General features: G+C 40.9%; 4 protein-coding genes, 1 long non-coding RNA gene, 3 other non-coding genes and 1 pseudogene across 9 annotated transcripts; 6 read left to right on the top strand and 3 right to left on the bottom strand.

The window, feature by feature from the left end:
* Positions 1-48,388: 48,388 nt before the first annotated feature.
* On the bottom strand, positions 48,389-49,983 carry LOC144257222 (uncharacterized). Its single transcript, XR_013344396.1, has 3 exons — positions 49,891-49,983; positions 48,978-49,081; positions 48,389-48,529 (listed from the first exon to the last, which is right to left on the bottom strand). It is a non-coding gene; the product is annotated as an uncharacterized LOC144257222 (long non-coding RNA).
* A 157-nt stretch (positions 49,984-50,140) lies between these two features.
* Positions 50,141-54,552, top strand: Rps3a (ribosomal protein S3A). The gene is made up of 6 exons (XM_026384686.2): positions 50,141-50,248; positions 50,987-51,090; positions 51,464-51,651; positions 53,438-53,646; positions 54,110-54,219; positions 54,380-54,552. The coding sequence occupies exons 1-6, from the start codon at positions 50,187-50,189 to the stop codon at positions 54,499-54,501; spliced, it is 795 nt and encodes a 264-aa protein (XP_026240471.1). The 5' UTR covers positions 50,141-50,186; the 3' UTR covers positions 54,502-54,552.
* LOC113179978 (small nucleolar RNA SNORD73) lies at positions 52,587-52,659 on the top strand. The gene has a single exon (XR_003300406.1). It is a non-coding gene; the product is annotated as a small nucleolar RNA SNORD73 (small nucleolar RNA).
* On the top strand, positions 53,767-53,834 carry LOC113179979 (small nucleolar RNA SNORD73). Its single transcript, XR_003300407.1, has one exon. It is a non-coding gene; the product is annotated as a small nucleolar RNA SNORD73 (small nucleolar RNA).
* An 8,581-nt stretch (positions 54,553-63,133) lies between the features above and the next one.
* Sh3d19 (SH3 domain containing 19) lies at positions 63,134-237,100 on the bottom strand. Its single transcript, XM_026384710.2, has 21 exons — positions 236,803-237,100; positions 153,883-153,922; positions 122,823-122,863; positions 116,110-116,152; positions 113,823-113,961; positions 113,536-113,689; positions 111,386-112,369; positions 99,696-99,803; positions 94,658-94,770; positions 89,649-89,710; positions 87,939-88,203; positions 85,239-85,307; positions 80,937-81,009; positions 79,454-79,584; positions 77,014-77,072; positions 74,816-75,018; positions 74,298-74,350; positions 72,552-72,738; positions 72,073-72,170; positions 67,325-67,443; positions 63,134-63,713 (listed from the first exon to the last, which is right to left on the bottom strand). Exons 1-20 carry the CDS (start codon positions 236,912-236,914, stop codon positions 67,327-67,329), a joined length of 3,051 nt encoding a protein of 1,016 aa, XP_026240495.2. The 5' UTR covers positions 236,915-237,100; the 3' UTR covers positions 63,134-63,713; positions 67,325-67,326.
* LOC113179938 (serine protease 33-like) lies at positions 184,709-188,752 on the top strand. 2 transcript variants are annotated; one of them, XR_003300402.2, is made up of 3 exons: positions 184,709-185,175; positions 186,621-186,869; positions 188,645-188,752. XR_003300402.2 is itself a non-coding variant. In XM_026384713.2 (2 exons), the coding sequence occupies exons 1-2, from the start codon at positions 184,763-184,765 to the stop codon at positions 186,814-186,816; spliced, it is 609 nt and encodes a 202-aa protein (XP_026240498.1). In that variant the 5' UTR covers positions 184,709-184,762; the 3' UTR covers positions 186,817-188,494. The 2 variants fall into 2 exon arrangements, 1 of the variants encoding a protein (XP_026240498.1); XM_026384713.2 differs by lacking the exon at positions 188,645-188,752 and having other exon boundaries at positions 186,621-188,494.
* On the top strand, positions 199,240-211,556 carry Prss48 (serine protease 48). The gene is made up of 6 exons (XM_026384698.2): positions 199,240-199,282; positions 200,695-200,739; positions 201,136-201,298; positions 203,806-204,068; positions 204,497-204,663; positions 211,284-211,556. The coding sequence occupies exons 1-6, from the start codon at positions 199,240-199,242 to the stop codon at positions 211,554-211,556; spliced, it is 954 nt and encodes a 317-aa protein (XP_026240483.2).
* On the top strand, positions 221,364-221,594 carry LOC113179939 (small nuclear ribonucleoprotein G pseudogene; annotated as a pseudogene).
* Positions 237,101-245,125: 8,025 nt separating the features above from the next.
* On the bottom strand, positions 245,126-245,245 carry LOC113179980 (small nucleolar RNA SNORA32). Its single transcript, XR_003300408.2, has one exon. It is a non-coding gene; the product is annotated as a small nucleolar RNA SNORA32 (small nucleolar RNA).
* Positions 245,246-288,358: the final 43,113 nt, after the last annotated feature.

Raw genomic sequence — 288,358 nt, forward strand, 5'->3', positions numbered from 1 at the left:
TACTCCACATGATTTTTTCTGCTGAGAAACATGTAAAAGTTCAACTGCAGTGTATGTAGATAAAGATAGTATTGAGATAACATCTTTACCTCTCTTACTGCAAATATTTATAGTACCTAATGTTGGTAAAGGGGAAAGGTCCACTCTAATTTACTGCAAATGTTCATCGCTTAATGGCATGTTAGCAATATACTGCATTTACACTACTAAGAATCTATCCCAGGAATAACCAGGTAGCTCAGAGGTAGAGTTGAAATCATGTTCACTTTAGTATTATTTATAATTTCAAAAACTTAGAAACTATCAAAATGCCCATGCACAACATGCACACACACACAAAAAGGGGTTGGTTTTTAAATTATAGTTCTTCCATGAAATAGGCTTTGAAAATAGTTAACAGAAATTTGTCATGATATATTAAATCTAAGGACTCTACCTTTTTGAATCATGTGTCATACCAAATAGGACCAAAAAATATTTGAAACAAGAGGAAATTCATTTATTAATTCAAATCATTTTTAAAACCTTATTTTTTTAACATTCCTATGTAGGAGGCACTGCATAAGGCATTTAGGTTAGAAATGAAAGCTCTGGTCCCTGCCGTAAGGACTCCCAGTCTAGTAACTGCAGCCAACATTACAATGCAGTATGTTAAGCCTACCAAAACCTAAAAAGAGACTCCCAAGAGAAGGGGATCCCATATCAATCTCAAAGAAATAAGAGCCAAGTGCAGTGGTGCACATCTAAAATCCTAGCAATTCAGGAGGCTAACGCAGGAGGATCCCAAGTTCGAGACCAGCCTAAGCAATTTAGAGAGACCTTACCTCAAAATAACAAATAAAAAGGGTTGGAGATGTACCCTTGTTGCAGAACACCCCTGGGTCAATCCCAGTACAGCAAAAAAGATGTTTTTAAAAAAACTTTAAAAATTAAATAAGAATAAGCCATATGAAAAATTCAGGAAAAGTTATTCCAAGATATGAAATATTCTCAGAATAGTTGGACATTTTAACCTAAGCAAATGATTCAGTCCAATTGTGATGTTGTAACACTTAAATAATAAGATTTTTCTTCTGGTTAGAGTTATAGACTGACAATACTAAAAGATCTGACAATACATATTGAAAAACACGTCCCACCATCCCTACTTTGATTTTACTAAAAACAGTAAAAAGGGCTGAGGATCTAGCTCAGTGGTAGAGGGCCCCTGGGTTCAATCCACAGCACCAACGGTAAGGAGTGGGGAAACTGGGGAGAATTATTTTATGCTTTAAAGTAAAATTAGGTCTTCATTTCTCTGCTAAATTAAATTTCCTTTAATGGGAAGTTTGTCAGTTTAGCTTTGTGTTTAAGATTTTCAAAAATGCATTTTGCTTATGTCATTTTAACTAGTTGAGAAATAACTAATACGGAAAGTAACACATAGCAGTACTGACCTATTTCTAGTTCCATGAGTCAAAATCATAGAACTTTAAAGGAGAGAAAAAAAAAAGATTATTGAATTGAATTAAGGTCCTGGAAAAATGAGGTAAGACTAACTTAAATGGAAACATTTAAGTAAGCCACCTCCAGACTATAATACACATTTATTTCATTCTGCCTTTCTGTTTTGTGCTTTACAGATGGATAAGAATTAACAAAAGGATATAATTTTCTTTCTTTTCCAAGTCTCCCTCAGCCATTATTATCCAAGGTTAATGAGGTGAGTGGAATAACTAAGCATAAGTCGATTTTTTTAAGTTCCCCTCTGTTGAGAGCCACAGCCAAAGGGGCCCCAGCAAACTTCCAGCTGCCAGCAAACTTCCAGCTGCCGGCTGATGATTGGCTCACAGTGGCCCCAGCAACATCTAGCTGATTGGCTCCTCTGCGGTGATGTTCATTGGGCTGTTTCCCTGCCCTTCAAGCTGCCAGCTGATGATTGGCTCACAGTGGCCCCAGCAACATCTAGCTGATTGGCTCCTCTGCAGTCATGTTCATTGGGCTGTTTCCCTGCCCTTCAGACTACGGAACTGCTCATTGGGGGACTTCTTTGGCTCCGCCCACGCGACCTAGCCAATCGGCCTCAAGAGCAGGAGGATTGTGGGAGGTGGGGGTTGGTGTGTGGGAGAGGCTTCTGGAAGCCGGTGGTGGCAGTTGGGCTCTGAGGGTTTTTCCTGAGGAGCTGTTTTGTTTGGCGTTTATAGTTTTAAAAATAAAGTTTGTTTCTTTTGATAAGTGGCTCCTGAATTGTGCCCAGTCAGACTGCGGCACTTGGTGGCCCGTACGGGGAACGAACCCGCGACCTTGGAGTCAATCCTAGAGGATTGATACCTAACCATATTTGGCAGATGGACGTCACACACTTGCCAGAATTTGGAAAATTAAAATATTTGCATGTTACAGTTGATACTTCTTCTGGATTTTTGATGGGCTCCCTTCATGCCGGAGAAAAAACTAAAGATGTTATAGCTCATTGCTTACAAAATTTTGCCACTGTGGGCATTCCAAAACAGTTAAAAACAGATAATGCCCCTGGTTATACGTCTACTTCTTTTAAACAATTTTGTTCATCATTTGGCATTACTCATATAACAGGAATCCCATACAATCCACAGGGACAAGGCATAGTTGAAAGAGCTCATCAAACTATTAAAATGTACTTATTAAAGCAAAAAGACGGAATTGGGAAGGGGTATATATTCCCCAAAGATAAACTTAAAATAACCCTTTTTACTCTAAACTTTTTAAATTTGGATTCATCAGGACTTAGTGCTGCAGAAAGGCATATGTGTCCAAAAAATGTACATAAGCCCAAGGTACTTTGGAAAGATATTCTAACAGGACAGTGGAAAGGTCCTGACCCAGTAATTGTCTGGAGTCGGGGGTCTGTTTGTGTGTTTCCACAGGAAGAACAGCAGCCGATTTGGATTCCGGAGAGATTAACTAAAGTCCTTACCCAGTGATTGTCTGGAGTCGGGGGCCTGTTTTTGTGTTTCCACAGGGAGAACAGCAGCCGATTTGGATTCCAGAGAGATTAACTAAAGCAATTTCTACAGACCAAAAAGAAGATGATTTGGCTCAAATCCATAACAGCTGATATCCAAAACTCCAATTTGGCTATCCTTACATCTGCAACAGAACCAGGATGCTTTTTTCAATATCTATTTTATTCTATTTTGTTTTTTGAGCTCATATAGACCTAGGTTAATGTTTTGCTGATCAGTTCTATATATTTTTTTTTTTTTACTATAGAGTTTTTAAACATTGCAATGGAGATTTCACCTGTAAAAAGTTATAAGGCCTTTACTATTATGTTATGTGTTGTATGTATTATATTATGTGTGCACACTTGTGTTTTGTGTTATATGTTTGAATGTACATATGTCCATATATCATATATGATGAGCGCTCATAAAAAAAAAAAAAAAAATGGATCCAAAAATTTTTTTTTTATTCACGTGATTTAAATGGTTTAATTTAAATTGGGTAAATAACTGTTAAGAATTGTTTTAATATGTAAACAAAAAAAGGTTAACAGATCTGTTTGTTTACTTTCACCTATCCTTTTCATTATATTTAATAATTCTTTTCAAGATAATGTAAATTGTTAAGAAAATTGTTTTCTTTTAGTGCCTTCTAGAATGTTACACAATTATTAATATTAACCATTATTGACAAAATTCTTATCTTCATCCCAGTGCCGGTGGAGATAATGTAAATTGTTAAGAAAATTGTTTTCTTTTAGTGCCTTCTGGAATGTTACACAATGTTTTCTTTAGCCATTATTGCCAGAATTTCTATCTTCATCCCAGTGCCAGTGAAGACAATGTAAATTGTTAAGAAAATTGTTTTCTTTTAGTGCCTTCTGGAATGTTACACAATGTTTTCTTTAGCTATTATTGCCAGAATTTCTATCTTCATCCCAGTGCCAGTGAAGACAATGTAAATTGTTAAGAAAATTGTTTTCTTTTAGTACCTTCTAGAATGTTATATAATTTTTTCTTTAGCCATTATTGCCAGAATTCCTATCTTCATCCCTGTGCCGGTGAAGACAAAGATAAAACTAATCTACAGTCTCTGCAATAGCCATCACTGAACCGCTTAACTCACTTGTATGCATTGTGAACTATCTGTTGGTGCAGCGACTTGTGGTAGTGTTGGAGTATTTTTGCTGATGATGTCATCGGTGGTACAATTTTTCCAACAAGAGCTGTCAATTGATTTGGTATATCTTCCTCCCTTCTGCTTGTAATGATCGTTCAGCTATTTGGGGGCCAACAGAGGTGAGGCAAAGAACCTCACCCCCCCCCCCGCTGGTACCTCTCCACAGGTGTGGCTGTATACTGGACCAGTAGTCAATGACGGGTAAGATCCAATTACAATGGTACCAACCTAAGACAGGAGGCTGACGCCCTGAGGTCAGCTCATCCAAAGACGGGTAAGGACCATATGTAGTATTGGACAACCTAAGGCAGGCACGGTCCCTAAGCCACATGCTTGTTGTTTAAACAGAGAGGGGGAGATGTTGAGAGCCACAGCCAAAGGGGCCCCAGCAAACTTCCAGCTGCCAGCAAACTTCCAGCTGCCGGCTGATGATTGGCTCACAGTGGCCCCAGCAACATCTAGCTGATTGGCTCCTCTGCGGTGATGTTCATTGGGCTGTTTCCCTGCCCTTCAAGCTGCCAGCTGATGATTGGCTCACAGTGGCCCCAGCAACATCTAGCTGATTGGCTCCTCTGCAGTCATGTTCATTGGGCTGTTTCCCTGCCCTTCAGACTACGGAACTGCTCATTGGGGGACTTCTTTGGCTCCACCCACGCGACCTAGCCAATCGGCCTCAAGAGCAGGAGGATTGTGGGAGGTGGGGGTTGGTGTGTGGGAGAGGCTTCTGGAAGCCGGTGGTGGCAGTTGGGCTCTGAGGGTTTTTCCTGAGGAGCTGTTTTGTTTGGCGTTTATAGTTTTAAAAATAAAGTTTGTTTCTTTTGATAAGTGGCTCCTGAATTGTGCCCAGTCAGACTGCGGCACCCCTCCAGTACTTGACAGGTAGGAAACCAAAGTGAATTCACTTTTTTTAGTACTATAAAATTAATTCAGAATTGTGATAACTCAGGCAAGAAAGGCAAATCTCATCTTCCCAACAGGAGTGATGATGGGAGACCAGAGTCCTATTTCTTGGCTTTTAATTCCAAATTCAGAGATGAATGCAACTGCCTAGTGGATATGAAGGATATACAAGAATAAAAGCAAAAGCCAGAGGCAAGGGCTGGGGCTGTAGCTCAGTGATGGAGCGCTTGCCTAGTACATGTGAGGCACTGGGTTCAATCCTCAGCACCATGTAAAAATAAATAAAATAAAGATATTGTGTCCATCTGCAAGTACATATATATATACATATATGTATATGTGTGTGTGTGTGTGTGTGTGTGTGTGTGTGTGTTTAGAGAGAGAGAGGAAATTTAAAAAAAAAAAAAAAAAAGCCAGGGCAGAGGCATGACCTACAGTCCCAACTACTCGGGAGCTCAGGAATTGGAGACCAGCCAGTGCAATGTAATGAGACCCTGTCTCTAAAAATAAATAAGTAAATAAAACCATTTAGGATAACACTTAAATAGTCTAAGCAAGGTGGAAGTCGAAAGGGAAAGAAAAATTGGAGATATATTTTGATCCCTGTTACTTGGGAGGCTGAGGCAGGAGCATGGAGAGTTTGAAGTCTGCCCTGGGCAACATAATAAGACCCATTTAAAAAGGGGTATAAAAAGGTATATTTTTTAAAAAAATATTTTTTTAGTTGTAGATAGACACAATATCTTTATTATTCTTTTTGTATTTGTTTATTTTTACGTAGTGCTGGGGACTGAACCCAGGGCCACACGCCCTCACGCATTCGAGGCAAGCGCTCTATCACTGAGCTACAACCCCAGCCCCAAAAAAGGTATATTTTAAAAATACAGTAGAACCAATAGGATTTGCTAGTGTATTATATGTGAGGCGGTGAAGATGAAGAAGAGACAGAACAAAAGATGTCCTCTAGGTTTTCTTTGGGAACCATTGGTGGATATGTCATGGACTGAAGTGGAGATGATTAGGTTGGGCTAGCAAAGGGCTGGCAGTGAAAACAAGGACTTGCTCCACTGGTAGCTTTTGAAGGCATTTTAATTCCCCCTACCCCAAGGTAAAAGGTGAAAAGGAGACCCAAGGCCAAACTGGAGGATCTTTGAAATGTAAAGGGGGATGAGGAGAGAAAAAGGAACAGACTGAGAAAGGAAAAAGCCCACAATGTAGATGGGAAATTGAAGGGTGGAGTCATAGAAGGGGGCAACTCAAGAAGGAGGAAAATGATCAGGATGTGATTGTGCTTATTCATGATCCTGGTTAATATGATACTAACTAATGGAAAAATTACGAGACATATCTGCACTGCTGACTGCACCTGTGAAAGACCTACTTACAGCTTTCACATGCACAGTTCCCCCCACCCTTCCTTTCTCACAAAATTTCAGTTATCTTTCTGGAAACCAGTGATGGTATATTTATTATTATTATTACTGTATTTCTCTCTTCTACTTTAACGTAGTTACGAAAGTAATGCATGTTAATTATAGAAAGTTTGGAAAATTTAGAAAAGCTCAAAAATGAAATAAAAAAAAACACCCATAATTGCAACACCAAGAGATAACATCTCTAACTTTTGGTATATATGTGTACTCCCACTGAATGGATGTGTATTACAAAATTGAGATTATGCTAAACATACTTGGAACCTGCTTTTTTTTTTACTCAGAGTTTATCAATAACATTTTCCATTTAACTACTCTTTAAACATGATCTTAGTAATTACATATTATATGACTAGACCATAATTTAAGTTGTCATCTATTTAAATTCAAAATTTCCCTAACATTCTGCCATTTATAAACATCATAGTATACTAGTTAAGAGCATAGGCTTTATCACTAACACAGTTTAAGTGCTGCTTCCACAATTTACTGTGTGCTTTTGAGAAATTATTGAACTTTTTTTTTTTGGAGGAACTGGTTCTTTATTTCAAAAAGACACTTGTCAATATTCAGTATCAAAACAGTTGCACTATTGTTTCTCATTCTCCCAACTGGCCCCAAAAAGACCACAACAAAGGAGAATACATTTTAAGCCAATAAGCTACAGGATGTACACCTAACAGACAGACCTCATGAAACCTCACTTAAAAAAGTGTGGATTGGGCTAGGAAAGAAACTTTGAAAGATCAGCACACTGCCAGCCCAGACTGCAGGACTCTCACATCCAGACAGGGTGGCCAGGTACTCCAACCCCAAAGATGCAGTTTCAAAATAATATAAAATTTAAAAAGTTGCATACATAAGCTATTCAAGATTCTCCAGCACCAACTGATACAAAGCACAATGAGATGGCACTTTTAGATACAGCAGCTTCAGACCCAGAAAAGGGTGATGAGATGAGTTCATATGGCTAAATCAGTGGCCAAAACATAATTTTCTTTCTTCTTCTTTTTTTTTTTCAAGCAGGCAGAAGAGCAACTAAGTTCACCGCAAGATTAAGGGGCCCATGATATTGAACAAATTTTTGAGGTTTCAGTTTGTCTATGAAATGACTACACCAAGTATATCCATTGTGAGGATGACAGGAAAGACTCATACCATGGTACTACAAAAATAATTAGTACATAATAACTATAAGCAATAAATAAACAATAAATAAAACATGACTATAGTTTAAATTTTTTGAAAAAAATTATAAAAGCTTTTTTGGTCTAATTATCTGTTTAGTATTCCCTTTACCAACCCATCTGATTAGTATCTGGGACATCCATCTGATCTTTGATTCAATCACAAATTTCATTATTTTCTTGGACTGAAAGAGGTAAGTGATTCTTTTATTTTCTTTCATTTTTCTCCTTGTTATTTTTGTTTGTTTTTGTTTTTTTTTTTTTTTTGGGGGGGGGTGGTTTGCTTGCTTGCTTGCTTGCTTTTGTTTTTGTTCTTTGAAGAGGTAACATTTTGTGATAATCTTTTTGTTTTTTAAAGAGGTAACACTTGATAATGGATTTTTCTTTGTTCATTAGGATTCCATGAAGTAAAATAACTTATTTTTCAGCATTATGTAATTCTTTGATGCAATTCTTTCAATTCACCTAAAAAGTATTAATCTGTCAAACAACATCAAAAAAGTCTCTAGGGGCTGGGGGTGGGGCTCAGCTGTAAAACACTTGCCTAGCACATATGAGGCCCTGGGTTCGATCCTCAGCACCACATAAAGATAAATAAATAAATAAAAGTATTGTGTCCAACTACAACTAAAAAATAAATATTAAAAAAAAAAAAAAGAATCTAGCACTAAACACAACAAACTGGTACAAACTCCTGCTCCACCAGCTAGGCTCCCACTGTTGCCTACTTCCTTTCTGCCATATTTTTGTAGATGGTGAAAGGAAAGAAAGTTAGGCAAAGTTCATACCACACCCAGTAGAATAGGATTACGGAATTTCATCCTGCCCAATGCAACAGGCTCATCACCCTTGATGCCTCCCCAAGCTGCTCACAGACTACAAAATGCACTTGATTTCCAGTCTCAATAGGTCCTTTTGCTCCTGTGTCAATAATTATCCCTCTGACTTGCTCTATAGTAAACTGAACTTTCACTTATGTCTTGGTGAATTATTTATCACTGAAAACTCTGCAGGGCTCCTCCTACTTGAGAGCTTTTGGAATAAGAAGTTTTGTTCAAGTGGGCATGGCAGTGCATGCCTGTAATGCCAGCAACTAGGGAGGCTGAGGCAGGAGGATAGCAAGTTCCAGGATAGCCTTGGCAACTTAGCAAGACCCCGTCTCAAAATTTTTTAAAAAAAGAGGGGCTGGGGATGTAGCTCAATGGTAGAACTCCCCTGGGTTCAATCCCCAGTAACCTCCCCACCCCTTCATCACCTCCCATGTACAAATTTTGCAGCAAATCTTTTAGACACAAACAACAGCAGTAACCAGACACCTTCTTTACCTGTCTACTGTCCACTGTGATCTCTTTCTACTGGGCTTAGTGTGCCATGGAAACTAGAAAAAGTGCAGGTACTTTATTTACACAGCCTTCATTTCTATTTACAAAATCTCTCTGTGAATTTTTTTTTTCTCACTGTTGCACCTGTCGATTCAACTGTAAGTATCAGCCAATGAGCAGTAAAGTCTGAAGCCAGTTTCTGATGGGGGAAGTGGGAGGGGCACCCATCAAACTGGTTTTACTGCCTGAAGATGACTGCTTACCCTAGTTTTAGCCAAAAAAAAGAAAAATAACTTAGAAAAAAATCCGTTTGGATTTCCCAAGACTGAAATTCAATTAGGGACTGTGCACAACTACTACTATACTTTTCACTTTTTCAACCATTTCAGGATTGCCATCTAGACATAGCTTTAGAGAACTCTGCTGTTCTTTCCAACACTGCAGACTCTATTGTCCCCTCTTGGAATGAAAGAGCTTCTATATCCCCCAGGCAAATAACCAATTGCTGGGTCACTTTGACAATAAAGAAAATAAGAGCTTCTTGGGTTCTATAAAAAGTATTGAGTCCAGGGGGCTATAAGTCCATTCAGTTTAAGTGCTAGCATTTAAGTTCCCTATTTATTAGACATAAAAAGAAGGAATATACTTAGATAAACTTTCAATCCTTAGTTCCCAAGTGAATTCATTTTAAATAATGAGAAAAAGAGAGTTTAATTCTACGTGAAGCAAGTTTCCTATATTACTTCATTCCTCTGATTCTCACTATTAACAACTGCAAAATAGGGCTAATAATACCTTCTAAGGAGGATTGCTTTGAGGATCAAGTGAGATAAAGATTATCACTACACTATACATAAGTCATTTTTAAAAAGGCAGTTTTAAGCCAGGTGCAGTGCTACATGCCTGTAATCCCAGCTATTTGGGATGCTGAAGCAGGTTAACAAATCTGAGTACAGCCTGAGCAATTACTGAGACTCTGTCTCAAAATAAAAAGTAAAGAGGACTGGGGATGTAGCTTAGTGGTAGAGCATCCCTAGCTTTTCAACCCCCAGTACCAAATTTTTTTTTTAAAAAGGAAGTTTTAACATTTATAATATAATGAGCCAATAATGCAGAAAGAGAACAACTTTTTTAAGAGTCACACAAACTTTGTAATTTAGTGCCTCCCCCGCCTCAATCCATGGGGCATTGGTAGCAAATTCCTTCATACTTGGAAAGACATGAACAATTCTTATCCTCAAGGTCACTTTGCCCCTCACTCTTCACATTCACAGAATGCTATTAATGCTTTCCATCAATCTTTTCTTTATTCTGCTTTGAGTTTAAATTATTTGTTTATTAATCTCTGCCCTCCACAAGACTGTCCATATGTCTTCTAATTCCCCCTGTACAATCTCTGACACAATGATTTGGATGTAGTGTACTTTCCATAGAAGTTTGTGTTAAGATTAGCAAAAGCTGAATATAAAACTCTTGTGGGGCCCCAGTGTGGTGGTGCACGCCTGTAATCCCAGCTATCTAGAGGTTGAGGTGGGAAGCTCTTGAGTTTTGAGGCTAGCTTGGGCAACTCTGTGACACCCCATCTAAAAAAAAAAAAAAATCTGTTGTGGGGCCTTGCTGTTTCCAAATGACAGCCATGTACTGCCTGAAATCCATTTTTGTTCTTTCTCAATAGAAAAGAGATCAGAGGAATGTAGGTACCATTAGGTGAGTTAGAGAGGAGAAGGGTTTTAAGAAAATACGGAAGCCATTTATAGTGGTGCCAACCTGTAATCTCAGTAATTTGGGAAGCTGAGACAAGAGTTCAAAACCAGCCTGGGGAAACTTTAATCAACCCTGTCTCAAAATAAAAATTAAAATTTCAGGGGTTGGGATGTGGCTCAAGTGGTAGAGCGCTCGCCTAGCATGTGTGAGGCACTGGGTTCGATTCTCAGCACCACATAAAAATAAAATAAAGATATTGTGTCCACCTAAAACTAAAAAAAAAAAAAAAAAAAAAAAATTCAAAAGCTAGGGTAGCAGGAATGTTGGAGCACACCTGTAATCCAGAGGCTCAGGAGGCTGAGGTAGGAAAATTGCAAGTTCAAGGCCAGCGCCAGTAATTTAGTGAGGCCCTTAGCAATTTAGCAAGATCCTAATCCAAAATAAAAAATGAAAAGAACTGGGGGTGTGGCTTAGTGGTTAAGCGCTCCTGGGTTCAATCCCTTGTACCAAAAAAAGTCAGGTCTGGGGGTGATAGTTCCCTGGATTCAATCCCCAGTATCACAAAAAAGAAAAGAATGAAGATTAAGTTGTTGAAATGCTGCAGACAGCTAAGGAAGGATGAGGGCTAATCAAAACTCATTGGGTTTTCTGGTGGTTACAGGTGACCTTCAAGAGAACTCTCTCGGGCTGGGGATATGGCTCAAGCGGTAGCCCGCTCGCCTGGCATGCGTGCGGCCCAGGTTGGATCCTCAGCACCACATACCAATAAAGATGTTGTGTCCGCCGAGAACTAAAAAAAATAAATATTAAAAAAAAATCTCTCTCTCTCTCTCTCACTCTCTCTTAAAAAAAAAGAGAGAACTCTCTCAGATATGGGATAAGGAAAGTTAGATTCTTGAAGATTTGAATGTGAGCAGGTGTTGACAAATGGCTGGCATAGTGTATAGAAACTAATTCTGGGATATGTATTTCTTTTGGGGTTCAAATCCAGTTGAGCATGACACATTAGCACCCTTCACAGTCCCATGCTCAGACCAAGCCAACTGTATAACAGCTTCCTCTTTACACACAAAGCTATCCAATGATACCCATCTCCAGTTTTGTTCTTGGTCTTTCCATATGACCTGAGAGCCCAGTATCAACTATTGGTAAACTGAAGTCTTTCCTAATTGCTCCAGCTTAAGGAATTCTGGGTTTGTTTGTTTGTTTTTGTAATGTTGGGGTTTGAACCCAGGGGCACTCTACCACTGAGCTACGTTCCCAGCCCTTTTTATTTTTGAGACAGAGTCTGGCTAAATTGCACAGGCTGGCCCCAAACTTTAGCTCCTCCTGTGTCAGCCACTAGCCAGGACAATAGGTATGTGTGCTATTATGCCAGGAATTCTGTTTTGTCCTGAAGATACAAATGTGTAGGCTATAATTATTGTGGCACTTAACACATTTGGCCCAATATTTGAGGTAGGTTAAATGTATGATTTGCCTTGTTAGTCTATAAGAGATATGTAAATTTTAATAAATACTTAAACTTCCAATATTAAGATACTACCCATTCAATAAGTAGAGTAGTATAGATCCAGCCAGGCTCAGTGGCTCACGCCTGTAATCAGAGCAGCTCAGGAGGCAGAGGCACAAGGATCTCAAGTTCAAAGCCATCCTCAGCAATTCAGTGAAGCCCTAAGCAACTTAGTAAGACTCTGTCTGTAAATAAAATATAAAAAAGGATTGGGGATATGGCTCAGTGGTTGAGCATCCCTGGGTTCCATTCCCAGAACCTTAAAAGAAGAAGGAGGAGGAGGAGGAGGAGGAGGAGGAGGAGGAGGTTGTTGTTGTTATGATTGTGTAGATCCAGGTAAGCAATTCAAGGCACAAAATTAAACCAAGAAAGATGCAGCTATTTCAGTTCAGTGGTAAGGCACTTGCCTACTTTGGATTCTATCATCAGCACTACAAAAAGAAATAAATATAAGTAAATAAACCATGAGACTGTAAAGTTTTGATTTAATCCAACAAGTGTGTATTGAATGCCCTCTATTTGCAAAATTGTGCCATCAACAGATTTAAGAGCTAACAGAGGATATCAGCAGATATTTTCAGGGACTGGGGGTGTATCTCAGTGGTAGAATTCCTAGATTTATGACACCCTTGGTTCAGTCACCAGCATGGAGAAAGAAAGAATCCAGCAAACATTTTTGATAAAAGACAATAAATATTTTAGACTTTGCAGACAATATGATCTGTTGCAATTACTTAACTCTGCCATTGTGATGAGGTAACAATGAATGAGGGGGGCTGTATTCCAACAGAACTTTATTTATGAACACTGAAATTTCAGTTTCATATAATTTTCACATGCCCCAATACATTATTCTTTTGGATTTTTTTTTCTTTAATGATTTAAAAATTTAAAAATCATTTTAGATTGTGAACCATACAAAAACAGGTGACAGACCGGATATGGCTCATGGGCCAAGGTTTGCCAACTCCAAACCAATAACTAGTTCGCTCAGAAGTACTAGGGATTGAGCCCAGGGCCACTTTACCACTGAGCTACAAACCCTGTCCTTTTAAATTTTTTTTTATTTTGGGACAGGGTCTTGCCAAATTGCCGAATGCCTCAATCAGGTACTCAGGCTGGCCTTGAACTAGTGATCCTCCTGCCTCAGCCTCTTAAGTTACTGGGATTACAGGCACACATAAACTTGGAGTGCTTCTGCTAAACCACTTTGGAGTACTTCTGTTGGGGCAGCTTCCCAACAGAAGTCTCCAATGTTCCATTTGTAATACTTTTCTAATCAGAAAAAACTCTTTAAATACTCATCACTTTTAGATTATAAATATGCACATACACAAAAAGATTTATTTTAAAAACCAAGTTTTTAAAATCCCAGAATGATTTCTGCCTTAAATTCAGTCTCCAAAGGACACTTCTTAACCAGTTGAGGCCATTCATTTGTTTATTCATCAATAAAATGCTGTCAGACCAGGGCTGATGGTCACAGTTACTGGCTGGGTGGGGGTGGGTTCTAACATAGAATATATTTCCAATGGCATGCTTGTTGTGTAATGCTTAAGCACTAAGCAGGTTTCAGATACTAGGGAACCCTGGTGGTAAACCAGTGAACAAAGTTCTCACACTATAATATAATTACATGTTTAATTGTCTTCTCCCCCAGAATAATGAAAGCAGCATGAGGTCAGGAACCATGGAGATGTTAAGTCAAATTTCTATAGGAAATAGGAACAAAGCAATGGGATAAAAGCAGTAAGTGCCAAAGAAGAAAGGACTGTATTTGACAAGTTCTGTTTGACTGAGAAAAAGAACAGAATTAAGGGAATAGAGAGAAATCCATCCTGTAGGGATTTGAAATCACAACAAAGAATTTAGACTTAATCCTAAAGGCCAGAAAACTAGTGAAGGAGGGGAATGGCTTAATCATATTTGTGCATTCTTAACCTAGATCCTGAATTTGAGACAGGGTTTGATTGAAGGCAGAATCTTGTTTAGAAGCTATATCCTAAAACCAGGAGTTTGTAACCTCGGGTCTATGGTAGGTTAAACTGGGGTGAAGAAAATAATGCATCTTTATTTTTTTTAACTAGTCTCTAATTGAAATTTAGGATTTCCTCTAATTATTAAGATAAGCAATAAACCCAAGAATTAACCAGATCTGGGCTGGGAGTGTAACTCAGTGGCAGAGTACTTGCCTAGACTACATAAGGCTCTAAGTTCAATCTTCAGCACCACAAAACCAAAAACATATAAACAAAAAACCACACACATAGTATCTGTCATTCTATAGCAAACAGGCATCAGTTTTACCACACATTGTAAGTTATTGCAGAGATCTTAAATCACTCCCCTCATTGCTACTCTGAAATTATAGTAGTTATTATATCCCCTGCTAGACCTTATCATTAATGTACTGATAAATGAATAAAATACTTTATACTTATTTCTTACCTTCTGATAACTGCACTGAAATGTCTTACTTTACACATTTAAAAATGTCATTCTGAGGAGGGTTCATAGGTTTTAGCAGGTGGACAAAGTAGACTGTAGCACCAACAAGGCTCAAAATCCCTTCTCAGGCTCAGTGGTGGAGTGCTTGCCTAGCATGGGTGAGGCCCTGGGTTGCATTGATTCCCAACACTGCAAAAAGAAACAAAACAAAACAAAACAAAACAAAAAAAACCCTTCCCAGACTGTAGTTCTAAAATACCCATAGCCAGCAGCTCCTCCAAAGAAGGCTCCCTTTTAACTCATCTTTTCTGTTAAGCATAGGTTCTTTTCTCTATCCTCTGACTTACTCCTTCAGACTTTTTTGTTTTCTTAGGGTGCTAGGATGGAGCCAGGGCCTCAAGCTTGCTGGGCTCCACCTCTGAGCTACACCCCCAGCCCCAGGTGTCCTTTTTTGTACTCTCATGACAACCTGCTTTTACCCCAGACACAATACTTACCATGTGGATGCAGCATCCCACAATTTAACATAGGAGGTTTTAAATATCACAAGTGGCCCTGAAACTCTAGGACATGTAGTAATTTGTCAGTTCGTTGAGGCATGAAATAGGATTGCTACTTCTTCCATGGAATCACTGAACTTCTCAGGAGTCTGACTGCCTAGGTTCCACATTGCTACATGATGTTATTTAATATTCACAATAAAGCTACAGACTAAGTTATATTATTCCTATTTTATAGGTGAAGAATTTGATGAAATCACAAAGTAAGGCAGAATCAGAAGCTCTGGAAATTTGTAACAGTCTTGATCATGACCATTTTAGACTACTGCATTGTTTCTGATCCAACCTTTTTGAAAGTGAGCTACTGAAGGCAAAGACTAGGTCTTTACTCTTTTTTTAAATAACCTTATTTATTTATTTCTATGTGGTGCTGAGGATCGAACCCAGTGCCTCACATATGTGAGGCAAGCGCTCTACCACTAAGCCACAACCCCAGCCCTAGGTCTTTAATCTTGACACCCTCATTGCTCATACTGCTCTTGACAATTAGTAGGTGCTCAACAAATGGTTTCCTGGTTATTGAAAGGAAGAATCCTAAGAATCCTAGTTTCCCTTTGTAAAAGGGAATATCCTGGAAGTCCTGGCTTCCATCTGGATCTCCCTGAATTCCCAATAAAGACTGGCTCATAAAAAGTAAAAATACTGGGCTGGGATTGGGGCTTAGTGGTGGAGCGTTCACCTTGCATTTATGAGGCCCCAGGTTCGATCCTCAGCACCACATAAAAATAAATAAAATAAAGGTATTGCGTTCAACTACAACTAAAAAATAAATATTAAAGAAAAGTACAAATATTGATAATTGACTAAGTTTATAGGAATTTGTGTTTATTTGATAGCTGACACATTTTATTGAAGTTTTTTACAAAGATCTTTATACAGTAAAATAATATATAAAAGTATAAATAAGGTCAATTTTAGCAACTAATTTAGCTTCCACTTTATAATCTTTCAAGTAATTTGAACAGCAGTCTCCATGACTATCCCAGGAAATTTTTAGTTATGAATTATGGGAAAATAAATCTATATTTTACTTTGTCTATTGATCATCATTAAGTATACAAGCAGCACACACAGGAAAGTATACTTCTGTATAATCACATTCTCCCTTAAGTTCAAGTAAAGTAAAAATAATAATTCTTAATTTTTATTTTTTTCCAGAGTAGCATTTTATCTCAATAGAATGAAAAAAAATGAGGTAAAAGTAAGTAGAATGCTTAATGTAAAAAATTTAACAATACTAAACTTAGAACTAACTAATCAAGTTAATTAATCAATTACATTTAGGTTTAAGATTTGGTTTTGGAAGAAATGAAATTTGATGGTAGTACCAGGTGGAGAAATGAGGGCACATCTTTTTTCAATGTCTAGAATGTAAGTATAAAAAGCATCCTATCTCAAAATGCTTCCCTTCCTGAAGCATCCAGAAATAGATACATGAAATCCAAAAGTGAAATGAACAAATTTCTACTCAACAGCTTCTTGCCCTTTTCCCTCATTAGCCTCACTTGAGCTGAGCTTGATCAAATAGTCACTAATAACTGTGTGTCCTATGTATATTTGGAAGCCCTTTGCCTGAAGGGGTTGAGTTTCAACAATCAATTCAGTTACTGGTTCTTACATATCAGGAAAGCCAGCTTTGTAACAGTAACCACTTTCATCACTTTTTAAAAAAGAATGATTTTTCATGTGTTAGGGGTGACAGGAAGCACTTGGTAGTATTTATATGTTGTGCAATAAAAGAAATTTACTAATGCTTTTTGGAGTGTTTATATAAAATACATAGATAAAATATAATAAAGGAAAAATAGTTTCAGTTTTTCCTTGTGAAATTTGGAGATACTGCACTAGTTATGGTGGTGCACCTTTGTAATCCCAGCTAGTTGGCAGACTGAGGCAGGAGGATGGTAAGTTTGAGGCCACATTGGACAATTTAGGGAGACTGTCTCAAAAAACAAAAAGTACTAGGGATGGAGCTCAGTGTTAGAGTGCCCCTGGGTTCAATCCCCAGTACAGAAAAAATAAATTTCAGGATGCTGTGACAATAAAATAGGAGCATTTTGTTGAATTTTAATGCATCCTAAGCCTATGTATAAGCAGGGTGATATATTGGGAGCAAAATTATTTCCCTGACTTCTATCACACCTTAATTGCCAACAGTAAAATTTTAGTATGCAAACACTGTGTTGTCACTCTTATTAATTTTATCTATGAATTCATTACTAACTCATGTCACCTATAAATTACTGCCCTGAAGAAATGGTACATATAACAGGTAACTGTTCATAAAGAAAAGGTTTTTACAGACAAAAGGGTCTGAAAAGGCCTTTTCTTTATGAACAGTTTCTTTATATACCCAAGTAGGGACCTGGGGCTGTGGGTGGAGCTCAGTGGGAGCCCAGCACACACAAAGCCCTGGGTTTGACTCCCAGCACTAGGATTATAAAAAGTAAAAAGTAGGGACCCAACTTAGCAGGAATGAATGCTTCACCATCCCCCGCAGCTAGTTCTACTCTCACAAGTAAGTGACTTTGAGTTGGAAAAAAGGTAAAGAAACGTAGCAAGCATTGTCTATCAAATTTGTATATACATCTTGCTAAGTGATGATACATCAGAAATTTATTTTTAATTATAATTATTAATAAATGTTAATTGTGCAAATTATTGGGTTTTGAAGTGCCATTTCCACACATACATATAACATGCTTTGATCACATCCACCCTCCCTATGACCCCCTCTTGTTCTTCCCTTTCTTCCCCAACCCCACTGCCACCGATCCTTCATCATGAAAGTCCGTCTTCTACTTTCAAGTCCAGACATTTATTTTTCTTTTAAAAATATTTTTTAGTGATTCTGCAATTGTATACGGGGTAAAAATGGGAGTTCATAACCCACTTGAATCAAATGTATGAAATATGATATGTCAAGAGCTTTGTAATGTTTTGAACAACCAATAAAAATATTTTTTTAGTTGTACATGGACATAAAACCTTTGTTTTGTTTATTTAGGTTTTTTTTTTCCTCAATGTGGTGCTGGGGATCTAACCCAGTGCCTCATGCATGCTAGGCAAATGCTCTACTACTGAGCCACAACCCCAACCCCAGACATTTATTTTCTAGAAAGCAAAACTTACTTATGATCCCTACACTGAATGTGATTGGCACAGTTGATACATAGGTATTAGCCCCCAATAGGGGACTAATTGACCTTATGTGGACTGAATGTTTATTGCAGAATGTCCCTTTGTTTCTTCTCCATCACTTATTGCCAAGAATGCCGGCAACTTGGCACTTACTCATCTAGCAATAGATAAGAAATTTCTTTTCTGGTAAATCTAACCTGAAAGCAAGACTTGCTTACCCAAGTCACTCTATCATGAAGGGCAATATGCCCTATATTCTACACATTCACTGAGTTTTTAGTCCCCCATGCTTAATCAAAGAGGGATTATCAGTCCTTGAGGAAACATACTAATGGGAAAGATACAGATTCAAAAATGAAAAAGCAATCTGGAGTAATCAAAGACTATACAGGGAAAAGAAAACTTTAAAAGGAAAATTTAAATGTCACTTTTATGGCTTGCATCTTAATGGTTCTACAGGGGCTGAGGATATAGCTCAGTGGTAAAGAACATGCCTTGCGTTCACAAGGCTATGGATCCAATCATCCCCAGAACTAAAAAAAAAAAAAAAAAAAAAAATTCCCAAATGTCTATATGCTAAAGAAATGTGGCTAGCCTGTAGCACTTCTAGGTATTCTTTAAAATATATTTATTTATTTATTTGTTTGTTTGTTTATTTATTTATTTATTTTAGGTGTAGATGAACACAATACCTTTATTTTATTTGTTTTTATGTGGTGCTGAGGATCAAACCCAGGGCCTCGCACTTGCTAGGTAAGCACTCTACCACTGAGCCACAACCCCAGCCCTCACTTCTAGGTATTCAAGAGGTGGGGCCTAGTGAAAGGTGAGCCCTTGAAAGGGATAGTGGGACCTTAGCCCTTCCTCTCTCTCTTTACTTCCCAACCATGAGGTGAATAGACCCCATCTGCCATGCACTCCCACATGATACACTATGCCATTGCAGGTCCAGCCAAAACGAACCCTTCCTCTTTTAGGTTGTTTGACTTAGGTATTTTGTCACAGTAATGAAAAGCTGACTCACAGTCATTAATATCTTCAGAACTAGTGCAGTGGTAGAGCACTTGCTGAACATGAATGGTGCCCTGGGTTAGATCCCCAGCAACACAGAAAAATAAATAAGTAAATAAATCTTTAGAGTTATAAAAATTATACAGCATCTATGAAACATCAACAGAATGTTATAAAACAAGAATTCTCAGAGCAAAAAAAAAAAGTCCTTAAAACTTAGAAGCATGATACAAACAACAAACAACCTTTAATAGAGGGGAAGATGAAGTATTTCTGAAAGTAGAACAAAACAAAACACAGGACTGGGGTTGTGACTCAGTGGTAGAGCACTTGCCTAGCATGTGTGAGGCACTGGGTTCCATCCTCAGCACTGCATATAAATAAATGAATAAAATAAAGGTCCATCAGCATCTAAAAAAATATTTTTTCAAAAAAAGAGATGGGAAATAGGAGAAAAAAAAGATAAACTGAAGGAACAGGTTGAGCATGGTAGTGCTCACTCATGATCTCAGCTACTAAGAAGGTGGAGGTAGGAGGACTATAAGTTCAAGATGGAGACTGGGCAACTTGCTAAGAATCTGTCCCAAAATAAACAGGCTGAGAGTGTTATTCAGTGGTAGATTATTCCTGGGAGTACCCCAGTACTCCCCAAATAACTAAATAAAGGAAAGTAAGAAAAGAAATCTGAAGCCACTGAAAATAACAATAATTAGAGAAAAATCAGCAGAGTTTAAGGACTCCAGTTTCCAATTAAAAGGACCCATCAAGTGCAGAGGAAAACAAATGAAGATACATTCATAACACATCACCCATTGTGAAATTTCAGACAACCTGGACAAAGAAATTGTTTTATTAGTTTTTAGAAGGGGGAAAAAACGAAAAACAGGTTGGTTACATATAAAGCATAAGGAAACGTCACAGCTTTGGACTTCTTAATAGCAACACTGGAAGCAAGAAGCCAGGCTTTCAAGAACCAAGAAAAATGCTTTCAAATTTCCAAACTAGCCAAGTATGGTGGCAAGCACCTGAAATCCCAGTGGTTCAGGAGACTGAGGCAGGATTGCAAGTTCAAAGCCAGCCTCAGCAAAAACAAGGCAATAAGCACCCAGTGAGACCCTGTCTCTAAATTAAGTATAAAATAGGGCTGGGATGTGGCTCAGTGATCGAGTGTCTCTGAGTTCAATCCCTGGTATTCACGCCCCCACCAAAAATATCCAAACTAAATGATCTCCAACCTGGAATTCTGTCCTCAGAAATTATCAGCCGAGAATATGAACTGGAGCTGGGTGCTGCACTTCTATAATCTCAGTGACTCAGGAGGCTGAGGCAGGAGTATTAAAAATGGAGGTCAGCCTGGGTAACTCAGTAGGACCCTTCCTCAAAATAAAGAAAGGACTGGAATTAGAGAAATGCAAATCAAAACTACTCTAAGATTCCATCTCACTCCAGTCAGAATGGCAAGAATCAAGAATACAAACAACAATAAGTGTTGGTGAGGGGCTGGGGTTGTGGCTCAGCGATAGAGCACACGCCTAGCATGTTCGAGGCTCTGGGTTTGATCCTTAGCACCACATAAAAATAAATAAATAAAATAAGGGTATTATGTCCAACTACAACTAAAAATAAATAAACAATTTTTTTTTAAGTGTTGGTGAGGATGTGTGGCAAAAGGCATATTCTTACATTGTTGGTGGCACTGCAAATTGGTGCAACCACTCTGGAAAGCAGTATGAAGATTCCTTAGAAAACTTGGAATGGAACCACCATTTGACCCAGCTTTTCCACTCCTTGGTCTATACCCAAAGGACTTAAAAACAGCCATACTACAGTGATACAGCCACATCAATGTTTATAGCAGCTCAATTCACAATAGCTAAACTGTGGAACCAACTTAAATGTCCTTCAATAGATGAATGGATAAAGAAACTGTGGTATATATACACAATGGAATATTGCTCAGCTTTAAAAGAGAATAAAATCATGCCATTTGCAGTAAATGGATGGAGTTAGAGAATATCATGTTAGGCGAAGTAGGCCATTCCCTAAAACTAAAGGCCAAATGTCCTCCCTGATAACTCAATGCTGATCCATAATGGGGGGAGACATGGGAATAATGGAGGAAATTTGATTGGGCAAAGGTCTGGGGGAGAGAAGGAGAGAGGACATGGGGGTGGGAAAGATGGTGGAATGGGACAGATATCATTACCCTAGGTATGACTGCACATATGGTGTGACTTTACATCATGTACAGCCAGAGAAAAGCTGTGCTCTATTTATATACAATGAAATGAAATGCATTCTTCTGTCATGTATAACTAATTAGAACAAATTAAAAATTTTTTAAAAAGTATTGGGTGAGCATAGTGGCACTCACCTATAATCTCAGCAGCTTCAGAGACTAATGCAGGAGGGTAGCAAATTCAAAGCCAACCTCAGCAACTTAACAAGATCCTGTGTCAAAATAAAAAATAAAAAGGGCTGGGGATGTGGCTCAGTGGTGAAGCACCTCTGGGTTCAATCTCCAGAACAACAACAAAAAATTTTGAATTGAGGGTATAGCTCAGTGGTAGAATACTTGCCTAGCATGCATAAGGCCCTGTATACCCCCGCTCCCCAAAAAGACAAAAAATATATATTTTTCCATGTTTCTTTCCCCCACCTTTTTTTGGTACTGTGGATTTAACTCAGGATTGTTTATCCACTGAGCTATAGCCTTAGCCCTTTTTGTTATTGTTGGTTTGAGACAGGATCTTGCTAAATTGCTGGGGCTAGGCTCAAACTTAAGATCCTCCTGCCTCAGCCTCCCAAGTCACTGGGATTACAAGCATGCACCACAATGTCTGGCTCCATGTATCTTTTCTTTAAGAAGTAATGGAAGGGCATGCTTAGCCAATATGGGAGAATAAACCAAGAAAGAGGAAGACATGTAATATAGGGAGTAAGAGACCCAGCGCAGGAGAGAGGAACTCCTCAGATGGCAACCATGCCCTTCACATGGGGAAAACCAGTCCAGGTGGAACAGACATGTCAGCACTGTCATGGTCAAGATCCTCCCTGCCATTATACCCTCTTTTAGCCTGAAGACAGAGGACCTCAGTGAGCCTGCCCAGGTTCTTATCTGAGCTTGGCTAGTCTTGACCATGTGTTGGTGTAGTTTCTGTTCCCCTCTTCGTTGACAGAGCAGCCCTCTCTGTCTGAGCAAACCTCAGCTGCTCCACACTACATCTCCGTCAGCTGGGTGGATTTTAATAAGCTGTTCCCCAGGAGTTACCGCAGACAGAGGAAATTTCTTGTAACTCAGAGGAGCTAAAGCCAGACTGTGACTCAGAGATTCTTCTCAGTATATTTCCTACTGATAGCCTTCAACAAATGATGACAATATTGCCCTTTCCTTATTCAATCAGATTTGTGATTGTTACTACAGTTTTCAAAACAAAATAATATATATATTTTAGGGATGTATTCATAGATGTTGGGGCTTTGGGAAAGGGCAAGTGAATGGTAAGCACAAAAGCAAGACAGTAGTGGTAACTGGGAGAAAGAGGGACGTGTGAGGGGAAGGACACACAGAGCATTGGGACTGGAAATGCCATTTCCTCACCCAGGTGATGGGCACACAGATTTATCATGATTATTTAAGACATACTTTTTACATAAAAAATGATGCATTTCACAATAAAACATCTTATTTAAAATAAAATATTAAGCTGGGCATGGTGACGCATGCCTTTAATCCCAGCAGCTCCAGAGGCTGAGGCAGGAGGATCGAGAGTTCAAAGCCAGCCTCAGCAATGGCAAGGCACTAAGCAACTGAGTGAGACTCTGTCTCTAAATAAAATACAAAGTAGGGTTGGGGAAGTGGCTCAGTGGTCAAGTGCCCCTGAGTTCAATCTCTAGTAACCTCTCCCCGAAAAAAAGAAAACATTAAATGGGCATTTCATTAAAGTTATTGAACTGCTTTTTGTTAAAAGATGCTTCCCCAGTCCCCCCAAACCCTCAGTACTGGGGATTGAACTGACCTCAAACTTGCAATCCTCCTCGCCTCAGCCTCTGTATTCAATGGGATTATAGGTATGCACCATTATGCCATCATCTGTGCCATCAGAGAACAGCTTCTGTGTCAATATCAACTTTGATTTTAGATCTTAAAGAAATTTCAAAGTGCTTACAAAACCTCATCTCTCCTACATTCATGGAACATTCTGTTCACAAAGGGAATTAAATGACACAATATTGCTGCTCTTTAGAAAACAATTTCCTTCCAAATAAGCATAATGTGAAAACCTTTTTGCACAGTTTCATTTTCCTTAAGTGGCAGCAGGATTTTTCCTTGACTCAGTATGCTGTTTAAATAAATACAAAATATATGAACAATATAGGGAATTTATTTTAAATACATTTAAAACTCAGAAAACTAATGTTACCACTAATCTACAAATCTTAAGTGTTATTTTCCCTTCTTAAAGCACAAAAATAGAACTGAGGAGCCAGGCATTCTCCTGTAATCCCAGTAACTACAGAGCCTGAGGCAGGAGGATCACAAGGTCAAAGCCAGGTTCAGCAACTTAGTGAGATGCTCAACAACTTAGTGAGAGCCTGTCTCAAAAAAGAAAAAAAAAGAAAAAAAAAGATTGAGGTTACCACCATAGCTCAGTGGTAAAGCACCTCTGGGTTCAATCTCCAGTACAAAAAAATTAAATAAAAAATAGGACTGAGGTATCACTCAGTGGTAGAGTAGGTGCTTAACAACATGAGGTCCTGGGTTCAGTCTGTAATATCAAAAGAAAAAGAAAAATACCACAGAAATATATATATTCAGATTACTTATTAAATCAATGTGGCAAACTATATTCACTTTGCTAACCTTTATTTTTTTTAGCCTAGTTAATTAAACAGTGATATTTTGATGAAACAGTGATTTTTTTAATATTTATTTTTTAGTTGTAGTTGAACACAATACCTTTATTTTATTTATTTTATTTATTGCTGAGGATTGAACCCAGGGCCTCACACACTGCCGCTGAGCCACAATCCCAGCCCTGAAACAGTGATATTTTAAAATATATTTTTAGTTGTAGATGGACACAATACCTTTATTTTATTTGCACATTTTTTTTAAAGAGAGAGAGAGAGAATTTTTTTAATAATTATTTTTTAGTTTTCGGTGGACACAACATCTTTCTTTGTATGTGGTGCTGAGGATTGAACCCGGGCCGCACGCATGCCAGGCGAGCACGCTACCGCTTGAGCCACATCCCCAGCCCTTATTTGTACATTTTTATGTGGTGCCGCGATTGAACCCAGTGCCTCACATGTGCTAGGCAAGCATTCCACCACTAAGCCACAACCCCAGCGCGAAACAGACATTTCGATGTCCCTGTTTTGAATTTTGGCTAGTTTGGGGTTTTATTAAATTCTGAAATCATTGCTGAGGTTGGGTAAAGGAATTTTTATAAGGTTCATAAAGCTGCGCATGGAAGTACACACCTGTAATCTCAGCTACACAGGAGCCTGAGGCAGGAGGATCACAAATTCTAGGCCAGCCTGGAAAATTTAGTGAGACCTGTCTCAAAATAAAAAGGGGCATGTAGCTCAGAGGTAGAATATTCCTGGGTTCAGTTCCCAAAACCAAACCAAACCAAACACGGTTCATAAAGCACTCAACTATTTTCATAGTTTGACTTAGCATAAGCTATACTTAAGAAAATTTTCAATTTTCTCTGCACACATGACCTAAGACAAATTTGTACTTTTCCCTATGCCCTGGGATTGTCTGATTCATCACCAGTTCAAATCCTAAGATGCACTCTGTACCTTAAAAATGTTAATTATAGCTACTTTTGTTGTTGTTGTTGTTGTTGTACCAGGGATTGAACCCAAGGGCACTTTACCCTTGAGCTACATCCCCAGTCTTTATTATTTTTTAATTTGGAGACAGTGTCTTGCTAAATTGCTGAGGCTGGTCTCAAACTTGTGATCCTCCTGTCTCAGCCTCTCAAGTCTCTCTGATCCAGTTTATAGTGACTTTATAACATGTGCTACAATTGCTAAGTCAAGTGTCATTCTAAAACTTAAAGTTATTTGCTTTAGTTATTGATAGTCTTAGTAAGCCAGGTATGCTGGTTTGCACCTGTAATCCCAGAACTCAGGAGGCAGACCTGGAAAAATCCCTTATGTCTAGGAGTTTGAGACTAGCCTTGGCAACAGAGCAAGACCCTATATAAAAACTAATAAATTCAAACAGAATAGTCTAAGTATTTTCACGATCGTGCTATCTCCCAGGCTACATAGGGCTCCAAGGTGTTTCTCTATGTGGTGCTGGGGATTGAACCCAGGGCTCACAGATGCTCAGCAAGTACTCTACCAGTGAGCTAGACTAGAGTAGATGGTGGGCCATCCAGAGGAGTGTGATGGGAAGCCATTGGAGGGTCTTGAGCAAAGAACAGAGTATGCTAAGAGTCTTTCTGGATGCTGGGTTTAAAATAGATTGAAAGAAAGGCAAGAGTCAGAGTAAAATGCCCAGTTAAAAGAATCCAGGCAAGGGGCTGGGGCTGGGGCTCGGTGGTAGAGCACTTGCCTTGCTTGTGTGGGACACTGGGTTCCATCCTCAGCACCACATTAAAAAATAAATAAATAAAGATACTGTGTGTTTATCCACAACTCAATAAATAAATAAATAAATAAAAAGAATCCAGCCAAGAGATGATGATGGCTTTCATCAGGTAGTAGGAGTGGAAGTAGTGAAAAGGGGTTAGATCCTGAATATGTGTATATTGAAGATAGGCTTTAGGTATGGGATACAAAAGAAAGAGAGGAGTTGAGTATAATTCTAAAGCTAAGTTCTAAGCAGCAGCAAGAATTCGGTTACCATTACTGAGACGGGGAAGGCCACATCCTGCCATGAATATAAGTCAAGGTTTAAAAATGTTGTTGTTGTTGTTGTTGTTGTTATACTAGGGATTGAACCTGGGGTACTATACTATTGAGCTACATCTCCAGCCATCCCCACCTCCCCCACACTTGGAAACAGGGCCTTCTCGTTGCTGAGGCTGGCCTCTAACTTAGGATTTTCCTACTTCAGCCTTCCAAGTGTGTATGCCATCATGCCTGGTTAAATATTGTAATTATTTCTAAATAATGTTTCTTTTTTTAGTATTTATTTTTTAGTTGTAGTTGGACCCAATATCTTTATTTTACTTATTTATTTTTATGTGGTGCTAAGGTTTGAACCCAGGGCCTCACATGTGCTAGGCAAGCGCTCTACTGCTGAGCCACGATCCCAGCCCCATAATGTTTCATTTTTTTAATTGAAATATAACTCTCTCTCAGTATCCACAGAAGATTGGTTCTAAGACCTCCTCTGCAGACTTCAAATCCCTTATATAAAATGATGTAGTATATGTGTACAACCTATCCATCCCCTCCCATATACTTTAAATCAGGTCTAGTTTACTTACGACTAGATTAATAGCATACAGTATAATGTGAATCCTACGTAAATAGTTGCTCTGCTGTATCATTCAGGAAATAATGATAGGGAAAACGTCTGTACATGTTCAGCACAGAGGTAATTTTTTCTAATATTTTCGATCCTTGATTGGTTGATTCTGGGGATGCAGAACCTGTCGATATAGGGGGGGCCAACTGTGTTTCACAGTAAGAGCTAATTGTTTCTACCTGTAAAGCAACTTAAACCAAGGAATCATTTTTTTTTATTCATGATAAGGTAATAAATGAAAAAATATTCACAGTTGTTCTTTTGAAACCCTTCTAATGGAATTGTGAAGTGTAATTTGCAAACTTCCCTCCAGTTGAGCTGCTTAAGTCTTTGCTGGCATATCGTGGGTGTTAAAGTACTGGTGATCCATGCTGGTGCTGTCTGTATAGCACTTTAATTGTAGGAATTATCTCTTGGCCTATCTATCTTCTGATTTTTAATTATCTTCAGAGAGAATTATACATAGAATTTCCACAGCGATTACCCACTGTCCTAAACCTGTTCATTATGACGTAAATAGGACAAGAATGTGCTCTCCACCCTGCTTCTTAGGGTATATTACACTTCACTGTCCCTTTCTATTTCTACAAATAATCTAGATATAAATATATATGCTCTTCTCTTCCCTTTTCTTGAAAAATCAAACTTGGTTTTTGGGGCTTTGCTCTTCTTATTTTGAAAATGGTTATTGGGCCTGCATTTTATTCTAGTATTCTTTAATAGAAGTGCATTGTTTGTTTCTATAAATTTCCTTTTGTTTTTAAGATTTTAGAACACTGTTTTTACTTCCTTGGAAAATATTGGCCTGTTTTACTTTTGTGGGGGGGGGGGTGGGAAGGTGGGGTGAGGTGGTGGGACTGGGAATCAAATCCAGGGACTCACACGACAGGCAAGCGCTCTATCACTGAGCTACATTCCCAACCCTTTTTATTTTATTTTGTGACAGGTCTTTCTAAATTGCCAGGCTGGTCTCTAACTTGTAATCCTCCTGCCTTGGTTTCTCAAGTAGGTGAGATTAGAGGCATGTGCCACCACACCCAGCTCTTTTACATTCTTTTTTAATGGATATTTATTTATTTATTTATTTATTTATTCATTCATTCATTCATATGTGGTGCTGAGGCTCGAACCCAAGGCCTCACACATGCCAGGCAAGTGCGCTACCACTAAGCTACAACTCCAGCCCCTCTTTTACATTCTTTTAAACCTTAAAATCAATATGAAATCATATGTTAAATTTATGAGAAGTGAGGAAGTAATTTGATTCAGCCTCATGTCTAATTCAGCAGCTTATACCCGGTTCATTTTAAAAATCATTTCCATTATCAGGGAGCCCACTGCATTATGTTGCAGTCCATTCATTTCTTTTTTTATTTTTAATATATGTTTTGTTTTATTTATGATTAGCATCCATTAATTATACATATTGATGGGGTTTGGTGTAACATTTCCACATGCATACCGCATGCACTAATCAAATTCAGCCTCCTTTATGTCCCCTGCCCCTTCTTACCCTTCCCAAGATTCATTTCATTTTTGAAGAGATCTAATTGCCTGAAAGTTCTTTCTCACAACTCATTAAACTTGGCTTTCCTAAAGCTTCTATTCACATATCCCTAGGGCTACAAAAAGCACAACTGCCTTAGATTCAAATATCCAGGGTTATATTCCCTGGTCAGTCAGTAACTAACTGTGTAACATTAGGTCAGAATCATATCCACTCTGAGGCTCATTTTCTGTTGTGGAAAATTCTGAAAGGGTTGGACCATTTAATCCCTCTTACAACTCTTAAATGCATGGTTTCTAATAGCTCTTCAATGGAATCTTAAGACATCTGAAAGTAGTCTTCACGTTCCCCCCTAAATATACGTTTTCCCCACCCTAATATCAACAGTTCCCTCTGTGATTAGCCCCTTCACAATCATTCCTGCCCACCTCTGGATGTGCTTGAAGAGTGGCCAGAACTGACAAAGATCAATGTTCCAGATGGCGCCTACCTTCCATGTTCGTGGTACTCTACCATCCTTTATTAGTTACCAATTCCTGAGTAACCAATCACCTCAAAATTTAATAGCTTAAAATAACAACATATATTTATTCCCTCTTAATTCTGTGGGTCAGGGTCTCAGGAGGAGCTTATCTGAATAACTATGGCTCAGGTTTCTCTGAAGGTTGCCATTAATTCATGGACCAGGGCTACAGGCATCTCAGGACTCAAGTAGGTAGGAAGATCCCTGACACTCACTCTCATGACTGCTGGAAGATCTGACCTTCTCACTGACTATGAAAATGAGGGCCTTAGAAACAAAAATAAATAAACTGCCGACCTCAATGACTACCCAGTGTAGATGTCTACATAGGACTGCTGTCATTATGTATCATGGCAACTTTCTAACTTTAGGTCAAATAAAGAGAGGGAGGGAGGGAAAGAACACAGAAGTCAAAGTTTCTTTTAATATAACCTTAGAAGGAATATGTTTCTGCCATTCTCTATTTATTAGAAGAGTTAGAAAACTGGGTCCAGTCCACAGGGTTACACACAGACACTAGAGGCTTCTTGCTTCAGTCCTGAACAACATCTTTCTTATATATATATATAAGTTAGACACAATATATTTTTTAATTTATTTATATGTGGTGCTGAGGATCGAACCCAGGGCTGCACATCTGCTAGGTGAGTGCTCTACTGCTGAGCCACAACCCCAGCCCCTGAACAACATCTTTCTATAAATGCAGCCTAAAGATTACATGATGATTTTGTGCCAATGATTCACATTGAGCCTCTAGTTAATAAAAATTACAAAAAAAAGTTTTGGCTTGTTTTGTTTTTTGTTTAAGAGTAATTGATTTTGCAGTTAATTATTTGAAGTTAAATGCAGGGCATTATCTCTAAAACATTTTTATTCTTTACAAAATTTTTTTGGTACTGGGGATTGAACCAGGGCACTCTACCACTGAGCTACTCTCCCAGTCCTTTTTATTTTTTTCTTTGAGACAGGGTCTTGCTAAGTTGCTGAGGCTGGTCTTGATGTAGCGATCCTCCTACCTGGGCCTCCTGAGTTCCTAGGATTACAGACTGGCACCACTGCACCCAATGTATCTCTAATACAATTTATTTCATTTGTCTCTTCTAAAAATTATTTCACATATCTTATAATATAAACCCCTACTGAGAAATAGGGAGTTTACTAAAACACATTGTTTCAGTTGTTGACCATCTTACTCTTGGTAACTCCTGTGATACTCCCTGAGGGTGGAGGGGTTTAGAGTGGTATAATGAGTAATTGTGAAATACCTATTAAGTCTTCCATCCCATTGTCTCGTACAACTATAATATAGCAATACAAAACATGGAAAAAGTCTTCAAGATCTCTTATAAAACTTGATAAACATTCTTTATTAAATAATAGATGATGGCTATACATTTTTGTGTCTATGTTGCTTCACGACCCTTTCTGAGTACCACATCTTACAGGAACTGAATAGTAGTTAATTGGATTTCTTTGAATTACTTAAGGTCACAGTTTATTTGTGATACAAAATACTCTTTTTCTAATCCAGTTGAAGTAAATTAGACATGTACTCTACTTGGAGATGTACTCTCTACTTACTTGATTTGCTTTTTTGTTTTGTTTTGTTTTGTGTTTTGTCAAGGGGTCTTCTGTGGTGCTAATGGTGGTCTCATCTCCTAGACTCAAGGGATCCACCTCGGCCTCCTGAGTTCTGGGACAGCAGGTTCCTATCACCATGTCTGGTTATTGATGTGTTTTCCAATTAAAGGGTTAATTTTTTCAGTACTGGGGATTGAACCCAGGAGAGCTTTACCACTGAGCTACATCCTCAGCCCCATTAATTTTTTTTTTTTTTAATTTTGAAAGAGGGTCTCACTAAGTCACTGAGGCTGATCTAGAAGTTGTGATCCTCTTGCCTCAGCCTCCTTAGCTACGGAGATTATAGTTGTGTACCACCACACCCAACATTAAAGGGGTTTAGTGTATAAAGAACATACAAATAAAGACAAAGTTGATAATTTTTTAGGATATACAATATACATATCTTTAAAAAATCAGAGTACCCCATAAATACTTAGAATTTTATGTATCAATTAAAATGTTTAAAATTTTTCTAAAGAAGTTAGGCTTGGTGTCACACACCTGTAATTCCAGCAACTTGGGAAGCTGAGGCAGGAGGATTGATACTTCAAGGTCAGCCTGGAAAACTTAGTGAGACCCTGTCTCTAAATATAAATAAATAAATAAATAAATAAATAAATAAATAAATAAATAAGGCTCAATGGTAAAAAGCCCCTGGTTCAATCCCTAGTACCAAGGGGGGGGAGTTCTAAAGAGACAGGATAGTTATTACCACCCCCGCCCACCCCACCACCCCACCCCGCTTTTGGTATTGGAGATTGAACCCAGGGGCACTCTACCATTGAGTTACATTCTTAGCCCTTTATATATATATTTTTTATTTTTGAGACATGATCTCACTAAATTGCTGAATCTGGCAATTTAGAACTTGTGATCCTCCTGCCTCAGCCTCCTTAACTAGTGTGCACCACCACATCTGGCTGTCTTTTCACTTTCTTGACAAAGGGTTGGTTTTTCATTTTTTTTTAACTAAGGTTTTTTTTTTTTTTTAATATTGGTGATAAATTGCTTCTTTTAGAAAACTCTTGGAAATCTGGGTACAAGATAATGTTTCCCTAACACATACTGAATAGTCTCATAGAATTTTATAGCAAGTAGGAAAGTAATTCAGGAGGCTATTACAAGAAGAATAAGAGAAACTAATTGATAGTTAATTAAAAGGAAAAGTATTTTCATGGGTAGGAAATTAAATTCCATAGAGTTAATACTTTAGAACAAGAACTTCTAAAATGTTTTGACTTCTTTTCATATCTGATTGCAAGGGGTTTTTATACAAAACACAAGCCAGAAAAAAAAAAAAATCTGCACATATTTAAACATGACTAAGTGGAACTGAAAGGAAACCAGAGTTGCTTATTTGGGTTAATGGGTTGGTGTCTATAAATGACAAATGACTATATTAAAGAAGTTATTAACTTCGCATGTTAAATGATTTCCAGTGATACTTTAATTAACAAAAGTTGCTCTTGAAATAAACCTTTCCAATTAATTTCTCTTCTCTTTTTGAAAATCTTTGGTTAAAACTAAATTCAATATGCATCTGCAACTTTTATAGATGTTCATTCAGAGCATACAAAGTTAACAGCTTATAAATTCTCCTTACTTCAAGGAAGAAAATGGGCATAGAAACTGTACAGCACTCTTGTGGTCATTCCTGCTAAAATTCTTCTCCAGCAATTTTTGGGCTATTTATTTCCCTCCTATAAATACATTCTACAAGAAGACACTGAAAGAGAAGGAATGCGTCAGAAATTGTAGTGAGTAGGTGAATGGGAAACAACAGGGGAGCTCTGGCAAGTTTGTAAGTGGTCTCTGAAACTTGGGTCATTAGCACTGACCAGATGAAGGGCAATGTGGAGTCAGAAACCTACTTAAGCAGTCTAGACAAAAGAACTCAGAACTTAAGCAGAGCTAAGTAACAGAAGACACAAGTGGCTAGCAGGGCATTGACGCAGTTTTCGCTTTTTTTCAGGGCTGGGGAGATCACATGGCGCCTCATGCGTGTTAGGCAAACAGTCTGCCCTGAGCTACACCGTCAGCCTACCTGGAGTTTTCATATGCTTAAGGAAAGAATCAAATTCTCAAACCTGGCCTGAGTCTCCAACAGATAACCTGGCTGAAAAGAAGAGAATAGCAACTTTTGAATTAAACTAATCTTGACAAGATGTTGAAGACTGGGTGCCTGGTAGAGTTGTTAAAAATGTAGAGTGCAAGGATCTGAATTGGATTCCCAATACTACCAAAAACAGAAACCAAACCAAAGAAACATAACATCAGAATATAAATTGGGAGAAACCTGTGTTTTTCAGAGGATTCTCTTACCACATTATTGGGTTAATGGAAAGCATTGGATGAGATAAAGAAAGCTTTTCTTTTCCCCCTCCCTGGTCCCAGTATTGAACCCAGGGGCACTTATGTTGAGTCACATCCCCAGTTCTTTTTTTTTTTTTTTCTTAGTTGTAGATGGACACATGCCGTTATTTATTTATATGTAGTGCTGAGGATCAAACCCAGTGCCTCTCACATGCAAGGCAAGACCTCTACCACTGAGCCACAATCCCAGGCCCCAGCCCCCAGCCCCAGCTCTCTTTATATTTTATTTTGAGACAGGGTCTTGCTAAATTGCTTAGGGCCTCACTAAGTTGCTGAGGCTGGCTTTGAACCTGGCAATCCTCTTGCCTTAGCTTCTGGAGCCACTGGGATTACAAGTGTGTGCCACTGTGCCCCAGCATCTGGGGAAAATCAGTGTTAGCAAGTAGCATTACTGTGCAATAGTGAGAATGAGTTGGTTGTAAATAATTAGTAACACCTGTTCACACTCTGAATAATACTCAAACAATAAGGAATTTATTATGTCATAGAACAAGGAAGTTCACAGGTAGGACAGTGTTGATTCTCGGAGTTGCATAACAATGTCAAGAAAGTACCCTCCCTCTACTCTGTCATCCTCAGAAACAGTTTCATCCTCAAGCAGTGGTGAAATAAACTCAGAAATCCCTGGCATTATAATCCAGATATACCAACATCCAGAGAAAGAAGACCACTAGTAGGAGTTAGAAAATATTTCTAAGAACTGGCAAAAATGGTCACATACCGACTCTGGAACCAATTACTGATCAGGAGATAGATGGAGCACTGGGATGGAATGAATGTCAGCATATCAACCATTGTATATTCCGTATAATCTGCTTTAATTTTTTGTTGGGATTTCTTTACTTTTTTCCTTCAATAATCTAGAATTTATTAATTACTAATTGATATCAATAAAGAGACATCAGCCAGGGTTCTTGTTAATTGTTGATGGACTTTATTTTATTTACTTATTTATATGCAGTGCTGATAATCGAACCCAGTACCTCACATGTGCGAGGCAAGTGCTCTACCACTGAACTACAACTCCAGCCCCTCAGTTAGGTTTTTTTTTCTCTCTCTCTCATATTTTGGTAAAAAACAAAAAACCTCTATTTTTTCCCCTAAGTTCTGGACTGAGGTGATAATCCAGGAGGAAACGAACATATGAGTACTTGGCTTATAAACCAAACTCATAAACTAATGAAAAATGTCTGGAATATAAGTGAATTAACTTGAATTAGGGCATAAATATATGGAACAGTTTAGTCATGTGTATTTGGTGTGGTTAAGGTTCAAAACTAGTACTTTAAATACTTATTATTTGAACTCAACGGAGCAAGGGCAGGTTAAGAGGGGGCATTGTCTTTCTGGGATTGACAGGTCATAATGACACTTTATGATTTCTTAAAACAAAATTGCCACCTTTTTTTAACCTTTATTTTATGTATTTATGTGGTGCTGAGGATCAATCACCAGTGCCTTACACATGCTAGGCAAGCACTCTAGCACTGAGCTACAGCCCAGCCCCACTGTAGTTTATAACAGGACCAAGAAATTAAGGGCTGATGAGGGCTGTTCACTGTCTGAAGTGTTACAGTTGGCATCTTTCAGGTGAACAGTCAGTGTCTCTGGATGCCAGCATGCTGTGTGAATTGTGAAAATTGAGGAAAAATTGTGTGAATTGAGGAAAACGTTCAGCCTGAAAGAAGTGACGAGGTTAAAGAAGTTGAGTCCCAGCTGGATGTGGTATCGTGGGTCTGTAATCCCAGCTACTCTGGAGGCAGGAGGATTGCAAGTTTGATACCAGCCTAACAACTTGGTGAGATCCTGTCTCAAAATAAAATAAAAAGGGCTGGCAATATAGCTCAGTGATAAGCACCCCTTAGTTCAACCCCCGTACTACAAAAACAAACGAAACAGTTTTTAAAAGTGCTGATTGTCACTCACTAAATAGATTTCATGAACCACTAATGCGTCCAACTTACAGTTGAAAAACATTGTTTTAAGGTAAATGGATAAGGAATGCCTGGCTCTCTTAATACAAATCCCTTACAAACTCCATCAGCAGGAATGGAGGGAAGGGGATGGTGGACAATGACTAGAGGTGATTGGGCTTCTTAACCCAGCTTTGGTGTCCTTCCCTGTAGGAGTTGCTCACAATTCTGCCAACATCAAGCTGGCCTCAAGGAGACCCACTCATTCCTTTTAGCCTTTGGTCCAAGATGAACAGAGCTCTTACTGTACTTTCCTGTGGTATAGTTAAGTCAGGTTGAAACATTTAAATAAGCTTTCACCGAAGACTCAGGGGTAAGAAGAGAGAAATCAATGAAAAGAGAAACGTGAACCTAGATACTCTGTTGTTAAGACAATGCTCATTCATCTCCTCTGGTGTCTAGCTCTGTCCTGCAGAGGTCATGTTTTCTTTTCCATCCTGGTGGGCCCTGGAAATGAGTTCTCAAGAGAAGAGAGTGACTCCCAGATAAATGCCTGCAGTTCCCTCGCCTGGCCTCCCAGTCTCTGCTTTCCAGTTAAGTTCCCACCTCTTTTCTGATACTTATCAAAATAAAAGTCCAACTCTTTGTTGGAGGCTCTCACACCCAACCTCAGAAGCATGACCTTGCTGTGTGGTTTTACCCTTCTCAGGCTGATGATTGAACAAAGCTTAACATTCTTAGACAAGATATAGAAGCTTTTTGGTGAGTTTCCAAAGGACTGATTAAATATGTTCAAACCTCCAGGAAGCTGGTGAGTTTACACTGGCCATTCTGAATAACAACTATAAGCTTAAATGGATTAGTGGTATGATTAGGGTGGCAAAATACCATGTTTCTCAATTAAACTTTTTTTTTTTAAATATCTTTATTTATTTATATGTGGGGCTGAGGATCAAACCCAGTACCTTGCACATGCAGGGTAGGCACTATACCATTGAGCTACAGCCCCAGCCCTAAACTTTTTCTTTATTAAGAGCACACAGGCTTTGTACTGGGGAACAAAATTGTTATATTGTGTGCATGTACCAGTATATAAAATGAATCCCCTACTATATATAATAACAATGTAATAATAATAAGAAAAATAAGAATAATAATAATAGCCCTGTCTTTAGAGTAAATTTAAGTTCAATTCCCTTATCCTTAAGAACAAATGATCAATAAGTGACAGCTGCTGCTTATCTTACGTCAAAGAAAGCAAACTTTGTAAATGCCTGTAACAACAAAGAAAAAAAATTTTTAGGCTACCCAATATTTCCTGGTCTGATATCTTTCTTGGGGGAGGACACTGCTAAATATCTTCTGGTCCCCTAACTCCAGCTGCAACAGAAATAGAATTATAGGTGTAGTGTACATAAATGAAGACAAAAGGGCCAGCCACAGGCTTCTACAAGTTTCTTTCCATTTCTACCATGACCACTCTAATTTAAGGCTTTAAGGGGCTCAGTCCAGTTCCTGCCAATCAAGCTTGTGATTCCAGATGGTTCTCCTGAAGACAGATGGTTCTCCTGCAGAGCACCTGTAGCCCTAGCTTTAGGAGACTGAGGTTAGAGGATTACTTGATCCCAGGAGTTTGAAACCAGGGAGACCCCTGCCTCAAAAAAAAAAAAAAAAACAGATTTTTTTTTTTTCCTAAAGCAAAATTCCTATTGTATTACTTTGCTGCTCAATAAACTACTCTGGCTCCTGAGAGCCCACCCAGAAGAACCCCAAAGTGTATAGTTTGGCATGTTGTACATTATATAAAGTAAAATGCTCTAACTTGCTCTACTGAAAAGAAAATTTAACAACTCATTTCTATTGTTGAAGTCAATATATTGTTCTTTGCATTTGGAAAGAGATTAAGTCCAGTGTAGTGGCGCATGCCTATAATCCCAGAGGTTCTGAAGGTTGAGGCAGGAGGACCATGAGTTCAAAGCCAGCCTCAGCAATGGTGAAGCACTAATTAACTCAGTGAGACCCTGTCTCTAAATAAAACACAAAATAGGGTTGGGGATGTGGTTCAGTGGTTGAGTGCCCCTGAGTTCAATCAAAGAAAGAAAGGAAGGAAGAAAGGAAGGAAGGAAGGAAGGAAGGAAGAAAGAAAGAAAGAAAGAAAGAAAGAAAGAAAGAAAGAAAGAAAGAAAGAAAGAAAGAAAGAAGAAAAAAGATTGAACTTAAAAACAGCTCAGCGGTAGAGTGCCTGCCTAGCATATGCAAGGCCCTGGGTTTGATCCTCAGCATCACATAAAAATAAATAAATAAAATAAAGGTATTGTGTCCAACTATAATGAAAACAAAAATATTTTAAAAATTGTTGCTAAATGAAAAAATTGAGATGCAAAAAGCCACATAATGTGTGATTTCATTAATTCATTTATTGAGCAGTCCTGGGAATCAAACCTGGGTCCTTGATAATGCTAGGGATGTACTCTACCACTGAGCTATATCCATAACCCATGATTCCAGTCATTGAAATATTCAGAGTTGAGGCTGGGGCTGGGGCTCAGTAGTAGAGCCTCATGTGTGAGGCACTGGGTTCAATCCTCAACACCACATTAACAAAAATAAATAAATAAATAAAGGTCTCGTGTCCATCTACAACTAAAAACATTGAAAAAGAAAGAAAGAGATATCCAGAGTTAACAAACCCTTAAAGACAGAAAACATGGTTGGGGGTTTAGCTCAGTAGCAGAGTGCTTGCCTAAAACGCATAAGGCCCTGATTTCAGTCCTCAGCTTTAAGTAGAGGGTGGGGACAAAAGGAATTGGGTGTTGCCTCTTCTATTTTTTTTTTTTTTAAGAATTCATGAATTATTTATGGTCTTCCCACCAGTGATGCCAAATGGGCTTTTTATTTTTTCCTTTTTCTTGTGGTTAGGATTTTTTTTTTTAAATTCTAATTCAAGCTCTTTGTTACATATATTCAGATTGTTTTCTTCTTACGTCAGTTTTGGTTGTTTATGTCTTTATAGAAACTTGTTCATTTTATCTAAAATTGTCTAATTTTTTGGCAAATAGTTGTTCATAGTATTCCTTTACAATCCTTTTTATTTCTGTAAGGTCAGCAGTAACATCCCTTGTTTCATTCTATTTCTAGCAATACAACTTTCCTCCTTTTCAAGGGATCCATCTAGCTAAAGATTGGTCAATATTGTTGATCTTTTCAGAGGACCAGATTCTACTTTGCTCATTTGTTCTGTTGTTTTGCGGTTCTCTATTGCAATAATTTCCTGTTCATTCCTTGTTTCCTTCCCACTGCTTGCTTTAGTTTGCCCTCTTCTCCAACTTTTTCTTTTAATTGGTACTGGGAATTGAACCCAGGGGTACTTTACCACTGAGCTACATCCCCAGCCTCATCTATCTATCTATCATCTATCTAATCTTATTTGTTTGTTTGTTTGTTTGTTTATCAAACTTGGGGTCTTCCTGCCTCAGCCTCCTGAGCTGCTGAACTACTACACCTGGCCCCTTTTCCAACGTCTTAAGGTAGAAGTTTAAGTTACTGTTTAAAGATTAGTCTTCCTTCCTTCTTTCCCTCCCTTTCCTCCCCCAACCCCTATGTTTTTGGAGGTGCTTGGGATGAACCCAGGTAAGCACTATACCATTGTGCTATATTTCCAGTCCTTCTTCTCCTCCCTACTTATTTTTTTATAAAAGCGTTATAGTTATACATAATAGTTGGGTTAGTTGTGACAAAATCATACATGCATAGATTTTTTTTTGGGTGGGGGGAGTGGTTACTGAGGATTAAATTCAGGGGCACTTGAGCACTGGAGCCACATCCCCAGCCTTATTTTATTTAGAGACAGGGTCTCACTGACTTGCTTAGTACCTTGCCAATGGTGAGGTTGGCTTTGAACTCTCCATCCTCCTGCCTCAGCCTCCTGGTTGCAGGATTAGAAGCATGTGCCACCATACCTGGCCTGGATCTTCTTCTTCTTCTCTTTTTTTTCTTTTTTAAATATTTATTTTTTAGTTGTAGTTGGACACAATACCTTTATTTTATTTATTTATTTTTATGTGATGCTGGGGATCAAACCCAGGGCCTTGCATGAGCTAGGTGAATGCTGAACTGATGAGCCATAACCCCAGCCCCATGGATATTCTTTATTAATATAGGAATTTTAAAGTATAATTTTCCCTCCAAATATCCCTTTACTATATCCCTTATGTTTTGGTATTCTGTACTTCATTTTCTTTTTTTCTGTCTCTCATTCTCATTCTTATTCTTCTTCTTTTTGGTACCAGGGATTGTATCCAGGGACATTTAACCACTGAACCACATTCACAGCCCTTTTATTACTATTATTATTACTATTATTATTATTATTATTAATATTAATATTTTTAGTTGAACATGGACACAATATCCTTGTTTTACTATTTATTTATTTTTTGTGGTGCTAAGGATCGAACACATGAGCAAGGCAAGTGCTCTAACAATGAGGCACAACCCCAGCCCCTTCCCAGTCCTTTTTAATATATTTATTTTAGAGACAGCTACTTTACTTAGGGCCTAAGTTGCTCAGGATGGCTTTGAACTTGCGATCTTCTTGCCTCAGCCTCCTGAGCCACTGGGATTCCAGATGCGCACCACCATGCCTCGCTCATACTTCATTTTCATTCATATCAAAGCATTTTCTAATTTCCTTTTTGATTTCTTCTTTTTTATATATATCTTTATTTTATTTATTTTTATGTGGTGCTGAGGATCAAGCCCAGGGTCTCGCACTGCTAGGCAAGCACTGTACTGCTGAACCACAATCCCAGCTTCTTGATTTCTTCATTGACCTTTTAAATATTTAGGAGTGTGTTACTTAATTCCAACATATTTGGGTTTCCTCAAATTCTTTCTGGTGTTGATTTCTAATTTCAATCCATTTTTATTATAGAATCTGCTTTGTATTATTTCTATTCTCCTATGTTTATTGAGGTTTAGGTTACAGCTTAGAATAGAGTGTGTTCCGTGAGCACTTGAGAAGCTGTGTATTCTGCTGATGGCTGAAGTGTTCCTCACACATCTGGTAGTTCGTAGCAGGTCTTCAAGCTTACTGTGTCCTTGCTGGTCTTCTACCCAGCTGTTCTATCCATTCTTTGAAGTGAAGTTTTGTAGTTCCACTCTTGCCTGTTTCTCCTTTCAGTTTTGTTGGTTTGGCTTGATGTGTTTTGGTGATCTGTTGTCTCCTGCTTTTGTGTTTATAATGGTTACATTTTTCTGATGGACTGACCCTTGTATTAATGTGAAATGTCCCTCTAAGTAGTCTTTGTGCTCCAAGTTGGGTTTGTATTCCAGCTCTACACCCTCAGATGTGTGATTTGGGACAAGGTACTAAACCATTGAGTCTTATTTCCTTCTTTAATAATCCTACCCTATAGCTGTTGTGAGGACTAAAAAAGATTAAGCAAGATGTTTTAAACAATTCTGCTAGGTGAAGACTTTCCACAATGTTAATTTTCTTTCCCATTGCTAAAATATAATAAAATCTTCTTTAGATCAGAATAAATACTGTTTGCTCAGTATTGTATTTTAAGTGTAACAACCAGAGGCTTAAATTACTTAAACCACTTCTCATTTTAGCAATTATTGGGAAGGAGAAATCCAGAAACAGGAATAGGAATACAAAAATGAGGTTGTGTTGTAATTCAGGAGTGAAAAAGAGAAATTCTAAGCTTATTTTTCAAGGTGCTCAGAAAATTATTTGGTAATTTAAGTACCACCTTGTTTGGGCTAGGGTGTCAGAGGTGGAGCATTGCCTAATAAAGGCCCCAACTTTGATTCCCAGAATCACAACAAAACAAAATGAAAACACCTTTCATCAAATATGACTTTGATCATAAATTCCAGTTCATAAAAATAAAATAAATACAACCCTGGGTGCTGGAGTTTGCTCAAGGCCTGAAATGATAGCAATTTTTAAAATACCATTGCTATGTATTTTCACTTTTACTGAATGCATGCTAATAATCCTCTGAGATGGCCAGGACAGGTATCACTATCTCCATTTTGCAGAGACCTAAATCTCAGGGATTAAGTGACTTGCCTGTGATTATAAAATGAGTTGGAAGTGAAGCCAGGTCAACTGATTGCAAATTACATAGTCTTGAAACTGTTCAGATCTCAAAATAAAAGACTTCTTGAAAGAACAAAACTCACTATGCACCTAGGTAACATTACTGAATGAATAAATATCTGATCCATAAGTAGAAATCTTGTTACAATGAGTATAATTGCATAAATGCAATGAATACCATCTGAAAAGGTAAAGAAGAAAAGAGGATCTGAATTAAAGAAATATCCCATGCACTGGGCACAGTGGTGCCCGCTTGTAATCCCAGTGGCTCAAGAGGCTGAGGCAGGAGGATTGTGAGTTCAAAGCCAGCCTCAGCAAAAGCGAGTTGCTAAGCAACTCAGTGAGAGCCTGTCTCTAAATAAAATACAAAACAAGGATAGGGATGTTGCTTCAGTGGTCAAGTGCATCTGAGTTCAATCCCTGGTTATTCCCACCCCCCGGCCACCAAAAAAAATTAAAGAAAAATGACCCTGTGCTATTTGTGATACATATTTTGGGAGCAGAGGGTGGAAGACATGTATTTAGTCTGATCTAAAGTTTAGCCAAATCAGATGCAGAGGTGCTCATCTGTAATACCAGTTACGAGGGAAGCTGAGGCAGAAGACTTACAAGCTCAAGTTTAGCCGGAGCAACTGAGTGAAAGACAGTCTCAAAATGAAAAGTAAAAGGGGATGGGATGTAGCTCAGTGGTGGAGTGCCACCAAAACAAATGAATAAACAAAGATACCAAAAACCACATTCAAGTTCTTACAGTAGGTTTGTTCTCTTTTACAAACTTCTCATTTCTGTAGCACCTTTTATGAATTCATGATAATGCTCCACATTTTAATAAATGTATGAACTTCGTGATTGTTAAGAGAACAACTTAAGGGCTGGGCTGTAACTCAGTGGTAGAGGGCTTGCCTAGCATGTGTGAGGCACTGGGTTCCCTCCTCAGCACCACATAAAAATAAACAAAATTAAAAAATAAAGGCATTCTGCCATCTGCAACCACAAAAATAAATAAATAAAAAGAAAAAGACAATTTAACTCTATATTGTTTTTACTGATGTTATAAATATATTGCTAGTTAATAGCTATTGGAAATAATTTCCCGTTTTTGGTAACAGGGTAAGGGGAATAGTAAAAAAGAAGAAAAGAAGCAAACATTTTTTTTTGTGTGTGTGTGTGTGTGTGCGCTTATGTACTTTGTGGCATTTACTTTTCACAAAACCTTACAAAAAAAGAAAACTAATTGCTCTTGTAGCAATTTCTTTTTCCCATGCAGAATTTTGGGTGAGCACATGGCTCTACTGCTAAGGCCTATTTTCCAGCCTGTCCTGCAGCTAGGGATGGCAAAGTGATGTGAGTGGAATGCATGTGTGGAACATGTGGATGGTACTCTGTAAGGAAAGGAACACATCCTCCTCTTCATTTTTTCCTCCTCTGCTGGATTAACTGTTGATTTTGCATCCTGGACCCCATGGATGAGAGCAACACAGCATGAATGGCAGAGGCACAGGATTGATAAAACCACGGACCTTAAATCCCCAACATTATGGAGCCAAAGCACCAGTCCTAGACTGCCCACTGGACTGCCCTGTGAATGAGAAATAGCTTCTACTTGCTGCTTTTCTTTTCCCCTCCAATACTGAGATTGAACCCGGGAGCTTTTTACTACCGACCTACATTCCCAGCCCTTTTTATTTTTTATTTGGGACAGGTTCTCATTAAATTCCTGAGATTGGCCTTGAATTTGTGATGCTTGGATTACAGGAGTGTGCTGCTACACTTACCTTGTTTATGCCGCTATCATTAAAGTTTTGTTATAGTTTCTGGACTAACAACACCCTGGAGGTGCACAGCATGGTGGCCTTGAACTGAACTTTTAACTGAAGGGGAAAAAGGAAAACAAGCCTAGAAAAATAAAAATTTTCTGAGGTCAAACTACTATAATGTAGGACTGGACCCAGACCCACATTGAGTGTGGCAGTACTACAGCCCAGCCATTAATTTACATTCTGGAAGTATAGCATGTGTATTTCTAGAATGTGCGCAAGATGGTTTCAATTTCCATGTCAACCAGCAAAAATGACTGTGTGAGTAGTGAAGAAAAGCGAGTACCCCTGCCCAGCATGTGATAGCAAGGGGAATACAGAATCCAGTTTGATTGTAACTATGTACTTTTATAAGATACTAACATCACCAAGTACAGATTTAATCTCAGGTTTCCTTCTCAATTCTCTTGTTTTGTTTCATGAAATAAGTTCCTTCTTCTTGTCTGCCAATCACAACAAATCCTGCAGGCTGAGATAGGTGAGGACAGAGACTCATTGCACTCAGTTAGGGAATGAGAGGTGCATGAGTGTGAGCGGGCAGCTGAGAGGCAGCTGAGATGATCAGCCTGATATTTATTTTGTGGAGAAAGAGAGAAGGAAAGTCAAAGTCACTAAGTGCCTACTATATGCTCAGCTCTGTTCTAATGCATATTGTATTATTTAAACCTTATAGTAACCATGGGAGATAGGTATTATTCCCAGATACTGTGAGAAAACAAAGACAGTAGAAAGTCACACAGCTAGCCAGAGAGGCAGTGACTTTAATTAAGGACTGAATTCAAAATCTGTATTCTTTCCACCACACCACGCTGTTTTTTAAAAGTTTTAATCTTCCCACAAATTTTATCTTCTCTTTTCCAAACACATCATCTCAGGGCTGGGGGTGTGACTCAGTGGTAGTGCATGGGCTTATCATACAAGGGGTCCTGGGTTCAGTCTTCAGCAGCCAAACAAACAAACAAAAACCTCCCTTCACCTTTCTATAATTCTGAAGATTATTTGGGGAATTTTAAGAAATTTGCAAGGCCTGGGCTGGCTGTATAGCTCAGTGTGCCTAGCACTTGTGAGGCCTAGCACATTTGATCTCCAGCATCGGTTAAAAAAAAAAATTGCCAGGTCTTTAATGTGTTTGGCATGTCCAATAAGATATTCTATATGGGCTGGGGATGTGGCTCAAGCAGTAACGCGAAGGGTGCTGGGTTTGATCCTCAGCACCACATAAAATAAAATAAAGATGATGTGTCCACCGAAAACCAAAAAATAAATATTTAAAAATTTTTTCTCTCTCTCTCTTAAAAAAAAAAAGATATTCTATAACACTTGGAATTCAGTAGATCCTTTGGATCAGTTTATAGTAGTGTAATAAACAACAACAACAACAACAATGCCAGTGGGCAACAAGAAGGAATGTAAGCCAGAATGTGATTTGGCACGCTATTTCCTTGATAAAGTCTTTATATGGGAAATACATATTTTTTATTGTCAGCGAACCTTATTTACTTATATGTGGTGCTGAGAATCAAACCCAGTGACTCACATACACTAGGCAGTGCTCTACCACTAAGCCCCACCCCCAGCCTCTGTCTTAATTATTTACTGGGTTTAAATCTATATTGAAAGGCTGAGATGTGATTCAGCACTTCCTAAGCAGGCACAAGGCCCTGGGTTTGATCCTTAATACAAATACAAAAATAAATATACATTGTATCACCTAATACAATGTAGAGAGAAAATAAGAAACTATAAAAAGTAACATAAAGGAAAAGAACCAAATGAAACTTCTGTAACTAAAGAGCAGTTATTTACTTATTTATTGCAGCCCCCCTCCTACCAGGGGCTCACACATGATAGCCAAGTACTCTACCAATAAACTGCATCCCTAGCCCTTATTTTTATTTTTGGTCCTGGGGATTTGGTACAGAGGATCTTTATCTGTGAGTAACATCCCCAGCCTCCCCCCCCCCTTTTTTTTTTTGAGACAGGGTCTCATTAAATTGTTAAAGGTCTAGCTAAGTTACTGAGGCTGGCCTCAAACTTGCAAAGCTAGAGCTGTAGCCTCCCAAGTCACCAGGATTATAGGTATGTGCCCCAGCACCCATTTGTTCCATTTCATTTTATACAGGGTCTCCCTATGCTGCCTGGGCTGGTTTCAAACTCCTGGGCTCAGGCGATCCCTGCTTCAGCCTCCAGAGTAGCTGGGACTCTATGCAACACACTACCATGCCAGGGTCCTAAAAGTTTTAAATGATGACCAGGGATTCAATATACTGACTTCATATATCCCCTTTTATTCAGTATAAGAAATTAAAACTGACGATTGCATCATTTAATGAAACATTGTCAGGAAAATATAATTTTTTTCCTATAAAACTTTGTGAATTTGGGCTGGGGTTGTCACTCAGGGGTAGAGTGATCACGTAGCATGTGTGAGGCACTGGGTTCAAACCTTAGCACAACAAAAAATAAAATAAAATAAAATAAAGGCATTGTGTCCACCTACAACTAAAAAATGAAAAACTTTGTGAATTTATTTTTAAAGTTCTTTTTTTATTCTACTCTATATTACTGTGACTTCTTCATGTGGGCTGCAGATAAATTTTTTTCTCAGTCCTAGGAATAGTTATACTTTTGAGTAGCTATTTTTTTTTTTTTAATCTCATGGACAGTGCAAGTGGTTGTTTTGTACTTGTGATGACCACTAGATGCACTTGAGCTGAGATGAATTTTCAACTCTAAAAACTGCAAAATTGCAAGATACATTTCTTGTGTACAGATTCAACAAATGCTGGTTTTATTTTCCTTCTTTTCTGTTTTCTTTCTTTTGATTTCCTCACTTTCTTCTTCACTATGACCTGGCATTTTAAAAAACACCAGTTTCAGAGGTTCAGTCCATGGTTGGCCAACTCCACTGCTCTGGGACAGGGATGAGGCATGATGGAAAGGTGTGTCAGAGGAAGGCTGTTCATGACAGCTAGGAAGCAGAGCAAACATATACATTTAAAAAGGAAAAAAAAAAGCTTTTATTAGCCAGGTGTGGTGGCACATGCTTATAATCCCAGAGACTTGGGAGCCTGAGGCAGGAGGATCACAAGTTTGAGGCCAGCCTCAGCAACTCAGTGAGACACTGTCTCAAAATTTTAAAAATAAATAAAAAGGGCTGGGGGTGTTAGTTTAGTGGCAGAGAACCCCTGTGTTCAATCCCCAGTACCATAGGAAGGGATGCGGGAGTTTTTAACTATAAAATAACTTTTAGGAATGAAATAGACCTCTGATGAATCCCTTAGGTACTAGAGCTGAAATAAACTAGATACAGCTGGTTCCACTAATGATTTCCCTATGACTTTTACTCTTGGACAAAAAGAGGTCTCAGACCAGGAAGAAAGTAAGTTTGAGTTTTATATTGGAGTAGGCAGTCTGAGGATCTATAACATATTCCATTGGAGAAAATTTAAACCTAGGTAATAAACTTAAGTCAAGATCACTATTTGAGGCTGCAGGTATAGCTCAGAGCTAGTATGAACAAGGCCCTAGGTTAGATCCCCAGCAACTCTCTCTCTCTCTCTCTCTCTCTCTCTCTCTCACACACACACACACACACATTGTTATTGAACGAAAATTAATATAGTTTATTAGACTTGACATTATATTTGGGACGACTAATTGATTTCCTCTGGTCACTAATTTCCAGCAATCTGTAATAAGAAAAATAAGGTCTACATTGTTCACAAACTTGATTTATTCACCTTATAGAATATATCATTTTTATTTTGGGAATCAAAATATATTATTGTTGTTGTTGTTGTTGTTATTCTAGGGATTAAACCCACAGGTGCTCTACCATTGAACCAAACCTTTTTATTTTACTTTGAGACAGGCTATCACTAAGTTGCTGAGAATGATCTCAGACTTTCAATCTTCCTGCCTCAGTCTCCTGTGTAGCTGGGTCATAGGCATGCCCACCATACCTGGCCAAAACACAATTTTAACATGAAATGATGTTCACAGTAAACAAAACTTGTTTTTTAGTTTGGCAAATTTTTTTTTAAAAGAGAGAGAGAGAGAGGGGAGAGAGAGAGAGAGAGAGAGAGAGAGAGAGAGAGAGAGAGAGAGAGAATTCTAACATTTTATTTTTTTTTTTAGTTTTTGGCGGACACAACATCTTTGTTTGTATGTGGTGCTGAGGATCAAACCCGGGCGGCACACATGCCAGGCGAGCGCGCCACCACTTGAGCCACATCCCCAGCCCAGTTTGGCAATTTTTTAAAATTGCAGGTCTTTTTTTTTTTTTTCTTCTGTGTGTGTGTGTGTGTGTGTGTGTGTGTGTGTGTGTGTGGTGTGCTAGGGATTGTACCCAGGGCCTAGTACATGCAAGGCAAGCACTCTACCAACTAGCCCCAGGCCTGTTGGTTCTAAAAATTATTTTTAAAATCTGGACTAATCTACTAAATCCAAAATGTGACCCATGTCAATTCGACTCTTATTTGTTCATTCAACACATAATCTGAGGGGTTGCCACATGAGATGGGACACAAAGAAGAAACAGGCTGCCTGTGTGCTTTTTTGCTCATGGTGAAAAGGACCTGTTTAGTCATCTGTTACTAGTCAGCTGGGCGAAGTCTTCTGGGAGCAGCTGTGAGGAAAGTCTATTTGTCTAGACATCCAATCTCATGGAAAAAAGAAATGAAGCTGAGCTGCCTTAAAAATGCACAGGTACGAGCCTGCTGATGAAGGGAAACATGGAAGCAAGAGAAGCGTCCAAGTTAAAATGGGAAGGACAAAGGAATAAGTGAGGCTGAGTAAGTGTCATCCTCAGCTAAGCACTTTTTTCCCCTTGGGGGGAGGGGTGCCAGAAATAGAACCCAGGGCTTTGTACATGCTAGGCAACCCCAGCCCGTTTTTTTTTTTTTAAACAAAATTGTTGTGAGAATCACATAAAACCTACCATCTTACCATTTTAAGAGTATGCTTCAGTAGTGTTAAAGTATATTCCGACTGTTGGCTTTATCCTACAGGAATAAATAATTTCAAGTTGAGACTAGAAATTTAGAAAGACTGTCTTAAAGGGCTGGGGTAAAAGGAGGTAGGGGCTGGAGGATAGAAGGAGGGAAGGGATTATACGATTTGGAACCTTGGATGGTGGCAACAAGGGGTTCACTGAGATTCTGGGATCCTCATGGCTGTGCAGGCATTTAACCACTCATTCCCCTGTGGAGCAAAAGGGAGAAGACTAGGTGGCCAGGAAATGCAAGGGTGCAGTGTGTGTTTCAGATTGGACCAGTCACAGATTCAGGAGTTCAGAGACCTGCAACATAACTGTTCAGATCAGAGATGGTTTTACTGACGGGGAAGATCTGTATCGTGTATTTGCCTCACTGAGGAAAAATCCGAGTGATTGGTACCTGGATGCCGTGACAACGTAGGCGCCGGGCCAGACACTTGCACCATGTCTCAAAGTATTTGGTGAAAAGTTAGATGCACAGATACCGGAGATAGGATCAGAGTGCTTTTGATTGCTTTTTGGTGGGGAAATCACTGGGGATTGAACCCAGGGTGCCTGAGCTACTGAGCCATATCACCAAATCTTTTTGTTTTTTATTGCTAAGTTGCTTAGTGCCTCAGTGAGTTGCTGAGGCTGGCTTTGAACTTGTGGTCCTCCTACCTCAGGCTCCACAGTTGCTGGGATTACAGGCGTGCACCACAGGGCCCAGCTGTTTGATGAAGGAGCAACTGGCACTGTGGTCAGTAGAGCATGTCTCTTGAACTTCATGATGAGGAAGTGGATGAGCTGTGTAGAGAAGCACCTATTCACCAAAAGGGGAATTTCAATTACATTGAGTTCATGTGGATCCTTAAACAGAACAAAAGACAATCATAACTAAAAAGGACCTCACATGCTAGCCAAACATTCCTTGTTGCCACTTTGGGTGTTTCTGAAATTTTCTGAGTCTATCGCATGCCCTTAGCTTTAGAACTTTTGCCTTTCATATTGTATTTATTTTCAGACATTTGGCACATATATCTTTGTAGTCAGACTGGAAATGAGATTTTTTTGTCATTTTCTTTTCTTTTTAAAAAATATTTATTATTTATGTATCTTTAATTTTAGGTGCATATATTAGTTTGTTTGTATGTGGTGCTGAGGATCGAACCCAGTGCCTCATGCATGCTAGGTGAACACTCTCCCACTGAACCACCATCCGAGCCCATTTTTTTTTTGTCATTTTCAACATAGAAAATAGGGCAACTTACCTGTGTGTTATGGCACACACACAACTGTAATCCCTGCTACTTAGAAGGCTGAGGCAGGAGGATTCCAAGTTCAAGGCCAGCCTGTGCAACAAAGTGAGACACCACTGCCCACCCCAAGGGAAAAAAAAAGGAGAAGAAAGAAAAATAGCATAAACTTATTAGTGGCTTCCCACCCAATAACTGGAGTTAATCTATTTCTTTAAAGAATGTTATTTTCTCAATGTTTTCTGAACCATAATTAAATTTTGTGATAAAAAAAAATGTTTACAAGTTTGCTGGTGGATTTGTGAGTAGGGGATGATTTCTAGCTTGGTCATCTTCTTTTTTCCCCAGAGGGGAAGTTTGCCAAAGGAATTCAACACACCCTGGCTGAGTACCCAACCTGTATGCTATATGGGCTAGAAACTTTCCAGGGGCCACATCTTGCCAGGAAATGTTAAACCGCGACAGTTAAAAAAAAAAAAAAAAGTATATATATATAAACTCACTGAGGCACTAAGTATATATAAGCAAAATCTATCTATCTATCTATATATGAATTGCTACAAAAATCTTAAGAAATTAGAGATTTTACTCTACTTTTAAAAAATGTATTGTTACTGTATAACAAACACACTTTTTTGGGTTTCTTTTCCTCTTTCCTCCCCCGCACTCCCCCTGCCCCCAACTGGGGGTTAAACCCAGGGCCTGGCGCATGGTAGGCACACACTCTATCACTGAGCTACATCGCCAATCTTTTTCATTTTTTGAGACAGGGCCTCGCTGAGTCGCTGAGGCTGGCCTCCAACTTGCCATTCTCCTGCCTCAGTGACTGCAAAGTGCATGCTCTTGAGAAGAAACGTGGCTGAAGAGTTAGACGGTGAGTTCAGGTTTGAAGGATGCTGAGTGGCCCTCTCTTTATTCGGAAACTTACTTCCTCACTTCTAAGCCACAGAAACCACAGGTCACTAGGTCTGCACCTCAGGCGGCTAGCACCTGAGTCTCCAGAGCACGGTCTCCCAGCGAGCCCAAGGCGTGCTAGGCGGCCTCCTCACACACGAGGGCGCTCTCGCAACTACAGTCGAAGGAGTAGCTCCGTTTGCTGTCGCGATATTCTTGACGCCGGAAGGGCGAAAGATCAGAGGTCACGTAGACGGCGCGTCCCGTCCCCGTACGGCTAAGTTCTCGCGCGAGTTGCGCTTCCGTCCTTTTGGCTCTCTGAGCAGCACCATGGCGGTAGGCAAGAACAAGCGCCTTACAAAAGGCGGCAAGAAGGGAGCCAAGAAGAAAGTGTAAGTGGCGACTATCGTCGGTCCTCGCTGTTGGGGTCCTGCTGGAATCGGCGGGCGGGCTCTAGATCGCGGTGTGGGCTGGATGGCGAGGATGCCGGTTGGATTGCGCTGGCCCTGACTTTGGTTCAGAGTGCACCGCGGCCTGGCGGATCTGGGTGCTGCGTTGCGCAGGGCTGCCTGCTTTTCCCCAGACTTCCTGGATCTTGTGCGCGCCGCGTGAACCGAGTGTTCGCCGCGACTCGGCGTGTTCTGTTCTGTGCGCTGTGTCCGTGGATTTTTGGTGCCACTCCATTAACTGTTGTCCAGGAAGTTACTCCCTTCAGGGACCCGCACCTCTCTACTGCTTGGGCCCCGTGGGAGGTTCTGAGAAGTTAACCCTAAAGGGTCTTTGTTACCACTTTGTGCCTTCACGAACCTGTGGAGTTCGCGAGACGTGCAGGTTACCGGTGGAACATTTGTCCGTGTGATGGGCGGACCATGGAGGAGAGTGGCCATAACCTTAGAGTCTGTAGGCTGTACAGCGAGACTCAGAACATCAAGCTTCACGTGTGCGTGCCTCATTTCACTGTGAGGGAATTGATTGACTTTAGTGTTAGGTAGTAGTTAAGTAGTTAAGATTTCTTAAAATCTTGCTGGGAAGTGAAGTTAACATTAGTGTTAAATAAGGAAAGGTGTAGGAAATTTCAGTAATAAATACAAGACTTGCAATGAAACGTAAGCTTTTTTTTTTCCCCCTAGGGTTGATCCATTTTCTAAGAAAGATTGGTATGATGTGAAAGCACCGGCAATGTTCAATATAAGAAATATTGGAAAAACATTAGTCACCAGGACCCAGGGAACCAGTGAGTATCTTATACTTGGTTTGCATTTTCTTTAATTGAGGTATATGTATTGTAGTAGGCATATTGGGCTTCTCTTCGTCCTGTGACAGGAGACTTTAAGGACACCTCGGTTCTTGGTTTTAGGTTTGGCACCTGTGGTGGTTGTTTTTGTGGTACTCTTAAGCAAGAGTTCACTAACAGTGGACAAGTGGTTTTGAACTTCTAAGGGGGCACTGTCAATAAGTCATTGAAGTTTTGATGAATTTGATAACACAGATTAAGGTCTTTATTTACCATTAACTTAATTTTTAATCTCAGCTTATATGCATGACTTAGTAGACTTGTATTTATGTAGTTCCTAATGTTAATCAGATATTCAATTCTTATTTTGTAGAAATTGCTTCTGATGGCCTCAAGGGTCGGGTGTTTGAAGTGAGTCTTGCTGATCTGCAGAATGATGAAGTTGCATTTAGGAAGTTCAAACTAATTACTGAGGATGTTCAGGGAAAAAACTGCCTGACCAACTTCCATGGCATGGATCTTACCCGTGACAAAATGTGTTCCATGGTCAAAAAATGGCAGGTGAGACCCAAAGTTTTCTTGGAGTTCATAGGGTACATGACCAAGGATGTCATGGTGTGATGACAGGAAGGGAACATATGTAATGAAGATTTAGGTTTCATTTGAAATTTTTGATTTCGTCCTTTTAAATATATATTTTTTTGTCAGTGAATCTTTTTTTTTTATTGTTGGTCGTTCAAAACATTACATAGTTCTTAATACATCATATTTCACAGTTTTGTCAGTGAATCTTTATGTGGTGCTGAGAATTGAACCCAGTGCCTTACACATGCTAGGCGACTACTTTACCACTTCTTTATGACCCCAGCCCTTGATTGTGTTCTTGATTTTATTATGTGCTAACTCTGGTTGCTACTGCTGAGTTTATGATGCCTTGGCCATCCTTTATTTTTTTTTGGTGGTACTGGGGATTGAACTAGGGTCACACATGAGCTATGTTCCCAGCCCTTTAAAAATTTTCTTATTTTGAAACATGCCTTGCCCAGTTGTTAGTGATCCTTTTCCCTCAGCCTCTCCTCAATTGGGGATTATAAGAGTGTGCTACCACAGCCAACTATGATCATCCTATTTTACTTGACATGTTTAAATTGAGTCCAAGGTTTATTTTGGGATCTCAAAATCTAGTGAATTTAGAGTGAAAGGGGGGCTCAGGTTAACCTTTTGCCTCTGGCTGGGAGATGTAACAGTGGAAAATTCTCTGATACGGTGTTTAAATCATGACTCCATGTCCCATTATATTCTTGAAGTAAATTTTTGTTTACTAAGCTTTGTTTCTTGTGGAGAGAAGTATATTCTTTCATTGAATTGTGGGGGTGAAATAAGCAATTCATGTAGCACAGTGCTTAACACAAAATACTCAGCTGGTGGTACCAGAAAATATATTGATTCACATGTGTCTGGCTAACTGTCTAGTTTTGGAATATTTTGTATATGGGAATGAATGATGACAAAATGTTTCGGTCCCAAATGATACATCTTGATTATACCGTTACATTTATTTCTGACATTCCCTTAAGGTTTTATGGTTGCATTTCTGGAAATGTATGACTATGATTGTGTTGATGTGTTCTTTTTCTTTTTGTGGTGCTGGGGATTGGAAATGTTCATTTTAAAAATAAAAGTATGTTTAATAAATGGAAAGCAGGCAAATCAATTTTTTCGTGACCTTTTGTATTTTAAATTTAGACAATAATATGATCACTCATTATGAACTTTGATTATATATTAGCTGTGAAATTAAATATTCTCCATGGCTTTAGTTTGGAACATAAAATATTTTTTTAAGAAATGTGCTTTTACAGTATTTGTTCAGAACAATTTTTTTTTTGGAAGGTGAAAACGTATACATTATTACTTTTAACTTTTTTTTTTTTTGTCAATGGGCCTTTATTTTGCTTATTTATATGTGGTGCTGAGGATCGAACCTGGTGCTGGTGCCTCCCGCATGCTAGGCAAGCAGTCTACCACTGAGCTACTACTCCAGCCCCATTTGATTGTTTGTTTTGCAGTGCTGGGGACTGAACCCAGGGCCTTGTGCATGCAAGGCAAACACTCTACCAAACTGAGCTATACCCCCAGCCCCCATTTGTTTGATTTTTGAGACCATATCTCAAAAAGTTGTCTAGGCTGGCCTCTAACTTGTGATCCTCCTGCCCCTACCACCCAAGTTGCTGGGATTACAGGAGTATGCCACTGCATCCCACCTAGTTGTTTTTAATAATGAAATTGAGGGATGAATTAATGACATTAAAATGTGTTATATCTGACAGTATCTTTTTCTCTCTAGACGATGATCGAGGCTCATGTTGATGTCAAGACTACGGATGGTTATTTGCTGCGTCTATTCTGTGTTGGTTTTACTAAAAAACGCAACAATCAGATACGGAAGACTTCCTACGCTCAGCACCAGCAGGTCCGCCAAATCCGGAAGAAGATGATGGAAATTATGACCCGGGAAGTGCAGACAAATGACTTGAAAGAAGTTGTCAATAAACTGTAAGTGTTTATTTTGTTCCTCTTACAATAGAATCCTGCCTTAGATGAGGGAAAGCATATGATAACCCTGGCTCCAAGGAGGAACCAGACCCCAATCTTCCACAATTAGTAATGCTTGGGAACAGGTGATGAAAAAAAGTTTCGGTCCCAGATGATGTCTAGTGATAATTAAACATTTTTCTGATGTTCCCATGCAGCATACAGATGTTTAAGAGGGTGTGATAGTTAACCATTAAGGCTTGGACTCAGAAGGCTTAAGATATTAACTTTTTCAGATAGTCTATTCTTACTTGTAAAGGGGTGATGATAGTCTTAATAAGGATATCCTTCGGTTAAGTGAGGCGTTTTATGTGTAGACTTAACTCTAGGGTTTCTTTCCATGTAAAGGAAATGGGATATCCCATGTGTGAAAACCAGAACTTTGGTTTTTGTATTTAATTTCACCATCACTTGTGATTTGCAGGATTCCAGACAGCATTGGGAAAGACATAGAGAAGGCTTGCCAATCAATTTATCCTCTTCATGATGTCTTTGTTAGAAAAGTAAAAATGCTGAAGAAGCCCAAGTTTGAATGTAAGTGAGAAATCGAAATATTTGTGAAAGAAAAATGGTGGGACTAGATAATTTTTTTTCTTAGGGCCAAATAATACCTTTTTTCTTTTATAGTATATTGAACAAATCATTGTTTCAAGATATGATAAGCTATAACTAACAAAAATTTTTTTCTTTTTAGTGGGAAAACTCATGGAGCTTCATGGTGAAGGTAGTAGTTCTGGAAAAGCTACAGGAGATGAGACGGGTGCTAAAGTTGAACGAGCTGATGGATATGAACCACCAGTTCAAGAATCTGTTTAAAATCCAAATTTTTAATAGTGACCAATAAAAAGTCCTATTTGTGATGGTTTACTCCTGAATTTTCTTTTAAAGTAATCTGACAGCTTGGTGAATCAGATTCTCCTAGTTGGTAGTGACCTGGTGAAATTTTTAATGGATTTTATCCATGAAGTAGCAGAAATAGTATGGAAATGGTATTTCACTTATCACATGCCCTAAAGGTGGTTTTTCTTTCTTTTTTTTTTTTTCCTTTTTGTTTAAAAACAAGTAGATGCTGATGAAGCTCGTTTTTGGGCACAGGCATTTGTTTACCATCTGGTGAGGGCCTTCTTGCATGGCAGAGGATATCACATGTCAAGCAGACTGGTTGGTTTGTCTTTAAATGTTTAACCATCTGGAAGGCTTGTTAACAAACAGTTCGTTGTTGGGTCCTTCCCTCAGGTTTCAGATTGAGTAGTTTTAGAAGGAAGCCTGAAATTTGGCTTTTGTAATAAGTTCTCAGGTAGTGCTGGTGGTGCAGATACACTTGGTGCTAGACTAAATAATGAAAGCTCTGCTGGGCAGGGTAGCACACCTGTGCCTGTTCCAGCTGCATGGGAGGGTCATGTGAAATAAAAAAAACTGAATTTAAAAAAAAATGCTGTCTTTAGCCTCTCAGCTATAAAACCAATGGCAAAATTTGGATTCAGAGTCAGTCATCTCTACTCCAAAGCTTAATTCCGCTAGAGAATGCTTGTTACAGGTCTGTTGACAAATGGATATTTACATTGCCCTGTATTTCCTCTAATCACTCCCTGTTTTGTGCTTATTTCTCAGACCTTCAGTTTCCTTTTTTTCCCAGCTGATGACCTTGTTTCCTGTAATCACCAAGAAGGTTAAATAGATGAGAAGGAGTCACAAATTTCCATTGCTTCTGCTCTGTCATCAGTGTGTGCATGTGTTTGTTTTCTGCCTTCTCATCACTGGATGGACTGTGCTAAAACAACCTTTCATTCAAGCATTAGATACCATATTGTCATGCTTCATTAAGCTCTTGGTTCCAGCAGTTTATTCCTTTTACCTATTCCTTTCATCAGCCCATAGGCAAAATAACTCCATTCTTTTGTGTGTGTGGGGGGTACTGGAGTTGGACCCAGGGATACTCTACCACCAAGCAACTTTCCCAGCCTCTTTTGAGATAGTCTAGACATAAGTTGCTGAGGCTGTTCCCAAACTTGATCTTGCCTTAGCCTCCTAAGTAGCAGGGGTTAGAGGCATGGTCACTTTGTCTGGTTGAAATCCTTCATTTCTGTACCCTTCCAGGGGACCCTGCTTAACCCTCCCCTATAGCAAAGCTCAAATATATATATATTTTTGGGGTATTTTTTTGTACTGGGGATTGAACCCAGATTTCTTGCTTCATAAGCACTTTGCCATTAGAGCCACACACCTCCCCCTGCTCACTTTTTACTTCTCTTGAATCTGCTACAATTACATATTTACCTCTATACCATTCCAAGAAAATCATTTTGGGGGCTGGGCATGCTAGTACATACCTGCCCCAGTGGCTCAGGAATTTGAGGTTTACAGTGGCACTGAGCTGTAATCCCAGCTACTCCAGAGGTGGAGGCAAGAAAAAGTTCAAGGCTAACCTCAGCAATTTAGCAAGGCCCAAAGCAACTGAGCACTGAATGTTTCAGAGGAGATTTCTTCCATTAAGAGCACTGCTATGGTTTGTTACTAGAACAAGTTGAGTTGTCCTCTGCCACCAGTGCTAGAGGTCAGTTGCAAGTGCCCCTACTATCTGACATCTAAAGTTTTCACTAAATGAGAGGTGATGTCTTTTTGAAAAGCCAGACTCTTCAGTTTTATATGCTTTGACTGGTTTCATTAAACCACTAACGGGAGTGTTGATAACGCCAGTAAATTCAGGGTCTGTTTACCAAAGTTACTTGTGATCCTGTGGTGGGTTCACAATGCTTATTTCCAATGACAATCAAGGAAAACCTGCTGACTAACCTATTGACACCTAAAGGAAACCCAACCCCTTATTACAGGGTTTGTATTTTGGACACAATACGTGCCTCATTCAACATTCCTTGCTGTTCAAGTAAAAAATGGGGTGTTCTGGGATGCAGCAGCCTTTGCCTCATTTGATTTTTGCATGAAGTGGTCCGCCAGTCAGCTCTCCCATTAATATAATGAATAACCCACCAGGCATGATGATGCATGCCTGTCATCCCAACTACCTTATAGGCTGAGGCAGGAAAATGCAAATTAAGGCTACTATCAGCAATTTACTGAGACCCTGTCAAAAAACAAGGGGCCAAGGATGTAGTTTGAGGTAGAACACCCCTGGTTCAATCCCCAATACTACAAAAACTGCAAACACCTGAGAAACAAAAAAGGGGAATGGTTTATTTGGCTCTCAGTTTTGGATATTTCAGTCCATGACTGACTGGCTCTGGTGCTTTGTGCCTGTTGTTGGCACATCATATCATTGTATCACCTATAGTAGGATGCAGTTCTGTCTCAGCCTACCAAGTAGTTGGGATTACAGGCATGCCTGGTGGGTTATTCATTATAGTAATGGAGAACTGTCCGACCACCACTTCAGGCAAAATTCAAAAGAGCACACTTCATGGCTGTGTGTAAGAGGAGAGACTAGGGATCCACAATCCTTGAGCTCCTAAAACCTCCCACTATGTCCCTCCTACTAAAGGTTCTATCACCTTCCATTAACATCTTGGGCTGAGGACCAAAAATCTTCAACGCTTGGGCCTTTGAGGTATATATAACAAGTGGCAACAGCAACTCAACACAGCTTAAATCCCACTCTACAGCAGGTGCCATTGAACTTGCTGGCTCAATGGGGGTCTTACTTAAGAGAGCCCCTAAATAACTGGATCTAATTAATGGCTCAGATAAAAGCTGTTGTGGTTGTACAACCTCAGTACCAGCTGTGATGAACATGGTTACTGGTCAGGGCAGAATTCAAGCTGTTCTAGATCTAGACAAATTCCTTCAAATGAAATTTGCCATATTTTTGTTGACCTCTGGACTCTTGAGAGTGGCCTAGCCATCTGGTCTGCCACTTCAAAGACAGGCAGATCAAAGGCACCCTTTTTTAGGATTGTACACTGTGAAAATAGATTGTGCTTGCTCACTGGACCATCTAGGGCACTCATGTAGATGACTCTGGTAAATGCCAGTTCTCTGGTGAGGTGAGGCATACTGGATTTAAGGTGCTAATCAAACCAGCACTACTCAGATTGTCCCCACAATGGCAATGTGGCCACCATCATGGACTAAGCACACAGGAAAAAACTCTTGTCATGCATGGCAGTCTTTGTGACTCCTGCCAAAAGTTACTCCATTTGTCTTGAAGCAAATGAGGCAATAATACACAGGGCATTTGTACCATTTGTTCCTGATTAACTACTTTGGACCTTTGGCCTCCTCCAAGAGTAACTAATGGTGCTGTACCACTGTGGACAGATTTTTAGACTATGATATCGCTGTTCCAGTCTGACCAACTGACTTTGGCCATACAATCGTAGCTCTTGAAACTAATGTGTCATATTCTATGTCTTCTAGACCACCTGCAGTCTGACCATTGGGTGCCTTCTGTCACAAAGGCCACCTAGCAGTAAGCTAAACAGATTATTTCATGCTCCCCACCATCCACAGATATCTGACATTGTTGAGCATTAAAGAGGTTTCCAACTACATCACCCTCATCTCCTGGTCCACATACCTGAGCAAGGTAGTTTGACCACAGAATATGGGGAGTCCCCAGAAAGGGATTCTCTCTCTGCTGCCTGCCAGGAAAAAAAGATCTGAGTGAAAGAATGATTAGAGAAAAGTTGGTTTAGGTATCAATTTTCTGGCAGTGGAGAAAAGCAACAACTCTGGCACTTGGGGGAAAAAATTCCTGAGGCCCCAGGAGTGAGGGAAGGGAAATAATTAATGTACAATTTGTTCCCTAGATGGTGGTTTCTCAACCTTGGCACTATGGATATTTAGGCTAGATAACAAGGGACTTTGCCATACATGGTAGGATATTAGCAGTTATCTCTAAATCTTTACAAATGAGCTAGATACCAGTAGCCCCTTCTCCCCAGTTGTAACAGAAATGTCTTCAGACATTGCCAAATATCCCATGGGGTGGTGGTGGTGGTGGGCAGAATTGTCCTCAGTTGGAACCACTGACCTTGACCCCATTCCACTACCTGATTCAAGTGGCAGTTGCAACTATGGGTGTGACCTGCTGAGTTTGCCATTTCTGTCCACGTACTATGGAAACAAAACTCATGTGGATGTGGTTTAACTGATCTGCTGTGCCTGCTGCCATCACAGAAACTCCCTAATCTGAATGTGCAGACACAAAAACCAACACAGTTTTGATTCAACCTGACCACTGATATGCTTTTGATATCTGAGTGGCCTTGGATAACATTATATATGGGAAAGGAAGGTGCAACTATTGGGTGACACAGCCCCTGTGACTAAACTACTATGGAGACAATATAAATCAGATTCATCAAGTCCTGAACTAAAATGACTTTGGGGTTATATGTTTGTATGTAAGGGGAAAAATGGGCCATGAGATGTCTATTGAAAACTGGGTTTGCTTTTGGGCTCATTTACTGTCCCACTAATTACTGACAATGATACCAAAGACTAGCAAATCAGTTTAAACTCTCTTGAATAGGTCATAACGAATAATAGAGCCTGACCTTAAAATACCTCCTGGCTCCCCAGAGACTTAGAGTTCACTATCTGGGACCCTGGAGAAGATGGCTGAGATCAATGCTACAGGCTGCCTTCATCTGCTGCTTTGAGTCTTACTGATAATAACCGTAATTAAATGGTATATGAGACAAATTTAGTGCATTTGGTTCTAGCCTCTGTTGGCTGGATTAATCAGAATGGCCATCAGAGTAGTTTACTCATGTAAAAATTCAAGTTTGGCCAACAGTGTGTCAGGCTGAGGAGTGAATTGTGAGAGGCAATCTGCCATAGACTGTGAGCATACCTGCACATTCTTGCAGAGTATGCCAAGAATACAATCCCTTGACTGCTCTTTGCCTGGGCCATTTCTCAGGGTTGCCTTTATGTCCTTGTGAGCAACGTTGAGGGATGAGGTAATGTTCCCCCAGGAAAAAAAGCAGGCTTGCTTCCACTTGCTATAAAAGTGGTAAATCTTAGTGTTCGTCTCCTATAACATAACCTACTGCACAATGGGCCTATGCATCACCTCACTGGGATTTAGGAGCTTCAGGAACTGACACAAATGAACATGAAACACAGCTATGACTTTTGCTGTAATAAAGTCCTTTGTTTCTGACCCAGTTAGTCTCATGTCTTCTGCCAGCACCCATGAGACTGCCAGGCTAACTTTTTAGCTTACAAGTTGGGTAAAACATCAAGCACTGCACAGTTCCCGATACTTTTCTCCTTCTCAATTATTCTGAAGCAAATCTGACATATCAAACATAAATATTTTAACATGTATCAATTAGCTTTCCATCACTGTAACAAAATACCTGGGAAAATCAACTTATAGAGAAGAAAAGTATATTTTAATTCAGTTTCACAGGTGGTTGCTTGGTTCCCTTGCCTTTGGGTCTGTGGTATCGTGGTATATCATGGCAGGAATGCAAGGTGTAAGAGGGCTGTTCCACCTTATGGTAGCTAAAAAGCAAAGGGGAGATGGGAGGGGGTCTGGGTCTCCATACCCTCTTCAAGGTCGGCCCCCAATGACTTAAGTCCCTTCTACTCAGCCCTTCTGCTTTAAAGGTGCCACCACCTCCCAGTAGCACCACAAACTGGGGACATTGAGCCTTTAACACAGGGTCCTTTGTGGGACAGTTCAGACCCAACTACAGCAACCTCTAAAATGAGTCCTCAGAAACACAGCAGCCCGGCACGGGAGTGCACACCTGGAACCCCAGATACTCTGGGATCAATCTCCAGGACACCATAACCACAAACCTCTAACATGCTTTCCCTGTCATTTGTCACCTGTGTAATGGGCGATTCTCTGTTGGAAGTTACTACAGTTTGGATCTGAATCCTCAGTCTGGGGCATTATTAGGAGGTGGTGGAACCTTTCAAAGGTGATTCCTAGTTGGATGAAGTTGGGTCAGTGGGGGCAGATATTGAGACCCTGGCCCCTTCTCTGTGTCCCAGCTGCCATGAGGTGAGCGATTTTCTTCACCATGTGCTTCTGCCATGAGGTACCCTGTTGCCACAGGCCCCAAAGTGCCAGGACCAACCAACGTGGACTGAAACCTTTGAAATCATAAGCCAAATTAAACCTTCCCTCCTTATAAGCTCTTTGCCTCAAGTGTTTTTTTTTTAATATTTATTTTTTAGTTGTAGTTGGACACAATACCTTTATTTTTTAATGTGGTGCTGAGAATCGAACCCAGGGCCTCATGCGTGCCAGGCAAGCGCTCTACTGCTGCGCCACAGCCCCACGCAGCCCTCAGGTGTTCTTAGTAGCAGGCAGTTAACTGACATAGACACAGGGCTTGAATTTGCGAAAGCTATCCTAGAGTTAAGGTATAGCGGCTGTCAGCTCCTAAACATCTGTGATGCTATAAGTTTTAATTTTGTGGTACAGGAGCCCTGAACCTAGGGGCGCTCTTTTTTGATTTTGTGTTGAGACAGGGTCTTGCTAAGTTATTAAGGTTGGCCTTGAACTTTTGATTCCCCTGCCACAGCCTCTCAAGTGGTTGGGATTATAGGCATGTGTCACCAGGTCCAGCCTCTAATTGTATTCTGTCAAAAGAAAATGTAACTTACTACCATAGCGGAAACTGATAATATCAATAGACTAATGAAACCAACTGCTAAGCTGGTCCTGTGGGCACATGCCTATAATCCCAGGGACTTGGGAGGCTGAGGCAGGAGGATCACAAGTTCAAGGCCTGCCCAGGCAATTTAGTGAGGCCCTGTCTCAAAAAAATTTTCAAAAAGGGCTGGGGCTATAGCTCAGTTGTAGAACACTTGCCTTGCACATGTGAGGCACTGGGTTCAATTCTTAGCACCACATAAAAATAAATAAATAAAAATGAAGGTATTGTGTCCATCGATGACTATATCATATATATATATCAATAAAACCTTCATTTTATTTATTTATTTTTATGTGGTGCTGAAGATCGAACTCAGGGCCTCGCATGTGCTAGCTGAGTGCTCTACCGCTGAGCCACAACCCCAGCCCCACTAAAAAAATATATTTTTTTAAAGTTTTAAAGTTTTTTTTAAAGTTTAAAAAAGGTCTAGAGATATAGCTCAGTAGTTTAGTAAACCTGGGTTTAATTCCCAGTACCAGAAACAACAACAAAAAATCAAAACAGAAAACCAACTGTTAAGGATTTGGAGCAACTACAATTCTCCAAACATTGCTAATGGAATGTAAAATGACACAACCACCTTGGAAAAAATAGGCAGTTTTTTATAAAATTAAAATATATCTGTTCTGTGACCTAATTATTGTTGTTATATTTTGCAGTTCTAGGGATGGAACTCAGGGCCTCATGCGTGCCAGGCAAGTGTTCTACCAGAGCTACATCCTGCCCCATAATCATTATTCTTAAAAGATGGAATTTCACAGGCTGGGGATGTGGCTCAGTGGTAGAGTGCTTGCCTGGCAGGCAAACATGTCTCCCTGGCTTCAATCCCCAGTGCTCATGGTGGGGGGGAAGATGGGCTCTCACTATATTGCCCTCGGTGGCCCCAAACTATGAGCTCAAGTGATCCCCTGCTTTAGTTTCCAGAGTCCCTGGGACTACAGGTACCCGCCACCAGGCCTGGCCATGACTTGATATTTTTTTCCTAGGTATTTATCCAAAAGAAATGAAAAGCTGTGCCCACAAAAAAAAAAAAAAAAAAAAAAAAAAAAAAATGTTTATATCAGCTGGGTGGGTGGCACACATCTGTAATCCCAGCAGTTTAGGAGGCTGAGGTAGGAGGATTGTGAGTTCAAAGCCAGTTTCAGCAAGTTAGCAAGGGCCTAAGCAACTCAGGGAGACCCTGTCTCTAATAAAATACAAAACAGGGGGCTGGGGATATAGCCCAGTTGGTAGAATGCTTGCCTCAAATGCACAAGGCCCTGGGTTCAATCCCCAGCACCAAAAAAAAAAAAAAAAAAAAAGAAAAGACAAAAAAGAAAAAAAAAAAAAAACCAAAACGGGCTGGGGATGTGGCTCAGTGGTTATGTGCCCCTGGGTTCAATTCCTGGTATACACACACACACACACACACACACAATGTTCACACCAACTTTATTTATAACAGCTAAAAACAATAGGAAAATGACAAACAAAATGTGGTATTCATACATTGAAAAGAAAGGGAATGAATTGATGCCACATAGGTAAGTTTCGAAAGTATTGTGCTGCGCAAAAGAAGCCAGAGGAGGGGCTGGGGATGTGGCTCAAGCGGTAGCGCGCTCGCCTGGCATGCGTGCGGCCCGGGTTCGATCCTCAGCACCACATACCAACAAAGATGTTGTGTCCGCCGAGAACTAAAAAAAATAAATATTAAAAATTCTCTCTCTCTCTCTCTCTCCCCCCCTCCCTCCCTCTCTCCCCTCTCTCACTCTCTCTTTAAAAAAAAAAAGTAGTCACTTTAAAAAAAAAAAAAAAAAAAAAAAAAAAGAAGCCAGAGGAATAGACTCTGTAAGATCACATTTTTATGAAAAGGGTGTGAGGGACTTTCTAAGGCAATGGCAAAGTTCTACGTGTTGGTTGGTAGTGACTGTCGGTATATAATTCTCAAAACTTACAGAATTACTTATTATGTTAAAAAAAAAGGAACATTTTATGTAAAAAAAAAAAAAAGGATCTAGCTAGATAGGTGTGAACTTGCTGCATTTCAGGGTCTGTCTGTCTCACTTTGGGGTACGCTGTCCGCACACCACACTAGTCCCTTCTCACCTACTCAGTCCGGAACCAAACCTAAATAGACTTTACTCCCCCCTGTCACGGGCTTCTTGGCTTCTGTGGTGTTCCCGATCTGGACTGCACGTGTCACTCAGCACAGTGGCCAGGGCTTCTCCTCCAGGAGTTGTGTGACCAGTGGTGATGATGATGTCCAACCTTCCGGTGGTCATGGTGTCAGTACATCGATGACCTGATGGTGGTGAACTTCACTGCCAAATCCAAAGAGGAAAAATCTCGCCTTCTTTATTGGGACGGCAGGTTTTTAGGGACCACTGGGTGCAGGGTTCTGCTCTGCAGCTATATTTGAGAATGCGATGCTGATTTTCATCTTCCCTGAGGTATTCGGCTTCCTGTCTGGTCTCATCACCACCCTAATTTTCCTCAAAAACTAGTCTGTTTCTGTGTCCATCAACTGGACTATGATAGAGAGGCACTCCACCTCCTTCCATCAGCAACCTGCACAGGGCCCACTATCCCACTGGGTAGGGGGCTTCGCATTGCACAGGGTTGTAGTGCTCTATGTGTTGATTCCAATCCACCCCTGACCCCTTCACTGCAGTGCTGAGTCTCACCACAGCCCAGCAAAGTCCTGTGACCGGCACAGATGCAGGCCTTTGCTCCCTCACATTCACTTGCCATTAGGATGCTGTCTATACAGATCAACTAGGTAACATTTTTGTCACTTTGTTTTGCGGGGTGGGGGGGCAGATTGAAACCAGGAGGGCTTAACCTCTGAGCCACATTCCCAGCCCTTTTTATTTTTGAAACAGTCTCGCTGAGTTGCTTAGGGCCTTGCTAAGTTTCTGAGGCTGACCTCAAACTTGTGATCCTCCTGCCTCAGCCTCCTGAGGCACGGGAATTATAGGCGTGTGCCACTACACATGGCCTCTTTTCCTTTCTTTAACCTCCTATCAATTTTATATTCTGTCATCCATTCATGTATCTAGGCAACATTTATTAAGCATCTATGAGATGCAAAGCATTTCTTTGAAGCATTTATAACAGTGCAGGCTGAGCTCAGCTCTCCAAAGACCCCTTGGCAGTTTAACAGGAAGAATTTGCAATTAAGGGAGTGGCCCCTAGATGGTGGTATTGTTCTGAGTGAGGCTCTGGATTTTTTTCCTTTCATATTTACAGTGAAGTAAAAAGACATAGGCTAGAAAATGATTTCTCATTAGTTCTATAAAACTTCACTGCTTAAGAATTCACTCAGTGGCATTCAAAATGGCATTGTATCATGAGTCATGTGGCCTGTGTGTATTTGACATTAATTATAACCATTAATGATCATATCAAAGTGAACATATTCCCTTATTATTAGCCCATATACCCATCAGTATTTTCTCTGGGTATATTTATCTAACCTTAAGAAAATGAATAAAATTTAAATGGTGATTGTTAAGAGCATTGATTTATAACCCTATAGAAAAAAATCTTTTCAAATACTAGTTGTAATAATCAAGTTTTATAAATAAACTGGCTTCTTTCATTCTGAATGTTACAGATTAATTTCCAGGCCTGGGATTTCCAGCCATGAAAACAAGGGTGCCTTTTAAAGAAATATGTTGTCTTTTAGTGTTCAAAGGCTAATACATAATGTGGCTTCTTCAGTTTTAACCTAACAATGAGAAAGGATTCAGAGACTCAGGATTTGAGCAGGCTTAGATGAACAATATCAAGTTTCCACTTAACATTCTTGAAAGGAAACAAAATGTATTCCTATTTCTTCCCTATAAAACTAACTGGGCATAAATATGTTTCTACTTAAACATGGTTGAGTCTCACCTTGAATTCAATCAATATTCAGAATAAGAAATTATCTATGAAAACCCACTGGTAACATTTTGTGGGAAATAAATGGCAAGCAAAAACCAGAACATAATAGAGGCAATCACACATAACTGGATTTTGTTTCAATATAGATTTTTTGCCAATGAATTAGAGAGAAAAGATAGTGTGTAGATCTAAGATAGTATTGCTATAGGTGAAATTCACCCACCCACCCATCCATCTATCCAACCAACCAAGCAACCAACCTATATGGCCCAAGGGATTTGAGATATGAAGATAAGAAGATGCCATTTCCAATCTCAAAAATTCAGTCTAGTCTAAGAAAGGGGCTTGGAAAAGTTCAGTTCGGTTTATTATAGTGTCAAGTAGATTTACAACTATTGCACTTTATCATTCTGCTTACAGAAGGCCAACATTAAGGGGGATATTTTTCTCCAAAAGAGATAAGTTTTCAGAATCTTCAATATGTTAAAATTACACAGGCAAAGAGGAAACCTCATGTCCCGTTCCCTAGTCCTGCCCCCTTCCTGCTGTTGTACAGCTTGCTGCCAATGAGAATTTTAGTTTGGATAATGGTTTAAAAGTCATCCCTTTCTCATTAAATGACCTTTGAGTGAAATTGGACAAGAATTCTCTTTATACTCTCTTCCTCACCCCAAACATAGAAAACACAGCTCCCATACTCCAAAATCAAATGTAACCATAAACCTTGGAGGTGAACTTCACTCAAAGACAAAGTAAATATTACTTCCTTCCAGACTCCACGTGGCATTCAGGTCAAGTGCAATCACTGGCTGCCCAGCTTTTGGGCAATGGGAGAAAACGACAGAGGCTCAAAAGTGATCCAGCATATAAAATTCTTCTCAAAAACAGAAGAAAGTCATGAACATTGTTGGGAAAGTGTTTTACATTTTCAAGAAATTCTATTCTACTGATGTGTTTGGAAGATTGTCTTCAACCTATTTGGCTTTAGCCCATCAGCTGTAACTGATTCAGTCATGTGAAGAACCACTTTTATCTTAAGCTTTGCAATGTATAACAATGGATGAAAGGAAAGTGGTTTTCTTATTTACTCTAATAATTGTGCTAAGAAGAGCTGGCAGGGGCGTGGCTGGTGGAGAGTACCAGCCTTCAGTCCTCTTAAATTATTTTTCATTCTGATTATATTTCGAATAAATGAGTGGTGGGGGCTTGGCACTGTTTTTCATCTTAACAGTTGCTCTGCATTCAAAGATGCTCTATGTGATTCATAATGTCCTACCATAACAAGACACAGCTTTTATATATTACTGGGGTAATGCAAAGAAAATGAATTTTCCTTTGGGTACCAGTAATTGTCAAAGGAATGATTGCAGATTCAGAGAATGTGCTTTTATAATAACCCTGTTAACATAAAGCATAGACTGAGCAAAGAAAAACCATGGCATGTGTGTGGAAGAGTCAGCTGCATTAGCAAGGCATCTTGGGGATGGTTTGGGCTTTTTTGACTAAGATACATGAAATTTTGACCCCCTTCAGCTCCTTGGACCAAGAGGAAGCAGTAACATAGGAGTATTTGCTGAGTGTGAGCTGACTTTGCCATGTGCTTAGAAATGCTCCAACTAGTTAATAAACTCTCTCTCTCTCTGCCCTGGTACTAAGGCTAATGTGCTCAGGCTGTTAGAAATAATTTGAATATCAAAAATGAAATTGAGATTACCAACCATGTCCTGATAGTTATAGCATGTAGAATGTCAAACATCCTCTTTTTAAACTAAAGTAAAAATGAAGAAGCATGGTTAATTAATTTGTGCTGATTAAAACACACCTCCAAGTGCAACTTGGGTTTGCAGCCACTCCATGCGGCTGTGTCACCTGACACTCTCCCTGGGGGAGGGGGGGGACATGTGTATCTGCCTTGCTAATCCCTCCAGGTGTCTTCCTAGCCCATGTGCACACTCCCACTGTGAAGGAAAGCTAGCTACAAAACCTAGAAGTTTTCTGCTTTCAGAAAATTCTAGTGTATCGTGTACACCTCAGGTATTTCTCTTTCTGCTTAAAAAAATAGTGCAAAAACATCTGATAGTCAAAATGATAGTTCAAGCGAGTTTTCGTGCCAGGGAACAGTGGAGCTTCACCTTTAGCTGACTTGTAGAATGTGAACGTAGTTTTTGGGAAATATTCCAGATTTTCCCATTAGTTCTCCACTCATCCAGTCGTCATCTACAGATTCCAGCCCTGTTATTATATCCCCAGCCTGTAATAAGACAGGAATTGGAAATAAGTATTGGTTTCTATTGGATCTAAGCATGGTAAGTAGCCTACCTGGAATGGCATGAATAGTCTCTCCTCTTTATAGAACTCAAATATCTTGATTTGCAGGGAGAATTCAATGACATGCCACAGAAATGATCTACACCTAATGATGATACCATCTGCTCCCCTATTTGTCTTCCTCAAATCCTATTCCCTTGCCATTATCAATTTTGCTGCACTTTGATTTTCATGCTAATAAATTGGTGGTGGGGGGGGGTAGTACCAGGGATAGAACTTAGGGGAACTCAACCACTGAGCCAGACCCTTATTTTATATTTATTTAGAGACAGGATCTCACTGAGTTGCTTAGCACCTCACTTTTGCTAAAGCTGGCTTTGAACTCTTGACCCTCCTGCCTCAGCCTCCTAAGCAGCTGGGAATATAGGTGTGTGCCATGACGCATAGCTCTGCTTATAATTTTATGATTCCTAAAGTTACCACCACCAATTGAGAATCCTTCTTGAATAAATGACAATATCAGCCATATATACACATACACATATATTTTCATCTAACATTATTTACTGAGCTCCTAGTATGTGTCACTCATTGTTCTGGGCACTATGGAAATAGTAAATAGGCGTCATTCTCAAGTGGGAAGACATAAGCAGAGCAAAGCAGACAATATGGAGTTGCTGCCTCATTGGGGTAATCAGAGAGGGTCCCATGGAAGAACAACACTATACAAAGCCTTGGAATGAGAGTGAGCCATGAGCTTACTGGCTGCCTGGTCCTAGTCTATGCACTTTACACAGGAACTAACTCAATTTAAACAATACCATAGTCCCAGAGATGGCCATCATTATTATTGTCCTCATTTTAGAGCTACATTTTTATATATTTCTTTATTTTAAAGAAAACGAAACTAGTCGCTGGGCATGGTGGTGCACTCCTAAAAGCCCAAAGGCTGTAGAGACTGAGGTAGGAGGACTGCAAGTTCAAAGCAAGCATGAGGGGTGCCTGGGGCTGTGGCTCAGCAGTGAGCGCTCGCCTAGCATGTGCAAGGCCTTGGGCTCGATCCTCAGCACCACATAAAAATAAATAAATAAATATTTAAAAAATAAAGGTATTGTGTCAAACTACAACTAAAAAATATTTTTTTTAAAAAAGTTAAGCATCTGAAGTTTAGCAAGGTCCTAAAACAACTCAGCAAGACTCTGTCTCTATCACATGTGTGAGTAGTAGCAGAACCAGAATTCAATTCCAGTGTGATTCTAAGGCTGAGATTCTAGGTGGTAACCACATTTTACACTGGATCTTTTTGCTTAGGTACTTACTGTAATTGCTTTTTAAACATCCTGAGCATTTGTCGTGTACATAATGGTATTCAACCTTCACCATTTGTTTTTTTGCATTCCTCCATGGCTCAATATCAAATTTACATTTCCCCCCTTATCTTAAGAGCTCCACCCTGATTCAGAACACTCACTGATCTTCACCAGGTTAGTCAAAGGGGCAGAGTCTTATTCATGTGCAAAACAGAATTCTTCTAGTAGATGAAGACATTAACTATTTTGCTCCTTATGGTAACTAACCATTTTGGGATAATCTGGGTTTAAGATTCTACAATGGTCCAAAGTGACCCTGGATACTCTTTAAAATAACTTTATCAGGTTACAGGGGTTTATTTGTAGCCCTAGTCATTGCCCTCTAAAAACAATGGTTTGATTTCATTTATTTTGATATGGTGCTGGGGATCAAACCCAGGGCCTCATACTTGCGAGGCAAGGGCTCTGCCACTGAGCTACAATCTCAGCCCTCTTTTTTATTTTTTACAAGAGGATCTCCCTAAGTTGCTGAAGGCCTCACCAAATTACTGAGGCTGGCCTTGAATTTGTAATCCTACTGTCTCAGCCTCCAGAGTCCCTAAGACTATAGGCACTTGGCACCACACCCGGCAGATTTAAAGCCTTTAATTATGGAAAATGGAAAGGCAACATTTTGATTGTCAGACTTCATTAATCTATTCCTGCTAAACTCTGTAAAATTCTGGCTATTCGCCAGGTGTGGTGGCACACACCTGAAATCCCAGAGGAGGATCAAGAGTTCAAAGCCTCAGCAACTTAGTGAGGCCCTCAGCAATTTAGTGAGACCTGTCTCTAAGTAAAATACAAAAAAAGGGCTGGGATGTGGCTCAGTGGTTAAGTGCCACTGGTTCAATTTCTGGTAACTCCATCACCCCCCCCCCCAAAAAAAAAAAAAAAAGTAAATTCTGGCTATTCAGTTCTGTTACAAATAAATTCCTTCTGATTCCTCAATTACAGTATAATGTTTGACTGAAGCTATTTTTCTTAGCTCTGGTTCATACCTACACACCACGTTAATTTACTGAGAGGGTTCTTTTTAAAAAGAAATTCTTTTTTTAAATAGACTTTTTACTTTATTTGTTTATTTGTATGTGGTGCTGAGGATTGAACCCAGGGTCTCACACATGCCAGGCAAGTGCTCTACCACTGAGCCACAATCCCAACCCCTTAAAAGAAGTTCTATCTACTAACATTCTCTGGATATTTAATAAAATATTAATGACTAACACCACTGAAAGCAGTAAAGAATCCCTCTAAAAAAATCTAGCACTGTTCTGACTGAGTCATTTATTTGTGAAATGAAGACAACCTGTTCATTGAAAGTACTATAAATTCTGTTATTTCAATCAACATAACTTAAAGGAAGTAATACTCAAAAAATTGGAATTCAGATTCTTCACTTGCAGTAATATTTTATGAAAAAATAAGGAATAAATTCTGAGCCACTGATTCACAAGACTGAAGAGGACTTGGGCAATGTTTCTAAACTTTTAGATTTTAAGGATCAAGATATTAAAAAGAAAAAAAATATTAATATAGAGTTAACAACTGAATTTTGCAATAGTAAGGATATAGGAAATTATCTATCACTTGCTAAAATGATTTATAATAGAAATGGCATTTCAATATGAAAATGTCAGAAGAGCATTCTCAAAGGATAAGTCTATCCTGAAGTAGGAAAGGTAGCAACCTTATTCTGACACACCTCGGCCCACCTCCCTCACTCCCCCAACGTCTAATACCTAATAGTGCCTTATTTTCCTCATTCTGTTACAGACAAGTAAAAACCTTATTTGGGCACCCAAGGTCTCAAGTCTCATCTCCTCTAATCAGTCCTTCAGGCAGAATACCCTCCACATGGAGACTTGACCTTTGTCTCCCACAGGCTATGCTGACAGTAATGACTACAGAAATCTCCCTCCCCCTCCTCTAGCACACAGTCCCCAGGGCACTGTCCTGGGTGTTTTTCCCTGACCATGGCCCAAGGGAAATAGAATCATGGAAATAATCCATTTTCACTTTAAGAAAAAATAAGAGGTACTTCTTTTTTTCTTTTAGTTATAAATGGACACAATATTTTTATTTTACTTTCATGTGTTGCTGAAGGTAGAACGCTTGCCTAGCACTGGGTTCCATCCTCAGCCCAAGAGGTATTTCTTTTTTTTTTTTTTTAAACAGGAAAGAAAACTTTATTGAAGAATATTAAATAGGAAAAATAAAATTGAACTCAACTTCCCTTAAACAAAAATCAGGAGAGGTTTTAAGCTCTGGGTGAACTTGTGAAAATGTACTGAGAGACACTGATAGGTGAGACACTGAGAGACACTGATAGGTACTTCTTTGGTAAAGTAAGATTAGGGATATTTTAGGCTTTTAAAAAAAGAAAGAAAAAGAAAACTAGCTGGGCATGTTGGCGCACACCTGTAATCCCAGCAACTTGGGAGGCTGAGGCAGGAGACTCTCGAGTTCAAAGCCAGCCTCAGCAATAGCGAGGCACTAAGCAACTCAGTGAGACCCTGTCTCTAAATAAAATACAAAATAGGGCTGGGGGTGCAGCTCAGTGGTCAAGTGCCCCTGAGTTCTATCCCTAGTACCAAAACAAACAAACAACAAACATCTTTGAAAGTAGGTTAGCATTTTGGAACTAAAACCGAAAAGCTCTGTTGAATGTCTCTGTGGACAAGACACAGTGTCTTCTGAACTACAGTGCCACAATGGCAAACTGTAGCAGCTGTCACCTGTTTCTTCACTGATTTCTTTTTTTTAATATCTATTTTTTAGTTATAAGTGGACACACAATATCTTTATGTGGTGCTGAGGATCGAGCCCAGTGTTTCATGCATACTAGGCGAGCGCTGTACCTCTGAGCCACAACCCCAGCCCCTCTTCACTGATTTCAAAGGCGTGTTGGTAGCAGGCTGTGAGGGCCACGTAGAGGATTGCCCTTTATTAGAGCAACTAATGGAAACTACCAGATTACTAAGAACCAAGGTTATAACAACAAGAACAAGGAATTACTTTGAGGGCTGTGAGATTATTAAGTCAAGGTTTTCTCGAAGAACCTTCATGTCTGGTTGATAATGTAAATCATTACTTCTATTTGCCTAATGTACTTTCTCTACTCCTTCCCTTAGAATGAAAGTGTGAGATTCCTTCAGTCTTAGGTAACGATTACTATCCCACCCAAATGTTCTACTCTCCAATGGAAGACACTTCAAAAGGTACAGTGCTTACTCCAGGTACACAAAGATACACATACTGACCTTGAAGGAGAGCTCGTCTTCATTCTCCCCCTGGAAATCATACAAGGCTTTGGCCTTCCTCCCCTTCAGTGATATGGCAGACATACTTTTTGCCTCAGCTGTAAAGACATGAAAAATTCCAATGTATGGAAACACAGTGGACTAAAACACTAATGGAGCATTTCAAGAACCCCCCGTCATTCTCAGAATACAACATCTTCAATTTATTTTGAATTAACTTGCAAAAAAAGGAAGGATGTTCTCTTAGCAGAAAACAATTATGTAAAATATATTTAACAGACATAATCAGCCATTATTTAGTGAAGGCAGTTTTATATTTTTTCTTAACTCTAACAAAGTAGACTCTGAATGAAGTTTGCATAACTTTATGGATCAACTCTTTCAAATAACTTAAACTGAACATGGCTGGGGAAAAGGAATATATATGAGGCCTTTGGTTCCCCTTGAAGAGTAAGGGCCATGTCTTGTAGCTGTCATACCTGGACAGGGCTGCACAAAAACTGCTGGGAAGATCCCCTCTCTGTCGTGCAGTCTGCCCCGATACCAGTCGGAGTCCAGACGCTCGAGGATCAGGATCCGGTCTCCCCTCTTGAAGGATAAGTCTTCACTGGTTTCTGCTGTGAAACTGTGGAGGGCTCTGCACCATTCTCCAGAAAGGCTGTTGTCCTGTTATGAAGCAAAAGGCTGGTAAGAAATGTGAGTTTATATTTCAAATCGAGTTCTACAAAGCTTAAAAAATGGTGAGGCTGGGCACCTGGCATTCCAGCTACTCAGGGGGCTGAGGCTGGAGGATTTCAAGTTCAAGGCCAGCCTCAGCAATTTAGCAAGAACCTGTCTCAAAATAAAAAAGGGCTTGGGGTGTAGCTCAGAGATAAAGCACCCCTAGGGTCAATCCTTGGTACAAAAAAAGAGAAAAAAGTGGCGGGGGTAGGGGGAAATAATAAAAACTAAGGGTCTTTATTTCAAAGCCTGAAGTCTTCTTAAATTACCCAATATTTTATGTTCCTATTAAGCTTCAGAAATAAAAGTTTCTGATAACTTTTTTTCTTAAATATAATTTTAAGGGTTGGGATTGTGGCTCAGCGAGGCACTGGGTTCGATCCTCAGTGCCACATAAAAATAAATAAATAAATAAATAAATAAAGGCGTTTACAACTAAACGCAAAAACAAAAGCACACTGGCATGAAATTCACATAAAACAAGTAATCATTTTAAAAAATATATAATTTTAAGCTAGAAGCAATGGCACATGCCTGTAATCCTAGCAGCTTGGGAGGCTGAGATGGGATGACCTTGAGTTCAAATCCAGCCTCAGCAAGGATGAGGTGCTTAACAACTCAGTGAGACCCTGTCTCTAAATAAAATACAAAATAGGCTGGGGATATGGCTCAGTGCTTGAGTGTCCCTGAGTTCAAAATTCCTGGTACCCCTCCAAAATTAAAAATATATATATAATTTTAAATAAAATACTATTTTATTGCTGCTTTATTATATTTTCTTGATTACTAGTAAGGTATCAGCCACTTACAACTTTTTTATGAATTTTCCAATTGTGTCTTTTCCCTCTTCTTCCTTTTTTTTGGTTTTTTTGGTACCAGAGATTGAATCTAGGGCCACTTACCTACTAAGCCACATCACCAACCTTTTTTTTTTTTTATTTTTAATTTTGAGACAAGGCCTTACTAAGTATTACTGAGGCTGACTTAGAATCTGGGATCCTCCTGCCTCAGCTCCTGAGCCACTGGGATTACAGGTGTGTCTGCCATTTCTGTTTTCTTCAAGAGACAACGTGTGCTTCATTGCCCAGGTGGAGTGTCTGGCTATTTACAGTGCAACTCCAGTGCTTGAAGCTGGTAGGTCCCATGAGGCCACTGTATCAGTGCTCAGCTTAGTATGGACACCCGACAGGCATAAGACACTACGGCCTTCAACTTGGGGCTCAAACAATCCTCCTGCCTCCACCACTGAGTTCCTGGGACGACAGGGAATACCACCAGTGGATGGCTTCTTTCCTCATTTTCTGTCAGGATCTATATGTCTTTGAATAAGCTCTATGCATAATATTACATTGAATTAATCGTCTTACTATTTAATTTATTACAAACATTTGCTATATGAATTGAAAAATGATTTCATACTGTTTTCTCTTGGTAATTGTAATTTTAATATTCCTCCCAGGGTTTCAAGCTGGCTGTCCCAACAGTCCCCCACTCCAGCAGCCTACCTGAGAGTGTGAGCCAGAATCTTCTTTTTTGGTCTTTGGTGGTATCTTTGTTCCTACATTAAAAACAAAAGGTCAAAATGTCAGATGAGAAGACCGCTGGTATTAGAGAAAAACGTTTAGGTGGGGGTGGGAGGCGTAAGTCTGAAATTCCAGACCAGTGTCTTCATTTATTAGCTATGTCCCTTGATCTCTAATCCCCTCTCTGGGATTGTTTTATTACTCTAAAGTGAAGAAGGATATACATTAATTAAACTGTATAGCTCATGTGTTTAAGAAATCCTGGCCACTTTGTAAATGACACCATTGTTAATTAACCTAAAACAGCAAAATCAGCTCAGAGATGATCACAGTAATAGCTATCCCATATAAATTACCGCTTAAAATATTTCCCCTTCTACCTTAAAAATATGGCCATGTGGATTATACAACTTAAGTATTATTAAGTATTATCATATTATTAGCTTATTTAAATTAGAATATGACATAATTTTTAAAAAACCCATATTTTCTATACTCACTTAAAACATTTGCACCAGAGGTGGAATAATCCTCAACAAGTTCCACGAAGTTAAGGGGGAAGATCCCAGTTCTGTCTTGAAGCTCTCCTCTTGCCCATTCCTCATTCATGTACTCTTTAAGAATAATCATTTCTCCCTCTGAGAAACTTAACTCATCCTTCTGGTCTCCAATATATTCAAACCGAGCAACACATCTTGTATTTCTGAACAAAGAACACATCTGTGGGTTAAACTAGAGAATACTGATTTTTTTTGAGGAGGGGCGCTGGGGATTGAATCCAGAGGTGCTTTGCCACTGAGCTACATACCCCGCCCTTTTTGTTTTCTATTTTAAGACAGGGTCTCACTAAGTTGCAAGGGCCTTGCTTAGTTGCTGAGGCTGGGAATGGAACTCAGGAGCATCCCAAACCCCTGGGACTGCCGTTAATATAAACACATAAAAGATTTTAACTAGGTTTATTTTCAATTCTAGAATTGGGGCAACACTTCACTCCATAAAACAGTACTAACTTCTAAAATGCTTCAAAACCTTCACTCAGTCTCTCAATAGACATTTATTCTGTGTTTAATATGGAACAAGGTGTATTTTGGATAATTTTAACATTTTCCATGAAAAAGAGTAAGTGACACATCTAAAGGACAGCGCTTACTGTTTGGATGTGAGCTGATTCACTCAGAAAGCTCAAGGTCACAGAATACATGCAGAGGAACAGAGAAGCAGCTGAATGGTTGGTTCATGCTGCCATGTCTGTCTTTTGATCATTTTTACTTCATTACAGAAGCGTTCTAGACTCCATATGTTTGTGGGCCACACCAATCCATGATCCCATCTGCAGCCTTTCAATCACAAATGCATTGAGTTTAGGGGCCCTATCCCAAGAATCTCAGGGCAAAGACACCAAACTGCCTGAGCAAGAATCAGGGCAGCAGCAGTAGCATCAGATGGGCCAATCAGTCGATGAGTTGAATGTATAGATGAATGGCCTCACAAATTGGAAAGGTTGGAAGAAAACAGAAATTTGGTACTTCAAAACATGTAATCTACCAACTCTGTTCCTTTATGAAATGATTGTTACATCTCCTTTAAAAAAAGGCTTTGTTTATGAGACTTGGAACAATCCTTAAGTGGTGTGCAATTTTGACCAAAAAGAACATAAAAGGAGAGCCAACTTGTTGTCTCTAGAAGGTCTGATTTAAAATCAAACCTCTGATTTGAAACTTCAGGAAGGAAGTTATCTATAGCAAGGTGTTTGAAGAGAACAGGCGGGTCCTGGATCCACTCAAGTTCTGGTTGAAGTCAGGTCAGTGGATCCACGGCTGTTCAAGCCTACTTTAAATTCAAACTGTTGATAAGGTCCGTGCTGCTCAAAAACAGGAGAAAAGTGGAACCTGAAACTGAATTCACTGCTGTGGCAATGGAAGTTTCTTATTTGTGATAACCTTTGCATTTATTTTCTCAAGTCCCCTGGGAGCACCTCCTTATGTCTGACCTATTCATCGACAGGTTTACAGTCACCGGCAGGTAGTGAATTCTATTAATTTGCTCATTTTACTAGAATATAAAGTTGCATTTTGGCAGGGTTTTAAATCACCAAGGAGTTACAATGATGCATAAAAGGGTTTATAAATTCAAGCAAAGGTCTTTAGATATACAGAAAGATCCCTTCAACTTAACTCTTCCTTTACTTTCTTCTAGTCCTTTTTGAAAGCAAAATAACACAACATTTCTAGCAGGGATTTGTTGCTGTTGTTGTTGTTTTGTGGTCCTAGCCACAAAACCCAGGGCCTGGTTTGTACACACCAGGCAAATGCTCTACCACTGAGGCTACACCCTCAGCCCCAGCTAGTGGTTTTTGTATGACCCACATTTCTGTAAGATTCAAACGTTTTCCCTGTCAAAGCAGTTGAATCTTACCATCTCTGCCCAGGCCAAAGCCACACCTTAGAGGCAGCAGGCTTGGCTCCCCCAGCAGCTCTCTGCAAGCATTGGATGGACAGCTACTATCAACACACAGCGTTTTCAGCAAAACCTGAACCCACTTTGGCTTTTTTAAAAAGCAAAGCTTTCCTCATAATTGAAAACAAAAGAAAACATGAGAATCTGAATATTACACACTGGAAGTGTTTAAGCTTGGTAATTCTTCATGATATAAATTCTTACTTCCTCTATATTTCATGCAAAGGAACATAGAACTTACTTAACACAATGAGATGAAACTGATTCTCTTTTCCCATTTTCTCCTTCTGGAATATCAACCTAGTAAAGACAAAATCATGGTAACAATTGTATTTTTTTTTTCCAAACTTCAATAAGATATATATCTATATATATTTTGTTTATTTTCACTTATATTGAGGATTGAACTCAGGAGTGCTCTACCTCTGTGCTACATCCCCAGTCTTTTTTTTTTTTTTTTTTTTTTTTTTAAATCTTGAGACAGGTCTCTCTGAGTTGTCCAGGCTATCCTTGAACTTGCCATCTTCCTGCCTCAGCCTCCAGAGGCTGGGGTTATAGGCATGCTATAACCAGGCTGGACTTTAGTAGGATAAATTTCAGGCCAAGAAGTTAGAAAATGCATGACTGAAATCAACTAGTTTAACTAGGTGTTAAACTTGTTATACCACAGGTGCTAAACAGTAAAAAATCCAGCATGTGGATTTTGGGAAAAATGTACAGCTCGTGAAGTAGCCCTCCTTGAGTAGGCGATCCACCCTTCTCTTATTTGCTGGGATAAACACAATCATATTCTACTTCTGACTGAGTTTTCTCTAAGTTTTCTGGTTCTCCAAGATGAAAACTTCAGCTGAGAAGGATTTAAGAAAGGAATCAGCCATTAAGGCATAAATGCTGTCGCACATGGGCACTACCACACCTGTTCACATCGACAGCAGGATTCTGCATTACTCTTCAAATCTCCAAACAAAACAATTTGACCAAACTCGTGGATCTTCTTCATATCCATAACTGTGGAACATCTTTTTTTCCCCCTTCAATGTGAACAGGGAAAGAAGAAAGGTATTCACCTAAGTGAGCATGTACTAACTGGCAGGCACTTTATATATAATCTACAAGGCTCAAAGGAGCTGGGCTGTAATAAAATTGTTGGCCATATGTACACAGTCTGAAACTACTTAAGGCTATGAGGTTTATATTAAATAAATCAGTGCCCTTCTTGATGAATTCTACCAAGTTCGAAGTTTTAAAACAATTTTTTAAACTTGTGGGCTTAGAAAAAACATTTATACCAATAATGTGGCAGGCTTGCTGTGATTGATTTCAGTGTGGTAATTGTGCTTTTTAAAGTACTGCTCCATTGGGCAAAAGAAAAATGAGGAAGAGTGCTAAAACCAACATTATTCTTAATATTAATTTAGAGAATGTGGCTTGAATTTCTCCAAAGAATCAGGCCATATATACACTGGACAATTTTAAGAATGGCATTTTGTAATCCAAGAGACACATTCATTTCTACTTGAAAAATACACATTTTCTGTTATACTTGTTTCAGATGTAATGGAAAATTGCTCTCTCCCCCCCCAATAAGCTGTGGAAGCGAAACTATTTTTTTGGGGGGGTGAAGGATACCAGGGATTGAACTCAGGGACACTAGACCACTAAGCTACATCCCCAGTACCCCCCTTTTTGTATTTGGAGACAGGGTCTCACTGAGTTGTTTAGAGCCTCACTGTTGCTGAGGCTGGTTTTGAACTCGTGATCCTCCTGCCTCTGCCTCCTGAACTGCTGAGATGACAGGCATGCGCCGATGCACCTGGCTGAAGCTGAATTATTTAAGTAGAGTTATTGATATTTCATAGTATTTATCAATAAGTCACATGGGGCTGAGTCATAATCTTCCTATGGATACAAATGTTCAATGGGCAGTCTTTTTTTTTTTTTTTTTTTTTTTTGTGGTGCTGGGGATTAAACCCATGGCCTTATGAAGGCGAGACAAGCACTCTACCACCTGAGCTGCATCCCCAGCCCTCAATGGGCAATCTTGTTTTATCCTCATGTTGCACAGTCATCTGGTCTTAGTACCTGAAGCTCCAACACACAGGTAGGCACTCCAAGTTAGGCTGTGAGGGCTTATGCAATACTGATGCTTTAATATAATTTTTCCTAATCAAATTTGAAATTATTATGTGAAAAACCATTAATGAACCATTAGGTCCAATAACTAGATTAGTATTACCCCAATTTTTTTTGAAAGATGGAGATAAATAGGAAAAGAAAAGAAAGAAGCCAAAAATAAAATGTACTCCAAAAAAAATGAGAAGTGGTACCATAACCTTGCAAACATTTCTTTCAGGACAGTCTGGTACCATTTAATTCATGTTCACTAAAAGTCTCAAAGAATTAACATATCCTGAAGTGTTTAACAACCCAGGAATAGGTGGTTCACCAAGTGGTCTTTGTGGCATTCATTTTTGGATTCAGATGGCATTCATCATCAAAGAATAAGGATCACTCATTACTGAAACAACTCTTGACTTTTGAACTTCCCAAATGACAAATTAATCAATGGAAGGGAGAACTAGAACTCAAGAATCTAGGCTTCTGGTTGCTTTTCAGCAATCTGCAAGTCACACGGAACCCACTGAATATAGGACCAATTAAAATGAGCACATGCCACTTACGATTACTTTGACATAGTTGGCAGGAAACACGCCAGTCTGGCTTCTGCATTTCCCTCTGTACCAATCTGTGTCTATTTTTTCAAGAAGATAAACAATTTCTCCAGATGTGAGATTCAAATCGTCATCTTGCTCTGTAACAGCAGATCACAGTTACGTATGATAAATTATCCTGATCGCATATTTCATTAAAGTCAAGAACAAAGAGGCATTTAGTTCTGCCCATGGAGGCCCTACGTTCTGATGACGGAACACACTAACCAAATTTACTGAAAATATATACTTTGAAAATTTTCATGATATAAGCTCCTCCTAACATCAAATTAGACATATCTACTATGCAATGATTGATGGGAAATGGTGATAAAAAACCAAACAACCATTGTGCTGGCCAGTGATTCCTACTGTGCCAATAAAAACCTCTTGCTGAATGCACACTGAACAATGGAAGGGTTTTATAGACATGGTATAATATTATCATTATTCTCAATCATGCTTAAAAATCACTTTAGCCTCAAATATTAACTAAGGGAGTCCTATAGCTCTAAGTTAATTTTCCCTCACTGACATAAAAATCAGTCTACCAAATGGATTAAAAAGATGTCGTAAATAAATCAAGTATTTATTTTCTTTTTAGCCTTGGATACGAAGGGTATTTTAAAAATCACAAAAAATTAACTTTTGTGTGCATGTGTGTGGTACTAGAGATTGAACACTGGGGGCTCAAGCACAGAGCTACATCCTCAGTCCCACCTCCACTTTTCTAAAATTTCGAGACGGGCTCTTGGTAAGTTGTTGAGGCTGGCCTCAAACTTGTGATCTTCCTGCCTTGGCCTTCTGAGTTGCTGGGATGACACCATATCTGGCCCAAAATTTAATAGTTTGACCTCACAGTTCAGTAGTCGGTGAGACAACTCTTAGGACTAAAGAACTTCATTTATTAAATTATAATTAACTACATTACAATTGTTAATTAGTATCCACTACAAGTTTGTAACTGCCAGACACTTTGCTTTGTTTGTTTACATGAGAAACTCCCTCTCAGAGAGTATCAAAGGCAAGGTATGCAACTAAGCTTTCTTTTTTTTTTTTTTTCTTTTTTTGATACCAGGCACTGAACCCAGGGGGGCTTCACCACTGAGCCACATCCTCAGCCCTTTTTATTTTTTATTTAGGGACAGGGCCTTACTAATTTGCTTAGCGCCTCGCTAAAATGCTGAGGCTGGCTTTGAACTCATGATCCTCCTCCCTCAGCCTCCCAAGCCCCTGGGATTATAGGTGTGCACCACCACACCAAGATTACAACGAGGCTTTCTGGAATGGCTGGGTACAGTTGGCCCTTCCTCAGGTGATGGGTTAGATGATATCTCTAGTCAAGGATTCTACAGGCAGAAAACAAAGAAGGATGTCTTGGGAGGTTCGTTAACTCAAGGATGATGACTCACTCCTGGATCCTGTTCTAACAATCTATTATTTATATCCTTACCTGCTGCAAAATCATGAAGAACGACAGCGTGAGGAGCACTACTGTCCACAGGTTTCTGAGCAGGACTTGGATCCTAGGGGGAGAAACAGGGCTGTGAATGAAGTGTGCAGGATGGATGCTAGATTTTCTTTTTGGTACTGAGGATTGAACCCTGGGGCACTTTACCTCTGAGCTACATTTCCTGTCCTTTTTTATTGAATTAAAAAAGAATTTTTTTTGTAGTTGTAGATGGACAGAATGCCTTTATTTTATTTGTTAATTTTTATGTGGTGCCGAGGATCAAACCCAGTGCCTCACACATGCTAGGCAAGCACTTTGCCACTGAGCTACAGCCCCAGCCCTCCTTTTTAAAAAAATGTGAGGCAGAGTTTTGCTAAGTTGCCTAGGGCCTCACTAAATTTTGAGGGCTGGCCATGAACTTGCAATCCTCCTGCCTCAGCCTCCCAAATTGATGGGATTACAGGCGTACGCCACTGCACCCAGCTAGATGCTAGATTTATTATTCACTCTGAAGCCAATTTTTTTTTCCTCATTAGAGCCCTCTTGTCACAATTACATTATGAGTACAAGATGAAAACCACACAGGTGAACTAAACAAGGGAACCATTATCAAGCTGAAAAAGAATGTATCCTCACCAAGGGGGGACAGAAATAACTCTCAATTATAATATTCCCTCCATATTTTTTTCTTCTTTTTTTGAACCAAGAAAATAAAAAAATGGAGAGTATTGCTTAAAAAAAAAAAGCAGTATTATTTATTCTTCCCCAAAGCAGTGGTGTGTGACCTCTTTCCCTTTGAAGGGTAGGTAGTTTTCCCCTTAAACTGTGATCAAAACTAATCCTTAGGAACAGAGCCTTAGAAGTTGTGTCTTTATTAGGATGGGAAAAGAAGAAAGTTCCGCAATTTATGTTCTTGCCTTTTGTATTGAAGGCAGCTAATGACTTCCCACAGAAGTATAATTCACAAAAGGTAAAATCCATTTCATTTATTACCACTTAATTGAATGTCTTCTCTAATTTGAAAGCAATTCTACCTCCCATGCCTGGCCTGGATTTTCTATTTAATCTGAATCGTTTATTCAACAGTAATTCTAAATAAATTAGCAAAGAGAATGAATGCCATATTCCCCACCAAACTAGCCAATGGTTTCGAATGGCTGGAGGAGAGGGTAGGGTTGAAGAGGGACCTTCTTAATGACAAACCGTTGTTATTCTCACGTTCTTTAAGAGACAGGGCTTATCCACACATCATCACCTTCACCATCAAACCTGATGGAGGGATGCTATTTGGAGTGCTGTAACTCAAAGCTCTTCAGTGCTGGTAATTTATTACCCATGCATATGTGATTTTTGTTTTGTACTGATTTATATCTATGGAGAAAGAATGGCTACTCAATAAATGATATCAGGGAAGATGGCTATCCATCTGGAAAAAATAAAGTCAGAGATCAACCTCACACATAACACAAACCTAAGCCTCCAAATGGACCAGTGATCTAAAGGTAACCAAGCCTGGGAGGGCGGGGAAGGTCACTTGTGCCTCCTGATTACGATTCCCCTTCTCTGCCTTCAGTGTAGGGAGATCCCTGGCAATGATGCCCTCAACCTGGCCTGTTAGGTGAAGGGCAAATGGAACAGGCAGGAGAGGGTTATCCACAAGAGGTCGGTTCAACACAGACCCGAGTCAGGGTGGATACGTGGCAGGTAAATCTAATGTATTTCAAAGGGCTTTCTATAGCAGTGCTGATACAAATGGTAGGATAACAATAAGAAAGCTAATATTTATTGTTCGTTTGCTGTGTGCTACTTATTGTGTGTAACACCTCTAGACATTAGCTCATTTAATTTGATAAACACCTTTGAGACATAACTCATATACAATAGACCACCCCGTGTAGCATGTGTGTGGTTTTAGTATATTCACAGAATTGCACAACCCCTACCTCAGTCCAAGGTAACCACGAACCTACCTTTCTATCTCCATGGATTTACTTTTACCTTAAATGGAATCATCTTTACCTTATATGGAATCATATAATGTGTCAGCTCTAAAATCAACTCCATGAGGTGTTGTCATATTTATTTCACACATTAAAAAACAAAATGTAGATGGTTAGATGAACACCTGTGTTGTAGGGAGCAGGGGAACTGAAGCCTCGCTTCCTGTAACAGGGTGTGAGTTCAACCATGAACCTGGCAATGACCTCCCAGATTTCCCAGGATCCATCGGATTCAACTATAACTGATAATGGCCAATATTCTCTTTTTACCAAATTAGGGAAAAGTAAAACACTTCTTAGAGATATTTACCTCAAAACCAGATTTCCAAACAGTAAGGTTTCTTTTGTTGTTGTTCTTTTTGTTTATTTATTCACAGGTACCCACACAAAGCAGGAAGCACTGTTGTATATTTATTTGTGGTGCCAGGGATCGAACCAAGGGCTTCATAAATGCCAGGCAGACACTCCATCCCTGAGCCACATCCCCAGGTGAGTTTTGCTTTTCTCAGAACCATGAACCCAAAAGCCTAATGGAGGACTCATTTCATTATCGTTATTGGTAACTGCACTGATTTTACCACTGACACCATCACCTACAGTGATAATGAAATGGCCACCCGAGGCCACCTCTGCAAGCCTGTAGCACAAGATGAGAAGGTGATGTTTAAAGTGGAAACACTTTGGACATTATAAAAGAATAACACCTCATTTTTTAGCTTTAGCTTTTTTTTTAGTTTTTTAAGGATAGCTTTGGGGCACGTACCTCATGGTTACCATCACTGTGTTCTGAAAGAGGAAGGACGCAAAGACAGTTGGATAATGCTGTACCAATACAGACAGAATAAGTAACACAACTTTTCTTATGTGAACTGAACTTAGAACTTTCACAACCAGCTGCAACTGGCTGACCGTGTATTTTTCTCTGCTCCACAAAATACAAATTCTTAGTTTCTTAAGCAAATCTTAAAAGATAAACTGCCTTCTAAGAAGAATTGAATGAGATTATAAAAATGAAAATAAAAGGTAAAACAAAATACTTGGGTTGAATGACTAGTGGGAATTATTTTTCATATATTTGACATTAACTAACAGTGAAAACTGGATGCTCTTTAAAAAATATCCCTCTAGGGCTGGGGATGTGGCTCAAGTGGTAGAGTGCTTGCCTAGCATGCGTGAGGCATTGGGTTTGATTCTTAGCACTACATAAATGTAAAATAAAGATATTGTATCCACCTAAAACTTAAAAAAAATACCCCTCTATGAATTGTTTGACAGCATATTTCTTGCTAAACAAATGACCTTTAACAATCTTTGTATCTTCCCAGGCTCCAAATATATATATAATATATTTAGTTGTCGGCGGACCTTTGTTTTATTTATTTATTTATAGGTGGTGCTGAGGATCGAACCCAGTACCTCACCCATGCTAGTCAAGTGCTATCACTGAGCTACAGCCCCAGCCCAGGCTCCACAGATTTGTTAGGCCTAAAATGTGACTCAAGGTTGATGGGATACAAAATGACGATTGCACTAAGCTTACATCTTAAAGGAAGTGTGTGTGTGTGTTTATTTTTTTAATGTCACACTTAACATTTATAGGACCCCCTTTAAAATCATTACCCATTCTGCTGGAAAATGGATCTCTGGCACTTTAGCAAACATGTTTATATTATTTAAAAAACATACACAGCCCCCACAGTTGGGAGTTCATAAGTGAGTGCTCCGGCTTTCACAAGTAAGGTCACAGGTGATCCTGCACCGTGGAAGGTGGCAAAATACCCCAGTCAGTATGTGCAGCAGAGTGATTAGGATGGCAGAGGCCAGCCTCAAGTCATTCATTCTAAAAATGGAACAGAATGCTACTGTAATTTTCACTCTGGTTAAGATAACTTTCCTAATAAAAAACTTGGAGCTGCGATATAATTAATAGTTCTATGAAATGTGCCGCCATGTGTGATATGAAGGCTGTACAACATTAATTCCTTCCGTTGGGTCTGCTCATCTGATGGTCCTCTCATCAAGAGGAGTGATAATCTTCATCTGGGACACGTGAACTCTGCCTGTCCTTTTGGCCTCCCTTCTGGCATTCCAGGTAATTATTTTCTGCCTGCTTCAGCATCACAAGTACGTCCCCACGCTGGAAGGTACAATACCACTCTCTGAAGCAATTATTATTTAATAAAACATTATTACTTTTCCACATTTTAATCTTTGGAGCCTAAAGCATTTAATAATGTGTAATAGCAGTAACAGAGGCCGGCGATTTTCCACACCCATCAGTAAAGAAAGAGCTCCACTTTACCTTCCGAGAGAGTTCTCCAGGGTTTTGTGGGACAATGTCTTCATTGGCAATTCCATGAGGCACAGACAGCTTAAATGAAAATCAACACAAGAATCATTCACAATCAAGGAGCCTCCTCACGAGCTGCTGATGGTTGGGGGACTTGCGTGTGAGCCTCAGCTCTCCTGATCAGGCTAACTCATACCTGGATGGAGGGGGCCTGCGCTTCTCCTGGACTTTCAAGTTCACGGGAGGTGAGGGGGAGCCCAGGGGACCACCAGGGCTGCATGTGGCCTAAAGTTCCCTTAATAACTAACAACTAAGAAGTCCCTTTCTACAGGGAAGGTCCACCAAGTCCCCTGGGGGCTGAAGGATGAGTCTTCGGCACCTGACCTTGCCCATCTTTATTGGGAGTTCTCAAAATGGCTGCCTGGGCCCTTGGGGAATAGGGAAGTGTGAGGGTGTGGCCCCGTAAGGCTGGGTGGAGCAGTGTGACTTCCAGACATCTCCTTGTGTCCCAGGATTCCCTGACAGCAATTTAATGGTAGGGTAGCCATGGAAAAAAAATGAGGGAAAATTTAAGGAATTATTTCCTTAGGAGACACACCATTTCATCATACCATCATGTTAAATGTATTAAATTCTTTTGAGTTCTTTAAATACTTTATTGGTATGCAGTTATACTGAGTAAGGAATCCTAACACAGAATGTCCAAAGCAAAAAGCAAGTAGAGTCTTTACAATTGGTAACACTGTGTTCATAATATGGCCTAATGGTTAGGAGCAGGGGGTCAGAGCTAGTTATCTACGTTCAAATCTTGGTTCCATCATTGGCTGGCTTCTTTTTCATCTTATTGTCCTCATTTGTACAACGAGGAATAATAATTTTATCAACTCACAAGGTTGATGTGAAGAATAAATGAGCACTTTACCTATATAAAACCTTCAAACAGTGCCTGGCTCATAATCAGTCCTCAATACACATCAGCTACTGGTTTTTTTTGTTGTTGTTGTTGTAGTTGTTGACACTTTGGATATAACACCAGGGGTGATCTGCCACTAAGCCACATCCCTTGCTCTTTTGGTTTGTTTTATAGTTTGAGACAGGGTTTCACTAAGCTGCTGAGGCTGGCCTTGTATTTGCAATCCTCCCGCCTCAGCCTCCTGAGCTGAGTTGTGAGGATTACAGATGTGTGGCCCTGGCTCAGCTAATGTTTTTATTATCAACAACCTATCCCCCCAAATACCTTTGTTTTTTTTTTTAATATTTATTTTTTAGTTGTAGTTGGGCACAATATTTTATTTCATTTATTTATTTTATGTGGTGCTGAGGATCGAACCTAGGGCCTTGCACACACTAGGCACACACTCTACTGCTGAGCCACAATCCCAGTCCATGGGGTTTTGTTTTTGGGTTTCTTTTTGGTGGTCTCAGGGATCAAACCCAGGGCCTCACACATGCTAGGCAGGTTCCCTACATCTCTCGTACCACCTGTGAGTTTTGGCAATTAAAGTTTCATTGATTTAAATGAATATGAATATATATGAATAGACTGTCTCCTCATCTGTCTATTCCTTTTTCAAAGGAGGATTAAAAAACAAATTAGGGCTGGGATTGTGGCTAAACAGTAGAGCACTTGCCTAGCATGGGCGTGACCCGGGTTCAATTCTCAGCACCACATAAAAATAAAGGCATTGTGTTGTGTCCATCTATAAAAAAAAAAAAAAAAAGATTCTCTCTCTCTCTCTTAAAAAAAAAAAAAAATTTAACAAAACCCCGAATGACTTAAAGTAAAATTCCTGACTCAATGATGGAAACATGGAACAAGACAAAATAATTAACTACTGTTCCTGTTAAGAGCTACTCTATCATTAATTGTTTAAAAAGAACAAACAGTCCTGATTTCCTTACCATTTTAATATTTTAAAGATTTTATCAGGTTAATCTGACCAAAGGAGAGACCACATCAACGCTATTTTCCATCTGTGAGAAATGGAAGCAGAAGTCACTTGAGAAAAACGTTAGTATCTTATCTATTGATAAAAACTGCTAACAAGTAGCTATTAAAGGTTCCAGTATAATTAGGCTTTAAAAAATGAAAAAAAAAAAAGTGGGAAATCCACCCACCTTAATAAAAACTTCACTTCAACTTCATTTTAAAATGTACTCAGGGGGCTGGACATAGTGGTGTACACCTGTAATCCCAGTGGCTCAGGAGGCCGAGGCAGGAGAATCTCAAAAGCCAGCCTCAGCAAAAGCAAGGCAACTTAGTGAGGCCTTGTCTCTAAATAAAATACAAGACAGGGCTGGGGATGTGGCTCAGTGGTCAAGTTCCCCTGAGTTCAATCTCCAGTACCCACCACCCCCCACCCCCCAAATTTACTCAGTGGGCAAAGTTGCTTAAGATGTAAACTCTATCAAGATATAACTCTCTGTCAGTCACTCCTATTAGCATAACCTACAGGGTCAGGTTTTTAGTTTCACTTGGTTAACACCTTACAACCCCTGTGTGGCCCGCTTCCTCTTCCCCTGTGTTTCTCCTTCTAATGAAACCCTGCTTTCAAAGCCTAGGTGGTATTCTGGTCAACTTATCTAAAGCACTCTAGGGTCAAGGGACAATGTCCTATTTGTTTCACCATCTTTTTCTAGGGAATAATGGATTTTAAAATATATTGTAGAACAAACCTCTTGACCACAAACATTTTTAAAAGCCCAACTTACCATGTATTTTCTGTACAGAGGATGTCCTGGTTTGGGACGAGGGGGTAGCACCGGATCTTGACTTTTAAAGATATGACTCTTGGCTTTTGAGAGCCCAGATGCCAAGGGACTTTGTTTTTTCTGAAGATCCATGTCAGAAGAGGACCGACTAAAAGGCAGTTTTTTATTTGATGTTCGGGTTGCAGGAAGTTTTGGGGGAGGTGGCCTCTCGGGGGCTCCTTTGGGAGGAGGCCGTCTAGCTGGAGTAGGTTTTCCATTAACGGGTCTGAAAGTCAATGGGAAGTCGTGATCAGTATTAGGTTCCACTCTGTCCTTTCCTACAGGTGTACACACACACACACACACACACACACACACACACAGCTTTCTGCAAGTGGAGTGCAATTTACTGAAACCTGCAGGGTATGCTATTTTTGAGCAAATGACTGCTGCATTAAACATTATATTATTAGAGGAAATGCCATGATGTTCCAGCTTCCTGTTATCTTGCACCAGAGATTCATTAGTTCAAGACAAACAAGCATTTACTATCACGAGCTCTCTGAGGCCCTGACTGCTCTTAAACACACCCTGACTATTTCAGGAAGCTAAGCACTTTTCCACCGAAGTCTGAGATGAAAAGCTTATAATAAGATATCAGGTATATGTGCTGGGGGCTTGCATGTGATTAGAAGAGGAACATCAAAACCCCTGATGTTCATATGGTAGGAGTTACTATTAAGACTAACTTAGATTAACATAAAGAAAACTCATTTTGAAAATGGGAGAGGACAACTCTTATGTTGAAAGCTTTTTCTTAAAAACTATGATAGAAATAAATTTCAACATGGCAGTGTCTTCTGGTAGCATTATAGCCTTTTGTTCAGACAGCTCTGGAGCTCAGAAAGCAGGTCACCTCTGAATTTACAAAGCCTGTGTCCCTTTACAGATGCCCTGAACCAGGCCTGTCTCTCTTAACTGGGAGGGTGTGGGTGTGTGTGTGTGTGTGTGTGTGTGCGTGCGTGCGTGCGTGCATGTGTGTGTTCCAGAAGTGGGGTTGTTGTAGGTTTGGGAAGGAGCCTTGTTCATTTGTTTGAGGAAAAGTAAAAGAAATCCACATTTGTGCTCTGCAAAATTTTGGACTATGTTAAAAGAAAAAGGAGCGGAGATTCCTCTAACCTGCTGTCAGAAGCAGACTGTAGGCTGGTAGCCGGGGTGAATTTGTGGGTTTATTTTATCTCTAAACAAAGATCTGAGACCAACAATACTTGGTCTGGATGATGCAAAAAGATCGTCAGGTCTCTGAGTCATTCATTTTATTTTACTTTATTTTTTGGTACCAACCACATCTCCAGTCCCCCTTTTTAAAAAATGTTTTTTTTTTTTTTTTTTTTTTTTTTAAAGAGAGAGTGAGAGAGGAGAGAAAGAGATAGAGAGAGAGAATTTTTAATATTTATTTTTTAGTTCTCGGCGGACACAACATCTTTGTTGGTATGTGGTGCTGAGGATCGAACCCGGGCCGCACGCATGCCAGGTGAGCGCGCTACCGCTGAGCCACATCCCCAGCCCTTAAAAAATGTTTTATCTTGAGACAGGATCTCACTAAGTTGCTGAGGCTGACTTTGAACTTGCAATCCTCCTGCCTCAGCCTCCTGAGCTGCTGGGATTACAGGTGCACACCACAGTGCCCGGCTCATTCATTTTTCTCTAACTTTTCCCACACTTCCTTACCTTGGTGGCAACCTTGGGGGTCCTCGCACAAAACCTCCGGTCTCACCAGCTTGGTTGGATTCCTACAAGGATCAGAGGAGAATTTTTAGCCAACATTAACCTAAAACAAGAACTTGTCAAGAGGAACTTTAGAGAATTTAGCTGGGTCTGAAAGTGTAAATGTAGCTCAGTTATTGAAAATAGCAGAAAAGAATTTTTGATCTTAAATAATATTAACTCACTCTTTACTCCACACTATTCATGTCCTAATACAAGTGAGAACACCCAGCAGAGGAAACCAAGGCATCTCCTGTGGTGGACCAGAACCAGACAACAGCACTACAGGGCCACGCACAGGGTGATTCATGAGATATTAGGGGATGACATTTACATCATGGTGGGTCACACAGTAACAAAGTAAGCAGGCACCATAGGAAGTAAACAAACACATGACTCTGTTAATCCCAATTACACAGAGGAAACACTGCTCCTGAGTCTAAACACCTACTAATTGAAGTGGTTATTAGTTGTTTTATAGGCAGATCCTATCTCATCACTGGATGTTTTCAACATTTTGCAAAACTGAAGAGGCGAGAATTAAAAGCAGCCCGAGAGATGGCCCAAAGGGCACTTGCACCACCAGGCCACCGTAGATGGATGGGCTAAGAGTTTTATAGGGAAGAGTAAAGGGGAACAATGTGAAAAATTAAAGATGGATGTAACCTAACCGTAGATGAGAGAAACTGGAAGCGCAGAGAGATTAACAGGAAGCCTTTCCCAGGGGAAGGGACTCAAGCTGCTGCTTAAACAGGTCTTCTGAACAGGGCATAGCCCAAGCATTGGGGAATGAGCACAACTCACAGAAATATCTTCAGATCTCCTGTTGAGTGACAAGCTAAAAGATCTCAAAGCCAAACTCAAAAAACAAAACAAAACAAAACCAAAAAAACCCTCTCACTAAATTCTTCTAATTAATTGTCTCCTTTTTAAAATTAGAACTGGAAAATTTCCAGCCAAAACCTACTTTTCCTCTCCCACTTTCTAAGACCCCAACACAATACACAAGAAATATTCTAAGACATCATAGGGAAAAACTGTTAGTCCTTTAAAATTATACTTTCTTTTTTTTTTTTGTAAAGGGGTTTAATTATAGCTTGGGAATCTCTGGGCTAATTCAGACTGTTTTCTTCCTTCATATCCTATAAATGAGTTAAAACTCACTTTCATGATTTTAAATTCATATGGAGTATAACTTTCCCTTAAAAATCACATGATTAGGGACTGGGGTTGTGGCTCAGTGGTAGAGAGCTTGCCTAGCATGCATGAGGCACTGGGTTCGATCCTCAGCACCACATAAAAATAAAATAAATAAATCTAACTAAATATATATTTATATTTAACTATATATATACATACATATATGTATGTATATATATATATAAATTAAAGCAAAAAACCTCAAGCAGATAGGGAGAAACTTTTATTACTTTTTTTTTTAACATTATAGTTGTATACCTTAACAATTAAGGAGAAATCTCAAAAGAATATCAATGTATGAACTTGACAGGGAAAGGTAAGGATGATGTATTGTAATAAATACACAGCATATGGTCCTAAATTGGTGTCAAATATTACCTGCAGTTTCCCCTGGGTGGTGGTTCTGTTTTGTTTTCTTTTGCTCTTTTGTGATTCTAGGGATTGAACCCAGGTCCTTGAGCAAGCAAATGTTCTACCACTGAATTCCAGACCCACGGTGATAATTTTGTAGGAAATCTTAAATATTTTTTAATTTCTCATTTTCTACAGTGAAAAAATTTTAAATCAGAATAAAAAAAGACAGTACATCCAAACTCCTCAGGGACATCAGGCACATCTTGAAAGGCACTGCTACGTCTGATACACTCCAAATGCCAAGAACACAGGGACAGTTCCCCCCAGAGCCACTGTCTTTGTGTTTGCTCAAGCATGGGCTTGTGCCCACGTTCTGCTGACAGTCTTTGGAAGATTATCGATTAGGGACTTCCTTCTCTTCAGCATTCCACGCATACTTCAAAGCCTCTCTGTACCTGCTCTGTGGAAATTTTTCTCTAGTCTGAGATCCCTGGACTTTGGCAGTTGATGTGTCTGGATAAGCATTTTAGTTCCTGGCATATTTGTTTTTTTCTGCTTGTATTGTGTCTGTAGAAATCTTTTTGTTCATCGGCATTAGAATCACACTTTAACTTCAAAATAATTCCCCAGTATTTTTGTGGTATTTTAAAAAGACAAAGATTTCTCCTGAGACCACACTCCTGTGTGCTCTTGTGTGTGGGAATTACTAAGCAGCCTCTATAGATGTATTTCTTCTAAGAACTTAGGCTGCTTATGTTCTGAATTCAAAACCAGCCTGTTTCCTCCCACAGACCCTTCTGAGCTACATGACTGACACATACATACTCTGCTCTCTTGGCTGACTCTCCTCCTGTACCTGTGGGTAGCTTCCCTGGGGGCAGCAGGGCACACGGAGGCATCTGCTTTTACTGGCAGAAGGGCTCCAGTGGCCCTGCCGCTCCCCACCCTGGAGTCCTTCACCATTTAAGTGAAGAAGGCGAGGACTGGCAACCGCGGCCATCTTACCCGAGATGGAAAGTTCCCCAGTATTCACGGCAGGAGAAATGGCAGAGGGTTTTTGTTGTATGCCATTAAAAGACGCAGTTGGCAAAGACCATGCCTCTTCTCCTGAGTTGCTACACTGATGAAATATTCTTCCTAGAGACCCTCATATCCACATTTTAATTTTTAGGGCCTCTGGTCTAAAATTCATTCAGTATTCATGATTCTCAAACAAAAGGAATTTCTTAAGCATCTTTCTTAAGTCTGTACACGTGACTTCAGGCAAATCACTGAATGTCGGAGGCCGCCCTGAACAGGAGCTAAGCACACGTCTTTAAGTGTGGAGTAAGGAGGTACTGAGCTGGCATTCATGTGGACTCACCTCTGATTGCAGCAGGTGCAGCTCAGGGATTGGGTGTCCCCAATGGGGCTGAGTTACACCCCCTGTTTGTTGTAATACTACCCTTTACCTTTTTTTTTGTGTTCTTCTCTTGTCCCCTTGGGGGACCTTACATCTGAGGCGGAGAAACTGTCCTGAAACCACCCAAGAAAAAGGTACTTTCTGTGTCTGGGTAATCTGTTCGCCCAGATTCATCCAAGTGACCCTGGTTCCACAGCCCGCGCTGGATGGGGGTAACAACTGAACTTGTGTCTGTTCTGTTTTTCTTTCATACTCAGTTTATTTATTATGTATGTATTTAGGAAAATACAGACCTGCTCCGACCCTATAAACAGTGGCAGACAGGACTTTCCTCATGTTATGATTGTGAGGAACAAACACAACTATGCCTCTAGTGTCTCCCCAGACGGTTTCGTTTATTCCAACTTCCTTTTCTTGTTTTTCTAAAACATGGGAGTTGCTTGGTGACTGCTTAACACCCAATATAATAATTATTTCAATAGAGCTTTGTCACTCACAAAACCCATGACATCACTTCCTGAATGATATATACACTACTCATCACCCTCTTGCTCCCTTCTTAACACTTTGAGAGTAGAAACCCATAACCCTCTCAAGCAGCTGTCCCTCCATGGAAGTGGGAGACTTTCTCATTCAACAACAGTATGGTAGGGCCTACTATCCTTTCTGGGGTTTCCTTGGCCCAATTTTTTTTTTTTGTTTGTTTGTACCAGGGATTTAACCCAAGGGTACTTAACCACTGAGACATATCCCTAGCCTTTTTTAAAAAAAAGATTTATTTATTCTTATTTTTCTGTGATTTTTAAAATATATTTTATACATTGTATATTTGCATTATGTATTTTTGTATATTTTTATTTATATATGACAGCAGAATGCATTAAAATTCTTATTATACTTATAAAGCACAATTTTTCATATCTCTGGTTGTATACACAGTAATATTCACACCAATTCGATGCCTAGCCCTTTTTATTTTTTAATTTTGACACAGGGTCTTGACAATTGCTTAGGGCCTTGCTAAATTGCTGAGGCTGCCATTGAACTTGCCATCCACCTATCTCAGCCTCCTAAACCACTGGGATTATAGGCGTATACCACCACTCCTGGCTTGGCCCGGTTTTTTCAATCTCTTTATTTTATTATTATGTGGTGCTGAGGATCGAACCCAGTCCCTCACGTATGCCAGGTGAGCGCACTACCACTTGAGCCACATCCCAAGCCCTTGGTCCAGTTTTAATAAAAAATGATTACCAACATTCTGAAAGTACAAATGACCACTGAATTTTAATTCATTCTACAGAAAATCTCCTTTAACTTGGTATTGACTAATTTAATCTCTCCTTCAAAGAAATGTCTCTTTCTAGATGATTAGATGGGTTTGCCTGCATGATAAGCATAGTGTAAACCTATTATAAAATTTGAACTGCAAATGTAGTTCAAAGAGTTTAAGAATTGATTTCTTTTGAAAAAGTCTTAAAGATCATCTATCACATGAAAATTTTTAAAAATATATGAGGAATCATATTGAGGTTATAATAAAAATATATATACATCATCTTAACATATGTACAGTAAAGCACTAATTTAAAAAACATTTCTCTCTTTAATTTCACATTTAAAAAGTCTTCAGGTGATTATCTTAAAATTATGCCACCAGTTGGGTATTTTAAATAAAAGCTGACAATCTGGCTAAATCCACTTCCACAAATATTAAAGGTTTTCCCAGATTTTAAATAACTTCCTCATTATTAGCATCATTTAAAAGGCAATGTCATTACATTGGTACAATATAGGTTATTTTATAGTGAAGTATAATGAATTAGCCTAATCCCTCTGTAGGGACTTCTAAAATATTAAACATCGCACAGGATTTGGCAACCGGTTTCTCATAAAAGTATTTTTTCAATATGACCAGTAGTAAAATCATCTAGACATTAGCTGAATATTTAACATTGGTGCACAGCTCTGTCTTCAACATAACATACTCTACACAACACAATCGACAGCCACTCACCAAGTTTTTAGATCTGTCAGCATTACTGGGTTTTCCAGGTACTGTGCTGTAGGTGTTTCCAATAGGTTTTTCAGCTGGGAGTGGAGGTGGGCTTTGCGGATCCTCATGTAAACCTGGAAAAAACAGTAATTCATCAGTAATGCCTAGTCTGGCATCCAAAGAATGAAATGATTGCAGCTTGATTCCTTAGAAAAATGGCTAACACAAAAGAGCCACACACAGGACGGACAGAAATCGATGTGTTGGTCAACACCAGTTACTTTTATTATATATATTTAGAGAGAGTGAAAATAATACTAAATAATTACAACAGCAGCTAGCATTTGTGGAGAAACGTCTATGTTCCCGGCATTAACTCAAGACAACTTTATTTGAATATATTTCTTCAGCCAACTTCTATGTGCTGGATTTATCTAGTCTACTCGCTAGTTGCCCCACGTAGGCATTTAATGTAAATGAAATAAAATGAAAATTTCATTCCTCAGTTGCACTAGTCAGAAAAGATGGTGGCTTTCCTCCCTTCCTCCCTCCCTTCCCTTTTTTATGGTTCTGGGCATGAAACTTAGGGTATGTACATGCGAGGCAAGCACTCTATCACTGAGCCACATCTCCAGCCCGATTTCTATTTTCAGATAGGGTCTTGCTAAGTTTCCCAGGTTGGCTTCAAACTTGCAATCCTCCTGCCTCAGCCTCCACAGGCAGCAACCCTGGCCCTGGCCCACTCTGTTCAAGGACTCAACAGTCACCGGTGGCGAAGGGCTACCGTACAGATACAAAGCACTTCCATCTCTGCAGAAAGATCTACTAGACAGTGTGGTGCTAGATGAATAGACTACCTAATTTACTGATGAAGAAAGAAAATACATGAGCTATCCGAGGTCTTAATGTTAGCGTTTTGTTTTGGTTTTGGCTCTTGAACCCTAAAGCCTGACTCGTTCTAATAAGACATGCTCTTTAAAGGAGATGTACCTAACCCACTCCTATCCAAAAGTAAATAAATGTTTTCTAACTTTTTAGCTCTAGATTAATGAGTATAGTTAGCCTCAATTAAAAACAATACCTTTACATTCCAAACCACATCTTATCTCAGTAACAGTGTGCTCCCAACTTATTTTAAAAGAAAGCAAAGAAAACCAGATATAATGAGTGACAGCTAATTAAAATCTTTGGGCAAAACTGCCTGAGGAGGGGATGACCATAACACACTGAAGGAGGCCAAGGCCACCTTTTACAGTATTGGGTTTGGACCCTGAAAGGAGATGGGAATTTTCTTCTTTTTTTTTTTTTCAAATGAACACTTTCTACTGCCATTTCACACGAAAAACCTATAACAAGAGGATGATTTGTCAGGTTCCTGTTTCATCCACAGACAGGAAAACATTCTCCAAGGGAAGAAAATACCCAGGCCAGCTGCTAGGAAAACAATGATTTAGAGACAGGCAAGTGTTCTCGGTGAGAGGCAGAGCCGCCCTGGGAATTAAGACCCACGCAGACACATCCAACTTGGTCACCAGCTATTTCCCCCCCAGGCTGGAGGACACTGCACAGGCTAGGCAGCATTCTGCCACTAGGCGGTCCCCAGCCCTGAAGGCAGTCACCATTTTAAAGACATTCCCCTTGCTGTACTTTCCCTATTCAAAAGGACAATGAATCACATTTAGCATATGACACTGTTGTTAGAAATATTTAAAAGTACAAAGTAGAAATAGGGAAGTGGTAAAGAGGGAGTTTCTGGGCAGGAAGGGCCACCCCAGGGTGTACCTGGGCTGTGAAAGGAGAATTCTGCTTTTACATTGCATGCCGCAGGCAAAGGTACCACTAAGAAAAGAGTGGCCGGTGAGCGGAGACCTGAAAGAATGGGGAGGGAGGGAGCCATGCAGATATCTGGGAAAAGAATGTCCTGGTTAGAATAACAGGTCCCAAGGGAGAAGAGCTAATGGGTTCAGAGAATATCAAGGACTTCTCAACCACAGTGTCCTTTCTTCCCCAGTCTATTCCAAGTTCTTCAGATACCCAAAGTCTTGTTCTTTTTTCCTCTGCAGCAGATACACATTGCCTGGTTTCTGTTAGATGTATGTATCATTCATTTGTTCATTTTTCAGTACGAAAGATTGAACCCAGGGTGATCTATCACCGAGCTACATCTGCAGTCTTTTTTTGTTTTGTTTTTAAATTTTAAGACAGGGCCTTGCTAAGTTGCCAAGGATGGCCTCAAACTTGCCTTAGCCTCCTCGGCAGCTAGGATTACCACCACACCTGCCAGGAGCAACTCCTTAGAAACCATCTTGGAGCAGGGCGCAGTGGCGTGTGTCTATAATCCCGGTAGCTTGGGAGGCTGAGGCAGGAGGATCATGAGTGAGTTCAAAGCTAGCCTCAGCAAAAGCGAAGTGCTCAGCAACTCAGTGAGACCCTGTGTTTGGATAAAACACAAAATAGGACTGGAGAATGTGGCTCAGTGGTCAAGTGCCTCTGGCTGAGTTCAATCCTTGGTACCTCCTACAAAAAAATACCCACCATCTTGGCATGTCAGTTCCTCACATTTAGCACACGGCGTTCAACTTTCTCACAGTTCCTGGAGTTCCATGGGGAGACTAAAGTTTCTGCTCTGGTATAGCCAGTTTAGAGGTGTGCAGAAAAGGTCACTACAGCCCTTAGTTGGTGTCTGGGAACTTGGACTTTGGGACAGTTCCCACGATTCCCAGAACTGAGAAAATACAAGAATATGTTTCATGTGGAATACCTGCTTTCCTTCTGGGAATTGAAATTTCAGTACATGTCAAGATTTCTAGGGGTGCCTATGGAACCAGTCTCCACTCATGACCCTCTGATGAACATCTCTGGTTCACAACACTTCACACATGTTGTCACAACTCCTTGTTGGGAGGGTTAACTTATCCTGTGTGACGTCACTAACAAGACTCGGATGTTTGTGCCAGGGTTCCTCCAGATCTCACACCATTTACCTTTCCCTTTGCTGATTTTGCCTCATACTTTCCCTTTCTCCTCCCCTGTATCAGGGACAGAACCCAGGGCTTTGCACAATCTGGGCAAGCGCTCACCACTGAGCTACATCCCCGGGCCCTGATTCTGCCTCATACACTTTTGCTGTAATAAATCATAGCTATGAACATGACTATGCTATGTCCTGTGAGTCTTCCTATCAAATTGTCAAACCTGGCATCTTAAAGGACACAACACAACAGGAGAATAAATTTAAGGATAAAAGTTGTATTGCTTAAGACCCACGTGGGCTTCTGGCAATATTTACTATCATTATATTTCACTGTGCCTGTTAAAATCCAGAGTGCATTTAATAAGGTAACAACAAACAGGCAAACAACCTGATGAGCTATCATTTACTGATTTCTGAGCTCTATGACATTGTCAAAAGAAATATACCACCTGTTCTTTAACTCACACTACAATATAAGAAGTGAGAAACCACCAGAATTTGAGATCCTTGACTTTTTCTCCTCCTCATTGTTCACAGCAACTCAGTTCAATCTTCTAGCTACTGGGCTGAGAGCCATCAGTTAATGGCAAAGCCATCAAGAGACAAAACCAATAGTTCTTCGGGGTAGTGCTTCATAGGAGAAACCAACTCCTAAACTAAAGGGCATGCCAGCAAGACAGTACTGGACTGGAACAGGTTGAAGACCTGGGCGCGCGCACGTGCGCATACACACACAATTCTACCCATACTTAAAAAATAATCTCTGGGGTCTAAAATGAACAGTTTTGGCCTTTTGGCTTTTCCATTACAATAAATGTCAAATTTTGTTCTCTCTTTATTTTTATTTTTTTTTTATTTTTGCAGTGCTGGGGATCAAACCCAGGGGCTTGTGCCTAGTAGGCAAGCACACTACTACTGAGCTACATCCCCAGCCCTAAATATCAGTTTTTTTTTTTTTTTTAACTGAGTATTGAACCCAGGGATGCTTAACCACTGAGCCACATCCATAGCCCCTTTTCATATTTTACTTAGAGACAGGGTCTCACTAAGTTGCTGAGCCTGGCTTTGGACTAAGATCTGCCTGCCTCAGCCTCCTGAGCTGCCGGGATTACAGGCGTGTGCCACTTTTTCTTTTAAAAAATTTTTTAAAAAATATTTATTTTTAGTTGTCGGTAGACACAACATCTTTATTTTATTTTTATGTAGTGCTGAGGATCGAACCCAGTGCCTCACGCATGCCAGGCGAGCGCGCTACTGCTTGAGCCACATCCCCAGCCCTCTTTTTAAAAATTTTTAAAATTTTGTTCTAATTAGTTATACATGACAGAAGAATGCATTTAAATTCATTGTACACAAATGCAGCACAACTTTTCATTCATCTGGTTATACACAATGTAGTCGTAACACATGTGCAGTCATCCATGTACCTAAGGTAATGATGTTCATCTCATCCCACCATCTTTTCTGCCCCCATGCCCCCTCCCCTCCCCTCCTCATATTTCTTTTAAAAGTACTTGTTAAAGCTCATACAGAATTTCATCTATTGCACTACTTAAAAATCAAATGAAAAATCATCTAAAAATGCATGGAGTAATTTAAAAGTACTATTCCTTGCAATGGAGCCATCATAAGAAGAAAGAAGGAATTTTCATCCATTGTTATATGCTTTTAAAGCTTTTGTATACAGATTTTCACACAATTCACACATAGCCATATTTAGATGATGCTGATTGGAAAAATACACCCCTGATGAAATCATACAACTTCATTTGCTATTAGTTTCAATTACTTTCCCCTCAACCTTTATCAGAGGCACCAACATGGGATACTACAATTGTTCTGAGACTTAAATTCTCCATGCATTCTCTCTGTGTAAACACAACCTTACGTAAAAATGAAATTCAAATTTACTGTGCTAATTCTGCAAAGAATTGAGAGAAAATACCTTGCTTTTGAATGTCCATGACTATGAATAATAAATAGCAAGTTACCAATAATTTCAAAAGCAGACATGGATAAATTAGCATATATATTCTCCCAGGCTCTTGGAAATGCAAATAAATATGAAGGCGGAGAAGTGCTTACATTTTCCTGGTTTGGCTGGAATTCGAATTACAGTGGGCTTCCTGGCGGCTGCTGGTTGAATTGCTCTTTCTTTTGTTGGTTCAGTTTTTGTGGGGAGCTGAAAGGGATCTAATGGAAAACATAGTTTATTTTGCATGTTTTAGTTAACACGAACTCAAACAAAAAACCTCATTCATAATTTACGAGTCATATTTTTCATGCCCCAGGGAAAACTATTCATGGATAAACAAAATCTCGGTTTACAGAGACAAAAACAAAGTTGGAGCTCATAAAAGGAAATAATTTAGTGCTCTGTAAATAATTCATAGGGCTTTTCTTCCTCTGTGATGAGAGAGGTCCAGGACAATCCTGAATTATGTAAAGCGAGCTTTCAGGGGAGTGTAATCATTTCATTTCATAAGTGTCTGCCTGAAAATGAGGGGCAACTGAAATGAGACCATCTTTCCAAACCATAAACCCTCCGGATCCCCCAGGAAGGAAGAGTTCTTCTCTCCTACCTCGCTGTGCATACACTGACATAGTTACCCGAAGTACCACTAAGGCCTTCCTCCTCCAGCACCCTGCCCAGCGCGGGAAAGGGGCAGCCTTGGACTTGAACTACTGTTCAGCAAGTTCTACACTCCAGTGACAGGAACACAAAACATGTTTTATTCCAGAAATCAAATAAGACATCTCCTTTCAAATATTTAATTTTGAGGCATTTCTCCATCTTTACTGATTTATTTTAAATGGATAGTATGTGCCTAGGGAATGTATTTAAAACAAAAACATAACTATAAAACTTTTTTTTTTAACAGAAGGAAATGGACTCTTTGATATTCTTTTCTCTTTTAAGAATTTTATTTTTTTACTTATTTGTTTTTTTATATATAGGATTGAACCCAGTGCCTCACATGTGCTAGGTAAGTGCTCTGCCACTGAGCTACAAGCCCAGCCCTGGACTTTTTCCTTAATGTAAATATTCTTTTCAGTGGTTTGGGGAAATGACTGTAAATTTTTTTTTTTAAAGATTGGAAATGTAAAAACAAATAGATGAGCAAAAGTAAAATAAGATGCTTATAACTGTCGATTTGAATTGTCAACTTGATTGGATTAGGGGATGCCAAAGATTAAGAGTATTATGGGAGGGGCTGGGGCTGTAGCTCAATGGTAGAGCACCTGCCTCACATGTGTGAAGCCCTGGATTTGATCCTCCTCCACACCACATAAAAATAAACACATAAAGATATGTGCCCATCTACAACTAAAAAAAAAAAAAAGTAATTTGGGTATGTCAATGAGGGTGTGTCTTGGAATGACTGGCATGTGGGATAGCCAACTAAAGCGGAGACTCTCCCTAAGCATGGGCAGCACCAATCAACAGGATGATGGCTTGGATGGAATAAAAGTTGGAAGAACAAGGAAGCAGATGCAAGATGCAAGCTTGATTCTTCTTGAAGGGGTTCTTGACTGTTGCTGTGATCCTCTGAGGATATCGGCTCTTGCTTCTTCACTCTTTCAAAGTGGACTCTGCCAGTGATTCCCCAGAAGCCTTCAGCCTCAGACCACCGTAGCACTGTTGATCCCTCTTGTTCTGGGGCTCCAGCCTCTCAGACTGTGTGACTACTGGTTCTTCTGGCTCTCCAGAATGCAGATGGCATTTTTATAATTACACTTCGTGTTGATTCTTTTCCTCTGGAGAACCCTAATACAATGCTCTATAGTGAATGCTCTTACAGATGTCAGGTCTTAGGAGGCTGACGGCCCTTATTACACCAGACACAGAACTATGTGTGCTGTAACTAGGCACTGCTCTGTGGATCTGGTCTACAGGAGGTGGTTCCTCTACCAGCACTCCACGCTCCTGTGGCGAGCAGCACTCAGGTTCTGCCTGTGATGCCCCGCAGCTCATAAGCCTTTTGCTGCAGGACACACAAAGAGCTGATCTAAGAATAAGCCCTTTCAGCAATGACACTTCCCTTTCCCTTCCACTTGGCTCTCAGGCAATCACACCATTATGCACCCTACAAATAGCATCGTTTGCTGGCCACTTGCTTGACTTTTTTGGGGTGGTGGCAGGTACTGTGCGCTGAACCTAAGGGCTTTTAACCACTGAGCCACATCCCCACAATTATTATTTTTCATTTTGAGACAGGGTCTTGCTAACTTGTTTAAGACCTCCCAAAGTTGCTGAGGCTGGCCTTGAACTTGAGATCCTCCTGCATAAACTTCCCTAGATGCTGGGATTACACGGCACCCAGCACTCACATGTTTGCTTATTTGGTCTTAGCATCAGTCCGTAGGTAGGGAGTTAGGATGATAAAGTACAGGCCTATTTTATGTTTAATCTTCCACTTAGGTTAGGTTTCCAGATTATATGTTAGCTAAGATGATTATTATTAGGCTACGATGAAAAAAATATTAGCTGACCCCTTAATGAAAACCCATCAGCTCACAAATGAGGTGAATTCTAAGTTCAGTGGCAAAGCACCCGTCTAGCATTTGTGAGCCCCTGGGTTCGACTCCCAGCACCACTAAATGAAAGAAAGGCAGGCAGAGGCAGGCAGGCAGGCAGACAATTTAAGATAGCAAAAGAACATCATCAAACTAAAAATAAAAGATTATATTATAGTACAATTTTTTCCACTGAAACCTATGTCCCCCAAGAAACAAAGCTCTTGCTTTGAGGTTTAGCCAAATTCCTTGACTTAATTTTTTATTTTGTGATCATATTTTTTTTTACTTCAAAGTAATATTGTAAAAAAATGGGAAATATGAAGCAATAATATGTATCATAGAAAAATCACTCACAACCTCATCTCTGTGGTAATAATCATGTCTAAAATTTGGTATGTCTGTCCAGAGATTTTTCTATATTATCTCTATTATTATGCAGATATTTTGAAAAACAAATGTAGGACCATTTTATATCAATTTCTTTGCAGTTTGCTTTTGCACGATTGTTTATGCAATGTGACTGGGTGCCTGCAACATACTGAACACTATTCAAGAGCTGGGGATGTACTGGAGAACAAAGGAAAGACTATGTCATCATGGAGCTTTTGTTGGAGCAGGGAGGTGGAGATAGAGACAACTAACAGTAAATATAATAAGTTAACAATTTGTGGGGCACCAGGAAGGTGAGAAGCACTATTGAAAAGGGAAAACATAGAGCAAGTGGAAGGACCTCAGGTGTGGACAAAAGAGAAACAAGTTAAGGTTTGGATTTCACATAGCCTCCAAAAGCCTTATGCTAGAGGCTTGGCCTTCAGTCTGGCACTATTGGGAGTGGTGGAATCTTTGGGATCTGGGGCCTACTTGGAAGAGGTGGGTCACTGTGGGTGTGCCCCTGAAGGGTATATACTGCTCCCAGTGTCTCTCCCTCCCTTCCTCCCTCCCTCTCTTCTTCCTGGCGGCCATGAGGTGAGCAGCTCTGCTCTACCATGTACTCCTGCCATGATGCTCTGCCTCACCACAGGCCCAGAAACAATGGAGCTAGCTGACCACACACTGGAACCTCTGAAACCATGAGCCAAAATAAATCTTGTAAGTTGATTTTCTCAGGTTTTCTGTCACAGTTACAGAAAGCTAACTAACAGGAGGGAAGGGCTCCATTAATGATATTGTTTATCCCTTTTTCCCAAAAGTTCAAGCTACTCTAACAGTTCCTCCAACTTGAAGAATATACCCTTGGCCCTTAGGACACAGCAGTGCCAATGGATAAAAAAGGAGCTGGTTCATTTATATTACAGCCCATTGTGGCACATATTACCAAATCTGAATGCTCTGAATGGGTCATCTATTGTAAGTACAATTAGCTAAAATGAAAGAGTGTAAAGAATCCATTCAATCCTGGCATACATTTTATTCAAAGAGAGAAACATAACATCTTTCCTTCTGCATCCTTCCTTTCTGTTCATCTCAGTGCCATGTCCCTCCTCTGCTTCTTTGGCCTATTGGAACCCACTGTCTTCATGGAGCCACCAGCTACCTCCGACCCCGGGAGGGACTTGCCCTTGCCCCTGCCCTCAAGCTCTCCCACTCCCACCAAAGCACTTGGTCATTACATCCCATTCTTTCAGTTCTCTCCGGGCTCTGTTTTCTGTGTGTGTGTGTGGGGAAGTTCAAGAAAAGGATTAAGGCTGATGTCTGTTTGTGTAGTTGTACCTTTTAAGTGGCATTTGTGCTTGAACAGTTGCTTGGGATGTTGGGCCTTAGTATGGTTTTTAGTTAATGTTTCCTGGGTGGGTGTGGAGAGGGAAGAAAATCTTGAGCATGGAATGACTTAAATTTTTTCATAATTCAAATTAAATTCCAGGCCAGTGCCACCTACACAGTCTTGGATTCCAGGAGTTAGGGCACGGACGAGGGGGGCAGAAAGAGGAGAGAAAAGGCCAATGGACGCTCCTGAGGAGCTGGGCAAAGGGGCACCCAAAAGGTGCTTCCTGATGTAGGGCTGGCCTGGGGGAACCCTGACCTGAACCCTGCACACTGTGGGGGCGGAACTCAGCTGTCCTGTGAAGGGCTCCAGTCATTTTCTGTTTTAAATTGAAACAGCATTGTATACAAGACATTCAAAGTGTCCTCGCTGCCTACCCTCTCTCTTTGGGTCTTTCATTTTTAACACCGTCAGCTGCTCTTCCATAACTGGCCCTCAGATCATGTGCGCTCTACGATACATGTCTCTGCTAAAAAATATTCCTTTCTCCACCCAGCGGGGCCAGGAAGCCTTGGTCTCCACCTCTGCAGGGTGTCTGGCCTGAGTGGGCTGCTGGACGATGTGCCCCAGCTGTGCTCAGAGAGCTCTGGGCTCCTGTCGCCTCTCTGTCTGCATGTTGTCCTGGCTGTGATCCACTGGATCTGTTCGTGGAGTTCAGATCAGAGGGGAGGACAAACAGCCTCACTTCAGCAAGGAGCAGGAGTTTCCCATCTTGATGGTGGTGGGCAGCTCTCTGCAGTCTGGTGATAACTCTTGTGTACAGCGCTGGGGGCTGAACCCAGGTCCTGGACCACTGAGCTACATCGCCAGCCCCTGAAGCTCCCTTTCTGAATCTTTACATGAGAGGGGTGTTTTTTTTTTCTCATAGAAATGATAAGTGGGCCACATTCAAAGCACAGACAGCACTTTGTGTCTGGGAACTGCAGGCAGAGCCAGGTAGGAACCTGGACCACAGGTATTTGTTAAACTGATTAAAGTTCCTAACCCTTTAACAGCAAGCGACTTTTGTATTTAGAAAAGTATTGTCCTAAAATGCAGCTGCGCTTCAAAGACTCCAATGGTCATAGAAACAACTATTGCATTCAACAAAACTCAGGCGCCCGTTGCTATGGCCTTGGAAGTGGAACTTAAGATGGGACCTAATTTGTCGTACATATCGGGCAACATGTTGGCATGGTAAATAAGTCCGATGAAACTTCCACAGGAGAATTGGAAAGCAGTTTTACCAGGCCACAAGCCTGATAGAATTTCAACCTCTATGTTTGGGTTATGATCAACCTGTTTGGACACTCAGCAAAAGATTCTTGCTGTTCACAATTTAAACTGTGCTTATTTTGGAAATTCACTCTTTGGAAATAAAAAGCACTAGTAGGAGTAAAAATGTACGTATTACAGCACGTCTTTTTTTTTTTTTTTTTTTTTTTTGGCAGTGCCAAAAACAAAAACCAAGAAAAACCCAAAATTAAAAATGAAGGCGGGCTGGGGATGTGGCTCAAGTGGTAGTGCACTCGCCTAGCATTCATGAGGCACTGGGTTTGATTCTTAGCACCACATAAAAATAAAATAAAGATATTGTGTCCACGTAAAACTAAAAAATAAATATTAAAAAAAAAAAAAGAAGGAGGAGCCGGGCATGGTGGTACACACCTGTAAACCCAGCAGCTCAGGAAGCTGAGGCAGGAAGATCATGAGTTCAGTGCCAGCCTCAGCAACTTAGTGAGGCCCTAAGCAACTTAGGGAGACCCTGTCTCTAAATAAAATATATTTAAAAAGGGCTGGGGATGTGGCTCAGTGGTTAAGCATCCCTGGGTTCAATCCAGTACCCGCCCTCCCCCCACCAAAAAAAAAAAAAGAGGAAACAACTTGAACATTTGCCAACAGAGAAAACACTGAATTATGATAGACTTTCAGCCCACTGCTGCAAGCAGAGAGTGGCTTGCTAAGTAATAGGTGTGCTATGATGAAATTTTTAGTAAAAAGTAGGAAAAAAGTCTATGAACGTGAAATGTTTGTTGGTGTGATATGTTCAAAGACAGAAGGCTGTATGCTTTGCTCACACTGGACTGGAGAGAGAAAAAAAATTTTTTGTAACAAAAATCTCTGGACTGTTTGTTACAACAAATACATTTTGCTTTTATAACTGAATTTTTTTTCCGAATTCTTTTCCAATCACAAGGAAAAAAGTTATAAGATTAAGCTCAAATAACACCTATGCCAAACCAACAACAACAAAAATTACTTAAAGAGAAAAAAATTTCCTATTCTCTTAGTTGCCTTTTCAAGGCAATAATGGCCATCATTTTTTCCATGAAGTAATTAGGAAAATAAGAACTTTTGCGGGGTCTGGGTGCATATTTCAGTGGTAGAGTGCATGTAAAATACTCTGGGTTTAATACCCAGTACACACACACACACACACACACACACACCCTCCTTTTTCTGCATTCTATTTAAAAGGAGATAATACCAGATAAGTGTTTCCAATTTATCTAATTTAGACATATTTAGTTCATAACAACTAGTTTCTATTTGTAAGAATCAAGAGTCTTGATTCTTACAAATAGATTCTTCAGAAAATTCACTTTTTTGGGGGGAAGGGTACAGAGCTGGGGATGGAACCCAGGACCTCACCCATGCTAGGCAAGCCTGTCTACCACCGAGCTACCCACAACTCCACAATTTTATTATTTTTGTAATTTCTAATCATACTAAAGATCAGTCGGGGAGGCAGTTCTTTTTCTGTAGCAAAGAAGAAGTAACTTTCGTAGTTTCTCTCTGCCTAATTATATTTATGTTCAGCCGTTTAAAATAAGATGATAAACTATTTTTTAAAGATTAACATGTGTGCATGGGCTGCAATTTACATGGAATCAAAGGTTTTCAGGGAAAACCAGGCCCCTATCCTCTCCTGCTTACCTAATTCCCCCTAAAAGACCTCTGTCATATCAGCTTCTAATATACCCTTCCAAACACACTGTATATGACTTTGCTTTTTCTTCTCAATACTGGGGATTGAACCCAGGGCCTTACACATGCCAGGCAAGTGCTCTACCACTGAGTCAAATCCCCAGCCTTTCTTTTTAAATGTTTTTTTTTTTTTTAAATTTTGAGATAATAACCCTTCTAACCCTCCTGCCTCAGCCTTCCAACCTGCTGAGATTATAGGTATGCACCACAGTGCCATGCTTCCACATGACCTTTAAAAAGATGATAAGCTATTTTTTAAAGATTAACATGTGCCCATGGACTGCAATTTACATGGAATCATGTAAACTGTAGCTAAAATACCAGGACACTATTTTGTTCCTTGTATTTTTCACCTAATGACAACTTGGAGTTTGGCCCACATTAGGAGATAGTAGGTCTGCCTGCTTTTTAATTATCACACAATATTATATGGATATATACCATAATTTATTAAAGCAGTCCACTAAAGCTTATTTCCAATATTGTGTGGTTGAAACACTTAATCTGGAGCCCAAGATGGCCCTCGAAACACTGGAAGTTGTACCTCAAATTGTCCACATGTGAAATAATGGAAAATTAAAAGATTTATAGGCTACATCAGATTCTTAAAGATCTGTGACCTCAATAGGGGTAAAGACGCTTGCTGCCAAAATTTTACATTAGAACACCCTTGCTTCTACAGAAATGACACAGAGCATTAAAAGAAGACTCTCCTACCAAATCTAAGGAGGCCAGTGGCAGTTTCTCTACCTTTATCTGCCATGTTTTCTGTCCTCCTTTCAGTCCCTCACACCAACATCAATTATTCTGCATCTGCTACCAAACAAGCAGGCCCCTTTACACCTATCTCTCTCTGCATGTTCTTCATTACCAGGTTGAGAAAAACACTGATGATAAAGTAGTTTTCCACCCATTACCTGTCTCTAATAATGTGCTTGCCGACGTCGTAATTAGTTTCACCGTGGCTGGATTTTCTGTCATTTCTTTCCCTTGAGTTCTGTTAATAGCAGAAATTGGCTGCTAAACTATTATTCTGGTCTACTCAATGGGGCTGACAGCAGAAGCATTTTTTTTTTTTTTTAAAGCAACTGGGTGTGATTTGTAAAGGTGTGAAGTGGAATTGCTAATGCTTCTGAGCTCCATGACATTAACCTGGAAGGCATTCTATCCAAGAAATGAATCCAATATTAAATTGCCTGTTTTACGAGTTTTCCTTTAATAATTTTTCTAATCTTTACAACGTTTTCATAGCTTCAGTATTTTCTGATCTCTATTTCCTGAGATTAATATGGCAGCTTCATTTTTAGGAACACTATTTTATTAGATTTTCTTTATTTTTGAGGGAAGACAAAGAGAAAGAAAGATGTATTTGTGAGTCTCCTTGCACCTGTGTTCCTCTCCTGGGCCTGGCAGATGCCTGGATGATCAGGCCAGGTTTCACAAAGAGATCATCAACCTTTTTTTGAAATGAGGATGCTTCTGAAATACCATCAACAAGCCACAAAGTCCCCTATCAATCCCAGCCTGGTGATTGGAAAAGCCCTTGGAGGACAGCAGGCAGGAAAGCACAAGAGCCAGTGAGCTCTCTCGAAAAATCCCTCAGTGGCCAGAGTACAGAGGGTAACAGGTTGAGTTAACTCCATTCAGGAGGCCGCTGCAGCCTGGGCAACTTGGAGAAACCCTACCTCAAAATTTTAAAAAAATTAAAAAGAGAAAGGCCTGGGATGTAGCTCATGCTCAGAGCACTTGCCGGCCCTGTGCACGCAGGCAGAATGAGGAGAGAGAGAAACTGAGAGGCAGACTCGGGAGCCATTCAGAAGGCAAAACCAGCAGGTGAAGGTAACAGATTGGACAGACAGGAAGGCAGAGAAGTAACAGCAATAAACACCACCCGATGCCCACTTGCCATGTTTCAGACCCTGTGATGGGGCTCTCCTGCAAAACCACACTTAATTCTTGCAAGACACTCCACGAGGAGCATCAGTATCCAGTCTTCTAAATGAGGAAACTGAGGTACTGCTCGGGGTTAAGCAACTGCCAAAGGTCACGTGGCAATCATGGCCGAGCCTGGTAGCCGCCAAATCCAAACCGAGCCAGTGTGTGACACAGTGAAAAGCCTCCAAGAGCATCTGAAGGTTTCTCAGGGGAAGGCTGGATGTGTGTTGGTCCCAAAGTGAGGTGCCCAACACAGGAGGAAAAGGTCAGATAGAAGATGAGTGTCCAGTTTAGTCTAACTTCAGAGTCAACAGCCGTGGTTAAAGGTGGGACAAGTAAATTACACATTTTGCTAAAAGACTGCCCTAATAATTAAATGCTGTGTAACGAAGCAGCAGAAATCAAGAAACAAAAGGCTGGGTATGAGGCTGTATTCATGTTGAATATACCGTTGATCTTCCTTTTCAAATATGACTATAATTATTTGCTTGATGATATAGGATAAATTCTCAGCAGTTAGTAACTAAGCTGCCGTTCCATAGCATCTAATAGACTCTAAAAAGTGTGTTCTTTCTTTTGTACTGTTTCCGTGCCTTAGTAACTTCCTGCTGTTGGGTTTTATCCATTGCCACCTGTCTCTGAGGCTTGTGAACACCAGAAAGATTTAAGGAAGAAAATGATATTAACAAAGACTTCAAGAGATTTTTTTTTTTTTTTTTTGTAACAGGGATTGAACCCAGGGACACTTAACCACCTAGCCACATCCCCAGCTCTTTTTAACATTTTTATTTACAGAGAGGTTCTCACTGGGTTGCTTAGGGCCTTGCTAAGTCGCTGAGGCTGGCTTTGAACTCGAAATCCTCCTGCCTCAGCCTCCTGAGCCGCTGGAATTACAGGTGTGCACCACTGTGCCTGGCAAAAAGTTTTAAAAATGTGGCCTGGCTTAAGGAATCATGAAGATGTTGGACAATAAACACAATATCCTAAAAAATAAACAAGACTTAGTATAAAAAGACCAAGTTTGAATCTTGGCTTGGAAAATTGTTAGCTTTATGGCATTAAGCAAGTATCCATTGATCTCTCTCAGCCTTGTTTCCTTTGTCTGCAAACTGACAAAGGAAATGATTTCTCACACAGGGCTATTGTATGAAATCAAATAGTTTCTGAGTTGTAGGTATTAAATAAAATATGTCTGAGTATGCGGCAGAGTGTTAAGAACATTGCAGAAGCTCAATATATTCTAATGTTTTTCTTTCTACCCTTTATGGACAAAAGGTATGTCTTTTCAGTTTATATGTCATAGCCAGTTACAATGTTCTGTGCATGATAAATATTTAATAAATATGTGCTTACTATCATTAAAATACTCTGTGCTCTACAGAGTTTAGTTTTGAAATGATGGAGTTTGTACAATTTTAAAGTTGGTTAAATATTTATATAATATACGTGTGTGTGTGTGTGTGTGTGTGTGTGTATAATATATATTTTTTTTAGTTGTAGTTAGGACAATACCTTTATTTTATTCACTTATTTTTATGTGGTGCTGAGGATCAAACCCAGTGCCTTGCTCATGCTAGGTGAGTGCTCTGCCACTGAGCCACAACTCCAGCCCAAAGCTGGTTAAACATTTATAAAATGACAGCTTAATTTTTGAAAATACTATTACATTTATGTCCACCAATTCTACCCAGAAAAGTAAACAGTAGTAAAAGTTGTAAAAAAAAAAAACTTGTCTTATCAATGACAAGTAGGATCAGCTTAGTTTGACAAATAAGCTTTACCATTGCACCCACCCCCTGAACAGTGTGCACGAAGAAAACACTCTCTGCCTCGTGGGAAATCTAATTGTCCTGATCTTGGCAGCAAACTTGGAACTGTTGTATTTTATTTACACAAATTTGCATTCCCAAAGGAGGATGTTCTGAGCAGACTGAAGAAAAAAAAAGATCTTTGCAACGTGTGCCGGGTCCTCCTTGCTCCTGCCATCCCCACCTGGTTGGCTCCTCTCTTGGCTCTCCCCGCTGGGCCCTCTGGGGCACTGCATGATCTCCTGTCTATAAGAAGCTCCCACTGCACCCACCTAGTGCAATGTCCTCCAACTTTCCAACATCCTGGACCCTTTTAATGTGAAGCCTGAATTCTCCACCTGCCAGAGCAAGGGAAGACAGCCCCACAGCCTGGTTGATGCTTAGCCCCTGGGTGCTTCCTTCTGGTCCAGAGTGATAATTGATGCCGAGTCTCCCTCTTCCCTTCCTTCTCTGTCTCCAACCCCCACCCCACTCCAAGTTTCTTTTAATTTTTTATTTTTTGTAGTTGTAGATGAACAGAGTTGCTTTTATGATATTTATTTTTATGATGTGCTAAGGATGGAACCCAGTGTCTCACACATGCTAGCGCTCTGCCACCAAGCTACGGCCCTAGCCCCAGGTTTCTTAATTTCTCTGTTCATTCCCATCTCTACACAATCATTTGCACACCTCAAGCACTAACTTCCATATTGCTACAAAACAATGTGATATTGAAGCAAGTGATACTGAAGATGCCCCCCACCATGAATCTAGGTTCCCCCAGACTTTTGAGTTTTACTCACCTAGAAGCAGCTCTGAACTGAGGGATTCTTCAGCTGGGCTCCCAGGGGAGGTGGGCAAAACATCATCATCAAAGCTGATGAGATCAATGTCCCCCAGGGACTTGCTTTGCAGAGCTGGAACAGGGGGGTTGGCCGCGGGCCCTTCTCCCAGTGACCTGAATGCTTTGGCTTGTGATGCCACTGAGAGCCGGGGAGGAACAGGGGCTGGTTTCGGGGGAGCCGGAGGGCAGCTGGGGTTTTCTGAGGAAACCGATTTCTTCGGGGGCAAGGGCCGAGGGGCAGGAGTGGGGACTTTCTTCCCAGCATCAGGGCTGTCGGCCACGGGCCCTCCTCCCGGAATCTCGTGGTTAGCACTTCGGGTAAGGCCAGGAGTTGGTTTCTTTGGCAATTCGGGTTTGGTTACTGGCACACTGCCTGGTTCTGGTGGTGAAGAGAATGGGGCGAGCCCTTCCCTGGAGGTCACCTTGAGCCTGTTTTCAGCCCAAGCATCCCATTCTCCAGAAGCTCTGTTAGCCGCTGGTTTGGGAGCCACAGAAGGTTTCCCTGAGGAAATGGCAGGCTTTGGGGGCAGTGTGCGGGGGATGATCTCTGGTTTCTTGGGCAGTCCCGGGGTTTCTGCGTTTGTCTGACCCTCAAATGCTTTGATCCTTGAAACAATGCTATTTTGGCTTTGCTCTGCGTTCATCGTGTCCATCCTTGGCAGACTCTCTAAGTCGCTGGTGTTGTCCAACAGACACTGGGGCCAGCCTGGGGATGGCTCCTCTTCTGGGACCACTGGGCTGATTTTCTGGGCAGTTTTAGCTACTGGTCTGAGGTTGCTTTTCGATCTTGGTTTTGGCACTGGACATCTTGGAGCACTGGGGTTTTCTGGACAACTTGCTTCTTCAGAAACATCAAAGACTATTAAAGGAGCCACATTGGTGGGGACACCGCCGGGTGAGGCTGCTGGGGAAGGCTGAAGAGGCTTGAGAGGCTCCGGCAGTGCTGACAGGACCAAAACAAAGTGGCAAGTATTATAATTTAAAAGAACAAAATGACAGGGGACACACAGATTTTGAAAATATACTTATGAACTATCAAGAGAGTTTGGTTTCCTTCATGAGCAAAAGTGACTGCAAAATCAATGGGGAGATAGATGGATGTTTATATTTAGCTTCCTGCAGGAGGGTTCTTCAACTTATATTTGTTCATATAAAAATGCTCATTATATCATATTTTAAAACACCATGAAATTCCTGATTCTTTTTTTTTTTTTGGTGCCAGGGATTGAACCCAGAGACACTTAACCACTGAGTCACATCCCTTGCCCTTTTTTTTGGTATTTTATTCAGAGACAGGGTCTTGCTGAGTTGCTCAGGGCCTCACTAAGTTGCCTAGGCTGGCTTTGAACTTAAGATCCTCCTGGGATCCACTGGGATCCCACCACTTTGCCTGGAAAATTCCTGATTCTTTTTAGACATATCTACGAACCATTTCTCTCTGGTTGTCAAAATTCCAGCATCTTTAATGCTTTTCTTTTCCAAAGCAACTTACTCTGTCACCCTAATAAAATACTTCGTAAAAACCTGACAGAAAAATTACCCTTAGCATCCTATCAAGTTTAAGTTGCTAAATATAAAATCCTTCTCAAAGGAATAAGTAGAGGACATCCACGGTAATGTGCACCCAGTACTCATGTACACGTGAGTCACCCAGATGATGTTTTCGTGACATGAACTTGTGTGAGCCCAAGAAATTAGGGCTACAGCTCTTAAGAATGATCTATTATAATAGAAAATAGGACAGACAGCAGAATACATCAGACACTAGAAAGGCAATATGTCAATCAATGGAAGGGTAACTGATGTGATTCAGCAATCTGTATACGGGGTAAAATTGGGAGTTCATAACTCACTTGAACCAAACCGTGTAATATGATGTATTAAGAACTATGTAATATTTTGAAAGACCAATAATAAAAAAAAAAAAGAATGATCTATTATAATAATCACTGCATACCCAAATAGAGAAAGCACCCAGTGATCACAATCACTGAGAAGCAGAGCTCAATGAATTATGCACAAATTGTAGATTATTTTAAAGGCTGGAAGCCTACTGATTACTCCCCTGGAACTAGGTCAGAATTAGAGAAGACAAATTACTTGCATTACTTTGAGGCAGATTGTTGTCTATGTCTTCTGAAAAGTCAGTCTGAGTTGCAGAAGTGATAGTGTGCCTTGGAGTGGCAGCAGCATTATTATTATTTGTAGTGTTAACTTGAACTTGGTTGATTTCTTTTATGACTTGTTCATAAGAAGGTGGGAGCTACAAAACAAAGAAGGAAAATTTTAGATATCTCTGGGTGATAGCCAAGGTGTTGTGACAGTGGCATCGTTTTTTAATCTTTGAATTTCATTTTAAAAATAAAATGTAAAGAGGTAGTGGGATGTTTATTTACCTCAGCAGAAACCAGCTCATTCGGCCTCCACGGGCCGGGGGCAGGAGTTGGAGGAAATCCCAGTCCTGGAGGTGGGGCTCCTGGAAACCACGAGGCTGGCCTCAGAGGCTCAGCTGCCACAATGGTGATCTCTGGGCGCCTGGAGGAAAGAAGTCTCAGTGAGGTTCTGCAGGCTGGTAATAAGCTATTATTGTTTATTTGTAAATGTTCAAAGGTTAGTAAAAACAACCAAGACCCCCAAAAGCGGTTTAAGAACTGGCCTGGACTGTCTCTAACAGCACACCCAGACGGGCTTTAGGGGAGCAAATGGTAGTCCTCCTCTGACTCTGGCCTCAAAAAGTTAGAGATGAACCTGTAGCGTTACCTTGGCTGATAGGGACCAGGACCAACCATAAGGCCCATTCCATCTCTTCCCTCCCAGGCTCTGCTGCTGTGCAGACTGCAGCACAAGCATATGGAGCATGGAAGAAAACACCCTGGCCACTGGTATTGCTTGGTTTCTGCCAATTTAAACTGAGTGCTCTGAAATGAAAATCACCATCTACAGAGAACACTCTCATCCTCCTCACTCCATCTGTATACCAGTTCACAGCTCTCCGAAAGTGGCTTCAGTTCACTGGACCCTGAGAAGTGTCAGCACTCTATTATGATTTGATGATTAATCTGTAATACTGGGGAGGCATAGTGATTTAGGCCTAGCTTCTCCCTCCCTTTTTTTTTTTTTGGTACCGGGGATTAAACTCAGGAGCACTTGACCACTGAGCCACATCCCCAGCTCTGTTTTGTATTTTATTTAGAGACAGGGGCTCACTGAGTTGCTTTAGTGCCTTGCTTTTTTTGCTGAGGTTGGCTTTGAACTCACAATCCTCCTGCCTCAGCCTCCCAAACCACTGGAATTACAGGCATGCACCACAGCACCCAGCTTAGCTTCTCCTTTTCTTAATCTGATGCTACTTTTTTAATGTTGGAATTTTATCTTCAATCTGACTTCCTAACAAAACTAATTGTGTGATCTTGGGAAAATCAATCCATCTTTCTGAGCCTCAGAGTTTTCTCAGGGATGATAATACCTGCTCTGCCTTTCTGTGGCACTCTTTGGAAAATAAAAATAAAAGAGCACAGTTGTTATCAAAACTGGGCCCAGACGAACATTCTCATGCTAGCCAGGGAAGTAGTAGAACCTTATCACTGATTAAACTTCAACTGCATCCCTGAGAACATCTGCTTATAGTTTTTATCTAACTATATAGCAAGAGTTACTAGTAATCCATCTTAAGCACTACGTGTACATGAATCCTTAGAACAACCTGAGATGTAGGTGTGATCAGCATCATTTTAAAGATGGGGATAGAGATGCTAAGGAGGTGAAGCAGCTGGTCGATGTCAATGGTGGGATCTGAACTTGGTTCTGCCTGGTTCTAAAGTCCTTGTTTTTCATTACTCTACACTGTACTGTAAGAATTTTGAAAGCAGGAATCATGACTTACAAAACCCTTTTTATCCATTTATTCTCCTGTCTACCCTTCTATCCTTCTATCCATTATTTTTCATTTATCTAACTACTCTCTGCCAATTTTCTTTTCCTTTTTCCAATCACTCACTCACCCACCGTTTATCCATCCAGTTGTCTATTAAGCTTGTCTGCCTCTTTCCTTTTTTTTTTTAATATTTTTTTTAGTTGTAGATGTGTACAATGACTTTATTTTATTTAATTATTTTTATGTGATGCTGAGGATTGAACCCAGTGCCTCACGTGTGCCAGGCGAGCGCTCTACCGCTGAGTCACAACCCCAGCACTTTTTAAACTTTGAGATAGGGTCTTGCTAAGTACCTGAGGCTGGCCTCAAACTTATGACCCCCCACCTCATCCTCCCTAGTCGCTGGGATTACAGGCATGAACCACCCCACATGGCCTCTTTCCTTTTCTTTATCTTTCTATCAGTTTTCTATCTTATCATCCATTCATTTATCTAGGCAACATTAAGTAAGTACCTATCAGATGCAAAGCATTTCTTTGAAGCACTTGTTTAAAGTTGTTTAATAAACACTTTAAAATCAAGTTCAGCAAATAACTACTGTCAAAAAGAACATTTTCAAGACTGTATCACTTCTTCTCTCAAGTAAAAGCATCACTCAAACTTATAGATTAATTCAGGAAATGTACCGATGAGGCAGAGCATAGTATTGCTTTACTTATGAAAGAAATTATTTAATTTGCCAATTGATGACCCACTTTTATTTCCATTATTATCAGAATATATGCCCTCTATTATAAATAGAATCATACCTCCTATCTCGATGAAGTTCACTCTGAATAGAAGTCCGAGAAGCTATAGAAGAAAGAATAAACTGGTATAGTAAAAAATCAGCATATTCAATAAAGATTCAATTTTTATAGAGTGCACAGTTAGAAAAAATTAGCTTATCCTGGACATCATATAGACTGTAAGAATTTTAATATCTCTAAGCAGAAGAGTAAATCAGGAGTAAATCTTTTTATACAGCCAAACATTGATTAAAATTATGTATTTGAATTATATAAGAAAGTAGAGATTTCAAAAACTCTCCAAAGCACATTTTGTGGTTCTGAAAATAATTTAAAGAAAGCACAGAGAAAAGAAGATAGCTATTAAATACAAACTGCATGTCAGAGAATTGAGATGATGGTATGAAATAACAATGGAAGAAAACTTAAAAAATATCTAATTTATATGACTATCATTTTATTATAATTGTTTATAACTATTTTGAAGAGTGTGGAAGTGGTCAGATTCTCATCTATTTTCCTACCCAGATTTTTATAATCTCTAAGTAATTACTCTTTATTAATTATTTAAGAGATAACAAGTGGAAAAGGTGTTCAAATCATTATAAACATGTTTATGATACATATTGTTTACATGAAGCATTGACTTCTTCCTCAAGTCTCAAACTCAAAAGGTTCAATGGTTAAATTTTTCCCCAAATTTTATTTTACAAAAGCAAATTGAGTATTAATTAAACAACCTAAAAAAAGGTCCCATGTGGGGTGGATTTTTATGTAATGGAGACTATTATCTCTATTTTCTTTTTTTTGGGGGGGGACGGGGTGTACCAGGGGTTGAACCCAGGGGCACTCAACCACTGACCCACATCCCCAGCCCTTTTTACTTTTCATTTAGAGACAGAGTTTTTCCAAGTTGCTTAGGGCCTCACTAAGTTGCTGAGGCTGGCTTTGAACTGGCGATCCTCCTGCCTCAGCCTTCCAAGCTGCTGGGATTACAGGTGTGTGCCACTGCACCCAGCTCTTATCTCTATTTTCAAGGAACACATTCCTGAGATCCTTTTGGCAAAAAAAACCAAATAAATAAAATAGAATAAAATCAAGTACTATACTGTCAGGATTTGTACACAAGGGGAATTTATGTCAGACATAAACAATTTGGACTGGTTGCTTTCAGTCTCTTTCCACGACTACTTTCTCAATGCTTCTGATTTGAAAAGATTAAAAGCACAGATCTTTCCTTCCTTTCTCCTATGAATTCACTCCTCTCTGAAAGAGGAGGCTGTGCAGACTGTGGTGGTAGAGAAGGAAATCTCGGCTGGGGTTGGCGCCGGGACAGCTGAACTGATGCTGGGGTTGTCAAAACAACCCCTAACACCGGAGACCCAAGCCCTTGGATCTTCACTTGGAAGTTCTTGTCATGACGAGGCTTGACTGTGACATTGCTATCAAGAGCTAAACCAAGCAGAGGATCACTGTGTGTACTGGAATAAAAGGGGACAGACAGGGAGGAGCCGGCACAGTGCATCTGATTGGGGAGAAGCTTTCATTAAGCCAAGGCCCACCCGAGAGAGCCACGGTCACATGGCTGCCACCACCACTCAAGCCGCAATCAACAGATATAGCACGTAAGACTGCATGTCACAAACGTACCTCTTCCACGGGGCATTGTGCCATGTACTATTCATGAGTACTAAGAGGAAAAAAAGAGGGGTTACAGGAGAGAAAAGGGAGGAAAAAAGAGTAAGCCCCTGCCCATGCGCTTATGGGCTTCTTCCCCAAAGGCTTCCCCCGCTCTGCACAAGGAGAAGAGAAAAGCTCAGAACCAGAGTTTCAGAGGGTGAAGAAATATGGCCCTGCAAAGATGTGTCTGTTCAGACCACCCCACACAGAGCCAGTAAAAAAAATGTGCCTGTAGTTTTCAACATGGATAGAAAAAAAAAAAGAAAACCCACATCTAAAAACCATTTTGCAAAATCAATTTGCTCCTTCAATAGAGATTGATTTTAAAGTATGAATAAAACTTAAAAGGTAATTTAGTAGTTGAATTACATTCTTTTACATCAGTGGCTTTTAGTTGAATTCCGCCCCTTCACATCAGAGGTCGCTGGTAACGGTCCCCCAGCCCCTGGCAGCAGAGTGGCATTGTTCCTCTCGTGCCCAGATATGCCCAGACGGAGGAGGGGGGCTTCACAGTCACCTGAAGATATCCTTCTCCACAGCCCTTGACAACTGCTGCTTCCCTTCCCCTTTTCTGATACCCCCCCCCCACTCATCATGAACAAAATCTCTCTTTTCTCTCTTGATGTCTGTAAAACAACTGTCACTGTCAGAGTTGAACAAGTTTTATAGCTTGAAACACTTGAGGTTTTCAGGAAGATTTTCATGTAGTGTCTCCTGCTCTTCCTGCTAATTCCTCAACTATCCACTTACATGTGTCATTCTCATTTCCCCAGATCAGACAGATTTGATGTAATTGTCACCAGGAGAATTGCATTTGCCATCAACGCTTACACAGATCAACATGTCCCATTTAACTTCTCTGCCACAGGCTGCTGGTCTCTCCTGCATTTGGGGCTAATGCCACAGAATAAAGGCAGTGTTTTCAGTTAAAGTGATCCAATGGCTCTACAGAGTGACTCAGAAACTTTCCTAGATCAAATGGTAAAATTCTACATGCAAAACACATTTGGCCATCTATGAAAGGGCTGAGATGGGTATTTCTGATATTAGCACCAATAAAGAATCTTCTCAAGTTCTAGGGGGATCCTAAGTCTTGGAAGACCCTCAGGGATCATCCTCCTCAAACCATAGAGGTAGAGACTGAGTGAACGCCCCTCAGGGACAAGCCGAGGACCAACTGGCTTCTTCCAAATTCAACATCAGGTGATCAGAAGAAATAAATACACAGAAAGTTTGTTGTATTATAAATGTCCTCACTAGAGGTGTAAATAATAACGAAGTGATTTTCTTATTAAACAGTTAATTACAATAGCATTAAAGGTGTAAATAATGATGATAATGATGTGATCCTCTCCTTATCAAACAGTCATTACAATAGCAGGTGTTTTTATTTTCTCCTGATTCAGAATCTACTGAACAATAGGTGATGAATAAATGTTTACTAAATGGGAAAAAAAAATCTGCACTATCAATGAAAGTCACTGAGCTCACTGGCTGCATTTGTGGGGAGCTGGGTGGCAGAGAATATCCACGGAGGGGAAAGCTCGATGGCCCTGAAGTCCAGAGGTCTGCAGTCACATCCCAGTTCCACTTTATGAAGCTTGTTTACCTCTCAGGACTCAGTTTCCTCCATCTGTAAAATGGGGCTCACACGTGCCACCACTATCTTACAATGCATGTGAGACAGTTCTTCACTTGTGGTATGTAATCAATATTAGTTCAATCTGAATTTCAAGGAATAATCCTGAACTAACCCTGAACCTTCCTCTTAAAGAGCCAATGACAGAACATGAAATTCTCAACATCTCCTATTAGAACTAAAAGCTAGCAAACATATTTAGGGCTCGCAAGAATGAACACAAAGAGAAGGACCACATGGCTTAATGGTAACCAGAATCATCATAGAATTTGAAATACAATAATGTAAGGAATATTTATTTTAAAACATAATAGTCTGTCTCCTTAGATGACACATTTAAATGGGTTGACTAAGATAAAAATTACTTACAACTTTTTCTTACATGATAGTTAAAAAGGGAAGAAAAAACGAGGTAGCACAATTATCCCTTGCTCTCTGTGTAAGAGGATCTGTTTGGCCTTCCTGCCCAACATCGGGAATAAACACAAACAGGAATTTCTTCAGTGTTTACAAAGTGACTGAGATGCACAAATCAAAGTGGGATTATGGAAATCCCACTCCTCAGAGTATACCCAAAGTATTTAAAATCAGTATACTACAGTGACATGGCCACATCAACGTTTATAACATCTCAGTTCACAACAGCTAATCTACGGGCCCACCAGGTGCCCTTCAACAGATGAATGGTTAAAGAACATGTGGTACGTACACACAATGGAATATCACTCAGTCAAAAAGAAGAATGAAATTATGGCATTTGCTGGTAAATGGATAAAAATGGTGACTATCAAGTGACATAGGCCAACCCAAAAAAACCCAAAGGTCAAATGTTCTCTCCAATATGTGGATGCTGACTCACAATAAGGTGTGTGTGTGTGTGTGTGTGTGGAGGGGAGGGGCACGTTGAAAAGAAGTTCATTGGATTAGACAAAGGAGAATGAAGGGAAGGGAGGGAAGATGGGAATAGTTAAGACAGTAGAATGAACTGGACATCACTTTCCTATGTTCATATATGAATACACGACCAGTGGAACTCCACCTCATGTACAACCACAAGAATGGAAGTTATACTCCATGTATGTAGGATATGTCAAAATACACGCTACTGTCATATATATCTAAAAAGAACAAATTAAGAGGCTGGGGTTGTGGCTCAGTGGTAGAGCGCTGGCCTGGCATGCATGAGGCTCTGGGTTCAATTCTTAGCACCACATACAAATAAATAAAATAAAGGCCCATCAACAACTAAAAAAAAGATTTAAAAAAAAAAAAAAGAACTTTTTTTTTTTTTTTTTTAAAGGCAACTGGGTTAGTTAGAAAACAAAACCCACCAGCTAGGGAAAGCCAGAGTCTTCCCTTGGCCCCCCTCCTTCCTCCCCTGCTGCTTTACCAATTTCCTCTTCTCTCTTGCTCCTGGCTCCCTGCTCCCCGCTGCCTGGAATGTCGGCAAGTTTCCTCCCCCTCAACAGCTCTGCTGTTGCAAGGTAAGCAAGATCCATTCTGGAGGACCTATGGGAAGTCAAGGACAGATGTCCACCCCTGACAAAGTCCTGGAGTGCAAGGAGAGGCTAGGTAAGAAGTCGGGAAGGACATCAGGAGCCGCAGAGGGGACTGAGGACCTCTTCAACAGAAGGCCTTGGTTTACTGGGTTACATCGTGTCTTTTGCCTCATGGTCTCTGGAAGACACAGTGTGACCTCAGAATCACAAGATTCTAGAATCACAAAGATTCCCCTCCTTGTCATCTCTATCCTATGAACTTTTCCTTTAATGCGTTGCCACCTCCAGGAATTTGCCTGTCACCTCACTACCCCAAATTGTATCTCCAGCCAAGAAACTCTTGCCAAATTCGTGGCCTTAATTTCCTATTTAAATTCTCTTCCTGCCCCCCTCCATTCTACCTTAAGAGTGCCAAGACATTTAAATCTACCATGAATATGTCATTTTAATGTCCCAATCCCTTTCATCATACATGGTGGCATGCCCTCATCTTTATCATTAGCCAACAAAGAAATGAATGGGGTGAAGGACATGGGATACATTTCTGTATTGCCACCTTACAAAATTTTCACTGGAATGGTTCAAATGCATGTTCTTCATGACCTTGTGGATATCTTAACATCAAAGTGAAGATCAAAAATTCTGTTTCCAGGCACAGCAGTGCACGCTTGTGATCCCAGCAACTCAAGAGGCAGAGGCAGGAGGATTGCAAATTTCAGGTCAGCCTCAGGAACTTAGCAAGACCCTGTCTCAAAATCAAAAAGTAAAAGGGGTATGGATGTACTTCAATGGTAGAGCACTCCTGGGTTCAGTCTCTAGCACCAAAAAAAACAGGGTGGGGGAAATGGGAATAGAACATCCCTGGGTTCAATCTCCAGTACTACAAAAAATTAAAAAAACTGTATTTCCAAAGACAGTTTCTATTCTCCTCAGCATGGAAATTTTAGCTTGAATAATGAACACATCTAAAATCCCATCTTCATTCTTTTCAAAAACAGGTAATCCATGTTCTATTTGAAAAGGGGGTTTTCCAGAGCACTTTATTTTAAAAAAAGTCTTAAAATCCTGTACCAAGGGCAGATTTTAAAGCTTTAACCAAGAGGTAAAAATCATATCAATGTGTCATTCGGGAGGGAATTCTACTCACAGTAATTCTTATACATAAAAGTGTGTGCCCACTTTCACATTTACACAGTGTAAAAGCAAATGAACCATAAAGGACGGGGCTTAATAGTTTTTGTTGTTTGTTTGTTGTTTGGGGGGTACCAGGGATTGAACTCAGGGGCCCTCGACCACTGAGCCACATCCCCAGCTCTATTTTGTATTTTATTTAGAGACAGGGTCTCATTGAGTTGCTTAGTGCCTCGCTTTTGCTGAGGCTGGCTTTGAACTTGAGATCCTCCTGCCTCAGCCTTCTGAGCTGCTGGGTTTACAGGCAAGTGCCACCGTGCCTGGATGTTTTTCAGCCCATCAGATGTCTTAACTATAGGAAATGGTTATATAAAATGATATCAGATCATAGACATTGACAACTACATAGCCATATTTAAACAACTTCATTCTATAAGAGAAAGGTATTGTTTTGGGGAACTGGCTTATCAGTAAAGCTGAAAAACTACCTGTTTCAACTGTTTTATTAATTTCTTTTTTAATATATATATATTTTTAGTTGTAGATGGACACAATACCTTTTATTTTATTTTTATGTGGTGCTGAGGATTGAACCCAGTGCCTCACGCGTACCAGGCAAGTGCTCTACCACTGAGCCCCAGCCCCCTGTTTAATTAATTTCTTAAGAGAAATTACTCTTTTGGGGTTCTTTGTAGAATCATCAAATACAATCACTTGCAGGAAATCTAAATCATCATTTAAAATTATAACAGAGGGAAATATAGAGTAGGAAAAAGCAAACTTACATCTCTTGATTACGGCTCTAATGGATGACAAGGGTCCTTGGCTAGAAAAAGAAAGAAAGAAAACGTGTTACACAGCTGCCATTCTTTTGAAGAGTTTTTCAGAATGCTGAATCATTCTGGGACTCACATGGTGCCAAGCAGCAAGTTAGATACAATAGTCACTGGCCTATCATCTTCTCAAAACAGAAACAAAAGATAAATTTTAAATTGCCTTTTATATTTAAGCTGTTGTGTAGAAAGTGAGGGGCCTCATGAAGTACATCTTCTGGGAAAACAGATTTTGCTTTAAAATTGCTTTCATAAGCACCTATGCACTACTGCACCAGCCAGTGACAATTTGGACATTGCATGGTGCTACAAAGAGCTTTCCTGCTCTCAGCTCTTCTGGGTCAGACACTGGATTTTTTTGTTTTTGTTTTTTATTTTTGTTACTGTTGTCTTTATTCAAACCAGATGGACCAACTGCTTTTAGAACCATTTAGGAAAAAATATACGACTCTGAAAGTTCAATGGTGTGCATGGTGTAAGGGGCTGGGGGTTTCTTGTTTATAAAATTCTTCACTCTTTTCAGAATGTTTTTTAAAAACTAATACTTATTTAAAAATTCATGCCCTTTTAAAATTTATGCTTGTGGTAATCTGTTTCTTACATAGATAAAACTTTAGGAAAACAACACAACATATTGGTTCATTTTAAAGGAGGAACACTTTGAAGAATGTACTAGCTATGATTTGAACGTCTCCCCCCAAAAGCATATTTTGGACTCTTAATCCCCAGAAATAGTACTGGGAGGAGGGGCCTAATGAGAGGAGGTTAGACCATGAGGGGACCGCCCTCCAGGGGGCATGGAGGCTGTTATCACAGGAGACAGTGCACCACACAGGAGGTGGGCTGGGTGGGTGCTCACACACTCTTTTTTTTCTCTTGGTTTCTGACAATAAACAAGCCCTCACCAGATGCCAGCCTTTGCTCAATTTTGGACTTCCCGGTCTCCTGAACAACAAGCCGTTAGCCTTCTCTTGATTATAAAATTACTTAGTCTTTGATATTCTGTTACAGCAGCACAAAACGGATTAAAAACTATTCTGCAAAAAAAGGAGAGAAAAAAAAAAGGCTCCAGGAGGCCTCTAATACCATGAAGCTAGACTATAATATAAAGATGCAACTGCTTTCAGCAATACTGATTTTTTTAAAAAGAGGCTTTCTTATAAAACCACTTTAAAAAAAAAGAACTAAAATAAGGTAATGTAGAAGAAGTAACAGGCCTATAAAGCAAGCAGGTTGAAAGAGGCTGGCAGCACAGACTTCCTGGTGCAACAGTGGAGAGAATCTATACATTGACCTTGAGTCCCCTGGCTCAGCTCTGGTGCACAGAAGCCAAACCTTGAAAAGCCAGCACTTCAAATGTACATGCCCAGGCAGGGTACAGGAGCTGCCACTGAGTACATCTTAATCTTTCGCACTAACACTGTCACGGGGGAATGTTAAACAAACAAACAAAAAGCCCTTGTTACTTCTGTCGCAGAGGATGGTTTATCAATTGGGGTGGAACCTTGCAGGTATTAGGAGATGAAGTGTTTTCCTCCAAAAATATCAGGTGAAGTCTTCACCTGCAGTGCCTCAGGATGTGAATTATTTGGAAAGAGGGTTGTTATGAATATAATTTGTTGAGATAAAGTCATATTGGGGCAGGATGGGCCACATCCAACCTGCCTGGTTCTTTAGAAGATAGCCTTGCAAAGGCAAGAATACACAGGACCCAGAGATGACCAAGGCAGAGACTGCAGCGATGTCACTGTGATCCAGCCCACGTCAAACACCACCATCAAACCACAGAGGCTAAGAAGAGGCAAGGAAGGACTTGCCTATGACTTCAGAGGGAGCATGGCCCTGCCAACGCCATTACTCCAGACCTCCAGCCTCCAAGACAGTGAGACAATACATTTCTGTTAAGTCATCCGTCTGGGGTACTTTGTTACTAAAGCCCTTAAAACCTAAAGGAACAGTCAAGCACCCCAAAATCAAAATCCAATACCCAAAACTTTTGAGCACTGACATGACCCTCTGAAAGACTTTGGAGTATTTTAGATTTTGGATTTTCAGAAGAAGGATGACCTGGAGGTAAAGTCTAGGCAGATATTCCAAAATCCCAAACACTTCTGGTCTCGTGTTTTAGAAAAGGGTCACTCCACCTATACAGGGGGCTTTCTGGAGTGCTGAGTAGATATAGTAGTGCTGAGTTGCATGCTGTGGATTTTTTCAGTATGTCATATTTCAATAAAAAGTGGCAGGGGGAGGACGGGTGGGAAAGCTTGGCCCAAACCAGGATTTTAGCTGAGATCAGCTGAAGTTCTTTAAATCTCAAGATTTACACCATCACGTTTGGGTTGAAGTGTAAACAAATCAATCAATATCTTGTCTAGAACAGAATTTTCCAAGCTCTAAAGCTCTCCTTTAGAAGTTAACAGGGTTTTGTGGTGGGAAAATAAAATGGTGACCTGTGGTCAATACTTCTCTGTGGGAGGCAGTTCTGGAAGACAAGGGAGCCGCCAGCACTGTGGTGCACACACTTTCCCAAAGGCAAGTGCAGTTACTGATGCAAAGACCCAGGCTCTGAAGACAGTCCTTTACCTCTGTCATGCTGAGGAGCAAAGGCCACAGGTGAATGCTCCACCCTAAGTCTGCAGAAATCCTTCAGCACATCAGGGTCAGCTGGGCGCCTTCAAGAAGGGGGCACTAGAATCTACTATCCCAGACTCATTCCCAGTGCCTCCCCTTGCTAGTTGGTGGCCCTGTGCAAATCACTCTGCTTCTCTAAGGTCTCCCACTTCCTTATGCATAAAAGCAAGGGAAATGTAGCACTCCCTCATGGGTCTATTGTAAAGAGTCAGGAGAATCTGTTAAAGCATTTTACAAAGGGCCTGGAACAAAGCGTATTCAATAAATCTGAGTTGCTATTATCATTACTCATGTTTGTTCAAAATCCTTAGGGGAATCTAAGACATTTGACAACACACACACACACACACAATCTTTGACAGGCTCCCACTTTGGGGTCTACTAACTTTCAGACAGCAGACCTAACAATTTGGTTTATGTTCTGAAAAGAAAAAATTTTGAGGGAGGCGATTTACTTTACTCCCCTGAAATGATTTAAAACCTTTACTCATTCTGAACTGAGCAGCAGCTTCTGTCCTGGTTCTTGCAGTGACTCCGGATCTTCTGCCTTCTGCTCTTTAAACTTAGCTGCCCTAACATCAGGCCCCCTTGTTCTTGGTGGGGCAGATAAAACCACTCCTGAAATGTGACCGTCAAAGATCCATCCAAGAGAAAAGTGAAGGCTCAGGGGAAAGGGCTTTCCGATCCTAGGGGACCAAAACTTGGGATCAAGGCAGAACTGCCTCAGGTCTGACCTTGATGCTCTATCTTCCCCAGGGCTCCCTGACTGTTCAGAGTCCCCTGTGTCCTCTCTATCCCACGCCTCAGGGAAGGCTCAGCGGTTCCCTCTCTACCCGTGCATTTACATATTACTTCAGTTGTTTCACCCCATAACAGATGCTAGATTAAAGCAATGGATTATATAATGGAAAGAAAAAGTCTTAGTAATTTATGTTTGCCACAGAGACAAATATGGAGGGGTTTGCCATTTTAATAGTGTCTAAATTAATATTACCATAATATATAGGACCAGATGGGATAAGCTGTGAAGAATGGAAAGATGTAAAGTGTAGTTAATTGAAATGAGAGAAAACAAAATACCTCATAGTTGTAAAATTCCGCTCCATGGTTTAAGAGAGAATAAAGATGTGTCAAGAAAATAATTTAGATCTAATTGGCGCGGAGTTGCCAGGGCTTGAATCCAGGGACTCACACAGTCTAAGCTCACGCTCTCCCACTGAGCTACATCCCCAGCCCCAAGGAATCTCTTGTGCTAAAGTTAAAAACTATAACAAAACTACATAGAATTTTTCATTAATTTTCTGAAAACCTCAGGGGAATACTACATTAGTTCTAAGTTCATTCACCTTTCCTTTAACATTGAAGGTCCAATTACGTTCATTAAGATCAATAATACAGGGACTGGGATTGTGGCTCAGTGGTAGAACGCTCGCCTGGCACGTGCAAGGCTCTGGGTTGGATCCTCAGCACCACATAAAATAAATAAATAAAATAAAGATAAAAAAAAAAAGATCAATAATACAGGGCTGGTCAGTAGCTCAGTGGAAGAGTGCTTGCCTAGTACATGTGAGGCACTGGGTTCGATCCTTGGCACCACATAAAAATAAACAAATAAAATAAAGGTATTGTGTCCACCTACAAAAAAAAATTTAAAAAGATCAATAATACAATATCAAGTTTCATCTGGTGCTATTAATCTATCTATTTTTGTAGTAATTGAAATTAAACCCAAGGGTGCATTACCACTGAGCTACATCTTCAGACCTTTTTGTTTTTCTTTATTTTGAGACAGGATCTTCCTAAATTGATGAGGCTGGCCTCCAAATTGGGATCCTCCTGTCTCAGCTTTCCAAGTATTATAGATGAGATCATAGATGTGCATCATCCAGCTCATCAGGAACTTTTCTAATTCATCTTTTTCAAGGACAAGAAAATTATAAAAGCAACTAATGTTTACATATTTTATTACAGGACAAATAAAGCTGATAAATATTGAAATAAGTTACAGTAACACAATATACACTTAAAAATCCACAAAATGAATTCTACCAATAGTTATATCTGAAAACAAGGAGGGTGGGGAGAGAAAAAAAACCAGTGGGAGGTGTGAAGTGCCCACTGGAGCCCATGACCACAGTGGGAGGGGTACAGAATCTGCAAACAGCTAGAGCCCTATTTTCCTCCTGTGTGACCTGGTCAGTCCAATCACTTGTTGGAATTGTCCCTTTATCTATGATATGAGAATATTATGCCTATATTCTGGCTGGTTGTTAAGACTCAATGAAAAAGCAAATATATTCATAGTGTTGAACGCACACTAGTCTCAAAAAATGTCAGTGACATTTCTTACCCTGATTTCCTATATACCAATTTCTATAGCTCATAACATATGAGGCTGAAATTTTTGGAACTATCCTGCCAATACCAGTTGAGTTGACCTAGAGTTATCACAACCCTACCTTACACATTTAAATATTCTGCATTTCAGCCCTAATTATTATTTACCACCTAGGAGTTTCACAATGCAAGCTTCTCCTATACCTAATCTCATGAAGCAAAGCAAAGACAAAGCTAAGAGATCAAAGCAAACCTACAAGTTTTTGATATGTCCCCCATGCCCCCCAAGCCCCCCCCATGCCCCACCCCCACCCCTGAAACTCCACCTCCCCTGAATCCCCCGCCCCACACACTGGAAACACAGATCTGTGTTCTTTCGGGTCACCCTTCCCAGGATGCTTCTCACAGAACAGGCACCATGATCGGTGGCTCCCTGAATCTGTAGCACTCTGAATTTCATATTTCTTTAAGTCTATTAAAAAACAGATTCTGTAAAAAGGTTCAAAGATTGTGGAAGAGGCTTTCAACTATGTTATTTATAACTACAGCTCATTTAAAATTGGAATACACTGCCCTGTCCTTTCCAACTCTTTAAGATTCTTTCCCAGATGTGTGTGTTCTGACTCCCTAATTAAACCACAAGCTTCTCAGGGAGAAATAATGCCTTCTCCTCATTTTTAAAGTGCAACTCTGTAACTTGAATCATGTGTTCTCTGAACTAGTGTGGACTCAACCCTATTCATGGAGAAAGAAACAAATTATTTAAATAGTTGCAGAGATTCCATCTATAATCCACTTAATAAGCAAGTCTTTGGGAATAATTTGGCTGCTGATTTTTGTCCCTTTGGTCTCAATTCCCAGTTACTCCTCGAATGCACATCTTGCCAAAAGTGTCTGGATCTGTGGTTTAAAATAGGTGTTTTTCATATAAAGTGTCACCTTGACGAGCACCTGGTGCTCACTGGAGAAGAGGATCCTCTACTCATGGACGGAAAACTGGCAAGACTGGCTTTATTAAGGGATGGTATTTAGACTCCATCATGGCACGCACTTGGATAACAGACACAGCATCTTTAAGTGTCAGTTAATAGTTTCAAGGATAATTCTGCCTACTTAGTTTTTTCATTTTATATGACTGTTTGGAGTACGTTCTTCCTAAGTTAAAACTTTGATAGTTCCCAAATAATAAGCAGCACAAACTGTTCACTCATGTGCTACTGATCTCAAACTATGTGTAACATACAATAAGTGACAGTGACGTTAATCTGATAGAGCATGTCCCAGTGGCTATGTTATATGATATAGAGCAGGTACAACTTGGTTTGAGAAAGGTATGTGACGTACATCAACTCAGCACCTAAGAAGTGGCACTTATACTGCAACATGTGTGCAAATCAAACCTCTTTACATGTGAACACGAGAAAGCCTGAGAACTATGGGTCTGATGTAAAATGGGTTCAATAAACATCTATTCAATAAACCAAGGAATTAAATAACCAGAAAGATTCTTTTCTGGGGTTGCACCTTTCCTCCACAATCAACCTAAAATGATTGATGCAGAGACTTTACATAGAACCCCCCCCCAAAAAAAGATACAGGTACAGTGGTGCCCACCTGTAATCACAACAGCTGGTCCAGGGGTGGGGTCTAAGGCACAAGGATCACATGTTCAAGAGCAGTCTCAGAAACTTAGCATGGCCCTCAGCAAATTAGTGACACTCCTTCTTAAAATGAAAACTAAAAAAGGTGGGGGATGTGGTTCATTCAGTGGTAAAATGTCTTTGGGTTCAATCCTCAATATCAATTAAAGAAAAAAGAGAGGGAGAAAAAGTAAACAGAGGGCCGGGGATAGCTCAGTAGTAGAGCTCAGCATATCTGAGGCCCTGGGTTTGATCCTCAACACCAACCACAGAACAGAACAGAACAAACAAACAAGAAATAGAAGAAACCTAAAAAGAAACAAGGTCTACCATCAAATCCTCTCCTTCCTAGCCATATAGTAATACAAGAGATTAAATTTTAAAGGGCTGAGGATATAACTCTGCAGTAGAGCGCTTAGTGACCATGCATGTGGTCCTTGAGTTCAAATCCCTAGTATTAGGAAAAAAAGAAAGAAAAGTGAAAAAAAAAAAGAAAATAGAAAAAAGATAATTAAATTTTAATATTAGGAGTTAGTTATTGGCAAAAGGCATTAAAAGGAGAGCATATTTGTTTGGGGTCAGGGTGCATCAGGGATTGAACCTAGGGGTGCTTAACCACTGAGTCACATCCCCAGCCCTTTTTATTTTTTATTTAGAGACAGGGTCTTGCTAAATTGCTGAGGCTGGCCTTGAACTCCTACTCCTGATCCTCCTGCCTTAGCCTCCCCGGCTGCTGGGATTACAGGTGGGCTGCACCACCATGCCTGGGTCAAGGAGAGCATAATTTTAAAAAGATGTATATTATAAGCTAGAAAACAAGAGGGATAAAATTAGAAAACATATGGCAGGGTAGTTTGGGGCAACTAAAAGGCAAATTTGTACTTCAATTTTCCACCAAGAAATTTCTACCCATGCTACTCCAGGCATTATGCCAGGTAGGAAAGACACAGGACCAACTAGGACATGGGCCCTGACCATAGGTGGCTCAGAGCCTAGCAAGAAGCCTACAGGCAAGAAAAGACCTTACAATATTTCCATTTTTCTTAAAATTAGAATTTTCATGTATATTTTTTAGCCTTGGATCAGAGGTATTTTTGCACATCATTTTCTCCTACTAACTCATGAACCCCTTCTCAGGCCACACATGTTGGAAGGATGCTGCATGCAAATCATAAGTTAAAAAATATTATAGCAAATTTTTAAAAATTAGGGCAAGTTTTAAAGTCTTCTTGACACGCTCGCATCTTGTGTCATCAAATACTTCAGGTCCTATGTAAAGAACAAACTTCTCAAAACAACTGACTCATGCAGTTACACCCTGCTTAACAATGACTTTAAGAGATGTCAAGAGAAGTTCTTTACCAAAGCCGGGGGAAAAAAGAACAGAAAACTCAGGAACACAGTTTCCCTAAGACTGGTCATCCTGATTTCAAAAACCATACGCAGTGTGGTGACACATCTCTGAACACGTTCGCTCTTGTGGACGTCAGGGAAAACCTGGTAAAACTCTGCAACAGACAGGGACTGAGACTGGCAAGGGACACCCTGGCAAGAAAAATGAGGCCACCGGAGGCTTGGTGGAATTTCAAAGAACAGTCACTTGGTCACACTAAAGGGGGGTAAATAAAAGGCAGATGTTTCCTGCATTACAGTCCAGATTTATAGTCTCAACACCTACGTATAAGAAACAGCAAGTTGAAGCCCTCTGTCCATGGATAAAAGATACTCAAATTTCTAGCCAGGTGCAGTGGCACACGCCTGTAATCCCAGCAGCTCAGGAGGCTGAGGCAGAAGGATCACAAGTTCAAGGCCAGCCTCAGCAACTTAGCAAGATCTTGTCACAAAAATAAAAAATAAAAAGGGCTGGGGATGTGGCTCAGTGGTTAAGTGTCCCTGGTTTCAATCCCTAGTACAACAACAACAACAACAAAAACCCTCAAGCTTCTCATAAATAATAGACTAGCTCACCGTCTACCTAGAAAGGTTCTGCTTTACAACAGACACAAACAAACCAAAGAATACAGTATGCTGGTTCTCATCAGAATGTAGAATCTGTTTCTCTCAGATATTTGTCTGTAATGCAAAAGGACAGAAGATGGCCAAGGGCAGGAGGTGGCTAATACTACTGCCTACCCTGGCCACCACACTCTCAGAGTGTACCTGGCGATGCTTTTTTATGCCAGACTCATGGAACACAGTGTTGATGCTGATATTTCTACCTCTAGCTTTTAAGTTATCTCTTTACTTCTTTGGTGCATGAGCAAACCTCTCATTTAAAAATAAGCCCAGATTAATTTCATATCTCTGGAGAAACACTGAAAATCAAAGGAAGGTATAAGTCAATCTGTATCAGTTAACAGATGATTATTTGAATTTTAGGACATAGAAAGTATATATAGGAGAGGTAGAAAGGATGGAGGAAAGAAACAAAGAGCAGACTTCATACATAATTACTGTTTAGAGGAAAAGCAGAAGGTTTGATTCTTTAATTCTTTAATTAGTGTAGACCAATATACTTGGTCTTCGTTTTGATATTATTGAGGTTTCTTTTTCCCCAGTACCAAGGATTTATCTCAGGGGCACTCAAGCACTAAGCTACTTCCTCAGCACTAAGCTACTCAAGCACTAAGCACTAAGCTACTTCTTCAAGCACTAAGCTACTTCCTTATTTATTTTGAGACAAGGTCTTGCTAAATTGCCCAGGCTGGCCTTGAACTTGAGATCCTCCTGCCTCAGCCTTCCAAACCACCGGAATTACAGGAGTGTGTTTCACACTTCATTCAGCTTGACATTGTTTCTAACTCAGTTTGAATCATTCACTATTGAAATCTAGTGAGAGAGCTGCACAGCACAGATGTCTGCTGTCTACTGACAATGTAGGAAAAAACCAGTAACAAAACTCCAACACTTTAGAAGCAGCGGATATTTGGAACTGGGCTAGCAACAAAATAGGTTGAGAGGTGAGTACATGCACATGAATAGCTGGGAAGATGCCTTAACTTCAACATGTGATATTTAAAAAATGAGACCAAATTCATCCAAATAAACCAGTGCAATTTTCTTCTATAAAAACAAAACCTGGGGCTGAGGTTGTGGCTCAGTGGCAAAGTGCTTACCTTGCACGTGTGAGGCACTGGGTTCGATCCTCAGCACCACATAAAAATAAATACATAAAGGTATTGTGTCCATCTACAACTAAAAAAAAGATTTTAAAAACCTTACTACTAATAAAAAGCATTAAAAAAGATTGAGTAGAAAGCAGCAGAGAAAGAAAAAGGTGAGAAATGCAATTTCATGTTTCTCTATGAGATTAAAATAAAACTGCCACGAGGGATGAGAGTCTGCCAATTTTTTTTTAGTGCAAAAACAAATACATATTTTAAGCATGTGAAACTGATCAAAATATTAATTCATACTTCCAAAAACTTAGGAAGAAATTAGGTCAGTTTGAAGCCCAGACTTTATACGAAACAGGCAGATACTTTAAAAAGGTAACTTAAATGTTTTCAATAAAAATGCACAAATTATCATAAGGCACAAGAAGATTTTTCGACATAATTTTTAAAAGTAACACTCATTCATCTATTTTGGAACAGAGTCTCGCTATGTTGCCACCCTGGTCTTGAACTAGGTTCCGGCACTCCTCCCATCTCAAGTCTCCTGAGTAGCTGGGACTATAGGTGAGTATCACCAGCTTAAAAAATATCTTTTAAATGTGAAATGTCCTTGCCAGATAGTTCTTAGCTTTGTATCACTTGATCAAAGGTTTAAATCAGCTAAGCCCTTCCTTTTACCTTTCAGAGATTCCTATGGCATTACTTTCTATCTTTTCAACAAATATTCAATAATGTCTAAACCAGAGTAAAATAGGCCCCATCAATGGTTGAGGAAAATCATGATGAAACAGGGGCTGGGGTTGTGGCTCAGCGTAGAGTACTTGCCTAGCATGTGTGAGGCACTGGGATCAATCCTCAGAGCCGCATTAAAAAAATAAAATAAAAAAGATATTGCGTCCATCTGCAAATAAAATAATAATGATGAAACAACAAATAAATACAAAATCCAGCATCTTAGCAATGTAGTTTCACATATTAAAAAGGCTTTTATTTTACTAGTAAAAACATTTTTAAAAAAACTCATGGAACCAAGGCCTTCAAAAATCATCAGTTCTTAAAAGAGTCTCTGTCCCAAGAACTATGCAAATACAACATGGAAAAAGCAGAGTTCCTTCTAGCAACACAAGGATTTGTTCTCCTCTGGGAATTGTGACAGAAACTCCAACAGTGGGTAGGAACAAAACCTTTACATAAATATTCAAAAATTTCTCCATTACACAAGCAGAGGTAGCCCCTAATTTTTACAAAACCACTGGAAAACTTTCCCACTGGATACCAGCAGTATACTTAGTAGCTAAAGAACATTAAAATTATTTAATATCATGACTACCAACAGCCATATGAAAATTCCCTCAAAGCAGAGTCAGTTTCTAGATTTGAGAGTTGACAGATACACGGGTTTCAGGATGCCATATTATGTACTTGAGGACAGCTTCATTTAAGGGCAATGATGACTGCTCATTAAGATACTACATACAACAGTCCCCAAACAAGCCGCTCTATCTTGTCAGGATATTTGAAAAAGATTCACAGAAAGCAAATCTGCCTTCTATAACAGCATCAAAATGAAAGGAGGAAAACAAGAAGTTGCAGAAGAGAATATGAGAGAACGGTAGGTGTGGGGTGCAGCTGAAGAGGGGCACAATACTGTAAATGAGCAGAGCATGGTTTCAGAACATTCTAGAGGAAATCCATACTGTGGCTGGTACAGAGGAGGCTCCAGGGCTTGTGTTGCCTGTGTCCCTGTTCATCCTCTCTGCTTTCTTCTCATCCTGGAAGCATTTGATACCACCGTTCTGATCTTACCCCACAGCAAAATGGCCCAAAGTACTGTCTATGCCAAAGCAGTGGGGCTCGCTCAACCAATGAGTCTACTTCTATAAGGAGGATGAATTACTGAATATTCATTATGATCCTGATCTTATTTTAAACTCCTTTTTCCCCATCCTCTTTTAGTACTGGGGTTTGAAACCAGGGACACTCTACCTCTGAGCTACATCCATAGCCTTTTTAAAATTTATTTTGAAGCAGGATCTCACTAAATTGCCTGGGCTGGTCTTAAATTTGCAATTCTTCTGCTGCGTCGCTGGGATCACAGGCGTGCGCCATTGCACACAGCTTTATTTTAAAAATCTTGCTTTAAAAACCTCCACATTTGTTTTGCTATGGTCTGAACGTTTGTGTATCACCACAATTCCTTGTGTTGAAATCCTCATACCCAAGATAATGGCATTAGGAGGTGTGGTCTCTACATGATCAGGTCATGAGGACAGAGCCATCACGAATGAGATGAAGGTCCTTATACAAGAGTCCCCAGTGTGACCCCTTGCCACTGCTGCCCTGGAAGGACCCAGGAAGAAGGCCCCGCCCATGAAGCATCACCAGATAGGAGCGGGTGCTCTGATCTTCAACTTCACACCCTCCATAACTATGAGGAAAAAAATTTCTACTGTTCATAAGTCACTTAGCTTATGGTATTTTTGTGAAAAGCAGCCTGAATGAACACATACCCCAAAGGAGCACTATGAAAAGGACAAAAGTTAATGAAACTTCCTTCCTACATTTGAGAACCATTATCTGAATCAGCAAGATGGCTCCTGCCATGACAAATGAATGGAAACGGACATCAATATAAAAAAAAGCCATCAAACAAAACTGTCAAATAACTTCATATTGGAATTATGTTCAAAGAGCTGATTGATAAACATTTAAAAGCATACCACCACATATGTCCAAAATGTTAATAACAGTTTTCTTTAAGAGGTACAGAATTATGAATGATCTGTCATCTACCTATGTCTGTATTTTTCAAGTTTTATATAATGAAAATTACTTTTATAAGTTATTTTTAAAAATACAAACATGGCAGAAAACAAAATAAATCAAGCGGTTCATGTCAACTTAATGACCTCTGAATAATTAAGATCACATCCAAACCAGCAGTCAATTAATCACTTGGTGGAAAACAGGCAAAGGTCAATGTATTTGCCATTACAGGGGTAGAAATCTCCTGATCCTAACATGAATAACAAAAAGGGTTTACAGCATGTATGCAACTTCAAAACAGCTTACCAAAAAACAAACCAAACCGAAACACCAATAGTAAAAACCTTCTGTATTTCCCAAACCCCTATTACTCTAGCATAAAATAAAAATACAAAGGGTACATAATCAGTCAACATAAACAGAATTTGAAAAGTATAATGTAATTATTATTTCCTAAGTGCCTTATATATTCCAGGGGTTTTCCTAGGTCCCAGTGACAAAAGGATGAGTTCCTGCATCCAGAAAGCTTACCGTTGATTATAGAGGAGAGAGGGGTAAATGGGCATTTTTTTTTTCCTTAAACAGGCCTTTTTAATACATTTTGATGGAGACATGGAACCACCCAAAGATATCTGGAATCATTACAAAATACTTATCACAAATACAGGACTAATCACAAATGTCAATTCAAATTAAATATAACTGAAGCAGAGGGTAAAGCATAATCAGACTTCAAAAAATAATAAAGTGAATAGGAACATTGCTTCTTTGCAGCAACCAAAACTAGAGTCACTCCCCAAGCTCCCAGTTAGTCCAGGGCTGGTAATTTTAGAACTGGCTTGGCAGGACGGTCCAGTACTAATTGGAACTTTAGTTGCATGCAAGACCATCCTGCTCACACCTGGGACCAATGGCTACTTCGCCATAAGATGCATTATTCTATAATGCCCACTACTCATGGATCCATCTATTTGGGTAGCAATTATTATTCATGTTTTATTGCTGGAGTGACAAAGCAATGACGGCCTTTCTAAACACCCAGAGCTGGTGTGAGAATACTCCATCTTTTGCTTCCAGATAAATACTCCTTTTGTTAAAAGCAGGTTCACAATTTTCCCAGGAGATGTCGTCTCAGTCTGAGTTGAATCATGTCACAGTACATTTGGGATTTTGTCCAAAATCTCAAGAAGGGGAGGAAGAGAAGGAGACAGAAGCAAAAGAAGCAGAGAGAAATGGCACGCTGGTGGTGGGGTTGGAATGGGAGACTCGTTTTAAAGCTTTCCTCTTTTTTTGGAGGGGGGGTTACCAGGGATTGAACCCAGGGACACTTAACCACTGAGCCACATTCCAGCCTTTTTTATTTTTTTATTTTGAGACAGGGTCTTGCTAAGTTGCTTAGGGGCCTTGCTAAATTGCTGAGGCTGGCGTTGGACTTGGGATCTTCCTGCCTCAGCCTGCCGAGCTGCTGGGTTTACAGGCGGATGCCACCATGTCTGGCTTAAGCTTTACTCTTAATCCCATAGGACACCAGCCTGACCCCAAAGGCCTGAAGAAGAGTGGGCATAATTGCCATGATGGGACAATCACCAGCAGCTACCTTATAAGGTACTAGAAAAGATCCCCCAAATGAATTAGCGTAGCAGTGACCTGTAAGTGCCGAGTGACAATACCATCCCTCAGAGCATCAAAAGCGTTGTCAAGACCCAAACACCTTGTCAAGATGAAGTCATGTCCAAACTGAGGAGTGGATCCAGCAGGCTTGTCCTCAGGACTCACCGCTTTGACGAGCTCTATGTAAAGAAAGGCTATAACTGGGATGTATTTTACAAAGAACTATCAATAAAAGGAAAAAAAAAATCACGAGGCATGAAAACTGTTAATCCTTAGTAGGGATTAAGGCAAACCAGCTAGAGCAAAAATTTATGTACATTTATTTCCTTAGGGTCCCAAGTCTCTACATTTAGTATAAATTACCTCAATGCTCAGCAAAATGGTTATTACACACAAAAGAAAAAAAATTATATCTACAGGAATACCACTTTCAAACATTCAATGTACAGAAACTCCAATATATCTGTAAGATATCAAATCTGCCTTCATCCATGTTTCATGGATTTTGTTTTGTTTTGTTTGCAGTACTGGGGATCAAACCAACACCATGCTCAAGCTAGACAAGAGCTCTACCACTAATCCCCAGCTCACCATTTTTTTTTTTTTTTTGTAGTTGTAGATGAGCAGCATGCTTTTTTTTGTTTAATTTTTAATGTGGTGCTACGGATAGAACCCAGTGTCTCACACATGCTAGGCAAGCACTCTGCCACTGAGCTACAGCCCCAGCCCTCAACATGTTATTTTTTAAACTTCGACTCTTCCAACATCAGGCCCACATAAAGGGAAGTTGTGATTCTGCCTCAGGTTTAAGTGGAAAAACTCTATGGGAGCCTGAAAGGCTATATTTTCAAAAATGAAAAATAGTAGAAAGTATGGGGGTTGGGGGTATAGTTTAATGGCAGAGTAAGTGCTGAGTGTCAGGAGGTCCTGGGTTCAATCTTCAGCAACAATAAAAAGAATAACACTTTAGATCAATTCTGAGATAAAGTCTCTCCTTTGTGAAAATAGAAGGAAACAAAAGGTCCAGGAGAAATGGGAAGAGATGACCCACCTGTGTACACAAAACATCTGTTTGCATTAAGGGTGTAAGTGAATTCTTGGGGACGGGGGCATGCAGGGGTCAGGACCCTTGATTGTCATTAGACAAGGAAGAGTCAACTGTGTGAAGTTTGGAAGTCTAAGGCCCAATTTTGGCCCAGCTACTACTTGCCCTATGAGCAAAATCATGTCACTTAATGTCAGTTTCCTTATCTATAATAGGACATGATTGGATTTGATGATCTCTGTTCTACCTACTAGGTCAAAAAAATTTAAGTATGTAATTTAAAACTCCAAGATTCCAACTTAAATTCAGTTCATAAGAATCAATTACTTAATCCAACTAGAGTAAAGAAAGTTGGACTTGATGTATAATCCATTAAAATAATAATAAAGCAATAGCTAATCTAATTTGACTTCAGGCCTTTGAACTCAATCCAAACAGCCATTCTTAGATGAAGTCACTGTTAGTATCCCAATCTTACAGATAAGATCATCCCCACCCCAACCCCACATTATAGCTTGAATCCAGGCTGCTGCAGCTCTGAGCTACTTCCCCAACCCTTTAAAAAACTTTTATTTTGAGACAGGGTCTCATTAAGTTGCTAAGTCTGACTGGGAACATGTGATTCTCCTGCCTTAGCCTCCCAAGTAGCTGGGATTACAGGCGTGCACACCAAGCCTTACTTGGGGTAAAAGCATTTTTAAAAATTATTTTTAAAAAATTTTTAAATTATCTTTTTTTAAAAGACATTTAAAAAATATTTTTTAGTTGTACTTGGACATAATACCTTTATTTTATTTATTTTTATGTGGTGCTGAGAATTGAACCCAGGGTTTGTATGTACTAGGCGAGCGGTCTATTGCTGAGCCACAACCCCAGCCCAGTAAAAGCATTCTTGTTGACACACTCCATCTTAGTAGCCCACCACATTTGGGTGGTTACCCTGACCGGCTCAGAGTTAATTACTCCTCATAAAATTAAAAGTGTGAATGATTTTTTAAAGTGTGAAATGATGTAGACTCTGCTATGGAAGCTGAAAGTCTCTGGATCATGTGAAGATCTGGGAATTAATAGGGTGAGATTAAGGAATCATTGGATATCGAAAGTCTCACATCTGGTGAATGATGAAACCAGGGTTTGAACCTGGACACAAACCTACAGAGCCTGAGTTCTTCACTACTGTGCTTCACTGCCTCTCAATAATTCACCGACGGCTGCATGCACACACACAAACACAATATATGTATGGATTAATTTCCACTTGAAAACTCATCTTCTTTCACTGAATATCCCAGGGCTGGAAGAATTAAATCAGAGGCAATGTGGAGGAATGGGGAAGGTGACCTTAAAGGGTATTAGAAAATGATTTAAGACTTCCATAACTTTTGAGATTTATTCATAAAATATAACATGCCTAGGAGTATATGCAATTAAATATTTGTACATTCATGGGCCTTACTGTATTTTCTTTTGTTTTAGAAAACTCCACATTTAAAAGGTTCTTGTTTTTGTTTGGGGGTGCCCTTTGTTGGCGAAAGAAGACAAAACAACAAAGGCTTCTATTACTCTCCAAGGCATGGACCTGGTGCCACGGGCATTAGAATTCATCTTCCTCTTCATATGCTACACTGTATGGCATGGATTTTGTTTATCCATAAATACTTCAAAGTACTACTCTGCTCTGTTTTCCTAGTATATTCAAGCCACCCTAATCTACATGAAAATAAATTTCAGAATCAAAGCTATAGTTAGGAATCATTCTAAAGCCAATGAAAGTATGTTAGGAATGTAACTTTCAATTCTGAATTACAATAGTCCTACCATTATTTCTTCCAGTGGAATTATACTATCTTGTGAAGCTAAAGACACTCTAAAGAAATAAGGGGAGGGGGCTGTTACTATGAGCATCCCAGGTGCATCTCTGGAATCCACACCAACAGGAAGTACAGCTGAACATGGCGCAGCCCTGGTGGGAACAGGGCAGTTCTCGTGCCAGCTCTCCTCCCTCACTTTCTCTCTGGGACCCCATCATCTGGCTTTTCATCTCCTGCTACACTTCCACTCTCTTTGCTTGTTCATCAGCACACAAGTCCCATCAAGTCCAAATCTAAATAATTTCCAAGCTCCAGAAACCATGGCTCTCAGCTTTGTTTGCGTCTTTTAGTGGAAACTTTCAAGAGGAAGTAGGTGATTAGAGCAGTTTATGGTTCAGAGGTCCACCAAGGGAGGCCAAATGGGGAGGACCACAGGACACCTAGCCACTGATGCCCACTGGGAATAGCAACATGGAAGGCAGTTCTCAGAAAAGCAAGCACCAGGGGCATGTACCGACCAGCATGGGGTAAGACTTTGTAGTACCACATCATCATCCATCACTCAAAGCTGTGGAAACAACCATACACCGAAAGGCAGGTACAGAATCTGCAAGAGGATCAGTTCTAGGCTTGCTTCCAGAGTGATTCTTGAAAGTCGATCCCAAGACTACCAGGAAGCATCCCAAGGATGCCTACCAGGCTTTTTCCATTAAATATTTTACTTCTGAGAAGCCCAAAGACACCCTGTACTCAGAATGAGAGGAGATTAGGGTTTATCCTCAAAAGAATGCAATTAGGGGTGGAGATATGGCTCAGTTGTTAGAGTGCTTGCCTTGCATGCACAAGGCCCTGGGTTCGATTCCCAGCACCACAAAAAAAAAAAAAAAAAAAAAAAAAAGAATGCAATTAATTTCCCCAAAGGAAGTTTATCTGCTATGTAGAAAAATCAGTGCTTGCAATAACAGAAGACCAAATCTGTATTTTTTTTCAAGTAGCCAAAGATAATATCTTATCACTATGTCAGAAGCCTTTGAGACCACTCAACAGTTTCTGACTATCCTAGACTTAACAGGTCTTCTCCAAGCAAACACAGTACTATCCAAGTGCAGAGGGGTGACACCAATACGTGAGAACAGATACTCGGTCAGCATGTTCATGCAGTGGCTGATTCCGGCATAGAATCCCATCCAGACCAGACACCTTAGCTCAAGTAGAGATAACCATTTAGGACCACAAATAACAACTGTACAGTTACTTATGACAAAACTAAAATATATCAAACATCTGTCACAAAGAACTTCTGGGTTATGGAGACTTAAAGATCCCTGACCTTGAAAAGCAGAGAGGACACTGAAATTCACTTCAAAGTGAGTTTAGTAGACTTACCTGAGGTCCAAAGAAATGAAGCTGATCAATTTTCTGGCTAGGCTTTAGTCCCCATTAGGTAATGGCTAATTAACATACCACTACAGAGGTAGTTAAGAGGCCATCATCGGTTGATTTAAGTTCCAGAGATTATCCCAGAAAAATCTGGATGGGCATGATTTAATCAGTTGAAAAGGCTTAAGAGCAGAGGTGACACTTTCCCGATGCAAAGAAATTCCACCTGTGGACAGCAGCTTCAGTGTGTGCATGAGAGCAACATCCTCCCTTCCTGGTGGCCTGCCCTATGGATCTCCAACCTGCCTGGTCAGCCCCTATAATCATTATTCCCTGCCGTAACTCACACACCTACTACTGGTTCTGTTTCTTTGACTGACAGGGCAACTAAATAATTATCGTAATAACCCTAGGAGACAGGTACTATAATTAGCCCCATTTCTAGATGAGGAAACTGAGGTAAACAAAGATGAAGAAATGTGCTCAAGGGAATACAATTCCTAACTGGTGAAGCTGATATTCATATTTAAACAGCTCAGTACCTGAACCTGGACACATCACACTCTAGTCCACAGCCTCTTGAAGTGATTCTACCAATAAGGGCAGAGCCTAAACAGCAATAAATGTTATTTTTTAAAAAATCCATTTCAAAATGCCCTAAAAAGGTCTCCAAACTTGGGCATGACCTGAGAGGTTTTTTTTTTTTTTACATTTATTTTGGGTCAACCTAAAAGTTCTCCAATTAAAGCACAGACAGTTTTGATATTAAATACAGGCTAAAGGGTTATGCAGTGGTGTCTGTGCCTCTGATCCAGGTGACCTAATTACTGAATGCCCTCAGAATGGCTCCCGAGGTTGTGGATTAGTACAAGACCCAGATGGAAGGTATTGTTTGTGGGCCTGAAATAAAAATTACAAAAATGGGTCACAGTTAACACATTCCAACATAAAGATGAATAAACTGAAAGACATGTCAATTTTTTGGTTTTGGTGATATGCTTTTTTTGGTTTTGGTGCTGGGGCTGAACCTAGGTCTTGCATGTGATAGGCAAGCACTCTGACACGCCTCTCTCTCTCTCTCTCTCTCTTTTTTTTTTTGGTACTGGGGATTGAACTCAGGGACACTCACCCTCTGAGCCATATCCCCATCCCTATTTTGTATTTTATTTAGAGACAGGGTCTCAATGAGTTGCTAAGTGCCTTGCCGTTGCTGAGGCTGGCTTTTAACTTTGATCCTCCTGCTTCAGCCTCCCAAGCCACTGGGATTACAATGGCACCACTGTTCTTATTGGTTATTTTCTTTTGGTACATCTGTAAGTAATACAGGGAAAAAGAAAGATCTTCAAAGAATGCTATATGGCAAGAATGAAACCTTTTACTAAGGCAGTTTGGTAGTACTGCCTTGACCTATGATAGAATTACATCCCAATAAGCTCATGGCAAGTCAAAATGCACATGAAAACATCTAACCTACCAAAGATCCCTGACCTAGCCAACCCTCAACACGCTCAGCTCAGAACATGTACCTTAGCCCACAGCGGGGCAAAATCATCTAACACAAAGCCTGCTTTATAATACGCTGTTGAATAGCTCATGTAATATACTGAATACTACACAGAGAGTGAAAGACAGAATGGTTGTATGACTATGCTTTTACACCTCTGTAAAGTCAAGAATTGTAAGTTGAATCTTTGTAAGTTGGGGATCATCTGCATACGAGCATCTTAAAATACAAAATATGGCTGGGGACGTGGCTCAGTGGTCGAGTACCCCTGAGTTCAATCGCCAGTACCAAAAAAAAAAAAAAAAAAATTGAAGAGTAGAGTTCACTTTCTCAGGACGTTTTTGACCTGGAGTTTCTCTGCAGAATCTATTAGAGAAACTGCTGACAGTAGGTGGTGATACACTTTACATCCTGCCTGTCACTCCCCGTCCAGGCGGCTGCCAAGGACCGCAGTACCTTGGGAAAACAGGTTTGCAATGGAGGGGATGTTTGTCCCTTGGACACACTGTTACCCCGAAGCCTTCAAGACAGTCCACACTTTGCTTCTATTTTATTTTCTTGATTATCAAAGGGTACCAACTCTCAATCTCCAACCCCAGACGACTCACATAACAGACTCCCTCTTTAGAGGCTGCTCTAGCTTTTGCTGTACAGGGGATGCCTTTGACATTTCTGGAGAGCTGGCCCATCACTGAACTGAGATCAGAAATTACAAAAATTTGTCAGTAGGGCAGACACAAATGCTCTGATCTGTTATGTAGAGGAGTTGCTAATCAACAAGGAAGCTCCCAGTCCTGAAATGGGATTCTCAGGGCAGGCCTGATTTCCAGTTTTGAGAAGGTTTTCGTCTACAAGAACAACCAATTTCCTATCAACAGCAGTTTATAGTTAATGGGATAATAGGGAAGTGGACTCCTGAATGGGTTTTTACACAATTCTGTCCAGACTAAGACTCTTCCAGAAATTAGTATGCTTTTGTCGTCTATAGTTCTAACCGAAATATTTGAAGAATGTGGTATATGCTATGCCAGTTAGAAGAAACACTTAAATAAAAACTTGAAGTGCAGTTATACAAGAATATTTATTAATTGGAGTAAAACCATTACCTAAGGAGAGACTGAGAATCATAAAGATATACACAAAGTTCTCTTTTTAATATAAATTTTATAGAACTGTAATAACAGTTTCTAATTATACTGCAGAAAGGTAAAGATCAAATATAAACTATAACCCCAGGAAAAGAGAGGAAAGAATTAAGAGGAAAAAAATCTAAGAGCCAAAGTTTGACGTGCTCCCTGGACTGCTGAGAAATGGGTGGCCACTCCCATCTCAAGATGCCACGTCTATCTCAAGACGGCCACACCGATCTTGAGCAAAAGTAATAAATACAAGGCCAGTTGCTGATCCAGAGCCAATTGCCCGCTGATAGTTTAATTTCCAGCAACCTTAGAGAAACCCCCACACTAAGACCAAGGGCAGTGTTAGGCCAGCTGATAAAACTTTTCAATTATCCATACAAAAGCTTCATTTTCACTCCCATCATACCAGGGGGAAAAGCTAAAGTCACATTCTCAAAATCACGATGGAAACATGATTATATGTAATATATATATTCTCTGTAGGATTACATAAAATGCTAATAATCCTTTCACATCTCCCAATGCAAAACAATTTTTCCCCTCACAAAACCTGTATACATTTTAATTTTTCACCTTGTTTATAGCATTACAGCTGCTACGGCAAAAGTAATGTTTCTCTTATAGCTTACAAAACACAATGTCAGAAAGTAATTACACTCAAGCTATGGTTTATGGAGGTACAGGAATCAAAACATATGGGCAGGGAAATGCTGCAGAATTGTAGTAGTTAAACAAAGCCCAACTGAGCACGACATTTTAATAGACATATTTACAAAGGAGGAGAGGCAAAACAAGTTAAATCTTTTGCTTTTAGCTATTCTATTTAAAGCCATAATGTGATGATGGAAAAGTGCCAAATTAAAATGCTCCGCATCTTTATAATATCAACAGCAGGTTACTAATGCAGAGAACCAAGATCCTTTTACATTCTTAATGAAAAGGTGAGTGCTACGAGTTGAACATCACCAACTCTTCATTCTGAGTGCACTCAACTATGTGCTACAGACATGCTTCATGTTGAGTTTGATCCCTGAGTGGGATGATCATTCTGGCTACATTGTGGGGAGGGGGTTTGTCACGGGCCCTACTAAACCTGAAACAGTACCATGCTATCATGAAGCTGAAATCTGGGAAGAAAACAGATATAAAATTTTAAAACTTAAAAGTAATGATGAATAAGAGAAACTTCCCAAAAAATCTCCCTTGGAAGAAACACTGAAGGTTTTCATACACACTTATACACAAAAATATGAACATAAAGATGTTTATTGCAGCAACATTTCTAACTGTAATGAATTGGAAACAACCTAAGTGCCATCAATTAGGGACTGGATAAATGAATTACAATATAGCTACGCTGAAAAAATTCATGTAGTCGTCAGAAAAATAATGAAGTGGAAATTGACATGGTAAACCCCAAATACATAAAGTGAAAAAGATAAGTTGGTGGAAATGTGTTATTATGCAAACACAGTCCACATACGTACATCCCTGTTCATTCTAAATATATAGTACGCATATGCATAAGAGAACTCACTAGAACAGACAGAACCACCAGACTCTCTAACAGTTACCTATGGGATAAAGATGGATAGCACACATTTTTGTACTGTTGAAAATGTTGTCATGTGTTACTTGTATAACTCTGAAGTGGGAAAGAGAGATCAAAATGCACAGAGCAAGAGGGTTCTTGCAGTAACAAAGGATAAAACAGGAAAAAAAAATGTTTGAGTAGTGGCGAAGTGGGAACAGTGATGTTATAGTTTGGGTCTGAATGTCTCCTAAAGTCTCTGTGGCACTATTGGGGGGGGGGGACTTTTGAATGTGAGGCTTAGTTGGAAGAGGTGGGTCATTGGAGACATGAATTAGAAGGGTATATTTTGTCCCTAACCTCTCTCTCTGCTTCCTGGCTGCCATGAAGTGAGCAGCTCTGCTCTTGCCTAAATGCAATGGAGTCAGCCAACGATGGACTGAACCCTCTGAAACCATGAACCAAAATAAACCTTCCCTCCTTTAAGTTGTTTTATGTCAGGTATTTTGCCACAGTAATGGAAAACTGACTAACACAAGTGTTTAATTGTGTGTTTCTGAACATTCTTGGCTATTTCTTCCTTTTTATTTCCCTTTTTCAGAAATAGACTTTACTCAGTTTCATTGTCATGTTCTGTAAAACATCTTTATTGGTGCCAAAGGATTCACAAAGGTCTTCCTGAGGTCCTCTTAAGAAAAAAAAAAAAAAAAGAACATTTTCAGAATTAAGAAAAAATAGATAATATTGCAAAGCCCACTGCTTAGTGTTTTAGTTAGATTTTTGCTGCTGTGAGTAAAGGATCTGACCAGCACAACTGTAGAGGAGGAAAAGTTTATGTAAGGGCTCAGGGTTTCGGAGGTCTTAGTACAGAGAAGGCTGGCTCCATTCCTCAGGGCTGAAGGTGGGGCTGAACATCATGGCAGAAGAGTGTGGCAGAGGGAAGCAGCTCACATTATGGTGGTCAAGAAGCAGAGAGAGAGAGACTCCAACTCCAGATATAAAATATATACCCTATATCAACTCCCCCAATTAACCAATTCCTCCAGCCACACCCCACCTGCCTCTAGTTACCATCCAATTAATCACATCAGGGATTAATTCACTGATTGATTTAAGACTCTCACTACCCAATCATTTGTCCTCTGAACTTTCTTACATTGTCTCACATGTGAGCTCTTGGGGGACATTTCATATCCAAAACCATAACTCTTAGCTTAAGAAATAAAGCAGTACAGATATACCTGAAGCTCCCTGTGTACTCTTTCCTGATCCATTTCTTTGATGATCAATATTCTAAGTTTGCATTTGTCATTTCCATGCATCTTTTTATACTTTTATTACATACAGGTAATCTCATAAAAAATACACAGTCAGCAACATATTGTGTTTTGCCATATGGTCCCTGTTTGTAGCAACTCTGCGACTATGTTGTGAAAGCAGCCACAGATAATATGCAAACAACCGGGCGTGGCTGAGTTCCTACAAAATTCTGCTTAGAAATGTGGCAGGCCAGATAGGGCCCATTTGCTGACCTCTGCTTCAGACAAATGGCATTACACTGTTCTTATCCTTCTACAGCTTGCATTTTATCATCCAAAATTATATTCCTGAGATTCATCTGTTATCATACATAGTGGTAGATTCCTTAATCCAAACTGTGCTATTCTAAACTGACCCAAGATTCTCCTCTTGGCCAAACCTGAGTCAGGTTCATTCCTGAACCTTTTCCTAGGCCCATCTGTGCACCTCCTAGTAAAATCCAGTTTTAGAAAACAACACGAAGTCATTTTAGCAAGCACCCTCCATATCGGAGCATGTTCTTCAGAACTGCCACCTCTGTCCTACCTGCTATGTCTGGTCACCCTGGCCCGTCTTCAGCAAGAAGCCTGTTAGATTGGTTTGGACAGAATTCCCTTCACCCTGGAAGTTTCCTCTTGGTAGTTTTCCACCCCCTGCTCTTTGTAAATTCCCACTGGTCCATGCTGTATTCAGAGCTGAGCCCACTCTCCCTCCGCCAGGGCACAATTCCATTGCAGTGGTCCCTGTACACACTCTACTATCCTGAAAAGTCTTCCTTAGTGTTGTAACAAATTTCACTCAACTAAATACCTGGTATCATCAATCATTGAGATTTCCATGCCATCCCAATGGAAGTCAGATGGAGTCTCATTATCATGCTGGCACATATCTGTTCTTTGCTGGGACGTGAATCCAGGGCATCCCCACGCTACTCACATACCCTACCCCTAGGCTACATCCCCACCCCAGTACATGCCTTACTACTAATGGCTACTTTTGTGTACACCCCGCCCACGTTTTACTGAGCTGTTTAACTTTTTTTTTCTTCCTGAAATGTATTTTTTTTTTTTTCATTTTAAACACTAACCTTTGTTGCTTATATGCATGACATGGTTACCATTTCCTTTTTACATGTTTTGGATATATTCATGTATCTAAATTCTCTATCAAAATGCATTAATCTTTTACTTTATGGTTTGTACTTGTTGAGCTTTAAGAGCTCATTCCCTACTCTAAAGTCCTAAAGATATTCAATACATTCCTTCTAAATGTTTTCATTTAACCTCTTTCTTTTCGTGTTTTTTTACTCTTACATCATAACAAAACAAACTCCATGTAGATTTTATTTTTTCTTCTGTTACTACTGGGGACTAAACCCAGGGGGCACTCTACCACTAAGCTTCATCCCCAATTCTTTTCATATTTTGAGACAAGGTCTCACTAAATTGCAGAGGCTGACCCTGAACTTGCGATCCTCCTGCCTTAGCCTCCCAAGTAGCTGGGATTAACAGATGTGCGCCATTACTCCTGGCTCCTTGTGGATTTTTGAAAACATGGACAATCAATTGTTCCAGCACCATTTATTGCTATAATAGCCATTTCCCTCACTGATCTATAAGGCCACCTCTATTATACCAGATAATACAGAATTAGATATATTCTACCGTTTGTGGGCTCATTTTTTCTATTCTGGTGACCTATTTTTCTGTTTGCTACAAAACATTGTCTTAATTACTTATTAGAGTCTACCTTCCAGCCCTTCTTAGTCTTCAAAATGGCCTTGGCTATGTTTGCTCTAATTTTAGAATCACTTTCTTGAGTCTCTCTTTCTTTTCTTTTTCCTTTTTACATTTTTGTGATTTGTAATGAAATTCTATTAAATTTTATGAATGGGTATCAAGGATGATGACAGGTGGTTTTAAAAAGGCTTTAGGGACACCAAGATTCAAATGATCATTTTTTGAGAAACAGATTTAAGGTTCTTTGCTTCACTACCTTCCCTTTTTGCCGCTGTAAATTATTTTCCTGTAGCCGATAAAACATTTGAGATGAAGTAGCTCATTATTCAGACCCTATAACTTATTGAGATCTATTATTTATTGCTCACGGGGTGATAAAAAGAGTTCCTAATTTTCTATTCATGGCACTGATCACCACAGGACTTAACATTTGTTATTATCTTTAGCTCTCATTCCTCTCTAATTAGGTTCCCAAACTGCTGCTCCGTGGCACTTTCTTCTAGATGTTATTAATAGCTACATCTGAGAAGGGAAGTTACAAACTCAAATAAATTTTTAAATTGATGTACAGTATCGCTCTCACTTGGAGCTTTATAAAATACTTTATAGAGTATCAAAGGTTCTGAGTGGTATCACAGTAAAGAAATGTGTCTTATTTTCTTTAACTCATTACTTCAGACTTGTGGTATGTTTTATTTAAACTGTAAGGTTAGACAAGAAGAATTCAGATACTCTGACTTCCACATTGATCAATCAACAACAAGGATTAAAAAAAATCAATATCAAAACGAAGCCATCAAAAGATACCCATCAAGACTCTTAGAACTGCTTCCACAGTACTGTTTAGCTCGGGGGTCTTAAGTGTTGGTCTAAACATAATCAAAACCCTTCCTTTAACATGACAAGAGTTATGTTTCCTTCTTATTTCAGCACTGAAATCAAAGAACAGGCAGACATCTCCAATTTATTCACCTCTCGCTGGGAGAGCTATAGGAGTGTTTGGCCTTGTAAAAACACACACAAGAGAAATGCTTTTCTCTCATCCTTGCTGGGCTTTGAGCCCATCATTCTTGTTGCTGAGTGGTCTGAGGAGAGCCAAAAAACAATCCAAAATTAAGTGACTCTGTGTTTAAATTTTCTCCTTTCTGCTTTGACGATGGAGTAGGTATTCATCTGCTGGAGGAGCTGCTAGCCTGGAGGGGCCGTCTGCCTGGCTCAGGGTGCCGAAGAGCAGGCTCCTGCCAGACTCAGCAGGTACCCTAGATGGAAAACAGCCCTCTTTTGAAAACACATTTCTCCTTTCTTACGCGGCATTACTCCTTGCTGTCACAAACAAATTCAAGAACAATCGTGGTCGAGCTTCTCAGGGTTGGGTTCTTTCCAATTTGTGAGGGAAAAATACTGACATTTTCCTTCCTCTGGTTGGCATTCAGTAATTCAACAAACAGTTATTCGTTAAGTTTCTCTTGTGGACCAAGTGCTAGGGTGACCAAAACCAGAGAACTTGACTGTATAAATGAGAGAGCAAAGAATAATCAGAATACTTTCCAAACACCCTCAAGAGTACCACAGCATAGCCTGAAATAGAAATGTAAAGACCTGGATCTTAACTTCCATGTAAATAGACTCTCAAGAGATTAGGAGTGTAAATCCAAAATAATGGTTGCTCAGGAAGCTGGGAATGCTTCCCCATTTTCTATTCTATCTGAAGCCAGAATAGCCCCCTCCTCCTCAAATATTTATTGGCTACTAAGTGAGCAAGGGGATCAGGCCACCCACAACAATGACTTAGCCATGCAGGAATCTATTTTCCTCAGTGCCAGCATGTTTGGCTTTCCTCGACAGGATTAGCTCACAGAGTCACCATTGCTTTTCTGATCACTTCTAACCGGAAATTCTTCCTCACAGTGTGCAGAAGTCCACCTTCTTCCACGTGCCACCCACAGACACGCATTTGGCCCTCTGGGACTGGCAGGAACATCACTGAACAATTTCTCTTCATTGCTACCTTTTTTAATATAGTTTTTTAAAAAAATATATTTGTTTAGTTATAAATGGGCACAATATCTTTATTTTGTTTATTTATTTTTATGTGGTGCTGAGGATCGAACCCAGGGTCTCACACATGTGAGGCAAGCGCTCTACCGCTGAGCCACAACCCCAGCCCCTTCATTGCTACTTTGGATTCTGAAATTTTCAAGTCTACAGAAAAGTTGAAGAAACACTACAATAAACACCTATACAATTTAGTCTTCTATTAACCAGCTACTAATATTTCCCCACAGTTGTATCTATCTGTTTCTCCCCTTCCTCTGCATCTATCTTCTAAGAAGGATATGCCTATTCTATACCTCGGAATGATGCTAATAAATAGGATCTAAAACAGATTTCATATTTAAAATTTCCTAGTTGCTCTCCCTACAATTCTTTTAAATTTGGAATTTTCCAAATTTCCAGATTTTTAAAAAACATGCATATTGAATTTGGTTATCAGTGTCTCTCTGCCCCGCCATGCCCCATTTCCATACTGGGAATTAAACCCAAGGATGCTCAATCACCCAAGGCACCCTATCACCCAAGGTGCCCCTATTGTTTTTTATTCCAAGCCAGGGTTTCATCTAAATTGACCAGGCTGGTCTCAAACTTGCCATGCTCCTGCCTCAGGCTTCCTAGTACCCAGGACTACAGGCATGCACCAACACACCTGGCTCTTTGATCTGTCTCAATCTATAATATTCCCCCAGCCTTTCTGTGTTTTTCAAGGAATCCTTTTTCTGCTGGCTGGGACTACTACACATGTGCATCGGTGTGCACCGCTGACTGCATCTTCTACAGGCTCACAGGGCCATGCCGTCTCACAAGTGAGGATTAACAAGTTGATCACTGGATTAAGGTGGTGACACTACCTCTATCCATTAAAAAAGTAAATGTCCTGATTTTGTGATTAAAAACTAAACTATGGGGTAAACTTCTAAAGCCTGCCCCCAACAACTCTTTGTTGTTGTTGTTGTTGTTTTTAATTTGTTTTGAGTTGGAGATGGAACCCAGGGTCCTGCACATACTAGGCCAGGCCTTTGCCTAAGCTACGTGGCCAGCCCCTCCCCAACAAATCTTTATAGTAGGGTTAGCTGCCATTGATGACCCTCACCTACCAACAATGACACTGAGAATTGCAGAATGATGATATTCTAAAAATTCATCATTCATTCTACATGGATTTTTAAAAACATATTTTAACCATTATCATCTTGTTTTTGAACCTGAAATTGTCCCAAATTTGACTGGTGGAAGTCTCTTTCTCCCCAACCCCTTTTTATTTATTTATTGGGTGCACTGGGATCCAACCCAGGGCCTCATGCATGATAGGCAAGCATTCTACCACTGAGCCACATTCCCAGCCTAATGGAAGTCTCTGGAAGCTATGGCCTATGTCTTTTTTGGCAAGAGCCCATTAGCTGAGCACCTAACTTCCTATCTCAGCTAGGAGTCCAGCCTCATTGTGTACTTTCCCTGCCCCAGACCTGAAATCAGCTATTACTCAAAGTGCCAGATGAGGAACAATTCTTCAGCCCCCAGGTATCTGAAGCCAATCACCACTTCTGTATCAAATATCTCCCAGAACTTCCAAATCTAGGCTAAATTTCCTCAGTTCTTTAACCCAGACTCCCTATGATTTAGCTTTGACTTTTCCATGACTCTTTTCCATCATTTTCCCTGCCCTAACATTGGCTGCTACTCTCTTGTCCAGAGAGGTCTGCCACCCGGCTCTGCATCAGAATCACTGGGGGACCTGCACAATTCGAGAACGCACTCCAGACTTAATGAATTGAATAGACTCTCTGGGACTAGCTGTGGGATGCTGTTTTGTTTAAGTTCCTCATGGACATCTATGTAGCTGCTCTTGCACACTGTGATTTTGCAAGGTTTTGTGGCCCCAGGATTGGATAGAATATCAACAGTGAGTGTGGCCTAGAGTTACCACTTATTTTATACCAGGTATTATACTTCTTCCAATGTAATCAAATCAGTATAAACCACTTGGGAGGGTTTGGAGCAATCATAAAAATCTTGATTCCTGACGAATTGATTGACAAAAATCAAGATTTTTTTCAACATGTTGCTTAAGTTACATTTCCTCCATCTATTTATGTTCCATTGGTGTTTCAAAGTGTTTCTATTAAACACTAACGAATCATGGTTTTATCATCTGAACTTTTTAACCCTTCCAACTTCATGTCATTCATAGTTACACATGCTCTTAACGTCTTCAATGTCTTCTTAGGCTGCCTTTTTAAATTTATTTTTTAAAAATTGTTTTTAAAAATCAATCTTGCAAACTCTTTTATGATTGTGGTAGTAGACACATGATTTGATATGTCTATCAAAACTCACAGGACCAACATAAAGAGTAAAATTTAACATATATAAATTATATCTGGAAAAACATTAGTCCAGATGCTAAATATGCAGGTATATTCTTCTCCCAATTAGGTCTCACTGACTTATAATGATTGAAATTTCTGCAAAATGCATTTCCATGCTAAGTAATGGAATTTACAGAGATTTTATATTTTATTCCCTGAAGTCTAAGCATTCTAGGGTTTGATCTCTTGAAAGAGTATCAGGGTTTGTGTTATACCAGGCAACCTAATGAATCTATTATTACCCTTTCATCAGTCCCCATCACATAAACTGCAAAGAGAAAGTGATAGAATAAGGAGGAATTAATATTAGAAAATTATAATCTTTCATAAAACTAGGTTAAAAAGTTCTGTTGGTCTTACTTAGGAGAGAATATCAAGACAGCTTTCTACTTTTAAAAGTTGAAAAATATTTTTAGGAATATTCTTCAGTGCTGGTGACCAGTGCTGGTCTCAGCAGGGGTGGGGGATGGGAACGACACTCAGTGTAGGTCAGAGTCTTATGTGATGTAATCCCCTGGCCATTTGAAATTATCTAACAAGAACTTAAGTGAATTCATTTGAATATATACATACAGGTACACACACACACACACACACACCCCCCTAAGTCTAGAAAGAAATACAATAAAATATTAGCAGTAGATGGCCATCTCTAGTTGATAGAAGGCAGGCTAGATGTTTTTGCATGTTTTTAAAAAAAGTTTTATACATTTCTATAATTGATAACATAATAGTTTTATAGTCAGAAAAACAGTAATATACATTGTAATTAAAGAGAGGACAGGAAAACAAGTCAGAAAAGGAAGGAAATGAGAATAAAATAATCTGTCACTGATAGGAATTCTCAAAGTAACACACATCTTTCAGGAGGTAATTTTATAAAGAATATTTATTCAGAGAGTGAACAACATTTCCCTTGTAAAGCTTTTCTGAATGTCCAGAAGATTCCAATATACAGTAACCCTAAAAGGGACAATTGTGTTGCCTCTAAACAATGTTTTTCAAATACACAGAAGAGTTAAAGACCATAGATTCATACCTGGCAGAACGGTGCTCTGGTTTATTTCGTTCGTTGCGATCTGTAAGGAAAGAAGACAATTGTAAGTCAAATGCTCTTTAGGAGCCACTGGAAGATGTTTTTAAACATCCGCTGCCCTGACATCAGATTTCACAAAGGACTGCTCAGGTGGCCACGCCCTCCCCACATGGTGCTCAGGGTGGAGGACTCACCAGGGAAGAGAAGGAGGACAGGATCCAGGAAGGACAGGCAGAAAAACTTCTATGGTTTGTTAAAATCATGTGCTTGAAAAAATGTCATGACATGTATTATTTCATTTTAAAAGATCTTTGCTGTGTTAAACACTTTGCTAAAACCCAAACAGATTTAGCCAAGGAAGCAAAGTAAGGAAACTGAAAAGCCACAGATTACTCAGCTCCAAAAAATCATCCCATGAATCATAGTTGGCAGAAGCTTCTAACAGAATGGGAAGAGGGAAAAATGAGCCGTCAGTTACAACATCTGCAAATACACTGAGACCAACACAGCCTCATCCTTAACTCCGTCCCATCCAGGGTATCTCAGAAGTTGATTTCCATGTTTCACCAGTAGTTAGGTATAACAAGCTATCTATAAACATTTTTATTTTTTTTTTGGGGGGGGGTGCTGTCACACTGGGGAGAAAGGCACTCTAATGGGTAAAGACCAGAGACAACGTTACTGTGTCCTACGATGCATAGGACAATCCCCCCAAATAATGATCTTGCCCCAAATGTGAGAAATCCCACTTCAGGATAATAAGTAAGAGCAAAGCTGCTTGAAGTTTTCAAAAGTGTTTCTCTGGACTGCTAAAAAGTGCCATCAATCAACCTGAAGATAATCACATACAAGAGAAACAACAACAACATCTGCAAGCTGTCTGTTTTTGAGTCTGAGTAACTATTGCAACTACTTCTTCCCCTGTACATGCTGAAAAATAAAAAACAAATGAAGCAAAAGGCCTCAGTGGTGTGGAAAAATTAACGACAGAAGATAATATACAAATGATGACAGAGTTCTTTTTTTTTTTTAAAGAGAGAGTGAGAAAGGAGAGAGAGAGAGAGAGAGAGAGAGAGAGAGAGAGAGAGAGAGAGAATTCTTTTCTTCTAATATTTATTTTTTTTTTAGTTCTCGGCGGACACAACATCTTTGTTGGTATGTGGTGCTGAGGATCAAACCCGGGCCGCACGCATGCCAGGCGAGCGCGCTACCACTTGAGCCACATCCCCAGCCCCAACAGAGTTCTTTCTGTTCAATTTATTTTATTTTTTTTACAGAGAGAGAGAATTTTAATATTTTTATTTTTTAGTTTTTTTTCCGGTGGACACAGCATCTTTGTTTGTATGTGGTGCTGAGGATCGAACCCCGGCCGCACGCATGCCAGGCGAGCACGCTACCGCTTGAGCCACATCCCCAGCCCATCAATTTATTTTTTAAATATATCTTACAGAATATTATCTAAACACAGGTTCCTATAATACCTTCAGAATTAATGCTAATTAATTAATAGCAAAGGAAAGATTAGAAGTAACTTTTCCCCCCTATTTTTATTGCTGGTGGAGCAGCGAAAGAGGACAATGTAAATGTTCCCTAGAACTAGAAAGAGGGAAGAAAAGGAATAGGGTTTTCACAATTAAATCTATGTATCAATTCTTTATGAATGGGTTAAAAAAATGTTAAGCCAAAGAGTGAGTACACATTAAAACACTGTTTTAGGAACCACTAAACAGGAAGACTCACAATAGAACACATCTGTTTAGATACGATGCTCTCCAATCTCACAATTTTCACGTTTCTGGTTCTAATTTCTCCACACTGATTTACCCATGCCATTTAAGACTTTTAATTTAATTTGGTTTGGTCCCGTCCTTAAATTCAAACATCGAGGTTTTCACTTGTTGAGTATTAAAGTCATGGTCATACTGGGTGTACTTCAATCTTCTCTAAAAATCACTCCTCTTTAGTAAGTTCTGCTAACAAAAGTAAAGCTAGAAACTGGAGAGAGATCAATTATCTGCAAATAACAAAGAGACAACTCTTACCTGTGGCTCAAGATGAGCTAAAAGTGCTTGGAAAGTCATTCGCTGTGGCTATGACCCGAGGTTTGTAGTTTATTTAGTCAATAGCAAGTTCCTCCACTCGTCTCCACAGTGGTGTGACAGAGGAGAGCCAAGGAGAAACAGAGTCACGCTGCAATGCGTGTCAGCAAGCCCCAGCATCCAAAGGCTTCCCTCCAGGGCCCATTCTGATTGGCAGATGTGCTATGACCAGTCTGCACAGCTGGAATGTAGCCACGCGGGAAGCAAATAGCTCCCAGCCCTCCTCCATTCTCGGTTGAAACAGGAAATTCTGCCGTCATTTTCGTACTTTCTGCTCTAAGAAAATACAAATGCCTTCCCACAGTACTTCTCTCTTGAATGAGTGAATAAAATCCAAGAAAAGAACTTGATGAACTGTTAGAGGACATTTTAAACATGGTCCTCTAAATCCAGGCTCAGTGTTGTATTAGATTCCTATGTAAATATGCACATGCAATGTTTAAAAAAATGTTACTCCCAGGAGTTCAAAGAGTTGATAATTTGAGGGTAAGGGGAAATTATCCACTACTTAGATAGTTTCCATTCCCTATCTCCTGACAATGGGAAACAAACTGCAACAAATGTTCTTGGCTGGATTTTTTCCCCCCTCAAAATATAAAAACTGGATAGCACGGTCTTTTTGCTTGAATATACATTAGTCTATATGTTGTTTCTGTGTGCTCTATATACTTGCACTTTAAAAATACTTATATTTTATATACTTACAAATGAAGCCAAGTAATTTTTTTACAATAGCCAAGAACATTGTGCAATTGTCAAGAAAAACATCAGTGGAAGGCAAAATTTCTGGCAAAAATGAGTGGTTAGTATTTTGGTCCAAAAAGTCAAGACTGAGCAAAACAAATCACAGAGGGCAGATCCAGGCTTTGCTTTTCTGCCAAGAATAACAAAACATTTGGATAAAATCCCCTTCAGAAAATGAGAACAGATCAATAGCAAATATGGAAATTTCATTTGGACTTTACACTGGGCTCAAAGCGTAAGAATTTTGCTTATTTCAAATGAAATACTCTTTAGAAATATCCCACCTCCCTTTTTTTAGTTTCTAATTTTTAAATAATTATGAGAGAATACACTTGTGGGCTTTCTGAATTTTTGCATATTCAGATGTGAATAACTCACTAGCTTAAAGGCTCACCATTTCTATGAAAAACTTATTAAATAAAATGCCTCATCTGGGAAACAGTGCACAGCCTATAATCCCAGCAGCTTGGGAGGCGGAGGCAATAGGATCACGAGTTCAAAGTCAGCCTCAGCAACTTAGCGAGGCCCTGAGCAACTCAGTGAGACCCTGTCTCTAAATAAAAATAATAAAAATAAAAACAAAATAAAATGCCTTAACTCTCAAGTTTACATGCCAAATACTGTACACACTGTACTAACTCTGGGGACCCACCAGGTAGAGCCTGATGGATTAGGTCACTCCAGACCAGCAGTGATTCTTACAATGTGAGGGCAGGCGGCTGGGTAACCATGGGAAGCCTGCTGGTTTGGGATGTCACACATGCACGCACACATGCAAGACAAACACCCCCATTTTCTGCTGCACTCACCCATGCCTCTGGGTTAGTAAAGCTAATTGAGGAAGTGGAAGAATACCCTATGAGCAGAACACAGACAAAACCAAGCCAAGCTGACACAGGTCTGTTGATGGCTCTGTGTGTGCAAGTGCATGAACACGGAGGGCTGGAGGGGGGCGGGGTCCCACAGTGCATCCAGGTGACTGAAGAGCCTCTAGGGAAGTGACAGGAAGCTGCTGCTTGTCAGACACTCCAAGAACCCCAGACGATCCACACTTTCATGATAACTTCTGGTTCTGAGTAATCTAGATATGGAGGGTACAATGTTTGTATTGAGGCGTCCCATCTCTTACACAGACACAGTTCCTGCTCTGGTAGGGACAACTTTTCGGCAAAGGCTGGAAAGATCCCACGGATGAGGACTCTGAATCTAAGAATATGACACCTACTTTCAGACAGAGATGACAAAAATCTTTTTACTCTGATTAAAACTAATAAGACTAGCTAACTCAGAATTTATTAGAATCTGTTGTAAGTATTCAGGCTTTGATGACTTGGCTTTGATCACTTAACTGAAGAGAAAAATCAAACCTCATTGGGTAGAGACTGACCTTACTAACTGAAGTCAGCCATGAGAGGTCTCATTCTTTGAACAGGGGAAGACTCGGTCTCCATGAATGAACAAAGGTGCACTCACCAGAAGGAGGAGGTAAGGTAAAGGGAATCTGTCCTTCACTTCATGTCAGAGTAGCAAGGCCTCTCTAATTTAGGAAGAGTACGATCTATGAAGAGATTCCGTAGCATTCTCCCAAGCATTACTGTCTAGTTCCAGTTTGGGAGTATACAGATGACTTTTTAGGTTCCCGCTATATTGACTTGGCTGCTTTCAGACGATCTCCTGACTCAGCCTCCTGAGTAGCTGGGACTACAGATGTGTGCTACCATGCCTGGCTTATCATATTATTTTTAAAAGATAGATCAGCCAGGCACAGTGTATGCACTAGCCACTCAGGAGGCTGAGACAGAAGGATCACAAATTTAAGGCCAGCCTGGGCAACTCAGCAAGACCATGTCTCAAAACAAAATAAATAGAGCTGGGGATGTAGCTCAGTGGTAGAATGCTTGTCTAGCATGCATGAGACTCTAGGTTTAATCCTTACCACAAAAATAAATTTAAAACATAAATAAATCAAATAAAACATGGACCAGTCCTACCTATTTTGTATCACTTAACTAAAGATTCCATTAAGTCCGAAAAGGAATTAGTCAGGTGCCACATAAGGACATTTTGGTCAATGGTGGACCACATATATGATGGAGGTCCCATAAGATTTTAATGGATTCCTATTGTCTGATGGCATCGTACCCGTCACAGTATCATCACAGTGTAATACGTTATCCATGTGTTTGTGGTGAAGTTGGTGTAAACAAACCTACTGTGCTGTCACGCATGTAAAAGTCCAGCCCGTACAATCACATACAACATAATAACTTAATAATAAATGACCACATTACTACTGGTTTATGTGTTTACTATACTTTTTATTATTTTAGAGTATATTCCTTCTACTCATGACATATTCCCATCATTGGGCAACACACGTCTGTATTTACAACAATGTCATTTACCTGTTGTCCTGTGATAAACAGATTAAATAAATGAACACATCCATTAAATGACACAGATATTCAGGGCACATGAGTCTAACTTTGATGGCTACTTAAAAGATAGGAATGTTGATTTTCTACAGGTGGAATTTTACATGTTGATATCAGAATTTCAAGGGCTTTTCTACAAATTTTAAATGACTCTTTTATTTAGGCAGAGAAAACTGAAAAAAATATATAAGCTAATAACGCTCATTGTACAAAAATTCCTGATACTACCTATTCACCTCCCCTTTCTAATTCCATTTGGACACCTTTGTTTGGGTGTTTCAGAACTGACTTTTATTTACTTGAGATTCCCACAGTGACTATTTTGGGGGGGTCCATGGTACTGAGGATTGAGCTCAGGGGAGCTTTAACACAGAGCTTCATCCCCAGTCCCCTCTTTTCCTTTGGACACAGTCTTACTAAGTTGCTGAGGCTGGCCTTGAACTTGCTATCCTCCTGCCTCAGCCTCCCGAGCAACTGGGATTATAGGTGTGTGCCACCGTGCCTGGGACTGTTGCCCTTTTAAATGGTAGCTTTTCAATAAGTATGTACTATTCTTGTTGACCACACAGTTGCTCTCTTGAATGAAAAAGCCAAGAATTTAAAGAGGCTCTCTGAGAGTGGCCACTGCAAGAGAAAAAGGAACCCATTACAGAAGTGTCTATGTGGCTGCTTCCTGGTTTCTGTGGGCAGGTGGAAAGGCTTGGACCACTGCTGGTCAATGTGACACCTTTCAGCATCTTCCATTCGTTCTGATCAAAAGGTGCCTGACCTCAATGAAATGCAGCATCCTCACCACAGGGAGGGGGGTGAGAGGCAGGAGAGTTTTCTCAGTGCAAGATTTAGGTTCCAACAAAGCAGCGGCTTGTCTCTGGAATGTTCCCTCCTTCCCTTGCCCATTGTTTCCATCCTCATCTTGGGTTCTTAGCTCGTCTGGACTGTCGTGTCTTGACTGAATTTTCTGGTTCCAGTCTTCTGTACTGACCCAGCCACACTGCTGGCCAGATCAATCCAGGCCTCAGAAAGACTAGGAGTCACGACCTGCTACAAATCCTACGGGGTAACCGAGGCAATGGCAGTGACACCGTCAGCATGTGACCTGAGTCCTGCAAGCGCTCCATAACAACTGTGAGAAGGCCAGGTGGCAACCAGCTGGAGGGACTAACGCCACTCGACGTATTTAACCTAAGCCTCAGATCCGTTCCGCCTACATCATGGAGTCATGGGGGAAGAACATTATCTTCTCAGTTTCCAGGAGGATAGATGAATTAAAAGGGCACTAAAAAGCTTAGCTCAGTACCTAGAACATGAATTTGAATTGTTACTGCTACTCTTGTTATGGTTGTTGTTGTTCTGAGACGGGGTCTTGCTATGGTGCCCAGGCTGGCCTTGAACTCCTCATCTCAAGCCTTCTTCTTCCCTCAACCTCCTGAACAGCTGGGACCACAGGTATGTGCCACTGTGCCCAGCTGACTTCATTGTACTTAATACCTGGCTCAAGACCCACTTCCTCCATGGAGCTGACCCCCAATTCTTCTGTCCCTTTTTTCAGCATCCTTATATCGGTTTCTTTGTGGCTTAAAACAACAAAAAGTTGTTATCTTACAGTTGTAGAGGCCAGAGGTCCGAATGGGTCTACGCCACTCACTGGACACCCAGCCCACGGCAGCATGCATGGCTGCTTGAGGTCTCAGACTTGTACCTGCTCCCTGACTCTTAAGCAGCGTGTCTGACAAAGGCAAGGGCCCACACAGATGCCGCTTCACAGTCAGCCTGGAGATGTCTGTTGATGACAGTCATATCCAATGCCCTCCCACTTCATTTTCTGCCTGGCATCCTTTATGCTGAAGTTGGTTCACTGATAGAGCTGATATTGCTGAAAAGTATGTCTTCCGAAGATTTCTCTCTTTTTTTGCTTTTTATAAGTATAATAGCGATTTAAGAGTCACCTTTGTCCTAAAACAATCCACATTTAGTTTATTCTCCTGTTTCGAAATAGCCATTGCAAAACCAAACCACACATTGGAAAAAAAATTATAGCACACATGAATAGGAAGATAACCAGCTACTTGGTGATGGGCTGTTATTCCTTTTTAATAATTCTTCTTTGCAATGGTTCAACTGAATCATTTCGATTGTTGAATTCAACTGTCTACTGAATCAGGCTTTTTATGGTTGGAGCTTTAAAATGTTAGCAGTTTCAGAGATGAAACATCAGAGCTGCTGTCCGCACTGCACCCTGCTCACCCCAAGCTGAATTTGGCAGAGACTTTAAGAAGACGGACATTTCATCAGTGCTACTTGGTCCCAGGAAGCAAGGCAGGGAGAAGAGCAGAAATGAAAGCTGCCTTAGTGACAGGGTGTCATCAATCCTTCCAGCTCTTTCTACTTCAAGCTCTTTAATGATTCTTTTACCTCAATAATTACTTCCATATCCCTTTTTGTTACAAAAATCTCCTTCTTAGCAGGCAAAACTTGTGATTTAAGGATGAACAAAAAGAATTTGGGGCTAAAAATAATATCGATTCCCCTCATTGCCAAATTAAGAATATTAGGTCCACATTAAAACTCTTAGGCCCTCCCTAATGGTTTTTCTTAAGGAATCATAAAATCTACCCAGAATAAGATATGATACAAGAAAGGAAGTCTGAGAAAGTGACCCAATAACAGAAATTGTTTTCAGTGTTTCTGAAATTGTAATAATCTCTTAAGCATCACAACACACACTAATAGCTTAACATTGCTGAGAAATCTTACGATTTAAAAAACATATCTGACCTTAATGACACAGCATTTCCCAAACAAATTTGAGGGCGAAATATCTCTTATCCGACTTCACATCTGGCACCTACACATCAACAATGTTATCTAATCACCATCCACCCTCCAAGGAAACCTAGGTCACGTGCACAAGGCTGGGTCTTGGTCATCTCCATGTGTGGCACCACGCCAGACAGAGCTGGCACTTCTCAAGGGAAGTGGACATCATCTGGCACAGGGCCAGGAGTAGGAAGTAATGATGGATGATCAGATCCTATCAGATGTAAACCCTGATCTTGTAAGATCTTATTGAATGTGTCCTTTCTCTAATCTCATCCCTTATCTTTGATTTAACATTGTTTAGGTAAATGTGTGTCTCTTAAAATGACAGATTCCACAAAGGCATTAGTGCTTCCAGCTATCTTTTACTGGGTCATGTCCACGTGGGAAGATAAGACATATTCAATATGACCATCTAGGTAGCTTTTTTTTTTTTTTTTTTGGCGGTGCTGGGGATAGAACCCAGGGCCTTGTGCATGCAAGGCAAGCACTCTACCAGCTGAGCTATATCCCCAGCCCTAGGTAGCTTTTTAAAAATTTTGTTTTTGAGACAAGGTCTCGCCACGTTTCCCAGGCTGGCCACAAACACACAGTCTCCAATGATCCTCCTCCATTAGCCTCCCAAGTAGCTAGGATTACAGGTGAGCACCACCATTCTTGGCTCTGGATTGTGGGCATATATTTTGTTTTGTGTTTATGGAGAGACACAGGCTCGAATCCTGTGTCTCAAACATGCAGGACAAGTACTCTATCACTCAGCTACACCCCCAGCCCCTAGGTAGACTTTAAAAGCAGAAATTCTAGGTCAGACAAGCTGGAGTGCATAATTCACAACTTATTTATTACCTGAATGACCTCACTGAAAAATATTTAGCTTCTGTAGGCCTCGCTATCCACATCTGTAAAGGAGGGACAAGAGCAGTACCCATCTCATCAAACTGAGGACTCAATGAACAAATGCATATACAGCACAGTACATTTGCCAACAATAATAGGTGCTCAATAAATGTTCACTATTATGAGAAGGTCAGGATACAGAATAGTCATGAAGTTCATAATATTGGAGGTAGAATTAGCTAAAAGTCAATTATCCTTTGTCCATTGTGGACTTTTTAAATCTGAGGATTTTTTCCCCTGCTTTCTTAGTGTTCAAGAGGATAGGATAGGAATGTACTCATAAATAATTTCTAAATCCTCCCATACTAAATGGTTCTAGCCTCTTTCTCCTTTCTTTCCTTTCCTTTCCAGTCCTTTTGAACCACTGGCTACTATGAAAAATCAATAAATCTGCTTTTCATTTTACAACTGGCAGAAGTGTTAAATAAGCCCCAAAAGCAAGCAGAATAATAAAATAAATAAATAAATAAAAATAAGACAGACAGACCCAGTTCTTTAGGAGGAAAAGCTGCCAACCTGAGATCTCTATCCCTCCTATTCTCTAAAGCCCTAAGACCTTTCCCATCACTAGTTCATCCTGTAGGTAATAAGCCCTCAGTCGTTTTTAAGGCTCAAGAACCCCCACATGAGTTTCCTGAATAGGATAAGTGAGCGGTATAAAGGAACTAAATAGATCATATACAAATATTTTAACTAATTATGAAATCACTAAAACCATATTTCAGTAGAGTCTGAATTCCCCTCACAAGAATCCAGAAAAAAAAAAAATCAACATTGCTATTTCAGGTGCCAAAGGATGGACAACATCTCTAACCACAGGTTGCTTTTGCAGCCATTAGGGTGAAAATAGAATTTTTTTTCTCCCCTCTCTATTTAAAGGGCAAAAGACAGGCTGGGACACAGCTCAGGGATAGGGGGCTTGCCTACCATACCTGAGAGACTAGATCCAATCCCCGGTACTACAAAGAGAGAGGGAGAGAAGGCCAGAGGCCTGTTTTTACTGTCCCCTCTTCCTCAGTTCTGATTATGACACGGATCTCACAACATAGTTCTGCCTTTGCATAGCTAACTCTGCAAAAATGGACAAGAACCAGAAGCCATCATGGCTGAGACTCCTTCACCTGCAGAGAAGCCAGAAACACGGGGCTTTCCAACACCGGGCACCTGGCTCTGGCTAAGGACAATCAGCTCTGCGAACCTGCCAAAAATCCAACGATTTTTCTGATCTGGATCTTCCAACTGAGATTTTCATCCACAGTGGGGCAGTCTTGATCTCTAATACAGACTGATGAAAACATATTTTTCTTTTAATCACGGGAAGGTAGAGCGACATCTGGACCTTGCCAAACCATCACCTAGGGACAGGGTGTGCAGTCTCTGTACAACACGTGGCTTCTTGCACGCTCAACCCTGCTCATCTCCTTCCTCTCCACTTCATTAGCTCTCTGCCACACAGCCACCTTCAAAAGAATACAGAGACAACAGGCAGAATGCCCAGCTGTCTCTGTATTCTTCACTGTGTAAAAGGTCCCTCAAGTAAATGCTCAGTTCCGATTTATGATTTTCTTTTGTGGTACTGGGTGGGGTTGACCCCAAGGGCCTTCTACCTCTGAGCTATGTCCAAGCCCTTTTTATTTTTTACTTTGAGACAGGGTCTCACTGAATTGCTTAGGGCCTTGGTAAGTTGCTGAGGCTGACCTCAAATTCACCATCCTCTTGCCTCAGGCTCCGAGTTGCAGGGATTACAGGCATGTGCCACCATAGCCAGCCCTGATTCTTTTTTACTCATAGAATTGTAGAGTGCAGAAAAGGTATCTACCACCTTTGTTTAGAAGCCTTATCGGATCTCCCACAGGCAGAAATAATACCTGTCCCCATACATTCAATGCTTAGCAACTATTGGCACCTGTTACATTATAATTCTCTTTACATTCTGTCGCACCCACTACCATAAAAAGGACCTTTATAAGGCTTTAGGATCTTAATATGACTTGTACCGCCTGGCACCTTAAAAGGAGTAGGTAAAACACAAGTATCTGGTGTTGAATATACTAGTCCTGAGTCCTCTCCACACCTCTGCAAACTGGAAACCAGCTGAACTAAAAAGCCTTTGGGTTGGTTTCTTTCCTGTCTGTGTTGTAGGGAGTAATTAATTCACCGAAAAGACTGTGCACCACTACACAAAGGCTCCAGAAAGCATTTTGAAGTGCTGCTTTGGTATTGCACAATTAGGAGCCAGGTGTGTGGTGGCATGCACCTATCATCCCAGCATTCAGGAGGCAGAGACTGGAGGATCGCTTGAGCTCAGGAGTTTGGGACCAGCCTGGGCATCACAGTGATACTCCTCTCCTCTCAAAACAAATGACTGCAGCATCAAAACAACATAACCTTCATCTCATGAAAAACAGACTGTTTAAAGAGAGAGGAGCATTGCATTCATCATAAAGAAGCACAGGAGGGCTGGGGCTGAGGCTCAATGGTGGAGCACTTGCTTAGCACGTCTGAGGCACTAGGTCAGATCCTCAGCACCATATAAAAATAAATAAATAAATCAAAGGCATTGTGTCCATCTGCAACTTAATTTTTTTTTTTTTTTAAAGAAGCATAGGAAACTACAGAAGGGTTTACTTCTATGGCTCCCAGGTCACAGGAAACCATTGGGATGAAATGAAAACCAAGTTATGAGCGTTGCAATGACAGCTACTCTTCCTTGAAGGTTTAGCATGTCAGAGCCATTCCTAACAGTCTTGCTCAACCTTCTCAGGAGTCCCATGATGTAACTCCTTTCCATTTTATTGATGAGAAAGCCAAGTGTCAGAGAAGCTAGTTAAATAAAAAGGAATGAGCCCCACCCCATAATGAGAATTGAGCCCAAGGGGTGCTCTCCTACTATGCTACATCCCTTACCCTTTTAATGTTGAAACAGGGTCTTGCTAAGTTACTCAGATTGGCCCAGAACCTGCGATCCTCCTGCCTCAGCATCCTGAGTAGCCGAGTTTACAGGTGTGTACCATTGTACCAGTCAGGAATATGAATTTTCAAACATGCATCTGAAGAACTCCAAAGTCACGGACTTCCATTACTTCAGAAGACTTGACTTCCCACTCATTCAATGAGCTCCAGGGTAAATGTATAGAAATACTTCTCGCCATAAGCCACGCTTTTATTTTATATCAGACAGTGTGTGGTTTAGGGACTGAATCCAGGGTCTCAACTTCTTCCCACTGTATATATAAAAATCACATGTTAACTTAGATTAACTTCAGCCTGAAGCTGCTTCCATAAGTAGAGATCTATAACTCAATTCAATAAAGCAGGCAAACTACACACTGGAGTAGCTGAGCTTTCAGCCAATCACAGGCTGAATTTAGGGAACAAGAGAGAAAATATTTAAAATATTCTAACTAGTATCCCTGTGAATGAAAAAGCAGATGGTATGTGTAAAATAAAGAGCTGAGCTTTCAGCCAATCACAGGCTGAAAACTGCCAAAACATGTCCAAATAAGGCAAACTGGTAGCCGATTGGGCTATTTCGGTATGTCATTTCCTTTTTTCTGTTTATAAATAATTCTGCCTGCCCACCCACACTGGTGGGAGGATCTCACCAGTTCAGAGTGATGCCCAATTCATGAATCCTTTCCTTGCTCATACAAACTCTGATAAATTTGTCTAAAGTTTTTAATACTTGGAAATGTTTACTTAACTCATTCAAGATGGCTGAATAAGTAGTCACATCCAATATCCCTCCCTATAAAATGTGAAATGACAAAAAATAAAATTAAAATATAAGTGGGGCCATAAGAACACTAAAAAATAGAAGTGGGAGCCATCAATGAACAAGACATCCCAAGAAAGTTGAAATCAGAGTGTAGGACATCAGAGATTAAGCATAAATTCTCATCCTGAGAGAGGAGGGCTCCCTCTGAGTCAAAGAATAAAACAAGGATGACAATTAAAGAGCTGTATTCTGAAAACCTCATCTAACTATTCAGCATCCCACACCACCAATTACACCTAGCAGCCAGTCAAGGCTTCCCCTTTAAGATAAGTTGCAGACTTAAGAAGATCAAGCAGTCAGGTGAGGTGGTGCATGCCTGTAATGCCAGCAACCAGGGAGGCTAAAGCAGGAGCATTGCAAATTCTAAGCCAGTCTCAGCAATTCAGCAAGGCACTCAGCAACTAACTCAGTGAGACCCTGTCTCTAAATAAAATACAAAATAGGGCTGGAGATGTGGCTTAGTGGTTGAGTGCCCTTGAGTTCAATCCCCAGGATCTGCCCCCCCCCAAAAGATGAAGCAGACATACTGAATAACAGAGTAGACATAGATAAAAATTCATCTAAAAAATAAGTTGACAGAATTTTATAAAAAACACAAGTCAAAAACACAAAGGGATAGAAAATATAAATATTAAGTTCTATGGGGAATAGATCTGGAAGGTCCATAACATTCATTCATTTGTTTCATCTCCTGAAATTCTAACTTGGCACAGTATTAGACATAATAGAATAGAGATATAGACTTGAAGAGATGGCAGAGGAAACAGGAAATAATCCACCCTGAGACTTTAGTAGGTAAGTGTCCAGAAGAAAATTTATTTTAGGTACATGCTCTAATTTTTTGTTAGGGAAATCTTTCTCAAGGAGACAGATGGACAAAGAAAAGATGAAAAGCTATTACTGATTTGTGTACTCTGTCCTAATATCTGAAGACAGGAATTGCTGGGGAAGAGCTGATAAGTTCAAGAGAACTGATGGAAACCAAAAACTGTAGATCAGGAGAAAATGAAACAGAGATCATGGGAACAGAAGAAAAAGTCTAGGCAAGTCCTGTTCTCTAGGTACTTAATAGGTAGAATGTGAGGCTTAACTTCTCAATCATCCTCACCATTGACCTGGTATCACCAAAGCATAGCAATATAATTCTATATTCAACACTAAGAGCTGCTGAGATTCACTATGAAATACCACTTTATACCCCCGAGGATGGCTATCATGTAAAAAAGGCAGATAATAATAAGTGCTGCCAAGGATGTGAAGAAATTGCAACTCCCATCGGCAGCTAGCAAGAAGGTAAAATGGTGCAGCTGCTTTGGAGAATAGTCCTTGCAATTCTCAAAAGGTTGAATGTTACAGTTACCATGAGACCCAGAAATTCTATTCTGGGTTATATGAAAATGTCCACACAAAATGAAATGTAAAAGTGAAAATGTCCTCACAAAATCCTGAACACAAATGTTCATGGCAGTCCTACTCAAAATATTCAGAAAAGTGGAAACCAACCCCAAATTCATCAACTGGTGACAGATAAAATGTAGCATAACTATACATTGGAATATTATTCAGCAATAAAAAGAAATGAAGTATTGATACATGCTACCCATGGACGAACCTTGAAAATGTTATGTTAAATAAGTCAGTCACAAGAAACCACTTATTTTATGATTCCACTGATATGAAATGTCTGCAATAGGCAAATCTATAGAGACAGAAAACAGACGAAAGGATGTCTAGGGCAGGGGGTGTGACAGGTTAGGATTAAGGGATAAAGAACTCAAGCTTTATGGGGTGATGAATATATTCTAAAATTGAGTGCGGTGATAGATACACTATAGTGAATAGGCTAAAAACTACTAAATTATACATTTTAAATGGGTAAGTTCCGGGAGTATGCTTAGTTAGCATTTGGAAGGCCCTGGATTTAATATCAGCATCTCCAAAATAAAATCATGTATATATGTAAAATTAAAATATATACACAAATAAAATAAATGGGCGAGTTCTATTGTGTATGAATGATTTCTAATAAAGCCATTTACCAAAAATAAGTTGCTAAGACTAATAATCCTGATTACATGAGTGAATGGCTTAAGTATTCATCTTGATATTTATAGTAGAAGCATTAAGAGCATGAGAATCAGAGCTCAAATAAATATGCTTTTGAATGATATAATTTGGTATGATAGAAAAATGTCAGAAGTCCAGATTTCCAAGGTACAACATTTTAAAAAGTAGACTTCTGTTTTTTTTTAAGAAAATGATTTATGAATTTATATCTTGGTCTGACCAAGCAGATCTAGCCAAACTGAAAGTAAGAGTAATAATCAGAGTCGTTCACTGAGTTCACTCTGCTGCCATGTACGTTAACTCCAGCTGCCACAGCCCTGCAATTATGCCCATTTTTTTAATATTTTTCTTTGTAGTTGGACACAATACCTTTATTTTATTATTTATATGTGGTGCTGAGGATCGAACCCAGGGCCTTGCATGTGCTAGGCGAGCACTTTCCTGCTGAGCCACAACCCCAGCCCCAGTTATGCCCAGTTTTAAATGGAAAGAGTGTAAGTAACTTGTCCAAGGTCAAAAGCAGTAAAGTGAACATCTGGGACTGGAATCCAGCTCAGTGTGGCTCCGACCCTAGACTCCAAATGGCTTTTTATTTTTTTTTAATTTTTTATTTTTTTATTGTTATTGTTGGTCGTTCAAAATCCAAATGGCTTTTTAGAACAGTACGTTCCCAGGGCTGGGGACGTGGTTCAAGTGGTAGTGCATGCATGCGGCCCGGGTTCGATCCTCTGCACCACAAAGATGTTGTGCCCGCCCAAAACTGAAAAAAAAAAAAAAAAGTAAATATTTAAAAACAAAATGCTCTCTCGCTCTCTCTCTCTCTCAGAACAGCACTTCCCGGTGTATCTATAAAAGTAGTGAAAGAAAGTAAAGGGATCACATTTCTGTTCATAAGAAGTTTTGCTTATAAAAAGGAAAAACCGCAATGGAATACAAAGGACGATGTGTTTAGAACAGCTTTTATAACACTTAACATGATTCTTTATGCCCATGGGTGACAACTGATTGGCAAATTAATAATAATATTTTAACACCTAAAGCCTCTGGTATGAGAGCTTCTACAATAAAGGAGTTATATTTAAGTAGAGTTGTAAGAGTCTAAATCTCTAAATATGATGCATGGGAAATAGAAAAGATAAATGATCTTGCAATAAAATGCTATGTAAGAAAATCTCCCAGGTACAGGTGGAGAGCTGAACATAGATTTGGCACTGATAGACCAACTGAACAAGATGGATCAAGAGGGCAAATAGAACAAGCAGAGGAAACTTCCCAATAACTTGTGATGACAGAGTACACTGATAATTACACGGGGTAGGTAATTTAATTACATAAACTATAAAAAGATTTAGACAATCCCCCAACTTTTCTTCTATTTCCCAGAAAACAGCACAATAAAGAAAGATTCCTCACTGATTCCTCCCCTCAATCTTTACGATACTAATTAACTTAGAGTGAATAAAGCTGCAATCAATAACATGTATACTTTCTGAATAATCTATGTTCAGATATTTATAAGAACACTCATTTAATATCCAAGGTGAGGGTACTGTTATGATCAAACTCATAACAATTGAAAAATTTTTACACTGTAAAAACGAAAAAAAAAAGTCTCTTGCTGTTTCCCTCTGTAAATATCATTAACTCATTAAGTCCCAGGTTTTCAATTCTGCAAATATTTCAACAAAGTTGAGGCAGGTGCTTTAAGATAGGTTGGAAATCATAATTTAGAGCTTATATGTTATTATATTAAGTAATGTTATAATTATTATAACCATAGTTACATGATTATATTCTATAATTATATTCTATATTATATGCTATATTTAAGTTGCTATAGGTGTTTCATATCTGGGACAAAATGGGTTAAACTGTGGGAGTCAAATTGTAATTGCATATGCTTATGTCACAGACCATCAACTCAAACATGGAGGTAAACATAAGTGATTCTTGTCTCTTGACAAGCAAAAGACGTCACTGGCAACATGAAGTTTGTTCTTTCTTTTCTTTCTTCTTTTTTCTGGTGGAGCTGAGGATGGAACCCAGGGAGTTGTGCATGCTGGACAAGCACCCTACCACTGAGCTACATGCCTGGCCCCAACGTGAAGTTCTTAACTGTTTTATATACTGTTATTATATCGTTGCCTACCAGCAGAAATTAAGTCATAAATGGACAAGGAGTTAAGTCAGATAATGAATATGAAGATCCCTTATAACACAGATAATTATAGATGCTATTACTTTGGAAACACTTAGAACTGTACTATGTATTTGCAAGGCTACAGCCTAGGTCAAAGCATGCCAACAACTGGTGGGGCGGGAAGCTGGATGCTCAAAAAACTGCATTTATTTAATTTTCCCAGGTCTTGAGGAACATGGCCATTCTTCAAGCTCAGGGAAGACTGAGTAGTGTGGTGTGAGAACTACAGCTAGCAAGTAGACACACCATGAACAGGACCTTCAAACCCTAGCTGGGGCAGGAAGGCTCATTTTCAAATAGGAGGCTCATCTTCAAACATCACCTCAATCTCCAGGAGTGAAAAACTCGGTGGACCTTAAAGACTCATGGAACTCAATTTCCAAAGCTTTATGTATATATTTGTCCAAGGAAACCAATGACTGTTGGAAGGGAGGCTGAATGATTTTTGTGGCTTAGTAAAATGACTGTTAACTCACAAATTTAATCACCAGGAAAGAAAAGCTAATTTCAGCTTTAAGGACCTACAGTAAGCAGGCCAGACATCTTACTGTGACACTGCAGAATCTTTTCAATCTCAAAAATACACAACGGAACACTACTTGAGAGGTTTTCTTTGTTTAGAAAACCTGGTAGATGAGACATGAGCTTGGGGAATGATACCTTCAACTTCAGAAAACTGTACAGAACCTTGCTAGGATGTAAGAGGAAAGCTCAGCATTCCCATTGAACCTCAGGAAAAGACAACCTGCAACCAGGTCAGGAAAGGAAGAAGCTTGCACTTGATTCTAGGTTGTTTTGTTCAGTATCTGAGGATGGGTGACTTCTCAGAATTACTGTGTGAATAAAACAAAGACGATTAAAACCGAGAGTGGAGTGTACAGGGCCTGACTATACTTAAGTGTACATGTCATGTGACAGGAATGTTCTGGAAGAACCTACGAAGCTAACGCACATCAGAACTACAGCAATATGTAAACGGGGTAAAAATGGGAGTTCATAATCTGCTTGAATCAAATGTATGAAATATAATGTCAAGAGCTTTGTAATGTTTTGAACAATTAATAATAATAATAAAAACTTTTCCTTTTCTTCTAAAAAAAAAAAAAAAGAAAGAAAGAACTACAGCAGTCTCTCGGTTGCACTATCAATTTAAAATAATTACCTACACAGAAAACAGGTTTCCAGTACTGTACTGAAACATTAATCTGGTGTCACTGGGTGGGGCTCTCTCTGAAACAGCCACAACAAACTTGACATGTAAACAGGAGTAATCTCTGATGCACAAAGTCCAAAGAGATACCAAAAAAAAAAAAAAATTACATTGCTAAGGAGCTTGATCACTGCTGATCTTTCTGACTTATAGCCTTTAAAAACCACTAGCACATTCACATTAATTTGTTCAGGTCTTGATTGAATGGTAATGAGACTCAGTTCCCCATTAATCTTTTTTTTTTTTTTTTTAAGGGAGAAAGTGTTATTTGACAAGATTGACAAATCAATTCTGCTAAAGGTAAAGAGGCTCCTCCCTCACAGTGTCAATACCTTGCAGAGAACAAACTCAGAGAATCCTTTCTACCTTCCAGACTTCTAATGGTGACTGTGCCCAGGGTTTCTAGATATTCTGAGGAGAGCCATACCTGTTCTCTGTAAAAGATCAAAGTAAATGTGACACATCTCAATTCAAATTCACAGACAGTAGAATGCATCTGATGGTTTCCCCATGTACATATGTGAAAACAACACGGCAAATCAATCATCATGTAGATGATGATTGTATCTTACTCTACTTAGTGTAAGAATGAATGAAACACTAAGTAGAGTAAGAAACATTCCATCCTTGTATAATTATATCCAAATGGACTCTGAGGTCATGTATAACTAAAAAGAACCAATACACGGGCTGTGGTTGTGGCTCAGTGGTAGAGCGCTTGCCTAGCACGCGTGAGGAGGCACTGGGTTCGATTCTCAGCACCGCATATAAATAAATGAATAAAATAAAGGTCTGTCAACATCTAAAAAATATTGAAAAAAAAAACCCAATACATTTTAAAAAATTCAAATTCACTTGGATGGATTTGTACTGGTCAGTGCAGGCTTATGAATCTTTCTCTGAGAATTGGGTCATTCTCACTTCCCAGAGCTTAAAGACTAAGATGAAGTTAACTGGAGAATAAAGAGAAGGACTGGAAAGACATATGAATTTATATTATCATCTGGGGAAACAAGAATTTAAAAAATAAAGTTTCAATGGTGGCATTTGATTTGGTAGATTATTTTTTAGGTTATGTTTTTTGGGGAAATACTCGATCAAATAGTTAAAGCTATAAGATAAATACGTTTTAACATCATTTAATATTTGATATGAGAAGGAAAACCCAATTCCAGTCTATATCTAGAGGGGTCACTATTCCTCTGGGTTTCATGCATTTCGGGTACCATTCTAAATCAAGGTCACATATCTATCTTTTATACAGTTGAATTATTTAATATAAAATTACTAAATTCTATTTTTGGTTTATCAAATTGCCTTTTCTTAGATAATAAAAATAAATATTTTATTTCTCAAAATGTTGTATATGGGGAGCCACCCTTGCCCTGGGCTGAGCTTGGTCCACGCCCCTTGAGTGGTGGGGATATTGGTCTGGGACCCACGCGAAAGCTGTGTAAGGCCAGTGGCCTTTATCCTCGCTCGGAACCAAGCCTGCTTCAAGGCCTACCTGAGCGTTACCTAATGGGGATGGGCAACCCCCTGAAATCTGATTCCCCTGCGTAATTTTGATGGAACATTCCATCAAACCTCCTTTGTGTGTCCCCCCTATAAAAATAAAAAGAATCGGGGGCTTGCTCTCTTGCTCCTTCCAGTGCTGGAGGGGACCCTTAGGTCACCAAGCCATCCTGCCTTAGTAACTTACGTTCTCATGCTGAGTGGTTTCTTCGTTTTCTTAGTTATTGATACAGCCAGCTCCTTTGAACCTAGCTCATATAGCTAGTCCGGCCAGCTGCTGATAGTTCTATATGTGGTATGCTCTCATTTTTTTCAGTTTTACTTTAAAAAAGTGATGGAACCTCAGCAACCCCTTGGACCCAGTTCCAGACCTTTCAGTGGGCAGAGATCTTGATCTCGTTTCCAGCTGCCTGTTCTTTGGAGTATCAGTGGGTATCAGCTGCTGATTGAAAGCTTTGGGCAAATGGGTGTAGAAGCAAGGGTAAGGATGGGTTTTGACTGTTAGGATCCTGGATATATTGTCTGAAACTGGGTTAAAGGCCCAGACTTTTTTGAAAAGTACCTCCCAGATAGAAGTTTTACATTATGGCTTTTTTTTTAGTTGTTAATAGATCTTTATTTTATTTATTTATTTTTATGTGATGCTGAGGATCGAACCCAGTGCCTCACACATGCTCGGCAAGCGCTCTGCCACTGAGTCACAACCCCCACCCATGTTCTGGCTTCTTATAGTGAACAGGGATTGTTCCCTCATCTTGGGATGGAATACCACCCTGACCCCATCCAGCTCTCTGTGAATCCCTTTAACATTTTCTTCAACATGTTCAATATGGTGAAGGAGACATTATTATCTGTAATGGGAATGAGTACAGCTCTTTCTGGAGATTAATTTGGGCCTTTAAAAAGTCTATAGCTTTTTCTCCAAAATTCAGCTTTTAAAAGCTGCCTTCAGGAAATAGGAGGATGAGGAAAATTTCTATGCAGATATTTATTGCACTGTTCTTTACAATGGCAAATCCAAATGGTCAACAATCAGAATGACAAAGTAAATGTGACACATCCATCATTTTTTATGAACTATGCAATTATTACGATGTTTAACATTTATTGAGTGCTTTACTCCCTCAGCTTTCACAAGAACCCGACAAAGTCAATTCTCTTATTCGCTGCTTCATCTTACTGTTGAGAAAGTTCAATAACTTGCCCAAGGTTAAAGAGCTTGGAAGTAATGGTGCTGGGATTCCAAACCAGCAGCCCAGATCCAGAGCCCGGACTCTTTAGCATTGAGCTATTGTTGCTGCTTTAGATGTTACTTTTGATTCTATTTTATAATTTTTCTAAGATTTTTGTTTCAATATTCACAAGCAAAAGTGGACATGGTTTTCTTTAGGAAAAATATCTTTTCCTTGTTTCAACATCAATATTATTTCCCCTCAGTTAAAAGGAACGTGGAAACTTTCCTTCATCTTCTGTGTTCTGGAACAGTTTAAAATAGCATTGGAATGATCTATTTCCTAAAGGTTTTGGTACAATTTCCTTGTAAACCCTGAAGGAAAAGTAAAAGAGGGTAAGCTTGTTGACCACTTCCCTATTTCATCAATAACTCAGATTTTCTGTGAGTTCTGGGGTCGGCTGTGGGAACCTGCTTTTCAATTCATTTCTTTGATATTTTAAGTTTCTCTGCTGCATAAGCTCCTCGCTATAAGATTCGCCTGTGTGGAGCATATAATGTAATGGTTTTCAATAATTTTTCAGTTTTGCAATCATCACTACAATCATTTAGAATATTCCCATCACCCTAAAAAGATCCCTTGGGCCCATCTGCAGATAATCCCTCCCTTCATTAGCCCTTCCATTTTGTTTTAATAACTATAGCATTAATGAATAAACAGATATGTTTATTTCATATGGATTAAATAACATAGTAGAAGCAAATCTTGGAAGTGCTGCTTTTAATGTCACTATATTACGTAAGAATGTTTACTGTTAAGAAATTAATGTGGAGTTCTGCACAAGTGGGGTAATTTTCTAACAGCTCATTAAAGCTACCTGGTACTTATGGAAAAAGCAAACACTATGACTGCTCTCATGTCCTTGTATTCAGTACTGAGACTTCCACAAACACATATTCCTAATAGCTCTATTTGCAAGCAAAAAAAAAAAAAAAAAAGCAAATAATAATCACCCTGTTTCCAAACATCAGAAATTGCCATTTTTCTTTACTTCCCGTTAACCATTTAGACCATATTTTAAAATGTTTTACTTAATTTTATTTTAACTAATGATCAGCTAATAAGAGTCTGAAAAAAGTCATTTCTAAGATGGACGGTGTTTTTACTCATTATGTGCAGGAATTTACAGCTTAGAATGAAGCACAGCTGATCAGAAAACCTACCAATATATTTTTAGTTAGCACGGAATGGAGAGTTCTCTAATTAGGAAGCATTCATGTCATTGATTTCTGATCTTTGCTTTAAAGTTCTCCCCAAACAGCAAGGAACATCAAGTATAAGATTAAACTTAATTTAACAAGAAAATATTTTTACATGTTCAGACATGCATAATCCAGTCAGTAGCATTTTCAGATCTAAGATTATTAGGAAAAACTGCTTTGAGCATTAAAAAATTCTTCCAATGACAAAGGTCAACCAAAAACAGAGTCTTAGAGAAGTGAAAAGACCATGGATTTTGAAACCAAAGACGGGGGTTTAACTCTGAGGTCCACCAACTACTAGGTTAAATGCCTATAATTCTTCTGTTAGCCTCCTCCCTGCCTGGTAGCCCCCTGCAAAAACAAAAAACACTTCAGAGGAAACATACTCCCAATATTTTCCTAAAGTGAATTTATTCAGATTCCAATTTGTTGTTGTTGTTCAGGAACTAAAGTAACTAAATTAAGTTTTTCCCTTGTCAACTCAATATCCTGGTTGGCCATCTGTTAACTTTCCATCATCTTCTACTCAAAGATATAAAGTGAGCCTCAGAAACATTTAAGTGCATACTGCAAGACTGTTGTGAGATTCAAACAGATGTGTACTTACATGAATGCTCAACTACGACGCACTCGAGGGTATGCAATTACTGGGCTGACAAGTACAAATTCACAACAAAGGTATCCAAAACATACATACTCACACATATATTCAGAGACTGTCCTTATCTTCAACCTCGGCAAACATTCAGTATCTCTCTACAAGTCACAATATTTTAAAATATGTTCTCAGTTAAATAAAAGAAAGAGTCCAGCGTGGAGGTGCAAGCCTGAAGTCCCAGCAATTTGGGAGGCTGAGGTAGAAGGACACGGAGTTCAAAGCAGCCTCAGCAATTAGCGAGGCCCTGAGCAACTCAGCAAGACCCTGTCTCTAAATACAATATTAAAAAAAGGGCTGGGGAGGGCTGGGGTTGTGGCTCAGCGGGAGAGCTCTCACCTAGCACACAGGAGGCCTTGGATTCGATCCTCAGTACAACATGAAAGTAAATAAAATAAAGGTATTGTGTCCAATGACAACTTAAAAAAAAAAAAAAAAAAAAAAAAAATATATATATATATATATATATATATATATATATATATATATAAAAAAGGACTGGGGGTGTGACTCAATGGTTAAGCGCCCCTCGGTTCAAACCCCAGTACCGAAAAATAAATTTAAAAAAAAAATGATGTCAATACTTCAAAAAGGCTTATCACAGAACTTGCAATCTCTGCAAATTTGCTGGGGAAAAAAACAAAAACAAAAAACCTAGATTTGAAAATGACATTTTCAAGAACAAATCAGACTTGCCCTCTTTTATTATTTTGATGACTTCATTACTCTTTGTCCCTGCCCTCATTACCTTCTTTAAGGAAGGAATTAGATAAGTCTATCTCTGTTTAATCCAAGTCTTAACATCTGGAGAAGCATTAGCATTCCATTCTCTTTATAAGAAATAAGAATGAAATATCTTCCTATTTTTCTTATCCTCCAGTTCCAGTTATTTCCCCCAAGCTAGTGCTGCATGCTTTGGGTATAATATTTTCTTCCTATACATCCTCTCAGATTGGCCAGGACGGAGGGGGAAGGGGCAGAGATCAGTGTGAATGAGGAGGGGAGAAAAAGGATATTCTCTGTCACTGTAAATTTTGGGTTTTGGTACCAGGAATTGAACCCAGAGGCACTTAACCACCGAGCCACATCCCCAACCCCTTTTAAATATTTTATTAAGAGACAGCAGCTTGGGGCTGGAGATGTGGCTCAGCAGTAGCGCGCTCGCCTGGCATGCGTGCGGCCCGGGTTCGATCCTCAGCACCACATACCAACAAAGATGTTGTGTCTGCCGAGAACTAAAAAATAAATATTAAAAAAAAAAAAAAAGAGACAGCAGCTTGCTGAGTTGCTGAGGCTGACTTTGAACTCATGATCCTTCTGTCTTAGCTTCCCAAGCCACTGGGATTATAGGCATGTGCCACGGTGGTGCCCGGGTATCACAGTAAATTGATGCCATCTCTTTAGGATTATTTGGAAACAGAAATCAGACACAAAGTGCAGTCTTTTCTTTACTAATTCCATGACAAAGCAATGCATGTTAAAACAATTGCATACATACATGAGGGTTAAATAATATATTTTTTAGCAATATATATGTGCAAATACATAGTCACATATTAAAATTATGCTGATGTGTGTGCAAATATATCCCAAAATTAATGTATTAAAAATTATGCACATATATATTTACATAATTTTAATAGCAACAAATAAAGAAGACTTAAGAATCCATCAACATGGACATACAAAGTTCTGCTACTTCTGTGCATGGGAGGTTACGCAGCTGTTTCTGAAGTCATCAGGTCTGCATTGACCAGCACAGGACTTTGATGGGAAAATTAAGTTGAATACAGAATGCAACAAAGAATATTTTCACTTCTTTTTCTATGATGTAAAAAATATATGTGTATCTATCTCCAGATAGGTGTATTTGGACCCTACAAAAATGAACAAACAAAAAGGAAAAAAGGAAGAGAGCAGTGTGGAATGATGTTCACCATCAACCCCTGCAGGGCTGGGCGGGGGTGCTTTCTATGTTACTTCATCCATTTCTTTACTGTTTAAATTTCTTCAGTAATTTTGTAAAGGAAAAAAAAATCCAACTGAATATTACACCCAGCAGGCAGCAGCAGCAGCAGGAGTCAGGCCTGTTAATATTTTAATAATAACGATTAACTCTTAGGTTTCTCCCCCTCTCTCCTGCAGAGGACGCGGGGCTCTGGTGGGATGTGCGGAGGCCTGACAGCCTCCCAGCGTGTCTCTGGGAAACTAATGGGAAACTGTGGCTGAAAAAACAGGACCGTTTGGCTGGGGAAATTGCCAGTTGAAGATCAGTCAACAAAACCTCCTGACTGATGGATCTGCTGCAGTCTGAAGTGCCCGTGGGAGGGTGCAGGTGACACAGGCTGCGGGCTCCTGAGATGCCCCATTCCCCTCCCTCCCCTGACCCTCAAAGCTGGTTCACCAAAATCTGTTTGTTGTTTTTTTCCCTGCCTGGGATTAAACAATCTTTCACCAGGTCTCAGATGCTATTTCCATGGTCTTTCTGGGCTTGTTATCACTAGTAATGGTACCCTCTCCACGATCTGAATTTTAAGCAACCACCTTTCCAGTTTAAGTTCAGGACTTACTACAATTGCTCCCTCCCTGTCCCCCTCCATCATATCTACTGCAGAGCACCTCACCCCGCCTGGAGCCAACCCTCTGCCCTCTCCATGCGCCACCCGCGCTGCTGAACACTGCAATGCCAGTATCACTTCAAGTTCAAGGGGACCCTTTCTGCTACCCAGGGGTCAACTGTTACATCCCTAGTCCATTCATCTCCACATGACCAGCTCACACCATCTCCTTCCTCTACACCTCCATTCCCACCCTCCCTCTCAAAGGAATCCTTCCACTTGTCACTGAGGAAACAAGGAGCAGGGGACTTCCACCCACATCACCTACGGGCCAGTGTCTGTGCTCCCCAGTATGAAGGATCTGTGCTCAGGTCTTAGCACTCTCACCCCCAAGCGGTGACATAGGCTCAGTCCCCTGGCTCAAGGAGGCCACACTTCAGGAACAGTCCTGCTTTTGTTCTTCCTCATTCATTTCCACCTCTGCCAGATAATCCATTAGCACACAAACATGAAGAAGAACAAAAAAGCCATCCATACTTCAGCCCTTTGTTTCTCTAGTTCCCTCTTCAGTAAAACTCCATTTCCTCTCTCAGATTCCTCTCCAATTATCACCTCCCCCCTAACTCCACGGTGCTCATCCAACAGCCCATTCTCAGTCTTCTGCAGCATCTGCCAGCTGACCCCTCCCTCCTCCTGGAAACACCTTCTTTCCCTGGCTTCCAGAACACCTGTGTCTGTTCTTGGCCCACTTCAAAGCCACCTTCTCATTCTCCTATTGATTCCTGTGTATCTCATCTAAAATGCAATCAGGTCGATTCTCAGCACTCACAGTGAGCTATTTATTTAAACTGAAGATTAAACCCTGGGGTGCTCTATCACTAAGCAACAATCATGGCCCTTTCTATTTCTTACTTTGAGACAGGGTCTTGCTAAGTTGCCCAGGCTGGCCTGCAACTTGCAATCCTCCTGCCTCAGCCTCCTGAGTGGCTGGGATTACCAGGGTGCAGCAGGGTGTCCAGCACCCGGGGACTCTATCTATACTCCCTCCTTCGCTCACTTTTCCTTGTCTCAGAGCATTAAGTACTCTGACACACTGAAGGCCCCTACCAGCCCTGGTTTAGACTAACCTCTTGAATTCCAGATTCGTATATTCAATTGCCTAGCGGATATGTGCAGCTGGACTCCTACCTTGACATGCCTATCAGTGAACTCATCTACCTCCAGAAACCTGCCCCTCCTACACTGTGCCCCATCTCAGAAATGGCATTTCCACTCTCCCCAGGGCTTGGGCCAAAAACCCTGGAATCATCCTTGACTCCTCTTCCTCTCACACCCACAGCTGATCCAGGACCTGTGGGCCCCAACTTCAGAAACGCAACCAGAACCTGCCCCTTCTTACCACTTTCCTGTAGCCCTGATCCAAACGCACCATCACCTCCTCTCTGGATTATTGCAATCGTTTTCTGCTGGTTTCCCTGATTCTCCCCTGAACATTATTATCCCAGCAGCCAGAGTGATGCATTTAAAACATTTAAGTCAGGTAAAATCTCCCCTCTCCACTAAGAATAAGAACCAACCCTCCCAACAGCTTATGAGAGTCTATACAGCCCGGACCCACTCCCTGAGGCGGGAGGCCCTCACTTTCTCTGCTCTAGCGACAGTGTTCCCAGACACACGGGCTTCCGGGCTCTGCATTGCTGTTCTCTGTGCTTCAACTCCTCTTCCCTCCATTATCTACCTGGCTCCTTTCTTCTCTTACCTGGGGTCCCTGCTCAGAAATCACCAACAATGCCATCCCTGACCATGCTATGAACACATATGCCCTCACTCCTGTATTCCTCCCCTGCTGTTCTATTTCTTTCTTTCTTTCTTTCTTTAGTTAGTTAGTTGGTTAGTAGGGATTGAACCCAGGGGCACTCAACCACTGAGCCACACCCCCAGTCTTTTTGATTATTATTTTTTTGGGGAAGTATTTCTTATTTAGAGACAACATCTCACTGAGTTACTTAGTGCCTCACTAAGCTGCAGAAGCTGGATTTGAACATCCAATCCTTCCACCTCAGCCTCCTGAGCCGCGGGGATTACAGGTGTGCAACTGCGCCTGGATTCTCAGCTGTTTTCTTTCTCTCCAAAGCACTGGTCATGATCTGACAACTAGAGTGTAAGCTCCATAAGGATGGGGCCTTTTTCTTTTTAATAAAATTTAGCAACTTTATTGACCTATAACTTGATTAGACTATGCCAGCTGAGAAGCAATACTGTACAGAAAGTTGTACCAAATTTTTTTACATAGAAAATTTTTACTATATACATTTTATCTACCTGAAATTTTTTTCTATATCCACCATAAAAAGGGAATGGTTGATAATCTTTTTTTTTAACCATTAAGAGCATAGTCACAGTACAAATACATTTCCTGTAAACCACCTAGCCTCCCCAAACCGTGCCAGATTTGTTATTTATATAACTTTAAAAATTCTGTACATAGAATAAATTCTACAATGAGCCTTGCCACCTAAAAAGAAATCAACAGCAACATAGATTCACTTTGCAGTGATTCAAGTTCTAATCCAAGAATAATTGTTCTATTTTAATGACTCATCTTTTATGAGGGAGTGGGGCACTGGGGATTGAATCCAGGGGCGCTTTACCACTGAACTACATCCCTAGTCCTTTTTAAATTTTATTTTGCTCATGGCCTTGCTAAGTTGCTGAGGCTGGCCTTGAACTTGCAATCTTCCTGCCTCAGCTTGCCGAGCTCCTGGGATTACAGGCGTGCACCACCGCATCAGGCCCCACTGTTGATCTTGCCAAATGTCAGCTACAACAGCTTCTGAGCACGCTAAACTCTCAAAATGACCCACCCCTGAAAAGAGGGACAAAACCAAAGATCCAGACTGGGGCTTTTTTTTTCCCCCTATGCTATCACATATCTATTCTAGAACAGTGCCTGGCACAGGCAAAAACAAAAACAAGAAAAGGCCACATGACTATGAATGAGCTCTACTCTTGAAGGCTGCTGTAGCAGGACAGGAAAAATTACTGGCTGATAAGTCAGAGGATCTGGGTTTGAATCCGATTACAAGACTAAAAATAGAAGTGACATTCAGCTCTGTTATTGCATGGTATTATATAATTAGTTAAGTCACTTAACCTCCAAGGACCTCCGTTTCCTTATCCATAAAATGGGAACAAAAACATGCTTACCTCAACAGAGCCATTGTGGCTGTATGGATGGAAACATTATGCAAATATAAAATACCATCAGGTTTCTGTGACTACATGTTAAACTATTTAGAATCTTTTTTAAAAATATATTTATTTTTTAAGTTTTAGGTGGATGCAATATCTTTACATTTATGTGGTGCTGAGGATCGAACCCAACGCCTCGTGCATGCTAGGCGAGCACTCTACCACTGAGCCACAGCCACAGCCCAAGAATCATTTTTAAATTAGGCAATAGAATTAAGAATAGAGAGTTATTCATTTTGTAAACCAAAAGGACAACTTGTAAAGAGATTTTAAACCGTCTTTCCCTCTAATGTTTGTAATAGACTCTACAAAAATCATACACTAAAAACTCTAATTCCTGGGAACGATGGCCAAGATTATTTCTGCTTTCTATTCTGAGGCCTTTTCCACTCCCTTGATGAGACTTGTTGAGCCCTTTGATTTCTGATTTTGATACTCTGTGGCCTCCACGCGCGGAGATGGGCTCCCCTGGACGCAGAGTGAGGTGCCTTGGTTTACACGAAATGTCAAGAGGGCCAAAGGGCCTGCCCCTCACCAGAGCAGGGCTGGAAACGGCGGTGTCTGAAGTAGGGCGAAGGCATCTTCTCAGATTCCACTTCTGTTTCAAGTTAGGTAACAAGAAATATAAACACTTCAATTAACTCAGTTTATCTCCTCACAGGAACGCCTTGGTCAGGATTCAAGATGGTGGTGTCAGCGTTTGCTGAGAGGCAATATAAAACCAGCTTCTTCTAGTCTCCCAAACTGTTCATTATGTTAACCAATGTGCTTTTTATAATGTTGTGACAAACTCATTGAATTTATTGCCGAAGAGGGGGAACCTATCTCCTGACTAAAAAGAATGCTTGTTATTATCAGATCAGATGTAGCAATCCTTCTTTTTTTTGGCCTCAGCCTCAAGAAGGCTTCCAATGATTATAATATTACACTCCCACTCTGGATTGTTGGAACTATAATCTTCCCCTTTATTTCTACAGGCCTTCTAACCCCGTTCATCTTTATTTTTCTCATGATTTTCTCCTGTGCCAAGCACTGCGCCTGGAAGAGTCAAGACTCTCTATAACTCTTTCTTTGTCATCGTCATGAGGATGTTATTAAAAATAGCAACCAAGCTGGGCATAGTGGAACACGCCTGTAATCCCAGTGGCTCAGGAGGCTGAGGCAGAAGGATTGCGAGTTCAAAGACAGCCTCAGAAACTTATTGAGGCTCTAAGCAACTATCTCTAAATAATATACAAAATGGGCTGGGGAAGTAGCTCAGTGGTCGAGTACCCCAAAGTTCAATCCCTGGTACAAAAAAAAAATAACAACCAACCTTTGCTTGGCACTAGGTTGGCACTAACACTAAATACCTTAGTCCCCTGTCTCCCTTTAATAAATAGGATGTAAATTATAAATAAGAACCTCCCGAGTTATTCCCATAATCCACCTCTCCCACTAGACTGTCAACTCCCTGGGGACAGGAAGCCCCCACCATGCATGATTCTACATTCACCCTGTTCCTCATCTGGCACAGTATCTTGCACACAGTGAAGACCTAATAAGTATCTGCTGACTGAGGAAAGCAAAGAACAGATTACATGAGGTAGACAGAGGGCCAAAAGGGAAAGACAGGAAGCAGAAACACTGGTCAGCTAGACAACTGGCTTATTTCCTATTCACTCTGGAGTCCTGTATGCATGCGCAGGCCCAGAACCTGGGGCAGTGGGTCTGCACAGCCCTTTGTGACCCAAGCTCAGGGGCTGGTGCAGAGTTGGTTCACCCTTGGTCAGGGTAGAAGTGAACCAAAGCAACGAGAGCAGGTCCCTGAGGAGCAAGAGGGTGGCCAGAGCTGAGGGACACTCTGCACTGAACAAGGAATCCTCCTGCCAGTGCAAGACCCCCCACCTGCCCCCTTCCCATCCCCCACACTGGCAGCAAGCCCAGCCTCCTGGCTCTCCCAGGACAGCAGGGGGCACCTCAGGTCCCAGCTCCTCCCCTGGGTCTGCAGCTGCTCTTCACAAGTCCCTAGAATCAGGCTGGGGGTGAAGACCAGAAGGGCGGGGCACCAGAGCCCATCTAGGAGAAGCCGGTCTGCCCCTGGCTGCCCCCCAGCTGGCCTCTGCCTGGCAGCCTGAGCCCAGGAAACAGGAAGTGCTGCTCCTGAGGGAGACATGTGTCCTGCTGGCCCTGCAGTCCTGCTGCTCCTTCTGCTGGGCCTGAGCTAAGTCCCAAGCAGACACATGGGCTTATGCCCCAGGAAGAGTGCACAGGACCTGCGCTGGGAGCCCTCCATAGCCCAGTTCCCCCTTCTCTCTCCCCAGGTGCAGATAAGCAGGAATCGGAGTTCCTGCAGTCAAGTAAGGCGCCAGGCAGGGGCATCCTGCCTGCGTGGACTGAGGAGGAGGAACCCGTGCCAAGGACACTGGCTGGGCAATGAGCAGGCAGGGTCAGGGCTGCAGAAGGACACCGCAGGCCTTTCTCCCTTTGTTGGCAATACGCGGCGGCCTGCTGTCCCATCGGGCATCTTCTCAGGCCTGGAGGCCAACATAGGGCAGTGGCCCTGGCAGGTCAGCGTCCGCCAGGGCTTTCTTCACATCTGCTCGGCCTCCCTCATCTCGCAGAAATGGGTGCTGACCATGGCGAGCTGCTTCCGGTGAGTGCTGGCCTTCCCAGGGACCTGGCAGGGAAGCCAGGTGGCTGAGCTCCTGGGCGAGGCAAAGGAGGGGTTCATCTTACACTGCAGTGCAGCATGGGGTGCCTTGTCAGTGGTCCACGTGTTCCCCCCAATGCTCAGCTCAGAGCAACTACTCGCAGACTGTGGGTGATTTCACTCTTGACAGCGATGAGGGTCTGAAAGATCTAAACCTCCCCCAGGAGGCATTCCCCAGGAGGTCCCGGGCCTTACAGCACACCCAGATCTCCATGCACACCTCCCAGCCCTCTTCAAGCTCCCTGGGTGAACTTACCAGTTCCTGTGACTAAATGTCACATAAGTTCTGTTTACACCCAAATCTCTAGCCCCACACCCTAGTCCTGACACATTTGCTTTGAGATGTCTCAAAGGTAACACGATCAAAACGAAACTGCCATTTTACCACTGCCATTATCCCCAAATCCATTTTTTCTGTCTCTCCCATCTCATTTAACAACATGACCAGTTGCTCAAATGAGAAATATTGATATCTCGGGGCTGGGGTTGTGGCTGAGTGGTAGAGTGCTGGCCTAGCACGTGTGAGGCACTGGGTCCATCCTCAACACCACATCAAATAAATAAATAAAGTTCTCTATAAAAAAAGAAATACTGATATTTTAGGGCTGGTAGTGTGGTTCAATTAGTATGGCCCTGGATTCCATCCCCAGAAATGCAAAAAGAAAATCAGAAAAAAGAAACACTTATTTTCCCTCACTCTCCCCATCCAATGTGTCCAATCAGTCCTTCCAGTTTCACTTCCAAAATATACTGTGACCCTGACATAGCTGTCCCTGGACCGCTGCAACAGTGTAAGCTCTGCTACTCTCATGGACACAAGAGTGATATTTTTAATGTTGGAAGTGAAATCATGTCACCCCCTCCTTGTGGCCTCCAAGCCACAAACCACCCAGTGTCTGCCTGCCCACTTTTCCAATCGCATCCCCTGTATTCCAGCTTTTCAGTTTCTGGAAACTAATAAGCTCTGCTTCATGCTCACAGCCTTTGCATACTCTATTCCCTGCATCTGGAATGCTTTATCTTGTAGCTCTTCTCATGCTGACGCCAACATTTTGGGTCTCAGTTAAAAAGTGGTTTCTTCAAAATAACCTTCCCTGACCACCAGATCCAAGGACTCTTCCCACCTCCTACACTCTGTTTTGAAATCCTGTTTGTTGTCTTTGTAGCACTGATCACAACCTCAAATTCTGAATGGTACTTGTTCACTTATTTGTTATGTCTCTCTTTTCTCTTCTCCCCTTCAACTGTGCACACTCCTTAGGACCAAAGCCCCGTGAGGGCATGTCACTTGTGGAAGGAATGAATGCTTAGACAGGACCAGAGAACAGTGGGCTTGGCTGTGACACCCTACGAAACCCACGATGCTCTTCTGTTCCTCTTCCTCCCAGGTCAAAGGACACCAGAGAATATAATGTCTTGATGGGCTCGCTCCAGATCTCTGGTCACCCAGACCCCAAAGAGAGGATAATACCTGTGTCCCGGATCATCTCCCACCCTGACTTCCAGGGGGACGTGTCCAGTACCATCGTGCCTGCCCGGTTACCTTGGGCCCTGTCATCTTCTCATCTGTCTGCCCTCTGCTGAACGCGGACTCAGGCTGGGTGACAGGGTGGGGCTACTCAGGAGCAAGTACCAGTGTAAGGCTGAGGAGATGCCCTTGGGCCTCCCACTCCCGCCTGCCCAGGTCTCCATCCTACCCAGCCACACTTAATGCCTGCTCTAGGTTTCTCCGGATCCTAAGCCTCCTTCATGTCGCTTCTGCTATGATTTCTTTGCTTATCGATTCCTGCTTTTATTCTTGTTGAGCGGTCATGCTGTGTGCAAAGCAAAAAGAACAGGGAAATGGAGAGAGAATGAAGACAGTCTGCTCAGTCTGAGAGAAGTAACAGAGCTCTCCTGCAGCACCTGGGTGGATCTCCAGAGGGGTAGGGAGGAGATAGAGACCAGTTCGGGAACGCTCTGGGTAAAGCAGAGCTTCGTCTACGTGTCCATAGGCTAGATTCTTTGCAGATAGTCTAGAGTCTGTGTAGTATATCATGGCTACCCTTTATTTCTATGTAAGAATAAAACTATATTCTAAAGACACTTTTTTGGGGGGGGCAGGTACAGAGGGGTTGAATCCAGGATCACTTAGCCACTGAGCCACATCCCCAGCCCTTTTTATATTTTATTTAGAGACAGGGTCTCAATGAGTTGCTTAGGGCCTCACTAAGTTGCTGAGGCTGGCTTTGAACTCACAATCTTTTGCCTCAGCCTCCCAAGCCACTGGGATTACAGGCCCAGCTGCAAAGATAAACAACTTAATTCTGCATCATTCATTGTTTTATGTTTTTCTGAATCATAAGATCACTAATTTGGGCCATCTGAACAGGAGTCAACTGACCACAGCCTCGTTCAGAGCCAGGCAGCTCAGCTTTGCAGGCTGTTTCCAAAACCCAAAAGTCAGGATGCTGTCTAACACGGGGGCAGAATATTTGAGATCAGAGCTATCTGAAAATCACAGGCATGAAATCTGTATCCAGAGCCGAGAGCTGCTTTCTAATTCTTTAAGACGGCTTTGACTTTTTGGGGCCCTGCAGATATCAAACCATCTTATACACTGAAGGAGCTGAGAGTGTCCCTCATTGATCTCCAGACCTGCAGTGCCTACCATCAAAATTAAAGCTTAATGCGGGAAGTGAAGCCCCTTAACAGTGAAGCCATGATCTGCTCCAAGCTCCCAGCGGAGCAGATGGATCAATGTGTAGTAAGAATCCAGCCCCTAGACACCTGCCACAGACCTGCCTTCCCCAGGATGCTTGTTCCACGTCAGCATCTCCAGAGCCCCTGGGGAAACCCAGCAGTGCCTGGACAAGCCTAAACTCCACAGTCCCTGATAAACCACTGATACAGTCCCAGCCCTTTTTATTTTTTATTTTGAGGCAGGGCCTTGCTAAGTTACCCAGGCTGGCCTCAAACTTGTGATCCTCCTGCCTCAGCCTCCCTAGTTTCCTTCCCTCCATCGCCTGAGCAGCCTAGCCAATTTTTTTCTAAGAGTAGTTGAGGAGACCCTCTGATGTGTGAAGTCAAAGATTTCTGGGAAGATTTCTGGGTTCGAGTGGGAGTGGTGAGCTCGGGATCCAACTGCATCCCAAACCAAAGAGCCCAGAGTCTACACAAACATCAGTTTCTATAAATCTTGGATTGAGAAATCAGTCATCTCACTTACTGAGCTTTTGGCTACCCCCAGTCTGGGTCTCTCTGGGCTCCTTCCTGTTATGCTTCCATCTTTGAATCTCCTGGGGTCACCTTACTTGGTGAGGCCAGTATGGACAGGAGGGAGAAAAGGGAAGTTTAGAAGCTGAGGATCTTGAAGCTGGATGCTATTCTGTGACCCCATAAGCCTAATCTGCTTGCTGCCTTCTCCCTCCAGGTCAGCCGGGAAAGGCAGATCCCAGAGTGAATGCTTGAGATGATGAATGACAGAAAAATCCCAAGTGGATTGTTTTGTACTATATAGATGTCCTGAAATATCACACTGTACCCCATAAAGATGTATAATTATTACTGTCAATTAAAAACAAAACAAGTTGGTTAAGTCTAATGATTTCAGTTCTCACAGTCATTCTTTTTCTCGGGGAGGGGAGTTAACAAGGATTGAACTCGGGGCACTCAACCACTGAGCCACTCCCCCCAGCCCTATTTTGTATTTTATTTAGAGACAGAGTCTCACTGAGTTGCTTAGCACTTCACTTTTGCTGAGGCTGGCTTTGAACTTGTGATCCTCCTGCCTCAGACTCCCAAGCTGCTGGGATTACAGGCGTATGCCACCGTGCCTGGCCTCATATTCATTCTTTTGAAGAAACTGAAGACACAGTCTAGAAAGAAATATAGAAACACAGAATTCTAGTCCTACAAGGAATCCGGAAGTTACTTGGTACAATCACTCTCCAAGTTCAGTAGACAAAGATGCTGTGGTCTCAGGTTAGTTAACCCTTAGCTGAACCCAAGATGAAAACCATCCAACCTGGGACTAGACTGGGTTCCACAGAAAAAGGGGGACTTGGAAGATCAGAAGGTTTTAAGTCAAACAGGCCAGGCTCCTGGCCCCCAAGCCGTGAATGGATCAGCAATCTACTGCTGCATAACAATGGCTCCAAAACTTACAGACCTTGGGGACTTAGCTGGGTGCTTCTGGCTCAGGGTCTGTCATAGGGCGGATACTGTCAGTCACACCCACACGCAGAGCATCCATTCCCAGAAGCCTCTCTGCAGAACTGCCCCTAGAACTGCCCAGGGGCAACAGGCTTCCCTGGAGGGAGCAATCCAAGACAGGGAGAGACCCAGATGGAAGCCAGACTTTTAATAACTGAATCTCAAACCTGAAGCCTCATTACCTCCTATTCTTTTCTATTCTATTTTATTCTGTTCTATTCTCTTTCTTTCAAGGTGGATCAATGAGGTGAGATTATCAGGAGGTTAAAGTCACTGGGGACTCCCATAAAGGGTGCCTTCCACAGGAACAGTAAGGGAAGGCACTGGCCTGAGAAGCTGGGAGGTGAAGGTAACTGTGTTCAGTGGTCACGGGCTCCACGGGGCATGGAGTAGTTTAAATGGAGGCGAGTAAGGGAGAATTCCTTCAGAGTCTCCCATCAACCCCACCACTGAAAGTGCTGCCTGGGTGTGGGGTGAGGGACGGTGTTCATGAGAGGGACGGCCAATTTGCCATATCACAAGAGCAGCTTAAGAACAGGTTTCGTGTTCCCCCTTATTATTCTTTTCCTAAGCCTCTGGTACACAAAGCATGGCTAAGAACATTGGATATGACACTGGCTAAGGCTGAGTTCATTTACGGATTTTATAAAATCCTGGCTAAATCATAACAGGGTGTTCTGTATTACTCACAAATAGTAAAAAATAATTGGAAGGAGTTCTGGCAAGAAAGATCGACAGCGAAGTGGGCATCCCTTCCTTAACACTGACTAAATACCAACAAAACCACTTTCAAGCTGGGCGAGGTGGCACACGCCTATAATCTCAGTAGCTTGGGAGCCTAAGGTAGGAGGATCTTGAGTTCAAAGCCAGCCTCAGCAACTTAGTAAGGCCCCAAGCAACTCAGCAAGACTCTGTCTCTAAATAAAATATAAAAAAGGGCTGGGGATGTGGCTCAGTGGTTAAGCACCTCTGGGTTCAATCCCTGGTACAAAAAAAAAAAAATTTAAAAACCCATTTTCATTGATAACCACAAATTTAAGGTAACTCCATAAGTAAAATAAATCTGGGCCATAGGAAAGCTTTCCAACACATAAAGAAAATGGTAAGAATTAAAAAATAAAATGTACAAGTTACATACGAATCAAAAAGAATGATAACATTTTATCCTCAAAAGGACACTGTTTGTGTAAGTAAAATCTCATCAGAACTTCTCTTCGATGACAACACTACAGAATTGCAAGACAGGCACACTTGACATTGTAGAAGATGCTTCAGCCAAAGAAAAGAGAAACTCACTAGACACGTGGATACTAAATAAATGGAAAAGGGAAAAGGGTGTGGATGAAGCTCATAGATCTAGACAGGAGAGCTAAAACAGTACAAGGAGACATACAGAGGCCATGGAATCACAAGATAAAGAGCTGGAAGGCACAGATGAGCTGATACTGCTCCCAGATCCAGGAGTAAGTTTACTTTTTTTTTTTTTAAATAACTTTATTTTATATAGGTTTTGTTTTTGTTTTTGTTTTGTTTTAATGTGGTGCTGAGGATCAAACCCAGTGCCTCACATGCACTAAGCAAGAGCTCTACCACTGAGCCACAACCACAGCCCAAGATTGCTTTTTAACAGTCCCAGTAGATGATCCTTGTCCTTGTTAATACAGCAGCAGCAGAAAGCTGGCTGCTCACGGCTAGGAATGGGAGAATGGGAACCAGCATCGCTGCTCAGCACCGTCCCACCTCTTGCCCACCAGGAGCCTGTAAAACTGAAACTTCAGTAAAATGAACATATGAATGGGTGAGATGGAATGAAATAGTTACCTTTAGGGGAAAAAAAAGATTTCCATAAATACACACCTGATGTATTATAGGAATGAGCTGAACTTGAGCTTTGGGAATAATCTAAGATGCATCCTAGGAATGAGATCATACCTGAGACAGCTAGAGTCTAATCAACAGTGTGGCACACTGAAGTGAAATGGTTATTAAGAAGAGGAATGGAGCCAGGTGCAGTGGTGTACGTCTGCAAACCCAGCCACCTGGACGGCTGCCACAGGAGGTTCACAAGTTCAAGGTCAGCCTCAGCAACTCAGTGAAGCTCTGTTTCAAAATGGTAAAACACTTTTAAAAGGAGAGGGGCTAATATTGGTCAGTGATAGAGCACCCCTGAGTTTGATCCCCAGTACCAAAAACAAAAGAAGGGAGGAAGAGGAGAAGAAGAGGGGGACTGTCAGCATGAAATCTAAGAAGGGAAGTCAGAGAACCATATGGTTCACCAGACCCTAAGCTGTGATGTAAACACAAGTTTGTCTTTACTTATAAAAACATGCTCTGTTATAGAAAATGCTTTTATCCATTTTGCTTGTTTGTTTGTTTTGTTTTAACAAGAACTAACAGAGCCTGGCACGGTAGTGCATATCTATAATCCCAATAATTTGGAGAGGGTTGGGATGTAGCTCAGTGGCAAAGCGTCTGCCTTGCATTCACAAAGCCCTGGGTTCAGTTCCAAAAAGACAAAAAAAAAAAAAAAAGAACCCCACCAATAACTTGGAGAGCTGAAGCAGGAGGATCACAAGTTCAAAGCCAACCTCAGCAACTCTGTGAGGCCCGGAGCCATTTAGTGAGACCCTGTCCCAAAAGTAGAAATTTTTAAAAGCTGGGGAGTAGTTCAATGGTAAAGTGCCCTGGGTTCAAGCCCCAGTACCAAATAAAAACAGAACAATATTTCATTCTAGTAAATAAAATGTTCCTGGAGATTACCCTTTCCATTGGTTCTAATTTTAAACCTCTTTAAAACAACACCTACTTAATAATTTGGCTTCCCTACTCATCATTAAGGTGGTTGTGCTGGCTGAGAAAAATGAAGACTCTAAATAATGGAAACGAACAGCTCTCAGGGCAAATAAACACGGAGGTTTAAATGCACATCTCTTAAGATGTAGTGGGTCAGTCTCTTGAGCCTGATGTAATTGGGTGCTTTGATAAGCCCTGAATTCCAGAAGCTAAAAAGATAAGGGCCCAATGGCAAGACTGAAATGAGCTGAGGCAGGCTGTGTAAGACCTGCCCAAGTGGATTCTCTGGGAGAGAGGACATCTTCCTCTCATCTCTTAACTACAGCAGGAACTTACTTGTGACTCCTCTGTATCAGGCACTAGTCTGCTCACGTTAAATATTGCCTCCTTCAGTTTTAACAACTCAAGAAGGTTGTTACTTATCCCACATTTACAAATGAATGCAACTGAAATTCGGGGAGGTTAAGCGACTCTCCTAAGATCATACAGCTATTTGATTTAACAGATTGATCCAGAACTATGACTCCAAAAATGATATAATGATACTGCCCATTATAGCAAATGACTTTCATTCACTGCTGGAAAGCTCTATTCAAGGTTCCTTCTTACAAAATAATATCTGCCCTTTGGTTCTAGTTATTGTACCTCTTATGGGATGCCTCACTTCTGTCTGTAGTTATTTGGGTGCACAAAGCTTTGCTTCTTTTAAGTAGGTAAGAATAGCCTTGAAAAAAGAAAGAAGGGTCCTATTGTCTTCCTGACCTTCTAACAGTATCTACTACAGAACCTTGCAAACAGAAAGCATCCAATCAGGTCTTCTGTATGAACAAAACAAGAGCTTTAGACGATTCAAAGTCAACCATCAAAACCATCTGGAAGATCTGCTAGTATAAGAAGCAGGGGGAAAAAACAAGGAAAGGGAAATATTTTTTCTTTTAGAGACCCAAAGAACAAGACCAATCGCTGCTAAAAGGGAATGGGTACTGATGGTGTGCAGCCGGGAATGCAGGAGGATCATTCCCAGTCCGGGGAAACCTACAGACTGGTTGATAAGGCAAAGAGCCAGGGAGAGGGGAGGGCTGGTCAAGGCTTGGTCCTGGGGTTAACAGAGGCTACATCTATGGACTAGTTCTATGACTTACTGGTTGATGAACCTAAAGCCTGACTAAAAATTTCTTGTCCAAGATCAGACTGAACCTTTTTAGTAGACAACATATGTACCTTTGCTACAAGGAACCAAAAAAAGGCAAAGTCAGAGTATGACACACATGTACTAAAGAAATCATTCTTCACAGATGGTTTTATAAGGGGCCTTATATTCCAATATAATATAATATAATATTCCAATATAATAGATTGATTTGACAGGAGAGTGGTGGCACATGCCTGTAACTCCAGAAGCTTAGGAGGCAGAAGTAGGAGAATCACAAGTTCAAAGCCAGACAGTCTCAGCAACTTAACAAGTCACTGTTTCGAAATTCAAAAGGGCTGGGGATAGGCTGGACTGTAGCTCAGTGGCAGCGCGCTTGCCTCGCACACGTGAAGCACTGGGCTCAATCCTCAGCATCACACAACTGAACCAGGCAGGATGGCGCACACCTGTAATCCCAGCGGCTTGAGAGCCTGAGACAGGAGGATACTGAGTTCAAAGCCAGCTTCAGCACTGGTACTAAGCACCTCAGTGAGACCCTGTCTCTAAATAAAATACAAAATAGGGCTGAGGGTGTGGCTCAGTAGTTGAGTGTACCTAAGTTCAAAAACAAAAACATAAAAACCCACAAATAAAATAAAGGCATGCTGTCCATCTACAACTCTGTGGTAGAGCATCCCTGGGTTCAATCCCCAGCACAGCAACACCCCCCCCCCCACCTTCTGATCAGCTGAATTAGAAAAGTAGCAAAGAATCCATTTGCCCTTCCTGGAAATGCAGATAAAGAGCTACAAAACTTGCAAGATCTACTGCTGCCCTGTTTTATCCTTAGGGTGCTTAAGAGAAGAGGGAATTCCTAAAGTGGCACCTTGTTCTAGATCAGCTGTTCTTGACTCCCTGGTGATTTTGTGATTTATTTTGCTACTTATCATCCTACAGTGAGCAGGACAGACACCTCACAGCAAGGAATCACCTGGCCCCAAATGCCAGCAATGCCAAGGTTGAAAAACCCTGCTCCGTAGGCACCATCGACATCAACCTAAGCCCTCACTAAGGCAAGTTTACCCAGAATCCAATTAAGAAGTCAAGCTGTGATGCCAGTTCAATAACAAAAATTAAAACAGCAGCTACCATTTATGACTGCATGCTTAAATAGGCCAAACCCATGCTACATACTAGCTCTATATCTCATTTAACTTTTATAACAATCCTTTTTTTGTTTCTTTGTTTTTTTGGTACTGGGAATTAAATCCAGAGGCCTTTAACCACTGAGCCACATCCTCAGCCCTATCTACTTTTTATTTTGAGACAGGGTCTCACTAAGTTGCTGAGGACCTCGCCAAATTGCCGAGGCTAGACTCAAACTTGCAGTCCTCCTGCCTCAGCCTCCTGGGTACCTAGGATTACAGGTGTGCACCACTCACCAGCCCAAAGATACCACTAATGATAACACAGGGTAATGGGCTGGAGACAGAGACTCTAGACCTGGAGCCAGCGTGATGACAGAGGCAGAAGCTCTATGAGCTTCTCCTCAGGAAGGTCGGGGTGAGGGAGAGGCACCCACTCTCCTGCTTCCAACTCCCAGGCTAATTTTAGAAGAAACAAGGGAGAAGTAAAATGCCAGGCTGTGTTTTTCTTGATTGCTGTGTCAAATTAAGAAAACATTCAGCGGGGCGCGGTGGTGCACACCTGTAATCCCAGCGGCTTGGAGGGCTGAGGCAAGAGGATCACGAGTTCAAAGCCAGCCTCAGCAACCTAGCAAGGCCCTAAGCGACTTAGCAAAACTCTGTCTCAAAATTTTAAAAGGGCTGGGGGTGTGGCTCAGGGGTTAAGCACCCCTGGGATCAATCCCTGGAACCAAAAAAAAAAAAAAATCCTTTCATAATCCAAGGCCATTATTACACCTATCAAGATTAACCTCATTCCATTTAACACTCAGTTCATTATCAAATGTCCTTGCTTGTACCCAAAGGTCTTTTTAGAGTTGGTCTGTTGAATTCGGATCCAAACAAGGGCCGCACACACTTATACCTCTGAAGTTTCTTGTAACCTGGAGCAGCCTCTCTCCCTTTGCCTCTTCACAGGGTTACTTATTACAGAAACTAGGTCAGGTGCTTTACAAAACCCACATCCTGGATTTGACCATTTACTTCCTTGTGTTGTAATTTTAACTTGTTCTTTTATCCCCTGAATTTTCCGTAAGTGAAAGTAGCTGGAGAGTCGGGTTTCACTTTCTTTTGGCCAGAATAAGAATGCTTCATGGGGGGTTCTGTGTGCTCTGTTCTGGGCGGCCCCAGGTGGGACAGGTCAGCTCCCACCTGGAGTGACACCAAGATTGAGGGTTCAGATGGGAACAGCCCCAGCCCTCCACCGCCCTGCATCTTGGGTCTTCAACTATTGATCATCACTCTCTGCACTGATTACTTCAAGAGCGGCTGCAAGGGAACCTTTTCTGATCCTACCAGTCCAGCCACATTTAGGAGCTGGAACTCTTCTCTCATCAGCTACTATTATTTTCAATAAAATTGAACAGACACCAGTACCAAATTATATTTTTAAAAAACATTTAAACAAAAGAGAAAAAAGAAGATATTTGGGACTGGGGATGTAGCTCAGTGGTACAGTGCCTGCCTAGCAAGCACGAGGCCCTGGGTTCAACCCCTAGTACCGCAAAAAGAGAGATTATTCTGTAAGCGATCCTACAAAAATCCAAAGTCGGTACTTGAGATTTGTCCAATGATATGAAAGTCCAAAGACCTGGGACAACCACAAGACTGTAGAGTGTCTAGTCAAATTTTTGTTCCTGTGACAAGTGAAGGAATTAAAAAAAAGCCAATCCTGATGATGCACAACTGTAATCCCAGTGACTGAGGAGGCTGATGCAAGAGGATGGCAAGTTTGAGGACAGCCTCAGCAATTAAGCAAGACCCCATATCAAAATAAAAAGGGTTAAGGTTAGGGTCTAGGGATGTAGCTCAGTGGCAAAGTGCCCCTAGCAAGTACCAAAAAATTAAAACTTAAAAAAATCTGTCCAGAGTTTTAGACTCTCTGCAAAATAATAAGCTACCTTTTCTGGAGGCAAATCTGAAATAAAGGTCTTACTGGTTTTAAAGCTATATTTAAGTGAATCAGCAGTTAAAACTGCCTGTGAGTACCATGAATTAATTGGAACATCCACACAGGTGGCTGTGATATGGACAAGAAAAGGTTTTTCTTCCATGAAATGAACAAGAGAAAATTGCAAATAGTAACATTACTATCAGAAAAATAAATTAAAGTGAAAAGCACTGAGAGTTATCCTAAAATGACAAATCAACAGCGAATGACCTAAAACCAGAGTGAATAAAATAAAATTAGGGTGTGTCAAACAAGAACCATTAAAAACACAGAAACTAACAAATGCAACAGTAGTAGTAGTTTCATTCCTATCAAGCACACAAGTGAAGACCAAATGGATCTGAAAAATATAAACTTGTCTAAAAAATACTCAATTTGGCAGTCATTAAACAAGTAAAGGTAGAACTGACTTTCTTCAAGTGTTCACTTCTGAAAGTGAATTTATTTAAATAAAGAGGTAAACATCTTGGGCTGGGTATGTGGCTCAAGCGGTAGCGCACTCGCCTGGCATGCGTGTGGCCCGGGTTCCATCCTCAGCACCACATACAAAGATGATGTGTCCACCGAAAACTAAAAAATTAAATATTAAAAATTCTCTCTCTCTTTTTTAAAAGAAAAAAAAAGAGGTAAACATCTTTATGCTACTATACTGAAATACAGTAAGCCTGGTGTCTGCCCTGCCACAATAGCTCCTGTTACTTAGCTGGGCATGTTTCTGTATTCCCATCTCTCCCTCTTCCCACATAAGGACTCTCATCCCAAAGCCAACCCATAGCAATGAATAAGAGCAGATAATCTAAACTGAGCCCAGGGGCACATTCCTGAAGTCCCAGTGGCTCAGGAGGCTGAGGCAGGAGGATTCCAAGTTCAAGGCCAGCCTCTGCAACTTAGTGATGACTTCAGCAACTTAGCAAGACCCTACCTCAAAATAAAAATTAATAAAAGGGGTCTGGAGATGTAGTTCAGTGGTAGAATGCCGTTGGGTTCAATCCCCAGTACCTCCCCCGCCCCCAAAAAAAGATAATCCACACCAAATAAGGCTTCTTGGGAATTCGAGTTGAAAAATAAGGAAAAACTTGGGCAGTTTATGAGGAACAGCAAGAAATCATGTGAGAAGTGGCTGAGCCATATTAACGGCAGAGAATTGGAAGGAAGATCCTGAACTCCTGCTATGAGCTCTCATGTTTTCATGAATCCAGAGCTCCCTTTCCACTTCGGTCTCCAGGTCCATCCTGGGATTGCTTGATGCCTTTGTTACACTCTTCTTACTGTTCCACAGATGTCTGCCTTAGGTAGCTACAGCTGCTGTAACAAAGCACCACACAGCGAGTGCTGTACCCAACAGAAATTCATTTTCCCACAGTTCTAGAAGCGTGAACTCCAAGTTCAAGGTGCCAGCAGGGCTGGTTCCTTCTTGGGGCCAGGAGAGACTAATTTGTTCTGGGCTCCTTGACTTGTTGAGTGTCATCTTCTCCCTCTGGACATGCAGGTATCCTGATTTCCCGCTCCTGTCAGCACACTGCCCATGATGGATTAGGGCCACCCACTGACTTCAATCTAACTTCATCACCTCTTTAAAGGCCTTTATCTCCAAATATAGTCACATTCTGAGTACTGGGGGGCAGGATGTCAACATGAATTTCGGGGGAGACATAATTTAGCCCGAAACACTGTCTTTAAAAATATCTCCTCTTGATTTAAGCTAGCTTCAGTGGGCCTCTGTTGCCTGGAACTGAATTATCCTTACCAAAATAGCCAGATTTTGTGATGTGCTATTATTCTTTCAGGCCTCCCAACATTTTAAGCTACAAAAGAGCAATAACACTTTAATGGTTCCTTGACTTCTGCCTCCATGATTGGTCCAGAAAACATAAAAGGCACAGGAAGAATTCTGCGGATGCTGTGGGGTGTCATCCAGGGCCCCCTGCAGAACCAAAGCACTTATTCCGCCAGCAGTCAAGAGTGCCAGCTGCAGAGAGTTCACAGCTAAGTCTTACAGCAAGAGCCACCAAGAGAGTCACCTCACCCCAAGTAATGCCCCCTTTCTGGGAGGCTGTCTGCATCCAGTGAGGCAGAGGTCCAAGAGCTCATCCTTAACTCTGCCCAGGAAATCTCTGAAGGGCAATGCAGATGGGCCGAGGCCTCTGTGCCAAACGCATCAGTGTTCAACTCTCGCTCTACCCCATCCTGTGCTCCCTCCTCCATGTCCCTGCAGGGCTACTGATCCTGAGACTGCTCGCCAATAAATATCCTGCACACAGATCTGCCTCAGAGTCTTCTTTTCCAAGAAACCCAACTTGTAGTCTATTCTATAGATGAAACTGTAATGGACATAAACACAAAAGAGAAAAACGTGAACCAGATACGGGGTGAATTTCCTCTTTTCCATTTCTTGCTGTTGGAGAATCCTGTCGACCTTCCATCTCATTGCCAGAGACAGGGTTCTCAACCTGCGGCTCCACACATCCCCTCCCACCTTCCATCCCCACCAATAGGCAGAAACTAGTTACCCCACTCCCCCAGAACAGCAGGGGGCGCCACAGGCCTCAGCTCCTTCCCTGGGTCTGCAGCTGCTCATCTGAAGTCTCTGGTCCCTTCAGAATCAGGCTGGGGGTAGAGACCAGAGGAGAGAAGGTGGTGGAGCACAGGAACCCACCTAGGAGAAGCCGGTCCTGCCCCTGGCTGCCCCTGCAGCTGGCCTCTGCCAGGAGCCCGAGTCCAGGAAGCAGAAAGTGCAGCTCCTAAGCAGAGCCATGCACCCTGCTGGCCCCGCAGTCCTGCTGCTCCTTCTGCTGGGTGAGCTCGTGGGGTGCCGTGGAGAGGGAGAGGAAGGTATCATATCGAACAATATGACTCCACTGAGGGGAAGCTACTCATGAACAGCGTGACCCAAGAAAGTCCCCGGAGGTTCCTATGCCCTGCACTGTGCTAATGCTCCTGGCTGGATAAAGCAATGACAAAACAAAGATCCCTGTCTTCATGAGACTTATAATCAACGCACTCATTAAACATGTAAATTATAAGACATATTAGAAGGTAATAAGTACTATGGCAGGAAAGGGCATCTAAAGTTCAGGGGCAGGAGGTGTGTTGTAATACTAAACAGGGCAGTCGGAGCAGCCTCAGCCTCACTAGGGGTGTCTGAGCAAAGACCTGAAGGAGGCTGCAGGTAGCTCAGTGCCAGAGTGCTTGCTTAGCATGTCCCAGGGCCTAGATTCAGTCCCCTCACTATGAGAAAGACAGAGAGAGACAGACAGACAAAAGAACAGAGCTTGATGGAAAAGAGTAAGCAAAGAGGGTTCAGGTAAACTGTACTTCAAACAGAGGAAACAAAAAGGGCTTCTGACATATATGGTTCATTTATTTTTCTGGCCCACAGTGACTTTTTTTCTTTCTTTTTGTGATACTGGAGATTGAACCCAGGGGTGCTCTACCCTGACACTATTTTTTGAGGCAGGGGCTCACTAAGTGGTGGAAGCTAGAACTCGTGATCCTCCTGCCCTCAGCCTCCCCAATCACTGAGATTAGAAGCCTGTCCCACCGTGCCCAGCCTCACATTGATTTAAAAGGACATGCTGAGAGAAGCTGAGAGGTAACAGCAAAGTCAATTCAGACAAAGAACCAGCTCAAAGGGAAACAGCTTATAAATCTCAAAAGCATCTGAGGGCACCATTGTATTTACAATTTAAAACACTGATATTCTTGATGATGACCTTAAATCATAAAAAAAATAAATAAATAAATCACAGCTGGTAAAAAGGAAAAGACAGGGGCTGGGGTTGTGGTTCAGTGGTAGAGCGCTCACCTAGCATGTATGAGGCACTGGGTTCAATTCTCAGCACCACATAAAAATAAGTAAGTCCATTGACAACTAAAGAATAAATAAAGAGCTGAGGTTGTGGCTCACTGGTAGAGCGCTCACCTGGCATGTGCGAGACCCTGGGTTCTATCCTCAGCACCACATAAAAATAAATAAGTGAAATAAAGGAATTGTGTCCAACTGCAACTAAAAAATAAATATAAAAAAATAAATAAAAAGGCAGGTAATTATGGAATTATCAAAATTCCAAATAATGGGTAGATATTTATTCATTTTAGCCTTGAACATCAATCTGAAAAGTTTAAATGGAAGGGACGCTGCTCTGTTCAGTGGATCTAGACATAAGAAGTATTATTATAATATTAATGATATAGCATATCTTCCTTAGGGTCTTGCCCAGGCTCTTTTCATAAAAAGAAAGGTCTGCAATCAGGTGAGTGGTTTCTACTCAAGACTGTGGGATTTGGTGCTGGGCATGGTGTTGCAGACCTGTAATCCCAGAGGTTTGGGAGGCTGAGGCAGGAGGATCAAAGTTCAAAGCCACCCTCAGCAAAAGCAAGGCACTAAACAACTCAGTGAGACCCTGTCTCTAAATAAAACGCAAAACAGGGCTGGGGATGTGACTCAGTGGTCGAGGGCCCCTGAGTTCAATCCCTGGTACTCCTCCACCCCGCAAGAGACTGTGGGGTTTGAAACTGGAATAGGATTGAGCATTAAGTCTGGGGAGGGGTCTGGTCCTTCAGGGACTTGGGAGTTTGCAGATGGTAAGATGGGGACCACAGGAAAGGACTCCAAGATATCCACAGTGCCCTTTCTCTTCTCTCTGTAGTGTGTGGTCGACCTTCTCATGAAAGCCGCATTGTGGGTGGCCAGGATGCTGCTGGGGGGCATTGGCCATGGCAGGCCAGCCTGCGCTTTTCCGGCGACCACGTCTGCGGAGGGTCCCTCATCAGTGAGAGCTGGGTCCTGACAGCAGCACACTGTATAAAATCGTGAGTTCCTCTCGGTAGCCAGCCCCCGGCAGGGCGTCCATCAGTATCTGAATGATTTCATGAAGAACCAATAGACCGATGAAAGTGGTGAGAAGAGCAGGGCAGAAAGAAACCAGAGGAGCCTGTGGGGACGGGGCATGGAGGTAGAAAAAGAAGTGACGGAGACAGCACTGTATTAGACACTTTTCTAAGTTTTTATCAAATCACTTCCTAAATATCAATCAGGAGGTTTGGTCTTGAATTTTCTTAGATCACAAACACAATCTGAGTTCTGTCTTGGAGCCATCATGTGAGGGAAGCAAGCGGCCCACATGGAACCGGTATCCCTAGCCGACAGCCAACCAAGGCCCAAAGCCAACATCAGTGACCCTGGAAACGGGGTGCTCCCCCACCCAGCACTGAGATGACTGCAGACCCCCCGACCACAGCCCCACGATAGTCCCAGAGTCAGAGGCAGCCCATTGAGTCACACCTGACTTCCAACCCACAGAATCTGTCAGGTAAAATGTTTGTTGTTTGAAGCCACAAAGCTTTGGGACAAAGATGACTAATAGGCACAGAAGTCAAAATAATAGGACTTTTCAATATCAGTGAAAGCTCAAAGAAAATGGAGGAATGACTTCAAAATGCTTCCAACCTAAAATTCTACCCCTATACAAACTGTGAACTAAGAAGGGGGAGGAAATAAGACGTTTCAAATATGCCAAGCAGCAAAAATGTTACCTCCCACACACAGTTCACCAGGAAGTTACATAGACTGCGTTTCACCAAAATAAATGGAGAAAAAAGAACAAGAAAACATGGGACCCAGACAAAAGGAGAAAGAGCACAGAAGAGACTCTCCAAGAAAATCACAAAGAATAAAGGAAAGAGCCAAGATGACAGCTGTACAGCGGCCTAGATGGGAACAGCAGGGCAGAGGGCTCCAAAAGACAGTCCCTAAAAGGCCCAGTAGGTCCAAAAAAATTGGGTGGAGACTTAGACTTTTGGGAGACAGTTTGGGGAAAGAATGAGGAATTAGTGATGGGTATATAAAAGAACTGAGAAAACACAGTAAGAAACATTAACTCCAGGAGAAGCAAAAGATTTTACAAGAAATACAATCACAGGATCCAATGTGACCCACAGAGAATAATGCTGATGTAAGCCGGGGGTGGGTAATCCCAGCCACAAGGGAGGCTGAGGCAGGAGGATCACAAGTTCAAAGCCAGCCTCAGCCAACTTAGCGAAGCCCTAAGCAACTAGGTGAGACCCTGTCTCTAAATAATGTATAAAAATGGCTGGGGATGTGACTCAGTGGTTAAGGCCCCTGGGTTCAATTCCTAGTACCGATAATAATAATGATATAATAATGCAGACATAGTTGTGGGAGCATACACATTATATACTGACCTAACAAAAACTCAGGATGACATTAGTTAAGAAGACACAGGGAAACAAAGATGAAGACAGCACATGGACAATGATGTTAAGAAAGCTCCAACTGCCCGGCACAGTGGTGCACGCCTACCATCTCAGCAGCTCAGGAGGCTGAGGCAGGAGGATTTTGAGTTTAAAGACAACCTCAGCACGAGTGAGGCCCTAAGCAACTCAGTGACATCATGTATCTAAATAAAACATTTAAAAAGGGCTGGAGTGTGGCCCGATGTTTAAGTGTCCCTCGGTTCAATCCCTGGTACCAAAAAAAAAAAAAAAAAAAAAAGCAAGCTCCATCCTCACCTGCCACATCAGGAACTCGGTATCCAGAACTAGAAGGGAATTTTTGAGAAAGAGCATAGCGCCATTTTTCTTGAAAATACGAGGGAAATTAAAAAGGGCTTAAAAAGCTGAAAGTGACCACCTCCAAATAAATCATGTAATCTGATAGTGATGGAGCAGGAAACTTTTTAAATTTATTTATTTTGTACATTTTGTTAAACTGCCCGACATTTTTAATCATTATAACTTGGGTTACATTTTGTAGAGATGGACGTACAGTGGTCAGAACAGCAATCAAAACTGGCCCTAAGGAGCAACGACTACTAAGTACCTAGGTGATGGCCGAAAACTTGAGAAGGGGAAGGGGAAGTGGGAGACAGGGGAGAACGTGCAGGACGAAGCTGTGGCTAGAGCACCAGGAGGGGAGGAAGGAGAGAGGAGGCCACAGGCCACCCCCAGTCCCGGATGGAGGTGCCCTGGGGAATTCCCACTCAGACACCCGCCTCTGTCTCTCTTTTTCTTGATTTTTTTTTTCTTGTTTTGTACCAGGGATTGAACCCAAGGTGCCTGATCAATGAGCCACATCCCCAGCCCTTTTTATTTTTTTATTCTGAGACAGGATCTTGCTAAGTTGCTATGAACTGGCGATCTTCCTGCCTTGGCCTCCTGAGTCGCTGGGGTCACAGGTGTGTGCCACCAGCTACCTCTCTTTCTTACGTGGAGAAGTCGTGCTGGATGTGGGCAGCTTGTTCTGCCCCAGGGAGGCCATAAGCATGCTCACTTAAATCTCCTCTTCCTTCCCGCCTTAGGTCCTGGGTTTCCTTTTACAGCGTGTGGCTGGGATCCAACAAAGTACAGAACTCCCAGGGGGGCAAGGAGTACTATGTGTCCCGAATCATCATCCACCCCAAACACAACACCACCACTGCAGACATTGCCTTGCTGAAGCTGTCCTCCAGGGTCACCTTCACTCCTCTCATCCTGCCCATCTGCCTGCCCAATATCACAGGGCCACTGACACTTCCAGCCTCTTGTTGGGTGACTGGATGGGGAAAAACTGAGGAAGAATCAGGTGAGAATGGGTAGAGCAAGGGGTGGTTTTATATTTACCCTCTCGTACGTATCCATTCTAAACATAACCTCACCATAATAAATTTTTAAAATTAAAGCAGATCAAGCCAATGATATTATCTACAAGTCTTCAAATATTTATTTACTCTTGTATCCTGCCTAGAGTCCAGCTATAGCTGAAGAGCAGATACTAACAATGGAAACACATAATGACCTCTCTCCGTCAGAAGTTAGTAACCCTGACTTGAAGTTTGGAGAGAATCTGGTATTCTTTAAAGTGGTAGCCAGGTGTGGTGATTTAACTGTACCAAAGGATCCTTCCATAAGCAAATATGGCTGGACCCTGAGAGACTTCTGCACTCATGACAGAGTGTGGCCCCTGAACTGATCCAGATGACCTTAATCTTTCATTCTTATTTTCCTCTGCAGATTCTTACCCTTCTACTCTCCAGGAAGCTGAAATACCCATTTTTAACTACCAGGCTTGTGAACGACTTTTTAACCCCGTTGGCATTTTCATCCCAGGATTGGAGCCAGTCCTTGAGGAAGACAAGATATGTGCTGGTGATGTGAAAAAAAATAAGGATAGCTGCGTGGTTAGTATTGTGGTTTACATATGTGGTGTTGCCAAAAATCTCACAAGAGACGATGCAAGAAAGTTCAGAGGTGAAATGATTGGGTATGAAAGTCTTAACCTAATCAGTGCGTTAATTTGCTGACAGGTACCGAGTGGTACCCATAGGCAGGCAGGACGTGCTAGAGGAGGTGGGTCCCTGGGGGCCAATCCTTGAGGTTTATATTTTGTCCCTCTTGAGCAGAGCCCTCTTTCTCTGCTTCCTGTCACCATCTTCTGAGCTGACTTCCTCCACCATGCCTCTCTGCCATGACGCTCTGCCTCACCTTACGCCCACAACTGGGGAGGCAGCCATCTATGGACTGAGACCTCGGAAACCATGAGCCGAAATAAACTTTTCCTTTTTTATGTTATTCTTGATAGGTCTTTTGATCGAAGCAACAAAAACCCTGACTAAAAGAGATCTTAATTTGGGGGCTGGGGTTATAGCTAGGTGGTAGAGTCCTTGCCTCACACGTGTGAGGCACTGGGTTCGATCTTCAGTGTCACATAAAAATAAACAAATAAGATAAATAAATAATAAATAGATAAATAATAAACGATAAATAAATACCCTTGTATTATGTCCTTCTACAACTAAAAAAAAAAAAATTTAAAGAAATCTTAATTTGGATCCAAGTTTTCCTACCTGTAAACGGTGAATTAGAGCCAGATGAGGGTTCTGACAGTGATTCTTGTGCTACCTGTATGAAACACTTACTTACATCCATACATTTAATCTCTTTAACGATAAGACTTACTGATATAGACCAGTGGTCAGACTTTTACAGACCTATCAATTTTAATATATTAAGATGGACATGCAATCATTTTTTAAGAACATTTCATCATATACCTTAAATATGTCATTCTGCTGTCTTTCGATCACAACTGTCTGATGAAAAGTCAGCCACCACTTGAATCCTGGTTCTGCCGAGTATGAGGCGGTGTTTGCTCCCACTGCTATCAATATTTCTTCCTTTACCTCTGACTGGCAGTGGCTTGAAGGTGGTGTGCAGGTGTGGTTTTCTTTGTATTTATTCTATTTACAGCTCACTGTTTACGGGTTTTGATTCTATTTTTTCACTAAACTGTAAATTTTTTCAGTCACAATTCCTTCAAAAATCATTCTGCCTCATTTCTCTCTTCTCTCCTACTTGAAACAATAACTTTGTAAGTTGCACCTTTTGATATTTTCATATAGGTCTGTTTTATTTTACTTTTTTCTGTTCTTCAAACTAAACAATCAAACTTAATAATAATTCAACTTAATTAGTCTACATTCAAGATCACTGCCTCACTGCTTTAAGATCTTAACGTTAAGCTCAGCTAGTGAGCTTCTTTTATATATATATGTATATGCGTGTGTGTGTGTGTGTGTGTGTGTGTATATATATATATATATATATATATATATATATATTTTTTTTTTAGTTGTTGATGGACCTTTATTTTATTTATTTATATGCATTGCTGAGAATTGAACCCAGTTCCTCACACATGCTAGGCAAGCGCTCCACCCCAGTTACCATGAGCTACCACTCTGGCCCATGAGATTTTTTTGCAGGTTTTAGTTTTAGTATGACCATTTGGTTCCCCACCCCACCACACACACACATTTTTCAAAATCTCTGCCAAGATTTCCTATTTCTGTTACCTGTATGTTCATTAATGTTTTTTCCCTTCGCATGAGTTGATCACAGTTAAAGTAGCTTTTTTTTTTTTTTTTTTTTTTTTGGTGGAGGGCGATGTACTGGAGATTGAACTCAGGACATTCGACCACTAAGCCACATACTCAGCCCTACTTTGTATTTTATTTAGAAATAAGGTCTCACTGAGTTGCTTAGTGCCTCACTGTTGCTGAGGCTGGTTTTGAACTCTCAAGCCTCGAGCCTCCTGCCTCAGCCTCTCCAGCTGCTGAGATTAAAGTAGCTATTTTAAATCTTTGCCTATTCCAAAATCGGAGTTATCTCATGGTCATTCTCCAGTGATTCCTTTTTTCCTGAATAACAGTTTCCAGTTTATCATGGGAAATATTTTCCTTTGTCTTTTTGTTGCTGTTTTCTTGTTGTAATATCTAGTAATTTTGGACTGTATTCTGGACATTGTCGGTGACACACTGTGGAGAATGTGAATTTGGATGCGCCTCCTAAGAAAGCAGATTTCCTGTTTTAACAGGCAGTTAACTTGGCTAACCCCAATAGCTAGCCTGTCTCTCCTCTGACGGGTAGAAGCAGTTCTTTAGCTGAGCTGCTCGCGATCCCATAGACCGGGAGTCAGCCACAGATTGGAGAACAGTTTGCATTTAGACTCCCTCTGTGGCTCTCTCCTTCCTGGTATTTCTCCCTTCACTTTCCAACTGCTGTGCCAGCTTTGAACTTTGCCCTCTGATTCCCCAAGCTAGAAAGACTGTAGGTTTCTGTTTAACAGAGAAATACAGAAAATTCTAAATAGGAGGAAATTAACACCCTCCTAAATAATCAATGGGTCAAAAAAATGAATCACAAAGGAAATTAGGAAATATTTTTTTAAATATTTTTTAAAGAGAAAGAGAGATACAGAGAGAGAGAATTTTTTTAATATTTATTTTTTAGTTTTAGGTGGACACAACATCTTTGTTTATATGTGATGCTGAGGATCGAACCCGGGCCGCACTCATGCCAGGCGAGCGTGCTACCGCTTGAGCCACATCCCCAGCCCAGGAAATATTTTTTATACAAATATTAAAGTTTGGAATAAACAGGGGGAGCTGGCATGTGGTACACTTCTATAATCCCAGAGACCAGGGAGGCTGAAGCAGGAGGATTGCAAGTTCAAGACCAGCTTCAGCAACTTAGTAAGAAAGACACTGTCTCAAAATAAAAAATAAGAAGGGCTGGGGATGTGGCTCAGTGGTAAAGTGCCCCTGGGTTCAATCCCTAGTACCAAAATAAATAGGTAAGTAATGGGGAACATTATTACCAAAAATAAAAAGAATTGTAAGATAATACTATGAATAATGGTATGACAATAAACTTGAACACTAGGATGATATGGCCAAATTTATAGAAACATGCAAACTACCATAACTAATTCAAAAAGAAATAAATGATCTGAATAGACCGAGGATAAGTAAGGAGACAGCATTAGTGATTTAAAACAAACAAACAAACAAAAATGCCCAGGCTCAGATAGTTTCACTGGTAAATTCTACTCAATATTTAAAGAAGAAACTCTTTAAAGGAAGAGTTAGAGGAAGGAACATTTTCTAACTCGTTTTTTACTATAGCTGTGGGTAAAGCTCAGTTGTCAAGCTTGTGCTTAGCATGCACAGGCCTGAGGTTCAAACCCCAGCACCAAAAGAATTAAACAAATCAAACACTAAGGAAAAACATGTAACAGAAGTAGAAAATTTATACTCTAAACTACAAAAGTATTATTGGAAAAATATTAAAGACCCAAACCCGGCATGGTGGCACAGGATTATCATAAATTCCCAGAGGCTCAGGAGGCTGAGACAGGAGGATTTCAAGTTCAAAGCCAGTCTCAGCAACTTAGCGAGGTCCTAAGCAACTCAGAGAGACCCTGTCTCTAAATATAAAGTACAAAGAAGGGCTGGGGATGTGGCTCAGTGGTTAAGTGCCCCTGAGTTTAATCCCCGATACCAAATAAATAAATAAATAAGTGCTTGCCTAGAATACATGGGAACGTGGCTTCAACCCGTCATATTATTTAAAAAAAAAAGGAAAGGGAGGAAGGAAAAATCAAAGACATCAATGAAAAGACATTCTGTGTTCAGTGAACAAAAGACTTAAATTCAACACAATCACTATCAAAACCCTTTTGAAAAGGAAATTTCAAAATCATATGTGGGGATGTGGCTCAAGTGGTAGTGCAATCACCTGGCATGTTCTGGGGGGGGGGCGGCTGGGTATGATCCTCAGCACCACATAAAAATAAAAAAAATAAAGATGTTGTGACCACTAAAAACTAAAAAATAAATACTAAAAAATTCTCTCTCTCTCTCTCTCAAAACAACAACAACAACAACAACAAAAAAAAAAAACACTCAGCTGGTTTCTTTGCAGAATTTCATAAGCAGATCCTAAAATTCACATGGAGATTCAAGAGGGCCAAATAATCTTGACAAAAGAATAACAAAGCTGGAAGATGCACACTTTCTGATTGCAAAATTTACCACAAAGCAACAGTAGACAAGAACAGGACTGGCATAAGGCTAGACATACAGATGAACAGGGCAGAACTGAGAGTTCAGAAATAAACCCTTCTATGTATGATCAATTAATTTTAGTCAAAGAACAATTCATGAGCAAAGAACAATAATTTCAACAAATGGTGCTGGGACAAGAATAAAATTGGACCCCTGCCTCATATATACAAAAATTAATCCAAAATGAATCTATGACCTGTAAAAACTAAAACATAACACTTTTTTTTTTGCAGTACTGGGGATTGAACCCAGAGGTGCTCTACCACTGAGCCACATCCCCATCCCTTTTCTAGCTTTTATTTTGTGACAGGATCTCCCTAAATTGCCTAGGTTGGTCTGGAACTTGTGATTCTTTGCCTCAGCCTCCAAATCACCGGGATTACAGGTTTGCACCACTGTTCCTGGCTGGATTTAAAACAGTAACACTTTTAGAAAAAATAATATGGGTAAATCTTTATGAGCTTGATTAGGCAACATTTTCTTAAATATGCATTAAGCAACAAAAGAAAAATAGAGTTCTTCAAAATTCGGAACTTCTGGGGCTAGGGTTGTGGCTCAGTGGTAGAGCACTAGCCTGGCACATGCAAGGCCCTGGGTTCGATCCTCAGCACCACATAAAAATAAAGAAAATAAAAAATAAATAAAAATAAATAAATAGAATAAACAACTAAAAAATAAATTTAAAAAAATTCAGAACTTCTGTGCTTCAAGGGACACCATCAAGGAAGTAGAAAGGTAACCCTTGAAATGGGAGGAAATTTCAAAATCATTTTTTTTTATTGGTTGTTCAAAACATTACAAAGCTCTTGACATATCATATTTCATACATTTGATTCAAGTGGGTCAAAATCATATGTTTGATAAGGAATCTGCATCTAGAATACATTGAAAGCACATCTTGATAATAAAGACAATATAATTTTTAAAATAGAATCGATATTTCTCATAAGATACATAAATAGTCAGTAAGCACATGAAGAAGGCTTAATATCAGTGACCATCAGGGAAAAGCAAATCCTAACCATAATGAGATACTGATTCACACCCCCAAGGAAGGCTAAAATAAAGACAGATAATAACAAGAGCTGACAAGGATGTAGAAAAGCGGAAGATGGGGCTGGAGTTGTGGCTCAGTGGTAGAGTGCTCGCCCAGCACATGCAAGGCCCTGGGTTTGATCCTCAGCACCACATAAACATAAATAAAATAAAGGTATTATATCCAACTACAACTAAAAAATAAATATTAAAAAAAAGAAAGAAAAAGTGGAAGCTTCATAGACTATTGCTCAGGATGTAAAATGAGGCAGCTTCTTTGGAAAACCAGCAATTCCTCCAAAGATTAATTACCATATGACTCAAGGTTCCACTCCTATGCAAACACCCAGGAGAAATGAAAACATGTCCCTATAATAATTATCTGTGCATTAATTTCACAGCAGTATTATTTATAATAGCCAAGGGGTGGAAACCCCCAGGTGTCCATCAGCTGATGAGTGAACAAACTATGATATGTTAATATAATGGAACATTATTCAGCGATAAAAAGGAATGGGGGCAAAAATAGATTACCAGTTGGCCTTGGACTGAGAGGGCTAGGAAGAAATGAGCTGAGAACTAATAGGTACAGGGTCTCCTTTGGGGATGAGGAGAACGTTCCAACGTGGGTGGTGGCAATGGTTGTACAACATCCTAAGTATGTTAAAAAACCACCCAAAGGTACACTTTTATTTTTTTGGTACTGGGAATTTAACCCAGGGGTGCTCTACCACTGAGCTACCTCCCAAGCCCATTTTAATTTTTGAGACAGGGTCTCACCAAGTTGCTGAGTCTGGTCTCCAACTTGTAATAATCCTATCTCAGCCTCTCGAGTTCCTAGAATTACAGAAGCGTGCCACTGCGTCCGGCTCTTGATAGCGCACTTTCCACGCATGAATGTGTGGTTATATGACTCCTACCTCAAAACTGTTACAAAAAAAGAAAAAACAAGATAGATAGAGACATACTAACAGCCACGGTCACTATTACTTCACGTAAGAAAGAATTATTTTAACACCAAGAAAGAGCAGTAAGACCCTAAGAACACAAAGATCAGGGTGGTTCATTCCCTGGATACATGTAGCACTGTGAGTTAAAAGCCTGATGCGTCAAAAACACACCACATGAATCTTACTTGGATTCATCTGCCAAATATTTTGAAATCATCAACATATTTTGCTTAGTTCCCGGCCAATTTAGTGATTCTAGAATTCCCGTGATCCTTCTCCAAAGCAGTAGAAGTCCAGCTTCCAGACAGTTCCATCGGCCTCAAGGCCCAGTTCCACAAAACTCTCCATCCCTGTGACTGCTCTCCTCTGCATGCCCTGCACGGCACTCATGACCTCTCTCTCTCCTAGGGCGACTCTGGAGGGCCTCTGTCCTGCAACATCGATGGTGTGTGGATCCAGATAGGAGTGGTGAGCTGGGGAATGCAATGTGGCAAACTTCTTCCTGGGGTCTACACCAATGTCAGCTACCACCGAACGTGGATTAGTGACTCTGTCTCAAGAGCTGAAGTGCCGGGTGCCAACCATTTGGACTTATCGGACTTCTTCCCTGCTGGACTCGTCTGCCTGGCCCTTCTGGGCCCCTCCTGGGCCTTTGGGCCTAATGCTATGCCAGAAGGATAAAGAGAAGAGCTGAAGCTGCTGGGGTGGGGTGGGCTAGGGCGGACAGGTGGGGTGGACAGGGCAGACAACCCATGGGAGAGTTGCTGGGAATCACTTTGAAGGACTGTTTTTAAGGTTCTTGGTTCTGTCAGTGTGTGTTCGTGGCTGGAATGTGAACGGCTACCAAACAAGGCTACCACTCCTGGGCACGGTTTCTTTGTCCCTGACTTACGTGTCTTATGTGACAGGAAGGATGCACTCCATGGGAAAAAACAATTGTGCATACAAATTAAAAAGCTATTAGAAAGGCAGGGATCACAAGAGTATTTGGGATGGCAAAGGCAAAGTTTCAAGGACTTATAACAAGGACCTGTTTCCTGCCCACACCTGCTTCTCACCTGGGCTCATTTCTCCCCTCCGCTACCTTCCTATGCTCCTCTTTCTTTTTTTTTTTTTTTTTTAATATTTTTTAGTTGTAGTTGGACAAATACACTTATTTTCATTTATTTGTATGTGATGCACAGGATCGAACCCAGGGCCTTACACATGTGAGGCGAGCGCTCTACCACTGATCCACAACCTCAGCCCCCTATGCTTCTCTTTCTGACCCCCGTCTCCCCCTCAACCTTTAACAAGGGGCCTAACATAAACACATATATGTAGCCCAGCTCTGAATGCTTCTGAATTTTTTGCTTTTTAAAATACCACTGTGGGGCTGGGGCTACGGCTCAATGGTAGAGCGCTTGCCTAGCACGTGTGAGGCACTGGGTTCAAGTCTCAGCATGGAATATAAATAAGCAAAATGAGTGTCCACTGACAACTAAAAAAATATAAAAAAAAAAAAATCAATGTGGCCAGTCGTGGTGGCACACGCCTGTAATCCCAGCAGCTCAGGAGGCTGAGGAAGGAAGATCATGAGTTCAAAGCCAGCCTCAGCAATTTATCGAGGCTCTAAGCAACTCAGGGAAACCCTGCCTCTAAATTAAAAAAAAAAAAAAAGCAGGGGTGTGTGCTGGAGATTGGCTTGGTGGTTAAGTGCCCCTGGGTTCAATCCCCAGTACCAAATAAATAAATAAGTGAATACCAATGTGAACTTCTATTAAAATTAAATAAATCTCTGGAGGTATTGGATGTCAACAACCTGGACCCATCCAGGTTGTTAATATCACTCCTATAATAAAGTACTTTAAACGCTTAGAATGAAGAAAAGATTATGATGCATGATCGGCATTTTATAAACAATCACATAGCCTGCCCTATTCCCTTGTGTCTTCAGGCCACCAAGAATGCAGGGTTAAGTTTTGTATTTGACTGCTCATTATTTTTATCCTTGATTTTCTGCTATTATTCCATTCATACACCTTCAAGTCATCAACTCATCCTGTATTTCTCATTTGACTTATTACATCCATGTTTTTTGTGGGAAGTCAATTTTCAAAAGCAACTTTTTTGACAAATAAATACATTTAATAGGAAGCGAGGGTGACAGGGAAACATAAAATCCTTGCCAATCCTGAAGCTCACCTTGCATCTAGATGGCCACCAGGGCCTCTGACTGGCACCCCGTGTCCTTCTCATGCCTAAAGCTCCACCCAACTCCATTTATTCCCCACAGCATTCAGACCAGGGTTTTAAAAATAAAAATACTTTTTGTCTCTTTCTCCCTGCTTATAGCCCTTCAAAGGTATCCTGTTGCTCACAGAATAAGGATGAAATCCTCACAGTCTACAAAGCCCTGCGAGGTCTGACCCCAGCCTGTTCTCCTGCCCCGTGGGGCATGGCTCTCCTGTTCTCTGTCCTCAAATGCTCTAAGTACCCTCTCAGCCTCAGACTCTGACATCTTCTGTTCCCTCTCCCCTCTAGCCCTTGCCTAATTATTCTTCCTATGCCTTCAGATTCTTAATTCACCCATTATTTTCTCAAAGCTACCCTTGGCTCTCCTGATCAGAGCCAGCCCCTAATGTGCTCAACACGCCTGTGATCTCACATTGGTGTGTGTGGTTCTCTACTGAACGCATGTCTGTCTTACCAAAATGAAAGGTGCGCAAGAGGAAGAATTTTTGTTTTTATCCACCATTGTATCCCAGTCTCAGTAAATACTCACTGAACGAATGAATGAATAATAAACATCCAATTAACTTGCTTGTATCCCCAAAACACACTATGTGAACCTGGGTATTTTGCTTACTGAGATAACCCAGACCTGACGTAAGTCTTACACAAAATAGGTGTTTTTTCATATAAAAATTTATTTGTATCATTTTTTTTTAGTTGTTGATGGGCACAATACTTTATTTATTTATTTATTTATATGTGGTGCTGAGGATCGAACCCAGTGCCTCATATGGGCTAGGCAAGCTCTCTACCACTGAGCTACACCCCCCGCCCCACAGAGGTTTTCAAATATTAATTAAATAAAGGATGAAAGGAGGAAAGAATGTTCCAGCACAGTTCTCTTCCTCACTCCTCTCCAGCCATAAGGAAAATAGGAGAGAAAGATCACTCAAAGCAGGCAAACGGAGAGGCTTCTCATAGGTCAGAACAAAAGCTAAGCAAGCACTGGAGTGAGACAGAGGGCCAAGCAACGTGGGAGCCCAGGGGACACAAGAAATGAGGAGCAAGAAAGGAAAGCTGAAGGGAAAGACAGACCAATCAAGAACAAGAGAAGAAGAGCCGGGCATCGCGGCGCACACCTGTAATCCCAGCAACTCAGGAGGCTGAGGCAGGAGGATCACAAGTTCAAGTCCAGCCTAGGCAACGTAGTGAGACCCTCAGCAACTTAGGAAAACTATCTCAAAATTTAAAAATAAAATCTTTTAAAAAACTGTAAAGGGCTAGGAATGTAGCTCAGTGGTAAAGCACTTAATATCTTAATTTTTTTTTTTTTTTTAAAGAACCAGAGAAGCACAACTAGGCAGAGAACGCACACAAGGATATGAGCCACGGCCATGCAGCAAAGAAGGAATAAAGGTCAAGAAAACCCAAATACTCCTTCCTATCACTCCTCTAGGTTCTTAGCTCAAAATGGGAAGCAACCATTCCACAGCATAGTATCCACCCAAATTTTTCTCATGAACCAAGAATGGAAACTTCATACGTTGGAGGGACCAGCCTCCAAGTGGAAAGAAAGGGATATCAAGACAACAGAACCTTATGACCTTAGTGTTCTGGCCACTACTGCTTGGCTGGACCAGGGATGGAAACCTGCCTTAACAGCTGCCCCAGGAACTGGAGCAGTTAGCCTAGAGTCTCACCCAAGAGGTGCATTCAGTACTTAACACACAACACCCCCCCCCCAGGGAGGTTGGAATTGAGTCCTACAGAATGTACTGCACATGCACTAGGGTCAGGTGCCCACTAGGAACAGGCAACAGTCAAAGCACCAAGATACAGGAGTACCTAGAGCACACTCAGCCCACCCTCCAGGGACACCCAGATTCCAGGGGGAGAGGAGGTAGCACAAAATGCAAAAGAAACACAGATTCTCAAGTGTTGGGGCATGATATTGGCCAAATTATATTGTTTTATGGTGTGCATGTATGACTGTTATATATAATTATAATACACCAATGGAAAAATGTGGAAGGAGAAAGGGGAAAAAAAAGAAGCACATGCTCTCAGGTTATGTACAAGAAAGCCTGATAGAGAAGAGAAAAAGCCTGATAGAGAAGAGAAAAAGCAGGCTACAGGAACAGGGAGCACGCTAGCATGTATGGCAGGGAACAGGGAGGTCCAGGCGGCTGGAATGCTGAGAGCAAGTGCAAGAGGTCGGAACTCAGACCAGGTGAATCATACCTCACTACAACTATGTTTTAACAATGAAAAGAGGCAGGGGCCAGGTTCTGCAGGGCCTAAGCCTCAGGAAGGCCTCTGAATTTTATCCTCAGTGAGATGAGAAGCCACTGAGAGCAGGGGAAGAATGTAAGACAGAAGAGCAAAGAATCCCGTACCCGGCTCATGTGGTGCAGACAGGCCAGGAGGGGGCTGCCGTGGTAGAGAGGGCAGTTAGGTGGGAGCAGAGTCTGCAAAGCAGCAGAGACAATCACACACCAGGCACTGAAGTGGAGCTGAGCAAAACACTCACACACTGCTGTATCCTGAACATCAGGAAGTCTCCGTGAGGCCGAGTGCTGGTTTTTGTCTCCACATTCCTTCTCTGTTCCACCTGTGCATAAAGGCCCCACTTACCAAAGTGATAAGAGAAAAGCCCAAGCCCAAGGTCTTTACCCTCTATTTCTTCACTAAGACACCTGCCTTCTTGGATTCCTCCTTCTTATCCAGAGCAATATTCTCAATATTCCACCTCCAAGCCTCATCCTCTACAACAGAATACACCACAATACACTTATTTCTGTCCAATGCTTAGGAAAGGAAGCAGTAAGTATATGAAAAACATTAACAGCACCATAAGAATTTTTTTTTTTTTTTTTAATTAGAGCTGGGATGGAGTTGGGTGGTAGAGCACTTGCCTGGCATGTGCGAGGCCCTGGATTCAATCCCCAGACTGGTAAGAATACATCTAGATACTGTGGGGAGCAGCAGCCACTTATCACATAAATAATATGGCATGTGAATTATGCCTCATTAAAACTATTTTTTATAAAAATAAACAGGGAAGTTTATCTCCTGCTAAAATTAAATAACTTGTGTGTGACGCATTCAGGGCTCTCTGATGATATCCTAAATAATATTTGTGATTTTTTTTTTTTTAAATATATACTTTTTTGGTTGTAGATGGACACAATACCTTTATTTTATTTGTTTATTTTTATGTGGGGCTGGGGATTGAACCGAGTGTCTCATGCATGCTAGGCAAGCGCTCTGCCGCTGAGCCACAACCCAGGCCCACTGTGATTGTATTTCAAAATAAGGTTCATACTAGTTATATATTTTCTGTTCCAATTGCTAAAACACAAATGGAAATCTGGCCTAAAATACAAGATATAGAAAATGTTAATACTTTACTGGAAGAAAAATAATCAATGAGCATTTGAATTCATAAAACTAAAATGTCAGTGCTTACTAATTTTGTACTAATTAATTTAGTCAGTGACACCAAAACTGACCAAATGATGAAGAAGTAAATGGGGACATCTTTATACTACTTGGGGCGGGGAGGCTGATGCTCAATGTAGAATTACCGTCTTTAAAAAAATCAATTTCAATTTGTAGAATTCTTTACTTCTTGAAATATTTCATCTTCACATGCTTTCCACTGCCTCATGTCTTGAAAACTTTTAATTAAAGAGGAATTTTAACAATTAAAAGCTGCTAAAAATCCAATAAGCGATTTTTTTAAAGTAGGAAAAACTTGTACGTTTAGTTATTTCCAGATCTTCTCTTTATAACAAATAGACTATTTCAAGGAATGGCCCTTTTCCCTGCTTTATTTCTCTAAGCTGTGAAGTCACCCAAAAATGTGGGACATTACAGAAAAAGGAATCAGGATAATAGACGGTGGAAGCTCTATTTCGATATTATCTCAACAGTGGGTACTTCATCTTTTCATGTGCATTGTTTTATTCGAAGCCTGCCTCCGTCTCCTCACCAAATCGGACTAAGCACAGTGTATCTGCGTACCAGAAATCAGCCACCTAAGAGCTTTTTAAAATGTGTTCCTTCTCCAGGAAAGGGAGGCGAGAAGTCATTCAAAATAACCAGATTCAATTAATTTTATTCTCTTATCAATAACTGAGAAGAAACGTTCCCTATCAGAAGAACAAAAGGGATTGAAATCTTTAATGGAAATCCTAATTGCCTTTCTGGATAATTACGCTCAACCAACCCGAATTCTCTCCACAGTGTCTACGACCACAGAAGCCTTTGCTTCCCATCTCCCCGTGGTTGAAATGAAGTAACTTGCCATCTGATCCCGTAGCCCCTTGGGTGCCACACGGCCCTGTACTATAATTAACTCTGAACACCCAAGAGTGAAAGGAAGAGGGTGGGAGAGCCCAAGGCCCCAGAATGCTAAGAGGGTGCTTCTGATGGAAACTGGTAAGAATGCATTACCCTCTATTTCTTCACTAAGACACCTGCCTGTTGGGCAGCAGCAGCCAGAGAACATTTTGATCAGATTGGGATACAGGAAAAGTTTAAATCCATCAATGTGTGTTCCTCAATGTCTCACTTCATGCTGAAGGATTTGGTCAATATACCCCTGATTCTTTCTAAAGGTTTAATATTTAAACATTGCCTATTATTTTTTAAATTAAACTTGCTTTTTAAAGTTAATGATAACAGAAAGCTGTGACTGCAACAATTGCAAAGCTTCAGAATTCAGGATTAATTTTATTTTATACTCCATAATACTAGGCTAGATTTAAAAAAAAAAAAAAGAGGAGGATAGTAGTTGGTTGATCAAAGAAATTTTGTGTCAATGAATTTTAAATAATGAAAACATTTTGGCCTTAAAAATTAAAATTACTGGAGCATCTTCAAAAGCAAGTATTTGGATTTTAGAGAAATCTCTTGTCCCCCTAGGAGATCCATGGAGTGATTTTTAAATCTGAAACAGAGGGCTAACATAAAAGGCCTCTGAGACAGGACCACAAGCAAGAGGAAAATGCACTGTGGTTCACATTTTTTGCCCAGAGTCTAACCCAGACCAATGAACAACTAGTTCTGAAATGGACATAGTTTAAACTTCTAAAAACAGGTTACAGAGAAAGTAAAACTTTTCTTTTGGTGGTGCTGAGGGTTGAACCCCTGGCCTTCTGCATGCCAGGCAAGCACTCTACCAACTGAGCTATATCCCCAGCTGAGAAAGTAAAACTAAAACCATGTTAACATAGCTTTGCATTTGTCTTGCTTTTTCAGGGGGAGGGAGAGGGTACTGGGGATTAAACCCAGGGTTACTTTAGCACTGAGCTACATTCCCAATCCCTTCCTTCCATCCTTATTTATTTATTTGAGTCAAGGTCTCACTAATTGCTGAGGGTCTCGCTATAAGTTGCCAAGGCTGGCCTCCTGCCTCAGACTCCAGAGTCTCTAGGATTACAGGATTATAGACCACCATGCCCAATAACCTAGCTTTCTTTAGAGCCCAGCAGCTACCATCAGGCTTAGCCAAACCCTCCCAAGAAGGACCAATCTATTGAGCATCAGGATGGAAGCTCAATAGACTGGACTATCACAATCAGACTATCACAATCAGCTTTGCTCAACTACCTGCTACTAAGTCTTTTGAGTCTTTACAAGCAAGAAATAAATACCTACCAAATATTGAGCCATAAAATAATGTTCTAGAAAAACATTTCTGGATTATATTTTTACAGACATGAAAATAAGCTCAACAGGACAAAACTGGAAACACTCAGAAAAATATAAAGGGAATAAACATGGCCATGTTGAGAATTTGAGCTTTAGAGGAAGCAGACAATGAAAAAGCAGCAGGTACACATGGCATGATTAGTTTGCATTTTAGAAAATTCAGTTGAGTGGTGGTCCAGGAATGGATTAGAGAAGTAAGTTAGGAGTCAGAAAATGACAAAAGATGCCTGGACCGCGACGGTGGCAACGAAAATGGAGAGAAGAGGACAGGGTTGAGCTCTGCAGAAGGCAGGTTCAACAGAATCTGGTCACAGTGTGGGAGAAAGCTGTGCCTTCACCAGGTCTCTGGCTTGGTATCATTCAGTGAGACAGAGAACCAGTTTAGAGTGGGAAATTAAAGTTACAGACATCAAGACTCTGCAAAAAAGAAATCCCAAAACATACTGTATTCTTACATTGAGCATTAAGTAAACAAGTTGAAAAAACTAGAATATATTCCAAAAGCTCACTGGCCAATTTATTGGCTGTAGGGGAGTCATAAAGAACAATACACAAAGAATTCCAAAACCAGGGTTTTGCCAAGAGTTTCAAACTTCTCAAACTAGCACATCTTTAAAAGGTGGCTGTGGGAGATTGTTTAGTCAGTGATTTCGCTGCTGTGACTAAAGGACTCACCCAGAACAATTGTAAAGGAGAAAAGGTTTATTCCCCAGCCTCCCAGGTCTCCATCCACAGACAGCAGGCTCCATTCCTTGGGGCTCATGGTGAGGCTGAACATCACCACAATCAGGAAACAGAGAGTCTCCACACTCCAGATACAAAATCTAAACCCCAAAGCCACGCCCCCAGTGAACCACTTCCTCTAGCCACACCCCACCAGCCTCCTTACCACCCAGTTAATCCTATCAGGGATTAATTCACTGATCAGGCTAAGGCTATATATAACCAATTATTTCTCCTCCAAACCTTCGTGCGTTGTTTCACATGTGAAGTTTTGGGGGACACCTCACATCCAAACCATAACAGAGATAATACTCACTTTTTCATTGTCTGCTTCCTCTAAAGCTCAATTCTCAACATGGCCATGTAAAAGGGTTAACACTCAAGGTACCAAGTAACTTGCAGGGTACCTGAAGAATACTACCACCCTGAGCCATTGACATCAGGTAAGCCAAAGAAACATGGGTAGAACTGACCTACGAGATTTCTGAGCATAAGTTTCAAATACTGGCACATGGCTTTTTTGTCCACTGCTCCTCTTCCCAGTTAGGGATTGATCCTGCAGCCAAGAAATAGCTCACCAGTTGAATAAGACACTGAGCTCTAGAAGTTGTAACCACAGCACTGATGACAAAATATGACAGCTGTCTAACAAATAAGAATATGTAATTTAGTGCTGTTTCCCTTCTTCAAGTTGAAGTTTTCTGATGATTTACTAAGAAGCAACCCAACAGAAAAAAATAATAGTCGACTCTCAATCCCCAAACCTAGAATGAAGAATTTTGAACCCGAAACCTCATTGCAAAGAGTCAGCAAACTTTTCCTGGAAAAGGACTGAGAGGAAGTATTTTAGACCTACTGCCAAATAGACTGCTGCAACTACTCTGCTGAGGCGGAACAAAAGTAATTATAGACATGATGTTAATAAATGAGTATGTCTGTGTTTCAATAAAGCTTTATTTATAAACAGGCATGGGATGTGACCTGAGTCTAAGTCCTTCACACTGTCAGTGGAGAATATGAGAGATGAAATCAAGGCCATTTAGCTGGCCATTTAATGGGAGGCTAAGCATTTAGAATTAATGTCTTAGCTGGGCATGGTGGCCCGTGCCTGTAATCCCAGCAGCTCAGGAGGCCGTGACAGGAGGATCACGAGTTCAAAGCCAGCCTCGGCAAAAGCGAGGCACCAAGCAACTCAGTGAGACCCTGTCTCTAAATTTAAAAATATATATATATAATGCATGTCTTTTGAATCCAGTCCTCTAGATCAGGTTCTGTTGTGTCACAAGATGAAAATGAAACACAAAGGAAAAATAAAGCAGAGAATGCTAAGGGTAGGCTCTCATTATGTTAAACAATTTGGTTTTAAATGAGAATTTGCTTCTTGAATGATTATATAGCTTTCAGGAAAACAAGTAAATATCATAAAACCAAACACATCAGCAAATGATAAATTAGCAGTATTTTGAAAAATGATCTTCAGAGAAAACACAATTATATACTCCATTCCTACCATCATTTCCTTGAACAGCTTATCAATCATTTCTTTTATCAACAGGACAGTATTTGCAATAATCATTACAGTAACTCATCTTAGGGAAAAATAGGTTTTTAAAAATACCATAATGAGCCACAAATACTATACTAGTCCCGCAGGAGATGATGACTTCTCATGGTGTTGTTCTGTTAGTGGGTTTTTTGTTTTGTTTCTTGCTGGGGATCAAATTCAGGATAGCAAGTTCAAAGCCAGCCTCAGCTACTCAGCAAGACCCTGTCTCCAGATAAAATATAAAAAAGGGCTGGGAAAAGCATCTCTGAGCCTGCAGAGTAGACAATATGAGCAAAGCTCACCCTCCCGAGCTGAAAAGATTTATGGACAAGAAGTTATCATTGAAATTAAATGGTGGCAGACATGTTCAAGGAATATTGCGGGGATTTGATCCCTTCATGAATCTTGTAATAGATGAATGTGTGGAGATGGCAACTAATGGACAACAGAACGATATTGGAATGGTGGTAATACGAGGAAACAGTATCATCATGTTAGAAGCCTTAGAACGAGTATAAATAACGGCTGTTCAGCAGAGAAATCCGTGTCCTCCCTCCAGAAGCCCTGTTTAACTATGACTTGAAAATTGGGTCATGCACATTTTCATATTTAACTTTTTGTTAAATAAACTTCAACAGCAAAAAAAAGGGGGGGGGCAGGCTGGGGATATGGCTCAGTGGTTAAGCACCTTCATCCCCTAGTTCAATTGCTGGTACCAAAAATTAAAAAATAAATAAATACACTGACAGAAATTGACTGTTTTTGGAACTCTAGAAATGAACCAAAAGTCTACAGCAATAATAAAATAATCAAGAAAAATTATCTGGATTTTGATGAAAATAGTGAGCTTTGTGCAATTGAAATTTCCTTGATTCCTTTCCCTTTTCCCTGCACAGCAGTAACCTTAAAAATATCAGCCTGGTGGGTCAGTGGTAGTGCTTGCCTCATGTGTGAGGCACTGGGTTTGATCCTCAGCACCACATATAAATAATTAAATAAAAAATAAAGGTCCACCAACAACTAAAAAAACTTCATCCTGGGGCTAGGGCTGCAGCTCTTGGGTAGAGAGCTTCCCTAGCAAGTGCTGAGGCCCCAGGTTTGATCCCCAGCATCCCACACACAAGAAAGCAGAACAAACTTCATTCACAAAGAATTGTAATCATTTGTTCTGACCTTCCTGGTGGCTCCCGAGAAGTCCAGCAAAAAGACTATACTCTCTCAGGGCTAAAGTGGAGAGCGGGAGAGTATTTGCTGAAAATATTTACCAACTAACAAATAAATACATTATTTGCTGTTACATGAGGATAACAGTTGATAAGTAAAAGACTAATCCAAAAGACTGGTAGGAAGGCTAGTGAGCAAAATGCTTTGGGGAATAAGAGTTTTGAAAAGTCCCCATATATTCCTGGGAATCCAGAAGGCCAACTGCCTTCCCAGAATAGGCCCTGGCTCAGAGAAGACCTGAGAAGGCCCTCAGCTCTCACCTCGCTGACCACCAGGCCACCTACAGCAAGGCCACCTACAGCAGAGCTCATCTGCAAAGATGGGAGGTTCCTTTTAGTTCTAGACACTGAAGGAAAACACTTGTCTCATCACTGGCTACCCACTAAACAAATGAAACAAACTTCACTAATCACACATGACAAAGAATACAGACTTTACAAAACTAGTTTAGAAAAGTTAACAAGTAGTAAATGACTATCACTATAACAAGCAGCGATAACAAACCCTAGGAAGGGAGAACCATCTGATTTCGTCTGATTAGCCACATGTTAATATTCAAAATGTCTGATTTTCAACCAGAATTCATGAGGTATGCAAAGAAACAAGAGGCAGTGCCCCCACAAGAAAGAAGTAATCTATATAAATTGTCCTTCTGGAAGCCCAGACACTGGACTTACTAGATAAATACTTTAAACCGGCTATTTTTAAAATGTTCAAAGCACTGAAGACACTGTTAAATAGAACAAAAAGATAAGCTGAAGATAAACTAGAAGAAAATATTTCCAAATCCAATTCTTCATTATCTTCATTAAACATTCACTGGAATCCTATGAGGTGATCAGTACCAAATTACATTAATAAGGTTTATAAAAATCCCTGCAAGGAACGACTGAAAGATTTGTTCTAACCATTATAAGTGCTTGTCATTCTACTCAACAGTAATGACAATAGAATTCAGGTTTGACACTAAACGTTCAGTATCGCTGCCCCTTTCCTGGAGACGCTGTCACATGTGATGTTAGCGACACTGTACTTATAACTCACATTTATGCCCTACATCCCACGCATCACTAACCTGGGGAACTGGTCCTCAGAAAATTCTTTTCTTTCTTGCCCAGATTGGTCTGTGATTCCTAGGTTTAAGAGATGCCCCCGCCTCAGGCTCCCAAGCAGCTGCAACTACAGGTGTGCGCCACCTCAGAAACACATTCACGCTCCTGCACAATTCAGGGCATTTGAAAAATGGAGGCTGCTGCAATCAATCTTTAATGACCACTCTTCCCAGTGTCTCCCTCCTTATGTAAAAATTGGCTGCTTTTTTTTTTTTTTTTGGCTAAATATCCAAATACACATTTCAACTTTATTTATTTATTTTTATGTGGTGCTGAGGATCGAACCCACGGCCTCTTAGGTGCCAGGCGAGGACTCTACCACTGAGCCACAACCTCAGCCCCACATTTCAACTTTAAAATGCAATTTTGGGCTGGGGATGTGGCTCAAGTGGTGACGCGCTCGCCTGGCATGCGCGGGGCACTGGGTTCGATCCTCAGCACCACATAAAAATAAAATAAAGATGTTGTGTCCACCGAAAACTGAAAAATAAATATAAAAAAAAAAATAAAATGCAATTCCACGGATACTCAAGGGGGAAGAGACTCTGTGCCTGTACTGCTGGGGCTGCTGGAAGGGGAGTTGGGGAACCCGTGCAGTGGGCTGCGTCCACCCCATCCTTCCCCACAGCCAGGCGGTGGCTGGGAAAGAGCCTGAGCTCAGGAGTTGAGGCCTCATTGAGCTGCTTTGCAGTCCCACGCAAGAACATCTCCAAGGGAAGCTGTTGCAAAGGCTCCAGGCGCTGGACTTGACATTCACCTAGTACCAGGCAGCCCCAAACCCAGCACGTCTGTATTGATGGCACCAAGTGGCAAACATCTAAAACCTTTGGAACTCACATAAAAGTAAAATGTTAAGTGCTATCCTGGGAGACCATATTCTTCCTTCTCAACAGGGTGAGCCATGGGCAGAGTAGGAATTTACTTTTCAACCTTTTGTACATAGCATCTAGGTTAGAATAGAATGTAATCAAAGCAAAAATAAAGGCTACATTACAGTATTTTTTTTAAAAGTCAAGCCTATTCTATTTGCAGGCTAAGTATTGAAAGTACATGCCAAGAGTTGTTCTGAGCTGTGGGGATTAACAATGAACAAACTGAGTCTCTACCCCATGGAACTCACATGGCTGCAAATGTACAGGTCCTGCCTGTAGCCTGTCAACTTGACCCTCTCTCCATCCTGGGAACCCCCAGTGTAATCCAGGCCCAACACCACATCCGACAGAATTATAGGTACTTCTCTCATGCAGGTGGCCATGTAGGTACAAGATCTGCCACCCCAGCAAAGGGACAGGGGATAGATCTGAACAGACAGTTATCTATAAGTATGCCAGACCTCTGAAGTCAATGAGCATGAGAACCCTGCCCAAAGGGGCATCCTGTGCAGGACCATGGCTGGCCAACCTTATTTTGGGCAGGGGCGGAGGGGGGGGGACAACAGGGATTGAACTGAGGGGCACTGGACCACTGAGCCACATCCCCAGCCCTATTTTGTATTTTATTTAGAGATAGGATCTCACTGAGTTGCTGAGCACTTGGTGAGGCTGGCTTTGAACTCAGTATCCTCCTGTCTCAACCTCCCAAGTTGCTAGGATTACAGGCATGTGGAACCACACCCGGCCCTGGCCAACCTTCTTAGAACCTTTATTCTTGGGGAGACAAACTGCAACAAAGACAGCCCATTATTCAGGACCTTAATAAGACATGAAAATAGACTTAATCTGACTCCATAAAAATGGTGGTGTCACTAATATTAGGCACAAGAGAGTCAATCCAACTGACAAAAGAATGTTCCCGGTGTAGCTACATGCTGTCAGTTTCCTAGACTTACTCTTATGTCCAAATAACTTCTGAAACTACATCCTGTGTCTTTCTACTCCCTGTGTTTCCTTACAATAAGTCTCCATCAGCCGAAGCCAGCAGAACAAGCCTCTATTTCTTGCAAGCTAAAAGTTTATAACTAACACATGCTGTGTGAATTTTAGTTACTTCAGTGACAGTTCACTACACCATGCATCATGTGAAGCCTGGAGACTATACAATAGCAAGGATGGAATAAAATCCATGTATAAAATTCATAATAGGACTCAAGTTTCTGCACAGCAAAATAATCAATAATGAAATGAAAAGGAAATAATCAAATGAAAAGGAAACCCATGAAACTGGAAAAAATATTTGCAAACCATATAAGAGATTAATATTTGATAAGAGATTAATATCCAAAAAAAGAATTCATAACAGCAAAAAAAAAAAACTAGATCTTAAAATAGGCAAGGGAGCTGAACAGACATTTTTCCAAAGAAGACACATAAATGGCCAACAGGTCTATGGAAAGATTTTCAACATCATTCACTAGTCATCACTAGTCAGTGAGATATCATCTCTCACACATGTTAGGATCAAAAGTCAAAAGATAAGTGTTAACAAAGATATGGAAAAAAATAAAACGCTTACATGTTCTTGGTATTGGGTTTGATTCCAGCACCACACACACACAAAAAAAAAGTAACTGAGATGTAGATATATTAATTAGCTTGATTGTAATAGTAATTTCACAATGTCTAAGTATGTGAAAACATTGTACACCTCGAATACATACAACTATTATTTATCAATCATACTTCACTAAGGCTAATAAAGGAAAAAATGCATGGTTGATTCTGTTTATTCTGTTTGACTAAAGGCATCACAACATGAATTACTTATGATGGGAAAATGTAACCGTCCAAATGATAAGAAATTACATTGAAAACACTCACCATCATGTTCTTCAACTAGACTCAACAGTTCTCACCTCCCACAGACTTCAAAAAAATCCAATTCTTACCAAGTATTCTGGAAGTAATTAATCAGGCAATCTGAGTGTAGGATCATGAACTTAGGTCTTTTTGAAGCTCCCCAGTTGATTCTCATGTCCTGTCAGAATTGAGAATCCTGGCCCCATGGGCTTATTACTCAAAGTGTGGTCCAGGGTCCATGAGCAGCAGCATCACCTAGAGCTTGTTAGAAATGCAAAATTTCTCTGCTCAATTCAAAAAGAACCTATAGAACCTGTACTTCTAGCTACTTGGAAGGCTGAGGCAGGAAGATGGCTTGAGCACAGGAATGCAAGATTAGCCTGAGCAACACAGAGAAACACTGCCCACCTCATCTCAAAAATAAAGAAAAAAAGCTGGGCACAGTGAATGCATGCCTGTTAACCCAACCCAGAGACTGAGGCAGGAGTATCACAAGTTCAAGGCCAGACTCAGCAACTTAGCAAGGCCCTAAGCAACTCAGTAAGACCCTGTCTCCAAATAAAATATTAAAAAAGCTGAGGATGTGTGTGGTTCAGTGGCAAAGCACCCCTGGGTTCAATCCCTGTAAAAAAATTATTTTTTAAAAAAAATTAAATAAATAAAAAGAAATGCAGGGTCTCAGGGTCTACCTAAAATCTGCTAAACCAGGATCTTCATTTTAGCAAGACCTCAGGTAACTTGGCATTATAAAGTTTAAAAGCACTGCTCAGATTTCCCATTGCTACAGAAACATGAGAAATACAACCATGTTCTAAAATGGAATACCTCAAGAAATTTTCTATGAAGAAGAAACAGAACAGGGTGGGAGATATCTGTGACATTGAGACATTTTACATTATTAAGCATCTAGTTAAAAGTAACATTCAAATACATGTCTGCACATTTTGAAAATTTGCAGTAACACCCCTGGCCCCACCTACAGACCACACCCCAGTCCATGGCAATAGTTACACCTGGACTGAGGAAAACGGATTTAACTTTACTCTCCAGTCCGCTTCAGTAATGTCCTCTGAGCTGGTGTGAGCTGAGGGGCCTCAACAAGTCCTTGGGAAGAAATGAAGAAACAAGCAGTGTGGTGGCAAGATAAAAAGGGAGTACTGCCACCAGCAGCCCACACTGGGGGTCTTCCAGTGCCCCGGGAACACCTCAGTACTAGCTTCCAGGACTGTTTGGAAATGGTGATATTTATTGCCAGAAAAACTAATTTTTTACTTCTTGTGCAAACATTTTCTGTGCCCATTGTTCTTAATCAGGACTCAGAGAAAAGCATTTCGCTATCTTCCAGTACCGTGATACTTGGATTAAAGTATCTCCTGGAAACAAAGTTCCAATAAAATCAAGGCAGCCGTACTGAGAACAGATGAACTCTGGACTCAGAGCACCAGACCTGGCTTCTATTTACAAGCTCCTGCTTCACTGCCTCAGAGCAGGGACAAAAATCACCTCCCTTCACAGCTTCTAGGTGTTCTCGACTAAGCTGGCACTAGGCAAAATAACAAAAGCAGAAAAACGTTTTCAGATTCCACAGTGTTCCGTTTTGGTACCCTTCAGTGTCCAAGGATAACCATGACCTCCTTCCAAAACTACACATCACACACATAAACCGTAAGTTTACAAACATGTTCCCCATAATGAACCTCTAGAGGATCCAGAGAACCAATAATCTCCATTCAAAGATGCAACAAAAAATACAGGAGAACGGCTCGTAAAACCAAAGTGTCTTGTCCAAGGTCAAATTATTATTTAGTGAACCTCATTTTCAAACAGTACATTTTAGCTTAGTAGAAGGGGAGGGAGACAGTAAGATCCAGTTGGAATCTCTCAGTTAGGAACTGCCATGGCTGGCAATTAGAGAGGCTTAAGCTAACAGCGACTTTAACAAGAGGGTCTTTTCCCTCCAATACAGGAAGGCCCAGGCAGTGGAGAGTTCACTCAGTTCTGCTCCGCCCCCTCTGCACTTGGTTTCCATCCTCAAGGTAACTCCATGGCCCAGGGCGGCTAGTGAACTACACATCCATCCTTCTCCCTGGGGTGCTACAGTTTGCATTTTGAAGGTTTCCCGAATGTCCATGTGTTGAACAGCCTGTAGCACCACCAGAGGTGTGTGGAGGTGGTGGACCCTTTAGGAGGCTGGGTCGAGTGGGAGGAACCTAGGTCCCTGGGGGCGTGTTCAAAGGGGATGGGGACCACAGCGCCTTCCTTCTTTCTTGGCTTCTGGCCCACTTGTGGAGGGCAGCTTCCTTGGCCACCCAGTCCCAGCCGGGAGGTACTATCTTGCCACAGGGTCAAGCAACCATGGAAGGAAACCTCTGAAACCAGGAACCAAAATAAATCTTTCCTCTTTATATATGGATTATCCCAGGTATTGTGTCACATTAATGGAAGGCTGGCTAATACATTGTAGGAGGGGGAAGAAAGGTAAGAAGGAAGAAGGAAGAGAAAGAGAGAGAGAGAGAAAGAAGAAAAAGGAAGGGAGGGAGGGAAACAGGAAGGAAGGAAGAAAAGGAGTATTCTGCTAGGCCAGGTGACGCATATCTGTAATCCCAGCAACTCAGGAGGCTAAGGCAGGAAGGATGTAAGTTCAAGGCCAGCCCTGGTAACTTAAGTCTCCAAATAATAAATAAAAAGGGCTGGAGACACAGCTCAGGGGTAGAACGCACCTGGCTTCAATCCTCAGTACAGCAGAGAGTTAGATAATTTAAGGTCACATAGTTAGCAAGAAGCCAAGAAATGAGCCAAGAAAGTCTAACTATCTTAGGCTAACTCTACTGGATAGTAACCTCGGACCACTTATTCTTACTTACACTCTTTAAATTGTACTAGTCTAACTGTCCCTAACTCTACAGTGTTCTGTTCTTTAAAAGCAACAGACTGATCATATGTATCTTTTTTTTTTATTCCCAGAAATTTCTGCATGAATTGTATTGATGGAGATAAATAGGTCTTCTTAAAGAATTTGGTAAGTGCAGGTGGGGTTTTTTGTTTGTTTTTGAGACAGGGTCTCACTGTGTTGCTCGGGCTGGCTTTGAACTCCTAGACTCAAGTGACACTCTTGCCTCAAGCCTCCTCAAGTAGCTGTGCAGTGCAGATTTTTAAACAGTGTGTAAATATTCTATGGGACTTGAAATAACTTTCTCAAAATAAGTTAGACAACTATGGAATTCTAGCAATTAAAAAATAAAAAATTTTCTGTGCTAGTGGCACAGAAGAACAGTGGTTTAAAACAGAGCCACCAGCTCTGGGAAAAATACAGCCTGGCATGCTATATGAATCAATGAAAAGACACTGCCTTGTGATTTGTGATGTACAATATAGGTAACTGAGTTTTAGCTCTACCTAGTTGTGTAACTTTAGAAGAAGTCTTCTAACATTTCTAAGTCTCAGTTTACTCATCTTTCAAATGGGCATTATAGTTCAACCCCCACCATTACCAAAAAAATAAAAGAGAAGGATAAAACTTACCCTCTTCCCTCTCAAGTTGTTGAAAGAATCAAATTAAATGAAGTTATGAAAGCCCTTTCTAAACAGAAAAGCACTTGATACATGTAAAGAATTTCTAAAATATACCAAGCAGCCTGCTGGCATGAACATGTGGCACATAATAGTAAATGACTTTTATTAGCAGTCAGGGTGATAACTCAGAAGAACACTGACTTTTACTTTAAATTGACCTGGATTCAAACACCCATTCTACCACTGACTAGTTGAGAGACCTTGGGGCAAACTGCTTAAATATTTCTGAGCCTCAGTTTTTCAATATAATAAGGAAAATAACATCCACCTCACAGAGGATAACAGATAAACAATACCTGGCTCACGGTGAACTCAAGGATTCTGTGACCTCATTCTGATGATATTCAAGGTATTTTACTTACAGTACACCCGATGACAGTTCTAGACGATCCTTGATTTATAAGGGGTTATGTCCAGATAAACCTTTCAAAATATCTTAAGTCGAAAACATACTTAACATACCTCATTTACCAAACTTCCGAGCTCAGCCACACAGCAAACCTTGGAACGTGGGTTGTTTCCATCGTGTTCTGAGGCTGGCTGGGAGCTGCGCTTGCTGGGCTGCCCCATGCTAGGCTGCAAAGAGGCTCCTACCACACATGACCAGCCCAGGAAAGGTCCAAATTCAAAATTTCCCCTATGATCTCTACTGAAGGCCTATCACTTTCATACCATTATAAAAGTAAAATATTATTAAGTCAGGGACCATCTGGAAATCATTCCTTCCAGGGTTTATTAGAAACAAATCAAAATTAAAAAAGAGGAAAGTTGGGGATGTTAGCTCAGTGGTAGGGGGACTACCTGGCACTCAGGAGGCCAAGATCCCTAGCTCTGCCAAACAAACAAACAAAAAACCCTAGCTGGGCGCAGCGGTGCACACCTGTAATCCCAGCGGCTCAGGAGGCCAAGGCAGGAGTATGGTGGGTTCAAAGCCAGCCTCAGCAAGGGTGAGGCACTGAGCAACCCAGTGAGACTCTATCTCTAAATAAAATTCAAAATAGGGCTGGGGATGTGGCTCAGTGGTCTATTTCCACTGGGTTCAATCCTCGACCACTCCACACACACACACACACACACACACACACAGAAAATTTGTTTAGGATGCATTAGGCCCTGTTATACGCCTACCATTCTTCCAGTTGTTTGAGGAAAGGCCCAGAATTTTGTGTACCTGCCCACTAAAGAAACAGTATAAGATGTTGTAAGTAAGAAAGAGGTCTCAAACCTGCTGGAGAGTCTGAGGAACGCTATGGCTATATGTCCCCATGGAAAGTTACAAATTTTGGGGCAACAATAAAAGAGGTAGAGGAGAATATTTTCATGACCTTACAGTAGTAGGAATACCACTCTTAACTGGAAAGGGGAGGTGGGAAGGACACAAATTGTAAAGAAAAAGACTCATAACTTCATCTACATTGAAAAGAGGAAATGTCATGTCAAAAGAAACCATAAAGAAATGTGGGGCTGGAGCTGTGGCTCAGTGGCAGGGTGCTTGACTGGCATGTGAGAGGCCCTGGGTTCAATCCTCGGCACCACGTATAAATAAATAAATAAGATCCATTGACAACTAAAAAATATTTTTAAAAAAAGAAAATGAAAAAATAAGACACAGTGTGCAAGATATCTGTGATACACATAACCAACAAAAGTTGAGACTCCTCATTAAATAAAGAACTCTAACAAATCAATAAAAATTAATAGCCAGGCATGGTGGTGTATGCCTATAATCCCAGAGACAGGAGGCTGAGACAAGAGGATCAAAAGTTCAAGACCAGCCTCAGAAATTTAGCAAGGCTCTGTCTCAAAAAACTAAAAAGGGCTGGGGATATAGCTCAGTGGTAAAGTGCCCCTGGGTTCAATCCCTAGTACCCCAGAATACAACTACACAAAGCATGGTATAGTTATACAATTAAAAAAAAAAAAACCAGGGCTAGGTTGTAGCTCAATGATAGAGTACTTGCCAAGCACATGTGAGGCACTGAGTTCAATCCTTGGCACCAATATAAAAATAAGAAAATAGTACTGTATCCATCTACAACTAAAAACAAAAACAAAACACAACAGAAAAACTTCAGCTACACACAACAAAATAAATCAGACAATGTTAATGAGAAAAAAAAAAAAAGACACTCAGTCTGAACCAGTGATGTAAGTATAAACAACCTCATCAGTAGACTTTATCCTCCCTTCTCTTCCTTCTTCCCCGCAAGCTGTGTGGGTAGGGTGACTATAAACCCTGATCTGTCTGAGACGGAGGAATTTCCTGGGATAGGGTTGTTCTGTCTTTTTGTTTTTTCAATGCTGGGGCCTCCTGAATGCTAAGCAGCTGCTTTGCCACTGATCAGCACCCACGTCAATTACTGTACAGTTCTGGAAGTCAGAATTCCAAAATGCATCTCCCCAGGCTGCAGTCAAATGTTGGGAGGGCTGTGGTCTTCTGGGGATTCTAGCTTCTCTGAAGTTCTCTGAGAATCTCTTGAATCTTCTGAGATCCTTGGAGAGAAACTATTCCAGGTTCCAAAGGCATCATCTTCTTCTGTGTTCTTCTGTGAGTGGCACTGAGGATGGAACCCAGGGCTAGGCAAGTGCTCACCACTGAGCAACCTCCCCAGTCCTTTTGAAAAAAAAAAATTTTTTTTTTTTTTTTTAAACAGGATCTGGCTAAGCTCCCTCGGCTGGCCTGGAAGTTGTGAACCTCTTCCTCAGCCTCCCAAGCAGCTGGGGTTACAGGTGTACATTACCATGCCTGGCCAGAGACTTCAATTTGAAAAGCTAGGACAATCCCCAGAAAAGTGGAAAAAGTTGATTGCCTAACTTCCACTTCCCCCGACCCTCCACTTCTTCCCTTGGCTAATATAAACCAGCACTAATACAGTGCTAACACCAAACTTAAGATAGAGATAAAGAACATTCAATCAATAACACAAAGAAGAAAATCAAGAACAAGTTGATTATAAAGGCCAGCCCACATAAATCAATCATAAAATCCTTTAAGCTGGGAAAACCCACAATGGGAACTAAGCCCTATGAGCTCATTGGTGGTGATCTCTGTGCTTATCTCATTGTTTTTCAACTGATCTGTTCAAAAGGACAAATTATCCGGAGGAACTATTCTTTTAGGATTTAAGATTCAATGCTGGAGTGTGATTTCTCTTAATTTACAAGGGGTTTACCAAGAGCATTGCCCTTCTGAACCAGCAGCATCAATACCACTAGAGAACATGTTAAAAATAAAAATTCTTGGGCCCCACCCCAAACCAACTGAGTCAGAGACTCTAGGGATGGGGGTCAGCAATCTGTTCATTAGTATACCCACATCCTCTCTGCCTTATTTGTGGTTGACACTCAATGGATTAAAAGACAATACCAAGAATTCAGTACACCCCTCCATCAACGGTAAATATTTCACATGGTACCAGATTCAGGACAGCTTAGCAATAATAGCACATGAAACTCCAGCAATGCTATACTCTGCTCCCCACTTACCTTTCCCATATCTATCTGCTCATGCATTAATTTCATGAATCATGAATTAGTACAGAATTAGCCTTCACTGAACTGACTGACCCTCAACATCTGGCAGTGCTTGCAATTCTGCAAAATTTCAATTGGGATATTTTATTACTTTAAATGCTGGGAAAATAGGGCTGGGGATATGGCTTTATGTAGGGTGCAGGCTCAGCATGTACAAGGCCCTGGGACGGAGTATCCCCTGCATCCAAAAAAATAAATAAATGATAAATAAATAAAGCCAGGAAAATGAAACAAATACATCATATTATCACCCTAGATTTAAAAAATAATGACTACCCAAATCCAATTTTCTTAACAGCATTTAAAAAAACACTTTATCTCCCAAGGATCCCTACAATGATTGTATGTGATCAGACCCAACCTGGAGCTCTCAGCTGTGGAAACAGACATTTATGCTCTGCTGGGTTAATAAAAATGATGGTCAACTCAAAACAACAACAACAACAAAAAACCATGGTACTAAAGAATCCATACAGGATGATTCAACTTTGTGAAATTGTAAAATAAGTAAAACTATATTAATTAGGGTGCATATGTCTGAAGCAAAACCATATAAAGGAGATACCAGTCACAATGATAAAAAATAAAATAAAATATAAGGCTGGGAACGTAATCTGGTCCTGGAATGCTTGCCTAGCATCCATATAGCCCAGCATTCCATGCCCAGCCCAGGAAGAGGGAAAAAAACAGAAAAAAGTGATTACTCTGTAGGGGAGGGAAGAGACTGTCTGGGAAGGATGGGAGTCTGCTTCCAAGGAACTGATAATATTCTAAATCTTACCACAGCAAAGGTTACAAGTGTTTTTACTTTATAATTTACCAGCTTTATATGCTCTTCCATATGTGTTTTGCAAAAATAAACACATTTCTACAACCACACATAATTTACCAGGCTGAGGATGAGTTCATAGGCTCCCTCAAGTTCACATACCCCAGGTCTATGGTATCAAGTTATGTGAGATCAAAGAAAATCTTTAGCTTATAAAGCAATGGGAGAGCTTTGGCACATGCCTATAATCAACTTAGTGAGGCCCTAAGCAATTCAGTGAGGGATGGCGGAGGCTGGGATTGTGGCTAGAGCGCCTAGCACATGTGGGGCCCTGGGTTCGATCCTCAGCACCACATAAAAATAAATAAACAAAATAGAGGTATTGTGTCCAACTACAACTAAAAAATAAATATTTTTTTTAAAAAAAGGATGGGGGGGGGACTGGGGTTGTGGCTCAGCAGTACAGCACTCACCTAGCATGTGCAAGGTGCTGGGTTCAATCCTCAGCACCGAATAAAAATAAATAATTAAATAAAGGTATTGTGTCCAACCAGAACTAAAAACAATATATATATATCTCAGTGGTTAAGTGCTCTTGGGTTCAATCTCTGGTACCAAAAGAATAAAAGAAAGCAATGGGAGGCCAGGTGCAGTATTACAGACCTGTAAACCCAGTGATTCCAGAAACTGAGGCAGAAGGATCACAAGTTCAAGGACAGCCTCAGCAACTCAGCAAGTCCATCTCAAAAATAAAACAAGTAAAAAGGGCTGAGTATGTGGCTCAGCAGTTGAGTGCCTCTGGGTTTTATTTTCCATACCACAAAAAAATAAAATAAAGCATTATGGGAGGTGGAAGAAGCTTTGAGAGCAGGAAAAGTGAAAGAAGCAGAGCAAACATTAAGCCTCTGGATCAGTTCAAATTCTTACTTGGAGGAAAGAAACATCTAGCACAGGCATAGTTCACATATGCCCAAGCTTGGTAAGGAATGCAATAGTGTTGAGAAAAGCATGTTAACTAATGAAGGGAGAGAGAAGTACAGCTTGTAAAGAGATGTAAACTATTAAATAATTTATCTCTAAAGAAATAAATCCAAAACTACAAGTTTTATCCACCACCTACTCCAGAATAATGCTGTCCTCTCAGCCCTCCTGTGAGTAAAGGGCATAGAAGTGGTAAGAAAACTGCAAACACCAATATAAGAGAGCAAAAAGTACACAACCTCCTGTCTTAGCAAAACATTATCAAAGAAGCCAGCCTTGGGGAAATTATGGAACTGACAAAAAGTTACAAAAAGGCATTTCCACCAGCCTTGGAATAAATACACACATTGCAACTAAATGATAAACACATATCTGGATGTTTCTAGTTTGAATTCCAATACAGCTCTCCTCCACCTTACAGTTCCTGAAAAGAATGAAGGTTTTGCTAAAGGTAATAGAAATCCAAGATAAGCCTACACTGATGAAATAAGTAATTCAATGGAGGTGCATTTTTGTCGTGTTTTCGTTGTACCCTTAAAGAAATATTTAGTTATATCCAGTAATTACTCATTTATTTCACCAGATTTGGGTTTACACCGAACAAAACTATCGATCATTTTCAAAACAATTGGTGTTCCTGTAGACCATCAAATGCCTTATTTTGATGAAAGGTTCAAGTAATGGACATAAGGAATTATTGTTAAGTTTCCAAGATTCTCCCCAGGGCATCCAATGGACCACTTCTTCATGTTCTGCTCAAGTTCTTTCCTTTCATCCCATTCCCTACCCTCCATTTTCTCCCACAGGCCCATTGGCTTCTTCAGTTGACCAGTTTCTCTGGCTGGTTAAGGAAGCCACCTTGAGGCGCTTCTCTGCTGGGAGTACACTTCAGACTCCACTTTCCAAAGAGGCTCCCAAGGAATCCTTGTCTGACTCTTTCTCGCTCCCTTTCCCTCCCTCCTCTGTAGTCATTCCCCCAAGTTTGCTCTTCCCTCTACTTCTCAGATAACTCTGGTTACCCAGTTGGAACCAAAGACCAAAGAATTTCCTCTTCATTATGTCTGATTGAAAAGCCGCCCCAGGAAGAGGGAAGGGGTGTGGATCCACACTTATTCTCTCTTCCACTTAAGCGCCAAACTACTTGACCCGAGCCGCTTTTGTACACCCCAAAACACAAGTCCATAAAAGAAATTCAGGCCCAGAGGGGATCCTCTGTCCAAATGAATTGCCTTTAGGAGTGCCATACTCGGATTTCTCTTTACTGCGGGGTGGGTAACTCCAAAGCAGATAACTCCTGCAGAAAACTGGAGAGCTCGCGGTGGGGGAGGGTGGGGGCCGGAGGTCCGAAGTTCAAGGGGCACGAAACAAGACCTGACTCAGAACGAGCACGTGGTTTGACCTCGTAGAGGTGGCGCTGGCGAAGCCCCCGGGAGAGGTCGTGGTCCACCGAGAGGGCCAGACCCAGTGAGTCCTCCTCTGGCCTCTGAGTCACCCAGAGATAAGTAATCACTCGGGCCACAAAACGAGCCAGCAGCTCGTGGACTTCGTTGGCACGGAAATTTTGGAGCTTGGGCTCCAAGAGCACTAGCAGGTAGAGACCGGTTTAAATGTGCCCCGGCTCAGCCCCCGAAGGAGGATGTGGATGGATAGGCCACTCGCCCTCCCTCTCGCGTCCGAGAGTTAAAAGGTGCCGCTCCCACCCAGGCGGGTGAGGGCAGCGCAGCCGTCCGGGACAGGACCCGAGTGGCCCTCGAGCGCCCGGTCCCCGCCGTCCAGCCCCGCGCCCCGCGTCCCTCACCTGCGGCCGGGTGGCCCGAGAGCGCACGGCCCCGGGCGCGGCGCGGGCCCCCAACCTCGCGGCGCTCGCGCAGCTCTTCCTCCTCGTCCTCCCGCCGCCGGCCCTCAGCCATGGGCGAGACGCGGAGGCGCAGCCGGGGACGGCGGGAGAGCAGCGGCCCCGGCGCCCGGTCCGCTGCCACCGGGTGCCCCTGGCCGGCGTCCTCTGGGCAGGAAAGCGACCCCCGGAGAGGAGGTGGGGGCGGCGGCTGAGGGAACCGCCACCTCCGCGAACTCCACCTGCAGCCGGAGGGGGAGCTGCCCGGCGCGGGCCGAGCCGAGTTCCCCGCCTCCTCGCCGCACACCGGCGGCCTCCTCCCTCCCTCTCCCACTCTCTTCCCCCTTCCTCTTCCCTTCCCCGCCCCGCGGAGTTCCAGCCGGGATCGGGAGGGCGCGCGCCGGGCCTCGCCCCCTGGGGGAGGGGTTACTGGCCTCTAGGGCCGCCCTCCCGCCACACGCGGCAAACGCCCCCTCGACCCCAACAGACCCGAGCGGAATACTGAAACGGGCTGGGGAGTTGGGAAGAGGAGGAGGCCTGGCCTCTTCCTGCCCTTCCACAACATTCCGCTGTCAACAGGAAACCCATTTGCTGGACACTGAGACAAAAGGAGGAGGAACCTGTCCCGGAGCCGGAGCCGGGGAGATAGGACAGCTGGGAGCTGCTGCACTTCGGGACCCACTTGGCTAGGCGCTGAGCCCAGCGTCTGCATAGACACTTTTCCTCTTCTCACACTTCAAACCCTGTCTTGCTGAGGTTCAGAGGACTTTTAAGGCAGTGAAAGTACTCTGTGGGATACACGTCGTTGTCCTTTTGCCCAAACCCAGAGAATGTACAGACTGAACTACTTTGCGGGACAGATCCAGTCGGTGCAGGCTCATCAGTCGTAACAAAAGTATTCTGTGGATGACGGGGAGGCCGTGCGGTGTCGGGGCAGGGGAGCTCACACCTCCAGCTCAGTTTTGCACCAAACCTCTAAGATAAACACAGTGGCAAGCGCCTGGAATTCCAGCGACTCCAGAGGCTGAGGCAGGAGGATTGCAAATTCCAGACCTAGACTAGATGATTCAGTGAGACCCAGTAGTCAAAAAATCAGAAAGAAAAAAAAATAAAATAAAGAAAAAGAAGGAAGGAAGGAAAAGAAAAGGGGGGCGTGGAGATGTAGCTCAGTAGAGCGCCCCTAGATTCAGTCCCCAGTACACATACACACACACCAAAAAAATAAAGCTTTGTGGGTTTATTTATTTATTTTTAAATTGCAGATAGACACAATACTTTTTTTAAAATTTATTTTTATGTAATGCTGAGGATGGAACCCAGTGCCTCACACATACTAGGAAAGAACTCTACCACTGAGCTGCAACCCCAGCCATCCCCCCCATAAGTTAAAAATTAAAAATAATAATAATAGGGGCTGGGGCTGGGGCTCAGCCGTACAGCACTTGCGAGGCTTTGGGTTCGATCCACAGCACCACATAAAAATAAATAAAGGTATCATGTCCATCTACAACTAATAATAATAATAATAATATCTCATGGTATTCCAGTTAATTGAGCATTAGGAAAAGGCTACAGTCCCTGGAAGGGCAGGAAGAAATGTGTTTAAGGCCTCCAACCAAATATGTAGAGAGATGACCTGGCCAAGCATCAGGAGTCAGAAGCTCTCATTTGAAGAACTTGGCCTTGGCCCTCTCCCTCCTTGTTTTCAAAGCTGGAAAGAACTGTGTAACAAAAGTTATTGTGTGTGCCTAAATAATCCACATCTAAGGTTCTGTGGGCACGCATATGTATACTTGACATAGAGGAATAGATTCTGGAATCTTCACAAAAAGATACCTAAGCAGCAGGAAAAAGCATTGCCTGGACATGAAACCTTAGGAAACTCCTACGTGGGATGAATGGGCCTTTCTCTTCAGCCTCCTGCTCTATTTTTGAAAGACTGTGAGAACTCTCAATGTTCAGCATGTAAGAGAAAAAAAGAAAAGGAAAAGAGGGTCACTGGAAACAGAATTGCCTGCCATATCCAAGTGCTGTTCTTTGCCTTCTCAATAGTGGTTGCTGCAGCCTGAGCAAATCTTTCCATTTTTAAGCAACTGAGAACCACAATTGATTTTGAAGAATTGAGGTCAAATCCACAAGATGAAATTTTTTTAAAATTTTTATTTATTTTTTTAAACTCTTTTTTTTTTTTTTTACTTTTTTAGTTGCAGATGGACACAATGTCTTTATTTTGTTTATTTATCTTTATGTGGTGCTAAGGATAGAACCCAGTGTGCCTCACATGTGTGAGGCAAGCACTCTACCACTGAGCCACAACCCCAGTCCCACAAGTTAAAATTTTATCACACTGCATAAACAGTTAAATAAATAGACACCTGGACAATTGGAGATTAAACCAGGGTGGAGAGGGTGGGGGGAGATTATGGATGTTAGTGTTGTTTTAAGTGTTTGGGATTCACTTTAAGTGAAAACATGATCTGTCACTTGACCTTCCAGGATGAGTAATAATGCTGGGCACTGTGACACACACCTGTAATCCCAGCAATATGGGAGGCTGAGAGTTCAAGGCCAGCCTCAGCAACTTAGTTAGACCCAGTCTCAAAATAAAAATAAAAAGAATTGGGGGGACTGGGGTTCTAGCTCGGCGGTAGAACGCTCACCTAGCATGTATGAGGCCCTGGGTTCCATCCTCAGCACCACATAAAATAAATAAAATAATAATAATTGGGGATAAAGTTCAGGTGGTCAAGCACCCCTGAGTTGGATCTTCAGTACCAAAAAATAAATAAAATAATATCTGGGAAATAAAGGAATAATTTGATGGCCCCATCTTCTTTTTCTTTTTCTTTCTTTCTTTCTTTATTTTTTTTTTTTTTTGTCAGCCCAGGGGATTAAAACCAGGAGTACTTTACCACTGAAATACATTCCCAGCCCTTTTTAGAAGCTTTTATTTGGAGAGGTGTGTTGCCAAGTGCCCAGGCTGGCCTTGAACTTGCAATCCTCCTGCCTCAACCCCCTGAGGATCTGAGATTAAAGGCGAGTGCCACTGTACTCATCCAGCAACATTTCTTTTTTTAAACTCAATTAGTCAAATGGTCAATGAAAACATAAAAAGATGTTCAACTTCATTAATCATTAGGGAAATGTAAATCAAAATCACATGAGCTACCACTTCACACCTACTAGAATGGCTAGAAGAAAAAGACCGTAATAAGTGATGATGAAGATGCAGAGAAATTGGAACTCTCATTTATGACTGTGACTGGGGAATTTAAATGGTACAGTCAGTTTGGAACAATTCAGCAGTTCCTCAAAAAGTAAAAGTTATAGTTACTGTGTTATGCAGCGATTCTAATCTAGTTATATATCCAAGAGAAATGAAAATGCAAAAAAAAAAAAACCTGGTACATGAATGTTTTTGGCATTATTATAATAGCCAAAAAGTAGATGCAACCAAATATTCATCAATTGGTGGATAGATAAACAAAATGTGGCCTATTCATAAAATGGAGTATTATTCAGCCATAAAAATGAACTACTGATACATGCACAACATAGGTGAACCCTGAAAATACTGTGCTAAGTGAAAGAGACCAGAGACAAAGGATTCCTATGATGTGTGATTCTATTTCTGTCCAGTGTCCAGATTAGGCTAGTTCATAGAGACAGAAAGTAATTAATGGTTGCCAGAAATGGGGGGGGTGGGATGATGGCTGTGGGTACAGGGCTTCTTTCTGAGGTGATGAAAATATTCTAAAATCGGAAGTGATGAAGGTTGCACAACTTGGTATACTAAGGGATAAATTTTATTTTAAGCTAAATACACTAGAGAGTGAATTTCATGGTATGTGAATAGTATTTCAATAAAGCTGTTAAAACAAAAAGCATAATCAGCTTACTAGAAAACACAAAAGAATAAACCCGGGAAAGGATTGCACTCTGAAGTTTTCATAGAGAAGTAGAAAACCAGGTGGCAGTTACAAGCAATAAGAATCAGTCCTAGGAAAGAAAACCAAAGGTGTGGCCAGCCAGCAACTAAACAGACATGCCAAAACATCCTTACCCTCCCAAGTGACACAAGAGCCAACCCATAGAAGGAAAATGATAAGAAACTTGGAAGGCTGGGGTTGTGTTGTGGCTCAGTGGTAGAGTACTTCTTTGCATGTGTGAGGCCCTGGGTCCAATTCTCAGCACCACATAAAAAAACAAAGGTCCATCAACAACTCCAAAATAATTTAAAAAAAGAAAAAAATATATATATATATGAGATATTGAAAAAGATCCCTTATTATAAAGGAAAATATTATATTCTTGGCTTCTCACTTTAGATATATTGACAGAACCTGAAGCAAAATGGTGTATAACAATTTATATGCTACATAAACATGTACGTGATACCGTGTTTGGCAAGTAGAAACACAATAAATATTTGTTTAATGACTCAAAAAATATAATTTCTTTACTTTTTCCTGCTGAATCACCAGAAGGCATGAATATTAAGTCCTTTAACCTAAATAAAAAGTGACTGTCTGGAATTAAAATTTTATAGCTAATTGGTAGACGTTTACTAAAACCATGTGCTCTTTTAGGGCTTAACCTGCAAGATACGACTGTCAGGATTCTGCCTCAAAATACTTTTCTGTGCCGCTAATAATCCATATAAAAGAAAAAAAAATTTTAAAAATTATAGCTAAAGACCTCAAAGAAGATAAAGTAAGGATGGACAGAGACGTACAGTTGATTTAAAAGTACAGTACGTTCCACATTTTGGTGATTTGGGTGAGGGGAGGTTTGATTCTAGGTCCTTCCATACACTGAGCTACATCCCCAACCCTTTTTATTTTTCATTTTGGGACAGGGTCTCTTAAGTTGCCCAGACCTTGAAATTTCAATCCTTCTGCCTCTACCTTCTGGATAGCTAAGGAGTATAAGTGTGTGTGTGTGTGTGTGTGTGTGTGTGTGTGTGTGTGTTTTGGTACCGGGGTGTCACAAGGGGGCAAAATTGCGACGTATGCAGTCAAGGGGAGAAATAATGTCCACGGGCTTCTGCCCCCTTCAATGCTTTATTCACTCAAATTACCCAATACAATTTCACTCTACAGGTTCTTAATCAAGAAAATGACTATCCTTAATGCTGGGCACTGCAATAGACATAATCAATTCACAGCAAACAATTCTAGATGAATTCTAAGCACTGCAAAACACACTTAATCAGGACAGGCTAATGACAGACATTCCCTCTGCATGTTAAGTTCAAAAGTCAGATCAAAAGTCTGAAGCCTTAGGTTTTAAGTCCAGCAGATGCACACTCACTCAGACCACGGTGACCAGGTCCGGAACCAAGGCAGGCTTTTCCTGGCGTGGAGTGGACGATCAATAGAGGAGAGAGAGGGTGTAGGGAGAAGCTGCAGCTCTCACCAGGGTCCAGACGAGGCGGTAGAGTTTGAGAGCAGTGAGGATCATGCAGAGGATCAGGAACAATGACAAGTGATGGGATGTCAGGTCCTCATCAGGCTCTCCAGTTTCGGCTGGCTGAATCCCTGGTCATTTGCTCTATTATTTATCCTAAATAAGGGGGCTTTTGACCCCCCTTTCAAACCTTATCAGCTACCACTGGATTTCTCAGTGCATCCTTTACCTTGGGATCAGAAACATCTGTTCTGGTGGTCTTCCGCCCTGATCTTCTCACCTTTCCCTCTTATCAGGTGAGGACAGCCTGCCAGGGGCTTCACTCTGTTTATCAGGGAGAGGGGAAGTAACTTGTGGGCGTGCCAGGTGAGACTACAGGTTTTAAACTGGAGTTTTTAAAATGGAGTTGCTTAGGCTCAGGCCAAAGGCCATCCTCACAAGGGGATTGAACTCAGGGGCACTCGACCACTGAGCCACATCTCCAGCCTTATTTTTGTATTTTATTTAGAGACAGGGTCTCACTGAGTTGCTTAGAACCTCACTTTTACTGAAGTTGACTTTAAACTCTTCATCCTCCTACCTCAGCCTCCCAAACCCCTGGGATCATAGGCTTGCACCACTGTAGGTTTAGTTCTTTCTTCTTCTTCTTCTTTTTGTTTTTTTAATAAATTTTTAGTTGTTTATAGACCTTTATTTTATTTATTTATACGTGGTGCTGAGAATCAAACCCAGTGCCTCACACATGCCAGGCAAATGTGCGACCTCTGAGCCCCAGCCCCAGCCCAGGTTTAGTTCTTCATATAATGGAATATTAAGATTTATTAAAATAGGGGCTGGGGATGTGGCTCAAGCGGTAGCGCGCTCGCCTGGCATGTGTGCGGCCTGGGTTCGATCCTTAGCACCACATACCAACAAAGATGTTGTGTCCGCCGAGAACTAAAAAATAAATATTAAAAATTCTTTCTCTCTCTCTCTCTCTCTCTCTCTCTCTCCCCTCTCTCACTCTCTCTTTAAAAAAAAAGATTTATTAAAATAGTTTGGTGGGTTCATAAGTAGTTATTGTATTGGTCTCCAAATTTTCTGAGTGTTTTAAAGTTTTTATTTGAAAGATAATGCGTGAGGTTCTGGGTTCAATCCCCAGCACCATAAAAATAAATAAATAAATAAAATTTTAAAAATAAAAATGATAGTACGGACCAATATGCAGCTCTGTGACGATGGAGCCTTTGCCTAGTGTTCATGAGACCCTGGTTTCCATCCCCAGCACTGGAAACAAACAAAAAGGAAGGAAGGAAGGAAGTGGTTTCCTACTCCCATGAAGCTGAGCTAGCCTTTGGATTTGTTTTGTCCATTGGAATAAGACAGTATGATTTCCAAGTCTAGACCTCGAGAGGCCTTGCTTGCTTCAGCTTGTGAACTAGGAAACCTGTCACCACCATTCAAGGAAGCTGAAGTAAGCCTACTAGAAAGGACATTATGTGAAGGAAAGCCATTTGTCCCAGGTGACCCCATCTCAACCAGCCTGTGGGCCAGCCAGGTCCCAAACCTGTGAGACAACCCAGACAAGATCTGCAGAATGGCGGACCACAGACACCTGAGTACCCAGCTAAGATTCCAACGGCTGCCCGCGGCCTGTGAACCCGTATAGGGTAAGAAATGCTCTGCATTTTGTCACTGAGGTTTTGGGGCTGTCAGGCCTGTGCTGCTCTGGGATTCTCCAGGAATTGATCGGTGAAATAGAGTTAGGAGTAGAACAAGCTTATCAGAGAAGGGCACCTGAGAAAACATGGAGGGAGACAGTCAAGGGAGCTGTCATGCAGACCTGGAGAGACTCTGTTAGTCCAACAGGAAGCTCTAGAATAGAGATCAGAATTCCACTTTCAGTGCAAATTGACCCTTGAATCACCACCTCACCGTCATTTGTTGAGGCTGATTGTAAGCTAAAGCAGACACTTGTACCTAGGCAGTGAGGTTTTCTTATAAATCAATATTATTTTCCCCGATTCCGGCAATCATATCCAGCGCCTATGCACACTGAGCACACAATGCCATATTACTGAGTTACATCCTGGCCTGTGACACCTTTGTATAAGGAATTTCACATGCTGTTATTTCCTGCCCTTGCCTATCAAGGATCCTGTCTTAAAATAAGTTCAGTTTACTTAAATCTGAAGTCAAGATTTATTTTCAAGAGAGCCCTTTTTAAAAAACCAATGCTAAATCCGAATTCATTCATAACAATAACCTACAAGTAAAGACATGATCAGGCTGTAATCAAGAATGAGTTCTAGAACCAGCATACCTCAGCTAGCTCCCCTATATACAAATTGACTTGTTGTTAGCAACCTGGAAAGGTTACTATGTGGATTAGCAAAGCCTATTTGAAAGGTTCCAGAGCTCTGGGCATGTGCTGTGGTGAGAATTTGAAATGTGGCTGTTTGTAAAATTTCATTGCCAATGAGAAAAATCAGAAAGTATTACAAAATCTCATGTGGCTTGCACTGTATTTCTTTGGGGAGAGGATGGTGGGGGATAGCAGGTGTTGAATCCAGGCCTTGCCTATGCTAGGCAAGTGCTCTACCACTGAGTTTTATCTCCAGACCTTTTATTTTATTTATTGCAGTACTGGCAACTGAACCCAGGAGTGCTCTACCACTTAGCTGCATCCCCAGCCCTTTTTTATTTTTTATTTTCAGACAAGATCTCACTAAGTTGCTGAGGCTGGCCTTGAACCTTTGATTCTCCTGACTTAGCCTCCAGAATTGCTGGGATTGCAGGAGTGCACCACTGCAACCAGCTTCTGTTCTGTATTTCCACTGAACAGTGCTCATGTGAGCAATGGAAATAAAACCAGAAATGGCTTCATAAAGAGTTAATAAATTGTCCCCAATAGGCTGATTGTTAGGAAGTCAGCAGATAGAAAACCTAGTGGGAAATTTTGTATGGTCATATGCACAGTAAAGGAGAGACTGCAACCTACAAACCTGGGTAATGACCCTGCAAGACTTTGTAAAGAGAGAGAGTGGCACATCTCTGACAGGGATAGTTAATCTCATGAACTGTGGGCAGGAGTATTCCTTCACCAAACAAATCCACCTCTGCCTGTGTCTCCAGAGAGCATCTCAGGTTAACCTCTTGCCTTCAGCTTCTACCTCTGTGAGTCTTTGTGGCTCACCATGGCAGGACTCAAACCCTTACCCTTGGGTTTTCGTAGTCCTGTGTATCATACCCTTCTAAGGCTGGGGTCACTTCGCTTGTCTGCTCACAGTTATGATTGATCAAGGGAGAACCATAAAACACCCAAATGAGTCATCTTGAGTTCCATTCTTATGCCCCCCGTCACCATTGCGTAAAATCAGCCCTACTAGGGCTGGGGCTAGGGCTCAGTGGTAGAACGCTCACCTAGTATGTGTGAGGCCCTGGGTTGGATCCTCAACACCACATAAAAATAACTAAATAAAATAAAGTTATTATTTTTTTAATTGATGAATGAAGTTCAGGTGGCCAAACACCCCAGAGTTGGATCCTCAGTACCAAAAAAAAAAAAAAAAACTGGGAAAGAGGAATAATTTGGTGTCACCTGTGTTTTTCTTTGTCCTTCTTTCTTTCTTTCTTTCTTTTTTCTTTTTTTTTTTTTTTTATGGTCAGCCCAGGGGATTAAAACCAGGAGTACTCTACCACTGAAGTACATTCCCAGCCCTTTTTAAAAACTTTTATTTTGAGAAGTGTATTGCCAAGTGCCCAGGCTGGCCTTGAACTTGCAATCCTTCTGCCTCAGCCTCCTGAGGATCTGAGATTAAAGGTGTGTGCCACTATACTCATCCAGCAATAATTTTTTTTAAACTCAATTAGTCCGATTTCAAAACTGGCATTCTCCAAAGCAAATATATGCAAATGGTCAATAAGAACATAAAAAGATGTTCAACTTCATTAATCATTAGGGAAATATAACTCAAAATCACATGAGCTACCACTTCACACCTACTAGAATGACTAAAAGAAAAAGACCATAACAAGTGATGATGAAGATGCAGAGAAATTGGAACTCTCATTTAACTGTGACTGGGGAATGTAAAATGGTACAGTCAGTTTGGAACAATTCAGTAGTTCCTCAAAAAGTAGAAAATTAGAGTTACTGTATTATGCAGCAATTCTAATTCTAGTTATATATCCAAGAGAAATGAAAACACACAAAAAAATGTGTTTTTTGTACATGAATGTTTGTAGTAGCATTATTCATAATAGGCAAAAAGTAGATGCAACCAAATATTCATCAATTGGTGGATAGATAAACAAAATGTGGTCTATTCATAAAATGGAGTATTATTCAGCCATAAAAATGAACTACTGATACATGCACAACATAGGTGAACGCTGAAAATACTGTGCTAAGTGAAAGAGACCAGAGACAAAGGATTCCTATGATGTGTGATTCTATTTCTGTCCAGTGTCCAGATTAGGCTAGTTCATAGAGACAGAAAGTAATTAATGGTTGCCAGAAATGGGGGGGTGGGATGATGGCTGTGGGTACAGGGCTTCTTTCTGAGGTGATGAAAATATTCTAAAATCGGAAGTGATGATGGTTGCACAACTTGGTATACTAAGGGATAAATTTTATTTTAAGCTAAATACACTAGAGAGTGAATTTCATGGTATGTGAATAGTATTTCAATAAAGCTGTTAAAACAAAAAGCATAATCAGCTTACTAGAAAACACAAAAGAATAAACCCGGGAAAGGATTGCACTCTGAAGTTTTCATAGTGAAGTAGAAAACCAGGTGGCAGTTACAAGCAATAAGAATCAGTCCTAGGAAAGAAAACCAAAGGTGTGGCCAGCCAGCAACTAAACAGACATGCCAAAACATCCTTACCCTCCCAAGTGACACAAGAGCCAAACCCTAGAAGGAAATGATAAGAAACTTGGAATGAAAATTTAGAGACAAAGGGTAGAATGAGATTCACCTGCAAAGCTTTAGGGTATTAAGGGGGAGGGGAGGTATTGGGTCCATCTACAACTAAAAAATATAATTTAAGAAAATCAGCCTTACTCCCCCTGTTCATCAGGTTAGTTATCCCTGCCAAGATGGTTGTCTTTTCACTGTCTGGTTCCTGGCCATAAGGAATTCAGATGCCCAGATGGCACCACAGTTTGTAATTCAGCTGGATCCTTGCTGTGTCCTCTGGGAAAGTGTGCCTCTGTTGACAACAGAACTGCTAACCTCATAGGGCCCAGGAAGCAAAAAGTCCCTGTTGGGTCACTGAGAAACATGTTAAGTACAGCCACTACTGCTCCCACCACCCTGTATTCCCAGATCCATGTCTTCTGATTGGAGATGTAGTACCACGTACAGGTCAGCTTTTCATAGCTGTGACAAAATACCTGATCAGAACAATTTAGAGGAGGAAAAATATATTTGGGCTCATGGTTTCTGAGAACTCAGTCCATTTTTGGCTGGCTCCCTTGCCCTGGGCCTGAGGCGAGGGAGGACATCATGGCGGAAGGGAATGGAGGAGGAAAGCTGCTCAGCTCCTGGCAAAAGACAGGGGTGGGGTGGGGGTGAGGGAGGGGGGTGGCAGTGGGGGGGTGGCCGGGAGAAATAAACCGGTCCAGGGCTCAACCCCAATGATCTACTTCCTCCAACTAGATCCCACCTCCAAGTTGTCCATTAAACTCTAAATGGATTAATCCACTGATGATATCAGAGCCCTCATGATCCATTATTTCCTAAAAGCTCACCTCTGAACACATGAGACTTTGTGGGACATTCCAAATGCAAACCATAATAAAAGCATCTCTAACATAATGTGTACATGGCATTCTGGAACGTGGAATGTGAAGCCTCACTGTCGCAGAATTTGCCCCTGACTCTGCACTTCAGCTATGTCTTCAGAGAAATACACACACACACACACACACACACACACACACACGTGTTTGTGTGTGTGTGTGTGTTTGAAATTAGAGGTAGGAAGCACAATATAAGGGTTTTGAAAGGTAAGTGCTATTCCATCCATCAAAAGCAAATCTATAAAGCACATGAGCATAAAATCCAAACCTCTCAAAGTGACATTCATGTTACGAGTGATTATTAGTAGTCCCTCTCTTCAAATAAAACTGAAGTCTATATTGCAAAATCAAGACCAGGTCTTAGGAGCTGTAGCTTCAGCTTCAAAATACGATAAAATATCCGCAAGTGTCAAAAACTGGGAAGCATTTCCTGACAGAAGGACATTTTTATTCAAACTCTTGACACAGCTGAAAAAGAAAAATGTTAGTGGTTCATACACAGTGACCTAGAACTTCTAATGTTCTTGGCCTGGTCAATTGTGTGTGTGTGTGTGTGTGTGTGTGTGTGTGGTGTACCAGGGATTGAACCCAGGGGCACCTAACCACTGAGTCACATCCCCAGCCCTTCTGGTATTTTATTAGAGACAGGGTCTTGCTGAGTTGCTTAGGGCCTTGCTAAGTTGCCGAGGCTGGCTCTGAACGTGTGATCCTCCTGCCTTGGCCTCCCAAGCCACTGGGATTATAGGCGTGCACTACCACGCCCAGCCTGGTCAAGGTTTAATCCTCCTCCTTTGTCCCTTGTTTCTTTCTCTTTATTCCTAGGCACATTTTAACTTTTCCCAAATTCCGCCTCTCCTTTTCCCCTTCTCCCTTTCAGTCTGTCTATACCTCTTATTTCTTCTTAGCAACTCTCTTGTTGGTTTGCAGTACTGGAGATTAAATCCAGGGTGCTCCAGCATTGAGCTACATCCCCAGCCCTTTTTATTTTTTGTTTTGAGACAGGATCTTTTAAACTGCTGAGGCTGGCCTCAGTGTGATCCTCCTGCCTCACCAGCCTCCGGAGTTGCTGGAATGACAAGTGTGCACCATCACACCCAGCTTCTTCTTTTTTTTTTTTTAACCTTTATTTCACTTATTTATTTTTATGTGGTACTGAGGATCGAACCCAGGGTCTCACACATGCGAGGCGAGTGCTCTACTGCTGAGCCATCAGCCCCTTCTCTGGGTTTTTAAAACTGCTGTGGACTTCAGCATCCTCCTCTGTAAGGTGGGATGATAACAGCAGCTATCTCACAAACAAATGTGAAGATTGATTAACAGGAATCGATGCATTGTATTAATTTGCTGGAGCTGGTATAACATAGCCCCACAAACTGAATGGCTAAAACAACAGAAATGTATTGCCTCACAGTTTTGGGGGCTGAAAGTCTGGATTGAATGTGTTGGGGTGTCGCTCACCCCGAAGACTCTAGGGAAGGGTGTATTTCAGGCCCCTCTCCTGGCTGCTTGTGGCTTCTTGGCTTGTGGCAGTGTAACTCCTACCACATGTGGCATCTCCCTACGTGTGTGTCTCTGTACCCAACTTTTCCCTTTTTATAAGACACCAGTCACATGGTATTAGGTCCTCGCCTACACCCATGTGACCTCATCTTATCTAATTACATCTGTAGCACTCAATTCCAAACAATGTCATATTCTGAAGTAATGGGACCTTAACATAGTAATTTGAGGGAGACACAATTCGACTCAAAACATATATGCATAACACTCAGAGCAGCTCCTGGCGCACAAAAAGCACTGTGCATATATTTGAGTATATACTGCTTAGTTTAGATCTGGAGTGTCTCCCAAAGGCCCGGGTCCTTGGCCTGAGGTGCTATTGGAGGTGGGGCCCAGTGTAAGAATTTAGCTCACTGAGAGCATGGCCTTGAAGAGGACATTGGGACCTTAGCCTGCTCCATCATGATATACTGTGCTGCCACAAGCCCAAAGCTTCAGGACCAAGTGTCCATGTACTGAAACCTCTGAAACTGTGAGCCAAAATAAACCTTTCCCCCTTAAAAGTTGATTTTCTCAGGTATTTTGTCACAGCAATGGAAAACTAACACACTACTACATGTGGAGCACAGTGCTAGGTACTGAGGATGTAACAGTGAATCAGACACAGAGCTGTTCTTCAAGGAGCCATAGGAGGGTGATATAGGGGAACTGATAGTCCAGTTTCCCCAGGACTGATGGGAGGGGTGGATGAGAGGCGCTGGGACAGAGGACTTGTAGTGCTAACACCAGAAAAGTCCAGGGCAAACAAAGCCAAGCCATTCTTCCTAGAGATGAACAAGATAGGGAGGACACATGATCCCAGGGGGAACAAAGGAGAGACTACTGATTGTCCCCAATACCAGTTACCTCCTTGGCAGCTGGTGGTCAGGAATGAAGGGTACATTCTGTAGTGGCCCATGACACACCAGGCATAGCCATGTGACCAAGTTCTGGCCAATAGGAAGTGGTGTATATGGCTTTAGAGAAATGTATTAAAGGGAAGGGGCACACCCTTCCCAACCTGTTCCTCTGTGGACCAGGTTGTGATGTGGTGGCTGGGACTGGTTACAAGGTGGAAGCCAGGGAGCCAGGAACTGAAGGAGGCCCCGACCTCTGAAGAAGTCATTCAATGGCCTCCTGAGAAGTCATTCACGCTGGACCTCGTCCTTCTAGACTTCATCTATGTGAGAAAGAAATACCCTCCCTTTTTAAGGCCGTGATTATTTGGGGTTTTCTGTCATGCTCTTAATATAATTTAATGTAATATAGACATTAAACTCTCTTAAACGGTCATGAAAGGGGGTGAAAGGGAAAATGTTCCAAATAAAAGAAGAAGCCTTTGTCACCTCTTACAACTGAAAAAGAGTCTGGAATCAATTCTGATTTAATAGAGTAGGCTAAATTATTATAAAATATCTTTAACAAATTAAGGGAAATCTCCTAGGGCTAAAAGTGAATAAGGAGCTGTAACCGTCATGTTAATAATAGCTGACACACACACGATGCTGTTCTAAGTGCTTCTCATATCTAACTGGTTTAATCCCATTGACGATCCTGTGAGGCTGGCTCTGTTTGTACCTGTGTTTTGCAGAGCAGGGAACTGAGTGGCTTAAGCTTACAGAAGATATAATGATAAGGTTCAGTGGTTGTCCAGCCAGAATTCTAGAAGGGAGAAGAGCGAACAAATTAAGAAAAGGCAGCATTTGAAAAGATAATGATGGAAAACTACCCAGAATTAATAAAAATCACAAATCTTCAGGTTAATGAAATACAACAGATCTCAAGTAGATCTCTAAAACAATACTAATACAAAAAGTAATAGCTAAACTTATTTGGTACTTAAGAATTAGGTACAATCCATTAGAGTACATTATATAAGTTACATAATTTAATCTTCACCACAACCTTAGGCAATTGTTTCTACTATCCATTATCTTCACTTTGCAGATACAGAAAATGAGGCACAGAGATATCAAGTAACACTCCTTAGGTCACAGAGCCTACAACGGTGGTTCCAGGATTCAAACTCATCATTTGTTTCCAAAAAGCACTTTTTACATCACTTCTTAATTTTTTAAAAAATTTTATGGTACTTTTTAAATGATATTTTAACTTTTAAAAAAATGGATTAGACTCAGTGGTACTCTACAACTGAACTACATCCCCAGCCCCTTTTGTTTCTGGTTTTTTTTTTTTTTTTTTTTGTATCAGGGATTGAACTCAGGGGCACTCGACCACTAGCCGCATCCCCAGCACTATTTTGTATTTTATTAGAGACAGGGTCTCACTGAGTCACTTAGTGCCTCGCCCTTGCTGAGGCTGGCTTTCCTCCCCTCCTTAGGTTAAATATTTATTTTTTAAAAATTTTAAATGTATTCATTTATTTTAATTTGTTATACATGACAGCAGAATGTATTTCAATTCATAGCACACATATAGAGCACAGTTTTTCATATCTCTGGTTGTACACAAATTAGAGTCACACCAGATGTCTTTTTTTAAAATATTTTTTTAGTTGTAGTTGGACACAATGCCTTTATTTTGTTTATTTTTACATGGTGCTGAGGATTGAACCCAGTGCCTCACATGTGCTAGATAAGCGCTCTACCCCTGAGCCACAACCCCAGCCCTAGGTCTTTCTTTCTTTCTTTCTTTCTTTCTTTCTTTCTTTCTTTCTTTCTTTCTTTCTTTCTTTCTTTCTTTCTTTCTTTCTTTCTTTCTTTCTATCTTTTTTTTTTTAGACACAATACCTTTATTTTATTTTTATATGGTGCTGAGGATCTAACCCAGTGCTAAGCAAGCACTCTACCAATTGAGCTACAGCCCCAGCCCCAGGTGTTTATTTCTTGAGGGGGGAAAACACAAGAGTGAAATAGAACATGACACATTCACCATTGAGTTTTGTCAAATGCATTAATACTAGCTTGGAATTTCCCTCGTTGTTGTTGTTGTTGTTCTTATTGTTATTACTGGTACCGGGGATTAAACCCAGGGGTGCTTAACCACTAAGCCACAACACCAGCCTTTTTGGGGGGTGCGGGGGCAGGGCCTCACTAAGTTGCTTAGAGTCTTATGAAGTTGCCGAGGCTGACTTTGAACTTGTGATCCTCCTGTCTCAGCCTCCCGAGCTGCTGGGACTACAGGTATGTGTTATCACACCTAGTTCATTTTTTAAATTTATTTTTTTATTCTAATTTGTTATATATGACAGCAGAATGCATCACAATTCATATTACACATATAGAGTACATTTTTTTCATATTTTTGGTTGTGTATAAAGTACATTCACAACATTCGTGTCTTCATACATGTACTTAGGGTAATGATAGCCATCTCATTCCACCATCCTTTTTTAACCCCATGCCCCCTCCCTTTCCCTCCCACCCCTTTGCCCTATCTAGAGTTCATCTAATCCTCCCATGCTTCCCCCTCCCAATCCCACTATGAATCAGCCTCCTTATATCAGAGAAAACATTTGGCATTTGTTTTTTGGGGATTGGCTAACTTTACTTAGCATTATATTCTCCAAATCCATCCATTTACCTGCAAATGCTGAGGCTGGCTTTGAACTCATGATCCTCCTGCCTCAGCCTCCTGAGCCGCTGGGATTACAGGCATATGCCACTGGACCTGGCTCCTTTTGTTTTTTTAATTTATTTTAAAATTTATTTATTTATTTATTTTTGGGTACCAGGAATTGGATCTGGTACAGGGGTTTTTAACCAAAGATCAATATCCCCAGCCCTTTTTATTTTTTCTTTTGAGACAAACTCTGTCTCAAAACTCTAACTAAATTGCTTAGGGCCTCACTAAAAATTCTTGAGGCTGGCCTCAAACTTGAGATCCTCCTGGGCTGGGGATATAACTTAGTGGCTGAGCAGTTACCTAGCATGTGCAAGGCCCCAGATTCAATTCCCAGTACCAAAAAACAAACAAATAAACAAACAAACTTGAGATCCTCCTTTCTCAGTCTCCCAAATCACTGGGATTACAGGTATGTGCCTCATGACTACCATATTGTATAGCACAAGTTCAGAGCTAATAAAGAATTCTGACCTGAAAACAGGCTAATTCACAAATTCTCCTGATTTCATGTTGAAATGCCTGAGTGACTCCCAATTTTAGATGAGAAAAATTGATAAAGTTGCTTCTTAAGCATAATCAAGATTGCCCTTAAGGGCTGGGGTTGTGGTTCAGTGGTGGAGCACGTGCCTCGCATGTGTAAGGCCCTGGGTTCGATCCTAAGCACCACATAAAAATAAATAAATAAAATAAAGATACTGTGTCCATCCATAACCAAAAAAAAAAAAAAAAAGCCCTTGGCTCTTTTGTAACTGCCTATAAAGACCTGTATATGTTTTGTTTATGCCACCATGTAAGGTAACATGTGTGTGTAGCGTATAAGGGAATGTTTACAGCTAGGAGAGATGAAGAGAAACCTGAGAAGAACTGAAAAAAAGTGTGAATGGAGGAGAGTCAGGTGAGGAGATTGCCCCTTAGGCCATGTGGAGAGTATGTTGCAAGAAGAAAGTGCATCTCCTCAGATGCTGAGCAAACGAATAACCGAGAGGGGTATGTTATTTCCCATATTATTTAAATTACTTTTCTGTCTTTTCTTCCAGGATATATAGAAGAATAAGACAAGTTAAATGCATATATTATTTGAACACATTACAAATATATATCTTATGTTGAAGTATAAAGCATTGTATTATTTTTCTATTGCTGATAACAAATTGCTACAAATGAATCATCTTAATCCAGCAGCCATTTATTAGCTCACCATTCTGTATGTCAGAGTCCTGACTAGCTCAGCTGGGTATTGAAGTTAGGGTCTCAAAAGGCTAAAATCAAGATGTGGGCCAATACAGGCTCCTATCCAGAGACGCTGGAGAAGAATCTGCTCCCAGTGTTAGCAGAATTCACTTCCTTGTGGCTGTAGGACGAAGTTTGTGGCTCTCCACTTCTGAAAGCTGCCTTTAGGTCCTTTTCAAGCGGTCCCCTTGATCTCCAAGCCAGCAATGGCACAGGGAATCCTTCTTGGGGTTTGAATCTCTTGCTTCCTCTTCTTCAATGAGCCAGAGAAAACTCTCTGCTTTTAAAGGATTCATGTCATTATTTCAGGCTGATCCAGAATAATCTTCCTATAACGTATTGCAATCACAGCTGTGATGATCTATTATATTTACAGCTTCCACCACACTGAAAAGGGTGAGTCACTGAGGATCATCTTATGATTCTGTCTTCCACAAACATTATCTCATCCCCCTTCAAAGTGATGTCAGGGGGCTGGAGATGGAGCTCAATGGTAGAGCACTTGTCTGGCATAGGCAAGGCCCTGGGTTTAATTCCTAGCACCAGGAAAAAAAAAAAAAGATAATGTGAGCTAGAAAATATTTTTATAAGTTTTAGAAAGTTCTTCAACCTAAGAAGTTTCCTAAATAAACTGATATTAGACTTCACATGTCTTGAAAATCAGTAGAGTAAGACTATACAAAATTGGTACTTGGGCTAGGGTTGTGGCTCAGTGGTAGAGCACTTGCCTAGCATGTGTGAGGCACTGGGTTCAATTCTCAGCACCACATATAAATAAATGAGAAAAAATAAAGGTCCATCAACAACTAAAAAAAGAAAATTGGTAATTAAAATTTGGCCAACATTTGTTGAACTTCTGTTATGGATTAGGCACTGTCTTGGGCACTATGGGTAGAGAAGCAGGTAAGGCAGAGATGACTCCTAATGGCTTCTCCTTACTACTGTCTTTGACTCCCTCCTTTGTCCCCTGTCAGACCACATCTCAAATGCTTCCAAGGATCCAGGAGGTGATATAACAGAGGACAAGGAGCCAGGAAGACTGAGGTTCGTGGGAGGACTGGTGCCCATTCGGAAGGGCCACAGCAGTCCAGCCGCTACAGGAATGTGGGACCAGCCTCGACAGACATTCCAGTGATGAGAACAGAAGAACCCAACAGAGTACCCAAAGTGACAATTCACCCAAAGCATTCTTGGGGCCAATGCAAAGAAGTCTATTAACAGATATTCTAGCCCCCCCCCCAAAAAAAAAAAAATATATATATATCTCACACTAGAGAAAGAGCAAACCCCTAAGCTGGGAAATAATAGGATCAGGGAAGTTTCCAGAGCTGCAGTGCACAGGTTCCTGAACTGGACACAAGCAGGGCCCTGCGGATAAATCAAGGTATCATGTGCTGTGTATTCAGAGAAAATGGGTAAAAAGAAAGGTCCGGGCCTTGGACCTATTTGTAGGAATTCTGAGCTTGTCCTTGTCCTTGCACTCTGCTATGGACCTACTTTCCAGGATTATCTTTCCTGCTGTCTGAATGGAAGAGCTGCTCAACAGAACCACTGGCTGGCTCTGGACCCTGAACTGACCCTTGAGAATGCCAACACCGGCTTCAGCCTGAAGCGCCCTCCTGCCTCCCCGCTCCCCGGGTGCACATCCTCTGCATCTTCCTGGCTCAGTTGGGGGCTCCACCTTCCTAGGAAGAGTCTTCTCAATGTCTGGCTGCTGCTGCTTCTCTCCTTAGCTTCTAGGCCACTGGCTACTTCCCTTCATGAGCCTTGTGCTCTAATTGTCCATAGATGCCTCTCACCCACCCATGTATTATCGCCACGTGCTCTGCACTGCAGGAAAGAAACAGTTCTAATCTTATTCTGTCTCACATCTTAAAATCTTACTTTTCTTTCTTCTTCTTCTTCTTCTTCTTTTTTTTTTTTTTTTTTTTTTTTTGGTACTAGGGATTGAATCCAGGGGGCACTTAACCACTGAGCCAAACCCCCAGCTCATATATATATATATGACCTTGCTAAGTTGCTGAGGCTGGCTTTGGACTTATGATCTTCCTGCCTCAGCCTTCCAGGTTGCTGGGATTATGGGCATGCACCACTGAACCCAGCTCAGGTCTTACATCTTAGTATTGTACTGGATGTCCTTGCCACCCAGTGTGGTCCGTGGACCCACAGAATTAGCATTACTTGACAACTTGTTTAAATCCAGAATACCCCCAGAATACTGGATTAGAATCTGTATTTTAATAAGATACTTGGACTATTCACACACACAGTAAAGTTTGAGAAGCTCTGGTGTTTGCACTCACCAGTGCAAATCTCTTTAGGTATGGTAATCGGAATGTCTAGCTGGGCTCAGTGGTGGGGCACGCCTGTAATCTCAGTGATTTAGGAGGCTGAGGCAGGAGGATCTCAAGTTCAAGGCCAGCCTCAGCAATTTAGCAAAGCCCTTAGCAATTTAGCAAGATCCTGTCGCAAAATAAAAAAATAAAAAGGGCTGGGGATAAGACTTAGTGGTAAAACACCCCTGAGTTCAATCCCCAGTGCTACCCCCAAATCTAATCTTTCATGTATCTGGTTGTAGTCTTCTGGTATTATTAGACTATAAACTTCACCAGTACAGGGACTATATCTGCCTTAATTGTGACTGTATTCTTAGTGCCTGACACCCAGTTGGGCACATAGTACATCCTCAATAAAAACTGGCAAAATGTATAAATAAATATTAGCAGAAAATGGATTAAATTTTAATTATAGGAACAAGAGAACATGGTACTGAAATGACCTCTTTAGGTTTGTTTTCCTCTAGGTTATAGTTTTAAATGTATCAGATTAAGTAGGTATTGGTAAAGTTCTTGAATTGTACTTAATTGAACCTCAATGCCAATACCTCTTCCTGTTATACTAAAATCATTTCCAAATGTATTCTTAAAAATAACGAGGCAGAAATTAATCTACCCCCTCTCCAAGAAGCCTACAAATAGCTTCCAGCTCCTTCAATATAGCATGCTCAAGGGTATAATGGAGATCAAAGGTGAATTTTCTATTTATTTCTGTTTCTCAAAATAAGAAATCATAGGATGATGAAAGGATACGTCCCCACATGTAAGCAGTCTAACCATCTGGGAGAGAAGGCAGATGGATTTTCTTGAAGGATTTAGACTTGGTCAATTTCAATTTCATTTCCTGTAGTTTCTCTTCCAATCAGTGTTTATTTGCAAAACTTGTTATGTATGGAATCTTGATTTACTGTGCTTCCCTCTAATTTTGCATTTGGAAAACAAACATTTTTGCTTATCTTTGCTTCTGTACCATCTCCATAGCGATGGTTGGAACTCTTCCTCAGCAACAAACCCACGACGTTGACCTTAGCAAGACCAAAAATGTCTCATACAGAGCTTGTCTTACTCCCAACACTCCGAAGGGAATGTTCAACTTCAGCAGTTCTTTGAGCTAAATATCAAGAGCAAGTAGTGGGACTGACTCATTTAATGGACATCAGTATTTGGAGGCCCTTGGTGGCCCGACTGTCACCAGCATCCACCGCCCACTGCTCCCCTCCCCACCCTCTGTGCTCTAGGCACACTCAACTTGTCACTGTCCCCAATACACCCTACCTTTTAATGTCACCACTCAGGGAAGTGGTGTTATTTCTGCCATGATCATTGCAGGAAAACAGAAAATTGGCCTTGAGCAATCTCAGGTTCACTGCCTAATTTCTTTTTATTTTTTTTATTTTTTTATTTTTATTTTTTGTGATACTGAAGATTGAAACCAGGGCACTCCACCACAGAGCTATATTCCCAGTCCTTTTTATTTTTTATTTTGAAATAGGGTCTTGCTAAGTTGCTGAGGCTGGCCTCCAACTTGTGATCCTCCTGCCTTAGCCTCCAGAGTTGCTGGGATTACAAGCATGCACCATGTCACCCAGCTTTGAGTTAATTCTTTTGTCAACCAGATACCTACCTACCCTCTTAGAAGCCATTTATATATTATAAAAAGATGAGATTTCTTCTACATATACCTATTTTTTATATTTAATTGTTAGTAACTCCAAAACTAGACAATGACATTTTTATTGATCTTCCAATTATATAAACACCATGCCTACCAAAAGAGAGAGACCCAATGGATATTTATTTAATGGATGGATAGTATGGGATTGTGGATATTTTAGCTACCTTTGCATTGTTATTCCCTCACCAAGTCGCAGGTGTTCATCTAGTAAAACAACTTACCTTGCAGAGTTTTGTTGAAGATCGAAATAACAATGTGCCATAAAAAGATACAGAAGAAATGTAAATGCATACTGCCAAGTGAAAGAAGTCAGACTGAAAAGGCTACCTAGGATATGATTTCAACTCTAACACTAGAGCTGGGTGCAGTGGCGCATGCCTGTAATCCCAGCACACGGGAGGCTAAAGCAGGAGGATTATGAGTCCAAAGTCAGCCTCAGCAATTTAGCGAGGCCCTAAGCAACTCAGTGTACCCTGTCTCTAAATAAAATATACAAAAAGGGCTGGGAGGCTGGGATTGTGGCTCAGCGGTAGAGCGCTCGCCTAGCGCTGGTGGGACCCGGGTTCAATCCTCAGCACCACATAAAAAATAAAGGCATTGTGTTGTGTCCATCTACACCTAAAAAATAAATATTTTTTAAAAAAAGGGCTGGGGATGTGTCCCTGGGTACCAATCCCCAGTACCAACCCCCCATCCCAAAACAAACAAAAAAATTAACTATAACACAGAAAAGTCAAATTATGAAAATAGTTAAAAGTTCAGTGGTTTCTGGGGTTCAGGTTGGGGAGTGAGTATAGGAGAAGGAATAAATGAAACACAGAGCATTTGGGGTGACGAAACTATTCTGTATAACACAAATGTAATGATTTGTCAAAACCCACAGAAGGCACAATACAAAAAGTGAACCTTAATGTAAACTGTGGACTTTAGCTATTAATAATCAATCAGCACTAGGTTATCTAATGTGATAAATGTACCAAAATAATGCAAAATACTAATAATAGAGGACACTGTGGCGATGAGGCAGTGCAATACCTGGGAACTCTATTCCTTTTTTTTTTTTTTCAGTCTCACTGTGTCGCCCAGGCTGGGCTCAGACTCACAATGCTCTTGCCTCCGCCTCCTGACTAGCTGGATCACAAGCATGTGCCACAGCTGCCCAGCTGGAATTCTTTATTTTCGGCTCAACTTTTCTGCAAACCTAAAACTGCTCTAAAAATAAAGTCTGTTATCTATTTTTTAAGTAAAGTGTGAACATAATAGTTTTTAATATGTTAGAGGGTTCATAAGAATTGTATGTGTATTGGGCTGGGGTTAAGTGGTAGAGCGCTTGTCTAGCACGTGTGAGGTACTGGGTTCGATCCTCAGCACTACATAAAAATAAGTAAATAAAGTTAAAAAAAATTGCATTTGCAAATATTCATTTCATGCCTGCTCTGTGCTAGGCACTGGAGTTGTGAAAACAGAAGACCTTGTTCCTACCTCCAGGCTCATGCAAGACACACAGAGATACAGAGACACTTTTCAATGTGGTATGTTATACACAGAGGAAGTACACCTAAGCTACTCTGGGAAGGTGCCATCACTAGGGGCAGAGACATGTTCCTAGAGGAGGTTGTGCCTGAACTGAGTCTTGGATACAAGCAGGCAAAGGAGAAAGGAGAAAGGAGTATTCAGAGCTGGGGTCGTGGCTCAGTGGTAGAGAGCTTGCCTAGCACGTGTGAAGCACTGGGTTCGATTCTCAGCACCACATATAAATACAATAAAGCTCCATCAACTAAAAAATAAATTAAAAATAATAAAAAAAGAACAGACTTCAGAAACTTACAAATAGTTGAATATTGCCAAACGTAAGAGGAAAACAGCTAGAGGAGCAGCAAGTGAAGTTCTTTATGATTTTATGCAGAAATAAAATCATAAAGAACTTTTGTGTAGAACTGAGGGTATAGCTCAGTGGTAGAGCACTTGCCTGTCGTGCCTGAGGCTCTGGGTTCCATCCTCGCTGCAAACAAAGAACCTTTGTGTGCCGGGCTAAGCGACCCCCTCGTGCTAAGGGACCCCCTCGTGCTAAGGGACCCCCTTGTGGGGCTACAGGGATCCATGGGTTTTAGGTAGTGGAGTGAGTTGTGGCCAGGAGAAGCAATAAGAAGGACCAGTATTTTGGACTTTACTCCCCAGCTTATCAAACCGTTAGTCTGTTCTGACTTAGGTTATTTTTTTTCTGGAAAGGTTCCGGATACTGGCCAATAAGGAATGATTTGGAAATGGAAATTCTGGCATGCATATGGAGATGGGAGGGGGCGTGGCACGGAGGCCGAGAAGATGTGCATGTTCTCAGGCTGCCCATGGCCCAGTGAAGCTGCTTTTCTACAACATGGATTCTTTCCACTTCAATCCACTACTCATTGGCTCAACCCCAGGATACCATCCCCAAGGTCTCAGGAGAGGACATGATTGAAATATATGAGGAATAGCATTATTAAATATTTTTTCTCAAATATTTTATCAACTACTATATGTCATGGACTTGTCAGCTTTCCATTGCTGTGACAAATACCCAAGATAATCAACTTAAAAGGAAGAAAGGCTTATTTTGGCTCATATGTTCAGAGGTTTCATTCCATGGTCACATGTGGCAGCACAGAACAACATGGTGGTAGCTCACGGCAGAAGAACCTTGTTCACTTCATGGTGGCTACTTAAGCAAAGAGAGAGGAAGAGGAAAGGATGGGTCCTAACAGGAGGGTCCGCCTCCAATGACCTAACTTCCTCTGCTAGGGCCCACCTCTTAAAGGTTCCACCGTCTTCCAATAATGCCATGGGCTAGGGACAATGCCTTTAACACATGAGCCTTTAGGGGACATTCAAACAATAGCATGTGGTTAATATAAAAACTCAACAGCAAACACAAACCTAGATCCATAAGGAAAAAGTACGAAGGCACTCTAAAACAAGGTCTCAAAATGATAAGCTGGCAGAATTTCTGGATCATAGACTGGCTCTCAGTTTCTGTGAAAGTGTGTAAGAATCACTTCAGAGAAAATCAGTGGGCAGGGTCACAGGTGAGACCTGACCACACAGAACTGACTGCAGTTGGAGCAGCAGGATTGTGGCCCGGGTACAGCACAAGGACAGCGGGGAGACTTCTGCTGTCTATTTTCTGCATTGATATTCACTCAAGCCCATCTATAGTTCTGGAGTAAGTCAAAGAGAAAATTTATGTGGGTAATCCAAGTGTCCCCAGATGATCCAGGCAGTAGGTCAGAGTGGGAGAGAGGTGGGGAGGGGAACAGAAACCCCATCAGAAGATGAATGAGGCTTATCAAACACAAGGAGCAATTTGCACTAGGCTCACCCAGGCTTCCACTCTCAGATTCAGAGTGTGGGAGGTCGTTCCGCTGTCCTTTAGCTTCCGGATTTTTGAAAGTCTGATGCTATTCTGATTCTCCTCCTTTGCATGTGCTTTGCCTCTGTGGACGTTCTGTGCTTCTAAAATGTCATGATAACATGTTTTGAACGGTCTGCTTCTATTCATTGAACTGATTACCTGGTGGACCTTCTCAATCTGTCAATTTAGGTCCTTCCATGATCTTTCCTGTTAATGGATTATCTCAGGTGTTTGGTAATCCCAGTTGTCTGTTCATATTTGAGAGCAGAAAACAAAAAGTTATTAGGAACTCTGTGTTTTGAGGAAGACTTATCAATAGTGAACTGTATTTATTTATTTATTTATTTATGGTACTGGGGATTGAACTCAGGGTCACTTGTCCAATGAACCACATCCCCAGCCTTATTTTGTGTTTTATTTAGATACAGGGCCTCAGTGAATTGCTTAGTGCCTCACCCATTGCTGAGGCTGCCTTTGAACTCTTGATCCTCCCGTGTCAGCCTCCAGAGCCACTGGGATTACAGGTGTGCGCCACTGAGCCATGCTGACCATGAACTTTATTGTGAGATAATGTGGAGAGTCTTTTTGTTGGGAAATTCCAGCCCATCCGTTCTATTATCATCTTCAAGCATTTTTTCCCCTTCTTGGAAATAACATGCTCCTTGGAGAAGTCTTTTCCAACCCCACTTGGAGGGAAAGGCTGGCATTTGGAGAATTGGGAGAATATCTGCGCACTTAGTATGCCTGCATTAATTAACCCAGTTCTTACTCTGGCATGGCTGGCTCCTTCTCCTATGGTAAAAAACCCGAACTTCTGTTAAGTGGGAGCCACCCAGGAGAAAAGAGCAGGAGAGGATATAGAAGTACTACCACTTCTTTCTGGGTCCTGTGGTGCACACCTGTAATCCCAGGGGCTCTGGAGGCTGAGGCAGGAGAATCCTGAGTTCAAAGCCAGCCTCAGCAAAAGCAAGGTGCTAAGCAACTCAGTGAGACCCTGTCTCTAAATAAAATACAAACTAGGGCTGGGGATGTGGCTCAGTGGTCGAGGGCCCCTGAGTTCAATCCCTGGTACTTAAAAAAGAAAAAAAAAAAAGAGTGCTGCTGCTTCTCAAGTAGCTGCCAGCCTCCTACAGTTCCTTCTTTCACCCCTTCTTCACCTCCACTCCACATCCAGAGGATCAAGCACCATCGCGAACTTAGCCTTTGGTAGCCTTTGGTTTTCTCAGATCAGCCAGGACCTTCATCTCTGCTCTCAGTCTCCAAAACTTCATCACTGCTGCCGCTGCTTCTCTCGCTTCCGTCCTTGTGGGCTTGATGGGATTCTAAGGGAGTTAAATTAGATGCATTTGTTCAATCCATCATCTCTACAGCAAATCAACTGTCAAAACACTCTAAAAAACGGAGATCCATTCATCTAATAAATACTGAGTGCCTATGATGTTTCTGGCACTTCGATAAATATTGGAGATGAACTATGATTTATCTTCCATAGTGATGACTGAGGCTCGGAGGTGGTGTTTTGAAAGGAAAATGTCCCCTTCCCTGCCATGGCCCTAGTTAGAATTTTATATGGTGGGGATTGCTGTATGGCAGAGTTACTTGGAGCAAGGGCAGCTGCATAACCCATACTGATTTGAATTCACATCTAGAAGCTTGGATCATTTCTGATGGGTTAATTGACCTAATTCTAAGACTGTATGTTGTGCTGATATGCATTAAGTTCCATTCATACTGAATACAGTGGAACTCCCTTGTCTATGGGGGAATACAGTCTAAGAACCCTAGTGGATGGCCGAAACTATGGATAGCACCAAACCCTATATATGCTATGTTTTTCCTATATAAACATATCTATGATCAAGTTTAATTTACAAATTAGGCAGAATAAGAGATAAACAACATAACTAATAACAAAGTAAAACAATTATAACAACATATCATAATAAGTATTATGTGAAAGTAGTCTCTTTTTCTCTCTGAAGATATCTTAATGTGGTATACTTACCCTTCTTCTTGTGATGCTGTGAAGTGGTCCAGGGTTCACATGATGAGATGAAGTGAACGACGTAGGCATTGGGAAGTACCATCAGTTTACCACATAAGGTTTATTTGAATATAATTACTGTGTGTTTTCCTCAATTTTTTTTTGGTGCCATGACCAAAAGACCTGACAAGAACAATGTAGAGGAGGAAAAGTTTATTTTGGCACATAGTATTAGAGGTTTCAATCCATGCTTGGCTGGCGGCATAGCTCTGGGTCCAAGGTGATGTAGAATATCATGGCAGAAGGGCATGGTGAGGAAAACAGCTAAGGACATGGCAAATAGGAAGGGGGGGGGGAGAGAGAGAGAGAGAGAGAGAGAGAGAGAGAGAGAGATATTGATTCACTCAGGGACAAAATATAAACCCTAAAGATATAAACCCTCCAATGACCTAATTCCTTCAGGCACATCCTACCTGCCTACAGTTACCATCCAGTTAATCCATATCAATGAATTAATCCACGGATTGGGTTTAATGTCTCCTAATAATTTCACCTATGAAAATTGTTGCATTGTTTCACACATGAGTTTTTTTGGGATGCCTTGTATCTAAACCATAACATTGTGCTACTGCTAGAGTTAATTTGATTAGAGGGTCACTAAGTGACTAACGGTTGGGTAGCATATACAGTGTGGATACATTGGACAAATGAATGATTCCTATCCCAGGTGGGATAAAATGGGACATCTAAACATTTTATTGTGTTATTCAGAAATGGTATTCAATTTAAAATGTATGAATTTTTTATTTCTTATGTTTAATGTTTAGGGAACACAGTTGACCATAGATAACTGAAACTGCAGAAAATAAAACTAAAGATAAGGAGGGACTATTGTCTGCATAAGTAAAGACCAGACAACCTTAGGTGCTGACTGAAGGGTGTTGTGGTCTCAACAGAATCCTTTCATGTCTCTAATTGTCTCTGTTTCTGGTGGCAATTTATTCTAGATTCTGACCTCAAAACCTAACAACAATGGGCTGGGATTGTGGCTCCGTGGTAGAGTGCCTGCCTCGAAAATGTGAGGCACTGGGTTTGATCCTCAAAGCACCAAATTAAAAAATAAACAAATAAAATAAAGTCATTAAAAAATCTAACAAGCTTTGATTATCACAATGGTAAGAGAATAGGAGAGATGTATCGTGTTTATTGAGTGTCCACTATGAGCCAGGAAGTGGCCTTGGGACTTCCCATTTAGTAACTCATTTGATCTAGCATTATCCTGTAATAATTTCATAATTATGGTGAAATTCTTTTGGAACAAAGCAAATAGTTCAAGCATTTGTCACTCTCTTCAGTGTTCTCCTCGCTAGGAATTCATGCTCCCGTTTGAATTTCTGTATTCTATATACAGAATCCTGTCAAGCCAAATAGACATGTTTCCACAAATCACATACGAGGGTGTGTTATCAGGATATGTGGGTAACCCTACTCCACCCTGATTTTATGTTTCCCAAAGATGAGCCGTGTACAAATAGCAGTGTGATCCAAGTGCTTCGGCAGCAGGTTTGGTCTATCAGCAGAGGAGGAAGAAGCTGGGCAGGCTTTCCTTGGGACCAACCCTAGCGAGCTCTACAGATAGCTGCCATTTTTTGCCTGAAAAATCAGTGTCCACTGGTGATAGATTTTACTTTGAGAAAAAATCTTTTTGGCCTCCAAACCATTTTTTTTTTCTTGGTACTGGAGGTGGAACCCAGGGACATTTAGCCACTGAACCACACCCCCAGCCCAGTTTACATTTTATTTAGAGATAGTCTCTCTGATTAGCTCAGGACCTCACTAAGTTTCTGAGTCTGGCTTTCAGCTTGAGATCTTCCTGCCTCAGCCTCCCGAGCCACTGGACCTACAAGCACGCACCACTGCACCTGAAAGTAAACTCTATTTTTTATATGAGTCAGGAAAAATCATACAGTTGGGACAGCAACAAGTAATGATGTTAACTACAAAATCTTATTTTTTTAAGTTGCTTTTTAATTAGTGTGTGTGTGTGTGTGTGTGTGTGTGTGGTGTCTTTTTGTTTTGTTTTGTTTTTTGGTTCTGAGAATTTAACCTTTTTAAATTTTACTTTTTAACTATATCCTGGGTGCTTTTTAATTTCTTTAAAAATTGTTGATGAACCTTTACTTTGTTTATTAATTTATTTATATGTGGTGCTGAGGATTGAACCCAGTGCCTCACACATACTAGGCAAGTGCTGAACCACAACCAATGAGCCAAAACCTTAGCCCTAAATTTTATTTATTTATTTATTTTTGAGACAGGGCTTTGCTAGATTGCAGAGTCTGACCTGGAACTTGTGATCCTCCTGCCTCATTTTCTCCCGAGTCACTGTGATTGTGTGTGCTATAGCACCTGGCTTATTAGTACATTTTAATTATACAGAATAACGGGTTTCATTGTGGCATACATTCGTCCATGCATATCACATACTTTATCACATCCCCCCACTGTTCCCTCCCCTCCCCATGATCTCCTTCCTCTTGTGCTAATTAATGGTCTCCCTTCTACTTTTATCATAGGAAAGCAGGGAGCTGAGACTCGGTTCTTGTGTTCCCATGAAAGAAAATTTAGTATCAGACACAAAAGTCATGCAACAGAATTTTATTGCAGGTGAAAGTAAAGTAAAAGCAAACTGAGGTTCAGGCAGAGAGCACCCTCCAGGGTGAGAGCCGGCCGTCTCCAAGCAGAGAACAAGAGAAGAGACGCTGCTGTCTCCAGATTTCTTACTGTTTGCCAGGGGAGCTGGGGACCACCTTCTGCATTCTTTGACAGCCAGGTGTTCAACCCCGCCTTCATGTTGGGCGGTGGAGTTTTGACCTTAGTTGGTCCTCCCCGGAACTGTCTGGTGGGCATCCTGTGTAGGGGGGCTTCATCTACCAGTCAATCCCATGTTGATGTGGGTGCTGGGCTCAATAGCTGGTCAGAAGTTACCTCAGTGCACCTGTGCTGCTGAAGGACTCTTCCTTCCCAGACAGATGGAGGCACTTACAGCTGTAATTCCTAACTCCACATCCACATCAATGGACCCTGTCAAGAGTTAGCCCAATTAGTCCTTTTCTCTTGATGGTGATTTCCAACTAGCTCCCTTGATTTTGTTTGTGTTCTGCAGATTAACTGCCACCGTTCTATTTCTTAAAATAGTTTAAAGAAAGACCCTAATGTAATGGAAAGAACACTTTGTGACTTTTCCATGCATTTTACTGCTCATGGCTAGCCCACTCCCTAACACTTTCATATCATCTTTTCTCTGTTCTCCTCTAGATTCCATATATGAGGGGGGAAATGCAGTACTTATCTTTCTGAATCTGGTTTATTTTGCTTAACATTATGATCATCAGTCCCATCCATTTTCCTGCAAATGACATGATTTCATTCTTCTTTATAATAATACTCCATTGAATGTGTGCATGTGTGTGTGACATTTTCTTTATCCATTTATTCATTGTTAGGCAACTAGGCTGATTCCATAATTTGGCCATTGTGAATTAATTGTACCATGATGAACAGGGGTATATGCTCGATGTGATATGTAGGTTTCTCTGAAGTATACAGATTGTAATTCCAAAGAGTGGTATATACAGTTATTGGGGCTGGACCATAAGATAGCTCTAGTTGTAGTTTTGTCTGGAACATCTATACCAATTTCCATAGTGACTGTACTAAGTTACACCCCCACCAACAGTGTTCAAGGATTCCTTACAAAACTCTTATTTCTGCATAGTACTGAAAGGTTCCAAAGCACTGTCACACACAGGAGTTCCTCTAAACAGCTGTGAAGCTAGCTTCCCTTGCTGTATAACTCTGGGATTCCAAGATAATACTGTAAACTCATTAATGCATAATACAATAATCATTTATCAACCAGGAATTCTCTAAGCTCAATTTTAGGATACGGGCTGTCTTAAAAATTCCCCACCCTGATAACTGTACCTGAAAAAATCAGAACAAGAAACTATGGCAAACAAGTTGTTTGCACCTTAGAATCAGTATCCTAGGACAGAATCATAAAATCTCAAGGCTGAATGTCAAACCTTTATCCAAATCTTGCCCTTGGGGCCAAGGGGCATCTTATAGCGGTAGAAGAAAAAAGAGGGGGCAGTGGATAAGGAGTTGGAGGAGAGGAGAGGAAGGGAGAGAAGTGGGGATGCCTTAGGGAAGGAAGAGCTTATTATTTTAGTAGATACTGAGCCCTCCTCACCATGCACCAAGCACAGCTGGTATTGGGGACACATAGGGGAAAAATAGACCCTGTCTTAGGGGAGTACAGCCTTGTGTGGGAAGAACTGCTTACTCGGGGTAGTTAAATGTAGGGTGTGTCAGTGAGTCAGCCCTTGAACCCTGAGAATTAGGTTAGTAAAGGAAGATAAGATGGAGTGGATACAAGTACTTTAAATGTACTACGTGATATGCTACGTGATCTGGGTAGAGCAGAAGTGGAGATGATAACTTATCTGAATGAAGAATATGTTAACAGTTGGAGGCGGTTGCCAGAACCAAAAAATTCAGTATGACGAGTCTTGAGTTCGTGAATCCACTCTGAGGAGACACCCAAAAGTTGGCTGAAGAGTGTTCCCAGTTCCCTGTTGTGGGAGGGCCTCACAGGGGCCTGCAGAGGCCACACCCAGGACTTCCTGCCACCCTTGGCCAGGTCAGTCCACTGTGAGCGTGATCATGGCTGTTGCGGGCACAACTCCTCCATGAAGTTCCCCTGAACATGGTCCCTTAGCTCCCAGGTAGGACTCACCTCTCCCCATTTGTTGTGTGCCTACCTCCCTTAAGGTCCACCCCACCACACTGTATTTCTCCTGTGTGTGTGTGTGGTGTTGGGGATTGAAGCCAGGGCCTCTTGCATGCTGAACACATGTGCTACCACTGACACAGGTCCCAGCCCCATACACTATTAAGAAGTTTTTTTGTTCTTTTTAGTTACACATGACAGTATTTTGATATATTACACATACATGGAGTATAACTTCCCATTCTTGTAGTTGTACATGATGTGAAGTTACACTGGTCGTGTATTCAAATAAGAACATAGGAATGCTATGTCCTATTGGTTCTACTGTATCCCATTTCCCTCCCTTCCCTTCATTCCCCTATGTCTAACCCAATGAATTTCTATTCTCTCACCCCTGCTTATTGTATGTTAGCATCAGCATTTCAGAAAGAACATTTGGCTTTTTTTTTTTTGGAGATTGGCTTATTTCATTTAGCATGATAGTCTCCAATTCCATCCATTTACTGTCAAATGCCGCAATTTCATTCTTCTTTATGGCTGAGTATATTCCATTGGGCATATGTACCACATTTTCTTTATCCATTCATCTGTTGAAGAGCACCTGGGTGGTTCCATAGCATAGCTCTTGTGAATTGAGCTGCTATACACATGGATGTGGCTGCATCACTGTGGTATGCTGATTTTAATTCCTTTGGGTATATGCCCAAGGAGTGGGATAACTGAGTCAAATGGTGGTTCCATTCCAAGCTTTCTGAAGAATCTCCATACTGCTTTCCATAGTGGTTGCACCAATTTGCAGTCCCACCAGCAATGTATGAGAGTACCTTTTTCCTCTCATCCATTCCAGCATTTATTGTTACTTGAATTCTTGATAATTGTCAATCTGGATAGTCTCTATCCTTAGGAGGTACACAACTGAGGAGAGGACAGCTTCCAGGAATTGCATTAAAAGGTAGTTGGGGCTGGGCATGGTGGCGTATGCCTGTAATCCCAGTGGCTTGGGAGGCTGAGACAGGAGAATTGTGAGTTCAAAGCCAGCCTCAGAGACAGTGAGGTGCTCAGCAACTCAGCGAGACCGTGTCTCCTAATAAAGTATTGAAAAGAGCTGGGGATGTGGCTCAGTGGTTGAGTGCCCCTGGGTTCAATCCCTGGTTCCTACCCACCCACCCCCGCAAAAAAAAAAAAAAAAAAAAAAAAAAAAAGCTAGCTGGGGACAAAGGCGGCCAGAGAGACACAGCCAAGGAAACTGGGAAGTGAAGGATTGAGTGAGTCACACCTGAGAAGCATTTGAACTGGCCTCCAAGCGTGGACCTCAAGGAAACAAAGAGGCACTATGAAAGTCATGAGGGGGAAGTTGAGAAAGCTCCCCTTGGCTGGGGCCAACCAGGAAGCCGAGGGGCCAGGTGGACCACAGGAGGGAGGGAGAGGCTGGGCGAGGTGGCCGAGGGTGTTTGTCAGGCTAGGGCAGGACCAGTCTGGTTAGGAGGCCCCCGGGAGCCTGTGCTGACTTGCTGCCTGGTTGGGTTGGGCTAATTACAGGGGCTCCCAGAGCTGTCAGCCCAGCCCTGGGGAAAAAAAGCAAAGTAAACCTTTTTGACAGGCTTACCTTAGGTTTCAAGAAATTTTTAAAAGTCTATAATTAAGTGTCAAATGCTGAGATAGTTCCTGAGGTTTCCGCACGGGAACTCATTCCTCTCCTGCTGCCCTTTCCTGGCCCCACAGACTGTCATTATCATGGCGTCGGGTTCTAATTCAGACCTCAGCTGAGACAGATAACCACAGACTGGGAATCTGGAACGTTCTCCCCCTCCCAGTTAGGACACCCTTGATCATGGGGCCAGCGCAGCCTTTAGCAAGCCTTCTGTGGAAGCTTCCAGTTAGAGCTGGCAGTGCTTGGTGCCTATTAAACCTCAGTTTCTGTTGACGCACGGATGGCCTGATTCCACCAGGGGGGAAAATATTTCATTTTTTCTCAGTGTGCAACAGAACCCAAGTATATTTTTCAGGATTCCATTGGTGGTAAGTGACAGCCCACACCAACTTATTCCCAGCGTTAGATTTATTGAGTAGATACTGAGGTAGCTCACAGAACTGAGAGAAGAGCCAGGGCTAAGCAGTGTGGGGTGCCTGAGATGACAATTAGGTTTAAGGCTGCCCAGTCTCTCTATTTACCCTCCCTCCATTCCCCTTGCTGCTGGGGAACAGAATTTCTGACAGTTCCAAATCCATATTCTTATTGCATCACAAAATAAGAATCAAGAATGAGCCTGCCCCCTAGAACTCCAGTAGCAAATCCTGAATTAGGCCTTGAAATGATGTGACTCGTGGGCCCACCACAGAGAAGGGGTGGGTGGTGGTGGTGGTGGGGACAGAGCATCGTGCCTGGCTCCGCATGGGTTGTGTGCCATCCTCTGTGACCAGAGGGTCTGGGACTCTTACAGAAGGCGTGGGGTAGAGAGCAGGGCAGACCAGGAGAAAAAGTCCTGTGCCCAGCTGATTTTAGCAAGAACTCTGACAATTTCCTGATTCCAAGTTCCAAAGGCTGGAGTTTCTGATTGAGTTCCAGTCTACTGGGTATGAATTAACTCTGTCACAGCACTTCAGGGTACCTTAATTATGTCTTAATTACTTCTGGGTCACTGACACACGGTCTAAGTCCTTCAGGTTGTCTCATTTAAGAGGTGTTCCTTTTTATCTCCAATCTCTGTTTATCTTGAAAGATGTCTATCTTTTTGTCTTTTAACTTCCTTGGCTCAGAAATGGAATTTTCGAGTGTTAAAAACCAAAACATGTGCCTTACAAGCTTTAAAAGTCACCTGCAGTAGCTCGTAGGTCCCCTCCACCCTGCCCTGCAAACCAGGTGGTGGCTTGGTCATGACTCATCTGCTGCTGATCTGTAGCAGCCCTGAAGGGTCACCTAGAGTGTCACCTAGAGGGTGTCACTCCTGCTGGGCCACAGCTGAAGAGGGAAAGGAGGAAAGGGTCCCTAGCAAAACAGCCAAGGGCACTGCACATTTCTTTCTTTTTTGTTGTTGTTTTTTAATATTTTTTTTAGTTGTAGATGGACACAGTACCTTTAATTAATTAATTAATTATTTTTTAAAAGTTTTAGGTGGACACAATATATCTTTATTTATTTATTTTTTTATGTGACGCTGAGGATCAAACCCTGTGCCTCCTCACACGTGCAATGCAAGTGCTCCACCACTGAGCTACAACCCCAGTGCCCTCTCTTTTCTTTTTTTGGTGCTGGGGATTGCACCTGGAATCTCCTGGATGGTATGTGAATCCTCTACCCCTGAGCTGCAAACTCAGCCCAGCATTGGGATCCCTCCCTCTCTCTCTTTTTAATTTTAATTTTTTTGCAGTAGTAGGGATTGAACCCAGAAGGGCTTTCAACCCCAACCTTTTTGACTTTATTTTGAGACAGGGTCTCACTAAGTTGCCCAGGCTGGCCTCGAACTATTGATCCTCCTGTCTCAGCCTCCCAAGTCACAGGATTACAGGTGTGTACCACTGTGCCTGGCTTGGGATTGCTCCCTTTTAAGCATCTAATATCATTTGGATCCTGTTAGGGGTTGAATTGTGTCCTCCCCAAATTCACAGGTTGAAGTTCTGATGCCCAGTGCTTCAGAATGTGACCTTAATTGAAGAGTCCTCATAATGGTAATCAAGTTAAAAGAAAATCATTAGAGTGGGCCCTAATCCAAAATGACTGGTGTCGTTATAGAAAGAGAAAAATCAGACATACACATATGTACGTGCCCACGTGCACACACACACACACACACACAGAATGCTATGTGAAGAAGCAGGCAGAGATCTGGGTGATGCTTCTACAAGCCAAGAGCACCCTAACCAATAGTAGAGGCCTGAAACAGGGCCCCCTTCACAGCTTCAGGAGGACCCGCCCTGCTGACAACTTGATCTCAGCCTTCCAGCCTCCAGAACTGCAGAAATACATTTCTGTTGTTTAGTCACTCCATGTGTGATTTTTGTTATAGCAGCTTAGCAAACTCATACAGATCCTTGATAGCAATACTGTAAATTTAACTAATACCCCCAGGGGTGGAGAGCACACCAGTCCTTGGCACAATCTCCTCCCTCCTGGACCTGTACTGCATACACGCCTATTTCTGCCTAGTTGGGGGCCATGCTGTTCTCTCAGCCTGTTCGTCTTTACCTGATCTCACAATCTGCACCTCTCTTTGCCTGCCTGGTGATCCCATGATTCCCAGCTTCCCTGACCTTTCTTCTGGATTCTCTCCTACTGCCAATCTCAGCAATAACCCAACTGTATCACCTCCTCACAGATCAAATTGGCCTCAGAAGTTACCCTGTTCCTAGCATGGGCTAAACTCAGATGTTGATTTGATTTGATTTTTTTCTTTTTTAGACATGTTCTGTTTCACAGGCTGGCTTGGGACTCTAGGGCTCCAGAGATCCTCCCATCTCAGCCTCCTGAGTAACAGGAACTGCAGCCACATTAAACTGCATCCAGCCTCCAGGAGTCTTTTTTGGTACTGAGGGTTTAACCCAGGAGTGCTTTACCACGGAGCTACACCAAAACCTTTCATTTATTATTTTGAGACAGAGTCTTGTTAAGTTGCTGAGGCTGGCCTCTGACTTGAGATTGTCCTGCCTCAGCCTCCCAAGTGACAAGATTACCACAATGCCAGCCCCATGTGTCTTCATGCCCTTCCAGAAAGCACTTTAAGGAAGAGCTCCTTTAAAGGAGAAGCAATGGGGTGATGTTTCAAGGCTGCAGTGGACAAGAATTAACCCTGAGCCAGGCTTCCATGCCCAGATGTCATCACCTCTATGGGAAGGAACCACAGTGGGGCCACCCCATCCATCCCCACTGGCGATTTCTGATAATTTATTTTATCTCCTAACTTAGGTTCTCTTGTTATGGTGGGGAAAGAAAAAGGTTAAAACACAGGACTTCTGATCAGGAAGATCTGGATTCTAGAGGTGGCTCTGACATATTCTGGCTGAATGACTTTATTACAGGTCCCTTAACTTCTTTAAGTCTCAACTCTAAGACAGGAATCATAGTTTTATATCTCACAGGGATAAAAGAGGAGGATGAAAGAGATAATAGTAATTACTCAAATGTCCTGAAAACTAACATTTACATGCAAGATGTCATGCTGTGTGAACCATTTCATTTCAGAATGTTTTAAGTACTTGGGACAGGATCTGAGAACACAATAAAAACTTCTAAGTAGTGCAAAATAAAAGAGGTGGGCAACCCAGGGAAGCTCCCTTCTTCCCCCCTTCAGATGTTTTGAATAGAAGCCCAGTGTATCAGATGTGCTTAACGAGGACAAATGGCCACAAAATTGAAGGGTCCATTCACATTTTTAACACTCTAATGATGCTGTGTTTGATATTTCTTGAAATAAAAAATGACTCTTTGTTGGAAATATTTTGGTTCTGATGGATTTTTATACGGTTGTACTTTATAGTGGATCATGCCTCAATCGTGACTTTGAGACTTTGATTCAAATAATTCATGCAGAATTACTCTATAGCAGTGCTCTTGGTTAGGGATGACCGCCTCTGGCGGGGGTGGGGTGACATTTGGCAACATCTAGAGATATTTCTGATTCTCATGACAGGGCAACAGCTTGCAAAAAAGGATTTGCAGCCCAAAATATTAAGAATGCGAAGACTGAGAAACCCTGGACACACATTCTTCCTCTCTCATATACATATGGCTCATACACACACACACACACACACACACACACACACACACACACACACGGTGCACATGCCAAAGTACAGTCATCACCGAGAGTGAAGGCAAGCCACACAGTAAAAAGGGACTTTTGCAAGGAAACACTGACAGGGAGGGCAGGTGGGGAGGTGAACTGTGGGCTAAAGGCCCTGCAGGGGCTGGGGCTGGTCAGGATGTCAGGTTTCGGCGCAAGTCAGCCAACTTTTCAATCCATCTGCCAAGAGCACAACCCAGTTCTGCCTCAGCCAAGTGACCCATCTGTGAGCCTTGGCTACTGGAGACAAAGGTGCTGCTATCTCTTCGTAGAACTGGGCACAATCGTGGAGTAACACACACTAGCATTCTTGTTAGGAGTTGGCAGAGGCACAATTAGCACGATTGTTTTGGAAAGTGTGCGAGTGCACTATTGCTTCATGTTATTAATGTCGGCAGTGTCTAGGAATAAAAGGGTGGCTGGGGGAGGGGGCACATACATCGTAATTATTCAAATACATGCAGAATGTTGCAGCCTTAAACACTATTTCTGAGGCGCCTTCCTGCATCAACACAATGTGTTAGATTCTACTGAGTACTCAAAATAACTCCCTGGCTTTGAGTTAGGAATTTAAAAGAGGCCCATTAATTCTTTTGGGGTGACCAGGTGATCATTTGCTCATTTCTGTCGTGAGAAGAAAAAAAAAAGTCAGAAATGACATGAGTGTGGACTGGTAGAAGAGGTCCCTTGGTCTACCCACCACCTTCTTTTTCTCCTCTTCCTCCTCCTCCTCATCATCATTCTCCCCCTCTTCCTCCTCCTCTTCTTCTTCTTTTTAATAAACGGACACGATATCTTTCTTTGTTTATTCTTTATGTGGTGCCGAGGATCCGACCCAGTGCCTCATGTGCTAGGCAAGCGCCCGACCACTGAGCCCCAGCCCCAGCCCCGGCCTCAGCGGCGCTTTTCATCACAAGTCTCATATTTTATTCCATCGTGTTTATCAACCGCTGTTCTTGTTGCTTTCCATTCTCATTTGGCTTTTAGCTCAAATAAATTACATGAGATTTTCTTTTTTGTACCAGGGATTGAATTTAGGGGTGCTTAACCTCTGAGCCATATCCCCAGCCCTTTTAATATTTATTTAGAGACAGGGGCTCATTAAGTTTCTTAGGGCCTCGCTAAATTACTGAGGATGACCTTGAACTTGCAATCCTCCTGCCCCAGCCTCCTGAGGGACAGGTTAGCACCACCACACCAGGCTAATACATGAGATTCTATCATGCCAATATCAAAAGACCACTCACTTAATGACAAGTAAAGTTCTTTTTTTTAAGAGAGAGAGAGAGAGAGAGAGAGAGAGAGAGAGAATTTTTAAATATTTATTTTTAAAATTTTTGGTGGACACATCATCTTTATTTTTTATTTTTATGTGGTGCTGAGGATCAAACTCAGCGCCCCGTGCACTCTAGGCGAGCGTGCTACCGCTTGAGCCTCATCCCCAGTCCCACAAGTAGAGTTCTTATGTCTCCAATTAAAGACAATGACAGGAGGTCTGGGGTGGAACCTAGAGGTAGAACATGTGGTTAGCATACTTGAGGCCCTGGGTTCAAATCCCAGCTCAAAAAAAAAGATATTAATAAGAAAGTCAAGCCACCAAGATGCTATTTTTGTGTTGAGTTTAGAGGTCAAGAAGTAATGCAAAGTAGAATAGTGCCAGTATTGTGTGTGTGTGTGTGTGTGTGTGTGTGTTACTGGGAATTGAATCTAGGGGTGCTCCACCATGGAGCTACATCCCTACCAACCCTCCTTTTTTGATTTTTTTTATTTGGAGACAAGGTCTTGCTAAGTTGCTGAGGCTGGCCTCAAACCTGCAACCCTCCTGCCTCACCCTTCTGAGTCACTGGGAGTACAGGTGCTCACCTAGTCTTATGCGTATTAATGAACAAGACTTTAATGAGGGATCACTGTTACTCAGGAACACTGGTGCTAGGTGGTATGAGACAAAAAAAAATATGCCATGGACCTATATAAATATAAAAGTAAATGTAAATAGAGAAAAGAAGCATATCAGTTGTTTTTACTTTACTGGGCCATAGACAGTATTGGTGAAAGGGTTTTTTTTTTTTTTTTTTTTTTTTTTTAAGTAAGGGCTGAATCAAAAGACTGTTGCAAGGCCATTGATTCATAGAGTTTCAGGCTTCAAGGATGTCAGAATCTACTTAGGGAGACAAATTACAAACAATGACAGTAGAGAATCAGGGGCCATGGTGCAGGCCTATAATCCCAACCACTGAGGAGGCTGAGGCAGGAGGATAGTCAAGTTCAAAGCCAGCCTGGGAAACTTAGTGAGATCCTGTCTCAAAGCAAAAAATAAAAAGAACTGGAGATGGAGTTCAATTCCTAGTACTGCAAAACAAACAAACAGAACACTGATAACAGAGGTTTAATGGGTGTCAAATAGCTCAGTCTTAATTATCAGTGTAATATTTGCTTATAAAAGGAAAAACCAGATTGAGCCAGATAACTGATTTACTCCTTGAAGCAGTCAGAAATAAGATGGTGTAAATAATCCATGTTATTATGAACCAGACAAGCTAAGAGATCTCAATTCACCACACACACACACACACACACACACACACACACACACACTGAAGCAACTCCCCGGAGTAGGGGAATGACAGGCAATCAAGGCCTAGAATATGTGCTGGGCACTGTGCCATGTGCTGGGGACACCAAGATGACCAGGGCATGGCTCTTGCTCTTATAGAGTTGACAAAGAGGCATTTTAGGAAATCGATTTGGCTGACGTCCATAGATCATACAGGATGGGGGGAGTCCAGCTATGGGGGTGGGAGGAAGAAGATGAGCGCCTGGGCTCACGGGGAGAGCAGGGGAGCCAGGGCCCGAAAGGCACGGGAGGGCTTTGAGCCTGCAAAAATGGAAAGAGAGGAACACAATGAAGAGTCAGGGACATGGGAGCCACGGTGGTGCCACCCACTAACAGGAGACCCTTGCAAAGGCAGATATTTGCCATCCTGGGGACTACGAATTTTTGGAAGATAAGAAAGTAAGATACAAAAAATACTAGAGAATGAACGTCTGGAGTGAATCTGGAGATGCACAGGGATTGAAATCAGAGCCTCAGGGACATCCCCAGAGTTAGGAACTGGGAGGGAGGAGAAGGGAGTCCAAAGTTGTTGAAAAGGTCAAGAAGTAGGAAAATGTATGTCACTGAGTCTAAGGGAGGAAAGAATTTCAAGGAGTGGGTGGTCAGGGTGGTTACATGTGCAGAGAGGCTGAAGAGATGAAAACCAAGATAAAGCCCTTCATTGTATGAAACTGCGATCTTTGAAACAGCCTGTGGGCTTTTTGTTTTAAAATTAAATGAAAAGTATAAGATATTAATAAGCTGGGAAATAAAACATATATGCAAATGAACATCAAAGATTCAGTGGCTTGCTGGGCAGAGATAACAGTACCACCTAGTCAGATGCGGTCCCTTTGTCTCCAAAGTGCACATTTCCACTGATCTTTACAATGCTCCTGGGATAATCCAAAAGAAACCAGTTTCTGTTTTCATCATTTACTTGCTCAATCACAGATTGCACTGGTACAACAATTAATAGTAACAATAAATAACTATCCAGGAACTTCCTGACAGAAAATGAAAGATGATTATAATGACAATGATGCCCTTGCAGTTAGATAGCATGAAATGATTTCATGTAAGTGATTTCATTTTACCTTCAATAGCTCAGTGAAATAAGTCTCATTATCTCCCTTTTATATGTGTGGACTAAGAACCCATGGCAAAGATAAATACATTGTCAAAGGGCTAAACTAAACAAATAGATGGGCTTTTCAGGCTGAATTATCTTAGGCTCTGCTAAGAACAATGAAGAAACTTTCATCATAGAACAAGAACACAAAGTCTCAAAATATCAAGACAAATCAATTAATCAATCCCTTTTCTGTAAGTAGCCATAATATAAAGCTGCCCATCTTATTTGAAAGTCTTATAAATTTGTGTCACAGTTTTTTTTTTTTTTTTGGTTGAAAATGACAAACCCACCTCAAACTTATTTGAAAAACAAAACAAAACAAAACAAAACATGGCAAGGGGATCCATTGGCTCAATGGTTGAAAAGTCTAAGAGTAGAAGTTCAATTGAAAAATTCAGATGTGACTGAATCCAGTGGCAATTCTACTAAAAAAGCAAATTCATGGGCTTGTGTTGTGGCTCAGTGGTAAAGTATTCGTCTAGCAGGTGTGAGGCACTGGGTTCAATCCTCAGCACCACATATAATAATAATAATAATAATAATAATAATACAAATAAAATAAAGTTATAAAAACAGATCTTTAAAAAAAGCAAATTCAAAGAGCTTGGAAGGGCTGGGCATGCATGAGTTGGCGGTCTTGTGAGAGTTTTGGGGAGTGGGGAGAGGAGCAAGGATGAGCCTCTGCCCTACCTCAACTGCAAGGAGGAGGAGTAGGGAAGGAGTGGTTTTCCGTGGGAAAAATCAAGGTGCTTATGACAGAAGAAAGAAGAATGGAGTGCACATCCCCCAAATGACCCCTGCCCTCACATAGTGCTCCACAACTTACCTGAGATTGTCCCTCTTGGAACTCTTTAAGACTTTGAATCTGAGATGTTTCCTACAGTGGTGCAGCTACCCTGAGGCAGAGATCAATGGTGGCTAAACGTTAGAATCACGTGGGGAGTCCTTTAAAGCATGTGCCCGAGACTACTCGCTCAAGTGAAGTCCAGAAGATGGACCTCAACAGCCCAATCTTTGTCCATGTTTTTTTTTTTTTTTTCTTTTTAGTACTGGAGATTAAACCCAGGTTGTTTAACCACTGAGCAACATCTCCAGCCATACATATATAAAATTTATTTAGAGATAGGGTCTTGCTAAGTTGCTTACAGCCTCCTTAAGTTGCTGAAGCTGGCCTTGAACTCGCCATCCTCCTGCCTCGGTCTCCCCAGCCCCTGGGATTGCAGGTGTGCACGCCACTGCACCCAGTCCATAAGGTAAGTATTTGAAGGAACAGTAAATTGTACAAAGTTAATATCAGGAATGAGTTGCTCAACCCATCCTTTTGTATTTTTCTCTTCCCCCTCCTAGGGGGTCAGTGAGGTCTGAGACAGTAGGTGTCCCAAAACACTGGCAGAACTGAAGACGAAGGAACTGAATGAAGATAATATCCTATACTGTGCTGCTCATGTGCTTTTCCTCCTTTGAACACAATGATTCCTCCTTTCTGTCTGGGTCTTACTGTCTCCAAGGCAGGAAAAGTGGGAGACTAAACGAAGAGTGCTCAAGGCTTCTCCAGAGCAGCAGGGGAGAGAGATGAGTTTACAGGAATTACCTTTTGGAGTTGGGGAACATGTGGAAGGCACCATCGACCACACAGGAGTGAAAAGAAGTCTGTCCTAAGTAAGATTTAGAAGTCAGGCAGAGGGAGAGAGTGGAGTGGGTAAGGGGTTTGCTCAGCATGTGCAAAGCCCCACAAGCAAGAAGAAGCTGGGAGCATTTGAGGACATGTTTCAGTAAAGGCTAAGGACAGTGTGGGAGGGCAGAGTGAGGAGGGCTGGAGCTGGAGCTGGAGCGAAAAGCCAGGGAATCAATGGTAAGTTTTTTGGTTGTTATTCTTAATTCTGTTTCCGCATTTAAATATTGAGGCCTCTAAAGAAGACCTTATTATAGACCATAATATATATCACGCGTCCTATCGTTTTGAGTTTATCCATTTTCTATTAGTGAATTGAAGACCAACAGCTTTAAATTGGTGGATTTTAAAAAGCAGACAAGAAATGAATCCAAATGGCCTCCCAGACTCCTGTGCTGCAGTGCCACCGCTGGGCCACAAGGGTGCAGTGCAGCTCAGTGGACCTTGGCCCCGGAGCAGCCTGATGAAGGGCCGAGGGGCGGGGCTCCGGGGAATCCCTCCCCAAGGTAATAAGCTGCGCCCTTTGAACCAGGAGGACAGATTGGCTCGCTCTGCCCCTCTGCACTCCCCTGTCTCTGGCATCTATTCCTTTTCCCCAAATTCTATCATAATTGTGTGGAATACAAAAGTGTAAAATGACAGTCCCTATGGGACTTGACCCACGCCCCTGCCCCAGTCGACACTGGCCTTGCCTTGTAAGAAATTGGACATAACAAAATGTCCAGGGATCAGGGCCGACAGAATGACCTGTGGTATGTTCATACGAAGAAATACAACGTGGGTATTGAAAAAAATTCTAGAAATTACTTATAAATAGGGAAAATGATAGTGAGAAAATATTAAGTGAAAAAAAGCAAAATCCAAACAATACATAGAGTCTAGTTTGATGAAATTGTTTATATAATACATATTTACATAGAATACAATCTCTAAATGGTGGAAGTATTGTTGACTTTTATTTTCTTTGTCTTATTATTTATTTTGTGGTACTGGAGAAGAAACCCAGGGGTACTTTACTGCTGAGTTACATCCCGACCTTTTTAAAAAAATTATTATTATTATTTTAAAAAATGCTAAGACATGGCCTGGGGTGTTGGTCAGTGGTAGAGCACTTGCCTAGCATGTGTGAGGCCCTAGGTTTGATTCTTAGCACCACATAAAAACAAATAAATAAAATAAAGATATTGCGTCTACCTACAACTAAAAAATAAACATGTATATATAAAAAAAGAAAGTGTGGACAGATTTTATTTTAAAATATAAGAAAAAGCAATTGCAGACTGGCCACAAAATTAAAAACAGACACAAGATTAAGTGACTAGGAAGCTAGAAGGGACATTTGAATGTCTATTTTACAACCATTTGCAAATAGTTCTTCCCTCCTGTTGTCTTTGTATCTGTTTATTTTTGGTGCTAGGGACTGAATGCAGGACCTTATGGCCCATGACCGCCTTCTCTGCCACTGAGCCACACCCTTCTCAGCATCTTGCTCCAGTTTAAAACAGGATCTCAACTTTTCAGATATAGTTTGAGAGAGCTGGATCTCTCTCACACTATATTTTAATGCTAAAATAGCCATTTAATCAATCTATCTTTTCAATCAAACCATCAAAAAAATGTAAACTTTAAAATTTTTTTTTGTGTTTGTTTTTCCTTTTTGGTACTGGGGATTAAATCAAGGAGTGCTTTACCACTGAGCTACATCCCCAGCCCCTTTTAAAATTCTTTATTTAGAGACAAAGTCTCACGAAGTTGCTTATTACCTATTTACAAAGGTAAATAACTGATTCTCCATGGGATACTGCTTTGTTAAGTCTTGGTGTTCTGTAGGTAGGTTGCTTGAATGCACTTCTGACTTACTGTATTTCCAGCTTATGTTGGGTTTATTGGGAGATTCCTCCATTGTAAGTCGAGGAGCATCAGAATATACTTAGCTTTTCCCCTATATACATATATACTTATGATAAATTATAAATATGATGAATTTATAAATTAGGCACAGTGAGCCATTAATTAATAATAACTAATAATGAACTAGAACAATTATTGCAATATACTATAAAAAATTTTGTGCTTTGGTACCACTGTTAAGTAAAATAACTGTTACTTGAACATACTGTGATATCATGACAGTCATTCCAATAACTCAGGTGGCAGCTGAGTGAGTAATGGGTGAGCAGCATATGCACTGAACATATGCTGGACAGATGAATGTTCGTCCTGGACAGAGCAGACAACCAAGGTTTCTTCATGCCACTCAGAACAGCATGTAATTTAAAACTTATGAGATCCTTATTTCTAGAATATTCCATTTTATATATTTGGACCAAACAGAAAAGGAACATAAAACTATGGATAAGGAAGTAGTATTTTATATTTTGATTTTTTAAAAGAATTTTTGCATTTGTGTTAATGAGTGATATTTGGTGTACAGTTTTCTTGTAATATATCCATTTGGCCTTGGCATCAGGGAAATGTTACTTTGTTGGAGTGAGTAGAAAATAGTTCCTCCTGGGGCTGGGGTTGTGGCTCAGCGGTAGAGCGCATGTGCAGGGCCCTGGGTACGATCCTCAGCACATAAAAATAAATAAATAAAATAAAGGTATTGTGTCCAACTACAACTACAAAAAATAAATATTAAAAAAAGAAAATAGTTCCTCTTCTTAAATTTTCTGGAAAGCTTGTTTATAATCTGCATTCTCTCTTACTTAAATATTTGGTACAATTCACCAGTAAGGTCATTGGGGCCTGGAGTTTTCTTTGTGGCAAGATTTGTAACTATGTATTCAATTTCATTAATAGAAATAAGGCTTTTTAATTTACTTCCTCTGTGCTTTTTAAAGACTTGTTTTCTTCTTATTCAGGTAGCTTCTTCATACACATGCCTGTTGAATATTTAGTGGGACATTCTCTAGGTCTCAGGGTTTTCTCCCTGTGCAGCTCTTTCTTCTCTGGTACTCCATCTTGGGAATTCTGAGTATCTTGGTTCCTTTTCTTTTTTTCCTTTTTTTAATTTATTTTTTTAATTGTTGATAGATCTTTATTTTATTTATTTATATGTGGTGCTGAGAATTGAACCCAGTGCCTCACACATGCCAGGCAAGTGCGCTACCACTGAGCAACACCTCAACCCCGCTATCTTGGTTTCTTAGACCATCAACTACCAGCTCCATCTCCTCAACTCAAGGCATCTGCCCTGCAGCCTGGAACTTCCCTCAAAGCAGCAAGCTGCAGAAATGATCCCTCTGCTTGCTTCTCAACTTCCAGGAAAAATTCTCTTGATGTCCACTGAAACTTTACATATACGTGTGTGTGTGTGTGTGTGTGTGTGTGTGTGTGTGTGTAAAATTTCAAAGCAATGCAATATATATATTTAAATAAAAAGAATTTTTTTTTTTTTTACTGGGCTTTGAATCCAGGGGCACTCTAGCCCTGAACTACATCCCAGCATTTTTTGTTGTTGTTTGTTTGTATCAGGGGTGCTCAACCACTGAGCCACATCCTCAGCTTCCTTTTTTAAATTAAAAAAATAAATATATATTTTGAGATGGGGTCTTGCTAAATTACTTAGGGGGCCTCCCTAAGATGCCGAGGCTGGCCTCGAATTTATAATCCTCCTGCCTCAGCTTCCCAAGCTGCTGGGATTATAGGTGTGTGCCACTGTGCCTGGCACTTTACATATTCTTTAGGCTTCCCTGTACTCCTGCTTACACATTGGATTTACAATAGACCAAATAACAAAACATGGGGAAACAGTATCACAAAATGCTTAATTTTTGTAGCTTTATCAATTATCTATAGTAAGTAAAACCTCTAGTTTTATGATGAATCATTATACACAAATATCCCGGATGAAACTATTTAAAAAGTTTATATTGAAAAAAGCTTCCTTTCCATGTCTTGACTTTATCTAGAAATTCAGGACATGTTTAAATGAAAGGAAAGGTAGAAAAATTATAGTCATTAGTGAACATTAAGGACAAAATTTTAAATACCCTCTCAGAGCTGCAAATGTAAAACTGTGCCTCTTATCATGGTTTTGAACTGAATATGCTCTAATGCACACTGAAATCTATCAAGTTCAATTATTTTATAAATGATAAAATAATTATAAGTTTTCAAAAACGGTAGCAGGAATCACACAGTAAGTGGTTTTGGAGCACTGCATTCTATTCAGGTGATTTTAAAAAAATAACTTGCAATAACTTAAGTGAATAGTTTTTTTTGGTGGGGGGTGGTACTGGGGATTGAATTCAGGGGCAGTTGACCACTGAACCACATCCCAGACCTATTTTGTATTTTATTTAGACAGGGTCTTACTGAATTGATTAGCACCTCATCATTTCTGAGGCTGGCTTTGAACTCACAATCCTCCAGTCTCAGCCTCCGGAGCCGCTGGGATTACAGGTGTGCGCCACTTTGCTTGGTGTAAATAGTTTTGTAAACTCTTTTCATCTATAGTAGATATTTTATTTTATGCATTTATTTCTTTTTGGTTCTGGAGATTGAACCCAGATCCTCATGCATGCTGAGCATGTACTCTACCACTGAGTCATGACCCAGGCCACCATGGTAGATATTTTAAATTATCATTTGAATGGGGGACAAGAATAAATACCAGACTCTGAAGATGGGCATGAAACCAATGGGAAGAATTTCCTTTCCAGAGAGATGCATTTCCTTATTCCACCACTGTATGGCAGAGTAACAACAACCAGCCAATCAACCAAAATAATTAACCAACTCTTCCAAGACCATCTCATTAGTATTCACAGGTAACCTATCTTCCAGGCTCTAGAGATAAATGAAATAACTACGAAAACTTACTTGAGAAACTTCTATTCTTTTCATGATAAAGAGGGCAATAAAACTGACCCTCTGCTGAGTGCAAATGTAATACATATTTTAGAAGGGTAAAGTAGCACGTTGTCATAAACAGAATCAATCAAATATAATAAGGGGCTCAGATTCTGAGCCAAACCCTTTTCTGTATATTGAGCTATCCAGTTTTGAGACATAGAGCTACCACATCCTATCAAATGCAGAAACCAGTGAGCAGGATAAATTGGACACCTGACAGCTTTCTAGTTAAGCAGTTTTTACAGCTGCCTTCACTGAAACTATCAGGAAATTTCTACTTGAGTTGAATATAACTACAAGACAGAAATTTTCTGTAAGAAAACATGATTACTTGCTATTGTATCAATTTGGACACTCCTGAGCTCAATGAAAACAAGCAAGGTATCTCCCCCCTGGGAAATGCATTACATCAGACAGTTCATCCCAGTCTCCTGCTTCTATCAAATAAATAGGTCCTACTGCAACTACGAGGATGCTGGCCACGTCGAATTCTCTGTTAGGAGGGAAACTTTCATGCTTTTAAAAAGCAATCTGGAAAGCTTTGACATGTGCTACAATAAAAACAAGCCTTAGAGACAGTATGCCAAGTCAAACCAGTCACAAAAGGAGAAATAGTGGCCGATTCCATTCCTAGAATAGTCAGATTCTAGACGTAGTAGGATGGTGATTGCCAGAAGCTAAGGGAAGGAGAGGATGGGAGTTAGAGTTGAAAGAGTACTGATTTCAGCCAAGGAAGGTGGTGTCCCGGAGATGGAGGTAGCGCGAGTTTTATAACAAAATGAATGTACTTACTGCTGTAGGACTACACAATTCAAAATGGTTAAGATTTCTGGGCACAGTGGCGAACACCTATAATTCCAGTGACTTGGAAGGCTCAGGTAGCAGGATTGTAAGTTTGAGGCCAGCCTCAGCAATTTAGCAAGATCCTGTCTCAAAATAAAAAGGACTGGGATGTAGCTCAGTGGTACTGTGCTTGCAAGCTTGAGGTCCTGGGTTTAGTTCTTAGTGGGAGGGGGCAGGGAGAGAGGAAACAGAAAAATTACAATAGCTTTTATAATTCCTTTTTTCTTGTTATAAAATTAGCATATGCCGAGCACAACGGCACATTTGTAATCCCAACTTGGGAGGCTGAGGCAGGAGGCTTGCCAGTTCAAGGCCAGCCTTGGCAATTTAGTGAGATCCTCAGAAACTGAGCAAGGCCTTCAGCAACTTTGCAAGACCCTGGTTCAAAATAAAAATAAAAAGGACCAGGCATGTAGCTCACTGGTAAAGTATCCCTGAGTTCAATTCGTAGTACCCCAAACAAAAAATAACAAAGTAAAATGGTATGCATGTACATTGTAGAAAGTAAATGTTTTTTAAAATTAAAATACTACAGAGTTAACCAGTACTAACTTTTGCTCTGTTTTTTTCTAGTCCTTTTATTATGTATAAAATGTGTATTTGTATGTGTACATAACATAGCCTCTTCCTAAGACTACAGAGCTCCAATGGTCAGAGAATGCTGGTGATTAGCTTGACACTTCTTATACTTTGTTATACAGGAGAACAGAAGGCTTCATTTATGCATCTCAGAATGTTAACTGTGGGGAAACTACTGAAATCTAGAGGATCATCCAAAACTATTTTGAAAATTTATACTCCAGTAATCTAGAAAATCTTGAAGATATTAACAAATTCCTAGAGACTTATGACCTACCCAAATTGAGCCATGAGGATGTAGAAAACTTAAACAGATCAATATCAAATAATGAAATTGAAGCAGCTATCAAAAGCCTTCCAATGAAGAAAAGCCCAGGACCAGATGGATTCTCAACTGAGTTCTACCAGACCTTTAAAGAAAACCTAACACCAATCCTCAGATTATTTCATGAAATAGAAAAGGAGGGAAGGCTGACAAACTCATTCTATGAACCAGTATCACTCTGATACCAGAACCAGACAAAGACCCATCAAGGAAGGAAAACTTCAGACCAATACACTTGATGAACAAAGGTGTAAAATTCTTTATAAAATATTGGCAAACTGCATACAGAAACATATTAAAAAGATAGTGCACCATGACAGGTGGGTTTCATCCCAGGGGTGCAAGGTTTGTTCAACATATGGAAATCAACAAATGTAATTGATCACATAAATAAGGATCAAAGTCAAGAATCCCATAATTATCTCAATAGATGCAGAAAAAGCATTTGACAAAGTACAGTTCTCATTCATCTTTAAGAAAATTTTGTAATGGGCAGCATGCCTTTTTTTAAAAAATATACTTTTAGATGTAGATAGACACAATACCTTTAGTTTGTTTATTTATTTATGTGGCACTGAGGATTGAACACAGTGCTTCACATGTGCAGGCAAGTGTTCCACTACTGAGCCACAACCCCAGCTGTGGATAGCATGCCTTTGTTTTGTTCATTTATTTTTAAAACACTAAAAAACTAGTGATAGAAGGAACTTACCTCAACATTGTGAAGGATATATATGACGAACCCAAAGCCAACATTATACTGTATAGAGAAAAACTGAAAGCATTTCTTTTAAAAAAAGGAACAAGGGGCTGGGGTTGTGGCTCAGTGGTAGAGTGCTCCCCTAGCACATGTGAGGCCCTGGGTTCGATCCTCAGCATCACATATAAATAAATAAAATAAAGATATTAAAAACATTGGGGTTGGGGATGTGGCTCAAGCGGTAACGCGCTCTCCTGGCATGTGCGGGGTGCTGGGTTCGATCCACAGCACCACATAAAAATAAAATAAAGATGTTGTGTCCACCAAAAGATGAAGAATAAATATTAAAAATTTCTCTCTCTCTCTCTCTCTTCTCTCTCTCTCTTAAAAAATAGTAACAAGACAAGGATGTGCATTTACACCACTTTTATTCAACATAGTCCTTGAAACTCTAGCTATAGCAATCAGATAAGAGAAGGAAATTAAGGGATACAGATAGGAAAACAAGAGCTCAAATGATCTGTTTGCTGACATGATCCTATATTTAGAAGATCCCCCCCCAAAAAATTTCACCAGAAGACTTGTAGAGCTCATAAATTGATTCTGCAAAGTAACAAGATATAAGATCAACATGCATAAATCAGTCACATTCCTATACTCCAATGGTGAATCTGCTGAAAAAGAAATTAGGAAAATGATCCCTCTCACAATATCCTCCAAAAAGTAAAATACTTGGGAATTAATCTGACAAAAGAGGCGAAGAACCTCTACAATGAAAACTATAGAACACTAAAGAGAAATTTAAAAAGACCTTAGAAGATGGAAAGAGCTCCCAAATTCTTGGATAGGTAGAAGTGTTATTGTCAAAATAGCCATACTACTAAAAGCATTGTACAGATATTCCATCAAACTTCTCATCAAAATTCCAATGATATTCTTCACAGAACTAGAAAAAGAAGTTTTTAAATTTATTTGTAAAAGTAAGAGGCCCAGAATAGCCAAAGTCATCCTTAGTGAGAAAAGTGAAGCAGGAGGCACCACAAAACCAGACTCAGATTATCCTACGGAGCTATAGTAACAAAAACAGCAAGGCACAGCACCAAAACAGGCATGAGGATCAATGGAATAACAGAAGATGCAGAGATGCTAGACAAAGATGCCCAAAACATACACTGGGGAAAAGATAGCCTTTTAAATAATGGTGCTGGGAAAACTGGAAATCCATATGTGAAAGAATGAACTTAATCCATATCTCTCACCCTGTACAAAAGTCAAATCAAAGTGGATCAAAAACCTATGAATTA

This window comes from Urocitellus parryii, chromosome 10 (assembly GCF_045843805.1).
Source record: "Urocitellus parryii isolate mUroPar1 chromosome 10, mUroPar1.hap1, whole genome shotgun sequence".
Classification (NCBI taxonomy): domain Eukaryota; kingdom Metazoa; phylum Chordata; class Mammalia; order Rodentia; family Sciuridae; genus Urocitellus; species Urocitellus parryii.

What these genes read in the sequence shown, in the direction of transcription:
- Sh3d19 (XM_026384710.2), bottom strand. Translation starts at nt 236,914, where the DNA reads ATGGCTGAGGGCCGGCGGCGGGAGGACGAGGAGGAAGAGCTGCGCGAG. An exon ending in CTGACAGATCTAAAAACTTG is followed by an intron (nt 89,711 to 94,657) that starts GTGAGTGGCTGT and finishes TGATCCTTGTAG; the next exon opens with GAATCCAACCAAGCTGGTGA. An exon ending in CCCCCAAGGTTGCCACCAAG is followed by an intron (nt 88,204 to 89,648) that starts GTAAGGAAGTGT and finishes ATTGACTTTCAG; the next exon opens with ACCCGTTAATGGAAAACCTA.
- LOC113179938 (XM_026384713.2), top strand. Translation starts at nt 184,763, where the DNA reads ATGGGCTTATGCCCCAGGAAGAGTGCACAGGACCTGCGCTGGGAGCCC. An exon ending in ACCATGGCGAGCTGCTTCCG is followed by an intron (nt 185,176 to 186,620) that starts GTGAGTGCTGGC and finishes TCTTCCTCCCAG; the next exon opens with GTCAAAGGACACCAGAGAAT.
- Rps3a (XM_026384686.2), top strand. Translation starts at nt 50,187, where the DNA reads ATGGCGGTAGGCAAGAACAAGCGCCTTACAAAAGGCGGCAAGAAGGGA. An exon ending in CACCAGGACCCAGGGAACCA is followed by an intron (nt 51,091 to 51,463) that starts GTGAGTATCTTA and finishes CTTATTTTGTAG; the next exon opens with AAATTGCTTCTGATGGCCTC. An exon ending in GAAGAAGCCCAAGTTTGAAT is followed by an intron (nt 54,220 to 54,379) that starts GTAAGTGAGAAA and finishes TTTTCTTTTTAG; the next exon opens with TGGGAAAACTCATGGAGCTT.
- Prss48 (XM_026384698.2), top strand. Translation starts at nt 199,240, where the DNA reads ATGCACCCTGCTGGCCCCGCAGTCCTGCTGCTCCTTCTGCTGG. An exon ending in AAAGAAAGGTCTGCAATCAG is followed by an intron (nt 200,740 to 201,135) that starts GTGAGTGGTTTC and finishes TTCTCTCTGTAG; the next exon opens with TGTGTGGTCGACCTTCTCAT. An exon ending in AAAATAAGGATAGCTGCGTG is followed by an intron (nt 204,664 to 211,283) that starts GTTAGTATTGTG and finishes TCTCTCTCCTAG; the next exon opens with GGCGACTCTGGAGGGCCTCT.